Source organism: Trichosurus vulpecula, chromosome 7 (assembly GCF_011100635.1).
Source record: "Trichosurus vulpecula isolate mTriVul1 chromosome 7, mTriVul1.pri, whole genome shotgun sequence".
Lineage (NCBI taxonomy): Eukaryota > Metazoa > Chordata > Mammalia > Diprotodontia > Phalangeridae > Trichosurus > Trichosurus vulpecula.
The window spans coordinates 58,841,713-59,087,246 of record NC_050579.1 but is presented as its reverse complement, the minus strand read 5'-3'; the positions used below and the strand labels follow the sequence as shown (position 1 = coordinate 59,087,246).

Here is a 245,534-nt window from a genome sequence, read left to right as displayed (position 1 = left end):
AGCTCAGGGGCCCCTGAAAGCTTGCAACTAGATGGCCTAAGCCATCTCTGAGATCCTTGAACAACACAATACTCAAGACATGGAGAAGGAAGTAGCAGGACCACATTAGTCCCCAGCATTCCCTCTAGATGTGCATAGATCTTGCCCCTAACGCAAAGTCCCAATTTGGGAAGTAAATCTTGAAAAACTAATAAATACAGAAACAAACAAAGACACTAGAAATAAAGGGCTATTGTGGAGACTGGTGCCAAGGATAAAAACTCAAAAGGATAACTCCAAAACATTTATAAGAAAAGCCTAAAGAAAAACAATGACTGTCTACAAGGTTAACTAGAATTCTTAGAAGAAATGAAACAAGACAAAGGAGGCAAGAAAGTTAAAAAGAGATATTTTAAAGGAAATGAGAGTTTTAGAAGAAAGAATTGGAAAAGAATGAGAAGTTCTAGAGGAAACATTTGGAAGGAAAATTAACAATTTCATAAAAGAGATACAAAACCTTATCAAAGTAACAGAATGCCTGAAAAATAGAACAGACCAAATAAAAATTAATGACTTTATGAGACAATAAGAAATATTAAAATAATCAACCAATAAACACTTATTAAGTGCCTGCTATGTGCCAGGCACTGTGCTAAGTGCCGGGTATACAAAGAGAAAAGACAATCTCTGCCCTTAAGGAGCTCACAATCTATTAGATGAGACAAAAAGTGAAAAAACATGCACAAACAAGCTATACATACACATATATATATACATATATATATGTGTGTATATATATATGTGTATACACACACACACACACATATGGTAAATAGGAAATGGTTAACATAGAGAAGCTACTAGACATTAGAAGTTTGGAGAAGGCTTCCTATAAAACATGGAACTTTAGTTCAAACTGAAAGGAAGCCAGATAAGTCAGCAGATGTAGTTGAGGGGGGAAAGCATTTCAGGTATGAGAGACAGGCAGATGCCAGGAGCTGAGAGATGGAGTATCTTGTTTGTGGAATAGCCAGGCATCAAAGATCAAAACAAATTAGGGGAAATGTAAGCTATCTTATTTCAAAAATAACTGACCTGTGGAAAACAGGTCAAGGAGAGATAATTTAACAATCATTGGAATACCTGAAAGCCATGACAAAAAAAAGCATACATTAGGAATGAAAATTGCCCAGATATATTAGAATCAGAGAGCAAAGTGAAAAAAGAAAGAATCCACTAGTCACTTCCTGAAAAATGAAAACTCCCAGGAATGTCAGCCAAAATTTAGAGCTTCCAGGCCAAAGAAAAAACACTGCAAACAATTAGAAATTTCAAATACTTAAAATTCATAATCAGGTTCACTCTGGATTTGCCTGATACTATAATAAAAGGAACAGAGATCATGGAATAAAATTTTCCAAAAGGCAAAAGATAGGCTTACAATCAAGAATATCTTACCCAGCAAAACTAAGTTTTATCTCATAGGGAGGAAAAATGGATCTTTAATGAAACAGAACACTTCCAAGCTTTCTTGATGAAAAGGCTAAAACTAATTAGAAACTTAGAAATGCAAACACAGGAGTAAAGAGAAATATAAAATATATATATGAGTGAGCAATTAGAAATTACTATGCAAGGATGGAGTGTTTACATTCTAAAAGGGGGAGATGATGCAGGTACCCTCAGAATGATAATGTCACAGGGGTCACAGAAGAAGTTAAATAAAACAGAAGCCCTAGGGTGGGTTTTGTTATGCTTTGGTGATTTTAGAAGAATAAATAAGAGGGGGAAAGTAATACACTAGAGAACAAAGGGGAAGAAAAGGTGGAAGGACTTTATCTCACATAACTGGTATGCAAGTAGAAGATAACACATGCAAGAAGGAAGGGGTGAGGGAAATAGGTCACTTGAACCTCACTTTCATCTGAACCAGTCAAAGGTGGGTAGAACACTCACAAGAACAGCTTGGTTGTACAAATATATTCAACTCAGTAGGGAAATAAGAGGAGATGAGGACAGTGAGGATAAGAGGGAGTGTTGATTAAGGGAGACATTAGGCATAAGCAAAACAAGCTTCAAACTTGGAGAGTGGGTCCTGGAGAGGAGATTAAAAGCAAAGAAAGAGTAAGAATCTGTGATTTATGTCTGGTCAAGGAAAAGAAAAGAGGGGCAGGAGAGTGAAAGCTGATTGCATTAACCATAGACCACTGGTGCTAAATCTACCCTTCTCTCCACACTCTTTTTCTTCATAAAGAGGTGTGTGGAGAGGAAACAGAGGGGGAAAGTATAAGAGAATAGGATGGAGGGAAATACATAATCAATGATCACAACTGTGAATGGGATGGATTCACTCATACAATCAAAGAAGACAGCATAATGGATTAAAAATCCATTAAGAATCCAACAGTACACTGTTTACAAGAATCGCACAAGAAACAAAAGACATAGAGCTGTAAAAAGAGGCTAAAATAAAATTCTATTACATTCCAGTTGAACTCAAAAAAGCAGGGGTAGCAATCCGGATCTCGGACAAGGCAACAGCAAAAACAGCAACAACAACAACAAAAACCAGCAAAACCAAACCACATTTTCCTGAAGAGGTACCATACACAATGAATAATATCAGTATTTAACATATACACCAAATGGCACTTAATTTAATAGCCCAAATAAAGGAAACTCTAAATGAGTTACTGGAAGTAACAAACAATAAAATGAAATTATAATAATTTGTAGACCTCAAAGTACCCATTTCAGACCTTAGAGATATCTGAGAAAAGTAAACACATTGTTAAGGACAGGAATTTTAGAAAAGTTATCTATGATAGGCTTCTAATAATTACTGAATGGAAATAGAAAAGAATGTACATATTTCTTGGAATTGTATGGCACATTTACAAAAACTGACCATGTAATAGAGCATAAAATTCTCACAAACAAATGCAAAAAAAGCAGAAATATTAAACATCCTTACCTGACCATAATGCAATAAAGATTATATTCCATTAAGAGCCATTGAAAAAAGGATAAGAATTATTTGGTGACTAAATACCTTAATCCTAAAGAATTGGATGGTCAAAAATACATCACAGAAAAATACATCACTTTCCTAAAGATAATAACATAGCATACTGATTTTAGGGATGCAGCCAAAGCAGTCCTTAGGGGAAAAATTATAACTCTAAATACTTTCATCAACAAAAAAGAGAAAGAATGAATAAATTGGGCATACAAAAAAAAAACCTAGTAAACCAACAAATTAAAAACTTGCAATTATGTACCAAAATAGAAATTCTGAAAATCAAAAAAAGAGAATAACAAAAATGAAAGCAAAAAACCAAACAAACCTAACAACATTTAATAAAACTAGGAGTTGTTTTTTTTAAATAGATAAATTATTAGCTATTTTAATTTTTTTAAAGAGAAGAAAACCAAATTGTCAGCATCAAAAATGAAAAAGGAGAATTCATAACAAATGAAATAAAATAAATTACTAGAAAATATTTTGCCCAACTATATACCAATAAAATTGACAAATGAGTTGGATAAATATTTACAAAAGTATCAAATACTCAGATTAATTGATCAATAAATAGAATATTTAATTGACCCAATCTCAGAAAAAGAAATCAAATGATCCATATATTTACTACCCCCCCCAAAAAAATTCTAGAACCAGATGACTTTGCCAGAGAATTCTACCATTTAGATAATAATAATACCAATATTATATAAACTTTAAAAATATGAAAAGATAAGGACCTACCTAATTCTTCTATGCTACAAATATGATTTTAATACCTAAACCAGGAAGAATTAAAAAAAAATAGCTAGGGCTCTTAACCAGTGAACTTAGTTTTTTTTAAAAAATAAATATAAATTTTGATAATTATGTTTCAATAAAATTGGTTTCCTTTGTAATTATATGTTTTACTTCATGCACTTAATAAAATTTTTCTTTGTGGATAGATAGAATATGCCACACTGCCAAAAGGATCCATGACATAAAACAGTTGAGAACCCCTGCTTAAAAGACTAATTTGCACAATGAATGTTAAAGGAAAGATTTAAATAAATTACTAGCAAGAGGCTACATCAACATAAAAAGATTTTGCATTATCATTAGATTTTATTTTTACCAGAAATGTAAGGTTAGTTCAATATTATCAATAAATGCAGAAAAAGCTTTTGATAGGTTAAGTAATATGAGTCTAAAGCGAAGAGCCAATCAAACTACAAAAGGATTACTTTAAAGAGCTGGAAAAAGCAATATAATTTATCTAGAAGAAAAAAAAGACAAGAATTTGAAGGAGAAAAAAATGGAGGGAACTGAGAATAAGGGGCCCCAGCAGTACCACATCTCATACTGTACTATAAAACAGTAATCAACAAAATGATTTGGAAGTGGTTAAAAAACAGGACAATCAATGGAACTGATTAATTAAACATATGCAAATTAACTTAGTAGCCTAGTGTTCAGTAAACCCAAAGATACTAGCTAGGGTAAAAACTCATTATTTAACAAAAAAAAAAAACTTTCAGGAAAAGTGGAAAGAAATTTAGCATAAATTTAACTTTAGACATCAGCTCTCATACCAAGATAAGCCTCAAATGGATACTTGGCTTAGGGGGAAAAAAAAAAAACAAAGGTTACAGAGAATCAGGGAAGATAATATGGAAAATTTTGATGACATAAAATTTTAAAGTATTTGCAAAAATAAAACTAGTGAATCTAAAGAACTGAAGGGAAACAGTAAAGGGAGGAGAAAATCTTTTCAGCAAGTTTCTCTGACAAAGGTCTCATTTCTAAGATATATAAGGAATTGATTCAAATTTTTAAGAATAAAAGACACCTCTCAATTGACAAGTGGTTAAGGGATTTGGACATGCAGTTTTCAACGAAAGAAATCCAAGCTGTCAATAGGCACATGAAAAAATGTCCCAAATCACTAATAACTCAAGAAATGCAAATCAAAGCAATTCTGAGGTTTCCTCTCACACCTAAAGATTGTCAAAGAAAAAGAAACAAAGGAAAATGACAAATGTTGAAGAGGCTGAGGGAAAAGAGGTACACTAATGCCTTATTAGTGGAGCTGTGATTTGGTCCAGACATTCTGGAAAACAATTTGAAACTACAGCCAACAAGTTACTAAACTTTGCATACACTCTGACCCAGGAATACAACTACGACACCTATACTTTCAAAAAAATCAAAGAAAGAGGAAAAGGGCCTATACGTACAAAAAGTAATTATGGCAGCTCTTTGTTGCAGTGGCAAAGAACTGGAAACTGAGGGGAGTGGCCATTATTTGGGAAATGGCTGAAAAAACTATGGTACTGTCATGAATGTAATAGACTATTATGGGTAGGAAGTAGGCTATAAGCTTCTACTCTGTGCCTGTACTATGCTAAGTAAGCGCTTTACAAATATTATCTCATTTTATCCTCAGAGAAACCCCAGGAGGTAGGTGCTCTTATGATTCCCATTTTATCCATGAGGAAACTGAGGCAGGAGAGGTTAAGTGACTTGCCCAGGGTCATACAGCTAGCAAGTATCTGAAGTTGGATTTGATCTTGGGTCCTTCTGAGTCCAGACCCAATGCTCTATGCACTATGGCACCCCCAACTGCCTATCATACCGTAAGAAGTAATAAAAGGTACAATTTCAGACAATCCTGGGGAGACTTATATGAACTGAAGAAAAATGAAGTGAGGAGAACCAGGAAAACAATTTATGTAATAACATCAACACTGTAAAGGTAACTTTGAAAGATTTAAGAACTCTGACCAACCAATGCAGCGACCAACTGGAGGGCCACTTTAGGAGGACCATGCTGCCCACCTCTTGACAAAGAAATGATGGACTCAAGATGCAGAATAACACATTAACTTTTGGACACTATTAATTCAGGAATTTGTCCTGTTGCATGTCATATTAGAGCTGGAAGAATTTTAAAGATTATAGGATCTTGGAGAATGCCTGAAAAAATTATGGCATAAAAGTGTAATGGATTATTATTGTATGAACTGATGCAAAATGAACCATAAATTGGAGACCAAAAGTATAATTTATACCACAATAACACTACTGTAAACAAACAAATTTGGGGTATTTTTTACATTTTATTATTTATTTTTAACATTTTTTTTTCTTTTTTAATTTTGAGTACCAAATTCTCTCCCTCATTCCCAACCCCTCCCACACCCACTGAGAAGGCAAGCAATACGGTATCATTTACACATGCAAAATCATGCAAAACATTTCCATATTAGCCATATATAAAAAAGCAAGAAAAATTAAGTCAGAAAATTATATTTCAATTTGTACTCAGACTTTATCAATTCTCTCTCTGGAGATGACTACCATTTTTTTCATCATGAGTCTTTTGGAATTATCTTAGATCATTATATTGATCAAAGTAGCTAAGTCTTTCACAGTTGATCATCATTACCACATTGCTTTTGCTGTGTACAGTAATCTCCTGATTCTTTGCACTTCATTTTGTGTCAGTTCATATAGATCTGAAATCACCCCTCTCGTCATTTCTTATAGCACAATAATACTCCATCACAATCATATGCCACAACTTTTCAGCTATTCCCCAATTAATGAGCATCCCCTCAATTTCCAATTCTTTGCCACCACAAAAAGAGCTGATATAAATATTTTTGTACATATGGGTCCTTTTCCTTTTCCTTTGATCTCTCTGAGATACAGATCTAGTAGTGATATTGCTGGATCAAAGGGTGTGCACAGTTTTACACCCTTTTGGTATAGTTCTAAATTGTTCTCCAGAATGGTTAGACCAGTTCACTACTCCACCAGCAGTTCATTAGTGTTTCAATTTGAAATCTCTTTCAAGAGGTGATCAGTGGATTTTTTTGGTTTCTATTTTACCCTCTGGATCTAAGGTATCAGGGCCATTCTCCTTGACAATTTTCTTGAAACATGATGTCTAGGCTCTTTCTTTGATCTTTGCTTTCAGGTAGTCCAAGAATTCTTTATTTATCTTGCCTCAATCTACTTTCCAGGTTAGTTGTTTTGCCAGTGAGATATTTCACATTTTTCTTCTATTTTTTTCATTCTTTTGACTTTGTTTTACTGTTTCTTGATGTCTCATGGAGTCATTAGCTTCCACTTGCCCAATTCTACTTTTTAGTAATTATTTTCTTCAGTGAGATTTTCTTACCTCTTTTCACATTCTTCCATTTCTACTTTTGAAGGAATTCTCTTCAGTGGATTTTTGTGCCTCTTTACCATTTGACCTGGGTGTAGGGTGTTCAGGAAAAGTAGTAGCTCTGCAATTTGGAACTGTGCCCAAAGGGCTATAAAAATGTGCATACCCTTTGACCCAGCAATGCCACTTTTAGGTCTCATAACAACAACCACACTGGCATACCCAGGATGGCTGCTAGTGCAGATTCTTTTATCTGCTTTACTAGGAAAGACAGCTGTTTCTTTAATTACATAAAATACGAACAGAGAAAACACACAGCAGAGAAATAAAGACCAACAGGGCTCTACTGCCTGAATCAAAGCAATACAATATATACTTTACATTTACCACTGAATCAAGAGAACCTTTTTACCTCTGAGCAGCTGGGGAGTTCTGAACATATGGCTACTCAGAGTCTTGACCAGGGAATCACAAGATCCTTCTTGTAAGTTAGCCCCCAAGCAAAAGCTCACCTCTCAGAATATATACTCTTTTGTCTAACAGGCTCAGAGTCAGAAGGCATCACAAGCCTCCTGATTCAGTGCCTAATTAGCTTAGTACCAAAAAAGTATGGAAGCCTTCCTACAAGCAAACTTCTCCGAAGCAAGCTTCCCTTAATGGGCTCCACCTGAGGCCTATTAGTGGGTGGGGGAGATCTTATTCCCCATTAACCTTCCATTCTGCCTATATAATGGACTTGTAAGGTTAATGGGGTATAAGATCTTCCCTGCCCATTGATAAGCCTCACAGGGAGCCCTGAGGAAGAGCCAATTAGGCTCTGCTTGGAGAGAGAGGTGTGGGTGGAGAGAGAAACAGATAGAGAGAAAGAAACTCAGAGAGAAGAACTTGCCTAGGGGAACTTAAAGAATGCTTAAGATGTAGGTGCTCCCTGGATTGGTAATGTTTACAAACATTTTTGTTGCCATGTTAAGTTTTGCTTTCCAGTATCTGAAAAAATATTTTGGTTTTGTCTTGGAGGAAGAGAGTTTTTTTTATATTTTGCTAATCAACCCTGGAAATGCCTATGCATACTCATTACAGTTGCTATGGGTATCACATTGGCATTACAGGACTGTATCCCAAAGAGATCATAAAAATTGGAAAAGAACCCACATATGCAAAAATATTTATAGCAGCTTTTTTTGTGGTGGCCAAGAACTAGAAATTGAGAGAATGCCCATCAATTGGGGAATGGCTGAACAAGTTGTGGTATATGAATGTAATGAAATATTATTGTCCTATAAGAAATGATGAACAGGTGGACTTCAAAAAACTTGGAAAGACTTATATGAACTGATGCTGAGTGAAGTGAGCAGAACCAGGAGAACATTGTAATCAGTAACAGCCACAGTGTGCGATGACTGACTTTAATAGACTTAGCCTTTCTCAGCAATGCAAGGAACTCTTCCAAAGGACTCATGATGGAAAATGCCATCCACATCCAGAGAAAGAACTATGGAGTCTGAATGCAGAGCAAATCAGATTATTCTCTTTTTTGCTGTTGTTGTTTTGTTTTTTTTTTTTCTTTCTCATGGTTGCTTTCATGCGTTCTAATTCTTCTATACAACATGACTAATGTGAAAATATGTTTAATAGGAATGTATATATAGAGCCTATGTCGGATTGCATGCTGTCTTAGGGAGGGGGAAGAGGAGGAAAGGTGAGAAAATTTAAAACTTACGGAAGTGAATGTTGAAAACTAAAAATAAATAAACTTTTAAAAATGAGTAATATCTGGTATGAGGGCTGCAGAATCCTTTTCGGGGCTGCTTTCCAACTCTGGTGTCCACCTGATTCATTCAACTCTCACCTATGGCTCCAGGAAGCTGTAGCACAGCAGCCATAACCTAGTAATCCATGTCAGCTGACACACTAAACCAAGTTAAAGGTAACTGAGGGTCCTCAAACCCATCAGTGAGTTAAGGGGGTGTCTACCCCAAGCAAATGAAAACTTCCCTGATTGGATGAGCAGATGAGAACAATTTGTTCCAACTTGCAGGAAGGTGGCTGAGGCAGCTGCTTTGGAAACTTAGAGCTTGATTAGACATTGAAGATGCCAAGGTATGTCTGTATCCCAGACCATTGCCAGTCATCTTGACTTTTGTCTTGCCACTGGAATCCAATGACTCTTGGAGAGAGAGAGAGAGACACTGACAACTTTACACAACTCTACCTCACTTAAATCCAATCTATGCATGAATCAAAAGACATCACCCATGCCTTTTTACCTACCTCAAAGTTCTGTGGCAGCAGGCAAGTGACGAAGCAGCAGGTGCAGATACACTGGGATATGTAGTCACAACCCTGCATACAGACAGCCCAGACCATAGGGTTGTCTTCTCACTGGACTGAAGCAACAATGAGATTCAGCAGCCTCTTGGGTGTCTCAGCAGCCTTTTTAAAGGACTGTACTGTTCAACTCTTAGCATGAGGAAGGGGTTAGAAAAGGTGCCCTAAAAATTGTCTGCTTCACCCAACCCTAACCCACTTGCTACAGCAGGTGGAGATACCTGTGGTCAAAAACACAAAAAAAATGTACAAGAACTTTTATAAAGATGATTCCACCCACCATCAGTACATGGAATGTGTGCACATTTATGGACAACATGAAATCCAGTAGACGTGAGAGATGAACAGCTCTTGTGTGAGAGAACTCAGTAGGTACCCCAACCAAATAGCAGCCCTGAGTGAAACAAGGCTGGCAAATGAAGGCCAGCTACCCAAAGTTGGAGCTGGATACATGATTTTCTGGAGTGGATGCAGGGATGCGGAGCTCCATGAAGCTGGGGTAGGTTTTACAATCAAAACTAATCTGGTCAAGAAGCTTGTATGTTTCTCAAAAACAGTGAATAACAGACTCATAACAACGTGATCGCCACTTGCAGGAAAGCACCACACTATCATCCTCAATGTATATGCTCCCACCATGACAAACCCTGATGAGGTCAAAGAAAAGTTTTAAGAAGACCTGGAGACCATCATACTCAATGTACCAAAAGAGGACAAGCTTATAACTCTGGATGAGTAGGCACCAGAGCAGGCAGAGACTATCATACATGGCAGGGAGTCCTTAGGAGGAATAGAGTTGGAAATAGCAACAGTAATAGTCACTTACTATCAGAGACTTGTGAGTCTCATGACCTTTTCATCACCAACATTGTCTTCCACTTACCTAAATGCAGTAAAACTTTGTGGATTCACCCTCACCATGAACATTGGCATTTAATAGACTATGTCATTGTAAGGAAAAGAGACAGACAGGTGAGAGTGATGAGTATGATGTATGGCACAGAATGCTGGACTGATCATAGACTTATCTTCTCTAAGCTAAACATTTACATTCAAGACAAGTGGCAGCCCCAAGGCAAGATGACTATAAAAAGACATATTAGCAGATCAAACCATTTCTCTGAGTGTTCATCAATAACTTGGAAATAAAACTAAGCCAACATACAGTTGACAACAGTGGAGCAGAAAAGGAGTGGGTAGCTTTCAGGAATTTGGTATACAGCACTGCATTTACTCACCTGGGCTAGAACACTCACAAATATCAAGCTTGATTTGACAAAAATGATGAAGAAATTCAAGAGCTGTTAAACAAAAAATGAGAACTCCACAGGGTTTACCAGCAGGATAGTTTCTCTCTCTCCATTTAACTCCATCAAAAGTAAAGTGCACATGAAGCATTGAGAGATGCAGAATTCTAGACTCAATTAGAAGGCAGATAAAATTCAGTTTTATGCAACTGAATTTAGTAACAATCCAAAGCACTTTTATGATGCCCTGATGGCTATTTACAGGTCAAAGACTTATGATGCATCTCAACTGCCCAGTGGTAATGGAGTTACATTGATTAGTGATAAGGACATGATCCTGGAGAGATGGGCTGAACATTTCCATAGTGTCCTCAACAGACTGTCCTCAATGCTGAAGCCATTGACCAAATACCTCAGGTTGAAGTCAATCTCTCTAATCAAACTTTCAACTGAAGAAGTTTTGAATGCCCTTAGGTTCCTCTCATGTGGTGAAATGCCTGGTACTGATTCTATTCCAGCTGAGATTTACAAGACAAGGGGTCCACTACTCATACAAAAGCTAATGGAATTTTTCTGGGTTAGATGGCAAGAGGAGGTTACCCCCCAGGAGTTCAAGGATGCTTCCATCGTCCATCTCCATAAAAGTAAAGGAAATAGATTGTCCTATGACAATCATAAGAGGGTCTCTCTCTTAGTCATTGCTGGCGGCATTCCTGCCAGAATCCTCCTTCACCTGAAGTATGGTCATTTACCTGAGAGCCTTCAGAAAGGACTGAGGATCAGTCAATTTGGTATTTGCTACCTGACAACTCCAGGAGAAATGCCAGGAGCAAAACAGAGGTCTGTACACAACATTCATTGTTCTGACCAAGGCCTTTGATGCTGTCAATTGTGAGGACTTGTGGAATACTATGGCAAAATTCGGTTGCCAGGAGAAGTTTATCAGTATTACATGTCAATTTCATGATGGCATGATTGCCTGGGTTCTGCTTAATAGACAATGCTCTCACACTTTCCTAGTCACCAGTGGAATGAAGCAGGATTGCGTGTTTGCTCCCAGACTTTTTTTAGCAGGATGTTTTCTGTGATGTTGTCAGATTCCTTCAATGAGGATGAAAATGGCATCAAGGTCAGCTATTGCACTGACGTAAATTATTTAACTTGAAAAAGCAACAAACCAAAACTAAAGTGAAGGAAGAGTCGGTATATGACTTCTTATTTATATGTGTGCACTCAATTCAGCCTCTGAGACCAAGATGCAACAGAGTATGGATCCATTCTTCGTTGCTTGTACTATTTTTGGCCTAACAACAAACATCAAAAAAAAAAAACCAGACTTCTCCACCAGCCAGCACCACACCATCCGTGTGTGAAACCATTGGTTATAGCAAATAGAGAAATTTTGAATACTATAGATAAGTTCACTTACCTTGGCAGTATACTTTCCAGGAATGTTCATATAGATGATGAGGTTGATGCACACATTGCCAGAGCTAGCTCAGTGTTTGGGAGCTCCTAAGGAAAGTATGGGAGAGAAGAGATATTATACTGCCTACCAAACTGAAGGTCTACAGAGTGTTGTGCTGAACTTGTTGTTGTATGCCTGTGAAAACCTGGAGAGTCTATCAGCACCGTGGTAGAAAACTGAATTGCTTCCATTTGAAGTGTCTTAGGAAGATTCTAAAGATCACATGGCAAGATAAGGTACCCAAAATTTAAGTCCTTCCACAAGCTAAACTACTAAGCATTCAAACTCTACTGCAGAAAGCACAATTCTGATGGGCTGGTCACCTTGTTCAAATACCAAATATATGTTTTCCCAAAAGGCTATTTTATGGAGAACTCACACAAGGCAGAGGCTCACATGGAGGTCAGAAGAAGTGATACAAGGACATTCTCAAGGTCTCTCAGAAGAATTTTGGAATGGATTGCATGCCATAGGAGACACTGGCACAGGATTTTCCAGCATGGCATGCCCAAATCAAAGAAGGTGTTGCACTTTATAAGCAAAGCAGAAATGCAGAGCTCAAAAGAAATGTGAGATGTGCAAATTTAGAGCCATCTCCACTCCAAATGCTCACATGTATTATTTGTGCCTGACCTGTAGTAAAGCCTTTCAAGAACATACAAGATCAGCAAGTTAGACACACTGTACCTTGACCCCAGAATAGTGATGTCATTTTAGTCCTCTTTGAGAACGAAGGACACCAACCAATTCAGTTTTTAAGGTGTTTATTTTCTTCAGCATTTTTTGTGCCTCTTAATTCTTTTCATAATTTTCTTTTCCCCCTTTTTTCACTCTCATTTCTTTTCCCAATTTTTCCTCTACCACCCTTATCTCTTTCTTTAACTCTTTCAGTAATTCTTGTTAGGTTTGGGTCTGATTTGCATTTTTCTCTGAGGCTTTTCTTTGGTAGTTGTTTTCACATTGTTGCCTTCTTCTCAGTTTATGTCTTGGTCTTTCCTGCCATTATAGTAGTTTTTATGATCTGATTTTTTGTTGTTATTTGCTCATTCTTCCAGCCTATTTCTTGACTCTGAACTTTATGTTAAAGTTGGGCTCTGCTCACCTGGGGATGGGGAGGCACTGTTTCAAGTTTTAGGCTTTTTGTGTTGCTATTTTCAGAGCTAGTTCTGGGGATCTGCAAGTTAAATGCTTTCAAGGTGGTGTGATCCTTGGAGAGATGTAGTCACTGCTCTCCTGGTCTGCATTCTGGCCTTTAGCCAGGAGGGGCCCCTGGTCCTCTGCAGCCACAAGCGCTAGTGCTCTCTTTGCTTTGGAAATGTGGCCAGGGCTCCTGCTCCCTTTTGACTGACCACTAGTGCTTCTCTCTGCCTTGGAACTGCAACCCAGAACTGCATACAGGTAATAGAGTGGCCAATCAGCACAAACTGTGCCCGGTGCCAGCAAAGGGTCCCCTGTAGTCTTTCTGAGCAGCTGTCCAACCCCCTTAGCTTCTCTGACCTGAGAGCTCCTGAAGCTGTTGCCTCCAGATGCATGGGCTCCATAAAGACCTCCACCCCAGTGTCACATACTTCTCCTGCTAAACTCTTAAGTGTTCTTAGGCCAGAAAAAGTCTCATTCCAACCTTTTATTGGCTCTGCTACTCTAAAATTTAATTTGAGGCATTATTTTAAAGTTGTCTGGGGGGGAATGTTGGGAGACTTCAGTTGGGTGGCTGCCCTTAATATACCATCTTGGCTCCACCCAAACAACTTTGAAAGACTTTAAGAACTCTGATCAACAGTGACAATCTATAATTCCAAAGGAACTATGATAAAGAATACTACTTACCTCCTTCCAGGGTGCTGATAAGAATGAAGAGTAAAATGAGGCACATTTTTTTGGACATGTCTAACATGAGAATACAGCAAGTAGGCCAGTGTCACTGGATCAAAAAGTATGTGTCAGGGAGTATGGTGCAAGAAGACTGGAAAGACAGGAGGGGCTTGGTTATAAAGGGCTTTGAACGCCAAACAGAGCATCTTATATCTGATCCTGGAGGCAATAGAAAGCCATTGGAGTTTACTGAATATGGGGGTGACATGGTTGGCCTGGCACTTTAGAAAAATCACTTTGGTCACTGAATGGAGGATGGATTGGAATGGGGAGAGACTCAAGGCAGGCAGGCCCACTAGCAAGCTATTGCAATAATCCAGAAGAAAGGTGATGAAGCCAAAGGTGAAATTGACAGGCCTTGGCAAAAGATTGGATATGGGGTAGTGAAGAGGGCCCAGGACAGAACCCGTAGGATACCTACAGTTAGAGGGCATGAACTGACCACTAATAAAGTCCCCCATAATGGCTCTTGGAGTCATCTTTTCCTATAAGAATCTAACCAAACCTATTAGATGGGCAATATCAAGCATGGACCACAAGTACCTCCTTTTAATTCAATGATCCACTGACCAAAGGTGAGCCTAAGTTTCCTGAAGGCCATACCGCTGAGGATGGTAGAATTGGCAGTTTCACTGCAATCCTGTCTTCTCCAGAGAAGGGAGGTCAGTCAAGTTCGAGTATTGGAAATAGAAAAGGCAGGAGCCACGGATTAGGGAAGAACCCAACTTTTCACTTGAGAGGAGGAAAGACTTTTCTCTTCTCCCTTCCCTTCCCCTCATTGGTCATGGCATCTAGCTGCTCATCTAGAGGGAGATGTCCCAACCAGTAGTCAGAAAACCAGTTTCATAAAGAGGTACACAGTTAAGGTCACTGACACATTCCATACAGACATAGATATAGAAAGGTCAGAAGCAACTTCAAGAAGCATGAACCCTGGCAGCAGAGGAAAGAGCCAAATATTGACTCAAGAGGCAGATCCTTGAAATTGAGAGTTGGGCTTTATGAGGCTTACACTGGAGAAAAATAATATGTAATTGTTTAATTAATTTTACTTTAATTAATTAAAAATAATGAACTGGTGAATGGCAGTCAACAAAACAGTGAACTCAGGATATCTTACTGATCTACTCTCCCAGAACTGCATCTGATTTTCTGGACTTTATCATATCCCAGCAGTTTTCTCACACTTGAAGATATCTCTCTCATTTTAGATTTTTCACCATAGAACTTCTCTCTTATTCCTTTGGCCTTCCTTCCCCAATTGGTGAGGTCCTGCTGGGGACTCCATTTAAAAACTTTGCAGACTATCCACTCCTTCACGCTTTTCCAGGCTCTACTCCTAATTCTCCAGATTTCTCCACCATGTCCCAGTATAATTACCTTCTTTTCCAAAATATGGATCCTGAATTTTTTTCTGGCATGCTTCATTATATGAAAGCATTATACTGTAGTTGAAGATTTGACAACAGGAACTAACAGAAAATCTGGTGAGAGGTGGACCCACGAACAAAAGTATTCTTGGAAAGATAAAAGGACAAGAGAATGCAGATCATGACAGATCGGTATGGACATCACCTTCAAGAAGTAACCAATAAAGATCTATCTGCCTTCTTTTACAACTGCAGAGATGATGGCCACATGTAGGGTAGATGCACTCATCAGGGGAATGTAGCTCTGGTGCTGAAAAAGTTAAAGTCTACAAGATCAGCATCAGGTGACGGTGATGGGGCCAAGCAAGAAAGTAGCAATGCCGCACCCCCCCCCCCGAAATTGTAAGAAGAATCTCCTTATCAGCTGCTCATGGGTCCTTTCCATCAGAAACATAGTTTCACAAAGTGGTGATGATCAATGCAGTGTGAAAAGGGAAGGGGTTAGTTGTTCCTGAAAAGCAACACTGCCACAGAAGGATGGCAGTTATGAGCAAACAGATGCCAATGAAAAACAGGCTGGTGTCTTGGATGTGAGGTAGGACATACACTTCAATCCAAGTCCCAAAGTCACTTGGGGTTCAAACTCATATTCCCAACAATGAGGCAAGGCAGTGGAATAGCCTGGACTACTGAGAGTATTCTCTGAATTGCCTAATAAGGAATGAGGAATGAGGAGCACAGAGCCAGGAAACTTAACTCTAACTGTGCCACAGCATAAAAATGGCTAGATGGGAAAGATTCCATGTCTTCACATCAATTAAGCTATAGCATGCAGGTATCTTTGGGGCTGAAACCCAATCAGTCAAACCGAGTTTCATTGGCTCACAATTCACCACTAACCCTCCCACTTGTAGTACTCTTACCACCCCATCCCCCACCCCAAACCCAGCATCAGTGAAGGAATCTGAGCTGATGACCTGCTTATCAGGTGTTCTTCTGTGGAAGTTAGCTGCCACTAGTGTGACCCATATCTCTCCCCACTGCCCCCCCAGCCAACTCCCACTGAGGCCCACATCTCTGTCCATTAATCTCTGAACTGCTGCTGCTGAGACCTATATTTGTGCCCACTGCTTTGGCTAGCTAGTAATAAGGCCTGCATCTGTACCTGCTGCCATCTTGCCAAAGTCAACAGTTACCCCGTGTCAGGGCCTGAACTCTTCTGCATCTAGAATACTAGCAAGGACCAAGTCCCAGGTCTAAATGATCAAGTCCATGTGGTTGGTGATGCCCAATCTTGGCAGTTCAGAGCAAGACTAATATAAAAAGGGGATCACAAGCAGAAGCAGCACCAGGAACATCAGCACTATGGCAAAGATGGTGATTCTTCCAGCCCAGGCTTCAACTCTCATCAAAGTTCAAGGAGAACTGCCCTGTGTCACCACCCATTTAGTTTTCCCTGGCATAGCAGCCAGTACCTCCCCCTCCCTGGAAGCCCCTTACATGCAAAATCTTTGCCCCATGAGAGGCCTCTGAGGATTTTCCCCTTTCTTCTATGGGAACTAGCTAGACACTTTTAGCTTCCTCTTGTCTCCACAAAGCAAGCTCTGTCCCAAGCACACTCCTTGGTCCTCCAGGACCTCTCCAATCATTAGTGTTGTGCTGGTAGCAATGTGAAGGCCAATCAGTTACAACACATTAAATAATGGGCTGTAGGAGGTTTGCCTTTTTGTCACTGCACATAACGCTGGACTGCTACAGCTACTTAGAACTGCTCTGCTATCCACTGCCACCTATGGCCTTGGGTTCCACAGGAGGGACTACGCCCTACTCCAAGCCTTAGTTGCCTGATGTGAAGGGAGCGGGGTCAAGATAAGGAGAATACGTGAGGTTTGTCTTCCTACCCTACTTGAGAGGGTGGCACAGACAATGTGGTTGAGGGCTGGAGGTCTGTGTTCAGCAATGTACAAAGCCTCAGGGCTAGCTCCTTCCTTGTCATCATTCTCCCTAACCTCTAAGGTACTTGGGGTCCATTCTGAAGTTGACTCACCTCCATCCACCTTGGGTCTTCCTTGTCCTGATTTTTTTTAAACCACATCTCCCCTACATCACTACTTGACTGCCTTCTACAGCATCTCCCTGCCACATGGGGGTAGAAGGAAGGCTTCCATGAACTGTTTTTTTTCCTGACTTTCTACTCCCATAGTTCTTAATAAGAGTCCCACCCATTTACTCCAGTAGGCTTCTTGCCTATTAGCAAAACATTGATATTTCTCTATCCTCTCCTTCCCTTCATCATGGGGGAGAAAACTTTCCAGATTAAGGATTCCCTGTTAGACTGTAGGGAAGGTGCAGGACAGAAAAGGTAGGTCTTGATATCAGTGAGAAGACAGTCCAAGGGAGCATCCCTACAGTTGTTTGAGTCAGGCATGGGGCCAGTTCGAGTTCTCACTATACATTTGTACCTCCATTAACAACAGGTCATGCTGTACTTGGATCATTAGGCAGACTCTGGTGGGCATAGGTTTTATACCTATGACTTTTGCCTGCTTTAATGAGGGCTTCTATCATTTTAAGCAGCCAAGGGAAAGCATCTTTAGCGTCAAGGGACCTGAGCTAAGTTCCTTGTTCTTGTGTGGCTCAATGTCCAAAATTCTCAGAGGTCTTAAGTTTCCCTCAAACACTCTACTCCTTTGTAATCTAAGTCTTTCAGGCTGTGTATCATCCTTTATGGAGATGATCCCCATCACTACCACCCAACACTACCAAGAGCTGTCCCTTTCCCGAACATCAGCCTAACAACAGCACTCTTTGGACCCCATTCTTGGTACCAATTTTCTCCTTGAGTGTGAGGATTGCTTTTCTTTTTATTGGTTTCCCTAGTGCTTAGCGCAGTACCTGGAAATAGTAGGCACTTAATGTTAATTTAATTGAGTGGATAGATGCTATGCATTTAGCATTCATAGCTGCTTCCACTTTCTCACCTTTCGTTGTCTTAACCCCTTACAATCTACTTTCCAACCTTTTCATTCCCCCACAACTGCTCTCTCTAATGTTACCAATGAGCTTTTAATTTCCAAATCCGATCATCTTTACCCAGTCCCCACTTTCCTTGATCTCCATGTAGGAACCATTGATCACTCTGTCCTCATTGATACTCTCCTCTTTCTAGGTTTTGGGGACACCACTCTTTTCCTTTTGGGAACTATTCTTTCTCTGTCTCCTTTGCTGGATCCTCCTCCAGATCACATCCTTTAACTGCAGGTGTCCCTCAGAGTTCTATCCTTGGCCCTCTTCTCTTCTCCATCTATACTAGTTCATTTGGTGATCTCATCAGTTCCCATGGATTTAATTATCTTGTATGCACAGATGATTCTCAAATCTACCTATCTTGCACCAAACTCTGCTGAGTTGTCTAAAGCAGAGCTATGAAACTCAAATAGAAATGGGGGCCACTAAACTGTACATAAGCATCTGTATGGGTCACATATTGACTTGGTTTAAAAATGTAGTATTTACTAACCTATGTTTTATTGTATTTTATGACCTATGGGCATTAGTTCTAAGTTGCAGGGAGAATGAGGGTGGGAGGTGGGAGAGAGAATTCAAGTCATTAACTTTCTAACAATTAAGAATTATCCATGTTTTGGGAGATGAATTCCTAGTCATCAAAACTTCTAAACATAACCACTATCTGAATACCTGTCAAGAACATTGCTAAAATTTCCTCAGTGGGTAGAAAATTGGAAGGTCCCTAGAACTTTTAAGATTCTATGAATTAAGTTTGTGCTTTTCAAATGTTAAAAACAAAATGATGGGCCTATGTTCATAGGCTTCTATATTTAGAGTTGGGACTGTGAAAGTCATTCAAGTCCAAATGCCTTCATTTTACAGATGAGAAAAATGAGGCCAACAGAGATTACCCAAGATGACATAGGGGGAAAATAGCACTGAGTCATGACTTGGGACTCAAGTCTCTTGACTCCAAATCTACCATTCCTTCCATTTCACTAGGCTGTCTCATGCCATTAGCAATGCCTTCCTGACCATCCACTCTATTTTCCTTCAAGGGCCTTTCCAGGGAGTCCTGCTTTAGCCAAATATTTTGCCACAGTAAGTGGATACAAACCACACGCCCCACACCCCCATGTACTCTCTTACTCCTGTTTACTTCACAATCCCACTACCTCAACATCTTTTTCCAGATTTACCTGATACTTCGACTATGCTCTCTGGAATGCCTACTCCATAATTAATAGGACTGAGAAAGCTTTTCCTTTAAACCATTCCTTTCTCACTCCATCTTCTGAAACTCATGAAGACCTAGCTTCCTCCTGATACTATATCCTGGCCATCCTTTCCAGTACTGGTTGCAGTTAGTCAAACCCCTGCCCCCAATTCAATGGTTGTAGGGGAAGAGTAAGAGTACTCCTTGCTCCTTTCTGCCACTTCCAGATGGTCCCTCTAACACTATCTTCTCGAATCCCAGGCCATTCTCCTTCGTTCCTTAGAGTTCAGTGCCTGGCTCACAGTCTCTCTCTCCACCACAACTCCTGATACACACATACACACACACACACACACACACACACACACACACACACGTGTATACTGATGCCCCCTCAAATACTCTTAACTTCCCAGTTCCTCAATATCCTAAATTCTCATGAACTCTAATCCTTCCATCCCTTAGTTCTTTCCTAGACCCATCACTCCTGCATTTGCTGCCCATCATTTTCTTCTGTATCTCAACTCCTTGCTGAATCAATTAAATTATTCTATCCTCTACACTTCAAATCCCTTTACTCCTTGTCCTACTGCTGATCATGCCCTGCTAAACCCCAACCTTAGATAGTTCCAACAACCTGAGCCTTTCACTGCTATCCATGCCAACTTGGTCCACTACAAATTTATTACATCTTTAGCTGGGCCCTCACTACAGTAAAGCAATCTTTTTATATCTCCCTAATCAACTTACTGTTCTCATTTAACATTAAGACTGCTCCAAAATTCTCATCTTCTCAAACCCCCACAGCAATACTCCTCCCACTTCTCAGCCATCCCTATTAGCTACCACTCTGTGGTCCCCCTTCTATTCTCAGCTAAACTCCTTGAGAAAGCCAGCTACTACACGAAGAACCTCTACTTCCTCCTTTGCAATCTCCTTTCTATCATCACTCAACTAAGCCTGTTGTCTCCAAAGCTGACAATGATCTATTTGCTAAATCTAATCACCTCTTATCAGTCCTCATCCACCCTGACTTCTCTCTAGCATGAGATTTTAAGTTTTTATAAAAGAATATTTACTACAGAGATATAGCAAGAACATGCAAACATTATCCCCAAACATCTTGGGGGTATACTCTCCCCTATACTATTTTAGGTCTCTGGAGGGAGTAAGTTCAAAATTAACTCAGTTCCTACAGGACTGGTCTCACTAAAGTCATGTATAGATATGCCATGACTGCCAGATAAGTCCTAATCTCACCTTCCACTGGCCTGGGTTCAGCAGGTCACTCCTTGCTCTGTGAGACATTGATGCTGGGCTAGCTATAAATCAGCTTGCAACACCAAGATACCAAAGTGCCCTCCAGATTCTGGAATGCCAGTATTCTGAGGCACCCTTGTTCCTTTGGAAACTTAACCAGGTCACAGAGGCTCTGCTCCCTTCATCTAGAATGGCAAAGAGATGCAGAGGCCAACAACCACGGCCCATTTCTCAGGCCACATGACCTCTCCCCTTATAGCATGAACTCTCGTTGGACAGCATGAGTAAGAGAGTCACACAACAAGGAATGAAGGAACACCCAATAGGGCTGAAATTAGAAAGTCACAGCAAAATCTGGCCAAGGCCTTTCAAATGCCCTCAAAGCAAAAAAGCCTCCTATTTTGTATACATTTAGCAGATCAGAACTAATTATGGATGCCTATAATCTAATCTGTCCAAGGCACTTCCTTTATACATCTTCCTGGTTCTTCCAGAAGCAGGCTCCCAGTTTCTCCACAGAAAGACATTACCCAATGAATTCTGCACATGAGCCAGATACCTACTCCATTCTTCCCCCATCCCCCCCCCCCCCACCAAAAACTTTGCCATTCTTGGCCAATGGGCAGGGGTTTATCTTGAACAAATTTTCCATGTCCCCAATTCAGAACAGTCCTCTAGGGTTTCTGGGGAAGCACAAGCATTGTCCTTTCACTTGATTGCCCAGGATCATACAGAATCTATGAGAAAACAATCTTATAAAGTCCCACGGGCATAGACTCACTGTACCCATACATAAGGTTATGTAGATTCCACAAAAAAGGAACATTTCATAAAGCTTACCAAGGATTACTGCTTCCTTAGTGATGAAGATTTCCCTTGTTTCCATGCTTCAGTGGGCTTTCTATACTCAAAGGCAAAAAAGAAAAGGAAAATTGGCTCCCTACCTTAGAAGGAAATGTGGACCCCTGTGAGGCTCTCAGGTCTTATGGAGCTCTCTCTCAAAGGAAGATGCAGAGTCCAGGCACCACCCCCTCACTCTCCAGCAGGCTTAGTGACTACAAACAAGGTCTCAGTGCTGGGGAGTTATTTCACTGTCTCTGCTCCACTATGCCACCTTCTCTCCTCTGTTCTGGACCCACATTCACAAAGTGGTTTCAATTATTGGGAAACTCCTGAAGAAAATGAAACTCATCTCAGAAAACTTGGGTTCCAATCACATTCCCAAAGCACATGGGACTCCCCACACAAGGATTAGAGAAACCAGCTGTCCTGAATAAAAACTCTTCCATAATTCCCTCGAGGCATAAGGCAAACTAGGGTCTGGATAAATTTCTAAATACTCTTTTCTACATGACACAAAATTTCTCACAGGAAAGGTGAGGGGTTCTCATTCCAGAAGTAATCCCTTTAAAGGTCCAGGAAAATCTCCTTGGGGTCCTAATTCTAAAGGGCATCCCAAATTTCCCCTAATGAGTCCCTGCTACAACAAAACTTCCCCTAATGGATCCCCACAACCCACAGGAAATTACAAACTCACCAGGAAACTGACTCACCTAGAGAAAATAGCATGATAAGGTCAAATAAGCCATGAAGATGGGCAAGGCTTCCAAGGAAAAAAAGCACTGTGTTGATTACTTGGTGTTTGCAGGTATATAAGTAAACTGTAACCTATACATTTCCAGGGCATAGGGACTCACAGTAGGATAAACATTCTAGTTCTATTTAAATGCAACAATGAACATTTTTCAACTGGGCACCAACATTTTGGCAAATTTTAGCAAACTCCACACTTCTTTTGTGTGACACAGAATGCAACACAATTCCTGCACACAATTTTCCAAATGTGTCTGTTCCCAAGTAATCAGATCAACATGCAGCTGGTTACTACTACTGCAAAAACATATCCAAGCATGTCCTGAGAAGTACCATCTTTGTCAATGGAGAGCAAAAGATCATATAACACGAGAGATATTCATTTTCCTAGTTCAGACAATAAGCACTCCATCAGTGCTTCTGACTGATTGCCTGAATTCCCCAGATATCATCTATCAGCTGCCCAAAGGAGGGGGAAAAGCTTCTTCTACATCTTATAATCTGGGGTTCTCCAACACTACCTGCTCCCATCCCTTTTTGATCTTTCTGAATATACATCACTGATATATAAACACACTTCCCAACATGATTTAAAGCAGGGATCTCAAAGCTGCCACACTTAGGATGCTTGTAGCTTCCTCAAGTCATATTATGCAATCTCTCCCTTTACATATTTAAGAATGACAATTAAATTTTAAAGTATGTGAAGAGAAACAAATATTTAAATAGTAGTTGACAAACAAAATTTAAGGCTGAAAAACCCTGACAAATTTGCTTTGATTAGATTGAATCTACGAATTAGAGAAATTACACCAAGAATCAGCAAATTAAGGGATGTGCTTTTGTTACAATTTGTTTTCAACCTAGTGGTTTGAGTCTGTTCATTATAGTCTCACCACATTAAATCGTGTTCAAGAAGCCTAGCAAGGACATTAAGCATAATTTATCAGTCATTTTTTTAAAATTTTGTTTCATCGGTTGCCATGGCCATCACTAAGCGGAAAAACTCCAAAAAGCAGGACAAAGATGTTCCTGAGAAACTGTAAGACAGGAGGAGGAAATGGGCTAGTCACATGGTGAGATCGAGGGACTACGGACCATCAGAGTGCTCCACTGGTACTCTCCAAACGTCAGAAGAATTCAAAGAAAAACTTCAGAACTCTGGGTGAAACACCTGTGGCAAACACAAGAGCCACACAGGATGGGCAGGTATTCATGAGTAGTAATCTACACTGCTAGAGGGAACTTCTGAATATAAACGGTCACAGACCCATCTGGATATTTTTTGAAACAACATTTCCATGTTCCAAATGCTTCTAAGGCAGGGATTCTTAAACCTTTTTTTGGTATCACAGAGCCCTTCCTCAGTCTGGGCCTCATAATGTTTTTAAATGCCTCAAATAAAATATACATAATTACAATGGAAATTAATTACACTGAAGATGTTGGGTTTGTTTTTTTGCTATCCAAGTTCATGGGACCCCTGAAATGTAAAGTCCTCAGGTTTTAAGACCCCCCCCCCCCCCAGCTCTAAGGATAAGGTTAACTGAAAAGAAAACCTAAGTACGATCCAATAATCTACTAGTGAGCCTTACTCACTCTTGCTGTAGCAGATCCACCAATGCCAGCAACTGAGTTGTTACCACACCATAACTATATCTAATCCATTTTGGTTTGATTCCTCTCTCCTTCATTCAGGAGAAAAGTACATTCACTGAACAGAAAGGAATCATGTCTCTGCTCTCTTCATATACCATCCCAGAGCCAAACCTACACTGAGCTTCAACATTATCCCACAGATTGAGACTGCTATCATTGTCAACTTTAAGCCCCACTCTGAGGTTTTGGAAAGGTTAATCAGAGCTGGATAAGAAGTACAGGACTATCATAACTGCATAAGAAGTACAGGACTAAAAAACTAAGACAACACAGAGGTAGCAGGATTGGTATTTGTGGTCTCTGCAAAGCACAAGTTAAAAAACTGGATTCATTGGGTATTAAAATTTCTAATGCCTCCTATTCTCTTCTACAAAAACTAATTATAAGGTGGTAATATTTAAATCACATTTATATAGTACTTAAAGTTTACACAGCACTTTCTTCATGACCTTGTGGTAGGCAAAGCAAGTACAGTCACCATTTTAAAGACGGAGAAATGGGCCTCAGAAACTTCACGACTTATTCACGGTTCCAGAGCTATAGTAAGTACTTGAGGTACTTACTTAAATCCAGATCTGGCAGAGTTCAGCATTCTTTCTACTACACTTAGCATTTCTTCATCTGGGTTCTCTCTCTCTCCGTATCCCTCATGATAATTTCCTAATCCCTTATTAGTTATTGGAATTTTTTTCATCAAGGCTACAAATTATGCTTCTTGGATTTCATTGACACAGAAACGTAAAATAATAGAGAAGGACATAAAGGTTCAACCCCTAACTCTACTATTGCTCATGGTTGATTTGGGACTTCTAGAAGATACTGTCCAATGTCAAGTTTAAAACTATCACTGAAATCTTCTCCTATAACTGATGGTAAGCACTAATTTCAGACTTTTTAAAGATTTTTCTGGCTCCAAAGCCAATTCTTCCTCTTAGGGATCTGTTGGTACCTAAGTAAAAAATGATACTTTCCAGTATTTCCCTCCTCCAATGCTTGAAGCTCTTCTAAAATCACTACTTCAGCAGCAACTATAAAATATTTTCTTGTAATTTAAAAAATGTACTATTTAGTTTATTACACTCCAAAGCAATGACTATGCACTAAAGAATGGTTACTAACCAACCTAGGCTTCATATTCCACTCCAGCTAAAAGGTGTATTCAGAAGAAGAAAAAGGAAACAGTACAATCATAATGGAAATTCCCACTTCAAGGATACAATATATTCTAATGCCTGGTTCAAAAATGTTTTGGATCACATTAAACAATCTGGTAAAGGCTACAAAATATAAGTTCCTCATCTTTTAAGAAAAAATCTATAACACTTAAATATTGAGGTTGTTAATACCTTTCTTCCATGGAGTAAAAAAATATATATTATGTATGTATGTATCACCCAATCCTCAATATATGAGTGAGGTAGGAGAACAGGCATCATTATCTTCATTATTCAGATGAGGAGACCACATAAATCATTAAGCAACTTTCCCAAAGCTGTCTAGAGAATTCTGTGGCAGAGTTAAGAACAGAGGTCAGATTTTCTTCCCAGACACAGGATTTCTGGAGTCATATCAAAATTAACTGTTGCAACATTATATCCAAAAGACACATGACAACTGTACAAGCTTAGAGTTGGAAAGTTCAAATTAAAATGATATAAAAGTATCAAATTTTCCATTACAAAAAAGAAATCACATCTAAGACAACTTTCAGATATTCCAAGTTAGAACTCCTTGGAACAAACAGTTCTACTCCAGTCTCTTTTACCCCCTTTAAACACATTCAATAATTCAGTGACAAAAACAATGTTTTAGATTCAAAAAAGCTTTCAGATTATCTGCATATTTAAATAATTTATACAAAACCATAAAGGGGGAAATAAACACTTCATTAAGATCTTTTCAAGTCAACAGCTACATTTTTTAACTCTGCTGCATCTTTTTACGAATTTCTTCAAGAGCTGCTTCTCTTTCTTTCAGTAGCTGCTTAAGTCTTTTTATTTTTTCATCTCGTATAGTTTCATCCAATTCTGGCAATGTCGTTGAGAAACTATCATCGATATAACAATCTTGACTATCCAGAGGCTCTTGTTCAGAAGACACAGAGGCTGGACTATCTACACCTCTGCCAAGGCCATCTCGAGCATATAATTCCAGCTGAGGAGAATTCTCTTCACTGGAGTTCGTGCAATCAATGATGTTATTATTATGACTCTGTGGCAACAAAGCTGAATCAGATGAAATACTGTTAAGAATCTGAGGGCTCGTGCAATCAGTCCCTGTGTCCATGGATGGGGTCACATCATTCCCACATTTCTTCTTCTTGGTACAGTCTATCTTCATAACAGTTTTTGCTTTTCTTTTCTTATCCACATCCTGGTGTAATGTAGGCTAAATCCCAAAAGAAAACAAAAATGCTATTATTTACATCATGCTAACAGTTTAACACAGCTGACAGTAGGCGAAAACATTTTGTATTAATCAAATGAATATTTGTTGCTTCCTCCCAAAAGAGGGTAAAGCCCTTCAGCAAAGGGATGATTTCTTTTTTGTCTCCGTATGCCTAACACAACACCTGGCGTAACTCGTTAGTCTCACTTACCTATGTCATATTATGGTATGGGGAGGGTGTAATCCCCTCAACCCCCTCTCTCATGCTTTTTATTTCTTTCCTTTTCCTGTTTACTTTTTTAATAGGAGGAACAGGGAAAACTATTATCCATTTTAATGCATGGTAACATAATAGGTAAGCTACAATCTATTGATATTCTTAGAGAATAATTACTTAGCCCATATTTTCATACTAAACTCAAAGGACTGTGACTAAAACAAAGTAATGGTGTTCGCAAAAGAATTTCGTGAATTAATCTAATATCCTCCTCTTCTATGGATAGGAATAGCATGAAGAAAGGCAGAAAGAGAAGAAATGAAAGTGAGAATATGAATGGCTGTCTCATTCCTCAACAAGCAGTAAAATAATATAACAAGTCATGATTTTTTCTCTTCTTTCCCCCAGCTCTCATGTGGAACGTATATGGATCATCGGGAGCTGGGTTTACTCTGGGATACTCTGCTTCTAGGCAGAGTAGAAAACTGAATATTACCTCACACATTTCCCTTCAAATGTTAAAGATGGGCCTTTGATAGCAAGGTCAGATTATTTCATTAAGTTTTTTTCTTCTTGAAACTAACTTTCTGAGTTCCTTCATCCAGTCTTTGTTCAGTATGATTTCTACTCTCCTCCTTACCTTCCTGACCCTCATCTATGAAATGTGTTCTGGTTGATCAATTTACTTCCTGGAATGTAGCACCCAGAACTGTACACTACTTCTGATGTAGTCTGACTGGGCTAGAGTCTGGTCAAACTATTATCTCTCTTGCCATCTATGGTTGCAGCCTAAAATCATATTTTCTTTCCTCATTACCATATCACACTGTTGGTTTATTCAGCTGATTGTCCACTAACCTCAAGTCTTTTCAGTGAACTGTTGTCCAGCTGCTTCCCCCCCAACTTGTATTTATGGAAGTCATTCCTTTTAATCTGAGCATAAGATTTTACATTTAACTGTTAAATGTTACCTTACTAAATATGGCTCATACTTGTATGATCTGATGCAGAGTGAAGGGAATGAATTAGAAAGAACAATTATACAATAATAACATGGTAAAAAAAAATTACTTTGAAAGATGTGAGAACTCTGATTAATCCAATGACTAACCACAATTCCAGAGAACCAACTGATGAAGCAAGCGTCTCATTTCCTGATCCAGAAGTGACAGATTCAGGGTATAAAATGAGACATTATTTTTGGGATATGACAAATTCAACAATCTATTTTGCTTAGCTTTTATATTTGTTACAAGGGTTTTTCCTCTCCCTATCCCATGGGGTGAGGGCAGGGAAAATGAGACTTAGGATGGAGAGAAAGTAAGTTTTTAAAAATCTAGCTCATCAATGTAACTCAGGACTTTTTTGGAACCTCTCACTCAACTTACTGGTTATCCTTTCTAGCTTCATGTCATCTGCAAAGAATAATAACTGATATTTCTATAATACTTCCTGAAGCAATAAATAGCTATGATTGTTAGAAAGCTTTTCGTTATTGAGCCAAAAAACCTTTTATATCCTAAAAGGTTTACTGAGAGAGGCTGCTGAATTTGCTGCCATTAAAATTTAAGTACAAGATGAACACCTATTTGTACAATTTTAGCTACAGTTCAACCTGGAAACAGGGGAATGGCCTAAGTGACTTCTGGGTGTTCTTTTTAGCGTTATGATTAAAAAAGAAAAATCACTAAGTACATTATCACACACATTAGAAGACTACATGTACCACATTCTTCCAAAAAACTAATTTGGCATGCATATGTCTTTTTTCGTGACAAGTATTTAAAGCACTGGCAAGAACTGTCTGTTTATTTTTCCTAAGAGCTAAAACATTAAGAATATTAAAAGAATAAATTTGTGTTCCTTTTTGGAACCTACAAAAGACATTTTAAATTCTTTTACCTCCTGGCTCTCTTCATCTTTCCCAGATGTTAGATCCACAATAATCTTTGACTCTTTGGAAGCAATACTGCTTGTCAAATTGCTAGGGGAACATAAACTTGTGGAGTCAAATAGAGGAATTCGGGTAAGGCGCACTCTCAAATCTTTTGTGATACCAAAATTCTTTCTTAATTCAGCATACTCCCTCCGACATGATTCCTTCTGACTTCTGCTTTGAGTATGTGTCTCCAACACAAACGCCATCTCACCCTGTTTCTAAAATCAGAGAGAGAATACAACGTATAAACAATGCTGTAAATTACTCAAGCTGTTTCAACAGACCTGCAATTAAGTGATTACCTCATCTTACATAAAAGAGAACAGCATGCTTTAAACTCCTAAATGGCTAGACTAGGTACAGGAAATCCTTGCACTACCACCCACATTCTGAAAATTGAATTCCACAGTGTGAAACTTAAAAGCTCCCCTGCAATTTCTCATTTAATTATATTTTCACTAGTCTGACTTGATTCTATACCAAAAGAAGAACAGGTAATTACTACCACTACTGTTACTACTACTACCACTACTACTACTACTACTACCACCACTCGGATGAAATTAAAAAGTAAATGAATGACAAGTTAAGAAATATTAAATTAAGTCATTGGTATCTGGAAATTAAAATATCTAGAAAAGCTGACCTGTTTAACCAGCCTAGCAAGTAACAATCAAAACTTAGTTGTCTACTTTCCTGGCCATTCGACAACTTCTATGACAGAAGAGAAAGACAGAAAACCAAAGAAAGTACTGAAAATGTTATGTATATGAATGGTTGTGTTCATTAGTGCTGAGCTTAAGTGAGAAATGGGAATGTATTCACAGGAGAAAACAGGAAAAGTTAGGAGATTTGCCTTCAAAGAGAGAATGTAGCTCTAGTGGGCCACTTAAATCACATATCCCTGAGTATCTATCCATAGAACCAACCAGTGAGTCAAGGACTGAGGAACTGACTGGCCCTGCAGAGATTAAAGAGAAGAGAGATGCCTCCTTCTACTGCCTAATTTAATAAATCAACAGAATATCTTTTTCTCAAAAAATATAATCTAAGAAGTAATTCTAAACGTACAATGATGATCATTTCTAATGTTAAAATCAGAGAGTTATGGTTAAAATATAAAATACCTAATTATGCTTTGAATAAGCAATGTCAATCCTAAGCTCTTCCAGACCAGAGTGCCTGTACTTATTTTTAGGACTCGGTAAAAGTGATTCCACTGCAAGGTTCTGCATGGACTTGTCAATTACACTCTCCTCTCCCAGTTCCCTCAGGTTATTTGCATGTTTCAACCCCAGTGGTTGCTACAAAATACAATTTCATAAATTTCAAAATCAGTACTTCATCCAGTGTTTCTGTAGAGGGAGAAAAAGGCAACATGGATGACAATCATTGCCCCTTGGAGGAAAAAAAAAATCAATATGCATGCAAAGAAATACACTAGACATATGCTTGGCTTGGGAGAATTTACCTTTGGTTCTTGATCTGTGTAAACACAGCGTTTTGATGTAATAGTTGTATCATCAGAAGAATCTTTCGCGTGGCTGACACTTGTTTCTTTTTTGGCATTTTGTGCTGGTGAGTTTAGTTTTATGTGCATAGTCTTATACTGCTCTAGATAGACGGGTTGCTTAACATGCTGTGGACTTTGGGCAGAATGAGAAGTACGCTCCACTTTATTCTTCTTCTCCAGACTCGGAACAGGCTCAGAAGCAAGTTGTGCATCTGAAATCAACTTTGTCTCCTTTAGGGGGGTAGTCTTATTTTTTGCCAAAACAATATTTACAACCTCATTTGTGATTTTTGTGACTGAGTTGGCATTAGGTATTTGTGATAGGTCTTTTCTTGGTGATGCATCAGGAGCAGCAGAATTCTGTTGATCAGTTTGAGATGGCAGAACTTCTGACCCCTTCTTAGCCAACAGATAGACTTTCCCATTAAACATAACCAAAGCATTATCTTTAATGGGAGTAATTTTTGCTTGAGCTCCACTGGAAGTGCTTGAACATAATGGAGGCATATTTAGAGAACTAGTTTCAACATTCTTCATATCTATCAATGTTTTCAAGATTTTTGAAGCCATGTTGTTTGAAGACTTGACAGGAACAAGACAGGGGGAAGATTGTGGATTTTCTCGTACAACCCATTTCATTGGTGCGTCTCGAGATTGTTGGCCTTCATTATTAGACACATCTGTAGCAGGATTTTTCGCTGGTGTTTGTGAAGTGTTTGGAACCATGGACTTTGCAGCTTCTGTAGGATTTGCAGGTTTGGGACAAATACTTTTAAAGGTCTTAGGAACTGCAGATTTTACCGTGTTTACTGGAGACACATAAATAACAGTTGGTACTTTTGAAGCTTCTGCTGTTCCTGAGGTGTTTGTAGCTGCAGCTGCAAGTATCTTCTGCTGAATTGGAGGTGGCAAAGATGATGCTGGTACAGATTTTACTTCAGCATTGGCTGGTATCTGTAAATGATGCCCATATGGTAATACAGGAGACTTCACAGTCACTGGCAGGTTCTTAGTATTTACTAACATGTATGTTGTGTCACCTTGAGTAGTTGAGGGAGAAACAGCGACTTTTTGCAAGGCCAGTTTTTCAACTTTCGTAGTATTATTCTGAGCTGTTGAAGCTGAAGGCAAACTTTCTTTCCCCACAGAGGGTACTCTAACATTTTCAGATTTATCGACTGCTCTTGGAAGGAAATAATTTCCAGAATTGGTTGTCTGAAAAACAGGCAATTGAATGGCTGCAGTTGTAGGAGTGCTAGCAAGTTGAGTCTGAATAGTAACATGAACTGGATTTGATATATTCCCATTTGAAGTATCAGATGTGACTGAAGATTGAACTAGTGGCATAAGGTTTCCAGAGGAATTAGGAATTGGAAGCAATTTCAGAAGATTTTTTCCATCCAGGCCAGTTGTCTGAACTACTTGGTACATGCAGCCTGCAATACTTAAAAAGAAAAAATTACATAAAAATGAATACAAGGCACTACAAAGTTCAAGTTTCTATTTTTAAAAAACCAGAAGCATTTGCAAATAGGATCTTTGAAAGCAATGGTTTCTTCGTTTAGTCCTGTAATTTTTAGCTCTCAAGCTGATAAAGCATAAGGAAATGTGACCACTTACAAAACACAATTTTTATTCTTCAAATAGAAGCAATAACCAGCTGATATAATCAGTTCTGATTCAAAACTTGTATGTGATCTGAAAAAGGGAATGAAATCTTAGTATTTTAGAGAGAGACACATTTGTACCCAATATTGTCTTCAGGAGAAATGTCCATTTCCCCACTTACACTACCTCTTACCCACATTCTCTTTTCCTCTTATTTCTCTAAAACTTACTTCCTTATCTATGTGGTAGCTCTCATCTTCTTTTCTCACTGCTTCTTTCTCATTTATTCAAGAAACATTTATTAAGTGCCTACTACATACAAAGTGCTGTGAACTAGATAATTTCTTTGCTTTCTCCCCTTTCCAATGGCATTGCCTTCTAATCCTTTCTCTACCGGTTCATTTCCTTTCTGATTCATGGGATATACCAATTACTTTTCTTTGGTCCTTAGCAACTATAGACTACCAATGCTGGGATAGCTTTCTTGTCTGATTACCAATTGCCTCAAAGCTCTAAAGGTTTGGCACCCTCCTCACTGCCCCACCCCATATTCCAAATGATTTTATTAGGTGTTTCAAAGAAATAAAATGAACTTAAGTGTTTTCCTGTCTTCTTCTTATCTATCCTTCTACCTATCTACAGCAGCACCCACCCTTGCTGAGTCTCAAAGATTTTTTAGAGTGTGAAGGGACCTCAGAAGCCACTGAATGCAAATGATACACAAAAGAACCCCTCCCTATAACATACTCTCCATACTTGAAAGTCCTCCAGAGAGGGAACCTACCACCTTTCAAAAGACAATTCATTCCACTTTAGATTCAAAATGTTAAAACCTAGGAAATTTTTGCTGTACTCTTCAAAGGAATACATCATTTTTCATGCTGAAATGCTGCCATCTTGTGTTGTTTGTAAAAATCCAGCACTATAACTTTTGAAGTTAGAATATTCACATACAGCTAAACGATAAAAGGGTCACTTAAATACTGTTAAAGGGTATTTCAAAGTTGCTTGAAAATAAGTTATAAGACACAAACGAGCATAGAAAAGGTACTAAAAGACTGCTAAAGACTGAATAGAAAAGATAAAACATTTTTGAAACTACAATGTATCTTGAAACGACAGTATGATTTATCTCATACAAATACAAAAATTCAATGAGTCAGCAGTATGATGCAGTAGCCAAAAAAGCTAATGCAATTTTGGGTTGCACCAAAAGGGGCACAGCTTCCAGGAATAAGGAATTGATAACGAAACTATACTCAGTTTTTGTCAAAACTTATCTGGGGTATTGTGCTCAGTTCTGGATGTCATGGTTTAAAGACAACATTGACAAACTAGAATATGCTCAGGGACAGGCCTTGAATCTATAACATAAGAGGATTAGCTGAAGGAACTAGACATATTGAGTTAGAAAGTAAAGACTGGGGATACATGAAAGCTGTCCTCAAAAAGTTGTCTGCAAGTATTTGAAAGTCTGTCATGTGAAGAAACTGACTAGTCTTGTTTGATCTGAATCAGGAGCAATGGGTAAAAGAAACAAATTTGGGTTAAATGGCAGGAAAACATTCTAAAACTCTGAGCTGTCAGAACTGGAATAGCTTGGAAGGGAGGTTAGATGACCACTTATTGGGTAAATTATAAAGGGGATTCCTTTAATGTATGGGATGACTGTTATGGTTTCTTCCAACTCTCAAGTCTCCTATTCTGTGATGAGGCACCTGTTTTGCATAACCTCCACTGAAGTCCCTTTCTGATTCCTTCTTAACAGTCTGGAAGTGGCGTCGGTTCTTTAAAAAACTGCCAGTGGAATATCAATCCCTGGCAGGTCCTATCGAGCTGGAAAGGCTTCACAGTGAGACCACAGATGGATGGTTGTTTGTTTGTTGCTTTAGGACCAGTCTAGGTAGGTCTGAAGGCATTATCACAAAAGACAACACAGGGTGATCAATTTTTTTAGTTATAGAAACTCCAGAAGATCATTTAAAAGGGTTATAATTAGCATCAGGTGAAGCCATATCCACATCAATGAAATGACAAATCCTTAAAATATTAAAAAAGGATTTTCTATCTAAAGAACTAGGACAGACATTCAGGAAGATACAAAGACTTTCCAGAATCAACACATTAAAGAATTAAGTAACAATGTGAGGCAGGATATAATTAAATAGAAAAATGAACAAAAAAGATAGAATCCCCTTTTTACTACTTGCTACTACAAATTTCATTGCTCAACTCTTAAAGCCTTTCACAATCTGGATACAGTCACAATTACCACCTATACCACTAAATACCATTTGCATCTAATTCGCTGAAAACATAAACCCACAAGATCATAGAATCATGAACAACTAGAAAAGATCTGAGAGGCGATCAAATCCAACACCCCTCATTTTACACTTTTCCAGGCTTTATACACTACCTTACAATTTTGCTGGCCTACTTGCCTTCGCCTGTGTTCAGCATTTCTCACATCACAACTCTATGCCTTTGCCTGGAAAGAAGCGCATGACTGGACTATGTTCCCTCCTTATTTCTCCACTGAGAAGCTCCAAACCTCCATTTAAGGAAAGAGTTCAGAGTTCAGACATTTCCTCCTTTCTCACCTGGCTATGCTACTTTGGGAATTCCTTGATGGACTTCTCCACCATGCTCCAGGAATGCTCCACCATGCTCCAATCTCATTTTGGGGATAACCTCATGGGCTTGCAAGATTTCATCAGCCTTGGGACTCTATCTCATCCCCACCCTCTGCCTCTCTGATTGGAGAATGAGGCCATGATTTCCAAACTTCCATTTAAGTCATTTGTATTTGGTAGTTAATGAGTGGTGGAGTATACCTAATGAGAGCCAATAAATATGCTTCCTTGGAGTTTTTAAAAATATTAGCAAAGCAGCTTTAAACTCAAGAATACAACTTTGCATTTATATGTATTAAATTTCACTCTTAGATTTACTCCATCATTCTTGCCTATCAAGATGTCCTTGGATGCTAACTGTATCATCCAAAATAATAGCTGTATTGCCTATTCCTTTCATTGAAGTCAATGAAGACATCAATCCATAGGATCACTGAATCATAGTTCTGAGCCCTAGCACAGACCTGAGAGGCCATCAAATCCAAACCCTTTATTTGATTCTTTGAGTCTAGTCTTTCAACCAGTATCAAATCCACCTCATCACACAACCCCTGGCTCACATTTCTAAATCCTGTCCAAATTCTTTATCAAATATGTTGCTGAAACCTAGATATTATATCCATGTATTCCCCTTATCCACTAGTCAACTAAAAACATTCAGAGAGAGAGGATGGTACAACAGGCATGTCTTTTAGAACAGGTCACATCAGAATAGCCTTAGACAATCTTAGGTGCTTTTAATAAGAGGCTAGTATCTGGCAGGAGGAAGTTGGTAGACCCATCACACTTTTCCCTAATGAGAACAAATATGTAGTACTATGTTCAGTTACAGGTGCCACACTTTAGGAATGGCATGAACAAACTGGAGCATTTCCAGAGGGAGGTGAGCAGTTTAGTGAGAAGACCAGTCATGTTATCTGAATATCCAGTCAAAAATACTGGGTGTTTTAAAACGAAAAGACTAAGGGAAGCCAAGAAGGCAGTCTTCAAGTAGACAAAGGCTATCATGTGGAGGAAGAATCAGACTTCTTATACTTGGAACACAGGAAGGCCCTTATAAGGCATCTACTGTAAGAAAAATCTCTATAAATCATGACGAGTTGTCACCCAGCCTTTGCTTGAAGGTCTACCATATGGTTACAAGGTTACAAACCTGAGTGAATGGAAAGATGGCAGTATCCTCACCAAAAAAAGGGCAAGTTTAGAAGACAGATGGATTGGAGCCCAGGAAGGGGTGAAAGAAGGAAATATAACATGAGTTCTGTTTTAGACAAGCTGACTTTGAGATACCTAAGGAACAACTAGTTCAAAAAGTCCAAAAATCTTGGATGATATGGACCTGCTACTCAGGAGAGAAACTGGGGCTGGATATACAGATTTGGGACATGATTCTTAAATTAATGGGAAAGGTCACCAAGTAAAAGAGTACAAAGAGAGTTAAAAGAAGAACATTCAGGAAAGAGATATGAGGTATATTCACTTTTGGGGGTATGGGGGTGATATGGATAATGATTCAGCAAAGGGAGATTGAGAGGGATCAGTAAGTCACATAGTAGAACCAAGAGAGTAAAGAGGGAGGAAAATAAGATATCCCAGGACAGAACAATGCAAAAGAGAAGGGATGTGGATCCAGCAAAAGGAGACTGAGAAGGAACAATCAGATCAGTAGAAGAAACAGAGTAGTGGTGTCACAAAAACCCTGGGAGGAAAGAGTATCGATTAGGCAATAAGGAGAGAAATACCTTGGAGAAATTAATTTTAGCTGACTGGTGGGGCCAGATGTCCGATTTAATGGGTTGAAAAGTGAATATAAGGTAAGAAAGTGGAGGCAATGAGTATAAATACCCTTTTTTAGGAGTTTGGTGGCAGAAGATATCTAGAACAAGAGCTTTAAGGAATGGAAGAGTCAAGTGAAAGTTTTGGGTTTTGTTTTCCATTAAAGGCTAAGGGAGTCGTGTATATAAGTGGTAAAAATGGAAACAGTGAACAAATGATTGAAAGGGAAAGTTCTTGAAGGAGATGGGGGCAATGGGATCAAGTTCATACTGGGATCTGGCCTTAGTAATAAGGTCTACTTCTACTTCTTCCAAGGCTGGGGCAAAGGAGGAGAGAAGGCAGTGAAAAGTTCTGCAGGATGCCTGATAGATAAATTTAAAAAAAAAAACACTGAAATTAAGTAGGAAATAAGAACGTTTGTTAAGAGATAAGGAAGAGGGGGTGAAACGTAGGTGACTTGAAGTTATGCACCAATACCTATTGCAACAGATGAAGAGATATAGAAATCAATGAATTCAGTAAGACCCTTCAAATTAAGTCTAGACAAAGAGGCAGAACGGCATAATGGAGATTCAGGACTACATGGGCTCAAGTCCCTCCTCTGACACATGCTATGTGCCCTGAGTAAGTCACTTAACCTCTTAGCGTCTCTAAGTAACTTGCTCAACTCAAGTTGCTGATCTGCATTAGAAGTTCCCTCACCAGAAAAACCCTGCTGACTTCCCTGGCCTTCTGCTCAGGAATGGAGCACTTCCCACTCCAGGTAGGGCCTGGCCCAAGACCTTCTCCAGTGCTGGACTGCCATACAGTCAACTCTTCTTCCTTCTTTTTCTCCAGGGACTTTTCCAGGACAAGCAAGATACCCTGGCCTTCTGACCATTATCCCAAACGTCCATGTACCTACTCTCTGCTGTGCGGTGGCCTTCCTTAGGGCACCCGAGATACAACAGCTCCATCTGCCAGAAGAATGAACTTCAGGGGAGGTCCTTGAACAATCTAATCTTTTATCTTTTTCACTGAACTTCTCTCTAACCACAATACTCTGCCTGGACTAACTGCTCAGTAGTCATCATACTCTCACTCCCTTATAACTACCTTATCCCAGTGATCTTAAACCCCATTCCACATTCTTGACTTGACACTCCCTCACATCTACCCAACTGTACTGCTCTCAATGTCCTAAAGCTCCATATCTGCCTCTATCTTCCTTCCACTGCGCCCTCTGAAATGCATGCTTCATAAATGACAACACTCTTTCATCTTAAACTTCATGCTTTTTCACTCCTTCCATCTTCTAATCTTCACTGAGACACAGTTCCCACCTGACTACCTTCATAAAACCTCTTGTATATATTTTCTTCTCTGCACTCAAACAATCACAACTCTAATTCAGGCACTTATCACCTCTCACATGGACTATGTTAACAGCCTTCTAACTGGTTTCCTTACCTCAAGTGTCGTTGAATTCCAATCTATCTTCTACCTAACTACTAAGGTGATTTTTATAAAATATAGGTCTGGCCATGTCACTCCCATACTCACTGAGCTCCAGTGCCTCCCTAGTACCACCAGGAGCAAATATAAATGCCTGTGTTTAGCATTCAAAACTCTTTATAGCTCAGTCCTCGACCACCTTTTCAGTCTTCTTACACATTACTCCCTTCCACATACTCTGTCTGCAATGCAACTAAAATGGCCTATTTGTAGGTCCTCAAAGATACTATACATCTCCCATCTCCAATCAGACAATCAATAACCATTTTATTAAGTATCTGCTATGTTGTAGGCCAGGGGTAGGGAACCTGCAGCCTCAAGGCCATATGTGGCCTTCTAGGTCCTTGGGTGCAGCCTTTTGACTGAGTCCAAATTTTACAAAACAAATCCTCTATTAAGGGGATTTTTCTGTGAAGTTTGGATTCAGTGGAAGGGCTGCACTTAAGGACCTAGAGGGCCACATGTGGCCTCAAAGCTGCAGGTTCCCCACCCCTGTGTTAGGCACTACATAAAGCACTAATTTTGCATTGGTAATCTCCACTATTGGAGTGCTTTTACCCCTCACCTTTACCGCATGATTTCAGTTCAAATCTTACTTTCTGCAGAAAATCTGTCCAGCTCCTTCCCCCTACCTCCCGAAACTGCTAATGGCAGATCTTTTCAGAATATCATCATCAGCTCTGTACATATGCTTTATGTATGTTATCTCCTTCAGTAGAAGGCATGCTCCTTGATGGCAGGGACAGTGTTTTTTATTTTCTTTGTATACCGGGCAATTTGCAGAGTACCTGGCATATTGTAAGTGCTAAATAAATGCATAATGACTAATCCAGAAATCTTTGGCTCCCCCAACTCAAAAATACTATGTTACTCAGTGACTTCAAAGCAAAAGTAGCTGAGGACAGTGAAAAATATTTTGGAAAATATGAATCAGGAAATAATGAATGAAAGAGGACAGATCTGTAGGCTATATTGAAAGCTAATAGCTATATGTAATGAATATTTTCTTTAAGAAGCATGTGTTAGACATGGTAAGTACTAAATAATATCATAAAAAACGAAACTATCTTTTACTATGTGGGAAATGACTCACTGATGATTGAGTCATTTCTTGATCAGCTATTTATATAGTCAGAAGACCTATTTGTTAGAATCAAAATCTGTACAAATTTTTAGAATAAAAAAGAGACACAGAAGCCACCTCACCCTGGAAGTTCACTCCATCCCTAGACTTCTCACACTGGAAGTATATCTGCCCCTTCCTGATTGGCTAGTTCCTCCCAGATCTTCCATTTTAAAGAGAGCACCCAGGCCAGTCATGTCTTTATTCCTGCCTGATTCCACTCCCAACTCTGGATTTTGTCTACCAAACCCCCAACTGTACACTTCTCCCACCACCATTTTTCAGCCTTTCATGTATTATCTGTCCTGTTTGTATTTGTATTCCCAGCAATTAGGACAGTACCTGGCCCATAGTAAGTGCTTAACAAATGTTTGTCACCTGTATCTGAAGTCACTGAGAATAAAAAAAAGGGGGGATACAACTGGAACCAATGACAGACACCAACTATAATAATGACATAAGTTCAATAAATATAAATTGTCATAAGAAGGAAACCAAAAATTTAGAAAATATCTAAGTTAGGAAACACTTGACTTACATAGGGAAATATATACCAGGGCAATATGAAAGCAGAATTTAAGCTAATGTGAAAAAGAAAATCTTATGAAGAAGCATATCCAAGGTTATGAGCAATACTGCCTCATAAAAGAGAGAAGCAGTGAAGAGTAAAACCAGTTTTTAAAAGCGTGGCAAGTATGTAAAATCATCTGAAAGGTATTTAAGAATGAAACTATAAGGAGGAAAAAAAATTCAAAATGATGGAAAATGTCTTCAAAAATTTTTATAGCAAATTCTTTTTACCATCAAGGAAAGCAGGACGATCACAATGGTACTCTAATATCACAGTTCTGTATATGTTTGTAGAAGAGGTAGAAAGAGCACTAAAAAGAAAAGGAGAAAAAGGAGAAAAGCAGCTAGAGATGTGCGGTTGGGATGACAAATGTCAAGGCATCGAGGATTTAATTCACAAAATACCTTTTGGAAGGGAAAATACTAGAAGTGGGGAAAAAAAATCTCCAACCTTGATACCAAAAGAGATGATAAAGAAAAACAACAACAATAATTCTATCTTTAGGTTTATCCTACTTTATTTAACATCCATATAAAATTTTTATGACCTTGATAGGTGACAGGTTTTGCAAGCAAGGAGGAGAACATGTCTTCACCCATTTGTGGTTGAACAGAAACCACAAAAAAAAAATGAGGGAAATAATTTTTTTAAAAAGTCAGAAGGAAGGGGGCCTAGCTGTATTAGATCCAAAATTATACTACAAAGCAGTAATTAAGATAAGTATTTGATACTGACCAAAAGAAGAGAGGTCAAAAATTAAACAGAAGCAAATGAACATGGTAGGCTAGTGTTCAATAAACAAAGACCCCAGCTACCTGGGTAAGGCTTCACTATTAAACAAAAACTACTGAGAAAGCTGGAAATCAGTTTGGCAACAAATATTTAAATAGACATCTCATACTATATACAAAGATATGTTCCAAGTGTATATATCATAAACAAATTAGAAGAGTAAGGATGGCAATACTTTTTGCAACTCTGAATAATGAAAGAGTTCAAGAACAAACACGGGACGGAGAAGATCAAGGAAGAAAAATGGACAATTTTGATAGCATAAAATTTTGAATTTTGCACAAATAAAACCAGCACAGATGAAACTAAAAAGTTACCTAGGGAGAAAATTTGCAACAAATTTCTCAGATGAGCCTGATATCCAATATATATAGGGAACTGATACAAATTTATAAGAACAAGAGCCATTCTCTAAATAGATAAAGTACACACATGAAGAGGTAGTTCTCAAAGGAAGATTCTCAACTATTAATAACTGTGAAAAAAACGTTCCAAATCAACTCAAATATCACCTTCCATATGAAGTCTTTCATCATCCACCCAATTAGGACCTTCCTTCTCCCTCCAAAATTAACTAATGCTTATTTTGTAAATACATCTGCATGTATACACATACACACAAATTCATATCCTATGTTCTTTCACATAATAGAATGTAAACTATTTAAGAATTAGGACTGTTTCATTTTTGTTTATAATCCCAAATCTTAATACAATGTCTGGCACATAAGGAGTCATCCTGGATTCCTTACTGTCTTTCTCCACCCACATCCAAGCTGCTGCCAAGGACTATAAATTTTACCTATGCAACATATCTTGAATTCAAACCTTTTACTCCTCTGACACTGCCCCACCCTGGCACAGGCCCTTATCTCCTCACACCTGTACTATTTCCATAGCCTGCCTGGGGGAGGGGAGGTGTCTGCCTCCAAGTGTCTCCCCACTCCAATCCATCCTTCATTCAACCACTAGAAGGATTTTCCTAAAGCACAGGTCCAACTATATCAACCCCTACTCAATAAATCCAGTGGCTTCATACTGCTTCCAAGAACAAATACCAAATGTTCTGTTTGGCATTCAAAATCCTTCATAACCTAGCCCCCTCCTACCTTTCTTGTTTTCTTGCACCTTATTCCCTGATAGATGCCCTTTGATCTGGTGACATGGCCTCCTGGCTATTCCACAAACAAGAAACTCCATCCCCTGGTATTTTCTCTTGCTGTCCCCTGTGCCTGGAACACTGTCCCTCCTCTGCTGTGACTACTGACCTCCCTGGCTTCCTTTAAGTCGCAACTAAAATCCTACCTTCTACAGGAAGCCTTTCCTAACCTCTCTTGACTCCAGTGTTTTCTCTTGTTATTATTTCCTATTTATCCTGTACATAGCATGCTTTGTATACATTTGTTTGCATGCTGACTCCTTTATTAGCTTATAAGCTCCTTGAGGGCAGGGACTGTTTTGTGCCTCTTTTTGTATCCCCAGCACTTAGCACAGTACCTTGCACACAGTAGGTACTGACTGAATGTTTATTAATAATCCTTTCATAAATACTGTTTGAACAATAGAAGAGTCAGTACATACAGTTCACTTTAAAAAAAAAAGGCAAACAAACTACTTGGAAGTTGCAAAGGCCATAATAAGGTAGACAGCATCCACACCACAGAAAGCACTCTTGTAAACTGGGCAACTACAATAACCTCTTAATGGGTCTCTGAGCCTCCAGGGCTCTCCCTCAAACCCACCAAACCATCTAACATACCACTGACAGATGAATCAGCTTTAAGCATCATTTTAAAGTCCTTAGCATTTAAGGCCCTCCACAATCTGGTCCCCAACTCCCTTTCCAGTCTCACCTCTATCCCAACTATCACTACTTCTCTATATAAATCACATGCTCTGGTCAAACTTGTTCCACATATATGCTGTGGTCAGTTCTGCTTACCTAGAATGCTTCCCCTCAATCCCTCCTCTCAACTCCTATAGAACCTATTGGCTGACCCAAGAATGTGATGCTTAGAATATGTCACATTGCAATATTTTATCTCTTTTCTTAATAGTACCAGGTATCAAACTAGACTACAAAAAAGTAATCTGGGTATTGCATAAGAAATAGAGGGGTTAACCAGTGGAACAGATTAGGCATATGATGAAGAGAAGCAGAATAGCCTAATGTTGATAAACTCAAAGATCCCAGCTAGTGGAGCAAGGACTCACTATTTGACAAAAATCTGGGAAAACTGGAAAATAGTCTGTCAGAAACTAGGTATAAGATCAACATTTCACACTATATATTTCAAGATAAGTTCCAAATGGATACATGACTTAAGACATTAAAGGTAACATGATAAACAAATTAGAGGAGGAAAAAATTAACTGTCAGGTTTATGGATAAGGGAAGAATTCATAACCAAACAAGAGGTTCACATGAGTTAAAATGGACAATTTCAATTAAATAATATTTAAAAGTTCTTGCACAAACAAAACCAATGAAGCTAAAATTAGAAGAAAACCAGTTAAAGTAGGAGGATATTTGTAGCAAATTTCCCTGATAAAGGTCTAATTTGTAAAATACAAATGGAACTGATTCATGTTTATATAAGAGTCATTCTCCAATCAATAAAAGATCTGAAAAGGCAGTTCTCTGAAGAAGAAATATAAGCTATCAAAAGCCACATAAAATGCTCTAAATCACTATTAATTAGAGAAATGCAAATTAAAAACAATTCCGTGGTCCACTTCACACTTGTAAGATATTACGACAGGGATGGATTCAGAGAAACCTAGGAAGACTGATGCAAAATGAAGTGAGTAGAACAAAGGGAACAATTTATACAATAACAACAATATAGTAAAGACAAACAACTTTGAAAGAAAAGAACAAAGGAAACAAACACCATGTGCCTATTATGTGCCAGGGACTACTCTCAAAACAACTCTGGGAGATAGGTATTCTTATTGCCATTTTACAGGTCAGAAAACTGAGGTTAAATGACCTGTCCAAAGCCACAGAGCAAATTATTATTTAAGAACATCAATCAATACTATAACCAACTATGCTTCTAGATAAATCATGATATGCTAACTCACCTCCTGATAAAGAGGTGAGAGACTAAGAGTGTGGACTGGAAATATATTTTTTGGATGCAAGAATTTGTTTTGCTTGACTATCTATGTAACGGGCTCACTTTTCTTTTTCTCTTAAAGTGGGGGGAGCTGGGAAGGAGAGAAGTGAATTTTCTTGAAAATAATTTAATCAAATATATTTTAGCTATCTTTTTATGTATACATTCTCACTCTTCCATTAAACAGTAAGCCCCTTGAGGGCAAGAATTTCATTTTATGCCATTTCATACTCCCAGGTCCTACTCCAGTACTTTCAGAAAGCAAGAGTTGGGTCTCTACTGCCTCCTTCCAGCAGCACTCTACACTTCAGGCGCTGAGTCAACAATGAAAATGGGGCGCCACAAAGATCAACATTAAAGAAGACTGACTTCTAAAAAAAATGATTTCTGTTTCATACTTCCATTGTTTTTCTATTCCCTCCTGCAATTTGCTTCTTTTCTAGCAGTTCTCCTGATGCTCTAATCTCAAAAGGATACCAACAACATGCTACAATTATATCCAAAGCCTTTTCTCCCTTCTTTTTCCTGGATCATGGCTACATTTTGATACAAGTAACTAGTTCTACCCCTTGGAATCTCCCATGTTTCAAACATACTACACAATGCCGGTTCTCCTACCTCATCATATATTCTTCTTCTATTTCCTTCAGTGGTTCCAAACACCCTTAAGTCTTAACTCTTAGAATCATACTAAACGAGGAAACCTTACAAATCAGCAACTCCAATGGTAGAAATTTCAAATAGGGAGAGAGAAGGCAAGAAATATTCACTGAATTGCCAAGGTCTTACAGTTCACTATATAGGCAAGATGAGAACCCAAGTTTCCTTTTTCCTAGTCCAGTAATCTTTCCATTATACCATATATGCTACTGCCAAGATATCATTCTTTTTCTTTATGCAGTGATATTGCAGCCCATGAGGTCCTGGGGACAACATTCAGTGTTCTCAACACGATCTTACTCAGGTTTACCGCATTGCGCAGGTTGCTGGAGATGCTAAAACAATGAGGAACTTATGGATAAACAAATAGAAAAGGGAAACAGAACAGGAAAGATCAGGAAAGGCTTCAGAGGGGATGATATCTGAGATAAGACTTGAAGGAAACTCTAATGTGTCTAAAGAAGCAGAAATGAGACAGGAATGCATTCTAGGCATAGGGGAAGAGCCAATACAAAAACTCCACAGTGGGAGGTGGAACGCTGTTTTTGGAATAAGTGGGCTAGATCAGCTGGAATAGAAAGAGAATGATGTGAAATAAGCCTGGAAAGGTAAACTAGAATCAAATTAGTGTGACCAAAGGCAAGTCTAATTTAACCTCTCTATGCCTCAGTTTCCTTATCTGTAAGATAAGGTTAGACTAGACAACCAGAATCCCTTCGAGCTCTAAAAGACATACGGACATAAGAGCTTGTTTCATCTTCAGGGTGATATAAGATGCCATCCCCAATCATCCCAGGGTACAGCAGTTCTCTCTCAACTCTAAACCTCCTAAGATTTTGTGTACCTAATTCACAGAAAATCAAAAAATCCTTAAAATTTAAAAGAACGCCAGAGGTCACATAATGGCTGGATGTCACTCAGCTTGACTGTTTTCCAATTGTTTCATTGTGACCTCGTGACCCCAACATAAACCCCTTGACAGTAGGGATTGTAAATTTTAATTCTTTTGTAGTGGGCCCCAGGACGTAACAGAGCAGACACTCAGTAATGTTGGTTAAACCGAATACTTCCATAGCAACACTTCCAGAGAACCATTAGAATTACGTTATTAGTATTATTGCTTTGGAGATCCCTATAATGTCCTTACTAATGACTCTAAAATTTAAAAATATATACATTTATATATTTGCTTAAAGGTCTTATTCACTTGTCTTACATAAGTGTCTGTCGTTACTATCCATAAGACTGGAAGTCCCATACAGTACAGAAACTAAATTTGTTATTATTTGTATAGAGGCTAATCATACCATATACAATTTCTTCAACAAATATGTGTTTTAAATAACATCATTGAGATTCAAGTCATACACACTTTTGCAGTTCCAAATATATCACAGAAGGTGCCTTCTAAAAGGCACAATTCTCCTTAATTGTGATAGTTTTTAGTTTCAATAACTGCAAGAAGCCAATGTTCATTTTCCTCTCCATTTCAGTGTTGGTGCAAAATAGTTTCTGCCACTCAGAATGTAAACATTAACTTACTCTACTAGCTAGAATAAAAAATGAACTTTGACTTCCTGCCGATGGGATCAGAAGAATCTTGAAAAAGAAAGTGAAACACGGAGCAGCAAGATATGTGTTAAATGGGATCAAATATATAATTCCTCAAATAAACATAAACTTCAAAACCATGGAAGTAAAATGGAACTTAGAGATCATTTATTCCAATCTCTCCTAATTTTACATATGAGAACTCTGAATCCCAGAGAAGTGCATAAAGTCTTTTAGCTCTTGTAAAACACATTTTAAAAAAACAAAGACTAAAAAAGACTCAAAACACAAAGACTAGTTGCTCTCAAAATTACCATTTTTGTCTCACATGGTGTCTTATACTGACAGCAGCCAGGAACATCAACAGTTGAAATTCATTCAGTATGAATCCCAAAGCTCATAAGTCACTCTTTTTAATAAATATTTTCACTTTTTAAAAAGGCTACACTTAGTTTATTCCAAATATATTTCAAAACCTTAAATTATTTAGCTTCCTCATAACACTTTCCAAATTTATACATAAGCTAAGTAAGCCTAGCTAACTAACATTGGTACCACCTCATTTTAACCAAAAAATAGTATTAAGAGATGAAGAGTCTCATAAAGTCCAGTCAGGAAACCTGGATTTGTAACATTAGGTCAAGTAACTGACCTCTCATTTTATTTTTCTTTTAACTAGTAAATAAGTGGGAAAATGGGTTTTTAAATACATGAAAAGGCTAACAACTATAAAACAAGATAGACATGTAACCTGATAAATTTTATTGGGATATGTGATTTATTCTTCCTTTCTTACCATACCTTTTATGAAATAGAATAGTTAAGAGCTTGCTAAAACTATTAAAAACAAAAGACAAATGGTTCCAAAATGATGTCAGATCTTGTCTCTAAAGTCTAGTCTTAGTCTAAGCTTCATAACATCAAAACCTAGCATGACAGTCAGCTGGATAAGGAATAGAAAAACTTCTAAATAAAAAACAAAGCCCCAAATTCTCATGGCAATGCAAATACTGGATAGATGAAAGAGTAACATGGAACAGTCATAAACAGATAGATACACGCAAGAAAGCCTGATTTCATTTGGCAAAATGAGCAATACTTTTTACAAATCCTAAATACATTTAACAAAAAGAAAAAAAAGTGGCACAATTAAAGTGTCAACAAATTAAATTCTTTTCCTCTATCATATCATTATCACAAAGCATAGTTTAAAATATCTATTGTGCAATAGGAGAAAAATAAAAATAAAGGAACACAGTCTAGTTTTAAAAGAATACTGTTTCAGGCAGATACAAAAAAGCAGTCCTTATAAAAAACTTTTCTCTTTAGTATGGCACTTATCCAGTATTTCTCATTGCCTATTCTCTTATTATGCTTAAAATTCATACATATAAAAGCATTCACTCAGGAAATACACATATGAAAAGCCCTACACTAGGCTCCAAGTAGAATATTAAAGTACGTCATAAACCAAAGCTTATTTTCTGCTCTCACAATCTGAAACCGCTAGGGGGTGCCAGAGTGCACACAGCCCTGGCCCTGCAATCTGGCCTCAAACACTTGTGACTCTGAACAAGTCACTTACACTTGTCTCAGTTTCCTCAATTGCAAAATATGGACGATAATAACCGGCTTTGCACACAGTAGGTACTATGTAAATGCTAATTCTCTTCCTTAAACTCTAAGAGCTGAAACCGTAAAACTCTCTCTTGTGCTAACCTCCCAAGGTCATATATAAGACAATGTCCAGTTCTTGGCTGCCCTTCAACCATATCCGGATGAGGGCTCTCTTCCTTTAACCATAATATCCTTGAGTGGGGGAGAGAGGCTAATCCCAAAACAACGATCACCAGCGTTCTTCCTTCCTTCGTGAATTTATCCTTGAAAAAATTCTATTTTGCAAGGGAGGCAAAGAGAGACACCAATGGCTGGATCTTCCATTCAAATTCCTACAAGGTATGAATCGTGTTCTGCCATCTGGAGCCTCTGGGGAGCTCAACTTTTCCGGTTTGAATCACTTCTGTGTCATCTTTCTGGAGTGATGCCTCTTCAACAACAGATGGAGCTAGGGAGTAGAATGGACAAAGCCCTGGGTGACCCTGGGTCAGTTACTCTGCCTGCTTCAGTATCCTCCACTGTAAAATGGGGCTCATGATAGCACCTACCTCCCAGAGTTGATGTAGGGGATCAACTGAAATATCTGGAAAGGCCCTAGGGCTTGATTAGTATTTTTCCTTTCTTCCATTAATTGCTGTCGACACCTTTTCTATGGCACCACACATAAATTTTAGAAATCTCCACTAATAATTCCTGGCTCACAGTCAAGTGGTTTCCTTGGATCAGGTGACAACTTACCTTATTCGCCAAGTAATTGTGGGGAGAACTGTTTAAGAGTATCATTTAGGGGGAGAAATGGTTCTTCATACAAATGCTCTTGTAAGAACAAGGCCCTGAGGTCACAGAGCTAGTGTGAAGGGCCCAAAGGCGCTGGCTTCCCCATGGGCACAGCCGGGGCTCACACTGGGGCCACTCATCGCACACCAGCAGCTCGGTCCCTCGCAGCGGCCGTGCCATCATCGGCCTCCCCACCCGCTGCCTCCTCTGGGGCTCTTCTCGGTCTAGGCACCCCAAGCCCACGGAGTTAGCCCAGCTCCAGCTCGGCCGGCGGTCCCCGCGTCCTCATTGGCCTCCGCGGCCGAGAGCCCTCCCCCTCATTAGCAAGCCTCCTGGGGCGGAGCCGGGCTCTCTGCCGGGCAGCCTCGGGCTGCGGGGCCGGCTCCAACTGACACCTCCTTCTCCTGCCTTCTCCCCGACGCCGCTAGACCTCGGCTCGGGGAGGGAGCCGAACGGCGTCGCTCGCGTCCTTCCCCGCGGGGCCCTCGCCAGCCACAGGCGCCTGGGTTTGCCGCGCTCTCCAGGCCGAGCCACCCTCGCCGGGGCTGCCTCTGGATCTTCGAGAAGCCCGCGCAGGACACGCACGCCGCCACGCAGCGCCATCGGCCATGTTGGCCGTCCTCTCTTAGCTCCTCGGAAGCGACGGTCCCGCGAGGGCGGGGGGCGGCTGGGACTCCATGGGTGGGGAGCCCCGGCGCGGTGAGGACGGGACGGCCAGGCCCGAGGACGGGCGGGAAGGCGAAGAACTGGGTACTTACCATGGCGGGGCGGTGCTGCCTGAAACGTCCTCGGGGGGTTTCAGGACGACCCTCGGCAGGTTGGACATGCTAGGGTTGGGGAAGGGGCGAAAGGCGGGGACCCGGGAAGGGGGCGCAGAGACCAGAAGAAGCGCGAGCTCCCGGGGATTCGGCACGGGGGCCGAGATAAAGGGCGGGAGTCGCCTCAGCGCTGGTGGGGGTGCCAGTTTCTGTATCCTAAAGCGAGGGACCCTCTAGGGCGACCTCGGTCAGTGCCCCCGGGAAGTGGACGTGAAGCGTATGAAACCCCGCCCAAGGCCGCTCTGAGAGGGATGAAAGCTCCAGGAGGGTGGGGCTGTGGCGTAAGCCCCGGATGTCGGAGTTGGCTAGGGAAGTAGCGGGGCGGGGCTTCCGCGCCCTGGCCGCAGTAGAACGGGTTGCACAGTAGGGGCGGCAGCGGGCAACACATTGATTGTGGCCGGAAGGGAGGGGCTGGGCTTGGAGGGTAGTGGTGGAGGTGCTGACGAGGTGGACCCAGCCCTCTCGACCACGCCCACCGAAAGAAAATGCCAGATCGAACCTTGGCCAGCTACTTCCGGAATCGTCATTTCCGGCAGCGATGGTGACTTGCTGATTTTTGAGCTCCGCCTTTCCATGGTCAGCCAATCGCCAATGATTTCCGCTTCCTCTCCTTCCGGATCAATCGATAATCGCAAAAGAAAATTCCCAAAGGGGCATTGAAGTTAGAAATGGTTCCGGGTCTAGAAACCGTTTCCGTTTTGGTTTCTGCCCTTTCCTTTTGAGTATTGCTTTGACGTACTCCCAAGGGTTGATATCACTGGTGCTGTGATAGTTTTCCGACCATCAAATCGGCTCATTTTGACTGTTTTCAAGGCCCTGCCTTCAACTTCTCATCATCCCTCCCACACACTGGCTGGAGTATTCTTGGAGCTCTGGTCAACCAGAACACCCATCCCAGCCACTTCTTTAGTTTTCTTATTTCTATTTTCGTCTCCCATTGGACAGCGGCGCCTTCTGTCTTACAGCACGCTACCTCTTCAACACTTGGGCAGTTAGATATTGTAAGGTAAAGTGCCCAGGGAATCCGCCTTGAAACGACACAGGATTTCAACTCAGCTACCAGAAGTGGAAAGGTCATTTACTTTCCATAAGACTTAGTTTAATCATCTTTTTAAAATAGCATGTAATCCAATTCAGTGAGTGTTAGCTTTTATTATGTGCCAGAAGCTACAGTAGGCTCTTAGGATACAAAGAACAAAGGAAAAACAAATTGTATACACACGTATATATGTATATATTTGTGTACGTATATGTATATACGTATACATACATATGTATATATATGCGTGCCCTGTTGGCCTGACGAGTATTTCAGAGACTAAAGCTATACACAAGTGTGATTTAAACAGTAGAGTATTCCAGAAATATAAAGCATCCTACCCATCTCCATGGTCATGTGCTTCCATGAAGACCCATTCTCTTGCTTTTATCCTCAAGTATAGTTCTATCCATTTTATCATTCAATGGACCTTAAAGTTGTAAGAAAATCGAAAGATGGTTCACTCCATACTCAACCTAGAAATCCACAACTAGTGATCATTGATCCTCTCTTTGAAAACTTTGGTGATTACAAATCCATTACTCCCCCAAATAGCCATTCCTATTTTGAACAGGTGTTTTAGTTTTTCATTTCTTGGATCTAAAATCTGCTTCTCTGCTAATCCCACTTCTTCCAGCTCTGACATGATTCTTGATCCATCAGTCATCCTTTCTGGCTTATATGACCTCTCTCTCTCTCCCTCTCCCTCTCTCTCCCCCCCATGACCTTTCTGCCTTTTTGCCTTTGCCTACACACTGATGTTTTCCTTCTACAAAGGTGTAAGTCTTCTCAATCTTGAAAAAAAAAATTTCACTCAACATACTCATCAGTTGTGTCAAGTTCCTCTTCGCTGGGAAACTTCTTGATAAAATATTCACACAGGATGCTCCCATCGCAAAGCCATTGCCTACTGGCAATCTTATGGCTTCAGATTTATTAACACTTCCTTTTCCTAAGTCATATGGACAAAATTCTCATTGCAGAACTCAGTGCTCTTCATAATCCCCAGAGAAACCTATTTCTTGAAGGTCCTAGATCCAAAAAAGTTTACCTATACATATCCACACCACCACAAAAGCAGTGTGCATCTGCCTTTTCTCTTTTCATATCTGCACTCAGGCTATATTTCTTTCCTTATTTTCCCTTTTAAGTTTGTTCTTAATTGTTTTTAGAGGATAGAAAAAGCAAGAGCATCAGATTCAAAGCAGAATCCATTCCAAAGTCTCATGATTAAAGCCCCTACTGAAATTTTAAAATAAGTACACTAAAAGCCATTTCAGAAAAGGATAATGCCTACCTTGAATACAACTTTAAGGTCACAGAATTATTTTGAATCTGCTTAAAAAAGGAAATTTTGACAAGAAAAATGAAGGCTTTGATTCAGACCTCTCACTATAGTCTTTTAAAAGAAGTAAAGGTTACATCCCCAAAAAAGTCATAATACAAATAAATAGTTGTATATGAATGTATTGGAATACTACTGTAAGTTATATCATGCCTGAGGAATTCAGAGGAATGTTAAACAGTGAAGTAAAGCAAAATTAACAATATACACAGTGACTACAGTAAAGTTGTTTATCCTTCATTTTCAAAGAGGACCAATGACATCATTGGATTATGCCTTGACTTGTTACACAAAGTTGTCAGCCTCTCTCTTCTAGAGTCATCAAAGTCCAGTGGCAAGACAAAAAGTAAAACTAAACTAAAAGGTAGCTGAACTCAAATGAATTCCAATGACTAATCTTGATCCCAAAGAACAGAAGAAAAAACATTTCTTTTTCTCAGTAGAGAGATGGGAAGTTAAGGTGTGGAATATTGTATGTATTTTTCAGAAGACGTCACTGTGCCAGTTGATTTTATTCAACTGTTTCTCTTTATTATATGTATAACAAAATACCATTTTAAAGAACTAGAAACAACTTTGACACCCACTGATTGAAGAATAGCTACAAGAATCATGATGTTTGAATATAATAGAATATTACTGTGCCACAAGAAATGACAAATATGAAGAATTTGAAGAAATGTGGAAAGAAATATAGAGGAACTGGCATAAAAGGAAGCAAACAGAACCAGGTAACAATGTATATAATGATTTATAATAACAGCATTTGTATAATACTTTAAGATTTGCAGAACACTTTACATATGTTAGCTCATTTGGTCTTATAACAGTCTTATGAAGTGGGTGCTATTGTTATCCCTATTTTAAAGATGAGGAAATGGAGGCATAGAGAGGTTAAGTGACTTGCCCGTCATCCCACAGCTGGTAAGAGTCTGAGGCACGATTTGAATTCAAGTCTTCAAGATTGCAAGTCCTGCTCTCTACCCATTTTTCCACCTAGCTGCTTGCTATGATAATGTCAATGGAAAAAAGAGTGGTATGAAACTGAATGATATGTAATTGTGATAAACAACCTTGGCCCTGTGAAAGAGTTGGAAAAAAATACACCTACCTCCATTGCCTCTTAATTACAGATGTGGGAGGAGCATAAGTATGTGATATTGTATATATTGTCAAATATGTTTGATGTATTAGTTAACTTTGCTGAACACTTTTTTAAAAAATTTTCTTGCTGTGTGTTAGAAAAGAAGAGTTTCTGGGAAGGAGAGAAATCAAATGTGATATAAAAACAATGCCTTACTTTTTTAAAAAGAAAAAAATGAAATTAACTGCAATTCTCACTTTATGTAAATTTATATTATGCAAATTCAACTGTAGTAAAGACTTTTGAAAGACATTCACATTCCAGAAAAACACTTTTTAATCTTACTGTAGAGTACTATGCTCACTCTCTATTCCTGCCCCTCAGCTCCACTCTCCACTGCCTACTACCCTGCTACCCTACAAAACAATAATAATAAACCTGCAAGTGAAAGCAGGACAAAGCCATGAAGAGAACAGCACTGCACCACTGCTGCTGTATAGTGGGATTGGAAGGCTTGACCTGAGACCTCCCACTCTGAGAAAGAAGAGCTTGGCCCCACTCTACCCACCTGCCCAAGTGTCGAGCCCCAAGTCTTCTGCCTATAGATCATTCTCTTCTGTTTGTGTTCATGTCTAGTCCCCACATGTCTATGCCCCACGCGTCTACACCCCATGTGTTCTTCCTCTTAATTCTAGCCAGTCCCTGACATACAGTCCCTGGTCCCCACGTGTTCCTTTTCCATCTCTCACTGCTTCTTGCAACCTGATTCCTGGCTTCACCATCCAAGTGAAAATGTTTTCTACAAGGTTACCAACCATGTATTAATCACTAAATTTGATGGCCCTTCCTTAATTCTCAACTGTCTTGACCTCTCTGTAGCATTTGACATTATTGATTACTTCCCTCCTCCCAGATATTCTTTTCTCCAGGAGGTTTTATGATGCTACTCTATCCTGGTTCTACCCCTTCCCAACTGATGCATTAAGTCTCATTTGCTGGATTATGGTACATGATTAATCTCTTAATAGTGGTTTCTCCCAAGGTTCTGCCTGAAACCTCTGATTCTATTTCTCTGCATCCTTTTGGTGATCTCCTCAGGATCTAAGGATTCAATTATGATCTTTGTGCAGAAGATATCCAGGTCTGTATATCTCAAGCTGGCTCCACCCCCTTCCCTGCACCAGACCATACTGCTGGTTTTCTTCACCATATCGTAGAAATCTCTTAATACTGGAAGATCACTTCAGCTCTGGAACGTAAACTTTGAAAGTGCCCTCTGCCTCTGGAGTCTTTTCTTCTGATGAGAGGGCCTCTCCAAGATGTCTATTTAAGAAGGACATCCAGCCATTCTTTCATTGTTGGTGGAGTTGTGAACAGGTCCAGCCATTCTGGAGAGCAATTTGGAACTATGCCCAAAGGGCTATAAAAATGTGCATACCCTTTGATCCAGCAATACCACTTCTAGGGCTGTATCCTAAGGAGATCACACAAGGGGGAAAGGGACTCGTTATGTACAAAAATATTTATAGCAGCTCTTTTTGTGGTAGCAAAGAATTGGAAGTCATGGGGATGCCCATCAATTGGGAATGGCTAAACAAGTTGTGGTATATGAATGTAATGGAATATTATTGTGCTATAAGAAATGAGGAAGATACAGAATTCATAATAACCTGGAAAGAACTACATGATATGATGCTGAGTGAGAGGAGCAGAACCAGGAGAACATTGTACACAACCACAGGCATTGATTCTGTGATGACTAACTTTGATAGACTTGGCCCTTCTCAGCAATACAAGGCTCAAAAACAGCCCCAAAGGTCTCATGATGGGAAGAGTTATCTACATCTGGATAAAGAACTATGGAGTATGAATGCAGAATGAAGGAAACTATCTACTCTCTGTTTTTTTTTACATCTTTGGGGGGGCGGTTCTTCTTTCTCATGATTCACTCCATTGATCATGGTTCTTCTTTATGACTTGACTGTTTTGTAAATATGTTTAATGCAAAGGTATATGTAGAACATATATCAGATTCCATGCTATCTTGGGGGGAGGGGAAGAAAATTTGGAACTCAAAAACCTGTGGAACTGAGTGCTGTAAACTAAAAATAAAAAAATTAAATGAAAACAAAAGAAAATACAGTTTGGAGAAAGCCTCAAAAAAAAAAAAAAAGGACATTCAGGTCAGTCATTTCTTCATTTCCCACCAGGTTGTACTCCTCTGGTCTTCACCATACCTCAGAAGCCTCTGCTTCCTGGAAGATAATTTCAGCCCACAAACTCATACCCCAGAAGTACTCTCTGCCACTGGGGCTACTCACTCTGCATGGAAGGCTTCCTCCAGAACCTCCACTTGATAAGTGTGCTCAGGCCAGTCATCTTTTCATTTTTCATCAGGCTACACTCCTCTGGACTTTACCATGCTCCAGAAAATTCTTCCCGAGAGATCATTCATCCCTAGAATGAACACTGCAGGAATATCTTCTGCCCCTGGAGCCACTCCCTCTGATTGGAGGTCTCCTTACAGACACTCCTTTCAAGGACACTCAGACTAGCCATTTTATCATTTTAGTCAGTCATGCAATAAACATTTATTAAGCACCTACTATGTGCCAGGTACTCTGCTAAAAACTGGAATTGCAAAAAAGGCAAAGACTGACCTCAAAGAGCCTGCAGTCTTATGGGAAAGATAACATGCAAACCCCTGTGTACAAACAAACTACATACAGGATAAATAGGAAATAATCAACTGAAGGAAGGTACTAGAATTAAGAGAGTTTGGGATATTTTAGTTGAGACTTGAAGGGATCCAGGAAAGCTAAGTGGTAGGGATGAGAAGGGAAAGTATTCCATATATGAGTGACAGCCAGTGAAATTTCCTGGAATTTGAAGATGTAGTGCTTATTTGAGGAAGCCAGGAGGCCAGTGTCACTTTATCACAAGGTTTTGTTGTTTTTTTGGGGGGGGGGTCAGGGATGAGAGACATATAAGGTATAAGAAAACTGGCAATGGTGGGGCAGAGCCAGGATGGCAGAGTAAAAGCAGGGACTTGTTTGAGCTCTCCCCCAACCCCCTCCAAATACCTGTAAAAAAATAATCTAAACAAATTTTAGAGCAGCAGAACCCACAAAATGACAGAGTGAAACAAATTTCCAGACCAAAACAACCTGGAAGGTTGACAGGAAAGGTCTGTTGCACCATTCTGATAGAAGAGCACAGTCCAGCATGGGCTGCACTGGCACAGATGGGGCCAGAGCAAGCCTTAGGGGACTGAATCACTGGCAGCTGTGGCAGTTTCCAGACTTCTCAACCCACAAGTGCCAAAGACAACTTAGAAGGTCAGTAGGAAAGGTCTGTAAGACCTATGTGAGAGAGGAGCAAGGTCCGGTCCCAGCCCCAGGGCAGTGGAAGCAGTAGCTGCTTCTAGAGCTCTCCACCCTCAGACCTAGGGAGGTATCGAATTACTGATCAAAAGGGGATTGCAGGGATCTCTTTGCTGGTGCTGAGGCAGGATTCTCTTGCTTTGCCTGTGCTTCAATCTGGATTGCAATCCTGAGTGGCAATTTTGGGGTAAGGAGGACTGCTGGTGTGGTGGAGCTTGTGGCAGCAGAGGACAGGGAATCCTCCTCATAGTTCCAAAGCAGAAAAGAGTGATTGTGGTCACTCACAGACCAGGAGAGGAGTAAACACCTCTCCTTTGATCATACAACCTTGGAAGAGCTGAAAATTTACAGGTCTCTAGAAATATCTCTGAAAACACCTACACAAAACCCCTGAAACTTGGGACACTAGAACCAAAGACCTACCTTAACAAAGAGCTAAATAGTCAAGTGATTGGCTAGGAAAATGAGCAAACAGCAGGAAAAACATCAGAATATAGAATCTTACTTTGGTGACAAAAAAAATCAAAACATACAACCAGAAGAAGACAACAAAGTCAAAGCTCCACATCCAAAGTCTTCAAGAAAAATATGAATTGGTTGCAGGCCATGGAGGAGCTCAAAAAGGATTTTGAAAATCAATTAAGAGAGGTAGAGGAAAAATTGGGAAGAGAAATAAGAGTGATGCAAGAAAATCATGAAAGATACTAAAGGAGATTCGAAATAATACCGAAGAAAATAACACCTTAAAAAATAGACTAACCAAAATGGCAAAAGAGATCCCAAAAAGCAGTGAGGAGAAGAATGCCTTAAAAAGCAGAATTGGCCAAATGGAAAAGGAGGCCCCAAAGCTCAGTAAAGGATTCCTTAAAAATTAGAATGGAGCAAATGGAAGCTAATGACTTTGTGAGAAATCAAGAAATCATAAAACAAAACCAAAAGAATGAAAAAAATATAAGACAATGTGAAATATCTCATCACAAAAACAACTGACCTGGAAAATAGATCCTGGAGAGATAACTTTAAAATTATTGGACTACCTGAAAGCCGTGATCAAAAGAAGAGCCTAGATTTCATCTTTCAAGAAATTTTCAAGGAAAACTGCCCTGATATTCTGGAACCAGAGGGGAAAATAGATATTGAAAAAACCCACTGATTACCTCCTGAAAAAGATAAACTCCTAGAAAACCCAGGTCAAGGAGAAAATATTGCAAGCAGCCAGAAAGAAACAATTCAAGTATTGTGGAAACACAATCAGGATAACACATGATTTAGAAGCTTTTGTATTAAGGGATCAGAGGGCTTGGAATATGGTATTCCAGAGGTCAGTTGAGCTAGGATTAAAACCAGGAATCATCTTCCCAGCAAAACTGAGTATAATATTTCGGGGGTGGGGAGGGGGAAAAATGGATATTCAATGAAATAGAGGACTTTCAAGCAGTCTTAATGAAAAGACCAGAGCTGAATATAAAATTTGACTTTCAAATACAAGAATCAAGAGAAGCATGAAAAGGTAAACAGGAAATAGAAATCATAAGGGACTTACTAAAGTTGAACTGTTTATATTCCTACATGGAAAGATGATATTTGTAACTCATGAGACCGTTCTCAGTATTAGGGTGGTTAGGGGGGAATATGTATATACATACATACACACACAGAGATATATAGATATAGGTAGGTAGATAGATAGATAGATATACACACACAGGGCACAGGATGAGTTGAATATGAAAGTATATCTAAAAATTAAGGGGTGAGAGGAATATACTGGGAAAAGGAAAAAGGGAGAGGTAGAATGGGGTAAACAATCTCATATAATAGAGGCAAGAAAAAGCTTTTACAATGGAGGGGAAGGGGGAAGGTGAGAGGTAATGAGTGAACCTTACTCTCATCAGATTTGGCTTAAAGAGGGAATAACACACTCAATTGAGTATGAAAAACTATCTTACCCTACAGGAAGGTGGGGGGGGGAAGGTGATAAGGGAGTGATAGAAGGCAGGGCAAGTGGGAGGAGGGGGCAATCAGAAGCAAACACTTGAGGAGGGACAGGGTGAAACGAGAGAATAGAATAAATAAGAGTTGGGATAGGATGGAGGTGAATGTAATCTTTCACAATATGACTGTTGTGGAAGTGTTTTGCATGTCTACACATGTATAACCTATATCAAATTGTTTGCCTTCTCAATGAGGGTGGGTATAGAGTGAGGAAGAGAGAGAATGTGCAACTCAAAGTTTTAAAAGCAAATGTTAAAAATTGTTTTTACATGCAACAGGGAAATAAGATATATAGGCAATGGTGTATAGAAATCTGTCTTGCCATACAGGAAAATAGAAGGGAAGGGAATAAGAGAAGGTCGGGGGGTGGTGATAGAAGGGAGGGTAGATTGGGAGAAGGGGTAATCAGATTGTACACTGTAGGGGGAGGGGGAGGGGAGCTATGGGGAGAAAATTTGAACTCAATCTTGTGGAAATGAATGTTGAAAACTAAAAATAAATTAATGAAAAGAAAGAAAAGAAAACTGGCAGTGTTAGGGAGGTCTATATTATGAAGGACTTTGAATGCCAAAGTGTTTATAGTTGATCCTGGAGGTGGTAGGCAGCCATTGGAGTTTATTGAGTGGAGAGAGGGGGTGATGTAGTCACACATGCACTTTAGGAAGATCACTTCGGTAACTTAGTGGAGCATGGACTACAGTAGAAAGAAATGTTTGGCAGACAAACCAACCAATAGGCCACTGTATTAGTCCAGGCATATTGAGGGTGCATCAGGGTGGTAGGAGTATCAGATAAAACAAGGGGGTGTATTTAAGAGATGTACTAAGGGAACAGATTGGATATTTGGGGTGGTGAGAGAGAGTGAGGAATTTACTATGGCACTTAGGTTTAGAGCCTGGGGGATTAGAAGATGGTGGTGCCTATTATAACTGGCCTTTTCAATGAATTTAGAAATAAAAGGCATAAGAAGTATGAGTAGCAATGATGGATGGGTCAGGTGTTTTTTGAGGGTGAGGGAGACATTTTGCAATAGGGAAATAGCTAGTATGAAGGAATTGAAGTTAAATGCAAGAGTATGGATAAATGAGGCAACAATCTGCTTGAGATGGGATAGAGTCATTTGTGCATGTAGAAGCATTGATCTTTGCATGGAGAACAGCCACTTCATCATGTGAGATCAAGTGAAGGAGGAAATAGTAGCAAAAGGCATCTGAATGATGTTACATAAGGAAGGGGGGAACTAGGGAGCCCTTTGTCAATGGCCTCTTTTTTTTTCAAAAAAATGTGAAGCAAGGTTCTCAGCTAAGAAGATGTGAAGGAGAGTCATGGTAGGATTTAAGAGGGCTTAAAAGGTTTAGAAGAGCCAGTGTGGTGAATGGTATAGCAAATTAGGGAATTGTAAAAGAATTGCCTATGAACAGTGAGGGTCTGGTCAAGATTATGTAATGTAAATTTGTAGTGGATCCAATCAGTACAGTTGCATGTTTTTCCCTCCATTGTTGTTCAGCAGCATGTGTGTAAGAATAAAAGTAGCAGATGGTGACAATGATCTAAAGCTGAGGCGTAGCAGGGTACAATGGGCATTACGACAATGGAGCAAGTGACTCAAGAGAAGAGCACATTGTAAAGTTGGACTGGTTCACGAAAGGGTTAAGATTGGGAAAGGAGGAGTTTATAGCTGGGGCAAGAGTGATAGCCTGGGAGATCACTGAGGGACTGGAGGTCATTGGGTGATTGAAGAGCATGATTTCATATTGGAAAACAGAAGGAAAATGGAATGCTAATGCTAATAGATCGTGATCATATAAAGGATTTTCAGAAATCATGAACATGGATGTGTTGCATTTGTGAGTGATGGTGAGATCAATGCTGAGTTGGGGTGAAAAGGAAGGTCATGGGAAATGAATAAGTTTAGGAACTGAGAGGTTAGGATGTCTATTGAAGACTTCTAGTATGAAGGTAGGAGTTGGGAAGAAAAGATTGTGAACTAGATTGTTTAGTTTTTATCCTTCATTCTCAAAAAGGACCAAAATGACATCACTGTGTTGGGGTCAAGGTACAGTGTGTCCCTACTGTGGTGGATCAGAGCAATACAAACAGAAGGCTGTATCGCAAGTCAGGCACAAATAGTCAGTATAAACATTTAGAATGGAGATGTCTCCAAATTTGCACATCTCACATTTCTTTTGGGCTCCTGCATTTCTGGTTTGCTCATAGAACGCAGCTCCTTCATTGATTTGGGCGTGCTCTACTTGGTGGTTCTGTGCAGAGTGTCCCCCATGTCTCAAAATTGATTTCAAAATTCTTCAGAGGAATCTTGAGAGTATCCTTGTGTCATTTCTTCTGGCCTCCATGTGAGCTCTTGCCTTGTGTAAGTTCTCTATAATATAATCTTTTAGGCAAAGTACATTTGGCATTTGAACAGTGTGGCCAGCCCATCAGAATTGTGCTCTCTGCAGTAGAGTTTGAATGTTTGACAGTTCAGGACCTGTGAACAAGAAAGAACTTGTGTTGGGTGTCTAATCTTTCCATGTGATCTTCAGAATCTTTCTAAGACAGTTCAAATTGAGGTAATTTGGTTTCCTGGCATGATGCTGTTATAATGTCCAGGTTTCCCAGGCATCTGACAATGAGGTCATCACAACTGTAGATAGCTGTAGGCTCTCTAGACCTTCAGTTTGGAAGATAGCCTAATACTGCTTCTCTCCCACACTTTCCTTCAGAGCCCCTAAAACACTGAGCTAGCTCTGGCAATGTGTACATCAACCTCATTATCTATGTGTATTCAAACTGAGACCTGTTAAAGACCTTAACTTGAAGAGGCCAAGCACCCCCCCCCCCCGCCGCCATTGCATTCTGGGCCATCTGCAGTTGTGCTAATCTATATCTGGCCACCAAACCCAGATGGCTGTGGAGGAGAAAATGAGGCTGATGACTTTGCACAGCCCTCTCTCACTTAAATCCAATTCACTTGCATGTCATGGCATCACCTCCCTGATATCATAGTCCTCTTTGAGAATGAAGGACAAACAATAACATCCCCAGAAAGTATACTGTCAAGGTAAGTGAACTTTTCAACAGCATTCAAAATTTCCCCATTTGCTGTAGCCAGTGGTACCATCTATGGATGGTGTGGTGCTGGCTGGTGGAGAACTTGTGTTTTCTTGGTGTTAATTGTGAGGCCACAAATAGTACAAGCAGCAGAGAATGGATTCATACTCTGTTTCATCTCAGCCTCAGAGGCTGCATTGAGTGCACAGTCATGTGTGAACAAAAAGTCACATACTAACACTCTCCACTTCAGTCTTGGCTTATAGCCTTTTCAAGCTAAATAACTTATCATCAATGTAGTAGCTGAACTTGATACCATTTTTTGTCCTCATTGAAGGCATCTGACAACATTGCTGAAAACATCATGCTAAAAAGTATGGGAGCAAGCACACAGCCCTGCTTCACTCCCTTGGTGACTGGGAAAGCACAAGAGCATAATCTATTCAGAACCTGTGCAAACATGCTGTAACGAAGCCGACATACAATACTGATGAACTTCTCTGGGCAATCAAATGTTGCCATGACTTTTCACAACTCCTCACAACTGACAGCATCAAAAGCCTTGGTCAAAGTGATGAACATTTTGTACAGATTCTGTTCTGCTCCTAGCATTCCTTCTGGAGTTGTTGGACAGAGAACACCATATTGACCATTCCTTGGCCCTTTCTTAAGTCACACTGGCTCTCCGGTGTATGACCATCTTCCAGGAGAAGGATCAGCCTATTAAAGAAGACTCTCATGAGAATCTTGCTGGCAATAGCTAAAAGAGAGAGGCATTGTCACAGGACAATCTATTTCTTTTTCCTTTAGGGAGATGGACAATGGAGGCATACTTGAAATCCTGGGGGATAACCTCCTCTTGCTATATAACCTGGAAATTTTTAGTCAGATTTTGTATGAGCAGTGGACCCTCTGCCCCGTAAATCTCAGCTGGAATAGAATCAGCACCAGGTGCTTCGCTACACAAGAGGAACCTCTCAAAACCTCTTCAGTTGGAAGTTTGGCTAGTGAGTCAATCCCCTGCTGTGAGCTAGGTACTGATCTCATTTAGGAAGGAACCGAAGTGTTCTAGGGTTTGAGACTATAGCTGCCAAGATTTTTATTGGGTGGTAGAGGTGGATTTTGTGGATCTCAAAGTAGGAGGGATTATTGAATGATGTAGTGGGAGAATCTGGAAGTAGTAGTGAGAGAGTAAGGAGTTTTCCAACTCCTTCACCTAGAGCAGTGAATTGGGGAACATCAGTGAAAGTGCAGCAAGTGCTGGAAAGCATGGCCAGGGTGGGACCCAGAACTCAGTGAGAGCCAGAAGTTAAAGGGAGTATGAAAGAAAAAGACTTAAGATGAAAACAAGTTTGTGGACTATGGAGCAGGAGTTCCAGAAGAGGAAAGGGTGGGACATTGGGGAAAAGATGGGTTGAAGGGAAAGGGAATAAGGAATTTGGTGGTGATGGATGGAGAATAGGGTTTGAATGATCTAGTGAGTGTTCGGTATCAGTAGGATAGGAAAATATGATTGGGGAGGTGGGGAATTTGTTAATTAAAGAAGGGGCAACTACTTGAGAAGACAGGATGAAATGAGATCACTTGTACTCATAGGAGTGTTGACATTGGCAAGGAGAATTGACACTTTGTCATATGAGACTGGGAGAAGGAGCAGATAATAACAAAATCATCTGAGTAATGTTAGATAAGGAGAAGGGGAAAATAGGGATCTCTTTGTGAATAGCCTCAATTTTTTCTAGTATGATGGACCGATGCTCTTCTCTTACCACATAAGAGTCTGGGAGAGCAGGCAGGAGATGTGAGTGGCTAAGATGGAAGAGTGCCTTTCTCCTCAGCATAGCAACAGGAGACTAGAATTTTTTTTTGTCTTTGAAGGAAGGCTGAAGAAGAGGCCAGAGGTGATGAAGTGGGATGATACATTTCCTTCTTGTCCTTTTCCTCTCTTTTTCTCTCCAGAGGCTGGAAAAAGAGAAAAGCTAGTGGGTAATGGGACTTTCTTCAGCTATGCAGGTTGGACTTCCATCTCCTGCTGCTCTCTTTACCCGTCTAACCTCCAACCTTCAAAGGGGAAAGGAGTATTTAAAGTTGCCCTTCCACCTGACCATGTGCCTCCCACCTCATATTGTCTGCCTCCAGCCTATCTCCAACCTCCTTTGGCTTCCCAAAGCTCTTCTCTTCAGAAGTGGTATGTTCCTTTCAGTAAGAATCATTCTCACACCTAGTTACACCCTACACATCCCAGTCATTCTGAACCCCTACTAGTTGTCGTTCAAACCCTGTTCCCCATCCCTACCAGCCAATTCCTTTTTCCCATGCCCCTCAATCCTCCCACCCCAAAGTTTTAATCAAACCCCACCCACCCCTTCCACTGTGCCCTATAGAATGTCTGTTCCACAGGCCACGAACTTTCCTTCATTCTAAATCTTTTCCTCTTCTTCTATCTACTTACTATTACTGAAACCTTGCTTTTTTCTTCTGGTGGCATAGGCTCCTTAAGCATCCTGTCTTCACCTTCATTCATTTTCTTCAGGTCACTGGTCAACATGAGGGAGTTGGAATACTCCTTGTTCCCCATTGCCAGGTTTCCTCTTTTGAGATTTATACTATTCATATCTACCACTCAAGCAACATTCTATTAGTTGTTTTCTGTAGACCCCCAAGTCAATTCACTACTTTCCTCAGTAAATATCATCAGTACCTGGATCATCATTTTTGTCTTCTTCCCAAATCCTGCCCTCAGGGGATTTCAGCATATATACTGACTGTCCCTCAAAATCTTAACCCTCAGTTCCTCAATCTAATCACTTCCCATAACTTACTCCTCTATTCAACCTCAGTCACACATAAAGATGGCCATACTCTTTACCTTGCCATCAACCACAAATATACAACTTCCATATTCAAGAATTCTGAAATCCCCTAATCCAAACAATCTATTTACTTTTCACTTCCCCCTCTGCCTTCCCTTACCAAACCCCACTCTTCTGCACCATGATCTCAAGTCTGTTGACCTCTAATTCTCTCTGGGGCAGCCTAAGTGGTGAAGTCATAAAGACCAAAGTTCAAATCTGGCCTCACTTACTAGATGTTAGATTCTGGGCAAGTCACTTAACCACTATTTGCTTTAGTTTTCACATCTGTAAAATGGGGATAATAATAGCACTTACCTCCCAGGGTTGTTGTGAGGATTAAAAGAGAATAATTATAAAGTGCTTAGCACAGTGCCTGGCACATAGTAAACACTATGTAAAAGCTATTATTGTTATTATTAATTATTATTATATCCCCTGCACTAGCCACTTTCTCCTCTTTTCCCCATATTAATCCTTTGATGAACCAATTCTGTGCTGTCCTCTCTGAGTCCCTAGCCCCCTTAACTTTTTGATGATTGTGCCCTGCTAAACCTCAGCCTTGGATCAATCTCACCAATCACCACCTTTCCCTCCTATACACATACTGCTAACCAAAGATGGAGAAAAATCACACAATCACTCTGACTGGGTCCACTACACATTTGTGTTACCCAATCTCAACTGAGTCCTTACTGTTAGGCAATCCTACTTTATCTCCCTCACCAACTCACCATCCCACTTTCCACAGCAGTTCTTCCAAACCTTTTCACCTGTCCTCAAAATTCCCCATGGTTCCCCATCTCCCTATCCTCTCATCTGAGAACTTTGCCTCATTTTTTTAGAAAAAAATTGAACTCATTCACAATGAGCTCCCTCTTCTCCTCTCTTCCTTATCACACATAACTCATATGCCTTCTTCTCCACTCTTGTCTCACATAATGATTTGTCTTTAATCCTCACCCAGAATAAGCCCTCTCTCTGCTCGAGTGATCCCATTCCATCCCATCTTCAACAGATTTCCCCCTCTATCAATCTATCTAATCCTCTATCAGTTATTTTCAATCCCTTCCGGTTTACTTGCTCATTTCTTATTGCCTACAAACATATTCACACCTCCCCCATCCTGAATAAACCCTAACTTGATCTTTCCATCCCTGCAAAATATTATATCACTTGCCCATTTTGGTTAAACTCCTTAAAAAGATTATCTATATAATAGGTGCCTTCACTTTTTCTCCTCTCACTCTCTTCTCAGCCCCTTACAACCTGGCTTCTGACATTATCATTCCACTTAAATTGCTGTCTTCAGACTTACCAATGATCTCTTAATTGCTAGATCCAATGGCCTTTTCTCAATCCTCATTGTCCTTGACCTATCTTCGACTTTGCTGATCACCCTTTACTCCTTAATAATCTTTTCTTTCTAGTTTTTGGGACACCAACTCTTCTGGTTCTCCTCCTACCTATTTGATCATTCCTTTTCAGTATCCTTTGCTAGATCCTCATCCAGGTCATGCTTTCTAACCATAGGTATCTAACTGGGCTGTCTTGCACCTCTTCTCTCTCCCTTCTCCTTCTTCACTTGATAATCTTATCAGCTGTCATGGATTTAGTTACCATCTCTATACTGAAAATTCTTGAAAATATATATTCTGCCTCATCCTCTCTACTGAGCTCTAATTTTTCATCTCCAACTGCCTTTCAGACATCTCAAACTGGATGTCAAGCAGACATCTTAAATTCAGCATGTCTAAAACCGAACTCATTATCTTTCCCCCTAAACTTCCTCCCCAACTTACCTATTGTGGTTGACAGCAATGCCATCCTCCCAATCCCTCAGGCTCACAAACTAGATGTTATCCTTGACTCCTCTCTCTCATCACCTCCATCCATATCCAATTGCCAAGGCCTATTGAATTCATCTTTGCAACATCTCCTGAATATGTCTCCTTCTCTCCTCATCATCTCATGCCTCAACTTCTTAGAGTCCCTAGTTTCCTTTAAGAAACATTTTATGTACCAATTCCTTGGGGAATTCTTTTCCTTAATTGTTAGAATTCTTAAATTATATTTATATGAATCTGTAATTCCTTGAATGCGGGACCATTTTTGTTTTCTCTTTACATTCCCAACACCTAGCACATTGTCTTGATCATAAGTGACTGATTGGATTGGATAAAAATGAGAAGACATTGCATGTAAAATCACAGCAGCTCCAATGTGACCTATTTAAGCAAACTTTTTGACAGCAACAAATGGGCACTGAATAAAGGTAAAGACATTAACTTTACTACAACTTTTTACTAAAGATTACCCAATGTAAAATTATTGCCACATTAAAGAGGCAAAAGAATCCCTAAACAACCACACCTTGCAGATTCCTGATCTCTTTACAAAATATAGAGCCATAATATTCGAGAACAACACTAAATTGGAGGACCAACTCACATAAAAGATTTTGGAGGGAAATCATATAACCAAGATATGTTGGAGTAGTTGCTATTTCCATACAACAGCAAATTTTAAAATCTCATAACAAACAATTATGTACCAGATATAGAATAATCACAGTTGAATCCATAATATAAGAAGATAGCACCAAACCCCAAAGTTACATTCTTATTGATCTAACATCAGAGAATTTTGATACCCTAATAGCTCCTACTTAGCATCTTCATATCTAAGCCAATCTAATGCCTAGAAGAGTGAGCACAGACAAACTTGCAATTGTGATTCAGGTTTTATCTTAAAGAGAACCCTGATTACCTCATTACGTTGACTTAGCCTGAATTCTCCCTGATCTGATATGGCATTGATCCCTGATATGATTGGCATTGATTCTCTCCAGTCACACAAGGGAAATGGATTGTAAAGTGAGGAAGAGAGGAAGAGCTGAGCTTTGTTCAGATTCACAGGCTAGAGGGAAAAGAGCTATAGGGTACTGGAAACCCAGCTGGAGCTTATCCTGTCCCCAAACTGTCTATTCAAGATAGGGAACTGAGTCAGCCAAACCCTATCTCCCCAACTTCAAGCAGTTGAAGATAATAGCCTAGCCTTGGAGGTGCATATAGAAGAGTGGAAGGGGAAGGAGAAAACCCAGGATTGAGTTATGAGGAATACAATAAGGAGCCAATGAGACCAAAGATTTAAAATACAAAGCCTAGGTGAAAACTTAATACGCAAGCAAATAAATTAGATTATAAAGGCAAAAATTAAGTTTTTAAAAGAGATGTCTAAAACATCATGAACTAATATTACACTATGAAGGAAAATGAATGAATTAAAGTTATCTGATAAAAAGACTAGAGTAGACTTACCAGAGATCATGAAATTACTGCAAGAAAACATTGAATGGTTCAAAAGAGAAAGTAACTAGAAGAAAATCTTAGGAATGAAGCTAGAAGAAGGGAGAGAGAGAACAAAGATTTGTAAAAAAAATACTGAAGTGGAAAGATATTTATTGGAAGGAAAAGGCTATATGTGGATTCTTAATAAAGCAAAGCAATTCATCTTGACATCTGCATGTCAGAGTTAAGAATCACAGGTCTCCCAGAAAAATATGACAAATATACACATTTACTAAATAATACAAGAAAACCAGAACTGGATACAATGAAGTATTGATCAATAGACTCTGCAGATCACCATCAGAAAGAAAGGAAAAAAGTGCATCAGACTCTAAAGTATATAGTGGCTAAATTTCACAATTTCAGTAATAATTTTTACAAGCAGCCAGGAAATATACCTTCAAATGTGAAGGAGACACTTTCACATTACCAAGATTACTATACATTCATGAGAAATTACAGATAAGAATGCATTAATATATTTCAAAAAGCAAAGGAGTTGAAACTAAACCCTAAATAATATATACTGCTAATATGAACCAAATCACCAATGATTTCCCAGTAACATTTAGGGTTTTTTTTTTAAAGTTCTGTCCATCTTCATGACCCCATTTCTATGGGGTTTTCTTGGCAAAGATATTGGAGTGTTTCACCCTTTCCTTCTCCATTTTACAATTGAGGAAACAGGCAAACAGAGATTAAGTGACTTGCCCAGGATCACACAGTAAGTGTCTAAGGCTGGGTTTGAACTTTGGTCCTCCTGATTCCAAGCCCTCCTGATTCCCGGTCCAGCACTCTATCCACTGTACCACTTAGCTTCCCACTTAAGATGTTACAGGGTGGCGAGGGGAATTATATCAATGTAGAAGTGAATAGCTTATTTATCTGGCAAATGCCCCAAATGACAGAAACAAAACCAGTGAAATAGGAACAACTTTGAAGAAAAGGCTCAGTGATGAAATCTACTGGCATGCTTATAAACTATTGGATTTTTAAAAAGAACTACAGGGAGAAAAGAAAGAACAAAGAGGGAACATCAAGGCACAGAACCTAAGGGAACTACTGACTTAAGGGTAACTAAAGCAGTGGTGTTAAACTGAAATATATATCCCTGTGGGCCACAGATTTACATAGAAAACCACAAATTAATAGTATGTTATCTACTTTGTTAATTTTTTCCCAATTACATCTTGATCTGGTTTTGGCCACACTCAGGAACAGGTTGCAAATTTGACACCTCTGAGCTAAAGAATCAGGAGAAGGGAAGAAGGAAAAGTTGTACTAATACACCATAAACTAAATCCACTGACCCATTGATGGTGATTCAATGTTTTGTAGGAGAGAGTAGCAGAATGGGAAATTATATGAGTGAGAAAAGAAGAGGAGAGTGACAGAAGACATTGGATCATATGCACCTTCCAAGTCCATAGAGTAATGAAGGAATAATTTCTGTAGCCACTCAAAGTAGGATAGGGAACTGTGGGAGCATATAATAAGAATAGTGGAGAGGAATAGCTGGAACTTGGATGATTAATGGAAATATCTACTCAAAAGGGAAAAGGAAATGGTGCCACTAATGATCATTCCTATGAGAGAGCAAGTGTATTCTACATTGAGACAAGAATTTTATAATGCATCTTATCTGGGAGAAATCTCTACACTAGGAAAACAGCTTCTCTGAATAAAAAAAAATGTACCTTTATGGGCAATATCTCAAACCTGGAGATGGAGTATATGACTCTCTACAGTAAATAATAAACCCAATAATAGGAATTATGTCCTTAGGTATGAAGGCTAGCCATAGAATTGAAGAAAGGATTGAGCATTATAACAACAATACTCAGATTCAACATTATTTCATCCATGAATTTATAATAATGCACCACAACAGAAATTAGGAGAATGAGATAGGAATCAAAAAAAGCAATAACAGATATAAGATAGAAGAGGGAACATTAATGTAGAAATTTGAAAGTTTGCCCTTTGTGAGGGACACAATAAAGAACAAAAGTATAATCCATGAACAAGAAAATAAAATTCAAAGGAGATAGGCGGAGAAGAGGAATAATGAGGGGGACAAAAAAATATATGGTAAAGAGTATAGCAAAAGTAAGTTAACATAAGATTAGAGCTGAGATGGAGAGAAGATTTTGAATGGCTCATGTACATGAGCAAAAAGGAGTTAAAGGAAAGAAATTAAGATCTTGAATAAAGTCAGATAACTGGAAAAGCCTGATAAATAGGGGTTTGGGAGAGCACACATGGGAATAGAAGAGCATTGGTATCATAAAAGTAATCACATGGATAAAGAATTGTTGAGAGAAAAGGGATGATGAAAACCAATATAAAACTAATTAAGGAGAATACAGGCCTAAAAATTCATAATATTTAATAAGACTAGGTTAATCAATACACTAAAATGAAAGGGAAAAGCAGAATGGACAAAAAACCCAACAATCTGCTGCATATTAAAAAAAATCTTTGAAAGACTGAATGGAAATAAGGATCTGGAACAAATTATGCATAAAGTTATTTTTTAAAACAGGAGTTGTAACAGCATGCTACCAAACAAAATAAAAATAAAAATAATATCAAAAGAGAAACAGGGAAACTATGTTTTAAGGAACCATAGATAACAATTTCAGTACTAAAAATATGTTCACCAAATGGCATCATATCTGAATCCATGAAGGAAAAGTTAGCTGATTTGCTAAAGGGCATAGATATACAATAATTGCAGGAGACTTTACTCTTCCTTTATCAAAGCTGTACAAATCTAATAAAGGTAAGCAAAAAGGAAACTATAGAGCTGAGCAAACTGTTGGAGAAACTTCCAGCTGAAAGATATAGGGTATATTGTGAACTGGAACTTTTAAAGACTATACATATTTCTTGGTGCCACATGGTACTTTTACAAAAATAGATTATATTCTACGTATGCTATGTCACTAAAAAATTATATTAGAAAATCATCTTTTATAGAAAATAATATGATAAAAATAGTAAATACAGGAAGCACAAAAGATAGAGAGCTAAATAGATACTTCAAAATGTTATCTCAGTCATCAGATCAAAGAATAAATCATGGAATATAAAAACCTGTGAAAAAGAATGATAATTATGAGGTAACATACCAAAATTCATATGATGCAGCTAAAACTGTCCTCAAAGAAAACATAGTTATTAAAATATGCTTGTCACCATTTTAAAAAGACTTGTGAACTGAATATGCAATTTGAAAAATTAGAAAATCAAGAAACAAAAAAAATTTAAAAAAAAAGAAAATCAAGAAACATACCCCAAATAAGCACAAAAGGAAAACTTTTAAAATAAAAAGAAATAAAATGCAAAATAAAAACATTATTCAGGTGATAAAACTAAAAGCTGGCAGCTAATAAAATTGATAATGCTCTAGCTAAACTGGTGAAAAACAATGAGGATTAAAATCAAATTGCTAAAACTAAAAGTGAACATGGTAAAATCACAGAGGAAAAAATAAAAAGAATGATCAGAACCTATTAAACACAATTATATGCTACCAAAATCAACAATTCAAAAGAAATGGAGAATTACCTACAAGAAAATATAACATATAAAAATGAAAAGAACATGATGTAAACAATTTAACTCAAATCTCCAAAAAAAAAAAAAAAGCCCAGTGAAATCAATTAGCTGCAAAGGAACTACCAAAAGTCAGGAAAGGTTGCTACACAGGGTGAATTTACAGGCGAATTCTATCTAATTTAAAGAGACAGTAATGCTGCAAATTATTCTCAAAAATTAATAAATCATTTTACAAATTCCCTTTATGGGACAAATATATTCCTACTTTTTGTACTGGTGAAGGATACCACAAAGAAATAGGATTGTAAACCAACATTACCAATGAAGAATAATGGAAATTGTTAAACAAAACCATAACAAAATTGTTTATATTACTATAATTGCAATATATTTTAAAAGTTCACTATTACCAAGTTGAATTTATATCCAAACATAGTTCAACATTAGAGAAATAACTGGTCTAATTAATCATGTTAGAAACAAACCAAAAAAAAAAAAAAACCTCAAACTACATGATTCTATGAATAGATGTCTAGTGAGGAAGGGAGGTCTTTGATAAGTTAAAATACTCATTTATGCTAAAAAAAAAACCTACAAAGAATAAGCATAGAAGAACCTATTTTAATATGATAAATTATCTATAACCAAAACAAAAAAACTAGCATATTTGTAATAGAGGAAAAATAGAAACATTATCTAAAAATACAAGAGTAAAGCAAGATCCATCTCCCTCCGTTTTCTCATTGTTATTTGACATGATTATAGAAATGCTAGCAATAGCAGTGACAAGGGAAAGTAAAGGTGTATATATTAATGCATTATTGGTGGAACGATGAATTGATGCAATTTAAGCAATTTTTAATTTTTCAAAGAAGGGAACTAAAATTTCTATTTTAATACAGAGATTCCACTCCTAGGCATATACTCCCAAGCAAGTCAGTTTTTAGTAGCTTAGAACTGGAAACGAAGTAGATACCCTTTGGTTGGGTAATAGCTAAACAAATTTTTACATATGAACATAATAGAATATTACTGTGAAGTAAGAAACAACAAACTTAATGAATAAAAAGAATCTTAGAAAAACTTTGAACTGATGCAAAGTGAAGTAAGTAGAGCTAGGCAAAAAATGCATGACTACAACAATGTAAGTGGAAAGAATACCACCATAAAATTATCAATATTGTGAAGTTATAAGAAACAAACATGGTCCCAAAGAAAAGATATATGAAGGCATCTTCTACTACTCCTTTAGAGATATGTGAAGGCATCTTCTACTACTTCTTTATGGGGGGGGGGATACATAAGTATGGAACATTGCATATAATGTTGGATTTTTATTTCTTTGATGTGTTGATTTGTTTTTCTGATTTTTCTCTTCTTCTGTTTCCCAGGGAGGTGAAAGGAGAAGGGATATGCGGTAGATCTGGATAATATAAAAACAAAAGATATCAATAAAATATGTAAAAAAAAGAAAACAAGAAAAGCATATGCAAGAGTGGTGGAAACAAAATTATGATTGCCAAGAAACCCTAGATAAACAGGAAAGACAATAATTGAGACAACAGTTTCATTAAAGTTATAGGATACATAATCCAAAATTTTGTGGCGTATTTATAAAAATTAACAAAGTTGAGGAGGAAGTCCTATTCAAAATACCAGTAAAGTGCATCAAATACCTTGGACCCTATCTATGGAGGCAAACAAGACTTATTTAAATACATTTTAAAACACCTTAAAGCAATAAATAATGGCAACAATCCTAGGACTGTTTATTGCTTATGGTTGGAATATTCCAATATAATAAAATAACAATACTACATAAATTAGATTGCACATTTTGTTCTATACCAGTAAAGCTAACAAACAATTTAAGAGCTAGATAACATAATAAAAATTTAGAAGAACAGAATGTCCAGAATCTCAAGGAAAGCAATCTTTAAAATAGGAGAATAACACTTCCAAATTATAAAGCAGTATTTATGAAAACAATTTGATATTCATTAAAAATAAGAAAGTAAAATCCATGGAACAGAAACTATAAGAATCAGAAACAAATTCAGTAACTCAAATATTTATGACTCTCAGAACATAAATTATGTAGAGGAAGAATTCCCTATTTGGCAACTCCTAGGAAAACTGGAAAGTAGTTCATCAGAAATTAGGTTTAAACCAATATCTTACATTGTAATAACAAATTCAAAATGGACTCCCTATCTGGAATGCATGGTTGCAGCACAAAGGAAAATAAAGGAATAAAAGTAGGTTCTTTTCACAGCCATGCCTTGTGGAGAGTTCTTAACCAAACAATAGAGGCAATTTAATTGCAATTTTAAAATAAAATTAATAACCTCAATAGAATGAAATGAGAGAATTTTGCATGAACAAAATGCAACTAGTATGGGAATGAGAGCTGTGGAGTGGAGGGTGGATCTTTTCATCAACTACTTGAAAAGACATACAGGGAATTACCCCAAATATATGAACCCAATGGATAAATGGTCAAAGGATATTAGTAAACAATTCTGAAGAGAAATTCATACTATTAACCATATGAAAGATTATTCCAAATCACCAAAGAGAACTATAAATCAAAGCAACTCTTAGAAAATGGAAGATATGATAAAAGATGTAAATAATGTTAGAGGGGGTGTAGAAAGTCAGGCACATAAATATACTGTGGTTGGAGCTTTGAAGGGGTCCAATTTTTATGGAAGGCAATTTTGATTTATGCTAAGAAAGTGACTTAAATATCCACACCCTTTTACCTAGAGATCCCACTGATGGGCATATACCCCAAGGAAATTAAAGAGAGAAAACGTGCACATACACAAATATATTCATAAGTTTTTGTGGTGGCAAAGAACTAGAAACAAAGTAGGTACTCAATGATGTAGGCCTAGCTTAACCAAATGTTCATGAATATGATGGAATATTACTTTGCCATGAAAATAATCAATATGAAGAATTCAGCAATGCATGATGTATGAACTGAAGCAGATTAAAGCAACCAGAACCATGAAAATAATGACTACACAATGACTCTACAAATGTAGGTGGAAAGATTTTATTTATTTTTAAAAACTGAATGCTATATAATTATAATGACCATCTAGGCTCTGAATAAGAATTGTGAAAATATACCTTCCTTCTTTGAAATGGGTAACTATGGCTATAGAATATTGTATACATGATCTAGCATGGCTAATATATTGGCTGGTTTTGTTGAACTTCTTTCTCCTTTTTTAAACATTGTCAAAAGAGATGGCTTCCTATGTGAGGAGAAGTAGAAGGTTGGAATGTATTTGGAAATTAAGGAAGTATCATGCTTTGTAATGTGTCAGAGGTCCTGAAATCAAATACCTCCTCTTATGCTTACTACCTGTATGACTGTGATAATTTCACTCTCCTAGGCCTTAGTTTCCTAAAATGACTAGACTGGAGAAGGTAGCCTATGAGATCCCTTCCAGCTCTAGATTTATGATCTTATCATATGAATAGTATCATCTCACAAAATGGTAAAGAATGGTAGAAGAGAAAATGAGTCAACAGAAATCTTTCTTGGTACAAGACTCAAGTAAACTTCAAGAGCACTTACATATGAAACTAGAAAGAGCATAACAAACACACAAAAAATAAAACAGCTTTGTTTGAATTTCCTGTATCCTCATCATTTATAACAATTGAAGCACCACTTTTAAGGTTTAATATCTTAGTGCCCAATGTGCTGCACTGGAAAGTAGAAATGGCATTTAAAAAGATATGTAAGAAGAGTGAATAGACCAGACCAAGTATAAACTGAAGAAACCTAACCCGAGATGATACACTTAGGAAAGTTTTAAGAAATCCATTTTTAAAAAATATTAAAACAGGTAAGATTTCCAATAACTAAAAAAAGGATGGAATTATCCATAAAAGATAATCAAGAGAACATCTGGCATAGTCAATACAAAACTGGACATGAAGTGAGTTAGACCAGAGTTGAAATCCCACCTCAGATATTTTATGACCCCAGTAAAACAAATTATCTCAACTTCAGTTTCTTCATCTGTAAAAATGGGTATGATAATAATGACACCTACCTGTGAGGGATCAAATGAGGTAACACAGGTAAAGCATTTTGCAAACCTTAAGTCATTATCAGCCAATAATAACCTGTATGCCTACTTTCCAATTGCTTTAAAACTTTCCTGAGAATTTTCCATATATGTATTGAAAGTATCCTTGAAATGTTAGAATAAAATAGGCAAGCATAGTCAATTTTCTAGAAAAGATTTTGTCTTCATAGTTATACAATGGAAAGATGGAAAGAATACAAAACCCAACTGTAAATATCATTCATTTACTTAAAACCATGCGACATGGTAGAACAAAGTACAATCCCAAGGCTTTCCCCTAAAAGAAAATTTCTTATGTATATCTTCAGATCATATACTGTTCCTTGACAGATGCAACTACAGAAATATCTTTGTTCAACAATCCTCTGATTCTAAATATCGAACGAAACTTCAAGCATGGAGAATAAAGACCAAAGAAGATGCCTTGTAAAGAGTTCAAAAAGAAGAGAAATTCCATATAGGGAATGAAGTTATTCAAATGCTACTGTTTGCAGATAACATTGTGTAAATTATATCAAGTTACAGAATATTACAGAGCCTTTAGAATGGGCTGCATGACCACACAAAAGAGATCAACTGAAAAATCCACTTAGGTTAAAACAAAGAAAACAAGCAAATGGATAAACAATTGTCTAGGTAGGATATGCAGCTAGACAAATAACCAATTAAATTACTTCTTCAGTATGCATATGTGTGTGTGACAAATGTATGCATGCATGTGATAATATAGACAACTATATATATATATATGTATATATATATATACACACACACACACACACACAGGTCACATCTATTAGTACATATATATGTGTGTGTATGTATGTCTATAAAATTACACATTAGTGATGAGTTGGGTATAGAGTTGAATAGCAATATTCAAGAGGGCTGCATTACAATTGAGAAATTGTGCAACATTTTCAATTATTCCTATTTGTTCTAGTATATCACAAACCCATCTTTATAACACCAGTATTACGTTTATGGTTACAAAAATGTAATACCACAATTTCTAAGAATTAAAAAGTTTAGAGAAATGGAGAAGCAAAGTGACTTGTACATAAGAAGTGACATCTATATTTTCTAGAAAATTTTTGATGGTCATAATAGCTAGCACTCTAAGATTTACAAATTTTATCTCACTTTATCCTCACACCAACCCTGTGAGGTAGGCTATGTTACTGTCCCTATTTTAGAGATAAGGAAACTGAGGCAGATAAGTGACTTGCCTTGGGTCATACAGAGTAAGGGAGACCAGATTTGAACTCAGGTCCTCATCACTCCAGATACAGCAATCTATCCATCCACTGTACCACATAGCTGATTAAAACAGGAGATGATTGATCATGTAGCAAGAGCAAGGGATAAGGCTTTTGGTTAATATTGTGATGTAGAAAGTTATAAAGAAGCCCAGCATTGCCACATAAATCCCAGCAAACATCTGAAAAAGACCCCAGAAAGGTTAATAATAAACAAATAACTAGTTCCATCCAATCTAGAAATAGGTCGATAACTATTATGATTACATAAAATTTAAAGTTTTTGCATAAACATGTACAATTCAGGTAAGATTATAAGGGAAACAGTTAACAGGAAAAATCTTTTCAACAAGTTTCTTTGATTTCTAATTTCCATGACATATAAGGAACTGATTCAAATTTATAAGAATAAGTCATTCCTCAGTTGATAAATGACCAAAGGATATAAACAGGCAGTTCTCACGGGAAGAAACATAAGCTATTCACAGGAATATGAAAAATTTCTCCAAATCTCTATTAGTTGAAGAAGTATGAATTGAGTTCCAACTCAAATTCATCAGAATGGAAGAGCTGACAGAAAGGGAAAATGACAAAATGTTGGAGGGGCTGTGGGAAAACAAACACATTAATGCAGTGTCAATAGAACTCCAAATTGGTTCAGTATTCTGGAAAGCAATTTGGAACTGTGCCTTGAAGTTACTAAACTATGCATAACTCTTGACTCTATAGTAATAAATCCCACATGTACAAAATTATTTATAGAAGATTTTTCCAGGTGGAAGACAACTGAAAAGTAAGAGGGTGTCCATCAATTGGAGAATGGCTGAAAAATTATAATATATGAATGTAATGTAATATTGTACTATAAGAAATTAAGAAAGAGATAATTTCAGAAAACCTGAGAAGATATGTATGAACTAAGACAGAGTACAGTGAGCAGAACCAGGAGAACATGTAGAATAAAAACATTGTAAAAAGGAAGACCTTTGAAAGAATTAAAAATGTTGATAAAATCGATTCAGGAAGGCTAATGATGATTAACTCTACCTACCTCCTAATAGAGAGGTGACTAACTAACACGCAAAATGAGACATCCATTTTGGTACATGGCCACTATGTAGGGTTTTCTGGTTTGGCTTTTGGTTTTCGCTTAACTATTCTTTTTTGTTACAATGGTTTGATTTTTCTTTTTTCCAGGGGTCAGGGGTGATGAGAGAGTCTCACAGGAGAAATAATAAATGCTTGAAAATTTTAATTTAATTTAAATTTATTTATTTAACATATTTGGTTTTCAGCTTTAAAGCTGTTTTTGAAAAGTTACCCACCTCTGCACATGTGTGCATGTACACACACACACACACACACACACACACACACTCAGGAAACAGGAAGATATTTGTTTTCCTAGAGCAGAGCTCTTAACCTGGAGTCCAAGTTTTTTTTTTATATTTTGATAAGTGCATTTCAGCATAATTGATTTCCTCTGTAATCCTATGTGTTTTATATTGTCAATTTAAAAACATTATTCTGTGAAGTCCATAGGCTTTATCAGGCTGCCAAAGGGGCAGCTATGGAAAGCACTTAGCCCAGGGATTCTAGTTGAGTGTCCTGCTTAGCAAAAAACCCACACCTAAAAGGGAATAGAATGAGGACCCATGAGAAAAGAAAAAACATCAGAGCCCTGAAGTGCCAGAGGTATTAGTTGCTTTGGCCATGTTTATTCTCCATACATGTCACTCTCTGCCAAAGTTTTCTATGTGTATGCCCCCTTTTCCCACTGACATTTTATTTGATGGGAGGGTGTGCCCTAGGTTTTTTTTGTAGGGAATAATGTTTTATAGTTACTCTTCTTACTATGACATTTCAATAAATGTCCTTACTTTAAACTGTTTTTGCCAACCAGGCAACTTAGGTGGTACAGTGGATAGAGTGTTGGCTGTGAAATCAGGAGAACTAGTTAAAATCCTGCCTCTGACACTTCCTACTTGTGTGACCCTGAGAAAACTAACCTGTCATGGCTTCAGTTTCCTCATCCATAAAAGGAGGAGAATAATAGCACACATCTCACAGAGGTGCCGTAAAGACTAAATGGGAGAACATAGAGAGTGCTCTTCAAAACCTTCAAGTACTATGCAAACATGAGCTATCTCCATCATCATTATCAGCACAACTAAAGCTAAAAGGGGGAGCTCGTGACCCATCATTTTAGGTATGTTGACATTACCTTGAAACCAGGCTTGAGTAGTCACTTTCCAGGGCACCCTTTCTGGAACAGGAAAGAAGGGAAAACCAAGAGTAGGTGCTATACAAAGAATCTTCAAGTTGAGAGAGACCTATGAGCTTATCTAATCAAATGTTTTTCTTGAATGAGTCTATTCTATGCATCCCTGATAAGTCACCTCAGCTGTGCCTTGAAAAATTAATTGAGAGACTACTTCACATGATAGCTCATTCCACTTTTGTATAACTTTTCCGTATCTCATAGACAAGATATTTCCAGTCTTATTATGCTTTACTCCTACTCTACTACACCCTACACCTACTCTATGATCCAGCAACATTGGACTTCTTTTTCACATGTGTATCAGTAAGACAAGTGTCACAATATCAATGGTGACCATGAATATGCCTATGGATTTTGTATCACAGAATATAAGAGACTCTCCATATAGAAGGCAGGAGAAGTAAAACATTTATTCAGACACCAGAGGATCAAATCCCAAAACCAATAACTCCAATTCAACATAGCAGCAATTATATCCCCAAACCAGTAAGTCCACTTCATAATAGTAAGGAAATTAAAACACAATATTGTAGAAAGGAGCCAAGCTATCCCCTAAACTTCCCTTCTGCTTGTGCCTTCCCCTTAACACTCACTCACAAATCCTAGTTGTCTGCTTGCCTGCATCATCTCTTCCCACGGTCCTAAGAGCTTGCAGTTCTGAGTTCTTAATGACTACCCTCAGAGTATATATTCCCTTTTTAGGGCCGGAGGACTTCACCCCTCTCCTGACTTAATTAGCAAGAGGGTGTGGGCCTTCCTACAAACAAGCCTCCCCTAATCAAGCTTCTTTTAACTAGCTCTACCTGAGGCCTATTAAGGGGATTAATGGGTGGGGAAGATCTTTAATCACTTTGACACCACAACATGATGCTCCAGCTCCATAACCTTTTTGATGGAAGACACTTTCAGTGTTGCCTTTGAATCCCCTGTACCTAGCACAGTATCTAGGACATAGTAGATACTTGATGGTTGCTTTGTTAATAGATTAACTGATTTTTAGGAAGTTTCCCTTAAATTGATTACAACTCTTCCTCTTTGTAATATTTACCTATTGATCTTAGTTCTACCCTCAGGAATCAAAATGAACAATACTAATCTATCTTCAATATGACAGTAGTTCAAATAGTGGAAGTTAGCTCTTGTGGAAGTGATTAGGAAATTCTCTATTCACATCATTCCCAAATACTTTGGTGAATTTTCAACAGTATCTGGTCCCTACTACCCTGGAGAGTGGTCAATTCTATAAATGACCTTGCATAATACATAAAAATATGGTCTAAGGCAGAGTCCCTTAAGAATCATAATGAGGGGAGGGCAAACCCAAGATGGAAGAGTAAGGTAAGGCAGGAACTCACATAAGCTCTCCAAAATTCCCTCCAAACAACCTTAAAATTACAATTCAAAATTAACTCTGGAATAGAAGAACAAACAAAAGGATGGGGTGAAACAATTTTGCAACCAAAGACAACTTAGCAGGTTTATAGGAAAGGTCTGTCTCACTGAGGCGAGAGTGGAGTGCAGTCCAGTTCAGGAGGCCCAGACAAGCCAGCAGCAGGCCATGCCCCAGCAAGGCAGCAGCAAGGCCCCACACCCTGATGCAAACCAGCAGCAAGGCTCCCAGCCCCAGGGTGAGCTAGCAGTTAGGCCCTGCACCCATGTGTGAGCCAGCAGCAAGGCCCCAGCAGTGAAGCCCTAAGCCTGGGCAAGAGCCAGCAGTTAGACCCAAGCCCTGTGCAAGCCAGTGTAGGCATTGGGGCAACCAAATCAGCAGCAGTGATTTCTGGAGCTCACAGCCCACAAATGGTAAGGGGCCTGGACAACTGGTCAGAAGGAGATTACAGGGGACATTTTGCTGGCACTGGGTACAGGTCTCTTGCATTGCCCAAACAAGGATCTAGGTCACAAACTCAGGTTGTGACCTCAGTATGAAGAGGAATACTAGCATACTAGAACATCTAGTCACAAGGGAGTGGAGCAGTGATCCTGGTCACAGGTCCAAGGTGGAAAAGAGTTCTTATAATTGCTCACAGACCAGAAAATGGTCCAGGAGCTCAGTGACCACATGACTCCTTAAATCATACAACCTTAGAAGAACTGAAAACTTACAGTTTCCCATAATCAGCTCTGAAAACAGCAGCACAGAGAGCCTAAAGTTTGGGACAGTGCCTCCTCCACCCTAGGAACAGAGCTGAACTTTAACATAAAGTTAAGTCAAGAAATAGCCTGGAAAAAAGTAAAAAACAAAAACAAAAAAACCCACCACCAACAACAAAAACAAAAAAAGGACCTGACCATAGAAAGTTACTATGGTGATAAGGAAAATCAAAACATAAGCTCAGAAGAAGACAACAATGTCAAAACGGTTACATGTGAAGCCTCAAAGAAAAAATGTTAATTGGTTTCATGTCCAAAAAAGAATTCCAAAAGGACTTGAAAAATCAAATAACAGAGGTGGAAGAAAAAAAGTGAAAAGAAATGAAATTAGTGTAAGAAAATCACAAAAAAAGAAAAAGAGTCAACAGTTTGGTAAAGGAAGCACAAAAAAAAAATTTGGAAAAGATGTACAAAAATTCACTGAAGAAAATAACTTCTTAAAAAGTAGAATTGGCCAAAGGGGAAAAGAGGTACAAAAGCTCACTGAAGAAAATAGTTTCTTAAAAATTAAACTTAGGCAAGTGGAAGCAAATAACTGCATGAGACATCAACAAACAATAAAACAAAAAAAAGAATGAGAAAATAGAAGAAAATGCTAAACATCTCATGGAAAAACAACTGATCTGGTAAACATATTGAAGAGAGATAACTGAAGAATTATTGGGCTACCTGAAAGCCATGATCAAAAGAGGAGCCTAAATATCATACTTCAAGAAATGATCAAGGAAAACTGCCCTGATATCCTAGAACCAAATGGTAAAATAGAAATTGAAAGAATCCAATGATCAACTGCTCAATGAAATCCCAAAATGACAACTCCCAGGAATATTATAGCCAAATGCCAGAGCTCCCAGGTCAAGGAGAAAATTCTGCAAGCAGCCAGAAATAAATAATTCAAATATCATGGAGCCACAATCAGGATAAACAAGATTTAACAACTTCGACATTAAAGGATTGAAGGGCTTGGAATATGATATTCTGAAAAGCAAAAGAGCTAGGGTTACAACAACAAATCACCTACCCAATAAAACAGGGGGAAAATACACATTAGTGAAATAGAAGATTTTCAAGTCTTTCTGATGAAAAGACCAGAGCTGAACAGAAATTTGATTTTCAAATACAGGAATCAAGAGAAGCATAAAAGGGTAAACAGAAAAGAGAAAACAGGGGATTCAATAAGGTTAAATTGTTTATATTCATATGTGGGAAGATCATACTTGTAACTTGTAAGAATTCTGTCACTATTAGGGAAGTTAGAAGGAGTATACACAGACTGAGGGCAATGGTGTAAATTGGCTATGATGGAATGATAGCCAAAAAAGAAAAATAATTAAGAGGTGAGGAAGAAGGAAGCACTGGGAGAAGAGGGAAGAGAGAGGTAGAATGGGGCAAATTATCTCACATAAAAGAGGCATGAAACAGCTATTACAATGGAAAGGAAAATGGGGTGGGGGGCGCAGGCAATGCTCAAGCCTTTCACTGGAATTGGCTAAAAGGGAGAATAATATATCCCCTCAAGTGGATTATAGAAATCTGTCTTTCCTATAGGGAAGTAGGAGGTAAGGGGGATAAGGGGCAGGGCTGAAAGGAGGGAAGGTGGATTGGGGAAGGAGGTGGTCAGAAACAAAACACTTGTGGAGAGAGAGAGAGAGAGAGAGAGAGAGAGAGAGAGAGAGAGAGAGAGAGAGAGAGAGAGAGAAAAATACATGGGGAAAATAGTAGGATGGAGGGAAATACACAGTAATCATAACTGTGAATATGAATGGGATCTCATCCATAAACCTGAAACAAATAATGAATATATTAAAAACCAGAATCCTACAATATGTTGCTTACAAGAAACAAATTTGAAGCAGAGAGACACATAGAGGGTAAAGGTAAGGGGCTAGAGCAGAATCTGTTATGCTTCAGCTGAAGTTTAAAAAAAAGTAGAGCTAGTAATCATAATCTCAGACAAATCAAAAGTAAAAATAGATCTAATTAAAAGAGATAAGGAAGGAAACTACATCTTGCTAAAAGGTACCATAGACTATGAAGTAAACAGATATGCACCAAATGATATAATATCCAAAATTTTAAAGGACAAGTTAAAGGAGTTACAGGAAGAAATAGAAAAACAATACTTATGGGGGACCCCAATTTTCCCTTCTCAGAACTAGATTAACCAAAAAATAAAGAAGTTAAGGAAGAATATACAGTTTTAGGAAAGTTAGATATGATAGAGCTCTGGAGAAAATTAAATAGGAATAGAAAAGAATAGAAAGGCACCTACATAAAAAATTTGACCATTTATTAGGCATAAAAACTTCACAACCAAATGTAGAAAAGCAGAAACATTAATTGCATCATTTTCATATCATAATGCAATAAAAATATATTCAACAAAGGGCCATAAAGAGATAGATTAAAATTAATTGGAATCTAAATTACCTAATCCTAAAGAATGAAACAAAGCATAGAAACAACACTTGACTTAAAGAGAATGACAATGAAGAAACAACGTACTCAAATTCATGGGATATAGACAAAGCAGTGCTTAGGGGAAATTTTATATCTTTAAACACATCAATAAAAAATAGAGAAAGAGTAGATCAATGAATTGGGCATGCAACTAAAAAGAAAAAGTACAAGTGAAAAATCCCCAGCTAAATGCCAAATTTGAAATCCTGAAAATTAAAGAAGAGATTAAAAAAATGAAATAAAATTAATAAACTTGAAAGTAAGAAAACCATTGAATTAATAATAAAACTAAGACCTGGTTTTGTTTATAAAAAGTAAAATACATAAACCATTGGTTAATTTGATTTAAAAAAGAAAAGAGAAAAGAATACTAAATTTCCAGTATAAAAAATTAAAAGGGTGACGCCATCACAAATGAAGAGGAAATTAAAGCCATCATTAGGAGCTATTTTGCCCAACTACATGCCAATAAACCAGATAATCTAAGCAAAATGGATGAATGTTTACAAATACACAAAGTGCCCAGATTAACAAAAGAGGAAATAAAATACTTAAATCTTAGAAAAAGAAATTAAACAAAACATCAATGGACTCCCTAAGAAAAAATCCCTCCCTGGGCCAGATGGATTTACAAGTGAGCTGGTTCAATACTGGTTCAAAACTATCATCATAATTGACCATATCAATAACAAAACCAATAAAAGTCATCTTAATAGATGCAGAAAAAGCTTTTGACAAAATGCAGTAGCCATTCCTATTGAAAAAACCACTATAGAACATAGGAATAAATGGAGCTTTCCTTAAAATGATAGCTAGTATCTATCTAAAACAATCAGCAAACATAATCTGTAATAGGGATAAGCTAGAAGCCTTCCCAATAAGATCAGAAGTGAAGCAATTATCAGCAATATTGTACTAGAAATGCAATACAAGAAGAAAAAAGATTCAAGGAAATTGAACAGGCAATGAGGAAACAAAATTACTATTTTTGCAGATGACATGATGGTATACTTAGAGAATCCTAGAGAATCAACTAAAAAACTAGTTGAAATAATTAACAACTTTAGTAAAGTTGCCAAATATTAAACAACAACCCCACATAAATCATTAGCATTTTTATATATTGCCAACAAAGTCCAGCAGCAAAAGATTGAAAGAAAATTTCCATTTAAAATAACTGTAGGCTGTTGACTTCTGGGAACCAAGATGGTGGAGTGAGCAGTAAATCACCATAACTCTTCCATATTCACCTCCAAAAAACCATAAAATGGTAACCCAAAAGAAATCCTGGAACAACAGAACCAACAAAAAGATAGGATGAGACAATTTTTGAGCCCAAGAAACTTGGAAGATTGACAGGAAAGGTCTGTCTCATTTGGGTAATGGGGGAGCAATAGTCCAGAACAGGAAGCATCCCAGCAAGCCAGCAGTAAGCCCCATTTCAGCAAACCAATGGCAGACTCTGAGCCCCAGTGTGGTGGAGCAGGCAAGCACCAACACCAGGATCTCCCATTTGATTCAGCACAGCCAGGGAACCAAGCAAACCCCAGCTCTGAGAACCTCCATGTGCTTCAGTGTAGCCCCAGGCAAACAGGCAGCCTTCAGTGGTAGACCATCACATGCTTCAGTGTATCCCCAAGAAACACAGGAACACCCCACTGGCATCAGCACACCCCAGACACCAGTACTAAGATACCAGCTCATCAACAGGTAAGCTGCCAGACACCAACAGCCTCCAGCAGCACCAGCAACCCCCCCACAGCACCAGACCATGGCAATGCAGCACCAGGTAAAAAATAAGGGCCTTCAGCCTCTGGCACAAGAAGTCTGAAACAATGACCCTTCCATCCCAAAAGGAGAGCTCAAATTTAAAAGGATAAAGACAAAAAAGAGCAAAAAAAAACCAATAAAAGAATCTAACCATAGAAAGTTATTATGGTGACGAGGAAGATCAAGACACAGAATAGAATACAAAACTCAGAAGAGAACAACAATGTCAAAACACCTATGGGCAAAACCCCAAAGAAAAATGGGAAGTGGTCTCAAGCCCAGAAAGAACTCATGGAATAATTCAAAAAAGAGCTTAAAAATAATATGAGAGAGGTAAAAGAAAAATTGGGAAAAGAAATGAGAGTGCTACAAGAGGATGATGAAAAAAGAGTCAACAGCCTGGAAAAAGAAAACAACTACTTTAAAAAGTAGAATTGGAGAGAGGATTCTGGGAAGATGGCAGAGTAGGTCAGAAAATTCCAAGCTCTCCAAATTTCTCCCACAAACATAACAAAATAGTGCCTCAGGGTGAACACAGAACAGTAAAAAAAAAAAAAAAAAAAAAAAAAGAATTGGGACAGAACAGTGGGCCTCCTGGGACAACTGGAGAACGACTGAAATTTGGTCCCTATGAAGTGTAAACACCTCCAGGCTAGTTCTGATGAAACAAGTGATGGGGCTAGCTAGGTAAGGAGGTAGCCTTGGCCTCAGTCATGGGAATTTTCACCTCCCACACAGTGTGTGGAGTTAGGCATCTGAGCAGGGGAAGATTAAGGGAACCTCTGCTGATAAGGGATGACAGACTTTAAAAATCAAATGGGAAAGATTGAGGAATTTTTTTTTTAAATAAGAACAATCAAAGAAAAACAAGAAGGTACTGAAAAGAAAGTTAACCAAATAGAAAAGGAGACCCAGAATCTTAAGAAAATGACACCTTGAAAATTAGAATTGGGCAAGGGGGAGCCAATGAAGTTATAAGAGATGAAGAAATAATAAAACAGAATATAAAGAATGAAAAAATAGAAGACAATGTGAAATACTTCACAAGAAAAACAATTGATCTGGAGAACAAACCAAGAAGAGAAAACAAGAATAATCAGATTACCTGAAAGCCACAATCAAAAAAGAATCTTTAAAGGAAATTGTCCTGAAGTGTTCAAACAAGAGGGGAAAGTAGAAATAGAAAAAATACACTGATCACCACCTGAAAGAGATCCTGCAAGGAAAACTCACATGAATATCATAGCTAAATTCCAAAACCTCCAGCTCAAGGAGAAAATATCATGAGAAACAAGAAAAAAAACCCAATTCAAATATGGTGGAGTCACAATTAGAATCACACAAGACCTAGCAACTACACTAAAAGACCACAGGTTTGGGAACACTATATATCAAAGAGCTAAAGAATTGGGGCTGCAGCCAAAAATATCATACCCACCAAAGTTAAACATAATCCTGAATGAGAAAGAATGGACATTCAACAAATTTCCAGATTTTCAGGATTTTATTGCAAAAAGACCTGAACTCAATAGAAAATTTGACATATAAGATCCAAGAGAAATTATAAGGTAAACATAAAAGACTAAGGAACTCAATAAGAACAGACTGTTCACTTTTTATATGAGGAAATATAAACCATATGCCTAAGATTATAATTAGTAATTGGGTAGTTCAAAAGAAAGATTGTGGTAGAGTTGAGTGTGATATGATTCTAAAAAGTAATACTGTCTAGAAAAAGGTAAAAACAGTAATTATCTTATATAAACGAGATGCAAGAGGAAGAACTGACACAGAGGAACTAGATGGGAGAGGAGGGCTAGTAGTTCTGGAACCTTACTGTCATTGAGAATGGGTTAAAGAGGGAACAATACATACATGCATGCATATATATACACATATATATGAACATATATGTATGTATCTATAAAAGTCTTCTAAATTCAGAAAGACATAAAAAGCTAAGGGGATGGGAAGGAGAAGATGGGAGAGGGAAAGAGGGTGAGGTAATAGGATAAGGGGGCTGTAGAAGGGTATCTAGATTATTGGGAATGGGATAAAGAGCAAATACATATGTATATATACATATATATATTCAGAAGACTATAAAAGTCTTCCAAATTCAGATAGAAACAAGAGGGTAAGGGGAAAGGGTAGGGGTAAAGAATAAGGAGGGAGGTTATTACAGGGGCTATCAGTTAAATAATAGGAGGGCAAGGTAGTGGGAAGAAGTACAGGAGTTAGGAGGAATAAGAAATAAGATATACAACAAACATAATATAGAGATCAGGAGTAGAATTTATTTGGGAAAAAAAGCAGGGGTGGTAATCATGATCTCAGACAAAGTTAAAGCTAAAATAGATTTAATCAAAAGAGGAAAAATAGGGAAACCACATTATATATCAGCCATTTTAATCAATATTGTCTTAGACTATTTAAAATAACTAGATAGTATAAGGTTGGAATATTGCTGTGGTGTAGAAAATGATTTGGTGGACTTAGAAAAATATGGAAAGATTTGGATTTATCAAGGAAGATGTTATCCACCCTCAGAAAAATGGTGGACAAACAAGTATAGCATGGTCTTACACAGATGCATATGAATGTATATGCTTACATATGAGTATGATTATAGGTATCCAAGTATATGTATGTTATGTAAGTGTATGTATGTAGGTGTGTGTGTGTGTGTGTGTGTGTATGTGTGCACACTTAGTAGTAGCCTTCTTGGGGGATGAAGGGGGGAAAAGAACAAAGTAAAAAGTGCACAGCAGAGAACGAAAGAAAACTTACAAGGGATCAAAGAAAACATGGATTGCTCTGAAAACAATGTGTTATTACATAGGCTTTCTTGAAATAGAAATGTGTTGCTGTATGTTTTGAATCCTCTCTTACATTCTGCTGAGGACAGGGTAATGCTTTTTTTTCTTTTCTTATTTTTTATTTAAGTTTTAGTATTTAAGTTTATAATGTGTTTCTTTTTCTTTTCTTATTGTATATTCAAGTTTTAGTATGTAAGTTTAAAATAAATTAATAAAAAAGCACAAAAAAGTAGAATTGGCCAAATAGAAAAGTAAGTACAAAAACTAATTGAGGAAAACAACTTCCTGAAAGTTAGAATTGGGCAAGTGGAAGCTAATGACTCTATGAGACATCAAGAATCAATCAAACAAATTCAAAAGAATGAAAAAATAGAAGAAAATGTAAAATACCTCATGGGAAAAATAACTGACCAGGAAAATAGATCCAGGAGAGACAACATCAGAATCATTTGACTACCTGAAAGCCATAATCAAAAGGTCGACCTGGACAGCATCTTTCAGGAAACTATCAAGGAAAACTGCCCTTATATCCTGGAACCAGAGAGCCAAATAGGCATACAAAGAATCCACCACTCACTTTAGGAAAGAGATCCCAAAATAAAAACTCCAAGGAACATTGTAGCCAAACTTCAGAACTATAAGGTCAAGGAAAAATACTACAAATGGCCGGAGAGAAATAATACAAATATCAAGGAGCCACAATCACGATTACACGGGACTCAGCAGCTGCAACATTAAGAGATAAGAAATCATGGAACATGATATTCTGGTAGGTAAACCAAGAATCACTTACCTAGCAAAATTAAGCATAATATATCAAAGTAAAAATGATTATTTGATGAAATAGAAGGATTTCAAACTTTCATAAGGAGAAGACCAGAATTAAACCAAAAATTTGATCTGCAATATCAAGACCAAGAGAAACTTAAACAGGTAAAAAGGGAAAAGAAAGCATAAGGCATTCAGTAGACCTAAACTTTTTACATCCCTACATGGGAATATGATACTTGTAATTCTTAAGAACTGTATCACTAATAGTACAACTAAAAAGAATATACATAGACAAAAGGTATGGGTATAAAGTGAGTTTGAGGGAATGACATAAAAAGTAATTAAGGGATGAAAAAGAGGAGTACACTGAGTGCAGAAGGAAGTAAGAGGTAGAATGGGGGTAAATTATTTTACTTGAAGGGGTGCAAAAGACCTATTACATTGGAGAGGTAGACAAAGGTGGGTGATGGGCATTACTTGAGCCTTAGTCTCATCGGTATTGGTTCAAAGAGGAAATAATATACACAATAAGTTGAATATAGAAATCTATCTTACCCAACAGGAAAATAGGAGTGGGGCAGGGGGAGACTAATTAAAGTGTGCGGGGGACTGACAGAAAGGAGGACAGATCAGGGGAGGTGGTAGACAGAAGCAAAATATTGGCAAGGAAGGAAACAGTGAAAGGAGAAAGAGGACAAACAGGAAGAAAAATAGGGTGGAGGGAAATATACAGGTATTAACCATAACTGTGAATGTGAAAGGGATGAACTCTCCCATAAAATGGAAGCAAATAGCAAAGTGGATCAAAAACCAAAATCCTACAATATGTTGTTTACAAAAAACACACTTGAAGCAGACACACAAAGAGTAAAAGTAAGAGGCTGGAGCAGAATCTATCATACTTCAGCTGAAGTTAAAAAAAGCTGATCTGAGACAAAGTAAAAGAAAAAATAGATCTAATTAATTCCATCCCAATCATATGCCACAACTTGTTCAGCTGCTCCCCAGTTGATGAGCATCCCTACAATTTCCAATTCTTTGCCAGCACTGAGAACTGCTCTAAATATTTTAGAACATATAGGTTCTTTTCCTTTTTCCCTAATTATCTTAGGAAATAGACCAAGTAGTAGTATTGCTGGATAAAAGGGTACAGGCAGCTTAATAACTTTTTGGGTGTAATTCCAGATTGTTCTCCAAAATGGTTGGATCAGTTGACAATTCCATCAGTGAATTAGTGTCCCAATTTTTCCACACTTTCCAACATTCATTGCTTTCCCTTTCAATCCTTTCAACCAATCTAATAGGGATAAAATGATATCTTAGGGTGTTTTAATTTGCATTTCTCTAATCAATAATGATTTAGAGAATTTTTCAAATGAATATAAATTATTTTTATTATTATTTATTATTACTTTTATATATTCATCAGAAAACTTCCTGTTAATATCCTTTGACCATTTATCAGTTGGGGAATGACTCATATTCTCATGAGTATGATGAAGTTCTTTATATATTTGAGATATGAGACTTATCTGAGAATCTGTCTACAAAATTTTTCCCAGTTTTCTGCTTTCCTCTTGATATTGGTTACATTTGTTTTATTTGTACAAAACTTTTAAATTTAATATAACTCAAATTATCCATTTTACACTTTGTACTTCTCTGTATCTCTTGTTTATTCCTAAATTGTTCACCTATCCATAAGTCTGATAAGTAATATATTCCATGTTCTTCAAATTTTCTAGGAGTAACTTTCTTTATATCTATATCATGTATCATTTACCAAGGTAAGATCAAAATGCAACATTCTTTTTTTATTATTTTGTGGTTATTCTTTCCATTTATGTTGTAGTCATCACGTATATTATTTTCTTGGCTCTGATTACTTTATTGTATTATGTAAACCTTTCCATGGTTCTATATATTAACCATATCCATTATTTCTTACAGCCTAGATACTATTACAGTCATGCACCACAATTTCTTTAGCTATTCCCCAATTGATGGGTATCAACTATGAGTGCAATACTTTACTAACAAAAAGTGCTAATATAATATCTAATTGTATTTAGGGACTTTATGATTATCAATAGCCTCCTTGGAGCATAAGCCTAGTAGTGGAATCTCTGGTTTAAAGGGTTATAAACAGTTTAGTTTCTTTACATAATTTGAAATTGCTTCGCAAAATAGTTTTACTGATTCACATCTTGACTAACAATCTACTACTAGTGTGACTATCTTCCCATGACCCCTCAAACATTGACTACTTCAATCATATTTGACAATTTTCTGGCTATAGGTTTTCACTGACTCAAAGCATCTTTAATAAGGTTAATAGTTTACAATTCTTCCTTTGAGAACTGTTTGTTTACATTAAGCACATGTCTGCTACAAAAAGGTTTGTGATTATGTGTGCGTGTGTGTGTGTATACATCTATCTATCTACATATATATATATATATATGTCTTTCTTTCTATATAATTAGATTGATTGCTCTGGGTAGAAGATTCAACACTAATGGCTAGGTCATGACAATGTAATAGAAATGACAATACTGTGAAAGCTATATCAATCAAACTATTAATGAGATATTTTTAACAAACTGCGTGTGTGTGTATGTGTGGTGCAGTCGTCGTGGTCGTCATCGTTGTTGTCGTCGTCGTCGTCGTAGTAGTAGATGTGTGTATCTTGGATACAAAATTCTTGTTTGAAAAACTTGATTCCCACCCACCCCCACTTCTATCTTATCCTAGCTATATTAATTTAACTTGTGAAAAAGCTTTTCAGTTTAATGTAATCAAAGTCATGTATTTTATCTTTTGTAATTGCCTCTATCACTTAATATGGTTAAGAACTTATCTCCTTCCCATAACTATGAAAGGTATATTATCTATTTCTCTTTACTCATTTTCTAATAGTTCTTTTTCCTGAGTAATTACACAATTTCCCTCCCTCTTTCAGAGTTTTCCATTGACTTGATTAGTGTACATACACATTCCCTTTGTCTTCTTCCCCTGTCCATTTTTATGCACCCTCCTATTCCTCAGTTTAATCCCACAAAAAAACCAACTGATTCTCATTTAGAAAGCATATAGTGAGATTTGGTCCATAGCATTTCAATTATATTCCTCCTATGTTTCTTCTAAGTTCTACTTTCACCCTTGTCTGCTTGTCTACATTTATAAAGAAATCTTTTTAATGGTCCTTCTGTTGTTGTTTTGTTGTTGCTGTTGTCTTTCTCTTTCTAGGTTTTTTTCCTTTTTTATGGGGTAATTTACTTTGTTACTTGTGCCTTCCTCTGTTGCTTTATTTGTTTACCTTTTATATTTCTATTGTCTAATATGTGTGTAAAGCAAATAATCTATTCGCTTATTTTTTTTAGTAGTAATGCTTCAAATAGCTCTCCTTTATTGAACCTATCTTTTTTCATTAATGATAAGAATCAGGTTTACAAGACATGTCACTTTGAGTCGTACCTACTCTTTGGAACACATTACTCCATTCCCTTCTGTGCTATCTAGGTGGTACAGAAGAGTTGTATGTTATTCAACTTTCTTTTCTTTTAGATTTGGCAGTCTTCCTCCTGTTGCTTGTGGAAGTTGTTGTTTTCCATTGGAATTACTAAATGTATACACTTTACATGTCTTAGAGTTTGCAGCAGTTTCTTTCTCTTCTAGAGGCAATTTGTACATTCTTTTGATTGCTGCTTGTTTTTTGTGTTCTGAGTAGCTTTCTTGTATTATTTCTTGGATGGTGGTGTTCAAGATTTTTGCCTTAATATTTTCTTTTGGGAGACACATGATCCTTAGGTTGTCTCTACCCATCCAGTCTTTTAGATTAATGTGTTTGCTTCTATAGAGATGTGTTCTCTTAATGTTATTGTTTTTTGCTTCTCTTCTTTTAGAGTATCATTCATTCTTGTGTATTTATATTTCCAAACCTTTCTTTTTATTTTCATTTCTTTACACAACTCAGTAGTATAGCACAAGAAGTCTTCCCAGTGAAATCTACATCCTATAACTGTGTGACAAGTGGAAAAGGGATAGGAGATAAAAGAAAAACTAACCAGAGATCAGTAGGGATGTCATTCTATGTACCTCCTCATAAAGATCCCAAAAAGAAAACTCCTAGGAATGTCACCAAATTCCAGAGCTCCCAGATCAGAAATACTTTAAGTTCAGTAGGAAAACAGATACAAACAGAGATATGGGAAGGAAGATTAAGAGGAGGAGGTAGTCCTAAGAAAAATAAACTCCAGGTTCAGAGGGTGTATCTCCAAGGTATAAATAAAGGGAAAGAAAAAAACAGTAAGAACCTGTCATTGAAGGCTAGTTTAGGAGAAGAGAAGAGAAGCAATGGAGCAGAAGCAGTTCACATCAATTAAAGATCACTAGTGTTGAGCATATCCCTTCTCTATCACCTTAATCTGCTTTGTAAAAAGGGGCACAAAGGTTAAAGAGGAAAAGGATAAGAGATTAGGATGGAGGTTAATATGCAATTTACAATCATAACCACATCTATGAATGGAATAAAATTACTCTTAAACAGAGGAGAGTATCAGAATGGAGTGGAAAACCAAATTCAATGTTGATAATATTTATACGTGGTTTATAAGAAAAACACTTGAAACATAAGGGTTAAAATAAGAGGCTAAAGCCAAAATTATTATACATTGAATAAACAACAAAAAAAAAGCAGTGGCAGCAATCATGATCTTAGACAAGGCAAAAGTAAGAATAGTTAATTAAAAGAGTTAAATAGGGAAACTACATTGCTTAAGTACATCATAGGCAATGAATTAATATCGATGCTAAATATACATATGTACCAAATGGCATAGCATCTAAATACCTAAAGGAAAAAAATTAATTGATTAATAGGAAGAATTACACAGTAAAACTAAAACTAGCACCTCAATGTACCCTGCTCACACCTAAGCAAATTAACAAAAAGATAAACAAAAAGACATGGACTTGAGTACAATTTAAGAAAAGTTAGACATGATATACATATGGGAATTATTGAATGAGAATAGAAACAAGAATGTGTGTGTGTATATGTGCAGCACTATTACAAAAACTAGGTCATTAAAAATTTCACAAACAAATGCAATAGAGCACAATTCTCAAACATATTCTTTACTGACTGCAACCCAACAAATATATATAATGAACAGCTTTTAAATAAAAATTAATTGGAACCTATATTAATCCTAAAAATGGTGATTCAAGGAAAAAATTATAGAGGTAATAGATTTCACCAAAGAAAATGGCAACAACGAGATAATATAACCAAAATTTGAGGGATGTAGCCAAAGCATTCTTGAGGAGAAATTGTATATCTCTAAACAATTGCATCAACAAAAGAGAGAAAGAACAAATCAATGAATTTAGCATGCAATCTTTATAAATATCCAGAAGGACATAATGCTGAGTGAGCAGAGCAGAGACAGGAGAACATTATATACAACCACAGATATATAGATTCTGTGAGGACTAACCCTGATAGACTTTGCTCTTCTCAGCAACACACGCTGCAAAGACAACTCCAAAGGACTCACGATGGGGAATACGTCCAGAGAAAGAACTATGAAGTATGAATGCAGATTGAGGCACTTTATGCTCGCCTTTTTTGCCCTTTTCTTTCTCTGTTTTGTTTTTGTTTTGGTTTTTTTTTGTTCTGTTTCTTCTTTCTCATGATTCATTCCATTGGTCATAATTCTTCTCCACAACTTGACTAGTGTGTAAATTAGTTCAATGTGAAGTTATATGTCGAAGATATATGGGATTCCAAGCCATCTTGGGGAGGCGAGGGGGAGAGAGGGAAGAAAATCTGGAACTCAAAATCATGTAGAACCGAGTGTTGTAAACTAAAAATTAAAAAAAATTATGAAATAAATAAATGAAGCCAATGAAACACTTTTATAGTATCGCAGGTAACAGTAGGAAGTTTAGAAGGAAACACAAACAGGATGGTTTTTGAAATGTTTATTGGTCTTTAAAAGCAAAAAATATGAAATGAAGACTCATGGCTTAATATATCCTATGCATGTAGAAATATTTTGGGGGTGTTTGAGAATTCTTAAAAAGGAAATAAAAAAGATAAAAAAAATCTAGAAGACCATGAAATTTTTTTAAAAAAAAAACAACAAAATAAAAATTCTAACACTCAAAAAAGAGGTTAACAGAATTGAAAGCAAGAAAAAAATGGGTAAATAAAACTAGGTGTTTTTTTTAAACAATCAAACAGATAAATTGTTAGCTAATTTTTTTAAAAGAGAAGTGAAAGCAAAAGAGAATTATTAAAATAAATAAATAACAGATTTTAAAGGAAATGGATAAAAATAAAGTCCCACCTTCCGCAAGAAAAGAAAAAGAACTATTGGAGACTGGTTAAAAAATATAGAAAATTCATCCAGTAGAAAAAATAAGGTATACAATATGCAGAAGCAAACAAATGTAGTAGCATAGTGTCCAATAAACCAAAGGTCCCAGCTGCTGGGATAAGGACTCACAATTCAACAAAGGCTTCTGGGAAAACTAGAAAAAAATAGTCTGGCAGAAATTAGATTTAGACCAACATCTCATACCATATAACAGGACAAATTCCAAATAGACACATGACCTAGATATTATTGGTAATGTAGACAAAGTAGAGGAGCAATAAAGAAAATACAGAAATTGGAAGTCAGGAAATCAGAATACGTGGTCATTTTATAGGAATACTGTAAACAAAACGTACAAATTTGATTACATAAAATTTTTAAAGTATTAACAAATAAAACCAATGAATTAAAATTAGAAGGGAGACCACTAACTGGGGGAAAAAGTCATTGCAAGTTTGTCTGATAAAGGTCTGATATCCAGCATATATAAGGAACTTATTCAAATATATGAGAACAAGAGAAATTTTCTAATGGATAAATGGTCAAAGGATATTAATAAGTACTTTTCAAAAAAAAGAAATACAAGTTATCAAAATCTTTATGAAAAAGTTCTAATTACTAATAATTAGTGAAATTCAAGTTGAGACAACTCAAGGTTCTACCTCACAACTATCAAATTGGAAAAGATTATAGGAAAACAAATGGCAATAATTAAAGGATTATGAGACTATAGGCACACAATACACAGTTGGTGGTGGTATAAATTGTTCCAAACATTCTGGAAGACTGAAAAAGTCACTAAATGGTTCAAACCCTTTGAGACAATTATATCACAATTAAGTTTATACTACAAGGATATGGTAGAGAGATGAATGGGATACATGTATACAAGCATGTTTACAGCAGTTCTTTTTATCATAGAAAAGAACTGGAAACTAAGAGAGTATCCATCAATTAGGGAATGGCTGAATACATAATATATGAATGTAATGGCACGTTATTGAAGTGTAAGAAATTATAAAAGGGATGATTTTGAGAAACCTGGCTATTAGAAGCCCAGGCACAAAATATTATCTTATTTGATCCTCACAACAAACCTGGGAGATAAGGGCCATTATTGTTCCCATTTCACAGTAAAGGAAACCTGCTGCCATGGCCAAGCTTAAGATATACACCAAAGTCCCTATTTCCCTTAGCAGTTGCAAGTCACCTAAGTTTCTGTATCCATACTTGAGTGATTGTGAGGAGATAGACCCTGAAGACTTAGGTTAAGGTTTCCCTGAGTTTCAGGTCATCCTAGCTATATGATTGGAGGCTATATGCTTAAATTACAGTGGCCTAAAAATTGGGGGAAAGGTGACAAATGTATGCAGAGTTGCTAGACACTAGCAGCCAAGGTACTGTCATATCAGCAAATTTCCAATAGCCCTAAAAAGTCCCCTAGTTTCTTGGAGGAGTTTGGGGGCAGATGAGGTGAAGGCAGGTGGAAGATGGGTTTCCAACTGAGTCATACTTGTGGCTAATCAGCCAGAATGAATTGTGGAAATGGACATTATGGGGTCTTGGGAGTCAGTCTTGTATGGGTCTTAATGGCAATCTCCATACCACTTGTTGGAGATAAGGTCAAATGGAAACTCTTAGAGTTACACAAACCATCTCATGCAGTTAATTCAAATGAATATCACATGAATGACAGTGGGTTACAAAGCTTGCCAGTATTTTTTATGTTATTCTTGGGTGAGACTAATTGGGAGAAGTTTACTTTCACCTTTTTCTGCCCTTCTCCATGGTTCCCCAAATTTTCTCTCATATTGCCATTGTCTTTTGGGAATAAACTGGAAAGAAAGCCTGCTTGCTTAGGGTATTGATGTACACCATTAGTTGATGCTGTAATATTAACTGTGCCTGATGTGGTCCAATGGCAGAGGTCATAGATTGGTTAATAGTACATATGAGGGACAAGTAGGGAGAGATTAATTGTAAAACAACAACAACAATAGCAACAAAACTGAGGGTCAGCCAAGATGGTGGATTACAAGCAGCCATCCATCCTGAACTCTCCCAACATTCCCCTCCAAACAACTTTAAAATAATGCCTCAAACTAAATTTTGGAGTGGTACAGCCAACAAAAAGTTGGGGTGAGATTTTTTTCTAGCCTAATAAAACTTAGGCAGGAGAAGTCTATAACACCAAGATTGAGATCTAGTGGATGTTTGTCCAGAGCCCACACATTTGGCTGTGGCCAACACAGCAGCAGCAGCAGCTTCAAGAGCTCTCAGCCCAGAGGTGGTGAGGGGGTTGAACAACGACTCAGAAAAAAATTACAGGGGACCCTTTTCTGGCACTGGGTATATTTAGCACTGATTTACAACTATGTTATCCATGCACAGTTCTGGGTCACACTTCTATGGCAGGGAGAAGCACTGAAGGTCTGTGACAAGGGAGCAGAGGTCCTGTTCACAGTAACAAAGCATAGAGGAGTACTAGCTGCAGGGAACCAGAGGACCTTCCTTGGCAAAAGCCAGAGAGAAGACCATGAGAGCAGTGAGCACACTCTCCTAGGATTACACCACCTTGGAAGCACCAAAATCTTGAAGACCTCCAGAACTAGTTATGAAAATAACAGCACAAAAACACCTGAAGCTTGGGACCGTGCCTCCCCACCACCAGGGGAAAAAAAGCCCAACTTTAACATAAATTTCAAGTCAAGGAATAGGCTGGAAAAATGAGCAAAAACAACAACCAAAAGAATTTGACCATAAGAAGCTACTATGGTGGCAGGGAAGACCAAGACACAAACTGAGAAGACAACAATGTGAAAATAGCTACAAAAAAGAGCCTCAAAGAAAATTCTAATTGGACTCAAATCCAACAAGAATTCCTGGAAAATTTAAAGAGATGAGTGGTAGAGGAAAACTGGGAAAATAAATTAAAATGATGCAACAAAATTATAAAAAGAGAATTAACACCTTGGCAAAAGTGGTACAAAAAATACTGAATAAAAAATACCTTAAAAATATGAATGTGTGAAGATAAAATTAAAGCAATTATTAGGAGCCATTTTGCCCAACTATATGCCAATAAAGCTGACAATCTAAAATGGATGAATATTTACAAAAATATAAATTTCCCAAATTAACAGAAGGGGAATAGAACTCTATCTTAGGAAAAGAAATTAAGCAAGCAATAAATGGACACCTTAAGGAAAAAAAAGGACCAGATGCATTTACAAGAATATTCTACTAAACACTAATTCTAATATTAATTATTAAATTAAACCCAACATTCAATTCAAATATAAAGAAATCCTACAAAATTCCTTCTATGACACAAATATGGCTTTGAAACCTAAGCCAGGGAGAGCAAAAACAAAGAAAGAAAACTATTGACTAATTTCCCTAGTGAATATTGATGCAAAAATTTTGAATAAAATAGTAGCAAAGAAATTACAGCAATATATCACGAAGGTCATATACTATGATTGGGTGGAATTTATCCCACGATCAGGGTTAGTTCAATATTAGGAAAACTAAGAATAATTGACCATATCAATAACAGAAAAAAACCAATAAAATAAAATGATTATATTGATAGATACAGAAAAAGTTTTTTTGACAAATATAACACACATTCCTATAAAAACACTAGAAAGAGTAGGAATAAATGGAGCTTTTCTTAAAATGATAAGGAGTATTTATCTAAATGGGCAGCTAGGTAGTGCAATGGATAGAGTGCAGAGCCTGGAGTCAGGAAGACCTGAGTTCAAATTTTACCTCAGACACTTACTAGCTGTGTAACCCTAGGCAAGTCACTTAACCCTGTTTGCCTCATTTTCTTCATCTGTAAAATGAGCTGAAGAAGGAAATTGCAAACCAGTCTAGTACCTTTGCCAAGAAAACACCAAATTGGTCATGAAGAGTCAGACATGACTGAAACAAATGAACAAGAACATCTATCTTAAGAGCAAGTATTATCTGTAATATGAATAAACTTTCCAGTAAGGTCAGGGGTAAAGCAAGGATGTCCATTATCACCATTAATATTCAATATTGTACTAGAAATGCTATTGATAGCAATAAGGCAAGAAAAAGGAATTGAAAGAATAAGCATAGGCAATGAGGAAACAAAACTACCACTTTTTGCAGATGATATGATGGTATGCTTAGAGAACCTTAGAAAGTCAACTAAAAAAATTGGTCAAAACAAGGAACAACTTTAGCAAAGTTACAGGATATAAAATAAATCCATATAAATCACCAGTTTCTATGTATTACCAACAAGAAGAGGTAAAAAATGAGACACACAGGAATATTTTAGTCAAATTCCAGACCTGTCAGGTAAAGGAGAAAAATACTTCAAGGATTCAGAAAGAAACAATTCAAATATCATGGAGACCATCAAGATCACACAAGATTTAGCAACTTTTATGTAGAGTGGAGGATTTGGAATAAAATATTCCAAAGAAGCTAGGATTATAACCATGAATAACCTACCCATCAAAACTGAGTGTAATCCTTCATGGTGGGAAATGGATATTTAATGAAATAGAAAACTTTCAAGCATTCCTGATGAAAAGACCAAAGCTGAATAGAAAATTTGACCTTCAAACAGAAGACTTAAGAGAAGCATGCAAATTTTTTTTTCTTTTTCTCTCTTTTGTTTTTGTTTTTGGGTTGGTTTTTTTTTTGGTCCTGTTTCTTCTTTCACATGATTCATTTCATTGATCACAGTTCTTCTCCATAACTTGACTAGTGTGTAAATTAATTCTATGCAAAGTTATACATAGAAGCTATATGAATCCCATCTTGGGGAGGGAGTGAGGGAGGGAGGGAAGAAAATCTAGAACTCAAAATTATGTAGAACCGAATGTTGTAAACTAAAAATAAAAAAAATAGATAAGAAGAAAAAAAACAAACAAAACAAGAGAGGCATACAAAGATAAACATGAAAGAGTAATCAAAAGAAACTCAATTAAGTTAAACTGTTTATATTCCTATATGGGAAGATGATACTTGTAACTCCTAAGAATTTTATCATCACTAGGGCAGTTAGAAGGAGTCAACACAGGCAGAGTCATGAACGTAAGTCAATTATGTTGAGATGATCTAAAAAAATGTAGGGGTGAGAAAGAGATATGCACTGGAAGAAGGGGAAGGAGAAGGGTACAAAGGGGAAATTTTTCTCACATAAAAGAGGCACACAAGGAAGAGCTTTTAGAATGGAGGGGAAGATGGGATGGGGTGGCCGGCAATGCCTGAACCTTACTCTCATCAGAATTGGTTCAAAGAGGTAAGAATACATATACATACTGAGTTGGGCATTGAAATCTATCTTGCCCAATAAGGAAAAAAGAGGAAAGGAAGATAATAAAAAGAAGAGTAGGGTGTGCTAAAAGGAAGGGCAAACTAAGGGAGGTAATGGTCAGAAGCAGAATAGACTTTTGAGGAGAAGCAGAAAAAAATAGAGAAGGATAAATAGAAGAAAATAGGATGGAAGGAAATACACAGCCAGTAATCAAAATTGTGGATGTGAATGGGATGAGCTAGCTCATAAAATGGAAACAAACAGCAGAATGGATTAGAAAACAGACACCAACCATATGTTGTATGCAAGAGAGAGACTTGAAACAGAAAGAAAAACACACAGAGAGGCTTAAAATAAGGGGCTGGAGCAGAATCTATTATATTTCACCTAAAGTTAAAAAAAGGCAGGAATAATAATCATGATTTCAGACAAAGCAAAAGCAAAAATAGACCTAATTAAAAGAGATAATCAGGGAAGCTACCTTTTGCTAAAAAGGTACCATAGACAATAAAGTGATATCCAAATTTTTACAGCAAGTTTCTCTAATAAAGGCCTCATTTCTCAAATATATAGGGAACTGAGTCAAATTTACAAAAATAAGAGCCATTCCCAAATTGACAAGTGGTCAAAGGATATGAACAGGCAGTTTTCAGAAGACAAAATCAAAGCTAGCTATTCATATGAAATGTTCTTAATCAGTATTAGGTAGAGAAATGCAAATTAATACACCTCTGAGGTATTGTCTCACATCTGTCAGATTGCCAAATGTGACAGAAATGGAAAATGACAAATGTTGGAAGAAACGGGGGGGGGGGGAGTTGGGACACTAATGAACTGTTGGCAGAGTTGTGAATTGGTCCAACCATTTTGGAGAACAATCTGGAACTATGCCCAAAGAGCTATAAAACTTCACATCCTTTGATCCAGCAATACCACTACTAAGTCTGTATCCCAAAGAGATAAAAGAAAATAGAAAAGAATCTATTTTTACAAAAATATTTACAGCCACTCTTTTTTGTGGTGATAAAAGAAAATAGAAAAGAATCTATTTTTACAAAAATATTTACAGCTACTCTTTTTGAACATTTAGGGGATCAATTGGGAAATGGCTGAACAAGTGGAGGCATATGATTGTGATGGAATACTTCTGTGCTATAAGAAATGACCAGGGGGATGGTTCCAGAAAAAAAAAAAACATGACAAGACATATGTGAACTGATGCAAAATGAAGTAAGAAGAACGATGAGATCATTATGCATAATAATAGCAATATTATAATGATGATCAACCATAAAACAACTTGGCTACTTTGATCAATACAATGATTCAAGACAATTCCAAAGGACACATGATGAAAAAAATTATATCCAACTCCAGAGAGGAAACTAATGAACTCTGAGTGCAAATTGTTCACTTTTTTGGTTTTTTAAAAATATAACTAATATGGAAATATGTTTTGTATAATTTCACATATATTATTGATGTCATATTGTTTGCCTTCTTGGTGGGTGGAGGAGAGTTTAAAGTAAGGAAGAAAATCTGGGAGCCAAAATTTAAAAAAATGTTAAAAATAAATGTTTTTTAAAAAAAGAAAAAAAAAAGAAATGACAGCAGACAGTATAAAATACTTGGGAATATCCCTGCCAATACACAACTATGTGAACATAATTACAACATACTTTTCACACAAATACAGATTTAAACAAATGAAGAAATGTTAATTGTTAATGGCTATGTTAAGCCAATATAATAAAAATGATAATACTATCTAAAGTAATTTATTTATTCAGTGCCATATCAATTAAACTAACAAAAATAACAAAATTCATCTGGAGGAACAAAAGGTCAAATATATCAACGGAATAAATGAAAAAAAAGTGAAGGAAGGGAGTCCAGCAATACCATATCTCAAATTACTATAAAGTGGTAACCAGCAAAACAATCTGGTACTGGATAAGAAACAGAGTGGTTGATCAGTGGAATAGATTAGGTCCATAATATACAGAAGTAAATTGCCACAGTAATCTAGTGTTTGACAAATCTAAAGATCCAAGCTATTGGGGCAATAACTCACTATTCAACAAAAACCACTGGGAAACTACATATAGACTAATATTTCACACAGTATGGCAAGATAAGCTTAAATGGACACCAATAATTTAGACATAAAAAGCAATATCATAAGCAAATTAGGTAAGCATGGGGGGAAAAAATTACTTCTCAGATCTATGGATGAGAAGAGAGTTCATGACCAAATGAGACATAGAGAGGATCAGAGAAGATTTTTTTAAAAATTGGATTATATGAAATTTTAAAAGTTTTGCATAAACAAAACCAATGCAGCCAAAATTAAAGGGAAAGCAGGAAAGTAGGGAAGGATTTTACAGCAAATTTCTCTGATAAAGTTCTAATTTCTCAACTATATAGGGAACTAAGCCAAGTTCATAAAAAAATGAAAGCCATTACCCAACTCACAAATGGTAAAAGGATATGAACAAACAGTTTTTGGAAGAAGAAATCAAAGACATCAAAAGTTAAATAAAAAATGCTCTAGTTCATCAATAAGAAAAGAAACACACTTGCAAACACTCTGAGATACTAAGTTGCACCCATCAAATTGGCTAACATAACAAAAAAGAAAATGATAAATACTAGAGGAGATGTGGGAAAAAATTCCATTAGTCCTACCCTTACAAGGCAGAACCTTTGATTGCCCGTTCCTGTTCTTTCTCAACCCATAAAGCCAAATCCATGTCCACAGCCCAGGATTCAGGAAGAGGAACCTGTGGCCTTAAGGCCTTAAGGCTCTAGGTCCTCAAGTGCAGACCTTTGACTAAATCCAAACTTCACAGAACAAATCCCCTTAATAAAAGGATTTGTTCTGTAAAACTTGGACTCAGTCAAAAGGCCTCACCCAAAGACCTAGAAGACCACATGTGGCCTCAAGGTTGCAGGTTCCCCACCTCTGGTATCTAACCCATCCCTCAAAATTCTTTCACCAGATTTGTAGCCCATAGTTCAAGGCATTGGGAGAACTTTCCAGGACTCCCATGCCACAGGGTATTCTCTGTTGCCAGATTAATGGCTGCCTAAGTCAAATACATCCACACACACAAACCCATATAGTTTATTTGTGAGGTATGAGAACACTCATTTGAGACTTCATAAGCCCCTCTGCTGAACTGAATAACCAGGTTGACATGCTTATGAAAATAACAGAGATTGGAAAGTGGTGGCATTGCCAATCTGGTCATGGAGGGTATAATTGTCATGTTGTTGTGAGTGTGGTACTGTTATCCCCCTAATTAACGATGACACAGTTACTTCTGCCCATTAGTGTTTCTCATTCCAGTTAGAGTGTCTATCTCTGCTAGAGCAGTACGATCTTCCCTTCCTCCATCTCAAGTCATGAGGTTCATTCTTACTGTAAGCGATATCTATTTGAGATATTGCATTGCTTGTTCTAATCAAATCAATCACCATGAAATCCACCATCAAAGCTCTCATTACTTTACCACTTTACCATGAAGGAGATGCAGTTCACCACACACACACACACACACACACACACACATATGTATGTATATATGTATGTATGGCTTTAGCCTAGGTCAATTGCTTAGATCCATATGGATTCCTTTCTCTGCTTTGAGGGATTTTAAAAATATAGGTCACTAGTTTGAAAATTATCACCATCCTCTCATACCCAGATAATTTATGAAGCCCCTACTTAGAAAAACTTCTAATGTTTGACCATTTGAATATCAACCCACACACATTTTGTGTATTCAAGCTAGCCACTGGCAATCCCCAATTTGCACTATCTATTTAATTAAAGGCATATGTGAATTTAAACAATTAACAGCACATCTTTATCTAGAGAAGATCAGCTTTAAGGTACTATTTAAATTAGCAAAGGTGGGGCACAGTGCAACTAGGCAGCATAGTGGATAGAGTAGTGGCCCTGAAGTCAGGAGGACCTGAGGTGACAGTTAGACATTTACTGGCTATCTGGCCCTTAGCAAGTCACTTAACCCTGATTGCCTCAAAAAAAATCAATAAATAAATAAACATCTTAAAGGAAAAATAAACAATAAACCTCTGAATTTAAATGACTGTCTTTTCAAATAAGAAGGGAGAAAAAGACACCCGTTTTTTTCTTTAGAACACATTGTTCCATTTCTTTCTGTGGATTCTGGTGGGTGAGAAATAGTCTTGTGTTATTTGATTTCCTTTCCTTTAGATTTGATGGTCTTCCTCCTGATTGTTTGCATAATATGTTGTTTGTCACTGGAATTTTAAAAATTATCCACTACATACCTTGGAGTTTGCAGAGTAGGTGTTATTTTCTGGACATAATCTGAGCATTCTTTTGATTGATACTTTGTTTTCCATATTCTGATGTTCTAGGCATTCTCTTGTATTATTTCTTGCACTATAATACTTGGGTTTTTCACTTCATATATTATTCTGTGAGACCTATGATCCTTATGTTGTCTCTAATGATCCAGTCTTTGAGATAAGGATATTTTGCTTCTATAGAGAACAGGTGTTCTATTAATATTATTGATTTTTGTTTCTCTTTTTTCAGATTGTCTTTCACTACTGTATATTTATATTGCCTATTAGTCTTTTTCTTTTTTGTTTCTTTGTAGAGACTTATCATTGTGGATTCATATTTTTCTATTCTGACAATTACTTCTGTTGTGCAGGCCATAAATTCTGCTTTCATGATTTCTCTCTTGAACCATTTGGGAACATCTTACTGTGGTTCCAAGCTGTCTTTGGAATCCCAAGATCCTCGGCTTCATCGTATGTTAGTTCATTTTTGCTTGTCTTGCAATATCTACTCAGAAATGTTTGAACTCATTTAGATGTCTTGATAGGCATCTCTCCCTCTGTTATAATAGCATCCTTTTGACTTATATGTGTATGCTCAGGATTTTAAACTTTTTCTTCCTCCTGAGATCTTTGATAATTTTGGCATTTCCCCTCATATCCCTCTGTTGCTTACATTATGATTCTTTGCCTTTGTTGAGGGTTCTCCCATGGCCTGAACATTAAAGCTTTCTCAACCTCCTCCAATGTTGGGAAATTCACATTTCATCAGCTTCAAGTCCTTGCCTCAAGTGACTTCTTAAATGATAGTACTGGCACAGCTGCCCCTTTCCTTCAGATCTGGTGCAGCCTTGCCTACATGCTGTTTTCCCACTTTCCTTTCCTCTGTTATTTAGTATTCTGGCTGAGTACTGCTAAAAAGAAGCATGTTGCTACAGCAGACAGAGCACACTTCTACTTTCCTAGACCTCAACCTCCTCTTTTAGTAGTATGGGGGGAGAAGGGGCATGTTGAATTCTGCTATTTATTGCTACAGAATGGTGGCGCAAAGGTATGGCCAATGTGTACTGGCAGAGCCTGCAGCAGCAGCAAGGAAACTGATGAATGGATCCCATAGGACAGGTCAGGCTGTGTTGCCCTTTAGAGCATGGGGGCTGGTCAGAGAGGAAGTGCTGAGGTACTGTTTGCAGGATTAGGGATTAGCCTTCTCTGATACTGGTTTATCAGGTTATCCCATTAGTGTTTATGGTTTCCTACTTGGGAAGAAAGTTATTACTTTCCTCATACATAATTTTTGTTAGATACTTTTGAGAGTTTGTAAGAATTAAATAAAATTCCTAGTCCTCTATTTCATTGGTCACATGACCCAAGATTCCTTCAATTAGTTTTAATCCATTCTTCACACTGGCTCTTTATTGAATATAATTTTATTACCTTTTTATTACCTTATTACCTACCTAAAGGATATGTTTAGCATTTCTGCTTTTGTGCATTGGTTTGTGATATTTTTCATTCCTTAATATATGGTTGTTTTTTGTAAATATCCCATGCAATATGGAAAATTATGTACTCCTTTCTATTACTATTCAGGAATTGCCATGAATTTATCATCTTTAACTTTCCTAAAATTCTATTCCTCTCATTTCTTTCTTTATGTTTTATTTTATATCTCTAGATCTAAGAGAGGGTACAGTGAAGACCTCGACTAAAATCATTTTGCTGTATTTTTCTTCCTGTAATTCATTTACTTTTCATTTAAGTATTTAAGTACTATGCCGTCCAGTGCGTGCATGTTAGGTATTGATATTCATTATCTATGATACCTTTCAGCATAATGTAGTTTCCTCAGTTATTACTTTTAATCAAGTCTATTTTTCCATTGTTTTCTAAGAATATTATTTCTTCTCCTGATTATTTTAGTTCAGATAAAGCATAGTAGATGTTATTCTAGCCCTTTATTTTAACTCTGTATTAATCTTTATGTTTTATGTTTTCTTGCAAACAATATATTTTGAGTTTTCAGAAAAATCTGTTCTGCCACCATTTTCCACTTTATGGCTAAGTTTTTCCTATTTACATTCACAGTTATACTTTATAATTGTGCATTTCCTTCCATTCTATTCTCTTACATTTGGTGATAAAGTGTAAATAACCTTAAGGCCAATACTCTATGCTTGATACAATACACTTGTATACTCCTACTCCTTGTCTCTTTCCCTCATCATACTCCAATTTTTTCTCCTTTAAAATCCTCTATCTATGATCCACCCTCTGAGGTTAGAATTTGTTTTGCTTGTGAATAATTCCTCTCCAAATATACTCTCCCAGTTATTCCTCATAAATCCTCTAGAAACATGGTTGGTCATTGCATTAATGAGAGTTCTTAAGTTGCTGTACTTATATAAATTGTTCTTCTTGTTCTGCTCACTTCCTTCTTCACCAGTTCCTACTACTCAGAATTCTCCAAAATCTGTTCTTTAGTAATTTCTTTCAGTCCAATAATATTCCATTATATTCATATACCACAATTTTCTCAGTCATTCCTCAGTTGTCTGAGAGGCAATCAAAGGTACCCTTAGATAATAGTTCTTTCCTTTTCCCCCTTTTAATTCCTTCAGTATCAGGGACTTTGTTTTCCTTGACTATCTCTTTTTCTTTTTTTTTTTTTTTTTTTTTTTGTCACAAATGTCATTTATTAAACACTTAAGTTTACAAATTAATGTGCACCAATTAGCGGTATCGATGTAGTTGGAGAGTATTGCGCCTTCTCCAAGCAGCACGACGAGAACCTCCAATGGTATGGTGGAATTTGTGACCCTTTCCAAGACCCCGGCTCTTTCGGCCAGCTGAGGTAAGCCCCCGCATCTCTCTGTGTTTGTGCACTGGCTTGGTGATCCATTGAGTGTCGGGGTTTCGTCTGATAGCTTTATGGAATGGGTCAATAAGAATAACCTCAAAGAATTTGTAGGTTGAATCTTCACCCACCCAGTATGAGTTCAAGACTCTCAGGGCCCCACAGTGGCGGCCACTATCTCTTTTTCAATATTATCCTCTCTCTTAATCCCATCTCTTCCTTATCTGTACTTGTTTACCTATTCAGTTTGATGTGTTTCTATACCAAAATGTATGTCTATTCATCCCTCTTTTTTTCATTTCAGCTAAGAGTAAAGTTGATCAGTTGTAGCCTCACTACACTCCTTCTTCTTCCACGTTTGTATACTCTTCTCTTTGGGGGCCATCTCTATAAATCATCTTGATTTATATCTTGCCACTGGACCCAGATGGCTCCGGAGGATAAAGTGAAGCTGGTGACTGTGTACAGCCTTCCCTCACTTAAATCCAAATTCCTGTGCCCTTCCTGATATCATGGTCCTCTTCAAGAATAAACAAAAACAATAACTCTCCTCTTAAAGCCCCTCAATCATGACAAATAACAGATTCCACCCTGCTCTTTCTCCTTTCTATACTGGTATATTGCTCCCTTTTTACCCTTTTCTTGCACTCCTTTTTTCACTTTGAAAACTCTCAGACCAGTACCAATTCTACTCCTCGGTATGTCTGGCTTTTTTCTTATTTAACTGGTATTCTAATTGAAAGTGCTTGGAAGCTTTTTATTCCATTAAAGATCAGTTTTTGCCCTTGTAGGATTATACTAAATTTTGCAAGATAAGTTATTCTTGGTTGCAAGCAAAGATTTTTTGTCTTTTGGAATATTGTGTTCCCAGATCTCCTCTCATTTTAGGTAGAAGTTGCCAGATTTTGTTTCATTCTGACTAGCTTTTGAGTACTTGAACTGCTTCTTTTTAGATGAAAACTGTCCCAACCTTTTTTATATGGTAGCTTTTGGATTTTGGCTATGACATACCAAAAAAATGTTTACTTTTGAGGTTCCTTTAAGGAGATTATTGGTGCATTTTCTTTACTTTGCTTGTTGATTCTAATTGATCTGGGCAGTTTTCATATATGATTTATTGAAGTATAAGGATCAAGCTTTTCAAAAATTAGTTTTTAAGATCTAATTATTCTTGAATTCTCTCTCCTGAACATGTTTTCACATCAGTTGCACTTTATATCAAATAATGTATGTTTTCTTCTATTTTTTCAAACTTTTGACTTTGTTTTATTATTTATTGCTGTCTCATGAAGTCACTGATTTCAATTTGGTACATTCTGACTTTCAGAGAGTACATTTCTTAGGTAAATTAAAATTTTTTTTTATCTCCTAAGCTATTTATTCTCCTCATTCTTTCTTCTACAACTTCTATTTCATTTTAATTTTTTTCTTAACTTTTTTAAGCATTCATGAAATCCTTAGGTAAAATTTGTTTTGTCCTTTGAGTCACTACTTGCAGTTGTTATGAGTTATTCACTTCTTTTGGGGGTTCTCTATCTCTGTGATAATTTTTATGCTAGTTGGAGTTTTCTTTGGTTTGCTCACCCTTTTAGATTCAGCTCCTGAACTGGGCTTTTGTACCAGGAACAGGCTTTACCCTTCGCACCCGCACTGGGTGTTTGTTGGCCTTCCTTTGTCAAGTCATAGGTCCCCTGGCTTCCTCAAACTTCTGAGGTTAGGTATCTGTTGGATCTTTGAGATTCAGAGAACTGGATCTTCTGGGCCCCCTGGCATCTCAGCATAAAGTGTTAAGAATTCAGAGCCCCTGGATCTGGGATGTTCTTGCCTGAGTGCTTTTGTGCTATACTACTTACTTCCTGGGTATCCCAAGACCCATTCCTAGAGCTTTCTGATCACTCAGTGACTCTTAGAAAAGCCCTCTATTTTTCTGCCTCCAGATATAAAGCCTTGTAAGCTAAGGTGCTCCTGTCCCATCTCTGGTTGCATTGGATGACTACCCTCTATTGGTGCTGGTTTTTCTGAAAGTCCCCTTAGGGGGATTTGTGGATGACTTTTTGTGCAGTTGTGGGGTGGAAGAAGTCACTTTGCATTCTCATTAGATTTCTTAATCATTATTCAGTCTAGTATGAACTGCAGAGTTTTTTCTAGAGTAGGTATGTTCAAGATGGGTGGTCTACCTTCAGTTCAGGCTAGAAGTCTTCTTTGACCTGTTGTTTTCCAAGTCAGTTTCCTTTCATATGAGATACCATACATTTTCTTCGATTTTTCAGTCTTTTGGCTTTGTTTTAATATTTCTTGTTGTGGGCAGCTATTTAACTTCTGCTTGGTCTATTCTAATACTCAGGGAATCTTGTTACTTGAGTAAGGCATTATACTTCTTGTACAAAGCTGTTAATTTTTCTTTCAAGTCTTTTATCCAACACTCATTTTTTCCCTCTGAAACTTTCATTTATATTATTTTTGACTTTTAAGAAAACATTTGCTTTGTTTCTTCTAAGAATCATAGTTAACCTTGTAGCCAAGCTATGTTTTAATCAAATGAGGCCAGTTAATTAAAAGGAACCAACTAACCAGGATACATTAAGTAATCTGATTTCTAATTGAAGGAAAGATTAGGGACTTTCCAATTTGGGAGGACAAGAGTACAACTAGTACAACTAGTACAACTAGTACAACTCCCTGACATTAGAAAAGGAAATATCCCACTCCCCCCAAGTGTCTGTATGCTATCAAAGGAACACGGAAAAAGAGATTAAATATGATTGATTGATCAGTATGGGTCCAGTTTTCAGATAAGGCATATGGGTATGTTGAGATGTATAATTGTGAAAAAAATTGTTGCATCAATCTTTGGATTGGACCAGCATAATCAAAGTCTTTAGTTAAGGATTGCTAAGCAGAAAGTAGAAGTGGCCATGCAGGGCTGGGTTCAAACAATACAATCAGGTTTTCTTCTAATTCCCACAACTGAATAAACTTTTCTCACAAGATAGAATTTGAACTAGACCTATAATTGAATAGAAAGGGAACTGAACTAGCTCTAGAATTGAGTCATAAGATGGAATCAGAGTGGTTCAGTCAATTCCCACAATTAACCATTTGCTGTCTCAATCCCCTCAATTTCCTCAATTCCTTCGATTCTCCCTTTTGATTTATGGGGGGAATGGGCAGAATTATATAAGTCAGTTTACAGGTCAAACTACTTAGAGGACTCATAATTGATTAATTTTGAAAAGGGAGATTTACCAAGAAAACTTAAACAAAAACTCCAGGAAACAAAAGTCCAAAGCAATATTATAATGATAATTTATATTAACTAACAACAAGTCTCCTTGTTACCCAGTAACCCATTTCCAATGTCTATTTAATTAGAACATCATGAGTCCCAGATATCCTATGTAGTCATCTGGTCCTTGGATTTCTTCTCTTGGACATTCTAGAATTGGCTTCATTTTCAGGACTACACTGAAGGGGTTCTACTCCTCTGTTTCCAAATTACTTGTAGAGATTCCTAGATAATTCTGGTAAAATGTACCAGCAACAAGACTTAATCCAATTTAGTACAATGTCTTAAATTTGGTTTTCTAATTAACTAAAACTTAAGGGAATTAAAATTTCTGTTTCTTTCTTTACCTAAACTCTGTCCCTGTTTTAAGAATCTTTTAAAAATTCATGAGGATATAACTTTTAAAATTAATTCTTCTGTCTTTAAAATTACCAGAAAAAATACTTTTAAAATTGGGAAATAATTTCACTTTCTTTACAATTATTAATACAATTTTATATGTAAAATCCTTAATACAATTTTGAGAACTTATTACTAAAACATACTCAAAGCCAGAATTTCCATACTAGACACATTTGGAAGCCAGTCATATTCATTTGTATATAATTCTTAGAGAAAATAGTCTAATCCTGTTGCTTCCTCAAAAATTACCATTCAATTTAATTAGAAAGCTTTTACATCATATCTTTGTCTTATTACTTTGTCTAACTTCCCCTTGTGGAGGATATCATCCCTCAATTATAATTTGATCACAAACACAGATTAAAACTGTAAGATTTTTTTTATATTTGCATCCTATTATAGTAAAATATTACCCAGTATTAATTTATTAATTAATATATTTAGTATCAGACTTACTATAGGCAGCCAGGTGGCACAGTGGATAGAATGCTGTGCCTGAAGTCAAAAAGACTCATCTTCCTGAGTTCAAATCTGGTCTCAGATACTTACTAGCTGTGTGACCCTGAGCAAGTCACTTCACCCTGTTTGCCTCAGTTTCTCATGTATAAAATGAACTGGAGGAGGAAATGGCAAAGCACTTCTGTATGTCTGCCAAGAAAACCCCAAATGAATTCATGAAGAGTCAGACATGACTGAAACTACTGAACAACAACAAAATTGTACTTACAAAACTTCTACAACTCACTTGCCCTGATTATAGAAATTTACTATGAAAGGAAAAGGAAGGACATGGTTATAATGATGTCAAGACTCCTCCCTTCAAAAGCACAGAATGATCTGACGTATACCATAACAAGGGGAAAATTCCCTTAACTCTCTTTGATTCCAGGCATGAGTTACATCTGATGTCCAATCACATAGTCACAGAGTATCAAAATCAAGGCTCAAGATTAAAGAGGTTGGGAAATCTCCTGTTCAGAAAGAAAATAACACAACGGGAAACTGAGTCAACAGAATCCTACCTTAGGACATCCAAAGGTCATCCCCTCAATTTTTTCCCCAGGGACAGATATTCATCTGTTGCAATTCTCAGACTGTAGTATACGCCATTTTCTACTACTGGCCTAATGATAATTCAGATAACCATCCCTACAGTCCAAACCCAAAGCAATAGTAAATTATAGTCCCAAGAGGTTTTTTTTTTTACCTCAAATAGCAAAATTTCATTAACCACAACTTAGGGCTTGAATATCTTTAACTTCTCTTGTTTCCCTAACAGTTATATTGAATTTACCTTTACAGCAAATACCAGATAGCTGCTCCATTAATATATCGATGCTACATCTTTAAACAGCCCTATACATTTTCATAATTTTTGTAAATGATAGCCAAAAATTTTCAAATGAAAACTCACTCTTTATTATAGTAAACTTGTTATTGTCAGTTTTAAAACAAAATATACCCTATTAAATATTTAAGTTTTCAAACATCTATTTTTATCACATTCTTTTGACAATTCAATTCATAATTGACCAGTATCCAAATAAAAAAAAATTATTTGTCTAACAGCATTCCTGATATAATAGCTTCCCAAAGCATTTCACAATATAAGTCAATTTAGAGATACAATAATAACACACACTATACTCCTTATCAGTCAGATGACATCAATTCAGCTGAATGCATTTCCAAATTATCCTATGTAGAAAATACCTCTGGGGGGAAAACTTTTTTTTAAATAAATGAAACTTAATTCTAATCCTATAGTAACACATCAAATGCAAACTAACAGAATAATAATGCAAGGCAATACATATACATAAGATCCAACAATAGTTCAAGTAATAATATGGGCTTAGAGATAGTCATGATATCTTTGTGAAACAATTAGTAGATCAGTTTGACTACCATAAAATATGTATGGAGGAGGGTAGTGAGAGTGACATCTGGTTCATATTATTTAGTTTTTGTTTTCTTTGTTTTCTTCCCTTTCTAATCCATCCTTTACATGGCTGCCAAATTGGTCTTCTTAAAGTCAGGGACTCCTTACTACCTAAGCTTAAAATACAAAGACTTTATTGACATTTAAGGTCCTCTACAATCTAGCTCCAACTTATCCTTCAAGATTTACTTCACATGCCTCTAATTCCGTAAGTTCTATATTCCAGTCAAATTATTCTTACACTCAGTGTGCCATATCCCATGTCCATACACAGTCCTCTATTCCAGAAAGTCAGTCAATCAATAAACATTTTTAAGTGCCTAGTATGTGCTAATCAGGACAGCTAGATGGCATAGGAAATAGAGCACTGGGCTTGGAATCAGAAAAACTTATCTTCCTGAGTTCATATCCAGCCTTAGACACTTAGTAGCTGTGTGACCCTGGGCAAATCACTCAACCCTGTTTGTCTCAGTTTCCTCATCTGTAAAATAAGCTAGAGAAGGAAATGGCAAACCATTCCACTATCTTCACCAAGAAAACCAAAAGTCAGACATGACTGAAAAAAAAAAAGACTGAACTGAATGTATCAGGTGCAGTGCTAAGTTCTGGGGATACAAAAAGAGGCAAAAGATAGTCCCTGACCTCAAGGAACTTACAATCCAATGGGGGAGACAACACACAAATATACACAAAGCTATATATAGATAGGAAAAAAATTGACAGAGGGAAGGTACAGAAATTAAGAGGATTTGAGGAAGGGAAGGCACTAGAATTAAGAGGAGTTGGGGAAGGCTTCCTATAGAAGGCAGGATTTTAGTTGGGACTTGAAGGAATCTATGGAGATCAGTAGTTGAAACACAGGAGGGAAATCTTTTCATACCTGAAAGACCACCAGAGAGAATGTCTAGAACTGAGAGATGGTGTAGAACAGGCAGGAGGCCAGTGTCATTGAATCAAAGAGTATGTGTTGGGAATAAGATATAAGGAAACTGGAAAGGTGAGAAGGGGATACGTTATGGAGGACTTTTAGTGATTTATATTTAGATTTTTATTTGATCCTGGAGATGATGGGGAGCCACTACAGTTTATTGAGTCAGGGGCAGGGTACTATGATTGGACCTGTGTTTTAGAAAAATCACTTTAGTTGAATGGAGAGTGAATTGGAATGGGGAGAAACTTGAGGCAAGCAGACCTACCAACAGGCTATTGCAATAGTCCAAACTAGAAGTGATAAGAGCCTGCACTAAAGTACTGGCAGTGTCAGAGGAAAGAAAGATGCATACTGGAGAGATGCTGCAAGGTGAAATTGACTGGCTTTGGCAACAGCTTAGATATGGGAGTGGGGTGAGAGATAGTGAGGAATTCAGGATGACTCCTAGATTGTGAGGCTGAGGTACAAAGAGTAAGTCATTGTCCCCTACAGTAATAAGAAAGTTAGGAGTGGAGGAACAATTTAGAGGAAAAGATAATGAGTTCTGTTTTGGATATAATGAGGAGATGTGAGATTGGAGGTCAGCAGAGAGATTGGAGCAAGAAAGGTAAATTTGAGAACCATCAGCATAAAGATAGTAATCAAAGTCTTAGAAGCTGATGAGATTACTAAATGAAGTAATTTACAGGAGAATAGATGAGTGCTCATAAAAGAACCCTGAGGGACACCTCCAGTCAGAGGACCATAATCTAGAGAAGGATTCAACAAAGGAGACAGAGAAGTAGTGGTCCGGTAAGTAGGAGGAAAATGACAAATAGGAGTTTATATTTGATCTTGGAGTTGATAGGGAGTCACTGAAGTTTCTTGAGTAGGAGAATGATATGGTCAGTCCTGTGCTTTAGGAAAGTCATTTTGACAGCTGTGTGGAGGATGGATTAGATTGAGAAGAGACTTAAAACAGAGAGACCAACCAGAAGGCTATTATAATCATCTAGGCAAAAGATGATGGAAGCCTCCTGTATCAGGGCAGTAGCTGAGTGGAGAAAATAGGATGTTCTATTTTGGACAGGTTTGAGAGTCTGAGAGACCTACAAGGGATCCAGTTAGAGAAGTCCATATGGCAGTTAGTGTTATGAGACTGTTGCTCAAGAAACACTAGAGATGGAAATGCAGATCTGGGAATCATCTGCCTAGAGATGATAATTGAACCTATGGGAGTTGATAAAATCACCAAGTGAAATAGCATAGAGTGAAAAGAGAGCCCATAATGGAGCCTCCGAGGGACAGCTACAGTTAGTGGGCCTGACTTAGATGAATATTGAGCAAAAGAGATTGGGACGCAGTGGTTATGTAGGAAGGGAAATCAGGAGAGATCAATGTCAGAAGAAAGGAGAAAGTATTCAGGAGAAAATGGTGTTTAAAAGTGACTGGAGAAAGGTCAAGAAGAATGAGGACCAAGAAAAGGCCATTAGATAAGGGAATTGAAATACTATTGACTTTGGAAGACAGCAGTCCAACTGAATAATGAGCTTGGAAACCAGACTGTAGAGGGTTTAGGAGAGAGGGATAGATGGAAGGGGAGACAGCTGATGTGGATGGCTTTCTCAAGTTGGGGGTTTTTAAGGATGTAGGATACATGGGAGTATTTGTAGGTGGCAGTGAAGGAACCAGTAGATAGAGAGAGGTTAACTGGTAGACACAGTGGAGATGACTACGGGGAAAATCTGCAGAGAGGATAAGGGGATGAGGTCAAGGGTCCATGTAGAATTTAACCCAGATTAAGTTCTAAATTGCCTTGGCAAGATGGGTCAGAGATGGGGGAAAAAAGTAAGGATAGAGGGGGAAGATGGCTGAGTGATAGGAGTTTAGGAGGAAAGAGAGAGCTCTTGACAAATAGTATCAACTTTTTTTAGTGAAGTATGAAGTGAAAGACCTCATCTGAACAAGTAGTGGAAAGAGGTTTGGTGAAAGGCTTGAGGAGAACCAAAAAGGTTAAGAATAGTCATTGTGGTGAGGATAGTAAATTGCAGAAGCAGAAAAAGATTACTGTGTTACAGAGGAGTCCCAGTTGAGATTATGTAATATAAATTTGTAGTGGACCCAATCAATGTGGTTTTATGATCTTTCCAGGTGTGTTCATTAGCATATGAATAGGCACAAAGGAGATGGTTGTTGGGAGTAATGCATGGTTGGACTTTGTTGAGTCATAACTAGCAGTAGGACTAAAGGGCAAGGAATTTTCAAGTTTAGTGTTTAATTGAACTGGTTAGCCAAGGTCAAAATAGAAAAGGCATGAGTATAGCCAGTCCCAGGAAGATGGCCTAGAAAAGAATTGAGGGATGAGGGAATGGAAGTCATGGTGAGGACAAAGAACAGAGTTAGGGACCATAATGCAGAAAGAATTAAAAGGAATGTCAGAGTTCATGAACATGGAAGTAGGACAGTAGTGACTGATAACAAGATCAAGTGTATACCCATTTCTGAATGCAACTAAGATGGACTGGGAGAGGTCACGGAAACTGTGTAGATGAAGAAATTGAGAAGTTAGAGTACTTGAGAGTACATCAATATGTATATTGAAGTCCTCAAATATGAGGGCAGTTGTGAAGCAACCATGTGCCAGGAATAGGACTTAATTAAAGGAGAATTGAGAAGTCAATAGAGAATTGGGTGATAAATTTGTATAGCATCCATGTAAAAGTAGGAGATAACACTGAAAGTTGGTGATAGGAATCTGGATGTGCAATGGGGAACAAGGAGTAGTCTGTCTTCCCTACTGCGAGTTTAAGTCATGTCAACAAGCACATATTAAGCAGCTATTATGTGCTGAGTAAGTAACTATGCTAAGTCCTGGAGATAAAAAGAAAGGGGAGAAGAAAAAGTCACATTTTAATGCCCTCAAGAAGCTCACATTCTAATGGGGAGACTATATTCAAACAAATTATAGACAGGATAAATTGGAGACAATTTCATAGGGAAAGCACTAGTATTAAGAGGACCCAGGAAAGGCTGCTTGCAGATGGTGAGACTTTAGCTGAGACTTGAAAGAAGCCAGAGAAGTCAGAAGGCAGAGATAAAAAAGGAGAAAATTCCAGACATGAGGTACAGCCAGTGAATTTGTATGGAGTGTTTTGTATAAGGAACAGCAAGGAGGCGAGTGTCATGAGATCAAAGACTATGTGGGAGTGGGATGAGGAGTAAGATATAAGAAGACTTCTTGTCATTGTTTGTCCTTCATTCTGGTAGAGGACCATGACATTAGGAAGGTGATGACTTGCAAGTGAATTGGATTTAAGTGAGGGAGGGCTGTGCAAAGTCACCAGCCTCACTTTCTCCTCCAGAGCCATCTGCGTCCAGTGGTAAGATATAGATCAAGATGACTGGGATGGCCCCCTGTAAGACTGGAAAGGCAGGAAAGAACAGAGATATGAAGGATGTTAACAACAAAATTGAGGATTTTATATTGGCTCTTTCAATTGTCCAGGCATGGTGATGAGAGCCTACTCCAAGGTGTTGTGTCATTGATGAGAAGGGTACATAGATGAGAGATGTTGCAAAGATAGAATTGACAGAATTTGGCAATGAATTGGATATAGGAAGTGGAGTAGAGATAGTTGAGGATTACACTTAGGTTGTATGTCTCAGTGACTGAATGGTGGCACCCTGTATAGTAACAGGAAAGTTAGGAAGAAGAGAGTTGTCTTAATACCAAAAGATGGAGAATAGGTTTGGGGTGAAAGAATGTATGTTAATTAGAGTAGGCATTCCAGAGGGCCAGTGGAAGGGGTGGATAGGTATAGTGGAACTTTGGATGAGGGAAGTTAAGGCTGAAGTAGATGAGAGTAAAGGAGTTTGTAGCTAGGGTTGGGGAACAGGGTTTGTACATATGCATCTAAGGGGTTCAGTATAAGCAAATGGGGTTAGTATAAGCCAACAGTAAATTCAAAGGACATAGATAGTCTAGGAATAAGATGAAAAGTTCAGATTTAGATGAGCTAAATTTGAAATGACACGCTATCAAGGTAGAAATGTATAGCATGAATTTAAAGATGTGAAATGGAAAGTCAGAAGAGGAAGTTTTTGGCAGTCAACTATGTAGACATTATAGGCAAAGGCATGGATTATTGATTCATTTATTTTATGAGACCATGATCTACATTATGCTAGGAATGAAATTTGTAAAGAAAAGAATAGAGTGAGAAAAACATAGGAAAGGAACGAAATATGGTGGGAGAGAGTACATTTTTTGGTAGGGGGAACGTGGAGTATCCTAAGCAGTTAAGATCAGAATCATGTAGTGACATTGAAGCAAAGAGGAGAGTTTCTTGAAAGAGAGGCTGGTTAACAGGTGGAATGTTTCAAAAAGATTAAAAGGAATAATAACTAAGAAAAGGCCATAGAAGTTGGTGCTCAAGAGGTAATGGGGTGACTTTTAATGGCATTTTTAGTACAGTGTGGGAGAAAGAAGCCAGATTCCACAGAGATAGTACAAACTAAATTTCATGCCACCCTCACCCAACCCCCTCAAAGTTTGGTGATTAAGAGAAGCTATCTTAATCATGGGAAGATGTTGTCTTAAGATAGGAAAGACCTGTGTATGTTGGTAGATAATGGTGTAATATGGTTACAATAACTAGCTCACTTTAGTATTAAGGACAATATAATGGCCCTAAAGGTCCATGAGGTTCTCTCCTCTTTGGCTTTAGGGAATTATTTTAGATGAACTGTTTAATCACAATTCCTCCTAGTAAGAAAAATTCCTAACATTTAGGGAAAGATTGGGCACTGCCTAAACTTACACTTAAAGTTCCCTCTCATTACCCTCTGACCTCTTCATGGTTGCATCAAAATTCAGTTTACTGCAACCATTTGGTTAATGAAACAGTAGATACACTATAGTATCTGTAGATAGGCAGCAACTTGGAGGGGAGTTTCCTGCCAGTCTTCTTGGTCCAGGTCTTCTATTCTGAAATGTCTGTAGAACCAATCACCTTCTTTAATATCTCTCTTCCATGACACAGCTCATTCCTACCTTCAGGAGTATGCTTACCATTGCTTAAACTTTCCAATTCCAGCTAACCCAAGCTTTCAATACACAACTCAGAGGGTGCTGAAAAAAGTCCTTGTCCTAACTTCTTGTCTGGTTTCATTTCACATCATTAAATGTCTTTCAAAGACTTAATCTAAGATCTTAATCTAAGATCTACGAGTGAGACTCATTAATTGGCCATTTTATCATTTACCTTAAGTGGCTCAAATCTAGCTTAAGTGTGAAGAAAGGATAATAGATGAAAGCCCAGGGAGATGAAGAGATAGAATGATGAACCCAGAGGGGGGGGATTATCCTTAGAAAGGAGGAAAAAACACTTCTTTCTCTAAAAAAGGAGGCTGTGGAGATAGAAGTGAAAATAAAGTTTTTGAGGTGGTGAGGTTGATGTGGCTAGATTCTATGATCCTTCGGTCATAGTGAGTCTGATTTTCACAGAATTACAGGAGTCTACAACTGAAGGAGATTTAACCTTTTACTTAGACTCTCATTTAATAGATAAGGAAGCTGCCCTTATCTATCAAAGGATAGTTGGCTATGCGAGGAGGCCACAGAAATCTCATGATGTTTGAAGGGACCTTTGACACCACCTAGTCTAATGCACACCTGTTCTGAATGAATCTCCTCTGCAACAGCCCCAATCACTGGTTTATCCTTTGTTTAAAGAACTCTGGGAAGGGGAACAAAGTACTTCCTAAGACTGCCACTTGGAAGACTAAGGCCACTTGGAAGACTAATTGTCTGGAAGCTTTTCTTACCTCAGGACCAAATCTGCCTCAAGAGGTAATTTCTACCTGTTGCTCCTGGTTCTTCCCTAGGGGGTTAAACAGATCAAGTTAAAATCTCTCTTCAGTATGACAGCTCTTTACAGGAAAACAGCTACCATGGCCCTCAGGTCTTCTCTAGACTAAATACATCCAGATCCTTCAGCAGATTTTCAAATGGCATGGTCTCAAGGCATTTCACTATCCTGGCCACTTTCTAGCTTGCCAACATCCTTCCCAGAACTGAGCACAACCACAAGTGAGGACAGAACGTAGACTGACTATGGCGTAGTGGTTAAGATGCTCACCTCTTCAGACACTTACTAGCTGCATGATCCTGGACACAAGTTACATGACCTCTCTATTTCCTCAGCTGTAAGATGAAGGGATTAAATTCAATGGCCTCTAAGCTTCCAGTTCTGAATCAATGGTCCTGTGATTTCTCCTACACAAATGCAGCATTGCTTAGTGCTAGAGATGTGGCCTCAGAGCAAGTGTAGTAGCAATTAGATTTAAACATCTTTCCCACCCATTAATAGGCCATGTGGCCTGCTTATGTCACAGGAAGCCTACGTCATATGTGGTCGGAAGAGCTTCCTGACAGGAAAAGGAGGTTGTGTCATAGAAAATGCTGAGAAAGATGTTATGGCTGCTAATGGCTGCCCTCCTGATTGTTAGAACTGAACAGGCTGACAGCTGTACTGTGAGTTTGTTTTGGGGAAGAGCCCAGCAGGGGGTCGGAGAGGTTTTGGGATGGCCAGGCTCCAGGCTGTGATATCGTGTTTTGGGTTCCTTGCTGTTATGATGAAGTTGACTGACTGGCTGTGGGAGCTGAGTGTCTGGTTATGGGATATGGTTCTCTGGTGTGTGAATAAATGGTTTACTTCTTCTACCTTCTATGTGGAGAGTCTTGTATACTTTGTGATACAGAACTACATAGGCATTTTAACAATTATCATCCATATTGTTATTATTGCCTTACTGTTTCAGCAAGCTGTTTCTTTGGGCAGCTTTGAGTCTCCAAGACTCAAGAGGCACAGGAGGGTCAGGCCTACATAAGGAGTTTCTTACCTGTGAGTTCCCTATACCAAGTAAATTGCAGGTCAAGTCACCATCCCTCACCTATCACCACCCTCATTAAGGACACTACTGTCTAGCTTAATGTATTACAACAGATTTTCTTGCTGCCATTTTTTGTTTTTACTATTGATTCATATTTAGTTTGTAATCCACTAAAAACCCAGATATTTTCATATATTTACTGTTACTTAGCCATATCTCACCTATCTTGTACTTATGAATTTGTTTCTAAATCTCCAAACAGGACTTTATGCTGGTATTAAATTTAATCTAATTTGATTTGACCCATTGACCAAAGATACAAAGATCTTTAGGAATCCTGACTCTCTTATCATTATGTCAGCTATCACTCCCAAATTTGTGTCTTCTATGAACTTTATATACTTAGCATATATCTGTAGCTTTATGTACAGCACAGGGTCGTTAAAATCCTTGAGGCACTCAACTAGAGATATTTTTTCAAGCTGGTATTACTTTATTAAAGACAAGCTTGCTCAACCAGATACGAACACAGCTGTACTACTGTCCACTTGACATCCTATCCACAAGGATGGCATGGGAGTCTTTATAACACGCTTTGCTGAATACCACCTTGTAGTAGAGTGGTGGGCATCTATAGGTGGAGAACGTTGCATTATTCAGATACGATCGTTGTCTTGGTTGGTGTTGCTGAACTGTCCTGCTTAGTTACAAGAGAGAAGGCAGATCTAGAAACTACCATTATATAAAAATAAAAAACATCAATAAAACTCATTAAATATTTTAATGTTACTGAAAAGTAAACTATGTCCACAGTATTCCCAATACACTAATCTAGCAATCCTATCAGAAAAGGAAATGAGAGGGCCAATAGGTGACACAGTGAGTAAAGCACCAGCCCTAAAGTCAGGAAGACCTGAGTTCAAATATGGCCTCAAACATTGACACACTTACTAGCTGTGTGATCTTGGGCAAGTCACTTAACCCCAATTGCCCTGCCTGCCCCCCTCCAAAAAAAAAAAAAAGGAAATGAGGTCAGAATGTTCTCAATAAATCCATTCTTACTCAATGATCACATATTCCCTTTCTTCCTTAAAGACCATAGGATCCAATACCCTCATTTTATAGCTGAGAAAACTTAGGCAAAAAAAGGTTAATGATTTATCCTGTGGTAAAGTCCAGTAGGTATTAAGCTTCTACGGTAGGATTTGAACTCTGGTCTTCTTGACTCATAGCCTAGCACTCTGTCCATTGCACCCCCTAGCCACCTCTTAACTCTAGGAAATGTACTCCACATCCTGGATTTGGAGTAGCGTTGGATCAAATCAGAACAAACCCAGGTATGCTGAGAAAAACCAACACTTCATCTGTAATCAATGTTAATATATGCAAAGTGCTTTGCAACCTTAAACTGCCACATACATGCGATTATTGGTGTTGTTGTTATATTATATATGTCCTCAAACCGTCTTCCCTGAAGGATCAGTAGCCAAGGTCAAAGAAAACAGGGATTAGGAAGGAAATGTCAAAACAAAACAGCTAAACTGCAACAAACTTCATTGGCTTTTTACTTCTACATTGTGATCCTTCTTTCAAAAAAAAAAAAAAGGAACAGTTTGAAAACTGCCTTAGTCTCAAACGTAACACAAACCTCAGTGAAATACCTCCTCCTTATAGATGCGTGGGGGAAGCCTACACAGATCATCTTTAGTGGCAGGGCCCAGTTGGGATCTCCATTAGCTGTGCTGACCCATCAATCAACTTTTCTTAGCTTTTGACGATCCAAACTTATTTTTACTTACACTTTTCTTACACTTTATAAAACTCACCCCTTATCTGCCCCACTTATATAAAAAAAAAAATCACTTGATCCTACCATGCCTGCTAGCTACTGCTCTATATCTCTTCTCTCTTTTGTGGCTAACTCCTTGATAAAGCTTTCTCTACTAAATGCTACCCTCTCTGTGGATGTATTAGTTGCCAAATCTAATGGTCTTTTCACAGTCCTCATCCTTCTTGGCCTATTCTGGAGCATTAGAATGCTTTCATTTCTTCTGGACACTCTTCACTAAGCTCCTGTGACTCTGTTCTCTTATCTAACTACTTGCTTCCTTTGCTGGTTCATTATCTGCATCACACCCACATACCCTCTGGATGGAATGTTCTGTCCTGTCACCTTTGCCTTAGTTTCCCTAACTTCCTGCAAGACTCTGCTCAGTTTGCTTGTGCCAAAGATCACCCTTACACTTTTATAGACAAACAAGCTATGTAGACAACATCCACACTAGAGGTGCCCGGATAAAGCAGCTTATCTAGAAATACTCTGTAGTTAACTAAGCAGGATCATCAGATGCTCATTCTTATGTAGACCCCTCTTGCTTACATGCCACAAGAAGTCTGCTTCTTCTCTAATCCTTCTTCCTTCCCAGTTCCAGACATCTTTTAAGACATTTCTCTAGAAAAATCCAGGGAAAAGTACACCATCACCGAATTGCTTAGACAACCTTTTATCAATCAGCAATTATTTCTTGGGGACTTGTCAACTACTCTTGGGTTGGAAATGTTATCCAAATGATTGTGAATCAGCAGGAAAGGGACTAAGGCTTTGTTCTTAAGGAATCACCAGTAATGCTAGTGTCTCACTGAAGGTTACATCACCAAGAGATCCACCCAGGAAAAAGCAATACCCTTCCAACAAGGGTTATTTAGGAAGCAATACTTGAGAAATGGAACCAAGGGATTCGACATGAGGATCAATCACATAGTGAACAGGTTTGGAGTGGTCATAGCTGCTCAGCAATGTTTATGTTTGCCTCCTTATGGCCCATGAGGTATTTCCATACACAAGTGTTGTCCCTGTCCTTTTGTCCTTGTTAAGTGCCCACTGCTGAGTTGATGAGACAGCTGCATTACCCTCTTTCTTCTCCCCAACTTAATCAAGTAATTTTTTTTCATCTCTTCCACTTGCATCTTGGCCCTTGAAGCAAGTGTTAAGAAGCAAATATGGTTGATGTCTATGACAGGGAAAAAGTTAGATAATTCATTATAATTATGTGTTCGCTGCCATCTTCATTAACTTAAAGACCTCGCTCTGAACGCAGTACATGACAACACTGTGTGGGTGTGAGTGCTTCCAGCAAAGCCTCAATGGGTTAGTCCATTTCCATTCCAGACCACTTTTCTTTCTCTCAAATGTGCACTAAAGGATGCTTTAAGAGAAGGCAGGATTATCTTTTGCAACACTCATCTGAAAAGGTTAAGGATATATTCCCAAATTTTACTAATATTCTTCAATAACTCATTATAATCTACCATATCATTTATCTAAAATTTCTTTTTGAACATATTCTTTTCTTTAGCCTTTATTATTCCTAGAAATAATACGTTCCATAAATTTATTGCACATTCTTAAGAATATCCCTTCTTTTCATTCATCCTAGAAGGAAGTAGAGTTTCAATATTTCATGAAAACACATTGCAATGTCTCCTGTCTATCCGGAGCATTCAGGATTTCATAAACTGATAATGCTTGGCAACCTCAGTCTTCATTCTTTCCAGTCTGTAGTCCTAAGGGTTTTTCTAGGTTTTCCTCATACCAAAGCTTTTTCATTTGTGGATTATCCCAGCTGCTCTTCTCTGGGCCTTCTGTAGCTCACCTGCCATTTTCTTGAGAAGGTAGCAATTGGAACCACATTGCGCATTCCAGATATAGTCTTAGGTTTTTATTTAATGTGGTGTTTACTGTTCTGTTTCCAGTGTGTTTCCCTTATCATATAAGGGTTTTACTAACCTTCTTTGATGTAACATAATACCAGGAATGTTTTTAGGCAACAGGCTCCACTGACTCCTAGGTCTTCCCCCTAGGTCATAATCAACAGTTCAGATCTTAGGAGAGCAGAGCATGAAATATCTTTCTCAAATGCTTTACTTTATCCACTTGTCCATGCTAAGGACTTAAAGGCCACTTTTCTGATCACTCATGTTGGTCTGCAAGAATTCTTGTAATTTCTTCTGCTCCATTTGGTATTTCAGTGCTAAGAAAACTTTAGTGTCAATCCAAGGCTTGTATTTCCCTGTGAACTGCTAGAAAATTCCCATAAATGTTAAATAAGAGATGTACTGATCCCTGAAGAACTCTACCATAAAGATTTCTTGATAAAAGATTTACCATCTGTTTCTTGCTTTTTAAACTAGCTTCTTTTCAGTGACAAATCCTCCCTAAACCCCTAATAAATCTTTTAAGTAATAAATAAATCTCTAAATGATTTTTTTTAAAATGGAACCAGGCAAAGGCTTTTTGAGCCTAGGTTCCTACAATAAGTGGTGGCTGAGTTTTGGTACCTGATGTTAAATTCAAACATAACATTATTTAATTAAAGTCTTATATGGGACAGATTTTGGTTCAACATAAGGAGGAACTTTATAACAATTACAGCTTTTCAAAAAAATAAAATAAAGTGATTGTTACCTCACAAGGGAGTTTGTCAGTGGAATCCTTCAAACACAAATTGAATGGCTATCTGGCATGAAGCTTCAGAGGGGATTCTGACACGAGGTAAACTTCTAAAGGTCCTTACAAATGGAAAATTCTATGATTTTACATTGATGGTGACCAATAGTCTTACTTTGGGTAGAATCTATCACTTCAGAGAGATGATCGCCTCTTGATAGTAGAAGTATGAATAGGCACAGAATGTTTATAACTTTGGATTCTTCCTGTTGTGAATGTTAGTTTCATTTGAAGACCTGAAATATATATTAATATAAAAAAGTAAAAGCCATCTTTATCTCCATTAATTTCTCTGGCCTTGCACAACGATCTCTATGTATTTACGGCAATCATTTCTCTTGGAAAACGATCTACCCCAAAGGCAACTCTCACATGAGCTAATTCTCTTCTTTTAAGAACCTTCATCTCTTGCAAATGACTAAAGACCTTAATAGTATATGATTTGCTTGTACAGCCAGGGCCTCAGGTAGAGGCCTTGAAAACTCAGGACTCTATCTAGACTCTAGTATGAAATGAAAAGGCAGGAGAGGAAATGGTTCATAAAACTTGGTCCATCATAACCATTCTCCATCCAGTTTTCTTTTCTGTTGGGCACACAGTTCTTTAAACAGATTCAAATCATGATAGTTTAGAGATCCTTTGGCAAGGTTAATTACTGATTACTCAAACTTCCTAGCTCCAAGAACGTTTCTGTTGTGAACACAGCACATTCCACTGAAAAGCTCTTTACCTATAGTATACCTATCACCTATCTCTGTTAGATGATGTATCTCAGACAGAAACAAAATTCTCTGAAGTTGTTGTAAATATGCAAAGAAGGCAGTACTGACCCTGGCAAAATGTCTAATATTTCATGGCAAAACCAAGATAGTGCCCATCTTCATGCAATGCTTTGACATTGGGACCTTAAGGCTGTGACCTGTTGTCTTTTGCTAGATCCAGACTGACTGCACTTTAAAACAATTCTCTGTTGGGGCACCAGAGGCTTAAGGAATCAGGCTTCTTTAACTTTATCCTAAAGGCCATCTTGAGGCCATGTACAATTACAGTTTGTGATTAAAAAAAAAAAAAGCTTAGTTAACATGGCATGCACTATGTCTAACTTTGGTTCTAGAGGAAATATTGAATAAACTCTAGCAGAAGTTCCTTGAGTATTCAAAGTTCTAGAATACAATACTCTCATACCTGTACCAGACATATGGTACTCCAGACAAAACATGGACTGTAATGAATTGCAAGCTGTGAAAAGCTTTTTTCTACAGCGTGTCCTGTGAAAAACTGGTTTCTGCAGAATGTTCTGTGCACTTCCAGTTGCTTCCACTTAAAAAGGAAGAAAAATTACAATGCTCTCTTTCTATATATATACACATACAGAGTCCTTTGGTTTTATTTTCAGAAATTTTTAAAAAAGGAGTAAATATGCTTTAAATGCCTCTCTGGATAATATCCCTTAAAATCACTTGTCAAATGGCTTATTACGTGTCATCTGAGTAACATTATTAAGCAGTGTCTTTGTTGGCCTTGATTAAGTGGTTAGAAATCTGACAGCATAGTAAGTACTTTTCAGGAACAATCTGCCAATCCCTGAGAATCATAATCATCACAGATACAGCTTCTCCCTTTGTCATGAATCCTTTGAAAGTAGATGGGTTCTTTCACTGTTAACAAGGCCAGGGGCAGTGTCATAAAGAGTCAGTCCTTGTAAATTAGCTTCTACACGTAAGGAAATTTTCTGTAATACAAAAGAGAATAGTTGTTAGGTCTTTGAGGATGGCTTGTATCTTGGAGATAGTCTTGAACATCATGGAGTCACAAGGAATACAACTGGACAATGTGAATGAAATAGTTATTCTACTTCTAAAGATATCATGTCTAAACAACTGGAACTATGACCTTTACAGATACTGGAAGCTGCTTTTTCCCAACTAATAGCCAGTAAAAAGACACGCTGATATGTAATTTTAAAGTTTTGGTGGGACAGATGCAGTTGTGGCACAAGGCAGGGACAATCCTTTTAGAAGACTATTTTTAATTGGTTGTCCTTATGACCAACTAAGATGATACTTCCATGAAAACAGAAACTAAAGCCATCTGAGATGCTACTTCTTGGAAATGCTATTTGCTGTACAAATTTTGAATGAGTTAAATCAATAATGTAAGTTACCTCTAACTTCAAATTGAAAGACATACTTCTGAAAAAATCTAATTCTATTATATTTTATATCAGAGGAATTCTTACCTGAAAATCACGAATATAAGTCAGGAAAAAACCAAAGAAAGAAAAAGACATGGACCATTCTGCTGCAGTGGTGATCATATGAAGTACATATCCCTTGAATTAAAGGGAAAAAAAGGGGATTGAGATGCTTGGATTCCAAATGACCCATACTTTATCTTTCAAAGAATGACCTAAAATTCTTAATTACCATTCTTCCATCTGAACAGAAAATCTTCACATAAAGGCCATAACTCTAATACTATTAAATGGGGGGTGGGGAGAGGTGAGGAGTAAGGAAAAATATCCAAAAGCTTCTCTGGATTCATTCTCAGGATGATAATGAAGAAAGAGAACTTTCCAGTTGGACAATTAGGATGCAATTTAATTATCTGGTAAATTACTGCATGGTACATACGGCTAGGATTTTGTTCTATAAAGCTCAGAGTTTTACAAAATAGCTATGGAAAAAATAAAAGTAGCAGTCTCACTATTTCATTCATCTCTATAAGAATGTCCAGTTCAAATGTAAAGATATGTGGTTCAGAGTGTATTCTTTGAAGATGGTTGAAAATAGAATCAATTTGGTCGAGTGCTTTACAAAGAAGAATCATTTTTAGCTTTTACGTATATCCTTCTTCAGTAAGATCCAACAAAGCCAAGAACCCTTCTTCCCCTATGCTTTCCTGCCCCCCAAAGAACAGAGCTATTTCTTAGAGACCAAATTGCAAAATTATTAATTCTTCCAGGTTGCAAACAGGAGAAATTAACCTCACTTCAAGGATAAAAATGCACCTTCTATAAATAAGAGGATTTTTTTTAACACATAGTGCTATTGAGGTCAAGGTCATGGGTTTGATTCATATTCAGACTTGTTAGCATCAAAAAAAAACAAAACCCTCCTGTGATCACAGGATGAAACTTCAAATGTGGTCAGCTGTTTTGTAAATGTGTGGCACTGATTGGCACGGTGTCCTGAAAAGGGTACTGGACTTGGAGACTGTGGAGATCCGAGTTCAAATCCTGCCACTAAAATGTATTCACGGTGTTGCTATGGGCAAGTTATGTCACCTTTCTGAGCCTTCATGTCCTCATCTATAAAATAGGAGTGATAAAAAGAGGACCTGCCTCAAAGAAAAGAGAATGTCTACAAAAGTGCCCTATCTATGTGACAGAGGCCAGGTGAGAGAAGGGACAACTCAGCAAAGGCCATCACCATTGCAAGAAAAACAACCCTGGGCACATAGCCATAGTCTGGTAGTATCATCTTAGCCTATTACAGACAACAGACCATTCTTCTTGCATTGCTTGGATTTCCTTAATGTGCATCCAAAGGCGATGGTCCCATTCATTCCTAGCATCTTTAGTCATCCCAATCACTTACTTTGTCTTCAGGGTTCCAGTGGAGCTTCTGTACTACATCGGAACCAAAATGGCCACTGTGTAAAAGGGAGGAGCAAGTCAGCACTATGAGGGAACAAGTCAAGGAAGAATCACATACAAATGAATTAGTTTCAAAACCAGATTACTGTACGGGTTCCAAAGATTGTGTTTGATCAATTGTTACAAAGTCCAAATTGAAAATTTTCATTAGATGAACCAGAGGCTTAGGTTATGGATTATGCTGCATGGCACCAGTCAGTTAATAAAAACTTAGATCAAATTATACACGCACCTAGCAGAACAAAACAAGATGGCTCTAATCCTCAGTCTAACTGAAAGAAGAGAAGGAGGTAAATAACTCCTTACTACAAACTTCTGCTAGGCATCTTGCAGATGGAAACGCTACTCTTTCCTCTACCTTTTTTTGAACAGAACATGGCCAGGGTAGTTGTTTCCTCCTTTAATCATCCTTCCTTGATCATCCAGGAGGCTGATGTCTTTGTTTCTGGTCCAGTTATGAAACTTGTGTTTCAAATTTTAAACTACATGCATAGGCTTACCAATCCAAGGATGATGCTTCTTGTACCTACCTTTTATCCTTCTCCTTATGGAAGAACAGTGTTCACGTCATTTTACTGTTTGGTTTATTTCTACTTATAATCACCGTTCGCTGCAAAGGATACTGCTAAACGCGCTCACTCCACACCAGACAACCACCATCAGCCGGATCCAGAAGACTTGTTTGCTATGAACTTTAGGCTGCATTTTATAAGAGATGATTGTCTGAACAAACATATAAAGGGATCCCAGGCCAAAAGTGAGCACAGCTCCACATACGTGTGCAGCAAAGATTGTTGTTTTCTGAGGGATGAAAAAGGAAGACAGATCACTTAAATTATAATCCAAGACACTTCTGATGGTACTGATCATAGATTTTCAATTAAGCATTCGTTGTTACAAAAAGCTTTGGAAACTCTACACACCATTAAATACCTGGAATTTGTGATAGCTCAGATGTAGGAAAACTTTATTCTTAGCTGAGTAAAAAGTTAACTTCTTCCCCTATGATTTTTCAAGGCTTAACTCACACAGAAAAGGAATCCGGTCTAAAAATCAATGCGTCAATAGGGCTCAAAAAATAAGATCCCTCTCTTGCACCTTCAATTTGAACTCATTTTCAGAATTTGGGGGTTGAAAAAGACCCTGGGAATTGTCTAACCACCCCTCATTTTCCAGGAAAATGGAGTCTATCTCAATGTAGATATAAGATCACATGGTGGCAGTTCCAGTCCTAGACCCTAGTCCCATAACTAATTATCTCATGTAAGGAGACTTTTGGTATTTATGGTATATTTTACACAATGAAGTTTTCACTATGAATTGTCATTTTCAAAATGAATTCATCTCATTTTACTTATCAGTATCCACATATACCTTAGCTTATAACAGAAACACGTGCAATGCCATCTTTTCTTTTATTCGATAATTGGGGCTTGTCACATAGTCCAAGCATCTTTCCTCCACATTGTTCCAAATTAGCGAGGTGTCACTCCACCCCTCTGATGGACCGTGCTTCTTAGACAGTGAAGGGTCCACTCCACTGAAACTTCTCTTAGGCCCTTCTTGCTCTACTATATAAATATGGGAGGAAACCCAGTCAATGGTGTTGATAAAAATCCATTTTTTAAAAACACTGCCATGCCACCATCCAATTTTATTGGCTCAAGATAGTCCCAATACCTCTAAACAAGAAGCTAAGTACTGGGCACCTTTGCAAATACAGCTGTGGCAGGAAAGGAGAATGTCTAGAATTAGGCAGTAAAACCATTGAATAAAACTATTTGTCCATAGCAATGATGGGCATCTGGTATTGCTACGAATCACTCTCAGCAAAGATTCAGTAATAAGGAAAAGAGGAAAACGAAAGGAAGCATTCTTAGAACTCACTCTACAGAAATAACTGTGCCCCCTTGTGGTCATGATGCAAGAAGGGAGAAAGCATCAGCCCCTTAGATAACACAAAGAGAGGGTCACTGTAATTCTCTTTAACAGAAACATACACGCACAAAAGAACAACTTTAACAACTGATGTTTCCAAACATAACATCTCGCTTTGCCATTTTAGATGACACAAAACAACAGAAATTTAGAAGCACAAATGTGATATAAAACCAAATTAAACATACATATGTATTTAACAGATATTAATGGATGATGATGATAAAATATAGGAATTTATCTTCCATTTAATGAAAAAAATTATTTTCCCTTCAAGAATCTATTTGATTATGAATTTCCTAGGAAGGCAGAAATGAAGTCTTATCTCCCACTATTACGCTATTTTTCTAGAAATTTCATTATTCACTTGTATTCACATAAATTTAACTTCAATTTTGCTAAGTCATAAAACTTTTAGATGACAATTATATTCTCTAAATTTGTAAGGGCCTTACTTCCCTGGGCCTCAGATTCCTCATCTATAAAATGAGGGTTGAAACTAGATGTTCTCCAAAATCATTTCTAGTTCTGAAGATGTCTTCACAGAGTAAACATTCCAACCTGCTTGGTCCTTTTAGCTTCTTTTCTCCCACTCTCCAAAAACCTTCTGTTATTGACAAGCAAGCCTCAAGAATTATTTAAGTATACCTGATTCTTATGGTATGAACAGTGATTAAATTAGGATTTGCATAAAGTAAACCCCGCCATGAATATTATAATCATACTCAAAAAGGTAGAAGATCACAGCAGCAAACTGACCCTTTTGGTCCTAGAAGACATTATACTTAGTCTGTTAATGGAGTGGACCGAAGGGCAGTGAAAATGGCAGGTGTAAACAGGCTTCAACACTTCACCGAAGATTACTTTCAAGTAGGAAATGGCATAAAACATGTCCTCAAGGACAAAAATGCCTAAGATGGAGGTAGGTCATTTATGTAATAAGAATGAGGGATGGTTAGCCTAAATGTCTGCATATCCTTTTTTCTTCAACAGATCCTTGATATTACCGGGGTGCTCATGTCCATCACTGATGTGGGATGCTGCTCTTTCCACTTCTCAGTAAATAGTCTTCATAAGCTATGGCTGAAAAGTTTATCCTTTTGGGGTCAACTTGGTGATATTTTACAAACTTAGCTAGGTTGGTCCTTTGACAAAAGACATATAGTCTATCGCTAGGCTCTTCCTCCAAGTCTTCCCACCTTGGCAGGCTCTGCCACACCAAGCTGCTCAGCTTAGAGTATATGCTTCAAGAACCCAGAGTCACCAGTATGCCATGATGAGGGATGAAAAAAGGACTTTAGTCGAGGTACTGGTATCCACTATCAAATAACCAGAGGAAGGCCTTTAGCACATTGGATATCCTCTCCATGTAGGATTTGTAGAAAGATAAGAACAAGAATTACCCAGGTTAGGACTAAAGAGGTTCCAATCTGTGCGCTGTATTAAATGGCCATAATGAGCAGCCGTAACAATGAAAACCTAAGTCCAATTCACTCAAGTATCCTGAAGCACAATCTATGAGACACAGATTCTTGGGGGTAAGGAGCTTAGAAATGTGAATAGAACTTTATTTCTAGGTGGGCAACATATTTTAAAATAATAATATAGATGGAATTTCTGTAGTATAGCACTTTAAAGGTTTGTGAAGTGCCTTCTTTGTAGTCTTTCACTTGCTTCTCACAACTCTGTGAGTCAGATACTACAGGGCATTATCGACCTTCCTTTTGCAGATGAGGAAACTGAATCTCAAAGGCTAAGTGACTTGCCCATGGTCACGTAGCTGAAGATAGTTTCAGATCCAGGATGCGAGGCCAATTTTTCCTCTCCTTAAGTCCAGCACTCTATTCCCTACGTCAAGCTACATTCCTTTTTGACAAAAGAAAAAGAAAAGTCAGGCTTTAATAAAGTTAACCTCAGGCTTTTTCTACCACACAGTCTTTAGTAAACGTCCATGCTGGGCTTCCAGTAGTGAATTCCATTAGGATTCCTAGAAAATTGTGAACTACCACACAAACCTGGAAGTTTGCCACGATAGAAAGTCCTAAGCAACTAAGTAATCCGAATGCAAGGCCAGCCTTGTTTAATTTGATGATCCGAGGCTCCTCGGGACTGAGAGCATGAACTTGCTTATAACGAACATATATGGTGGCAACACCTAGAAAGAGAATTCAGAAGTAGTAAAGTTTTGAACGACAAGGAAAAAAATCACAAAGTTCATTACTCTCTGGCAACACAAATGGCCCTTTTGAAGATAATCTCAAAAAGGAGACCAAAGTCAAAGCCTATCAGAGCTGGAAGGGCCTTAGGGTCCCTCTAGTCCAACTACCATCTTCTCTACAACATCCTGACAACTCTGGCCACATCCATCTTGACCTCTTGGCAATCCATTACTTCTGAATTCCTAGCACCCATGTCCTATCACTGCTCACGTCTCACCAAACTCCAATCTGGATTACTCTTACTATCTACTTCCTCTGCGCCTGCCTAAGTGCTGCTGAACCAAGGTGGAGGGATTCACAACTGTGCCAACAGGGTCCACCATGAATTTATGCTGCGTGTTCTCACCTGGGGCCTTCCTTAGATCAAGGGAGGCCTTCTAGTGCTTCCTCACTGAGGCTCTTCCCTTTGTGGTCCCATCCTCCATGCCATGCCACTACGTGTGGTTCTAGGCCAGGATGGGTTCTATCCAGGGCTGCCCTTTCTGTCCTCTCTGTACACTCACTTGATAACTTTGTCAACTCCCTTGCCTGTCTCTACTGGAAGTTTCTCACATCAAAAAGCTTTCTCCCCTCACCTCTTTAAGTCCCAGCTTCTTTGAAGAACCAAGTAATGCTTCAAAGGCCATCCCATCCAAGGTTACTTTGTGTCTGCTTTACATGGGGTTTTGCATATGCTTACACAGGTGCATCTCTCTTCCTCTTTGAGGGCAGGATTTATTTCAGTGTTGAATTTGCATCCCTAGCACCCAGTAAAACACCAGATGCAGAAGTGCTTCATGTTCACTGACTGGTTAGAGGTAAAAACTCCCAAGATGATCCATAATACTTTGGGGTCAAGACAGAACAAATTAAACATGCTTTCCCCAGAAAAACCATTGGAATATTTGAAGAATATTTGCCCTCCCTCCACCTGCCACCCCTAAGTCTTCTTTTGGCTAAACATCCTCAGTTCCTTTAGACAGTCCTCATACAGCATGATCTCAAGGCCCTTCAACATCCTGGTTTCCTTCTTCTGAGTGTTCTCATCAGCATTTTCAAACTCTGGTACACAGACCTGAATACGATACAGCAGGTATGACATTAACAGGACGTCATACTACAACCATACTATCACCTCTCTAATCTGGCTGGACATGATGCTTCTCTTAATGAAGCCCAAAATCACATGAGCGATTTTTCAGAATACAAGCTCCTAAGATGATTCCCAGACGTATATATCCTGTCCTGGTCTCTCTCCTGAGCTGTGGTCACATATTATTAAAACCCTCTTGGAAATATTGAAGTGTCTATCCTCTAGGCACCACAAATTCAACACATGCAAAACTCCTAATACTTCCCCCCAATCTTCTATTCCCAACCTTTCCACTAATGTTGAGAGCACCACCATCCTCCTGATGGCCCAGGCTCACGACCTCAGCATCATCCTCAGTCTTATTATTTCTCACATCTACATTCACAACGTGTCTTGGATAGGTTCCATTTCATGAACTTAGCCACAAAAGTCACCTGGACCTTCCTTGCCTCTTACCTGGACTACGGCAATACCTTTCTTCATGATTTCTCTTCTTCAACTCTCTTGCCTTCCAATCTATTCTACACTCTGATGCAAAGGTGACTTTTTTCTTTTCTTTTTCCTTGGAGGCAACTGGGGTTAAGTGACTTGCCCAAGGTCACACAGCTAGTACCTGTCTGAGGCCAGATTTGAACTCAGGTCCTCCTGACTCTAGGGCCAGTCCTCTATCCACTGTGCCACAGATCTAACTTCCAGCCCACCGGCCCCTCCCCCCAGCCCCCAGCTCCATAAATGCTGGTGGCTTCTCCTCAGCCCCAGGATCAAATGGAAACCCCTCTGTTTGCATCAAAAGGTCTTCATGACACAGCCCCTCCCCACTTTTCCGGTCTACTTATACGCTACCCTCCCTCACACTTGCTAGTCCTCAAATATGATGCTCCACTTCCCACCTCCACACCTTTGCCTTGCCTGTCCCTCATGCCTGCAAGGCTCGCTCTCTCTCTCTCTCTCTCTCTCTCTCTCTCTCTCTCTCTCTCTCCCCTCACCTTTGCATCTTAGTGTCCCAGTAGTGCCAGCTGCTTAGTGCCTTCCCCTGACAGATTCTCTTCTATCCGTTGTTTACGTATCTTGTATATGCCTAGTTATTTATGTTGTTGAGGCCATGAGGATCTATGCTCCTTGCTTTAGCACTGCTTTGTATGCTGGAATGCAGCGCAGTGCCTGACACACAGGAGGTTATTAATTATCTGAGCTAGTCGTCCTATCACAACATGGACTCCTTTTATTACAGACTGCTGTGTAGCCTTGTCTCTTCTGTCCTGTAGCAACGAAATTGATATTTTTGAACCAAAGTGCTTACATTTCTTCCTATTAATTCATCTTACTGGATTCAGTTCTAACTTGTCAAGATCTTTTTGGCTCCTGGTTCTCTCGCCCAATTATCTACACCTCCTAATTGTGTGTCTTCTGTATAGCGGATGAATAAGCCATCTATATCTTTATCTAAGTCACTTTTATTTAAATCACTAATAAATGTGTTTCTGAGCACAGGGCCAAGCACAGATTCCTCTAAATGGATATTCATCCAATTCTAAATCCACTGCAATAGATGAGTGGTTAGCCTATGTTTCTCCATTTTTTCCAATCAATCAACAGTATTTATTACATGTTCACTATATGACTGCCACTCATGCTAGGTGCTGGGGATTCAAGTACAAAAAAATGAAACAATTCCTACTCTCGCAGAACTCAAATTCTAATGAGGGAGATAAGTATGTATATATACTTAGCATAAATAGGAAGACAATGCAAATATTTACAAAGTAATTAAATACAAGGTAGTGTGGGAGGGAGATCACTGGTAGTTGGGGGAAATCAGAAGAGGTTTTATGCAGATGATGATACTACAGCTATACCTTAAAGGAAAAAAGGGGATGTACAGGGAAAGATACATTCAACCCATGTGGGGTGGCCAGTGTAGCTGCACACTGATGGGAAACGGAGCAGCATATGTGAGGAGTAGAGAGAAGGGTAGTTCATATGGTTCAGAGTGTGGGGCATGGAATACAGGCTGTGCACAGGTGTAGTGGGATCTAAATGCTAAACTAAGGAATTTATAATTTATCCTAGAAGCAACAGGAAGCCACTGGAGTTGGTTGAGTAGGGGAGCCACATGGTCAATCTATGTCTGAGGAAAATGACTTTAGAGATTTGCTAGAGGGAGAGCACTCAGGAGGCTGTGCCAATAATGGAGGAAGGCTGCTATCATCACCGCCCTGGGTTAGGCCCTCATCACCTCTAGCCTGGTCCATTATAACAGCCCCATAACTGGCCTCTTGGCCACCAGTCTTTCCCATCAGTGACAGTCCTACAGCACAGGTCTGATCGGGTCATTCCTCTGCTCATCTCAGGGATTCCCTATTGCCTCTAAGATCAAATACAAATTATTCTGCCTGGCGTTTAAAGTCTTTCACAATCTGGAGCCAATCTATCTTTCCAGAAAGACTGCATATTACTACTACTAACATACTCTATGGCCTGGCCAAACAAACCTACTTATTCTTGGTACCTTTGTACAAGTTGTCCACCCATGCTCGGAAGGCTCCCCCTCCTCCATGCTGGGCAATCCCTAGCTTCCTTTAAATGCTAAAATAGTTTATTTTTGATCCTGGAGATCAAAGATAGCCACTGGAGCTATAGAGAAAAGGGATCATATGGTCCAACTTACAGATGAGAAAGATCACCCTGGCAGCTAAAGAGGAAGTACTGGAGTAGGGGAAAGGCTCAAAGCAAAGAGACCAGTGAGAAGTTTACCGTAATAGTTACAGGGGAGAGGTGAAGAGGGCCAAAAGTGATGACCGTGTAAGTGGAGAAAAGGGGCATATTTAACAAATGTTGTGGAGGGAGAAACAAGATTTGGCAACAGACTACATATATGTACTCCACGCGTATGTAGAATGAATGAGAGTGAGGAATCAAAGGTGACTCTAAAGTTATACTTCTGGATGCCTGGGAGAATGGCAGTAACCTTGACAGCAATAAGAACTTGAGAAAAAAGGGTTTTTGGTGAAAAATAATGAGTTGTGTTTTGGTACATCGAATCTGAGATGCCTAGAGAACAGACACTTCGAGATATCCATGTGGCAGTTGGTGATGTGAGATTATGCTCAGAAAGAGATCAGAGATAGATACAAATAGGTGGGAATCATCTGTGTAGAGCCGATAAACAATACCATGGGAGCTAAGAGGATCACCAAGCAAGACAGGGGAAGGAAAAGAGGGACTAAGAACTGATAAGATCACCAAGTGAGAGCCTGAAGGGACACCGACAATGAGCATGACACAGAGAAAGAACAAGGGGATTGAGAAGTGGGTAGATAGATAGAAGGTGGGCCAGGAGAGAGATGTGAGGCTCAGTGAAGGGAGAGCATCCAGAATAATCAAAGTATCAGATGTTACAGAAAGATCAGGGAGGATCAGGATTGAGAAAATGTCATTACACTGGGTAGTAAAGAGATCACTGGTAAGTCTGCAGAGGGTACCTTCAATTGAATGATGGGAGTCAGAAGCTAGGTTGCAGAAGGTTTTGAAGGGTGAGGAAGAAGTAAAGACTTCTGTGGTACAAAAGGCTTTTGCCAGGAGTTTAGCCACAAAGAGGAGAGGGAGCTAACATGAGTTAGAAAGGATGGTGGGATCAAGTGAGGGCTTTTAAAGGATAAAAGAGACTAACAGGCAGTGAGGTTGTTGTTTGTCCTTCATTCTCAAAGGGGACCATGACATCAGGAAGGTGATGCCATGACTGGCCAACTGTATTTAAGTGAGGCAGGGCTGTGCAAGCTCACCAGCTTCACTCTCTCTCCTCTGCAGCCATCAGGGTCCAGTGGCCAGATATAGATCAGGAAGATTGGAGATGGCTTCCAGGCAGTGAGGAAAGTGCTAGTAGGCAGGGAGATACTGAAGATATCTGAAGAGAGAGTAGAGATGATGGGGTGGGGCAATCTGTTGGAGAAGTCAGGAGGGGATAGGATCAAAATTTCACCCTGAAAGTCTGACTTTGGCAAAGAAAAGAGCTACCTTTTCATCCAAGACCACAGTGAAGGAGGACAGAATGGAAAAAGATGTCTGAATGAGAAGAGTTGAGTAAGATGGGAGAAGGGGAAGTCTCAGTGAATGGCCCCAATATTTTCTAGTGAAGTATGAAGTTGTGAGGATGGGGGATGGAAGCATGAGACTGAGGAGAGATGAGAAGGTATGGAATAGCCACCCTGGATAGCAGGATAGCAAATTGGGAAGAAATAGAACCTGAGGACTCAGTTAAGATTATATCATGTGAATCTATAAGGGGCCCAGTCAATGCAGTTTCATAATTTTCTGTTCAGGAGCACATGAATAGGAATGAAGGAGTGGATGGTGGGAATAACAATGGGTTTTGGCAAGGCACAATCAATGATTGAGTCAAGGAAGGGCAAGAGATTTAAAAATGAAGAACAATGTAAAGCTGAGTTGGTTCACTGAGAAATGAAGGGAATGGAGATAGTGAGGATGAAAAACTACATGATGGACTAGCATGGAAGCAGACTGGTAAAATAAAAACACTGGTGTAATGGCTATAATACAACTTCAATAGTCTCTTTCCCAGAGACCATAAACTTAATTTTTTGTTGTTTAGTCGCTTCAGATGTGTCTCACTTTTTGTGACCCCCATCTGGGGTTTTCTTAGCAAAGATGCTGGAGTGATTTGTCATTTCCTTCTCCAGCTCACTTTACAGATAAGAAACTGAGGCAAACAGGGTTAAGTGACTTGCCCAGGGTCACACAGCTAGTGTCTCAGGCCAGATCTGAATTAAGGAAGTCTTCCTGACTCCAGGCCTGGTGCTCTGTCCAGTGTGCTGCCTAGTTGCCCCAATAGACACAACTGCTGTATCTTTAAAAGGTACAAAAATGTGGCAGTAACAGTTTAAATGTCATTTTATGAGGAATCTATAGGGAGAATTGGGAGTTAAACAGACTATTTAAATTAAGCTTAACCTTATACTGTTTAAAAAAACAAAAAGAAGAGAGAATTTGATTGGTATCCTGAGAGAACTAACTGAATGTTGAGACTTTTCCAGAAATGAGGACATGTCAGTAGTCATGATGATAGTTAAAGCTTACTTTGGCTGTGATCATATTTATAACTGATACACTGTAAATAACTATGTATAGCTTTGTTCTGTTGTTTGTTACATTGTTGTAAAGAATACAGCCAGTAACCTTGATATTTATTGAAGTCTAAGAGATCAGGTGGTTAAATAACAGACACATGCATTTCCATGTGTGTAAAACATACATAATACATATGTATATTTTTTTCACACACACACACACACACACACACACACACACACACAAACACATCAATACAGACACACAGAAATGGGGAAGGAGGCAGGCATAAACACTTAGAGAAAGTTTCTCCAACTTGTAGTTAACCCTAAATTACACGGGCACAACTAGTTTCCCCCTCCACCCTGATCTTCTACAGCTAGAGCATATCCCATTATATTATTATTGGGTGGCATTGGTGGGTTTTCTCATTGATTGTCCTTGATTGGTGGAGTAAGACAGGAAAAACTATCCAGGGCCAATACTGAGCATATAAGACCAGGATTCAGCTGAAATGCTTCTGGCTGACACAATTTTTCCCTGGTCTAGGAGGGCTGAGCAGGAGAAAAAAAATGTGCTTAGTTATTATATATGAGACTGTTATTCTGCAACCCTGGGAGGCATATCTACTACTGAGCTAAGTCCCAGCAATACAGCTACTGTAATATTGTGCAAATGCGGATAAAAAAAATCAACATGTATTTATCTACAAAAACTTCAACAATTCAGTTGAAAGCAATCTATATAAAACTCGAGGTAATTTTTCACCCACTATAACAAGCACAGGCCTGGTGACAGAGGGCCTAAATGTCTGTGGGCCAAAGCCTGAACCATTTAAGTTGGGAGAACTTTTGAAGATGCTTTAGAAAGCTGCCGAAGAGATCTGGGTTGACGTGGTAGTTGATGAAATCACATTTTCTTGAAGTTGTGAAAGATAAGCAACATTTTAAAACATAAAGAATAGATTCAGCTGCTACTATTTTTAACAGCATATTTCAATCAACTATCAAAATATTCTATGCAGTTAGGTTAGTTACTACTTAATCTAGAAGATGTTAAGGCCATTGATAGTACTTACACAAGACTGCAGCGATATTTAACATTACCCCAAACAAGCATTTTTCTGGAGCCACTGTTCCAGTGTCACTGAAAGAAAAACATCAGTATGTGGATACTTGCACCAAAAGCACTGCCCATTATTCACAGTGAGGAAGAGAAGTATGTCAGAACCTTTTATTCTCTATAGAAATCTGTTTTGGCCTCATTTTTCTCATGGCTTTCCTTAAAGAGAAAATAATATTATGAATAGTTTCATTTTCTTTTTATGTTAACCATGACTCGACACTTATGATCATTTGTTATCCAAATGCCAGAAAGGAAACTTCCTTCATGGAGAGGAATTATTAATGTTGTCGTCATCGTCATCATCATCATCATCATAATCATTATCCATTAAGCATCTACTGTGGAAAGCAGACGTGTCAAACATACAGCCCTGGCCTAGGGCAAATAAATAAATGAAAATACAAGCCAACATAGGTAATGTCAATGTGTGGTTTTCTCTAATATGCAACAATGGATAGAGCTCCAGGCCTTGAGTCAGGAAGACCCAAGTTCATATGGAGCCTCAGGCACTTACTAGCTCTATCACCCTAAACAAGTCACTTAACCTCTGTTGCAAATACAACTTCTGTAAAGTGGGGATAATGGCAGCTATGAAGTTCAAATGAAACAATAGTTGTAAAGAGCTCAGAGCACAGTACCTGGCACATCGTGAGGGCTATATAAATGATGGCTATTATTATTAATATTAATATTGTTTTTATGATTATCCTCATTTATGATTTAGTGGCTCCAGTTTCTATCTGAGTTTGACACCACTGGTACTGAGAAGACTGTGCTTAATTCATACACATATAAACAATTAAAAGGTATTTTTTTTGGTAAGTAAAGGTTATATTATTAACTCACCATCATTACTGGGGCATGGACACCAATAATGATGATGTGTTACTCTAAGTCATCACACCCCCCCCCACCCATCAGGTAGTTTGAATATATAAAGTGACTACCCAGGATTAGGACAGTTTTTTATGCCAGGAAACAGAGCTTTACTCTATATGATGGTAACTAGTTGAGAGACTAAGTTAAAAAATAGCCTCATTCAACACTAGATTCTACCTAGAAGCCTCTCCCTCTAATGCAAAAAGATCACTGACACTGAACTCACTTATACTATAATTTACTAGATCTCCACAACTCTCTGCCTTTTAAGTAAAAAAGAAAATTCTACTTACATCTCCAGTTTTTTTTCAGGTTCAGCCACTGTGATAAACCAGATGTTCTATTATCCTAAGTAAGCTGGGTAGTGGTGAAAGCTTATAATCCCCTCTACTGGGGAAGGCTGAAGTTGGTGGATCATATGAGTTTCGGAGTTCTGAAACTGCAGTAGGGCTAAAATTCTTCAGGTATCTACACTAAGTCCAGTATAAATATGGTGAGCGCCTGGAAGTAGAGAGTCACCAGACTGCTTAAGGAGGGTCAAACCAACCTAAGTCAGAAAAACTGAACAGAATGAAGCTTCCACGTCAATCAATATTGGGACAGGGTCTATGAGGGGCTGCTGTACTTTCCGCCTGAATGAAACAGAAACATCCCATCTCCGTGGGGGGAAAAGCATCTAAATAATCTATATCTAAAACAATGAACTACACGAGGACAAGTTCTGAGTACTCTAATTATTAGGCAGCCAAGACACATGCAAGAAACTAGCCAACATAATGGGAATCACTAAACATTGCCATAAAGATATCTTGGTAATTATCTGAAAGGAGAAACTAACAAAACTGTGAAGAAGTGATGCAAGTCTTTACAACCAAAAGTATTCATTCCACAAATAGTTGATAAACACCTAATGTGGGCAAGTCACAACCAGGTCCTCTAAGGCAAGGACAATTTCATTGCTACATTTGTATCCTCAATTAATAAAATCAGGGTCTGGCAGAGTAGGTGCTTAATAAGTGTTTGCTGATTGACTGACATAGCCAAAATGTAAGCCCTGTTCTCACTGAATGTGACAGAGGAATGAAAAGTACACAAATAACAGTGACATAAAGGACTATGAAGTCAGTCACAAAAGAGATGTGCCAGCGTAGTAACGTGAGCAGTCTGAGAAGGAAAAGATCACTTGCACTCGGGCAGAGGAGTCCTTCAAGGAAATTTTTATGGAGGAAGTGTCATCGAAATCCACATCAATGTCCACATTGAGGAAAGGAGGATTTCAACAGATAGAGATAAACATGCATGTAAAAGCACAAGCACCAGGGTGAGGGAAGGCAGGACAAGAATGAAAAGCAGACGGCTGTACCGTTTGGACTTAACATGGACTCTATGAAGGAGAACTGAAATGAGGCAAAGCTTGACAGTTCAAGTGGAATCAGATTGTGGCAGATCTCATACCAGAGTCTGGCGCTTACACTTTATCCAGTGGAAAATAAGGTCCCTGGAGATTTCTGAGTAGAAGAGCAATAAGACCATAGTGATATTAGGAAGAGCTGGAAAGTGATGCAGAGAACAGAAAGACCGAAGGCAAGAAAATCATCGAGAAGGCTATTGCAATAGTGTGAGAAGAGATGAGGCTTTGAACCAAGATGGTGGCAGTGGGGAGCCAGAGAAGGGCCAAGGCATGAGAGATACTGTGAAAATAGAAATTATTAGATTTGGCAGGACAGGGAAATGAAAATAACCACAAATTAAAGCTTTGGTGAATGGGGAGATCACAGTGTTTTTAACAAAAATAAAGAAATTGAGGGAGAGGCAAGTTTAGGCAGAGAAGATGAAGAGGTTAGACTTAGAAATGCTGAGTTTAAAGTATCAGCAAGCCATTCAGAGGAAGTATGTATCAGCAGTTAAAAAGTATGGAACCAAAACTGAGGAGGTTATGGTACATGAGATATAGATTAAGAAATCATCTGTATAAAGGTCATTTTTGAAGTCATAAAAGTAGACAGAATCATTTAAGGGATACTGCAGATGAAGCAGGGATATTACGAGAACCTTAGGGAACACTTTCATTTAAGGAACATGGGAGGAACATCAGGAAGCAGCAGAAGCTAGTGGAGAGGAGAGAGAACCCTAAGTGTGATATTACAGAAGATGAGGGAGAGGGCATCAAGAGAGAGAGAACCCACAGTGTCAAATACCAGAGAGAGTCAAGGGTGAGGAGAGACATAAAATGACATTGGATTTAGTAATAAGGTGGTCTTTAGGGGCCTTGGAGACAAAAAATAGTCATAGAAGCTGGAGTGCAAAGGACTTGGGAGTAAATGGGTGTGAAGAAGAGGAGGCAGGGCACGTTGACTAAGAATCTGGCAATTAGGGGAAGCAGAAAGATAGAATAAGCTCAGAAGGTGGTCAGGGTAAAATAAAGGCTTTTTTCGGGATAGGGGAAATGGGAACATGTTTGTAGACTGAGGTAAGAAACCTAGCAGAGGGAAAGGATGAAGATGGATGGAGGGGAGGGAATACAGAGTTCAAGGCATTAGCTTCCACAGGAAGAATCTTCCTGTGACACTGATCTCTCTAATGCTTCATCCCAGCCCTCTTCCTGCCATGCTGAACCATCCTCTGAAGTGGACTTCCAGAGATCATGCTTTGGAAGAGCTAAACCACTGGGCATCCACACTTCACTCTTGACCATTATGTCTAGCCAGCCCCAGATCCCCAACAATGCCTCTGTGTGGGTGCCTTTGTTTCCTGCTTTCTTCAACTCTGGAAACAGTAATCAAGGCAACGCTGCCATGGACTCTGGACAGGGTGCGTCCACTGACAGCTTGGTGGATCCACTGGGATTTCCCAGGGAGCAGCTGGGAGTTCCTTTGATAGTCTTCCATTGGAGGATGGCACACAGGGAATTCTCATCATTTCTCACCTGGCTACTCTCCAGAAATTCATCAGACACTCACATACCTCCTCAGATCATTTCCTATCCTGGCTGCATGACCTCACCATGGCTGGAGTGGGTAACCTCCCTCCCCCTCCCCTACTTTTCAGCTTTTCATGTGTTGTCTCCTCCATAGATTGGGGGCTTCTTGAGGGAAGGGATATCTTATGCCTTCTTTATATCACTAACACTTAGCACATTGTCTGGCATATAGCAGGTGCTTGATAAATGTTTATTAACACTGACAAGATCGAATATCTTTTCCCAGCCACCATTCTCATGCACAGTGGATTGAGAAAGATCAATCCTCACACTGGGCTGAAGAAGATCTGAATTCAAATTCAAACTCAGACACTGTGTGACCCTGGGCATGTCAATTAACCTCTGTGTGCCTCAGTTTCCTTACTTGCAAAATGAAGATAATAATAGTGCTGCTTCCTAGGGTTGTTGTGAGTATAAAATGAGATTTTTGTAAAGCCCTTTGCAAACTCTAAAGCATCATATAAATGGTAACTATTACATAAATGGTATATCATCTTGTACTGTAGTGTCTCCCCATCAGAATCTAAGTTCCTCAAGGGTATCTGAATCCCCAAAGCATAAATGCTTAATCAATGCTTTTTCTCTCATTCCTTTAACCTGGAAGAATAGAGGGAAGGATGGCTTGCAGTGAGAATAAAGTAGCAGAATATAGGAGATGAGGGAATTCACCAAGGATAGACTCAGTATTGTCAGCAAGGTAACAGGCAAAGTCAACAAGTAAGAATCAAGTGAGAAGATCAGTGCTGGGGTCTGGAGAAGAGAAAAAATTTAAACCAGCTACTGTGGAAGGGATGAAAGTGTCAACAAGAAGTGAGTAAAGGAAGGATAACTGTAGAGCATGAGGGCTTAGTTGAGGCTAGAAAGCATACATCGGTAGGGAAACCTACATGGCTCGATTCTGTGACTTGCTCTGGCAGCAGTCAGCAGCTCAGCAGGAGTGGAGGAGGTAGATGGTAGGAATTAATCAGGGTTGAAAGGTAGCAAGATGGAAATAGCAGGTCAAAGGGGCTAAAGATTCACGTGTAAAGGAGAGGATATTACCAAAAGGCCAAGGTCATAACTGAAGTAGTTAAGGCTAAATAGAGAGAAAAATGAGCAAGATTAGAAGGAGTAGGAGGATAGATGAGAGGCACTTCCAAATTCACCTAGTAGTAAATATACATGATATCAGCCCCAATTTTTTGCCCCATCTTCCTGGTTATTAACAGCAGCGATCTGCACAATGGCTGGTTGGGGCTTGGGGTACTCTATGGCAGTAACTGACTGAAATTAAGTGGAGTGAAGGCAGATGAACCTACGTTCACTAACATGGTGTTCTAACTAACTAAAATAATTGTCCACTAGGTGGGCTATCTGTTCTAAAAGTGAAATGGCAAATGATAAAATCCCTTTGTTATGTCAGTATCTACGCCACCACAGATGGGGTTCCAGATGGACCTTCCTTGTTGTTCCAAGGAATCGCATTATTCATTCACCAAAATACTAAAACAAAAAACAAAAACTGCCAAAGGATGGTGGTTGGAAAGTGTCAAGGCTAGGTTATTGGGAAAATATGTCAAAAACAGAAACGAATGTAAGAAAAAGAAGCAATATCCTTTTAAATGGAGGCTGGGAGTTTAAGTTATAAAGAGTGACTTAAAACAGAACTAGCAGTGTCTGCAGACAAGGAAGTAAAACCACTGAAGGAATGTTATGGATTCTATTTCTCAATCTTTCCACTGTAAGCGCTGAGAAAAAGTGACCAAGTGATTTAATTACATCTTGCTTAGTCAGAGCTTACAAAAGTAGTTATTTTTAGTTAATTAAAATCTTGCAGTTGGGACAGTGACCTCTTAAGCTTTGTAAGTTTCAGTTCAGCCTGTTTGCAATTTGCCTTACTCACTCTATTTCTGCACCTGGTGTCAGGCCATACCAGTGTCACAAGTATTTAAAAAAAGAAAACTCTAAGTCTAGCTCAGCTCTTTCACTGACCTTTTAAAGAGTTATGTAAGTTAAATCAGGTGGTTTATCATCTCTTAAAAGTTTTCACCTTTCCAAGACATCAAGGTTTATTTTTCCAAATACAGAGGGTATTATGAGAGAAGCAGGAATCATGGGCACCTTGGAGGAGCCTTTATTTTTAGTAACATTTCTGCTAAAACGCCAAGTTGAGCATATTTCTCCTCTTTCCTATCCAACTATGTGAACAAGAGATGGCTCTATTGGGTGAGAAAAGGCTGCATCAGATTAGAACATAGAGAAGGAGGTGACCATATCCAGTAATGAAACTTCAGTAAAAAACCTTTTTAACCTTCCTCCCCAGATCTTAATGACCTACTGATTACTATAGGCACAAAGGAAGTAACATGACCAGAAGCCTGCTGTATGAATCTTGTGACATGCTGATGTCACTGTTCCACAAAGAATGAACTTTGAAAGATTCTGCTAAGTTTCTTTTCTTGTCAAACTCCACCCCTGTGTATGTGTGTGTATGGCAGACCTACTTAATTAAGCTGCTTTCTTCTCTTTCCAATCATATTACAGCACTTACAATAGCATTTACTAGTCCAGAAGTCTAGCTCTCAATACCACTATGCAAATTATGACTCATTGCTTCCCCTTTATTACAGAAGACCAAATGCCTCCCACAGCACACCATCTGACTGGAAAAATAACACCCTTTCCCCCGAGACTTCCCATAGCACTCGTGCACCTCTCTGATGCACTTATCACATAACGATATCTGGATATGTGTGTTATACCCCTTCTAGTCTGTAAGCCCCAGTGGGGAGGGACTAGTGGCTACACTGGGCACCTCCTCCAACACCTAGCACAATGCTCTGCACACAATGCTGGACTGGATTACAGAGTTAACGGCATTGTGGAACCTGGAAATGATATTATAATTGTTGTTATTACTAATTCTTCTCTCCAATTGCTGGAGGTGCAGAAAAGCAAGTTACTGGTAGCCTTGATTGTTTCCACCTGAGACAGGGCAGTTTTGGTTGCAGAGACCACAGTACAATGAGTATACACTGAATACCTGATCCCTGTATGATGCTGTCCTGAAGCATGGTCAAAGACAGCCATCCGCGCAAGGACCCAAAGGCATTTCCCTCAAACTACAAAACCTCAGATACCCACAGAAGGAACTAAGATTGGGGGACTTAGATCTGGAGGAAACCTCAGCAATCATCTAGTTTAACCCCATTATTTTATAGCTGAAGAAACTGAGGGACGAAGGTTAATGGATTTGTCTGTCACAGGTGCCATGAGCTGGAATCTGAATCTTGGTCCACAGACTTCAAACGCTGGGCTCTTTCCACCCTACCTTAGTGCCTCCTGTAAAACACGTGGAACGGTAAAGGCCCCAGTGGCGGCTGGAAGGCAGCATAATGGTGTCTGGAAGTGAGGACAACCCAGTAGTGGCAGCCAAGTGCACAGCAGCGGTGACAGAAGCAATGGGTAGACATTGTGTGTCTATGTCAATTCCCACTCTCCATGCTGGCTTCAAGATCAGCATGATCATAGCACTTTATGGGTTATGGGCCTTGTACATGTGACTAAGTTACAGTTGCTGCCGGAAAGTTCAGGGCCTTCTAAGAATGAATTTAAAAGAAAAAATTTTAATTCTAAATTTCAAGGATACCCCAGCTCCATTCCACTCCAGTTCACTCACTATCATGTACAAAGAACTGATCCTTCTCAGTGAAAATTGGCTGACCCTTAACCTGTTTTCTATAATTTTTCATGGAGTCAAATCTGATTGAGAAAAAGAGAATTCCTGGCCCTCACTTTTCCTCTTATTTGTGTGTGAAACTTTCTCCTTGAGAAGGATAATTTGAGGCCTGAACTTCTCTTTTAGCATGTTCTTAGGCAAGAATGTAAGTACTTAATCTAGGTAAAGATCTATGGTCTTCTTGGTTTTAATGTAAAAAACATGATTAACTATACTCAAAACCACAGACTTTGCTTGTCTTGCATATTTCCTCTACTTTTTGCTGATTAATTTCTAAGACTGGTTTCAATTTTTATATAGTCTTTTAATCCTCAAAGATATAATTTCTTTATTAAAGGATGGACTCCATTTTGTTTTCCAAATGTACAACTTTTTTCAATTTCATACAAAAATCAGAAGGCTATACAACTTCTATGTGGATAAACTATCCGGTTTTACCAACTTTTGTTTGAGATATTGCTAGAAGTGTGATCCAAGAACTTTAGAACACTGATCTTTAATCTTTTGCCCTCTAGTTATTGGCCACAGACAACAAATAAAATTGCTCTGTACGCTCCAGACCCACTATAGTTCATCTTCTGAAAGTAACTTTTAGAGATTTCTTGATTTGAGCTAATAAAAACTAGCATCAATCTGAGGGAATAGCTTATTTTAATATTGTGTGTCAGCACTCTTTCCACAGACATGGTGAGAGAAAGAGGAGAAATTATCATTTAGGATTAATATGACCACACGATTAGGAAAGAGCATGGAAAAAAATACTAGGCAGTCCCGGGGCTTCTGGGAAATATGATACAGGTATAATTTCTGGTTTTTCAAGCAAAATTTTATAAAGAGATTCCTCTATAGCGCATCACCTCCAAGAAACTCCCTCACTCTGGCCCAAACGTATCCTAGGAGAGGCTTTAAACATCTTACGTTTACTAGTCAGTCTATTAATTTTTAGCAAAGTGAGTTAACCACACCTACGGAAGCCTTTTCTGTTCCCCTATTTACTGTTCTCTTCCTCCGCAAATTATCTTGCCTGTGTACATGTTGTACCTCTCAGCAGAATCTCAGTTCCAGGATGGCAGGAAATCTCTGGTGTTTGTCTCTGCATCCCCAACACCTGGCAAAGTCCTCACACAATAGAGGAACTTCATAAATGTCTGGTGAACTGAACTAAACAGAGTTTTCTCTTTTTTGGTGTTGCCAGCATGAAATTTCCACCTACAAATCTGTTTTTAACTTTTCAATTTAAAAGTGATCATGGGCAAGAGCTCCAGATAAAGAACAGTCATGTACAATATCTGTTACCACAATAACTGTATGCACTTTACTGACCTGATATAGGGCAATGCAGGGTCCACATGGTGAAGAGTTATCGCAGTAATGTATGAAAAGATGAAAGCAGCAGCTGTCCAAATAACAAGGGCTGAAGGGAGAAAGCTGAGTCCTTGCTGAAACCACCACATCTCACTAGGACTTCTGAAGCAAAAAGGGAAAAGATGGGAGAAAAATATTAAACATACATATAAGAATTGGGTTTAAGTAAGAGTGGGAGAGAACACCTCTCGTTCTCTTAGGTTGTCCCACCTGTCTGAAACATACTATCTCATGAGAAAAAAAGAAATACAGAAATTCATGTACAAAATCACCATTATCTAATTATCTTCAAATGATCTTTTAAAGAGATGAGGATATCAGCTTATAAGGGTTTTAAATGATGAACTCAGATCTGTGGTAGTCAATAAGGAACCAATAGAGTATTAGAATGTCAATACATACTAATGTTCACACATATCTATATTACAAATTTCTAATATCTAATTCAAATATGTATTTTTTTTAATGCAGAAAAAACTGGATGTTGCCCAGGGATGGGGATTCAACGATCAGGAGCAGTAGTAAATCAGGAGGTGAGGGACTCTAGACTGGATATGAATTTTGAAATCTTATTTCTCCAAGTAACTTTCTCTAAAGTTAATAAGAAAGATATCAGTTATAATTTATATCCTTCCCTCTTTACTAACCACCTAAATAAATGTATTTACTCTCTGTATGTATTACACGTTTTAATTTGTCTGTTTTCTAAAAGTACATCCTGAATATGAATATGGACATTATACTGTTGACCTTGGGCTTTTAGCAACTAAGGGACCAAATGCTTAGCACACTGGGCACAGACAGGACTTATTCCTATTGATGGCACAAGAAATATGTTAGGGGAATTGAAGGGAACAAGCATTTACACATTGCCTATTATGTGCCAGACACTGTGCTAAGTGCTTTACAAATATCTCATTTGATCCTCACAAGACTATGAGATAGGTGTTGTTATTATCTTCATTTTACAGCTGAGGAAACTGAGGCAAATAGAAGTTAAGTGACTTGCTCAGGGTGACACAGCTAGTGTCTGAGGCCACAATTCAATTCAGGTTTTCCTGACTCCAGGCCCAGCACTTTTTCTATTGTGCCACTTAAGCTTGCCATCTAGCAATACAAAACTGTAAAAATGCTATAGTACTTATTAGCAATGTGTATATATATGTGCATGCATACACACACACACACACACACACACACACACACACACTACATGCATATGTTTCTCTGTATTGCCTACGGGCTGAACTAAACCAAAATGCAAGGACTGTGAACTTGTACTATGATGTGGCTATTAATTTACACTTTTTAAAAGCCACAACCTTCCAAGTCTTATTTTCTCCTATAAAGACAATGAAATAAGATACTTGCCAAAGCACCTGAGTAGCAGTGATAGATGGTCTGTTAAAAAAAAAAAAAGGCATTCAATTAACTGTCAATTTTCCAAGGTAAGAGAGAGAAGCAGAGATATGATTAATTAAAATATATTTACCTCATCTGGCTCACAAAATATATTTGCTTGTTTTATTCAGTTCTGAGTATAATACTTTTAATAAATATCATATGAGGAATAATTGAGGGCACCTGGGATTTTAGCCTAAAAAAAGAGAAGTTTTTAATAGCAATCTTCAAATATCTGGAAGACTACCATGTACAAGAAGTTGGCTTATTCCAAGTTACTCCAAGAAGAAAAATTAGAATCGACATACGAAAGTTACAGAGATGTAGATTTAGGCCCTGAGATATATGGAGTTAACTAGTCAATTGGTACAGCTATATTCAGCCCAAGGCAGGCACTTAATCTTTACAGGAACCTAGGAATCAGATAAACTACTTTCATAAATCCCACTAGAATTTATGCAGTAAGATGCCCACATACTCTCAAATACTAACATGGATCTGTGATCTCATGGTCATGGTAATGTCTTCCAACATACGTATCACAACTCACTCATACATGAGCATCAGATCTTATCCATGTCCTTCCATATATTCACCACAAGAGGTCCATCCAACATACGGAAGGCCTCTTCACTTTCTCCTGACATTACAAGGATACCAATGGAACCCTCTATCCATCCTTACTTCACCTTTCACCCTCTCCAGTTGACCAGCTAATATTCTCTTATCATACAATTCCTCAAAGCCATCTTTGCCTCTTGTTCTTCTATGCAATGTTCTTCTATGTTCATTGATGACTAAATGTTGTAGTCAAACTTCCACCAAACATCCACCACTGCTGTTATGTTGCCCTCTGTGTGATAATCATTTTTAATTCTTTGGAGACTTGTATTCCGTGTTTCATTGTTATACATCAATCCCAGTAGAATGTTGTTATAAAGAAGGTGGGCCTTTGACTTCGTGGAAAGCTCATGGTCATTTCCAACCTGCTCTGTTTCTCTTGCTCAGTTCTGGGGGGCCCAATTCATTGTTAATCTACACTGCCTGTCGCAGATGAAATATCCTGATAGACAAACTCTATAGGTTGTCCGTCCAAATTCATGTTGTAATCTGGGCAACTGACAGGACAAACTCCTAGTGATTAAAGTTCTCTTCCAGAATGGACTCTGCAGAGCTATGCACGCTTTGATACAAGGAGCACAATATCCTCTGTCAATAGGAGCACTTCACCATCCCCAGGCAGGTGCTCCTCCACTTGAGTTTGACTCTCAATCTCCTCCATCATGGCAGTGATTACAAGATCACTGAACAGAACTGTTTTTACTGTTATATTATTCAGAGAGTCTTGACTAAGTTTAATAGATCAGTGAGAAATATCTTGTTGAAAAACAGCCTGTAATGGGTATTTTGCTCTACTAAATCAACTGTGTTTTCATAATTAACAAACAAGAAGCACACTTGAGATCTTCTATTCTCTACATCTTCCATTCAACTGTGAAACCGTAAAGAAGTGATCCCTTGGTGAATACTGACGGTGAAAGCTTGTTAAAGACGGCCTCTACTAGTTAATAAGTAATTCTCATATTTTGTGTAAGTGGGAGAGTAAGAAAGGCAGGTTGTTGATTATTTATGTTATCTTAATTGAGATTTCATTCCAAACTTTTAATATTCAGACTTCATGCATTTCAATCCCCAAGGCCCTCACAATTATGGCACCTCCAGCACAGATCTCCTCTTGGTCCAATCTGGCTGCTCTCCCCATCTTTGTTCTCTATGGTACTACTGTTTCCACTAATAAGCACATTCAGGTCTATAGTGTTAAGACTCCAACTGTGGTAGTTCCATGCCACTGCATAAATGGAAAAAAAAATTTTTTTCATGGTAATTAAAAAAAATAATTTCTTTTTCTTGTCCTACTTTTGCCTCTGGGATTATTTTGTTTAGTTGGCTATCTTGCCAAGATTTCTTTAAACCAACTTTGACTTTCACTGCTTCTCTCTGCTCTTTATAAGATGATACTACTCATAATTTTCCATCATCCTTCTGCATAAGAATTTATAAGTAAGTCCATTTTCCTACTCAGTGTTGCCTTGGGCAGCCGTCCTTCTCTGTTTGACTCATTCCAAAGGAATCTTTGGGTACTTTCTAGGAACTTTGCTGTGGCAATGAATTGAGATTCATTAAATTTTTATAAAATCATTGTAAGTGGTCCATGTCCATTTCCCATTTTGTCAATTATTTGTTCAAATAGTTCAGAATTGAATTGTTTCAATTTTCAATTGTATACTTTTTTTCCTCATTCTTATGTTTTACTAATTCTGGTCTGTACACAGACAGCAGATTCAGGAACAAATCTCATCAATAACAAGTCTCTTTTTCCTGGACGTTGTAATATAACCTCTTTTATTTTTTACTATGTGATTTGGCCATCATGACATCTAGCATCTACCAATTCTTTCCTCAAAGCAAGTGTTCATAATAAAAAGGCACAAAGCTTCAGTTTAATTGGCCAGTCTTTTGCTTCTCTCGTTCCTGCTTCCTGAACCACGCTTTACCAGGTATGTCTCCTTTTCCACCTTTGCACTTAACTCACCAAGTATCACAATATATGTCGATTTAATTTGGAGAGTCTTATACCAAACTCTTGGTAGAATCTGTCTATCTCCGCATCCTCAGTAGCTGATCTTGGTGTATGATTTGCAATTTCTTTCATATTGGTCTTTTTGCAAATACTTATCAGTGGTACTACATTATACAATGATTAAAGAATCCCATGAAATGTTTCTTGTTGCCTTTGGGTATTTGATAAAACATAGTCTGCCACCTCTTTTTTTGTCATCTTTATGAGCATCTCTTTCCAGTCAGTAGAAATTATTTTTCCCTCTAGTTTCATTTATAGTAACAAATGTCGAGATTGACACATTTTGGCTCCTCTAGCAACATTTGCACTCTTTGGTCACCCAACCAGGATCACACATTTATAGTCCCAATACTCAAGAAAAGTCCAAAAACTGTGTTGTGCTTAGCACTCTCGGCTCCCTTTCTCACTCAGCCACCATCACTGTAGAAGGAGAAGCCAGATGTAAAGGACCAAAGGTCATAATGTACTTTTCTCTGTTTCTTTGTTAAGAGCCAAAAACTCATTGTCAAGCGATCAGCTTGCTAGTGATGTACCGCTTCATACAAAGAGTTGGCCTTTTGCCCCAGATATGCTTCTGCTCTCCACTAGCATGGCCTCACAGAATACAGGGTCACTTTCACACCACGAGGAGGCCCTGGAAAATAGACTCTGTGAAGTACTTCCTCATATGAAAAATAAACTGGAATAAATTAGGGTTACCAGGTTGCTAATAAGGACTGCAAATTTGGACCCACAACTGGATAAGGAAAACTCCAGTTATTTTCACATAAGTAAATTGGAAATTTGGCTGATATATTGCCAGTCAAGCAGATAAAGTAAAACTTTAAGTCTATTATGATCCAAGAGGACGAACTGGTTAGTACAAGGCAAATGTAGTAGGGAAATAAGTGTTTTACAAATCATTGCTTCGTGTCCTTTACTGTATAATTCTACAAGCCTAAACTCCAATTACATTTTCTAAAACTCATAAAAGCAACTAAAAATAATATGCATTTTCTATCTTGTCAGTTCTCGAACTAATGACTAAGAAGATCATCAACAAACATTAGAGCTCAGCAATAAGTTAAAGTTCCTGTCCTCGAGGAGTTTACATTCTAATGAGGAAGATAACAAGTGAGTAACTGTGTATATAAAAAGGTATTTGCAGTATAAATAGGATGTAACCCCAGAGGGAAGATTCTAGCATTTCAGGTGAAGTAGAGGTGGGGGTGGAGTAAGAGAGGGAAAGAAATTAAAGGCCTCTAAAAGAAGGTGGGATTTGAGTTCAGTCTTAAAGCCAGGGAAGGGGGGGGAAGTGAGGTAAGAGTACATTCCAGACATGAAGGAAAGCAAATAAATGAATAAAATAAAATAGCCTCTAACAATAAATAAAAGGCATGGATTTGGTAGATTTGGAGAACAGCAAGGAAGCCACATTCATTATTACTGACACATGGAGTAAGTAGAAAGCAATACTTTGTAAGATGAAAAGAAGATTTTAGAATTGATACTGGATGTAACGAGCAGCTACAGTTCATTCGGTGAGGGCAGATGAAGTCAGCCCAGCACTTTAGGAAGGCCATTTTGGCAACTGAGGCAAGGACAACAATTAGAAGACTATTGCACTGGTTTGGCCATGAGGTGACAATGGCCGGCAACAGGGTGGTAGCTCTGTGAGTAGAGAGAAGGGGACAAATACCAGAGTTATTCTACAGGTAAAAATGACAAGACCTGACAATAGTTTGGATATGTGGGATGAATGTGAGGAGTAAAGGAAGAAAAAGACTATGAGCCTTTGTGACTGGGGAAAGGATGGCGGTGCCCTCAACAGAAATGAGAAAGTTCAGAAGAGGAAAGGATTTGCGGGGGGCTAAAAGGGGCTGGGGGGGGTGGGGAGATGAGTTCTATTTTGGACAGGTTGCACTTAAGATGGCTATAGCACTTCCAATTCAAGATTCCAACAAGGATGTGGTGATGTGAGATTGGCAGTATGAGAATCATCTGCATAAAAATGATAACTGGAACCATGGGAGCTGATAAGATTTCCCCAAGTGAGACAATATAGAAGGAGAAGAGAAAAGGTCCAAGGATTGACCCTTGGGGGACACCCACGGTTAATGGGCATGAACTAGATGAAGAGCCAGCAAAGGAGACTGAGAAGGAGCAGAGAAGGATATCTGTCTTATGAGATAGGAAGAGAACCAGGAGAAAAGTGTTAGGAAAAGCTGGAGAACAAGTATCCAGGAGAAGAGGGTGACTGACAGTGTCAAAGACACCAAGAGTTTAAAATGGATGAGGATTAAGAAAAGGCCATTCATTAGTTTTGGCAGGTAAGAGATAATTTACTTTGAAGAGAACAATTTTTGTAGGATGATGATGTAAGAAATGGGAGGAGGAGTTTTGTTTCCACAGAACTAAAGGTGTACTTCCCCTCCCCCACCCCAGCTTCAGCAGAAACCAGGCCTCAAGGTCAATCAGGTGAGAGGTCAGAGGCTTGTATGCATGCGCATACTTTTTGAGAAGGCAGTCAGGGGAACTAGAGAGGTTGAACCAGTTCAAGCTTATCTAGGGTCTGGTCTTGGTCTAGAGTCCAGGCCTACTTATCTGCATAATTTGCATATGTTAAAGAGGGAAGGTAGGGGAAGCAAAAGAATGTAGATTAATCCTAAACTAAGACAAGGAAAATCTAATTAACTTCACTTTTGCTTCTGTATCCTTATTATCCTACCCAAAGAAACTGTATAACCTAGGAAAGTGATGTAAAAAGTAAAGACTGTAAACTAACCATAACCCCCCCACCCCCACCCCACCGCAGCTGTATCAGTGTGAGTGTTCCAGGTAGCACTACACCCTCTAGAGGAGCATAATAAATGCCTTCCTCTGCGCACTCTGGTCCTGAGTTCTTTGGATGACAACAGGCAAATCACATGGATCTTCCTCGAGCAGCGGAAGCTGGTCTCAGGCTGACTTCCTGACCCTGCCTTGGGGAGTCCTGTGATTCCTACTGTGGTGTTAAGAGGGCTACCACTTAGGATTCCCCCAGGGAACCCTGTGGTCTGCACAGCTTTCTTAAGGGGACATCACTTGGGTCTTCCGGCCCTGTCTCAGGAACCTTGTGATCTTACCGATGTCCTAAGGGGCCACCACTTGGGTCCTCCTTAGGGTCTGACCCCTAGGAGGCCCTGTGATCCCCACAGATTAATACGGGGGAGGGGTCTAGGGGGGACCTACCACTTGGTCTTCCTCTGGGAGTCCTGTGGTCTGCACAGCCTCCCCTAGGGATTCTCACAGGGTTCTTGCTCAGGACTTTGGCCCTGCCTAGGCAGTCCAGTGATCCCCAAAACCGCAATTCTCACAATGATGTGGGAGATGGGTAAAAGTTAGGGAAAGTTGGGCTTCCACAAAAGAGTTACTTAAGGTCCACAGAATAATTAATGAAGTGTCAGCTTGAACAAAGAAGGGAGTAAAAATTAACCAGGAGGGGAGTCCTCAGCCAATCTGAATAAAATATGCAGTTTTGCAGAAACCACAGATTCAAGATGCTAGGAAAACTGGTCTAAACTGTCCAGAAGCTGGTCAGGGTTGAAGAGAAAACTGGATCAAATGGCTACCATGCATGCTTAATTGGCTAATTTAGTATCACCTCACATACCCACAGGGAGGAGTTTTCCTCCATTTTTGAACATGTGACATAAACATACCAAGGAGTTGCATGTTAGGGGTATGTAAGGAAGACTGTAACCCAGAAGAGAAAGGACTAATCCCTTCTCTAATGAGAGGTACTGAGCTGATGGTGCATCAATCCCTGTCAGTCTAACAGAATAAAGTTGATCTCACGCCTACATTCTCCACTCCCTCTTCCTAAAGAAAGGCAGAGTGCTCTTCTGGCCAGGAATGTTTACCAATTTCTTTGGATTCCTCAATAATAATAAATTGCCCTTGATCCCTGAATTTCAGAGTCAAGCATACTTCTAACAATGAGGACCAAAGCCAGACTGCAGAGGGTTTAGAAGGCAGTGAGAAGAAAGGGTAGTAGACACTGATTACAGATGGCTTTCTCAAGGAGTTTAGGCATGAAGGAGAGGAGAAATATAGGGGACAGCTAGCGGGGATGGTCAAATAAAGTGAGGGGTTTTTTTTAAGGATGGAAGAGGAATGGGCATTTTTTTGGGCAGAAGAGAAGCAACCACACTAGACAGGGAAGGACTGAATATTAGGGAGAGGGAGAAGATGATAGAAGAGCAGTCTCTGCAGGAAAAAATAGGATGGAATAGGATCAGCTGTGTATATAGAGGGTGTTTGCTTTGGTATGAAGAAGGGCCACCTTTCCATGTGAGAGAAGGTTGTATAATATCTCAGCAAACAAGGAAAGCTTCCCAGCTTTTGGAAGGCATATTAATTATCAGCTTGCTAAGGTACTTAGCACACCTGGATGGTTGGTTTTTCAGAACAGTGTAAATGGCCTTACACCAGAAGTAACGTTTTCTATCTCGTTCTCACTAAAGTCAATGTGCTTGGAAGGTTAAATAACATTTTTTTAAAAAAGGCGGATGAAATGATGATGTTTAAGAGAGAGTAGGCTGGGGGATCGGGGATGCCAATTCGATAACTGAGCCTGGGTATTTCTTTCACACCCCACAGCTGCGAGAGGAGACCTAGCGGATCATGATGTTGCTCTGGGACGGGGGGCCAGATTTCAGCACCTCCCAATGCAAAGCCTCTCGGGCCTGGACCGTGGTTACGGGGTGGCACCTGCCTCCCCGCAGGACCAAGGGCGCGGGGGGCAACCCCGCTCAGAATGGTCCGCTGCAGCCCCCGAGCATCCTGCAGACGCGCAGCGTCTGGCGAGGCCAGGCAAGGACCCCACGTAGATGGACGGTGACCTGGGCAGCCACCTTCCGGGGAAGGGGCAATCCGTGCAGCGGCCAAGGCCAAGCAGGGGGGGGGGGGGGGGCGGGGGCTCTCGAGCCCGAGCCGCCCCGGGACCCCGCGCCTCGCCCCCGGCTGCGGGGGCCTGCGAGGCAGCAGCGCCCCCTGAGGCCTCCAGTGCCCGGAGGCCTTTTCTCCTCCTCCTCCTCTCCTCTCCCCGTCCCCGTCCCCGTCCCCAGCCCCGGCCTACCGTGCTCGCTGCACCCGCCGTCGCGGGCAGCATTCGGGTCTGCTCACCTCGTCCCGCCGGCAAGATGGGGGTCGGGGCGGGGCTCGGGGCACGCGCCCGAGAGCGAGGCCTGCCCCGCCTCCGGGAGCGCGCCCTGAGCGGCCGCCCCGCCCCCTCGGCGGTGAGTGCGTCCGCGCCCCCGCCGCCACCGCCCACTCCGGCCGCGTCCGCCTTTACGGCAACTGCGAAAGTGTCGCGAACGCGCTGCTGCCGCCGAGCAGAGTCACCCGGACGGCCCAAGTGGAAGGTGCAAACCTGTGAGGGGCGCCGGGTCTCGCGTGGGGTGGGGCGGGGCGGGGGGCGCTCTCCGCGAAGTGCGGGGTGCGGGCGGGGGTCGCCTCTTCTCATGCGGGGAGACCGGAGGGGCAGGGGATGGGTGCCTTGGGGAGGGGGTGATTCCTCCCGAGTGGCGAACCCTGGGGGAGGGGAGGGAGCGCGAGGGGCGGCGAAGGGCCAGGGGGAGCAGCCCGGGCCGGGGGGTGGCGCAGGGTCCGCCGCCGCGCGTGGGAGAGTGGGGACCCCGCGGGGGCCTGCCGGGCCACGCTTCCATGTCAGCCGCCCGCCCGTGGGGAGGCGACCTTGTCTTTGCACGTCCGCGGAAAGGCGGCCCCGCCAGCCCGGGGGCATCCTGAACCGGGGACGGCTCTTCTCTCGCCATCTCTGGATCTCCAGCTCTTCTGTCTCTCCTGTCTCTGTGTCTCTCCTCTCACTGTCTCTGTCTCTTCTGTTTCTGTCTCTTCTCTGTCTCTGTCTTTTTTCTCTTCTGTGTCTCTTCTCTCATTGGCTCTGTGTCTTTTCTCGCATTGTCTCTCTGTCTTTTCTCTCATTGTCTCTCTGATTCTCTTCTCTCTGATTTTTCTCTTTGTCTCTCTTTTTTCTCTGCCTTCTCTCTGTCTCTTCCTCGTTTCCTCTTCCTCCTTTTTCTCCTCTATCTCTCCCTCTCCCTCACTGTCTCTCTCCCTCCCTCCGTCTCCCTCTCTGTCTTTCTCTTTTTCTCTCCCTCTGTCTCTCTCTTTCTCTCTTTCCCTCCCTCCGTCTCTTTCTCTCCCCCTCCCTTCTTCCGTCTTCTCTCTTTCCCTCCTCTCTCCGCCTCCTCCCTGTCTCTCGTCAGTCTCTCTCTCTTCCCCTGTCTCTCTTTCCTTCTTCCTCTCTTTTAAGAAATCAGTCAGCTTTGAGGGAACTGCTATAGATTGCACGCCAGTTGGGTTCGGCTTAAGCGATATTCTTGGAAAGAAGGGACCAGAGAACTGCCCAAGTCGGCCAAGGTTCCTGAGATCCTTGGACAAGTAGGGCTCTGCGTTTGCCTCATGCCTACTAGGCTTGGCTTGGCTTGGCTTGGTTTTTGCATCTTGGTGTAGTTATACAAATTCTCTCCAACAGAATCGCTGTGATTCTGCCACTAACTAATAACTGTAAGATATCCTGGGTTTCTACTTGAAAATTCTTGCTCCAGAATAAATCCACACTGTAGTCATCTTTGTGGCGATAATCTCATAACATTTCATTCAACAGACATTTGCTGTAATAATAATGGGTTACATTTATAGAGGCTTTAAAGTTTCCAAAGTGCTGAGGCAGACTGCCTTATTGGAGGTGGCTGTAGGGAACAGAGAACTGGATTTGGCATTAGGAAGTACTGAGGTCCTAGTCAGACTTACTAGCATTGCCACTTTAACCTCTCAACGTCAGTTTCCTCCTCGGACAAACGAGATGGTAATAATAGCACCTGCTTGAGTGTTGTACAGATCAAATGAAGTGATACATAGAAACACCATACGAATGTTAGCTGTTGTTATTACTGTATCATTTTAGGGTCTGTGCTAAATGCGTTAGGGGGATTACCAGAAATACTAAAGTACAATCCCAGAACTCTAGTGGTTAAAAAGCAAACAGGGAAGTTACAAAATACAAATTACAGTACCAGGGGATATGTAACAAGTCCTATAAGAGTAATAGTTGGGAGCAGTCTCCTAAAGTTGCAGAAGTTCAAAAATGATTTTGCTACATTTTCTATGTTGTGAATTTATTGCAGCTTACATTCCAAAAATGGAAGAGTTTTTTGGAAAAAAAAAAAGTTTATGTTTAGTGCCTAAAGTAAAAAGGTTTGTACATATCTAGTGTTTAGTTCTATGGCCTCATACACTCATTTCTCTTTTTCTCACTGCAGTCTCCACTTAAAGAGGGAGGTAGGATGGCTTGATGGAAAGAATACTGGCCTAGGAGTAAGGAGAACTAGTTGTAAGTTTCCTACCAGCTCCAATATTTTATGAAATTTAAAATTCTTATGAAATAATTTATAGTTAATAATATATTCACTTTGCCAGTTACTAGCTGTGTGTATGATCTTGGGCAAATCACATAACATTCTGGGCTTCAGTTTCTTCATGCATAAAAGTGAAAGCACTAGATTTTGTAATCATTAAAATACCTTAAAGCTTTAAAGATTCTCTGACTTTTCTTTAAACTGGATCGAGCATTTTGCCAATTTTTTTAGGGTTTATCAAAGTAAGGGTGGTTATGTTTCCATATGCTTCCTTGCCCATATTAAGTGCTTTTAGTCAGTAAACATGTATTAAGCACCAACTATGTGCCAGGGACTGGATAGATATTTAAAAACTCAAGGGAAATTTTGTGGTATGTTCGATCTAAATTGTGGTACTTTTAATTCCAGCCTGTTGAAAACCCTTGCAGTGTGTGGGGCTTTCTAAGTAATACTGAAATTAAATTTCTCTATTCGTTTTTTAACCATTTGTCTTTGTCATTTTTATCGTGTCTCTGATAGCCTGCGGTGATTAATGCCTTCTTTCAGCAATCTCTCAAAAGCTGAAGAGATCTACTAATTAGCTAACCCTCTTTGTAAATTCTGTACAACATACTGCTAAGTCAGTGCAGCTCATAAAAACAGTTACTGGAGGTCTGCCCATTTTCAGGAGGAGGAGTCCAGATCCCTGGCATCTAAGCACAGGGGGATGGGGATGCTGGAATGACATGCTACAGGTTGGATACTGTGCTATCCTGCTTTAGGTGTAATAAACATAAAGTTTTTTCTGGTTGTGATAATTTGACATATTTCAAGTGTTATTTAATCTTGAAGTTTACTTGTAGGTATGGTATCCAAGATCCCATTATTCCCAAATACTATTTATTGTTTTCACTAAATTTGTAGTTAACAAGAAATATGGGATTGAGTTTTAAAAGATTCATTTCTTTAGTATGATTACTTGTGAATTCTGGATTTAAATGGGTAGTTTTGTTTTTATTAATTGCTCAGAAAATAATTTTGCCGAACACATTGGTAATGAAAGCCTTGAGATATTGGACCTAATTTATTATAAATTATGTGATCACAGGTTGCACTTATTTGCCTAGAAAAGTTTGTCAGAACACAATTTCTAACAGATAAAAATCTAGGTCAGAGAAAAAAACAGAAGGAAAGTATCAGTTTATCAGATTGTCCTGCCAAATGTACAAACTTAAAGCCATTCGGATCAGTTGCTCTTGTAGCTGTCTCTGGGCCAAAAAGCAGGCCAGCTGCTTCCGTTTTATCTCTTTCAGCAGTAAGAGAAATGGAATAATAATAAAATATGAAATAATAAAGTAAAGTAATAAAATTAGAGTTTTCACTCTAATTTTAATTTCTTTAAAAGTTGCTACCATGTCCCCACCTAATATGTAAATTAATTAGAGATATTTACTATAAATCTTCTACTCCTTGATCCTTCTAATTTTAAGTGCTCTCCACCTCCTCATATTACCTTGTATATTCTCCCCAATCCCAACAGAATGTAAACTTCCTGTGGGTGAGAACTGTGATGTTTTGTGTTTTGTAAGGGAGGGGAGGAGGGGAATGTTGTTTGCAGAGTGCTTTGCCCAGTATTTACTACAGAATCCTTTTTTGAATTGAAAAATGTGACAACTCAGAATTATTGGATCAGCAATTTGGTCTAAAGTGACCAACAGCAGCCAGTTGCAAATGTAGCCTAAAGTGAGTTGTGATTTAATCCACTTTATGCTAGTTGTATATTCAGGAATATCTGACCTCTGGCTGGAAGTAAGGAATTGGCTCTGATTTTGTACCCCAGTTGAGAAATTAGGGTGTAATTTTTCTTTTTAGGGTATTCCCATTTTTTTCAATATTACCTGGCATCTGTCCTTCAGGTAGAGAATCTTGTAAGTTTTTTTTCCCCTTGATTTCATCTCTTTCACCTTGCAGATAGAATAATTTGCTGTTTCTTTACTGTTTTTTCCTGTTATTAAGGCTTTCACTTATAGATCCTACCCATTTAGCTTTCTCCCATTTCCTTTTGTTCAAGTCAGTCCATACATACTATGTACCTTCCTGATAAACTGCCCTTTCTCATCCCCATCTGAAATGTTTATTCCCCTCCTCTCCACTATTGCAAATCTTGTCTTTCTTGCAAATCTAGTTTTAAGACCTATCGCATCCATGAAGTCTTTCCCTAAGTAACTCCAGCTCAGTATTCTTTCCTTCTCTATCCTTGTAGAATTTACAGTCTGCTACAAAACCTCAAGTTTGATTGTATGGATGCCTCATATTCTCTAGTTGTTTTCTGTATTCTTTCTCCAACAAGAGTATAAGCTCTTTAAGGGGCAAGACCATGCCATCTTCTATTACTAAATAATTTTATATCCTTCTTTGCACCTAGTGCAGTTTTGGGACATTGTAGGTGTTATCAATGTTTATGCTTAATAAGTGAGAGAGAAGGAAGCCCAAAGGAGGAATTTTAAACAACAAAAATTAAGGGGCAGAGGAAATGTAACCAGGAAGGTTTCCTCCAAAATAACAGTTTTGGTCTTTCTGCCTGAAAAATAGAGGGAAATTGGCTGTCTTTCAGCACCTCAAATTTGTAGTGGAAACAGGGCTGGGACTTAGGTTTTTTTGTTCCTTTTCTGATTAACTTATCATAATTTTTAATTTATGCAATTTTTTACGTATTTTCATCATTTACTCTTATACCTTCTGCATCACCGTCCCTGCCATTGAGCCCTTGATGTTACAAAGAAGAATAGTTAAATGAAAACAATGACATGACATTGGCTGATCTCACCCAGAAACTCTTAACTCTTTTGAGAGAAGCAAGGGGGTACTGGTTGTGGGCTGTGGGCCAAGTGGTCCAGAACCAAGATTGGTACAGTTAATCTGGGGCCACTTGTCTTCAGGTTCTTATTTTCGTTGTTATAGGTATTGTTGTGCCCCTGCTTGCTTAATGCTGCATTTCTTCCTACAAGCCCTCCTGTATTACCCTTAATCATCCTCCTCATTTCTTATAGCAATCATAATGCATTGCATTCATGCACCACAAGTGATGGCAATCCATTCTTTTCACCTAGAGTTTTGCTATGAATGTTTTGTTATATTTGGGACTTTCATGGCATTATTAATTTTTTTACATAAGCTCAGTTTTATTTAAGATACAGAATAGTAATAATACAGGGTTTTTTTTTCCTTCAGATAAAAAACAAGTGGCTAACAGAAGACAGGAGCTAAAGATCCATGAGTGGACATCGATCAACAAGAAAACGATGTGGGGATCCTCACCCGGAGGCCCCTGTGGGCTTCGGGCATGCGAATGCCACAGGATGTGTATTAAGTAAGTTGCTTCAGTTGCCTACCCCACCATTGTCAAAACACCAGCTAAAGCGCCTAGAAGAACACAGATATCAAAGTGCTGGACGATCCTTGCTTGAGCCCTTAATGCAAGGTTACTGGGAATGGCTAGTTGGAAGAGTTCCATCCTGGATTGCCCCAAATCTCATCACCATCATTGGACTATCAATAAACATCTGTACGACTGTTTTGTTAATATACTATTGTCCCACAGCTACAGAACAGGTAAGAGGGGTGTCTTAATAGCATCAGATGTAACATTTGTTACAGATGAAAAAGAAACATTGTAGTTGCAGTTAAACATTACTTGTTTTGGTTAGGGAACTAATGTGCAAAAATTACATTCATTTTTGTGTCGGAGAGTCTATAAAGATATCTTTAATGAGTACTTTATCTGTAGTATAGAGATTGCTGAATAAAGTTCTAAGATAATTAAACTTGACAGATTATATAAGAAATCTGTAATAGAATAGGTTGCAAGAGACTTGCAAGTCTTGAGGTGAATGATTTGGCTATATTTATGATGGCATCACTGGGGAGAAATTTGTTAAGTGCCTACTCTGTGACAGGCATTGTTAAGCATGGGAATAATGAAATAAAACCCAATCACAAAGAATTTACATTCTAACAGGGTAGAGAACGTGTGTGTGTGTGTGTGTGTGTGTGTGTGTGTGTGTGTGTTATAAAGGGAATAAATTCGAACAGTTTGGGACAGAGAGCCCTAGCAGGTAGGGGAGTCAGGAAAGGCTACATGTAGAAGGTTATACTTAAGCTGGGTCTTGAGGGAAGGGAGGGATTCTATGATGTGAAGTTGAGGAAGGGTATGATTTCCAGGCATGTGAGTAATGACCTATGTGCAAAGGCAAGAGCATGGGGGATGTCATGGGTAAGGAACAGAAAAAAGACAGGGCACGGGAAGACAGTCCATCAGTGCTAGAAAGATAAATTGGGCCCAGGTGGTAACCGGCTTTAAAAGCTAAACAGAAAAGTTAGTATTTTATCTTAGAGGCAACTGGGAGCTACTGGAATTGATTGAGAAAAGGAGTGGTATGGTCATTAAGTAGTCTTTTGTTTTTAATCTGAGGGTAAGAGTGTCTTTGGATATCTTCCTGTTGCTCTTACCACACCTAAGGTGGCTCTTCCTTGGTCTGCTGCTGTGATTCTGGAAGGCCAAAGGAAGTGGGGGAAAATAAGCCAGTGCAGTAGAATTTCTGTCAAGGAGAACATGGCAGCCTCCACACAAGTAATCTCCCTCACACTACCTAGACCCAAGTACTAATGATACTGCCCACACTGGTCCCTCCATCGCCAGTCTTCCCTTTAGGGGAGAGAAGCAAAAGGCAGGATTTAACCTGAGCAAGTAAATCAATAGGTTTATAGCTTTATTAGTAGTAGTAAGTTTATATTAAGTTTCCTAGTTGATGTGAACCAGAGTTGCTTTACATGAAGAAAGAATTGAAAATACTGTGCTTAGCATAAGCAAAAAGATTTTTCTGAGCACAGCCCTTGCTCAGTATGGCATAACATTTGCCTACAACTGGCACATGTAATTATTGAACCACAATGTCTACTTTTGGATTCTGGCAATTTACCGGTTCCAAATCCATCCAGTTGTGCTATGGGCTATCCAATATCTCTCCATCTTTTCCAAAAGGACAGCATAAGATACCTTATTCTACAATATAAGTAAATTGTATGTGCAGAATTTCCCTGATTACTGGTCCAGCAAACATCCATGTTTTAAAAAAAAAAAAAAAAGGAAATAAGGTTTGGTTGATATCACCTGTTCCTGATAAAACCACCGATCTCTGTGTTCAGCATCTCCTTATCTGGATTTTCTCTAACTGCCTGTTTAAAATGTCCTAGAATTTTGGGAAGAATCAAAGTCAAGCTCATTGACCTTAATAGGTCAATTGTACAGGCTGTCTTCACCTTCCTTTTGTGATAATTAGGCATGCATTTAGCTTTCCCCAGTCTTGTGGTACCTTTCCTGTAATTTTTTGTTGTGGTTGTTTAGTTGTTTCAGTCGTGTCCCACTCTTGGTGACCCCATTTAGGATTTTCTTTGCAAAGATACTGGAATGGTTTGCCATTTCTTTCTCCAGCTCATTTTACAAATGAAGAAGCTGAGACAACCAGGGCTAAATGACTAAATCACACAGATTTTTAGTGTCTGAGGCTGGATTTGAACACAGGTCTTCCTGATACCAGGCCTGGCACTCTATCTACTGCACTATCTAGCTACCCTTCCTGTTATCTACACTTATTTAAAGATCACTGACGGGCTCAGCAATCATTTCAACCAGTTCTTGAGGTTAGAGTTTATCTGGGCCATAGATGACTTATATTGACCAAGCTCAGCTCTGAAGATCTCTTTCTATCTCATTACTTATCTTGAGTCAACTGTATAGTTGTTCTTTGAGTCCAAAAGTCATACTCCTTCTCAGAAACAAAATGGGAATTGACCACCTCTGCTTATTCTTTGTGGTCAATTTTTGTCCCATTCCCTCCCTGTGCTAGAGACTGTGCTTAGGTGTTGAGGATACAGAGACCACAATGAGACATCTCTGCCTTCAGGGGATGTGTGTTCTATTGGGGTGAGCACTATGCATAGATAGATACAGAATGGATATAAGGTTGCCCTCAGGGGAAGATGTTAGTAGCTGCTGGGACCTAGGAAAGTTTTTGTGGCATTGGAGCTGAATCCTGAAGGAAGCCAGGGATTCCAAGAAGTGGAAGGGAAAATAGAGTAACTTCAAGATGGAGAAGAGTCAGGCGGAAGGCCCAGACCCACGAGTTGAAGGGACATGTATGAGCAACAGCAGCAAGGCCATTTTGGCTGGACCAAATAGGAATGATGTAATAAGGCAGGAAAATAGAGGTGGATGGACCCATGTATTGAAGAGCTATATGCCTGATGAACTTTTATTTGATCCTATGAGGCAGCTAGGGGTCACCACAGTGAACAGAGCACTGGACCTGGAGTCACAAGACCTGAGTTCAAATATAGTCTCCGATACTTATTAGCTGTGTGACCCTGAGCAAGTCACCTAACCTCTGCCTCATTTTCTTCAACTGTTACATAGGGGTAATAATAGCACTTACCTTATAGGGCTGTTGTGAGGATCAAATAAGTTAATATTTGTTTAAAAAAAAACTTAACACAGCACCTAATACAAAAGGTTATTCCTTTTCTTCCCCCTTCCCACCCCACAGACAAATTGGCAGCCACTGGAATTTACTGAGTAGCAAGGTGCGTTGTAGGACATCATTTTTTGGCAGGCCTTGGGAGGCTGGATCAGTGTGGGGAAAGACGAGGCAAGGAGGACAGTGAGGAAGCTGTTGCAGTTATCTGAATGAGACGTGATAATAGGCCTGAACTAAGAGGTTGGCTGTGTGAGTAGAGAGGAGCCTAATTCAAGAGGTGTTTTGTAGGTAGAAATATCAGGACTGGCTGGCACGAGGACCACACAACTGATGCTTCATTGGAGATCATAGAGCTAGAACAGCTGAACATAAGGGAGGTTTAGTAACTTGCCTAAAGTCACACAGATCTTCATCCTTAGTTACTGACCCTGCTTTCATCTTCTCCGTATGTTCTTTTTTTATTCTTAAGTGGGTGGCCAAGTTCCCTATGCATCTGTCTCTTTATACAGCTTTCCCTTTTTCTTTGTCAGCATTGTTTCTCTTTGTGTCTTTAGAATTTTATTCTTTACTCCTAGCCTGACTTTCCCTGCAGAATTTTAAGCTATAGGATACTTCCTCTGTAGCTTTGAAATTTTTTCTCCCAAAATCTAGGGCACATGTTAGCATATTTCTGATTTTTCTCCACCTCTCTATCAGAAACTCCATCAGTGGCCACTTCCTACCAAGGTTCTCATGATTTCTACCCCATTAACCAATAATATCCTGTTAATGAGAATCAGATCCTCAATATAATTTTATCTTAATAGTTCTTCTACCATTTGAGGAAGAAAGTTATCACAAATTAAGAAGTTGTCAGCTGCTTTTCTCCTGGCAGATGTCCATGTCATAAAAGTCTTCCACCTCCACTATATCATTTTTCGGTTGTAGGCTTGTGATCTGGTACCTGGACTTAATTGTCTTATTTCTTCTTTCTGTGGTAGTCTCCACAGGATGACGGTGTCACTTCTTTTTCCCCTTTCTTGTTGTCATTTGGTTTCAGACTCTTCATGACCCATTTGGGTATTTTTTGGTAAAGATATTGGAGTGGTTTGCTGTTTCATCCTTCAGCCCATTTTACAGATGAGGCAAATTGAGGCAAACAGGGATAAGTGACTTGTCCAAGGTCACACAGCTAATACACGTCTGAGACCAAATTTGAACTCAGGAAGATGAGTCACCCTGACTCTGGCACTTTGCACTATGGCACCACCTACCTAGCTGCCCCTCTCTTTCTCAGTCTTTACCTAAATGCTATCCACTGTTTCCTCACCTCTGCTTCTAGATTTCCTTACACATGAATATAGCTTCCTGATATACAGTGCTATACCTTGCCTTTTTACCTATCTTGTTATTTTGGAATAAGATTCCTCTTCTCAGAGCCAAATTCCAGTTCAATTCAGCAAATATTAAATACATACAGGTGCCAGATGTTGCGCTGGGTGCTGGATATACAAAGACAAAAATGAAAGAATTCCTGGCCTTGAGGTACTTACATTTACTGAGTAAAAAAAAAACAATCTGTACCTGAAGGAGTAATTCTAACATATTTACAAAGTGCATACAGAATAATTTGAGGGAGACAGGAAGAGACCTGACAGAATCATGAAGGGCCTTCTCTGGAAGGTGGTACTCCAGCCAGGTCTTGAAGAGAGCTTGGAATTCCAAGGGGGAAGTGAAGAAAGAGCATTTCATGGAAAGCGGTAGAGATGGCATTTCATAAACAGGGGAAAAAGTAAACTACTTTGTCTGTTAAAACAGTTTGTGAAGGATAATAATTCGATGAGATTAGGGACAAATTGCAAAGGGCTTTAAATGACAAACAGAAGTATTTGTAGTTGAGCCTAAAGGCAGTAAGGGGCCACTGAAGCTGTGCATTTTAGGCTTATCAATCTTGTAACTATTTGGAGGATGAATTGGAGAGGGCAGAGAGTGAGGGTATAGAGAGACTAATTAGGGGACTTTTGCAGTAGGCCAGGCAAGAAGTAGGTTATGAGGACCTGAACTAGAATGACAGCTGTCAGAGCAGAGAAAACAGGATGGATTTGGGAGAGGTAGTGGTAGAATTGGTAAGACTTGGCAACTGCTTAGATATGGAAGGTATGGAAGAATGAAGATCTAAGAGAAGTCTGAGTGAACCTGGATAGCTGAAAGGACGGTGGTGCCCTTGATAGGAACTGGCAAGTTAGGAAGGTTGACAGGTTTCATGGGAATGGTCCACCAAGCCTTAGACTGGAAGGCCCAGCTTACCCCCTCAGGTAAGAAAGATCTCATCCTACAGATTAGACTTTTGTCAGCTGTTTTGTTAAAATCTACATAAAGTAAATCGTCAAATCTACCAGTTGATTGACCCTGTCAAAGAGGGCAAAAACGAGAATCCTCGGGCATAATTTGTTCTTGCTGAGTCCTTCCTCGCTCTGAGATTACTGCTTGCTTTTCTAGGTACTTGTTAAAGTTGTAGAATTTTGCAAGAAATTGTGCTATCATTTACGGATGCCACTCTCTTTCCTTTTTTGAAAATTAGGACTGTATTTGTCCTTCTCCAGTGGTCCTTCATTCTTAAAGGTCTTTTAAAGATAACTGAGAGTGGTTTTCAACATGAATATTTGCCAGTCCTGTCCTTACCAAGGAAATGGTACTTTGAAGTCCTCGGTGGCAGCTAGGTGCTTTATTACAAGCTCTAGCTTTACTGTACATTAAGCTGGGGTGGGGGTAGGGTTCTTAGCATTTCAAAATAGCTTATCAATTTGTTGCAAATATAGCAGCATGTCACTGTAAGAGGGTAGTGGTATTGAATATTTTATTAAAAGCTAGATTTTACAAGATCAAAGATAACCAAATATTTTGCCTTCAGAATTCAGAGGTGATAATTTAGGGTAGTAATCCCTCTTGTAATCCTATCCATTTAAAAGTGCCACGATCAATATTATTCTCTTCTAATTGTTTGATTCTACTAAGTATAGCTAACAGACATTGTTTATTAGCAAGTATAAATAATGCTGAAACCCCAGATTATAGCTATATATTTATACTTGTTAATTAGCATTAAATATTATAAATGCAATGCCTATCAACAAAAAGAATCAGACCAACATACAAAACTAGGGGCAGAATCTCACTCCAAACCCCTAATGCAGTGCTCACTGAAGTAACAGTTTGAGAAATGTATAAAAAATATTTACCAAAGGCTGTTGAAACAACATAGTCTTAGGTGCATGAAGAAGTGTTAATTAGCATCAAAGTGATTTTGGCTAATTCTACCATTATTTTGTAATACAGACCTAGCTTACAGCTAATACCAAACATCCTTTGTTAAAATAAAGCAAAGTTAGAGATCATTAAATAATTCATAAAACAATAAAAATTGTTCTTGGTGCCAGTTCTTATTAGGGTTTTGGTTTTTTTAAATACTAGATCTGGAAAATGCAACTTAATGGTAGATGGTTTGAGAGAAAAATATTAACTAGGTGACCTGAGGGAGAGTGCTGTCAGGCAGTTATTGAAAAGAAGATATAAACAATTGTATTAGCACCATGAAGAGTGATAAAAAAGGGAAATATATTTCATTAACTTATTTTTTTTCCTACATTCATAACTAGAGTTTCATATCTTGCAAATGCCTAGATTGATAGTCACAGTTTTATGCTTGACAAAATATTAGAATTTATGAGCAATACCACATCTTTAATGTACAGGATTGCTTATTGGAATTTTCACTGAAATTAGAGATTTTTTCAAAAAAAATGATATTTTCCCCCAGTCCTTTTTTGAGAAACTTAATGACACCAAGTGTTCCTTAAAATTTTCATTGTCATTGACCTACATAGGAACCTGTCTGTACAAGGTTTTTCAAGTTAGTTAAGATAATGAATGTTCCAGGATTTAGCAATTTTGTGGACACATCAACATTCCCTATACCCAATGTGAGCTCATTCATGTATGTGGCCTTCTCAAGATCTTATCCTACAGTGACTCATATTCATCTTCACATGGGATAGATTCTTCATGAAGCATCTGGGAGGGTGTGGTAGGGAAAGAAGGGAGAAACATTAAAAAAAACACGTTATTTTGAATCTTGAGATTCTAAGCTTTCCTGCCCTCTTGGGGAATTGATAGAGAAATGAGGAATGCAGTAAAGAGAAGGAAGCTCCCACCATCCCTGCCTCATTTCATGCATTTTTCATAAGGGTAATTTGACCAGGGTCACAGTTATACAACAATACTGGTGTCTTCATATATGATCATAGTTACCCCTTACAAAAGTCTGTCAGTGTTTATAATCTGGGGAAATAAAGTGCTGTTTATATTCAAGTAGCTTGAGTTTTATTTGTCGCTACAAATAGCAGAATCCTCCATAGTTACATTTGCTAACATCTGAGAAAATATCAAGTAATGGTGCCTTGCCTCTTAACAAATGTTTATTAAACTGATTTGGTGACTTTTAAAAAATAAGTCTCAAGAACGTGAAAAATTCGCCCCCTAAAAAGCCATAAAACACCTGCTAGCATCCCTTTAAACACACACACACACACACACACACACACTCGTGTACGCACGTGCTATATAAAAAAAACAGTACTACTTTCTAAAAATGTTATGACCAACTGCTATAATTGCTTCTCCAAGAAAAAGGAAGCTCTCTTGAAAGTGTGACTGTAGATATTTAGAAATCATATTCCATTCTTTCTAGGTTATTGGTTAATGATTATGATAGTGAGAATAAGGTATCTTTACCTGGCATCAAACTATTATTTCATGTTTTTAGTAAACTCATTTATTACCTTTCCTACTCTCTCCCGTAGGCACCTCTGTGGGCATATATCGCCTGTGCATGTGGCCTTTTCATTTATCAGTCTTTGGATGCTATAGATGGTAAACAAGCAAGAAGAACCAACAGTAGCTCTCCTTTGGGAGAACTTTTTGACCATGGCTGTGATTCGCTTTCTACAGGTATTGCATAATGTTCATTCTTACTTGCAGTCACATTGTATGGTTGACAGGTTAAAGGCATGTGAGGAGCAGAGTTCAGAAAAATAACATAAGTGTTGTAATACATGCCAGACCAAGAAGTTTTATATTCAACTTTAGTGCTTTAGAGTATGAATTGAATTGTTTGTCATTGGGACTTCTAATGAGTTTAGAAGTGCAATATAAAACAATTTTAAATTTGATTGTTTTTCAAACAATTTTAATTCAAAATGTTTTTAAATTATTTTTAAAATTCTTAAAGTTAGTAAATAGGTGACCTAAAGTTACAGTCTCTATCAAATCAAGCCTCTTAACAAGTACTTGGTTCCCCTTTTTTCTTGTAACTCTACTGCTTTTTAAACAAATTTCCCATCATGTAAGTCAGGGTGGTAAAGTTGGGAGAGCCACACCTGTGCTGTCATTGGTATGGGGCACTCCCAGTGTTAAAACTCCCTCTGCTAATGCAGATCATCAGCTCCTCTGTAACTTAGGGTGTTAGAAAATAGGGTGGGGCACAGAGCAATTAAATGGCATCACCTTGCTCACATAGCCAATACATGGCAGAAGCAGGACTTGAACCCCTGGTTCATTTGGCTCTATGTCCAGGTTTATTACACTGTACTCTCTCTCTTATTGTAAAATAATGAGTCAGTTGGATCTCATCTATTTATAGTCAAAATGTGCACACTTATTTATATGTACTAGGTAGCTGTATGTTCACAGCTAAGTGACTTTATCTACAGAAGAGTTCAAAATTCTTAGAGATTACCAAGTCCTTAAAAATAAGTGTAAAGCGAACCAAGAAAAGCTAGAAACCTGAATAGGTAGATGCTAACTGGATGTCTCTAAAAGCTTAGGACATACCACAATGTAACTTGCCAAGTGATAGTACATGATTCTGTTTTGGTCCCCTGGGAGATGAAATGTTTGAACTGTAGTTACATAGTTTTTCTGGCAATCTCCTAGGAAGTCTGTGTTACTGAAATAATATCTGTTAAAGAATAACAGCCAATTCTTTGTTATTTAGGAGTAAATTACTCAGTTTGAAGAGTATCCAAATAATTTTATTTTCTTCTCACTTTCTGCCAGTTAGTTGGTGCAGTGGATGGAGCACTGGACTTGGAGTTAAGATGACCTGAGTTCAGATTTGGTCTCAGACACTAACTAGCTCTGTGATCCTGGACAAGTCATGTAACTTCTGTTTGCCTCAGTTTGCTCATCTATAAAATGGAAATAATAAAGCACCTACTCCTCAGGGTTGTGGTGAGGATCAAATGAAATAATATAAGTAAAGTGTTTAGCATACTGCCTGGCACATAATAGGCAATTAATAAATACTTGTTTCTTTCATTCCTTCCATTAGTTATTAGTACCACTATTGATCAATGGATAGGAGAGATATAATAGGAAAGGAAACTTAACTAATTCTTTATTTGTAAGATTGGTTCCAATCACAGTTTTGTTGTACTGGGAAATTAAAGCTACGAACTAAACTTAGAGCAGAGATTATCTGTGGATTTTCTCTATGCTATCCACTTTTCCTTTACCATGGATAACTGAAAGCTACCCACAAAGTCACAATAGAGCTTTCTCTGATTGTTCTTATTTCATTTTCTTCTTGATACTAATAAGAGTTCTTCTATAATGCTCAGTGAATTCTACCTGTTTCTCCTGCAGTCTTCGTAGTTCTTGGAACCTGCATTGCAGTGCAGCTGGGAACCAACCCTGACTGGATGTTCTTCTGTTGTTTTGCTGGGACTTTCATGTTTTACTGTGCACACTGGCAAACGTATGTTTCTGGAACGTTGCGATTTGGAATGTAAGTACCAAAGTGACATTTTAAAAACACTCTAGAGTGTCGTATGTAGTTTGAAGTTGTGTGTTTTCAGCAAACTGTAACATTACTAAATTCACTAAATAAAAGCATCTTCAGACTGTCAGTTCTTTTCACTTTTACCTGATGATTTCTGTCATCTCTTCTTTAATGTCCTATTTTTTTAAAATGAACATAAAAAACCAATTCCAGTGCAAGAAAAAACATACTACTTTCATATAAACAAAGCAGAGGTCCTTTTTCCATTCTACTTTGAGCCCTGGTAATCATTGGTATTCAGTAAATTATAACTAAAGATGGTTCTGATTACTAGGAATGGTTCTTCAGAAGGGAGAAAGTTGTTTTCAGACAACAAAGGGCAGCTTATATCTCTCTGCACACCAGGGCTTATAGTTATCCATTCCTTACATACGTTTACCTATATACAATAACCAGAGTTTCCTGCTGATAATGAGCACACCATACTGATTATTACTTGTAAGGAAACATCCAAGAATTTTATAAACATGAGAAAAAAATCATGTGGGTTTACTAGTATCTAACAGGATCTTTAATAAGTATTAAAAGCAATTAGACTGCTACGCTGGTATTCGTTATTGTATAAGAGATCTGAGTGTTTATGCTCATTTTACTCTATCTTTGTGAAGTTCTGAAAGAAAACCTTGTATGCTTTTGCAAACTTTAAGAAATTAAAGATATCAAAATGATGCTAATGACATTTGACAGAAAAATATGTCAAATAATATTCAAGAGTCATTAAAAGTCTTTTTAATTTAGAATCTCAAATGAGCAATTTTTTCTAAACATTAGATAAACCTAATGCCAAAAAGAAAATCATTAGTTCACTTGAATTTTGATTAAGAAATTCTATTGCTAAATTTACTAGAAATGATAGAATAATAACAAACATTTCAAATAAGAAGTAATTATTAAAGGAGACATCACAAGTGAGATATTTCTCAGATAAAGGAAGTTGCAGGTATACAAGGTGGTATTAGTTTGTATTATACATTCACCAAGCAATTTATAATTTATCTGGGTAGCGTTAAAATCTCAGTCTATTAAACCAGAAAATATTCACGATTTCTAGCAATCAGGGAAAAAAACCTAACTTATAGAATAGTATACCACACTATATATTGTGATAACCATTCTCAGCATTGTTGAAAACAATGTTAAAGACTAAGTATTTCTTCTAATAAACCATGAGAATCAACTCTCATAATAGTAGGCCCCTCTGAGACCACATGCTTTTCTTGATTCATTTTTCATTATTTTCATATTTAATTTGGAGATTATGACTCAGTTGTTACGAATATCACAACTTTGATATTATATGATCTGAAATCCATAGCAACTCACGCTCATTTTTGTGAATGATTTTGTTCCACAGATTTTTTTTCACCCCCATTTCCAAAAGAAATCAATATGGTGACAAAAATATTGTTCAGCATCTATTTGCTCTTTGTTTTCTCTCTCCTTGGTAAAGAGGCACTGCTCGTACATAAGTGGGGAGAAGGAGAAGAAAGAGAGAATGTTGAACCAATAGATGCTCAGTGTTTTGAAGGAAGAATTTAATGCCATGTTTTTCCGTTTATCAGTTTTGAATTTCAGTCTTGTGTCATACTTCCCTTGTGGGTATCTGATTTTTTGGTGCAGGGCAAAAGATGAATGACAATAGGTGATAGGGACTTCTAATGGTTGGTGTGGACCGTCAATATTTTCCGTGTAGCAAGGACTTGCTGGACTATTGGAAAGTTGTTGGGAATAAAAAGACAAAGTCAATTGGAGTTGGAGAAGATGTCTCCTATGAGAGTCTTGAATAGGTAAAGAATGGGAATAAAAATTAAAAAGGCTGTAAGCTGGCATGATTAGGAATGACCTTTTCCACAGAGCCTTGCTGTGGAATGGGGTAAAGAAGATAATGAAGTAGGAAAAAGGAGGAATTCTGAAAAGGATTCTATTAGTAAAGGTTGCCCCCCAAAAAAGTTAAATAAGTCAACATCAGAAGTGAGAAGGAAGGCAACCCATGTGGTAGGAGAAAACAATGTTTAATTTACTTTAAGTAGAATAAATAAGCTATAATAGCATGGATTTAAAACTTAGAAATCAGATACTGAATTTGGTATTACAAAAAAACATAATATTCAAGTTTCACAAAATATTTGCCATAAAATAATCTGAAATTTTTAAAAATAGCCTTTTAAACTTGAAATATCAAAAATGCATATATAATCATGATAAAGGTGATTTAAGTTTTTTAGATTCATTAAGGTAATTACTGAGTTATTAAAAAATTTTATTTACCATTTTGGACAGTAGTCTAGATATAGGGTCCAGTAGCATTTGGTATATACTAAATCATGACATTGTGGCTACCCATGAATAAGTTTAATCAGAAGTTTACATGGTCAAAGTGGCACTGAAAATTCAGAAATTAGCATTTGAACTTTGCTGAAAGCTTTTCTCCTTTTATTTTTTTATTGCAAAGGGAACATTTAGGATAATATCTCATTCAAATACTCTAAAAGAATACTTAGAGATGCCATTTAAAGGACCTCTTCCTATGGAAGAATTTCCAAGGACCTGCCCTTTCTTATCTCACACACTGCTAAACAACAGCAGCCTGAACAGACGAATAGACAGGTCTTTGATTGTTGACATAGACCCATATTTATGGTGAGGAGAAAGTTCAGTTTCTGTTTTATACAGATAGCGGGAAAGAGGTAAGCACTGAACTATAATTTCCATAACAAAGAGAGGTCTATAGCTTAGAAAATAAAGAATAAGGATTTAGAAATTCTCTCTTTTTCTGAGTGTCAGCCTCTTGGAGAAGTACTTCTACAAGCTTGATTTTTAAAATTTTGTATTTATTTTGTTTTATGAACTAGTCTTTCATATACATGGTCAACAATCAAATTTCCTTTTACACATACTATGAATGGCTTTCATTTGTGGGGATTTTTTGTTATATTGTGGAATTTGAATAATATAGTATTTGTGAATTTTAGAAGATTTGTGAACCACCATTTAAAAGTTAGTTTTTAAGATTTTGTTAGTCCTGCCACAAGCTCAGAGGAATGCAGCCATGACAACTTTGTCAATGACTACAAATCTTACCTTACGACTTAAGCCTAGAATTCTGGGAAAGTCAGTAATGGTTTTGAATGACAATCGTTTACATATTTTAAGAAGAGGAAACTAAGATTCAGATTAGGTAGTTTGCTGAAGACCACAAAGCTTGTAAATAGTAGAGCTAGTTCTTGAGCCCTGTGTTGTTACCCAGAGCCAGGGTGCTTGCCATTCTGCCATGTTACCTCAAATGTGTGTAACTTCCCCAAAGTTTTGGGCTAGAACTTCAGCTTTCTACTCCAAAATGAAAGGCTGCCTTAAGCAGAGAGCATTAGTACCTGGTTTTTCATTAACAGACCCAGCGTTGCCCAAAGGAGAAGAACTTTGAAAAGCTCATTTAATGCAGACACAGACCCCAATGGGACCACCCTATTTCAACTGCAGCACCTTTGGGGAAGTAAAAGAAGCCTGGATATGACAAAACTAAAGTCCAAAGGGACTAGAGACTAGAACAGAATAATGAAAAAAAAGATACCAAGCTAAAGTGGGAGATTAGGATATATTCTAGAATTGTTATGTTAGCATGGTAGTAATTTGGAAGAGCATTAATGGAGCACACTAACTAGGAAAATCTAGTTCCACTCTATTGAACCTTTCTGTATGTGATTTACAAGTTATCTTTTTAAACAAAAGATTTAAATGATAACGTGAGTTAATACTTAAGCATTTGTTCAGCAACATTGTTTTATGCAAAAGCCAGGCTTTTAAAAAACAATCCACAAATTCCTTTTGTGGCTAAGAGACAGCTCTTGGCTAATTAAGGTAATCTGTTTAGCAAAAAGAAAAAAAACCCAAAAGCCATTTTTGAATTGAAATCAGACCAATAGTATCTTGTCACAAGTGCTGCATTGATTTTTTTCTGTCACTTTTATTGCCCATAATTATGTCTCACTATATATTTGCTATGTGATCTGAAGCAAATTGTTTTCTCTAAACTAGTTTACTCAGCCATAAAAGGAAGGGGTTGGACTAATTGACCTTAAAGGTCCTTTTTAACTCTAAAAGTCAAATAATTCTGTTTTTAAAATTAAATGGCAAAGTTAATAGCTATTCAAGGTTGTTATAGTGTATTTCCTATATATACCTCTTACGAAAGCAAATTACAGAAGGGAATTTTTATATTTATTACGATTTGTACAGTTTGTGTTTCCAAAGACTGACATTTAATTAAAAGTTATATTAACAAAAATTAGTCATGTCTTCGTAAGTAAATTGCAGAACAGTTGCTGATCTGCATTGGTAGAAAGCATTTTCCTCACCATGTACCTGGTAAAATCATAGGTCTAGACCAAAAACAAACAAAAAAGTGTTGCTGTTGACTATATATAAAGTTCTTATGTGTATTAAAAGTTTAACAGTCCTTATTTGAACTTGCACTTTAAAGGTGTTATTTTATTTTTCGTTTTATTCCTGCATTTTCCTTTTCAGCAATTCCAACAAACTGACACTACTCAATTATTCTAAGTATTATTTACACCTCTTAAATTCATTTGATTTGGTATAGGCAATATCCCCAAAAAGCCCTCTTTTAGTTATTTGGGATAATAGCAGGAAATATAATAACCCAAGTGAAAACGTACTCTTAAAGCACAAAGTAAAATCCCATTCTCACCTTATTAGAATTGTGTTTTGTAGTTGGCAGTCTCTGCCAATGTGATCATTTCTGATTAGCCAGCTATTACCTGATACCCTCCAGAACTACTGAGCCAGAGACGTTTGGGAGATCCTGAGTCCTGGGCCCATCTGTGCTACTGAGTCACTCTGTGGACTTTGGCAAAGCCATTAGGCCCTTTCAGTCCCATACTGTAACAACAACAATAATCTAGTTAACGTTTATATAGTACTTTAAATTAGCAGAATGTTTTCTATCTGTCTTACCTCCTTCCCTGCCCTGCGAGTTAAGCATTTTTATCATCTCCATTTTACAGATAAAGAGAGAAGTTGAAAAGAGGTTAAATGATTTGCCCAAGGTCTCACAGACAGGAGCCCAGCTCAACTCTTTCTGACTAAAACATCCAGTGCATTATTTTCTCTCCCACCCATCTTTCTTGATAAAGATAATATCCATTCACACTTAGGTAGAATTTTAAGGCTGGCAAAGTGTTTTCCTCACAACAAACCTCATGAGACAGGTATTAATATCCCCACTTTACAAATGAGGAAGTAGAACCAAAAAGACTTGTCCAAGGTCACTCTGAATAAATGGTAGAACCAGAACTTGTGTTCCCTAACCCACACCACATCCCCTTTTCCATCCATAAAATTTTATGACACTAATGTAGTTTTATGGTCTGAAACAAAGACAGCAAAAGGGTTTAAATGCTAGTTAGGTGAGAAAGAAAAAAATTTGAGCTAGAATTCGGAAGGAAACAGGTCTTAGGACCTCGGCACAGCCAGTTCAGCTTTTGTTGTGATCATGCCCAGAGAAGAGTATATACTTTTGACAATTTAAGATTTCTTCCCCTCACTATTTCTGAGGTTCCCACACATAATTGCTTTGACCTCTACCCCTTCCCTTTTGGATGCCTCTTGTAATTTCTCTCAAAGAGAAAATGGTGGGAGTGTATTGGGAACTTGGGAAAGATGGGAAGGAACACTTTAGGCATCATATAGATTTTTTTCTCTTGATGCCACCCTAGAAATAATACACCAAAGAGATACCTGGTTAGATGTCAGTGCAGACTCTAAAGGGCACTGTGGATCAGAGAGATGAAGGTTATTTGCTGACTGGATGGTTCCCCCACAGGTAAATGAGAGCTGACAAAGTATGTCTGATCTGGATGTTTTCAAAGTTCTCTTTCCACATCAGTTTTTTAAATTGTATTCCTATTTGTTTCACTGTCCTACCTCTAATTTAGCCAAGAAATGCACTTTTACATGCTAGGACAACAGTAAAAACATTACTACCTAAAGCATGCCGCCTAGTCTCTAACAGCCATCTTATAGGGTGTTCCTTTTAAATGAAATCTATGTGTTATTTGTTTTAGTGGGGCTGTTTGGTGGAAGTTCTGAATAAAGTTATTTCAAAATGTTTTTTCCCCTCACATATTTCAATGTTACAGAATCCCAGACCATAATTATAAGAAGCCAGCTTCTCACAGGAACTCTAGGGCCCTGGTTCTGGAACTTCATGGGCTGTTTGGTTGATGCTCTGAATAAAGTTATTTCAAAATGTTTTTTCCTCACACATAGATTCGATGTTACAGAGTCCCAGACCCTAATTATAACATCCCAGCTTCTCACAGGAACCGTGGGGCCCTGGTTCTGGAACTTCACGGTAACTGCTAGTATTAACGCGCCCGATGGAGAATGGCATGGACTCTGCAAAAGACAGCCCCTTTGTCATGCACAGAGCAACCCTGCAAATCAAAGTCTTTAACAGATTGGCTCTTCAAAAAAGAAAAAACAAGCAATAAAAATCCATCCTGTTAGAAACAAATTTTTACAATCATTCTTTTGGTGATTGCTTGAATATAAAATTATTCTTTTTTACTAGTAAAATGATTAGGCAAAAGCATCTCTGATCGACAGAAATCTTTGTTTAAATATTTGTTGTTTTTTGGTGTATCTTTAACACTATTTTAAACAAAACCTTTCCACCATTAAATAGAATCATTTGGGTGTTTATGTTTTGGGAGACTGGAAAATTGCCAGTAGGATATACCTTAGATGAGTAATTCAGGAAAGAGTCTGCTTTTTTCCCCCGAATCTCCTATAACCTTTCCCATCTGAAGCCTATCCAAAGAAGTTTGTTTTCAGTGCTTTATTAAAATGAAAAAGCATCTTTATTTTCTAGCTTTCTTTCCCTTGCTGTTCACTGCATTCCAGTGCAGTTTTCTTCTCTGTCCTTTTCTCTGAAGAAATTGTAATGACTTTTTCCTCTTTTAACAACTGCTTTAAACTAAACTGTGTCTTGTCATTTGGATCATTTTAGTTGTCCTTCAAGCACTCTCCTTTTGGGGATTTTTTTTAAGAGACCACATCTCCCAGAAGATGCAGTGTAAGGAATCAGTATGTCCCACAGCTCAGAATTGACAGTAGCCTGAGACTCTAAAAAATATGTTTATTATTAAAATTCATTTTCCAGAGTGAAAATACCTTAATCTTTGTCTTTTTTTTTTTGGGCCACAGGAATAGCAGTGCTTCATTTCCATAGCTTAACGGTAGGAAAAGTGTTCTGAATGAAATCTGATAGCTGAGTCTGCCATAGCTAGATGAGTCAGTTGGCTATCTGGGGCTTCCATTAGTTTTCCCACAGTAAGTACAATGGAATTGGTAATATAAAGCTTTCGATATTGTTTCCACAGTAGGAACAGTGATGTCTCATGTCATTCGAAAGTTGTTAAGTCCAGTTATTAGATAGCAATAGTATGGACTTTGGGCTGGAAAATGAATAAGTCGTCATCATCTTTTCTTAATCTAAATTTTTTAGTAAGTAGTGCTTGGAGAGCAGCTAACTGCATGAAGTTTGAGAACATGGAGGTCATTTTGCGCACGTATTCATGTGGGCATCTGATAAATCTGTCTAGGTTGCCAATTATCATTCCAACCTAAAGTGTTCCTACCTTTCTCTTGATAGTTTCTCCTCATAACCTTCAGCTTAGACCTTCCACATCTTTCCAAGAATAAAGGGAAAGAGAAGTAGAATTATGTTTTTAATCCCTGAACTTTTTTATTTTTTATATCACTACTCTCAGTGAGTAGATAATGAAGGAGTGATCGATGAAGCACTCTGTTAGAGCACTTTTTCCTTTTCAAAGATGCCAGTACATACTTTATGTTTAAGGAGTACTGTCTGTTGAAATATCTCTGGTAGCAAGTGCATTTTAATATTACAAAAGACCATTTTAAAATAGTTTCTGTTTTAAACAATTGCTTCCTATATTTGAATGGTTGCTCACTTATAGAAACTTATTATTTAGATTTATGCTGATGTCATCATGTGAAGAGAAGTTTTGAAATACACCTCAGATGCTCATACTTAGCAGCACTCAGGAATAACTTCTGGGGAAGCGCTTTGGGATTTAAAGTCTGTTTCTTCAAAAAAGGTGCTTATTTCCACTTGTAAAGATTTTTCCATGGGCAGGACATTTGAATTGAAATTCCGTATTCAGGTATGTATCATCCAGTCAGGTGTATGACTGCCTAATGTATTCTGAAGGGTTTCTGGTCAGTCATTTTTCATTTGTGTCTGACCCCATTTGGGGTTTTCTTGGCCGAAATACTGGAGTGCTTTGCCATTTCCTTCTCTACCTCATTTTCACAGGTGAGGAAACTGAGGCAGAGTTAAGCCACTTGCCCAGGGTCACACAGCTAGTAAGTGTCTGAGGCCAGATTTGAACTCGGAGATGAGCCTTCCTGACTGGGGGTCTGGAGCTCTTTATCTACTCCACCACTCAGCTACTCCTGTTCTGAAGTTTACCATGCCCAATTTCAGCTCCATAGCTTTCATAAAAATAACGTATATCAATGACGAGGAGATAACATAAAGAGGTCATTTATAGGTTTCATTCTCTACTTGTTAATAAGGATGACATTGCTATTTCCAAGTCTTTTGTTCCTTTTCTCGTCCTTCAGAACTTTTTACTAGCAATTATTGATAAACCAGTCATTTGATTAGCTAGTGCAATTAATAGTCAAGACAGCATTTTCAAATGGACAGGCTTGCTTAGCTTTAGAAATCCAGCTACACATTTGCATCTTTCTTTTTGTCAGTCAGGATGCATTTATTAAGCACTTGCTTTGTGCCAGGATATAAAGAAAGACAACCGGCAGTTCCTGCTCTCGAGAGCTTCACAGCCTAATAAGTGTCCTTTGTAATGTGAACTCATCCTTAACAAGGCTGATCAGTTACCCAAATTATAGTACACCTGCATTTGTCACTTTAAAAGATTTTAAATAAGCATATAATGTGTGTATACCTGTTCACACATGCGTACTTCTCATATACATATAGGTAGTATGGTGACTGGTGTTCAGGACTTAGAGTCTGGAAGACCTGAGTTCTAATCTTATCTCAGACACTTATTACTGTGTGACTCAGGGCAAATCACTTAACCTCTCTGCCTCGGTTTCCACATCTGTAAAATGGGAATGATAGTAACACCTTCGAGGATGTTATTAATGATAACATCTTAGAGGATTCTTGTGAAAATAAAATAAATATAATATTACAGATCTTGAAGCACTATATAAATGCTAAGCTATTATAAAATATCTTTGAAACTCTTGTATCTTGTGCGGTAGAAAAATTAAATGGCACAATTTCTAAATTGTTTTGAGTAACACTTTTCATAAAATATGGGGCAAGAAACACAGTATGCCTGAAGACTCCTGCAGAGAACTTTTTACTAAGTGACACAACAGATAGAGTACCAGGCCTGGAGTCAGAAAGACTTCCTGAATTCAAATCTGGCGTCAGAAACTTAACTAGCTGTGTGACCCTGGGCAAGTCACTTAACTGTTCACCTCAGTTTCCTCATCTGTAAAATGAGCTGAAGAAGGAAATGGCAAAAGCACTCCAGGATCTTTGCCAAGAAAACCCCAAATGGGGTCACAGAGTTAGACACAACTGAAATGACTGAACAGCAACAACATTGATAAACCACTTTGATTAGCTTGTACTTCTGAAAGGCAAGAAAATATATTCAAATAGATAAACTTGCTTACCGTAATTCTTGTTAATTCTCAAACTTGTCTGTTCCAACCCTGTTGGAAACTCAAGCCCAATATGCTAATTTGTTGCCATTTCTTACCCATTTACTAAAAATGAATGTTTCTCATTATTTTTATCCCCACTTACAGTGGTCTGGAAATCTTCCCTCAGTTGTCTATTTGGTGCCTGTGAATTGTTAGGCAAGGCAGAAGGCCACACTGGCCAGAGGGCTGTCCTTGGAGCCTGAAAACTTGGGTTCAAATTCTACCTGACATTTACTACCTGGTTATTTTACCTCCTGGTGCTCCAGGCAATTCTCTTAGGACTGTAAATTGCAAATGAATTGCCAGTTTGCCTGTAGATGGAATCTTGATGAAATCATTCCTCTGGACCACAGTCTTGTTGAGTTTTTACCTTCCTTTATCCCTGTTCAGAGTCCTTATTCTCTGTCCTAATTTGGTAGCTAACTCAGACTTGTAGTTTTATACATACTTTATTTCCTTGATTGATGGAAGGGACTAGCTCAGCCCTTCCTCTGCACTCCCCCCCCCCTTGCTTCCCCCACCGCAATCTAAAAGACCCATTTCACTCCTTAGGAGGAAAAGTATTCTGTTCATTTAGGAGGTTCCTTTTTTTTCCTCCTATCAAGGAGGGTTTGGCTTTAGGTAATTTATTTGACAAGATGTTATTTCAAACTTTGGTTGGGAGCAGTCCACACAGCTGTCTAATTGATCCTCCTAAAGCATTGACTGTCTGACTGTCACTGCTCACTACCTTGCTGAGGAAGCTCTAGTGGTGGGCTCTTGTCTGAAAGGTAAAATGCCTGCTTAAAAGTCCTTCACAGTATGTCTCACTGACTCCAGCTCGTCTTTCTAGGCCGATTGAAGCCTCCTTGCTGTGTGTTGTACATGACATCCCCTCATCTGTCTCTGGGCCTTGCACAGCTTCCCCAGGTCCCTCAGTGCACTCTCTTCATCTCCACCTCTTGGAACCAACCCCTTGTTCCCTTCAAAGCTCAGTGCAAGTGCCACCTCCAAGAGCTTTGCTGAGCCACCAGCTGACACTCTACCCTTACCTATCACTTTGTTTCTTTTTATCTGTAACTATGTTATATTCTCTTCCCCCCAATAACAATGTAAACTTCTCATCGCAGCTTCCACACAGCGTCTGGCACATAACAGGTACGTTCAAAGATTCTTTGATTTGAGACAAAAAAGTGCCGTGTGGATATCCTCAAACAGAAGTTAAGATTCCTTGACTTTCTCTCTTTTTACACTGGCAACCAATAGAAAGTTTAGTTGGTATTACCTTTCTGATATGAGCATGACTGTACCTACATCCAGAATAGGACATCCAGAATTTTAGAGGATTCTCTTTTTTATTCCTTTGCAACCTGTACAGAATTCACACTGTTCAGAGTGAAATGCCAGCTTCCCTCTAATTCTAGAACTCTGCCGAACTCGTTCATAGCCACAGTCAACCCAAGATGTTATACATCATTTTTGTTCAGAAAGTTTTCCATCCAGAATTGAAATCGTGAGAGTCTAACATTGAAGGAATGAGTACTGGTTTTTTTCTTTTAGGAGAGAACTAAAGTTTTTAGGTGCTTTGCAACCTCCTTTTTAAAAAGGTGTAGTTCATGAGAACTAGTTTTGGTGACTTAATGTTGGCACATTTCATCCTGCGATTCTCATTTTAACAATAAAAAAGCAGTAATGTCAGAACTTGTTTAAAGCTACCCACTGAATGATTGCCAGAGCTGAAATCGAATCCAGCATGCTAAACTCCTGGCTGTTTTCTTCCTTCTGGAGCGCAATTCCTTTCCTTTGTGACTCAAAAGAGATTAAGGTGACCTACTTCCTAATAGCAGCTCTAATGAATCAGCTCAGAGATTTTTATTCATGAAAAGAGGGGTAGATATTGACTGTTTTATAACTATGTCTGCCACTCTAAATAGTTTTATTCTTTTACACTTTCAGTAGAGTCCCTCTTAACCCACTTTAGTTCGCATCCTTGGGAATTAGCACAGGAAGTCTTTTTCAGTGGTGGTCAAGATTGTTGCCACATTTTTAGGAGTCAGAGGGACCTGAGGAGTCCCAAAGATTCAGCTTTCTGGCAAAAGAGAGTAGTCAGCCTCAAGTAAGGTGTTCTAAAATTAAAAATCAGGAAAAGCAGTCCATAACTATCTGGTGTACAACTTGACATTGCTTTTCCTTCATGTTATTAGGATATTGGTGGTCTAAACAGCCTGAATGCTTTTTTTTTTTTAATATTTTATGTGTGAGCATTTATAAACAGAACAGTTCAGAAATTTTTTTTTAGGAACTTCTCTTCGGGACGTTGCAGTGATACCATTTTGTGTGTTGTATTCAGTGTTTTAAATTCAGCCAGGACATAAAGGTGTGTAAATATGGCATCCATCCATTTTTATTCTGCAATTCTATACATTTTGGCCCTTCCTCTTCCAAAAGGCTGCTTCATATGTCTGTCTAGCAAAAAGCTGTAAAATGTGTACCCTCCCCACCTAAGACTGAGCAGCTCATCGTTGACCTCTGCTTAATTTCCAGTCTGCTACTCAGTCTGTTGACAACTCCATGCACCAGATCAGCTCTTCAGATTCTAGTTAGCCTAATTCAGCCCATTTTTCACTTAATGTGTGTGTACCAGAGTTACTCCATTGTCTAGTCCCTGCCTAAAGTCATTCTTCAAGCAGGAACAATTTTGAACTGAGAATTGTGGAGGAGGATTGTTTGAACCCAAAGAGTCAGTTATAGGAAAGAGGAGAGGTTTAATCATGTTAATTCCACATTATAAACTTTTATAACTTTCGTGTCCTTTGCTGCTCTTGATGTCTGCTTGTCTCGGACCTGTTACTTCTTTCACAGTTCCTCCTAAGAGCTGTGGGTGAGATCATGAACTTATTCTAACACACCTTCAGGAGGAAATGAATGATGGGCCTTTGCCTTCTTTCTGAATCATGTTTTTACCCTTCTTCTTTTCCTGTAGAGTCTTAGAACTTTTCTGGCTTTAAGTTGTACTGCCCTAGTTTTTCTGATAAGATAATTTCTTCTTAACTGTGAGACCATTTGCAGTATCCCCAAAGCTAAGTTGTAGCTCCTTTCAAAGAAAACTTTCAAGAAGTCATAGTTAGGTATATGATTAGTTAGTACAAGAAATACAATGATAATGTATAATGGAATATTTTTTTCCTACTTCAACTGTGGCAGACAATTTCAGTCTTTAAAAGGCAGCGGGTTTGTGCAAGGTCATACATAGAGTTTTACCTTATTGTATTTTAATTGAAGCTTATAATTTTTCTAACTACTTTGCTTTCTGGTGTTGCAAAATATTTCATAATTTTATTTATGGCATATAAGTACCTTTTTTGGCAATTAACACTCACAAATGATCTCTTTTTTTGGTGAGAAAGGTTAAACTTTGATAGGACTTTTTTGTTTGGTCGGTAGAGTTTGTTTTGTTTTGCTCCTGTCTGACACCAACTAAAATGTGTCCAAAAATCCCTTTCACAAAAGGTGAGGTTTTTATTGCTCTGTGAAATTTGTCAAATTAGATTAAAGAGTTTTTATTTGAATTTTCCTCAACAAATTATTTGATCCCTTCTCTGTTTCTGTCTCCTCCTTGCCCAGTGTTGTGGAGGTTTTCCAGTTGTGCATGATAGAGGAGAGCTGCTGAGCTTGCAGTTGATTAACCTGAAATTGTTTTGAGTAATTCTGCTTTTTTGGCTTTTTGTACCTAATTAGAATTGATGTGACTGAAGTGCAAATCTTCATAATAATCATGCATTTGCTGGCAGTGATTGGAGGACCACCTTTTTGGCAATCTATGGTAATTTTGTTCACCTTGTATATCCCATGTAATGCATGTTATGTATTCTGCTTGTGTTTTCAAATGCAGTATAACCCAATTAAACAATAACATGTGAAGTTATTTCATCCTCATCGTTACCAAAAAAAAAAACTCGGTAACAATAGGACCCAGGTATTTTTCTTCAGGCCATGGTGAATGTCACCTTTTTGGCAATCTGTAGAACATTTGATTCAGTGCAGAGATGACGACCCCGAAGGCCTTTGAGAATCTCTGACCTTTCTCAGAACTTGTGGCTGTCTCATTTTTACAAATGAGGAAGTAAACTGCAGGAGGTACATCAAGATGCCTCAAAAGCAAGGATCGATTCAGACTTTTATTTCCTTTTCTGAACAGATGGAATCCATAAAACTCTCCCTTTAATCATTTAAAACCACAGACAATATAGTGGACAGAGTATTTTTTTTTCCCCAGAACAGAATTAACATTTCCCTTGAAAGCAATGCCAAAGGACTTTTTTTGAAGCAGTTGTTAGGACTTTGGTTTTTCCACCTTAGCTGAAATTCAGATAACCGCCATAGCGTACATAGCATGCCTCTTCTTAATAAATTGCTAGCACTGTATTCCACAGAGCTTTGGGCAAAGTAATTTCTGCCTCCTGATCACCATATCTGTAACTGTATTATTGCTTTTTTTTTTCCTTTCAAAACAAGGTTATAAATAATTTGATGGTTATCTTAAAAGCAAGTTATTGTGGTAGAAATAATCTTTTTTTAAAAAAATCTAATTAAAAGCAAAATATAGGAAGAAATCAATTTACTTAAGGAGGTATACTCCTAATACACTGCTTTAAGCATTTACTACCAGGGATGAGTTAAAGGTCAGGGAAGGTAGGGAGAAGGTAATAAGACTACAACCAATATATTATCTTAGTAGATTTTATTTAAAGCCATTCCATCACATTGTATGCATAGTGTCCCAAATAATATCTGTTAGAACATGATTTTTATTACTTTAAGCCCTTGAATAGATTCCACCACTTTGTTTTTAATTTAAAAGTAAAAACTGAGTTCTAGGAAATAATTTCCCTCAGTATGCTCATGCTATTAGCATAGTGGCCTGAAATTCTGTGCTGAGATTTTAAAGTGAGATGAATAAAGAATTTAGATTAGTGATGTCAAATTCCAGTAGAAATGGGCCACTAAACTATACATAAGGATCCGTGCAGGCAATATTGACTTAGAAATCTACTTATTAACATTGTGTGTTTTATTGTATTTTTTTAACTTTGTTAAATATTTCCCAGTTACATTTTAATCTGATTCTGGGGGACTTAGGATTGTTGTAGGCCCATTGTGGCCATGTTTGACGCTTCTGTAGATCAGTGCCCACCACCGGTTCCTGTAATTAACATGGAGCTGCCACATTTGGGCCTTTTTTTGACATTGTGTTTTCTTTATCTAATACTAGCAAAGATGTTACTTCAGAGCATGACACTATGCTAATTCAGGATAAAGATGTGATGACAGTGTAGACATTTATATATGATGGAAGTGGAGCACAATATAGTATAATTCAGGGATATACTAATTTTCTTATAGGTTTTGGTAGTTGGCTACAACTGATAAATGGCTTAGCTACCTCAGAATCAAAGAAATATTTGGGGAGTACAAAAACACGTGATACTTTCTAAACCCATGTGAAATTAAGGTTATTTAGAGTGGTTCCTTTTACTACAGTATTGAAGAAAGTAGATTTATAGTAAAAAGAGCAGAGCCAAATACTTTAAACACAGGAAATCTATACTTAAGGTATTTGCCCAGGCAAGCAGTCCATTGCATAAAGAGCTGCTTTGAGAGGATTAGCTGGGTTTTTTTTTTGTTTGTTTTTGTTTTGTTTTGTTTTTCAAAAAAAAAATTATATCTGCCTTTCTGAATTTGAGAAGACTCAATTTCTGGCTCCTTTTTTTTTGGTAGAGATGGATTTTCACCAAGGTTAATAGAATAGCCACAATGCCTTATATTGTGGGGCTTTGTTTTTCAAATGTAAGAAATTTTTTTTGCACAGCTGTGTTTGTATCGTTTGCAAAGTCATAGACCAAAGAAGACCATAAAAAAGGTTTCGATTTTGTTATCTTTCACTAAAGTTCTACTTCAGGGCCACTTCGAGGCATGTTAGTGATCCTGAGAATTCTTGAAGGCTATTCCAGTGGAGTGCTAGCAGGCCCAATCAAGCTGGAAAGAATTTTAATACAAATCTGGGGAATAATTATTCCTCTCTTAGCTGAGGATCCCCTTAGCCATTGGTGGAGATGTTCTTCTGCAGATTGGCCTGAGACAATAAATTTTTCAATCACTGCAACTCTTGAAAACCATTGACAAAGTTGTAAAAGAGTTGCCGTATATGCCATTGTGGAGGGAACATCCCACAACTGAGGAAATTGTGATCCTTACAGTATGGAAGAAAGACTTGTTTATTGTTACAGAAAAAGCATATTTTATTAGCACTTTTCAGAACCATCTTCAAACACTCCAGTTTGATGAAAAACAAATTCAAGGCTGTCATACATTGGGATAAGTTTATTAAGGGAACTGCAGTCATGATTCCTCAATTGGATTTCCGATCCAATTCCCTTTTTAAGTCGAATTGCTGCTTTAATTTATAACGTTTATGTAGCATTTTAAGGTTTCCAAAGTGCTTTCTGCATAGTAAACTCTTCAGTTCTTTAATGTGTCCTAGAAATCCTTGTGTGGAGATAAATATATCTGTGGGTAAAATTCCATTAACAGTAAGATTAGCTTCAAGTTGTAGAGCCTAGTATGCCTCAGTTTCATGGATTGTATTGATAAAATAAAGAGCACAAATTAAGCCAGTTTTAGAAATATTCTTATTGTTTAAATAATTTGAACATAATGTTTGTTGTCATTCAACACATAACGAGGCCTGGTGCTGCCTTAAAATATATAATTCCCAAATTCTTTGGGAGAGAGTTGATGGCTATTTGTGCTTGAACTTACTAAACAAGCAAAGTTTTGAGCTACTGCAGTGCACCATTGAAAAAATTTAGCAAATCGATTTTCCTATTCAGAGACACAAGACCAATTGGAACATAGAAAGAAGTCAGTGAAATTTTAGGATTTTTCACGACCCCTGACCCATTTCCAATGACAAAAATTGAGTAGATATCATTTTGATACATAAATTCAACTACATCACAACCTAAATGTGTCCAAAGGAGTTCTCCTTTGATGTAGGGGACCTACCCTACACTATCCAAACTGCCTCAAAGGACATCTCTTTCCACATGAAAGAGGCTCTAGGCCAGGGCTTCTTAAATTTTTTCCACTTGAGACCCCTTCAGTGCTTCTGAAACTGTGGATTGTGACAGTTTTAAGAAGCGCCGCTCTAGGCTAGAGGTAATATGTGGTCAGTGCAGCTCTTACCATCAGCAGATTTTCAGAGATGACAGAGCAGTGGCTCTCATTGCTTCTGAGGAGCAAAAGGACGTTACCAGGGAAATTAAGGCAAAGGAAAGTTGCAAGTGGCTACTACTGTCATCGTGCCCCCATTTGCAAGGGGAAAAGAGAATATGGGTTAAGTTGTGGTGCCTAAGTATTGTGTCCCAGTGTAGACCCTAGGGGTGAGACTCTGAGACTGAAAGTTCACCTGACCCTAGTCCTTCCTCCCCTGCGCCTCTGAAGCTGACTTCTTGCCTCCCTCATGCAAGGGCAGGGTGCCTGGGTGCCAGGGTACCAGTTGTTCTTCTACAGAGAAGGTAAGAGAAAAGGAGGAGAACAGCTTATATTTTCCCTCTAGGCCTGCTGCCTTTTTCTCTGCTTTGTGGCCCAGGCCATGTACTAATTTGCCTGGCTGTACTAATGCTCTATATTCTTTTTTCTTCTTTCATAGGGCACCAATATGAGCTTCCATGACCCTAAAGTGATTTCATCAAATTTTAAATACAGTAGAACTCTGTTATGGCACAGATCTTTATTACACAGATTTGGATGTATACCATGGGTCAAATCGTGTCCCCCAAAACATAAAAACTACGTACAGTAAAAGCCTGTTATATCAAGGTTAGCCTATACCATGGGTATTAGCACCAGTGTGGTGTAGGGGATTCCCTGTATTTAGTGCTCATTTCAAAATGGGGGAAGATGGCATTTTTATCTTTGCCAAAGGTTTTCTTTGTCCTTGTGTAAGAAAACACAGTGATCAAAGAAATGGTAAGAGGTGAATTAGATTTCAGCCAGGTTTAGCTGACTTGAGATGATCTTATGGTTTTCTGAGCTGGAACAGAGTTACTTTTTGGAGCTCAAAGCAGCAGTACTGCTCTTCCTGAATTGAAAATGAGTTGTGAGTTGGGAGAGGGGAAGGTAAGGGGAGCAGTTCAGTGTGTTCTAGCATGTGCAAGATAGAATTTGGGAAAATTTTGTCATTTTTTAAACTGGACCAGCATGTGGAATTCATGAAATTAAAATCTTCCACAGTGCAACATGAAAAATCAACAGATGCTTTGAAAACAAACAACTTAGTACAATTTTGCAAGAGGTCATAGAATTCTATAAATAAACTGAGTTCTTCAGTTTTCTGAAGGAATGGAGTAAGATGAGACATTTGTGAGATAATGACAGTTCCCTAGGCTTTATTTAGCTTTTGTCTACATTCTATTCCCTTTTGAATTGGGATTTATAATGAAATCAGATCTTAAGGACTACATTTTGTATCCTCACTCACACTCTTACTTGCTTTATACTGTAAGAAAACAGGGTAAAACATTGTACCTTAAATCATTGGTTATCTTTTAATCTTGCATCTATATTCTTCTGTGAAAGCAATTAGCTATTAGAATGTTTCTATTTGCGTTCTACTATCACCATGTTTTCAAATTGAACATGATACCAAAAAAAAAAAAACCTTTTATATTACATGGAAAAAGCTAAATTTGGGAGGGGGGAGGGATAGAAATTTGTGGACAGGACCTTTTAATAAAATATGGACTTTAAAAACTCACTGCAAGTGTACCTCACTTTATATGATAGTTATATATCTGACAGATTGTCAGTTAGGAGCACAAAGTCTCAGAGTTGAAAGGAACCTCAAAGGTCTTCTGGTTCAGCCCCCATCTCCTTAGCAGGAGATTCTGCTCTAACGTCCATGACAAGTGGTCATCCATCTAGTGTCTGCTCAGAGACCTGCAGGGATGCCTTCCAAGGCAGCTCATTCTACCTTGGTCTAGCCCTAATTATTGCGAAGTTCTTTATAGCTAACCAAAATGTGCCTCCATAACTTCTGTCCATTTCCTCTAGTTTCACCTTCTGAGGCCCAGGAGAACAAGCCTGGTTCCTCTGCAGCATAACAGCCTTTCCCATTTTAAGACTGCTGTCAGATCCTCCCAAAGTCTTCTCCAAGCTAAATGGCACCACTTTCTTCAACTGCTACTTATGTGGTGTAATCTCCAGTTCTGTGAACCATCCTAGGTGCTTTCCTTAGGAGGTTTGTCAGCATCTTTCCTGTAGTTACTGACAAATTTAAAAATAATACACAACTATATTTTAATTGGCGATAATTTAATGATTAGAGGCACTATGTAGTGAATCTTTGAGTAAAGTGAATAATGCCCCGTTTTATAAAGCATATTATGTTATCATTTTTGTTTTTAGGCTCATATTAAAGGGAGATACACTTAGGTGAATTTGTTGGGGTCTTTCTTGCCTGCTTTTCTTTTGGTTTCCTCCTCAGTGGCCTTTGGCTTGCACTAACAACTTCAATTCTGTGGGGTTAGGAACCTTATCCGGGAGCCATTGTTTTAAATCCAGCCCAAGACTTTATTCTCTCATGTTTGAAATGTTTTCTTCCACTGCTCTTAAATAACAATAAGTATTTGGAGAATAGAGGTCAAAAGGAACAGGGTATGTATCATAAAAGCTTAAAGAGAGTTCATTATGGGATTTTCTCCAGGCTAGTTTTTCCTTACACTGGAACCTACTTGTGTTACTCATGAAAGAACTTGTACTATTTTCTTATTTTGCCAAAAAAGGATGTCAAGACAAATGAGACTTAATGCTGTTCAGTCTCATTCCCTGAAGTGTGGCAGCATTGTCTCTGATAGGAAAGAACAGGAAAACATACTTGGTTATTGTTGTTTTAAATGAGAGCTATTCTTCCTGAAATGGGGCCACAGGGGCTTGGGAGAGGGTGATGCTTATAAATTTAGGAACATGGTTTTAAAGTATTGGAGATTTCTGAATAAATATATGTGCTTATTTCATGTTATACATGTTTTAATTTTGTTCTCTTTCTCCCATTAAAGATTCCAGTGCTGAATATTCAAATGAAAATTTTTCCAGCACTTTGTACTGTAGCAGGGACCATATTCTCCTGTACAAATTACTTCCGTGTAATCTTCACAGGTGGTGTTGGCAAAAACGGATCAACCATAGCAGTAAGTGTACCTTCACTTGGTATTTTTGGTTCAAGTTTGAGCTAAGATTTAGAAGACCTGTGCTTTCATTTTTTCATTTGAAACTTTTTCTTTAAAAAAAATAGCCATTATTAATTTACAGTTTTCCCCCTTACCCTTAATAATAAGCAAACAATAACTTTATGGGTGCATGACTTAGTAAATTGGAATTCACAGGAGAATTTCTCTGTTTTCGTTTTTTTCTTACTTGATCCCTGTTGCCGTTGCTTTGGTCAGCTGTTCCTTTGTTCAGCTGAAGAAACAGCTGTCAGGCACAGCTTCCACAAATTTTGAATTTGAGGAGAACTGAGGCTGCTCAGCCTTCTCAGCAAATCGAATTGGTTTCATTGGGGTATACTGTGTTAACTGTTTCCTTCTCTTGATTCTGTATAGGGAACAAGTGTCCTTTCTCCTTTTCTCCATATTGGATCAGTGATTACATTAGCTGCGATGATCTACAAGAAGTCAGCTGTTCAACTCTTCGAAAAACATCCCTGTCTTTATATACTGACATTTGGCTTTGTAGCTGCTAAAATCACTAACAAGCTTGTGGTAAGCACCAAAACAAGACACTTCATTTTTGTTTGTTTCAATTTTCCTGTATATGAAGTCAATGATTCTTGTGGTTTTTTTCCCTGCAATTCCTTGGGAACTCCTTCAAACCCATTTCCCCTTTCTTCCAAATTCTCAAAGTTTATCTTAAAGATAGGCACATCATAAAGGTATGCCCCCACCCAGTGGACTGTGAGCGCCTTTGTATCTCTAGCACTTAAGAGCCATGCCTGAAACATAGTAGATGCAATGTTATGGTCGATATTTTCCCGCTGTCCTGCAGCTACAGCTGCAGTTCCTGGAATGTCACCGCATCCCCCAATTTAAGAATATGGATTTAGACAATACCTCATTTTGCTAATAGGGAGCACCACCCTTAGGGCAGGCTCAAAGCTGTAGTAGGCCTAGACCTGGGTCCTGAGCTAGAGTTGCCATCCCTGTCTGTCACGGTGCCATCTGCAGGCAGCTGATTTCTTAGGAAAGAACTTGTTTCCCTTTCTACATTTTCCATATGTAAGAGTGAGAGACCTGCCTTCTCCCCTTTCTGTCTTCACATACATCTTAGTTTTCCCAGCCAGGTAAGTGTCCTCTGACCTTAGTGACCTATATGTGCCCTTGTTTCTACTCTGCACACTCACCACCACCCCCGTCCTCCATTGTGGGATGCTGGCTTGCATTCCGATCCTTTGTCTCAGGCCTCAGACTGTCCTTGTCCATAGCAGCACAAGGTTAAGAAACCACAGGCCAAGCCGAAAGGAAGGGTGTACAAAATCACAGCTTCGTTTGGTGGCAGTGGAAGGCTTTGCCCATCTGGGTCATTTTGCATCCTGACCAGGATTTGAGTTTCAGTTCACCATTTGATTTGTGATTTCACATGAGTCATTTTACTTGTGTGAATATCAGCTGACTTGTACTACCTACCTTAGGGTTGTTGAGGGAGAAAAAATTAGTTTGTAAACTATAAAACACTGAATTAGTATCAGCCAGTATTATTATCCCTGCCTTCCTTGGGAATGGGTCACAAAACAAGAGTTTTATAATCATATCAGCCAGTAAGCATTTTATTAAATGCTGATTCTGTGCCAGGCACTGGGCTAAGAACTGGGGCCAAGAACAGCCCCGCCCCCAGGGAGCATAAGACAGGTACATAAAAGAGGTGCAGGGCATGTCTAGGAAAGGCCTCCTGCACAAAGTGGGGTGTCACTTGAGTCTGGAAAGGAGCCAGGGAGACTTGAGAGGCCAGCATGAGGGACAGAGCATTCTAGGTTTGGAGTGTCATCTTCAAGGTTGGACAAGTAGATCATGGGCATTTGATTGTGGAATTAGTAGAGGTGAGTGAGGTAAGGGAAAAGGGGGCAAGATTTTGAAGAGCTTTAAATGCCAACCAGACAACTTTATATTTGATCCTATAAGTAATAAGGAACCATTGGAGCTCATCGATAGGGGAGTGACCTGATAAGACCTTTACATATAATTAAAAAACTTCAGAGTTGGAAAGCACCTTGGAGGCCTGATCCAACCAATGTCTAAAAGAAGAATCCCTTCTACAAAATACCTCACAAGTGGTTATCTGGTTTTTGTTTAAAGACTCTTAGGAGGAGGAATTCATTGTTTCCTGAGATAATGTGCCCCTACTTTTGCATAGCTCCAATTATTTGGGGCTCACTACCACCAAAACCCTGCTGATGCCTCATCATAGTGACTTTCAGAAACGATAGTCAAGGGACTAAGCTGTGGCAGATTCTGCCAAGCTAGAAAGGTCTTGAAGGTGGGCCCGGTGAGGGTCTGTTGTCTGAGAAACAGCCTAGCCTTCCAGAGGCTCATTCCCATGTGTTGTAGTTTTTGAGTGCACAGCAAATCTTAAAGGCTTACTAAGTCATAAAGGAATTGTGGAAAATAACAGATAATTGAAATAGTGAAACTTCCTCGGTAATAAATTTTTGTTTTTGTTTGTGCAGCTGAATAATCTCCGAAACCAAATTCTGTCACCACACTGTTAGCCAATGTGAAGGTCTACTGCCAAATTCTCTTTTATCCACAGGTTGCACACATGACCAAGAGTGAAATGAGTCTACATGACACAGCTTTCATAGGTCCTGCCCTTTTGTTTCTGGACCAGTACTTCAACAGCTTTATTGATGAATATATTGTACTTTGGATTGCTCTGGTAAGTAAAATTTCATTTTGAGGGGCCAGTCTATAATTTCTAACTGAACCTAAGTTTTCCTAGGTTTATCTAATAATAAGTCACACAAGATTGTTGTTGATTGAATTTGTAATGAAGGTGAATTAATTTGGAACCGTCAGAACATGATGATGCCTCTAAGACTTTATGAAGTATTGTTTCTGGGTTTAACAATCATGTATGTCTGTTTAATACTCTGATCCCTGCATTCAGTAGCTGCACACCAGGACTGGTAATGTGGCTTGCAAATACTAACTGCCTTGTTAAAGGAATGGAACATGTAGAAATTTTTTTCATTTGGTTTTTTTAGGGATTAAGTGTGATTCTGGTAAAGAGATAGATGCCTTGATATTTTTTCATATGGTCCAGGGAGGGTCCAAACACTTTGCAAGACTCTAAAAAGATCTTTTCCTTTCAGGTCTTCTCCTTATTTGATTTAATTCGCTACTGCGTCAGTGTCTGCAATCAGATTGCTTCCCACCTGCGCATAAATGTCTTCAGAATCAAGGCCTCCACAGCACATTCTAATCATCATTAGTGACTTAATTGTTGTTGTAATGAGAAATAGGAAGCAGATTTTTCTGCAGGAAAGAGAAAATATCGAGGAGAATGGGGATGGATAAGAACAAATCTAATTTATAATAATCAATGTTGTATAACTTGTAGTCTTCGTTCTTGGTAACACTCCTTAACTAGCCTCTGTGAGAAGGGGGCATTCCAAGTCCTATCCTGTAAAACATACATGTAGTCCTACTGGTTTTGGCCCAAGAAAGCATGCAGGAAATAATGCCTTGTCTTTGTCATTCCCTTTGAATACTGAATAAACTTGTCCTGGGGAGCAGAGCTGCAACAATGGAAAATGTCCGATGTAAACTATTTACAGACCATAAGACTGCTACTTTATAATTTTAATAAATCATCATCTTTTAGTGAAATACTTGTTTAGTGTTCACTCAGATTTTCTTTACAAAGGAGCTCAGCTCATGGCACAGAGAGATCCCCCTGGCTCCTGTAGCTGAGCTAGTGCTGGGGACTATGAGACTGGGTTGAAGGGGTTCCTGTGTTTACAATTACTGGGGAAGGCCGAGTGTTACAGAGGAACGAATGACGGCCTTCTGGGCCTGGGGAGAGCCTCTCAGCATGAAGTATAATGTGGTATCTTTTGTCAATTACTTTTATTTTTTTAAATAAATATATTATCTAAAAGCCAACTTATTTCTCAATTTTATTCCAGTGGAAAGACTTTAAAAACTAAGTTTTAATGTTTGTTTTTTGTATGAAATTTAAGCAAAATTTATTTCTGCTCTTTAATAAATAAGGAAATTCTATGGGTTGTGTTGTCTTCATCTGTACTGTGGCCCTTCTGTGTTGGGTAAACATTTTGCTGACTTGTGGGAGGAGTGAAGAGTTTTAAAAGGTCCTTGTTACCCTTTCAAGAACTGGCCGTGTAGAAATACCAAAGCCCTCCATAAGTAAAGTAATCAATGGGGTTACTTTGTTGCTATTTACCTAGAATAGCTAAGATACAGTTAGAATTTGATGCCCTTTTGTGTCCCTGTCCCAGCGGTCTTACAAGAAGAGTTTTCACTGTTTTATGAGGGGGATGACAGACTAGTACAGGGCCCTTTAACAGAAAAGCTTTAAACCATTAACTAAACTGCATTTTTTGCCTTATCTGAATTTCAGTTGTTCGTAGGATCTGTGTTATTCATTACTCTGGATTGTCAATAGCTGCATTTGCTTTTCAAAGCCCATGTGAGTTAAGCTGGATGGTTAATTCATCTGTAAAATGGGGGTGATAATACTCATAGGGTGGTTGTGAGTAAGGTGCTTTAGTAATTATATGTAATAGTATATAAAGCGTGAGGTAGTCCTAGTGTAGGATCTTTCTAAGACATCACCACTCATACCAATAGCCCAGAGAGAGGTTATATTCTGTGACTGGCTAAGAGTTATTCCTCCCCAGCTCCTGCCCTCATACTAAGGGGCTCCAACACATCAATCGATACTCCCTGAAACACTTTTATCCCCCCCAGTCTTTAACTTGCTCATTTCCTATGACCTACCCTTCCACCCTATCTCAGATACAGAGATGGTCATACCCTTGATCTTGCCATCATTCCACTTCCACGTTCATGAGCCCCAAAATTCTCTTATCCAATCAAAACCTACTATCATTCCACCTCCCTCTGCCTAACAACCTCCTCCAGTTCTTCAGTCCATCAATTCTTTCCCAGGCCTCTCTCCCTGCACTGAGTACACTCTCCCCTTTGTGAACCAGTTCAACTTGACACTCATTCTTTTGAATTCCTTGCCCCTTATCTTATTACTGATCTTGCCCTGCCAAGCCTCAGTCTTGGATTACTCCCACCATCTGCTGCCTTTGCTTCTCACGTGTGTCCAAACAAAGCTAGTAAAAATCACAAAACTGTGCTAATTGGATTCACAACAAATTTGTGAAGTCATCTGAGCTAGAACCTCGATCATTGCATCAAGACAGTCTTTTTTTTTTTAACGTTTCCTGTAGTCGACTCACTATCCCACTCCCCACGGCTTCTCTTCCACATCTTTTCATCCCTCATGAAACCTCGAATAGTTCACCCACCCTCCCAGCTGAGAACCTCGCTTCTTTCACAGACAAAACGGAGGTCATTCACTGAAAGCTTCCTCTTCCCAACTCACCTCTCCCAGATGCCTTCTGTCACCTCTATTTCCTCTTCTCTCACCCTCTTCCTAACTCTACAGACTGGCTCCTGAGGTCATTCAAGCCAAGCTGCTCTCTCCAAGTCACTGATGATCTCCTAGTTGCCTAGTCCAATGATAATCCTCTTGCTTGACATCTCTGCAGCCTTTGTCAGTCACCCACTTCTTGACACCCTGTAGGCTTTTGCAACATTACTCCTGCCCAGTTCTATCTGACTGCTCCTTCTCTGTCTCCTTTGCTGTATCTTCATCTGTGTTGTATCCAATAACAAGCTGTCCCAAAGGGTTCTGTCCTGGGCCCTCTTCTTTTCTCCCTCTATACTCTTTCACTTGGTGATCTCATTAACGCCATAGATTCAACCGTCATCTCTACACTGATAATTCTCAAACCTTATCCAGGCTTAAATTCTCTGTTGACTTCCAGTTTTGCAACTTGAACTGCCTATTAGATATCTTAGACTCAACATGCCCAAAACCTATCCCGGTATCTTTTCCCCAAAATACTCCACTCCTAATTTTCCTATTACTGTCAAGGGTACCATCTTCCAGTCTCCCAGGCTCATAATCTACATGCCATTATACACGTCTCACCCACTTTATCCAGTCTGTTTCCAAAGCCTGTCAGTTTTACCTTCATAACATCTCATATACAGTCTGTTCTCTGACATCTGCCACCACCGTAGTGCAGCCCCTCTCATGCCTGTGCTGTCACAGTAGCCTGCTGGTTGGTCTACCACAAGTTTCTCCTCACTCCAGTCCATCCTCCACTCAGCCACCAAAGTGATCTTCCTAAAGTGCAAGTATAAACTATGTTACTCCCCCTACTCAGTAAACTCCAGTGCCTTCCTGTCACCTCTAGGATCAAGTACAGAATCCTGTCCCCGCCCCTGCCTTTCTGGTTTTTTTACACCTTACTCCCTACCCCATTACTCTTCAATCCAGTCGCACTGAACTCCTTGCTGTTCCTCAAACAAGAAACTCCATTTCTCATTTCCAAGCATTTTCTCTGGATGTCTCCCATGCCTGGAATGCTTTCCCTCCTCATCTCTGCTTCTTGGCTTCCTTCACTTCCTAACTAAAATCCCATCTTCTACAGTAAGCATTTCCTGGTTCCCCTTAATTCTAGTTCCTTCCCTCTGATCTCTCCTTTCTCCTGTATCTAGCTTATTTACATAGCTGTTTGGTGTCTCCTCCGTTGGACTGTGAGCTTCTTAAGAATAGAAATTGCCTTTTGCTTTTCTTTGTATCCCTAGCATGTAGCACAATGTCTAGTACGTAATATGTACTCAACAAGTGTTTATTTACTAACTGACATAGCATAGATTTAGGACCAGCTCTGATGTGCACATTCTAGACCCATTCCTGGATAGAGCTGGCAAGTGTTCAGTTATCTGATATATGATGTCTCTCCATCCCAGACTCATTTAGACAGGATCTCATTTGAAATATACCCTAATTGAGTACTTATGTTAATGTGGCTCAGTAACTGTAGTGTTTCACCTTCTGTTACTTATTTAAAAGGGCAGGCTAGTCTTGAAAGTTAATTTGGCGTATAATATGGTGTTTGCTGGGCCTTAGAGGCCTAATATGTTTGATACTAAGGTGTGTTAGGGTTAAGGTTCCCACCAGGGACTGTGGATTATCTAAGGGTTAGCATATCTATAGCGCTTGTTTGATCCTCACAACAACCCTGAGGAGGAGGTGCTATCATTACCCCCATTTAGAGGTAAAGAAACTGAGGCAGATGTTGGGAGACTTGCCCAGCTAGAGTCTGAATCAGAATTCTAATTGAAATCCTCCTGCCTCCCGTGTCCAGTGCTGCATTAACTGTGCCACCTAGGTGCCCTCATGTCAGTGACACAATTTGAAAGTCTAGGGTGGTAATTTCCAACATCAGTTCTCCATACACAGGAAGCATCTGGGCGGAGGGTGAACGTCCTGTCAGTTGCCATAGAGGTGGGAGATTGCACGCGACCATCCTCTAAAATCATTTGCAGCTTGTAATTTTCTATGATCCTATTTTCTTAGTGAGAGGAAAAGCCATCACAAGAAACATTTAATAGTTGAACTGGGCTTGTTTCAGGTCAATCAAGAGATAGTATCCACAAATGGAGACTGGCTAGATTGATGGGGAAATGGGATATCAGCACCCCCTACCCCCACCCCAATGAAAATGAGAGTTCTTAGGCATATCTTTTTTCCCTTACTTAGATTTTCTTGTTTTCCCTGAAAGTTAATTGTTTCTGTAATACCTAAAGGTACCTACTCTCAGCTTTCTCTGGCTTCATTCACCTGTCTCACTAAACTGGTAAGTGAGCACAGGGGCAAAGCAGAATGTTTCACATTTGGCATTCCCATGGACTCTAGGTTACCCTCAAAGGCAGGGAGAGTACCCTAAACAGTCCCCTCCGTGTCCCACTCTCCCATGGCCCATACTAGAGCCAGTCCCACCATTGTTGGGGAGCACCAGCCTAAAGTCTGGGTCCTGCAGACTTGAGCTGTTTCGGTTCATAAGATCATAGATTTGAAGGTGGGAAGGACTCTAGTTCATCCAGTCCAACATCTCCTGCTCCCCCATTTTATGGGTGAGGAAAATGAGGCCCAGAAAGTGACTTGCTCACAGTCATACAAAGCAGCTAGGGAAAGGTTTGAACCCGTATCCTCAGACTCCAAAGCCTCCTTTCCGTTTATCACCAACGGTGGAGACCTTTGCCCGGGAACAAATCTCCCTTGGAGTTCCCTTAACGCTTTTTGGCTAAAATCACAGCCATTCCCCAAAGAAGGAGGTGGCCATGGTGTAGGCATTCAGTGGGTCCCACTCTCTAACCCCAGAGCTCAGATAATGCACCTGGGTGGAAAAGAAGGCAAACGATGCTTGGGCCATAATGGAGGATTCATCAGAACCAACATTGTCCATCAACACAGACAACCAATAATCTGTAGCTATTAGCATAAAGGGAAGTGCTGAATATCAAATAATTCTGGAAGGCCATGCTCTCCAACTCTGGGATTCTGAAGAGAGATGCCTAATAACACAAACATTTTCCACCTTTATTCACATTCTCACGGGCTAGGTTTGTTAAGGGCTTGGACCTCTGGGTGAGAGTTGTTCTCTGTGCTTCTTGTACTGGATACTGAGAACAGTAGTCCCTAAGGAAGGAACAAAGCACCAGGTTCAGAATTTCTAGGACAGAGAATACCCAGGGGAGTCACAGCAGCTATTACCTAATCACTGCCCGGCTTGGCACCCCCTTCCAGAAAACAAGGGGTTAGAGTCCTGGGATCTTTTCTTGGGAAGGAAAAAACTGGGTCCTGTGAAAATCCCAAGGTACTAGCTCCAAGTACCAGCTTCAAACAGGGCCCGGCTGCCAAAGGTAACCCATCCTCGAACTGACAATGCTGGGGTCACGAGACCAAACCAGCTCTGGCTCAGGACAGAGTCCAAGTCCACTCCAAACAGAGCTGGGCTGCAGGCTGTCATTCCTGCCTCCCACATCCCTTATTTCACAGTCTTTTCCTTTGGTTTCTTCTGTTTCTTCTGTTTCTCATACTCAATGATTTTCTGTTGGAAGTACCCTGTAAATCCAGACATGCCTGTCAGATAACACACGTATGCCACATGAGCAGAAAATACCCACCCTCTAGCCTCTCACCCAGGGCATATGCCTCTTAAATCCTTCCCAGGGAGTTCTTAACTCCCTCACTCGTCCTTTCTCTCAAGGCACAGAGGATGGATCTAAGGAACACTCAGATCCCTGGGTGCAATATAGACAGTGGGTCTGAGCCTTTGTCCAAATATATCCTGGGGTTCTGAAGAATCTGCCCAAAGACTAATTAATCAACAAGCATTTATTGAGGGCTTACTATGTGTCTAGTACTGTAGTGAGCATTCAGGATACAAAAAAAAGCAAAAACATGGTCTCTGCCCTCAAGCAACTGACACTTTAAAGGAGAGGAGAGAAGGGGGTTTGCAACACTAGAAGGGCTACAGCATGCAGTGAGTCTGATGGTGATTCTCCGCTTGGGCAGGCAGGCAGGCAACAAGCATTTAGTAAGCATTTACTATGTGCTGGGCACTTTGCAAAGCACTAATCCCCAACCCAAGGAGCTTACATTCTAATAGAGAAGACAACCCATAAAAAGAGCTGAAAAGTAGAGGGAAGTAGAGAGAGGGAAGAGGAGGTACCCAAGCTGGGCTATGGTGTTGAAGCCCTGAAAGTTGGAAGCGGAGCCAATATAGAAAAGGCTGACCTGGGCCACTCTCCAAAATGGAAAGAATCAACCACCGGGAGAAGTAGCCCATCAAGGCTAAGAAATAAGGATTGCTTCCCTAGCCCTAAATTTTGGCAAGAAAGGAGACTCTTTGCCTACAGACAGGTTGGTAGGACCTGTTCAAAAGGTTGGACCACAGAGAGCAGTTTCCAGATGTTTACTCTGTTCACCCTCCTAGAAGAATTTAGGATGCCTCCCAGGCTTCTGGGTAAACTCTGCCTTCTCAGATAATTCCATCTTCTTTTCCATGTGTCCTCCCCATCTCGATGGCACACGCGCACGTGCACACGCACTCTCACTCTCTCTCTCTCTGATCTGGGCCTTGGTCCAGACAACTGGATCATCCAAACCTACACTGGGGTTCACCTGGAAATGCTCACCTGCATGGGGTGTCTTGCTCTTCTCTGCTTCCTGAATGAAAAGGGAGAACAGCTGTGTCTTTACAAATTTCTTCACAAACCTGCGGCTTGTTTTGGAGGACAGGGCCTTACAGAACGCTCTCTCCTGGAAGTTGCCTTGCCCATCTAGCCCCCACTTGATGTGGGAGGCATAGTGGCCCACAGTCCTGATGAAGAACTGCATGAAAGGACCTGAGACATGCTCGTTGACCTGCTCCAAAGCTGCAAGGACATGGAGATCCTTTCAAGATAGGGTCGTTCATTGTCCCTTTTACCCAGAAAGAAGAAACAGAGCTGTACAGATGGTATGGTGAGTGTGGCCTTCACTAAGGATTGAGTTCCTTTGTGTCTCAGCATTGCAAATTTAAGTGGGAGGTGTGGAGGGTGGGCACAGGTTCTCTCTTTGGCCATTTGGGAAGCAAGGACATCTGGCCTACAGGTTTTGTGGCCCTGGAACCACAGTGCCTGATGAGGGTTTTGTGAAGTGGAATGATGTTTCCCCCCAGGAGAGCCTGTCTCATGGTTGAGGGCCCAATTTCTCTTGGATACCCTCAGACCTGGAGTGCTAAGTAGAAAAAGCAAAAAGATAAATTGGAGGAAGGAGGTGGGATTCTCGGACTTACTCTGCAAGTCATTACTCCCCTGGGCAAGAGAAGACAAAATGTCATTCTGCAGCTTGGGGGGTAAGACGTCCCCTTCATCTCCAACCTAGGAGAGAATTAAGAATTAGCTCCTAGGTCAAAGCAGGTAGGTGGGGAGAGGAGGGAAGTGGGGGGGGGGGGAAAGGGGGCCAGCAGAGGATTGGCAAGAATGGAAAATCAAATCATGCCTTTAAAAATATATTAGCTCTGTGACTACAGGCAAATCACAACCTTTTATTTTCCCTAAACAACTTTGTAACTATAGGTGAAAGATAAATCACCAATAAGCCTCAGTGAAAAAAGTCTCTGTTCTGTATAAAAAAAGTTCCCTATACTGATGAAATCACAGATCCAGACCCATTACCACTCCTAAAAAATAAATCTCTCCAAAACAGTGGAAAAGAAGGAAGGAGAGAAGGAAGGAAGGGAGGAAGGAAGGGAGGGAGGAAAGAAGGAAGTGAGGAGAAAATGAGAAAAAAGCTGGAAAGAAGAGAAAGAAAGGAGAGGAGAGGATGAAGAAAGGAATACAGATGTCTCTCCATTACCCCCACCTCCACAACATGCATCCAGGCCTGGGAGAGATCACATTAGCTTTCCTTTAAAGGCTCTAGTTTGCATCTGATTCCAAAAAAGACTAACAAAGTTCTCTCCCTCCTATAACTCTTTTGTTTATACATATGGCACTTATTTGATGTCACTTTTATTGTACAAATCTCGCAAAGTTCCTGGACAGCAAGAACTTTGTGTCTTGGAAACTTCTTCCCATCCCTAGAATCTAGCAGAGTGCCTTACATAGAGTTGGTGCCCAATCTATGTATGTTGAGTGGTCAGAGGAAAGGCACAGGAGTGATAAAGAGGGAGGAATAGTGGACAGGGGTATTTGACTCACTGATTTTATGAAAGTGCCTTCACACAGATCCACCAGCAGAACCTGAAACAAACAGGAAATTATCCTCAGAGGGACTTAACCACTTCCAAATTCTCAGATGAGATCATATTTGTTAAATGCTTAGCACAGGAGCTGGGCCACAGTAGGTACCATAAAAATGCATCTTCCCTTCCCTGCCCTTCCCCTTCTACCCCTGTGGCTGTGCCCACACCTCCAGCCCCAGGAAAACCTTAGCACTCTTCCGGCTGAAGCCAAGAAGATTAGGGCAGATGAGAGCAAAAAGGACTCAGGCTATAGAGGCTTTGCTTCTGTCTATATTTCCAAGGCTTTGTATACAGTAGATGCTTAACAAATGTTTGTTTAATTGAATAATAAAGGCATTCCTCAAAACCATTGCAAAAGCAGAGCTAGCTCATCCCCATCTCAACCCATTTCTTCTGAATCAGAGACTCAATGAAAAATAAAATTATGGGAGACTGTAGCTATAAGATGGTGAGGGAGGAATGGATGGCAGAAGGAGCTCACCTGGGGTATACCCACTGGGGATAAGAGAAACAGAAAGCTGCCTGGCATCTGGAAGCTGCCTAGTTTAACTACTCCTGCTAACTAGCACTAATCTCAGTTGTTTCTCTGCCAATGAATGACTAAAAGTTTTGTAATTTTCTGCCCTGGTTCAAAGTCATGATTGCCCTCCCCTAGGTACGGCCCTGCTTCATAGCACTCTCCCAGTCTCTGTGGTTCATTGTCAGCCCTGGGATGGACACAGAAGAGGCAGACTTCCCTTAAATGTTTGAAGACAAAAATCTGCCCTAGATAGATAAAATCTGCCCAGTCCTGCTCCCTCGTTAACTTCTGTGAAGCTTGACCTACCCCATGACACAGAAGCTGGGGAGGAGATCATAGGGACAGGAGACATGTTCCAGGAAAAGAAAAGAAGTCATCAAGGAATCAAGGACTGGCTTGGGGTGATAATGATAATACTTGATGAAAGGCTAAGTGACATGGTGAATAGTGGAGGGTTAGCCTTAGAGGAAGACCTGAGTTCAAATCCTACCATTGCTGTGTGACTCTGGGTCACTCACTTCACTTTCCAGTGCCTCGGGCAACTATCCTCAAAACTCTTAAATCAGAGTTAACAATCTGCATTGGCGGGAAGAGTTTCCATACTGGGAGTTTCGTACACCAATAAAATCAGATGTCCAGACCAAAAATAAACCAATTACTACTGTTTATATAGTGCTTTATAGAGAGACAGAATGACAAGGAGGATAAGGAGACAGCCTGAGAGCCAGGAAAGCCTGGGTTCAAGTCTGAGCCTGGGCAGGTCAGTGCTCTAAGCAGCTCTAAGATGCAGGGAGGACCACTGGGGCCTGCAGCGGTCAGGGGTTCCCTCCATCAGTGAAATCACACTTCTGCTCCCTAGGCCAACTATTATCACAGTTTTTTTTTAAATAACCACTAGATCGGGTTTAGGGTTCATAAGCATTTGAATGGTCTTGAACCATCTTTCTGCAGGGGAGCTTGGCCTAGTTTGGGGGAACAGTCCTTTGAGACCCGGCCCCCCCAGGGTATGTGTACTCCATGGATCTTATTTGTACATCATTTTGTCTTCAGGTTGTTTCTCCCACTAGAGCGTCAGCTCCCCCGGCAGGAATTGTCTTATACCTTCCTTTGTATCTCCAGTGCTTGGCACAGTGCCTAACACATAGTAAGCATTTAATAAATGCTTGTTGACTTGACTGTCTAAGATTCTGATATGTTCTTTTTTATATGCGGCTTCCTAAAAAACTATAATCTATGAGGATGGTGGGATTCCTCCCCCTGCTTGGCTTGTTTCATTGGCAGGTTCTGCAAAGCTGCCAAGAGTGTTGGCACGGTGGGTGAGACTCCACATGTATGTACATGGGGGGCAGGGGAGAGGGAAGAGGCAGAGAAGGAATCAGTGGAAGGAAAGGTATTGCTTCCTCCCTGGCATCCAGAAAAGCCACAGTTCCTGGACACTTTAGAGTTGAAGTTAGGAAATTTCAAAACCTCAGAAATGAGGACATTTTATCTTATTGCGCAACACACAGGGAGTCCTCCCTTACTTCCACCCTCAGGTCATGAGATCAAGGCTGTTCTTTAAATGAGAATATTGGCATCCAAGTAAGCAGAACAGAATTTGCATGGGAAGAGAGAAAGGAGAGAAATAAGTGAGTATAAGACCAGCTTTCTAGTTATATGCTCTCTAGTAAATAATCCAAGGACAAGCTAAGTCTCAGAGGGGCTTGGGGTCTTCCTTTAGCTCAACCACTGGCTGATTAAGTTTCTTCAGCTATAAAATATGCCTCGGTCTCTTCATTTTTAAAATGGGGAACCCCCTCTGCAGGGCTAGATCCATACCAACCCCAATAACTTGCTTGTAGGAAACTGGGGTTCTCTTATTCATTAAACATCTGTCTACATAGGGTGTATCTGTCGTTAGCCAGTGTACACACAAACAAAGAACAACATTGGTTTAAGTTATAATAATGTCCTCTGCAGAGAAGCATTCTGACCCACTCTCAGTAGGAAAAATCTTTTTCTAGTGGTAGGGATAGTTAAAGGGTGGCATTTGTAAGAGAGCCAGCTAGTGTAGGGTTCCCTCTGTGGCTATAGGAAAGAGTATATCTAACTAATTCACAAGAGACTCAAACTCATGTCCTCATTAGCTTGTATTCTAAACTAATTCAGTTAGCCCACCCAATGGCTCAGGTGATAACCACTCAAATTCTTAGGTTAGAAACCAACCCCAGATTTTTTAATGTGGGTGATAAGGTCAATTGACACACTTCCAAGGTACTTGGAAAAAATTCTGGTAGTATTTCTACTGTGTAGACTTGACCATTAGGGACCAGGAGTCAGTTTCAGGGGAGATACCATGAACAGTCAGTACAATCCCTTTTCCCTGGGTCAGAATGGGGAATTCCCTTTCCCCAGGGCCAGGGTGTGATGCCCCTAGATGTGCTTGGTGGTGTCCCTTCACTCCATCATAAAGTAAAGTAGGGGTGTTTTGTAAGGAAGAAACCATACCTCTTCCATAGGGCTGTCCAGAACTTCCTGAATAAACCGCTTTTGAACTCCAACCATGAAGGGAGTAGGGGAGCAGACGGTGGCCAGGAGGCTCTCGGGGACCACCGGGATGTAGGTGTGAGCCCAGCTGAAGGGGTAGAGCAATGCGACGGCAGCATGGATGCACTGGGACAGCGTGCTGGGGATGACAACAGGAGAGAATACTGCAGTGCAGAGTGGGACCTGCCCACCCCAGCCACAGTCCAGCCTGGCAGGCCAGGGCAGCACCAGCTTGCCAGGGGATACAGGCCACCTCCCCAACTGCAGTCAGAAGCAGCCTCAGTCTGCTTCCTTGCCTTTGCTAATGTAAGGAAACATATAAGGCAGAGCTGAAAGGGCGTGGGCTTTAGAGTCAGACAACCGGCTTTTTCAAATCCTGGCTCAGCTACTATTTCCTTGTGCAAATTTCACCTATCTTGTTTTGACTTATCTGTTAAATGGGAGACTAGATCAAAGTTCTTAACTTTTTCTCACATCATAGAGAGGGTCTGGTGAAGCCTATGGGACCCTAATCAGAATAATGTTTTTAAGTGCATAAAATCAAACGCATAGGATTACAGAGGAAACCCATTATATTGAAATAGAGTTATCAAAATATTTACCAAAAAGTTTGTGGACCCTGGACTAGACAATCTCTTAAGGTCCCTTCCAGTTCTAAATCCCACGTTCCCAAGCCCAAGTGTCACTGTTTTAACAGGCCTAGTAATTAGTGGGGTCAAAATTGAAGGGGTTGGGAGAAGGGCAAGATGGTAGACATATGGAATGCCTTCCTAAGGCCGTAAGCAGGAGCAGCTGCTGCCACTCACCAGAGCTGGGTGGAGGGCTCAATAGAAAGGTCTGTGCCTAACCTTCCCTTTCCCCACACTAGTTCATCATCAACCAAAGTCAGTAAGAGGGTGTGTCCACTCCATCTCCTTAACAGGGCATTATCTACTCACCCTCTGCCTGAGGGCCCTCTGCTCCCCTCCCCCTCCCCTTATGTCCTCCTTCTCTTTCTCTTTCCCCTAACACTATAACCTAAGAAAACAACCAGCTGGAGCTCTGGCTCCTTAAGCCCAGACCTAGGGTTAAGAAGCTCAGGCTGGTACCCAGATGACCTTGGGAAACTCCTAACTCCAGAAACTCCAGGAATATTCCACCCAACCCTTCCTAGATGGAAAGTCCCACAGAGGTGCCTCCTCCTCTCTTCCCACTAAAGCCTTCTCCTGGAGCACTTGTTCCTAAAGCCACAGCACCCTTCCTCCCCCTATTCGTGCTCCCCCCTAGCCTTCACTGATCTCTAGGTCACAACTGCCGGTTGTTCCCAAGGTGAAGGCCAACAGGCAAGCAGGTAGAAAAGCCATTTTCATTTCTTGGAACCGCACCGAGGCTTCCTGAGATAGAAGGAATGAAATACTCAGCATTTGGCCAAAGCCCAGCCTAGCTGGGAAGTCCCCTCCCTGATTCAGCTTGGAAGATCCCGATGATGGGAAGGAAGATGGGAAATAGTGGGTTCTTTCCACAGAAGATTTTAGGGCCAAGTAGAGACTGCCAGGAAGCTCCCCCTTGTTCATATGTATAGTGAGGAGTTGAGGGGGAGGGAGAAAGGAAACACAGGAAATGGGGAAATATTGCTTAGCGCCCCTCCCCTCCTTCTGTGCTCTGTTCAAATCCCAGAGCAGAGGTGGGGGCCACACAGAGTCGCTGCCAGACACGTGTCTGGAGTTACTTTCACTTCCTGAACACAGGAAAAGGCAGAAGGTCCTGGCTCCAGCCACTGCCAGGAATTCTTCCTCCTTGTTCCTGTACATGGGGCATTGGGGCTGGAGAGGCCATTTCCAAAGAAGATGATTCTGCCATGTCCTTTAAGGATCAGCAAGGCATTTCCTCACCTCGTTTTCCAGAATCACCCTTCAGTTTTCAGAACACTAGCCCCAGGCCTTCTCCAGTAGCTTTTCTTTGGTATTTCCAGTTGGTGGTGCTCTCTCTCCTCAATTAACCTGGTTTTATACTGATCTGTCTGTGTGCATTGTATCCTAATGCCATCATGTCCTTCGAGGGCAAAGACTTTTATTTTTCATCCTTGCATCCCAGCACCTAGCACAGTGTTTTGTCTGATAGGTACTTAAGAAAATGATGAACTGAATTAATTTTGTCCCCAAATCTTTTTTCCCCTCTTCCCCCCAACACTAGAACCAAGGTTCTTAGACTTAACCTGCCTGTCAGTGCCCCAGCTTTCTCTCTCTTTTCTCTGGCATGAATTCAAGGTCTATTAGCTTGTCACCTTCCAAAAGACAGAGGCCTTATCTATGTTTTTCTTTTGGTCAACATCCCAGTGGGGCCATCTAGAGAATTGAGAGCAGCCGACAGTGATTGCGGGCTCAAACTCCATAAGGTCCATGTCCTTCTTTCCTAGTCATGTCCTCTCTTAATGGCTTAGTTCCAAGTACCCCCAGAAAACAATTATATCTGCCGCCACAATGATTCATGGCACCTCCTTAATGACTGGATGCCTTTCTCAAGACTGGGGTGGGGGGCAAGTAGGTAACCTCTTGCCAAGGATCAATGGATTGTAAGCTTAGAAATGGGAGGCCTAGTTAGGACATCCAAATTTGACAACTTTTTTCTTTCCCAAGATTAAAGTACGAAACTGAGGGCCTAAAGAAATAGAGTTGGGGAGCAGGATGCCTGACGAAGAGTGTTTTGCCATGTTTCCTTTTGGGAAATCCCTATCTGGTCCATGAATGCCAGGGAAGCTGGTCACTACACATGGGATCTAGAGATAGCTGGGCCTACCTGAGGTCCTCGGCCAGGAAGATGATTCTTCTCTCTAGGACTGTGGAGGCGAAGATTTGTAGGATCTGCTCATGACTTAGACATCTCAACAGGGAGCGGAGATCCACATGCTCCAAGCGGGAGTCTAGAGGTCGAGTCAGGGAAATGAACTGCAAGGGGACACCAGAACATGGCCAGATCATCATGGAGCTGGCCTTTGGGGATACAGGTCGGTTACCTCTCTCCAAGTCATGGTATCTTTGGGGGATATAGACTAGGAGAAAGAGTCAGGAGGCCTGGTGAGGAAGATGTGTTTTAGGAAGACAGAAGACCAGAGAGAAGGACATGGGACAGAAGGCAAGAACGATGACAAAGGAAAGCAACATCCCATTTTGTGGCCTGCATAATGCTAAGAAAATTAGCTTCAATCAGGGAGTACATTAATATCATACTTCTGAAAGCCTGAAGCTTTGTGGGCTTAGGGGATCAAGATACCTGATTCCATTTTGTGTCTGACAGTGTAGTAGATGGTGTCAGGCCTGGAGTCAGGAAGACTAATCTTCCCAAGCCTGAGTTCAAATCTGGCCTAGCTGTGTGACTCTGGGCAAGTCACTTAACCCTGTTTGCCTCAGTTTCCTCATCTGGAAAATGAGCTGGAGAAGGAAATGGCAAACCACCCCAGTATCTTGGCCAAGAAAACCCAATATGGGCTCAGGGAGAGTCGGACATGACTGAAAATGACTGAACAATTTCTGCTACCAATTCTAGTAAATTCCTGGCTCCTCCTCAATTTTCCAGTCTCCTGAATGGGAACATCTAAATGATCGGAGAACGGATGAACAGAGATAGGATAAAGAGGGACACATCAGCCCAAGTGAGGCTGGCACGGGATGTGGGAACACACTCTACTCTTTCTTCAACAAGGGTGGAGTCTCCATAGAGTACACACATCCTACCTCAGTCCCAGAGTCAGGGATGAAGCTCTTGAGGGTTACTGTCTTCCCAGGGGCTGGGAAGGCAGACTCCCGAAGACCCTGCATGAATGGATAGATCACAGCCATGGAGATCTGATGCCGCTTTTCTACCTCATCGAGGATCTGTAGAGAAGATTCAAGTCAGGTATGATTGGAAAACCCAAAGAAAGGAGGCAAAGCCTCCACCCACCCCACCCCCAACCCCCACCCAGGCATTATCTGATTTCATCCAATCCTCTGATGTCTTCAGGACCCCTGACTGGTCTTCACTCCTTTCTCTAGGCTCTCCACTCCAACTAAAAACAAGAGTTCTTAACATGGGGTCCATGGCCTCCCCGCCCCGCCAAAAGGTCCATGTATATAGATTTCAGGGAATCTGTGTACTTAGATCAGAAAAACAATTCCATCTTTCTTTTCACTAGCTTCTGACTAGAATGATCATTCCCTTTCATTATCTTTAACATCATTCTGACAAAGATTCCATAGGCTCCACTAGGCTGTCAAAGGGGTCCATAAAACAGAAATGGTTAAGAACCCTTGAGCTAAACCAACTAGACTTCTGAGTGATATAAGGGAGATTTGGAGTCCGAAGGGCTAGGTGCAAATCCTTTTGATCATTGCTTTTTATAAATGTACTTTTTTCTTTCATGCCAGAAAGTTCTGCTCTCCCCACCATGAAGGTATTCATTCTGCAGGGTATTAAGTCAACCTCCCTTATGACAAAGGCTCAGTGCCACCAGTAACACTGGGAGGGTGGAATTTTCAGATGTTGCCTCAAGGGAATAAATACCTTGCTTAAAATAATAATTATTTTAACAGTCACCAGGCTATATTGAAAAGCCATTTCACATATATTGTGGTAATAATGGAAAGGGTTTAGAATTAGAGGACTCGGATTCAAATCCAAATAATATCCAGGTGACGGGGGCAAAGCTGCTGAGCTTTTCTGGGCTTCATTTTCTGCCTCCGTAAGAGGACGGGGTTGGACTAGAGGATTTCCAACGTCCCTTTGGGCCCTAAATCTGTTTTCCTTTGGTCTTATTGGATCTTCTTGACATCCCTAAGACACACAAAGAGAAGAATGATTATTTCTTTTTCACAAAAATTCAGCCTAGTGTAATGGATAGTTCAACAGGTACTAGCTGTGGGAGTCTGGGTAATTCATTCACTTAAGCCCTCTGTGCCTCAACCTCCTCATCTGTAACACTGGGATTATAATAGAACCCTGCCTCACGGGATTGTGAGGAGCAGATAAGAATATTGATAAAGCTATCTGCAAAATTTGAGTTCAATAGATATATCTCGATATATCTGTCTGTGTATGTGTGTACGCAGATGTGTGTAGAGATAGAGATATCTATTCCTCTGTGTGTGTGTGTGTGTGTGTGTGTGTGTGTGTGTGTGTGTGTGTGTGAACAAGGTGTGATAGTGTGGCACAGAGGATTTGGAGCCAAAGGATCTGGGTTTGAATCTTGGATCTGGTATTTATTGCCTAGGGATGTGGTGCTTGCTCCCTGATTGAGTCCTGAAATTACACTGGACTAGATGACCTCCAATGTTCTTTCTAGCTCTAATAATAATAATAATAGGTTGCCTTTGCATAGCACGTCCAAGTTTGCAACACTTGACAAATTTGACCCTCACAACAACCCTAGGAGGTAGGTGCTACTAATATCTCCATTTTACAGGAAACTGAGGCAGAGAGAGGTTAAGTGACCTGCCCAGGGTCACACAGCTGATAAGTGTCTGAGGCCGCATTTGAACTCAGGTTTTCTTGACTCGAAGTCCAGCACTCTACCCAGAGTCCCCTGGCTGCCTCTTAATCAATAACATTCTGAAGGAGAGATTAAGTGACTTGCCCTATGCCAGACAATTAGTGGGAGAACCAGGACAGGAATCCATGTTCCCTATTTCCAGGTCTGGTGCTATTGTGACCACATGGACCACATCACTCCTCTCTTCTTCTGCTCTAACTTCTGGCCCGCCCCATCTGTAGTTTTCCCCCCTCTTTCCCTCTCCCCCCCAACCCAATCCCACCCCGAGAAAGTGAGCAGAATGGAAGGCAGCTCCTCCTGGCACCTTAACTGAATTTCTGAGCTCACACTCCAGAGAAGCAGTTCTAAGGGGGTTGAGGCTAGACAGAGAGGGCAGAGGGGCAGAGAAGAGCTGTCAAACAGGATTAACAGGCTCAAAGCCCCAGCTGGGCAGCTGGGAAATCCCTGCCCCACCCCTACCTTGGAGAACAAGCCGAAGCAGCCGATGCAGCTGATGATACAGTACACTATTGGGAGCCGGGGACCGGGGCCGGTGGGCTGCAAAGACAAGGAGGCTATTTCTCAGCTCAGGAACTTCTCGAACTCTCCCTAACTGAGGGCAATGGAGTCAGAGGTTTTGGCTCACAAAAATAGGCAAAGGAGAAGAAATGGAGAAGGGGCTGGCTATGGACGGCCCAGGTATATTAGTCACTATATGGTTATTGACTTGTTCATGGAAGTAAGATGGGAAGTGTTAAAGGTTATTTACTGCCAGGGAAATAGGAAAGGAAGACAGGACCAGCCTGGTAAGGGGGCACATGGACTAAAGGTAGTTCCTGAACCAGGAACCGAACCTAAGAAACGGATTCCAGTGTATAGAATGATACAGACAATGCGGCCACAATGAGAAGGATGAAACCTAAACAGTAAAAGTTTCCCTATAGTGAGGATAAGCTGACTGGGGGATCTGGAACTCCAACTCTAGCGAGGGATGTGGTATAGGGTGGCTGGGGAAAGATGTCTAGCCCTAACTTCCTCTGGAGACCTCAGGCAGGGTGCCACAGGTGGGGTGGACCCCGCCTTCCAAAGTCTAGACTTAAGGGAATTTGTGAGGGGTACCCAGGCAAAGGAAATAGGAAAATTGGGGAGCAGAATGGTCGAGCAGTACCAAGAGTCTCCTGCAGTAGCCGATCTTCCTGGTCCCATCCATGTTGGTCAGAACGAAAGAAAACGTTTCCCTGAAGTTGAGAAAGGGAGAAAGAGAGTGACATTTTCAGACTAGATTCTACAGCAGAAGAGCAGCTGACAGCCAGATTGCCGGGTTCCTGCCCACCTAGACTAGTCTCCCAAAGCTCACCTACAGTGTCAGTTACTGAAGCAGATTCTGGGGTCATTGCTAACAGGTAGCAAACTCCAAGATGAGCTAAGGGGATGATTATAGCTTGTGGGGTAGCTTATGGAAGGGAATGGGACACACCCTCTTTACAACCTGGGGACAGCTGGCTAGTCCAGCTGCTTAGAGTTCCATGCCCAAAGAAGACACGTTCCCAGGCTCCCCCAAAGGGAAGAGACTAGCGTCTCCAACTACAATCCAACAAGCTTGACTTTGTTTCCTGGCAAAATCCTAAAACCTATTATTAGAAGGATGATTAATGAATATCTAGAAAAGCAAACAGTAATCATAAAGAAGCCAACATGACTTCATTAAGAATGGATCATGAAGTTCATTTCCTTTATTAAAAATGTTACTAGACTGGTGCATCAGGAGGAATGTTAGAGTATAATTTACCTAGGTTTTAAGAAAGTATTTGACAAAGTCTCTCATGCTATGGAGATGTGGGATAGACAGCAGTACATTTAGGTGGAGGCAGAGCTGGTTGAACAACCAGGCCCCAAAACTAATCATTAATGGATCGGATCCATATCAGCTCAGAAAGAGGTTTCCAATGTAATGCCCCAAAGATTTGGGCTGGCCTCTGTGCTGGTTAACATTTTTATCAGTGATTCAGCAAAAAGCTTATAGACTTCCCAGATAAACAAAACTATAAGGGGTAGCTAAGTCGTTGGATTAAGAGTTAGGATCACAAAAAAACTAGAAAGGCTTGAATGTTGGGCCAAATCTAAAAAGAAGAAATTTAATGTGGATAAACATTTGGGGCCAAAAATCTTTACAAGAAAAAATCAGGGAGGCATGGTTCATCTGAACAAGAGCTACGAGTTTTCACGGGTCACAAAATTTAAAATATGTCAGCAATGAGTCACAGCAAATAAAATGGCTGTCATCTTGGGCACCATTAAGAGATGCTTAGTGTCTAGGACTAATGAGGTGATGAATCCCAGTCTTAAAGCTGGAAGGGACCTTAGAAGGCATTGCACATCTGGCATTTTATTTTCAATTCTGGGTGCCACATTTTGGAGCGGACACTGACAAACTGGAGAGTGTCCAAAGGAGGCCAACCAGCATCAGTAAAGGCCTTGAGATCATGCCATGTGAGGGTTCATTAAAGACACTGGACATGTTTAACCCAGGGAAGGGAAAACTCGGGGAGAACATGATAGCCGTCTTCACGTATAAATATTTGTCATGGAAAATAGTTCTGCATTATCCCCAGAGGGCAGAACTGAGAAGAAAGAAGCTAGAGAGGCAGATTTCAGCTTGAATGTAAGGGGAAAATGTCCTGACAATCAGAAGCCTCTGAAAGTGCAATGAGATATCTCAAGAGGTAGTTAGTGGCTTCTCATTCACAGCCAGCTTCTAGCAGAGGCTGTCCACTTACTGGGTGTGTGGTAGAGGGGTTCCTTATTCAGATGTCTACCCCACATCTCTACAGCATGAGAGACTTTGTCAAATACTCTCTTAAAATCTAGGTAAACTGTATTATAACCAAACTGTATTATCCCCCTGATGCCCCCAGGCTAGTCACCCTTGTAATAAAAATGAACTTCACTTATCATGACCCATTTTTAACAAAGCCATTTTGGCCCTTTGTGATGACTGTTTCCTTTTCTAGATGTTCACTGATCATCCCTCTAATAATATGTTCTAGAATTTTGCCAGGAACCAAAGTCAAGCTTGTTGGACTATAGTTGGCAGACTCTAGTCTCTTCCCTTTGGGGGAGCCTGTGAACTTGGCTTCATCAGGTGTGGGACTCTAACTAAACGACATGTGAAATCCCTTCCAACTCTGAGATTCTATGATTTAGTAATGCGTGCCATGGTCAGTGGGGATCCTGTATAACAGAATATGTGACTAGCTCAGGGCAAACTCATAAGTACTGCGGAAATAATTCCAAAAAGAAGATAGTAATGGTGTATATTATATCACACATATACACCTATGTAAGTATATGTCAAAGGTATATAAATATATATGTATATATATATGTGTGTGTGATAAAGACAGAGAGATAAGGGGAGAGATACGAGAGACAGAAACAGAGACAGAGAGGAGTAGAGATGAGAGAGAGAAAAATAGAAACAGAGACAGAGAGACGGACATGAGTAGAGACAAGAGAGGAGAGAGACAGAGACAGGAAGAGAGATGACAGAGACAGAGAAGAAGAGATACAAGAGAGAGGGCAAAACAGAGGGGTGGGGGAGGGAAGGAGGGATGGAAGGAAGGAGGAAGAAGCTATATATGGTATTGTGGCTAGAAAGCTGGCCTCAAAGTCAGGCATATCTGGTTTCAAGTGCTGCCTCTGGTGTATAGTGGCTGTGGGACCCTGGGCAGTCCCAACCTCTCGGTGCCCCCAGGCAACTCTCTAAGACTATGAGTTCAGAGAAAGTGCCCATCTGTCGGAAGAGGACATTCCTCACCAGGATCTCCCTATTTCAATGGAATCATAGATCCAGTTTAAAAAAATATATATATATATACATATATATACACTTATATAATATATATACATATATATAAAACTATAAATGCATAAACATATGTATGACATGTATGTCTAGCTCTATAATGCTTACATATATGTGATATATGTGTATACACACATATACACACACATATCTATCATCTATCTTATCCATATACAGGGTGTCCCAAAAGTCTTAGTGCTACTTGAAGCTGTAACAGCTGTAACTCTGTATATACCTACGAATAAATATAAAACAGATTCATAAGTAGCCCCCCAAAAGGAAGAGGGAAGGCTACTTCTTACATATTACTTAAGTTCCTTGGAACCTTGGGACCCTTTCTCAACCTCCACCGTTTCCCTTGGCTCAAGGCAGGGCCCATACCTGGGGTATTCAGTGAGGGGTGCCCACTCATTGCCATCAGGGAAACAGAACAAGGGAATGGCACCGTGCAATCGTTCCTCTTCTTCCTGCTGGCCTCGGAGCAGGTTCTCTCGCTGTAAGGGAAAGAGAATGGTCAGGAGTAGATGATCGAGAAGGCTGGTGAGTTGGCTTGCTTCTGAGGTCTCAGGGATCCTAGGTCAGCTGTCTTGCTGACCCAGGGTTCCAAAGCCTTCTCTGTTCATAGCATGAACACCTGGACTAAGGCCTAGCTATGGATTTTCCAAGACTGAGACTTCCCAGTCTGACCTAGTCTTCCCAAGGTGGGGGAGTAATGGGGTTGGGGGGGCCAAAGTTTCATTTCCATTTTGCTGATGTCCCTGTTGTCCATACAGTGAAGATAGAGGCCAGGGCTATCCTGAGTGTCAGAAATATCTACATAGGGTGATCTCTGAGGATAATAGATATAAACCCAGAAAGGACCTCAGAAGCCATATATCAAACCCCTTTTTATAGGTGAGGAACCTGAAACTGAGAGAGATGAAGTGACCTAATCCAAAGTCACACAGGAGTGGGATTTGAACCCTGTTCCTCTGACTCTAAAGTCAAGGATCTTTCTGCTGAATCTTTTGTACCACGTAAAGAAAGAAAACATCCCTAAGGCAGCCAGTTTTGTCAGGAGTGTCCTGTTTCCCCGACGTTGGTGTTCTCAACCCCAACATACATGTACATGCATAATCTCTGCCTCGGTATCTCTCCATCTGTCTCTTGCCCTCTGTGCTCTACGCCATTGGCAACCACAGCAAAGAGAAGGACAAGAACCCTGAGGAGCTCTTTTAAAGAAGAGTTAGCTGGAAAGGCAATTCTAGTGGGCAGATCACACACACACACACACACACACACACACACACACACACACACACGAGCGCAAACACACACAGGAAAGCATGGCCCCCAGTGGCAACAGGCAGGAAGGGTGGCTAGGGTGAAGGTTACCTGAAGGGTATTCTATGGGGTCTGTGGGGCACCAGGGGAAGAGAGAAGGGGACATAGGACCTAGGTATGCCTGCTGGGGAAGGTCCAAGGTACCTCCTGGGGGACTCAGTTCAGACAGTGAAGGGAGTTCACACACACGGGCTGCTGATAGCAGCAGAAATTAGGCTTGGGTTTAGGAAGAATTATCAAGTGTACAAGGTCAACAAGCAAAGGCAGAGAAACATCCCCACTCTTCCTCCCATTCCCCAAAGAATCCTAAAACAAACCAAGATACTCCTTACCTTTGGGAACTGGTAGGTTATCGTGGGCTCGTAATCACCCCCTGAATGATTTCTTTTGAGAGAAACCACAAAGAGATATTCAAAAAAGTGTGGTCCTCCTGTGTAGTTGGACAGGGTGGCCTCTCTGATGCTCTCCTCTGTTTCCCTCCTGCCTTCTCCTCGGGCTTCCTCAGGAACTGAAACAGAGACACCAGAACTCACTCACCCAGGGTCCCTGAGGCACACAGTAGGGGCCTAAGCAGTCTCGAGACCCCTTCTGTGCCCTCAGACATCTCACCAAACCTAAGAAACATGGCCAGTGTGGGAGGCTGCCTGTTAGCCGTATCATCAGGACTCTGAGATGGGAACAGTCAGCCAGTTTAGGGGAGCCGGCATAAGGAATTGAAAAGAGAAAATAAACCATCTGAACAGTACACAGGAACAAAGAAAGCCCAAGGGGTTCCTCTGACCACTCCATCCCCCTGCCCACTCCAGATCTCAAGCAGCCCCAAGAGCCTGAGAAAACCAAGAGCTTTACCTGCCACCCAATCCCCACTTAAACAACCCGTCTCGATTCTAACTCGATTTGAGCTATTCGAGAAGGGGTCTCAGGGTTCCTAGGTGTAGCACTGGAAAGGACCTCAGAGGCTGCTTAGTCTGTCTCCCTCATTACAGATAAAGAAATGAGGCCCAGGGAGGAGGAATGACTTGCCCAAGGTCACACATTAGAAATGAGATTTGAACTCCAGAGTCAATATTTTTTCTACTCCCTTCGTTTGACTAAGGCTCAGAGAGGAGGGAGTGACTTTCTTAAGGTCACAAAACTAGGTGACAGCACTAGTGGCACAAATGGGGGTGGGGAGACGGAAGCTCACTCATGCAGGAGACCGGGAGGTCAAGATACAGGGGAGGAGGTAAGAGAAACCAAGAAGCCAGACAAAAATAGAGAAGTCGGCCAAGTGAAGAGAGAAAGATGCATGGTATCATCCTGTAAACAGAGCAGACCTGTCCATCTTGATCTCTGTGGCAGCCAAGGACTGAAGAGTTTGAATACTCTGCCAACCCCCGGTCTATCCATCTTCCCAGGGCCTGAGACATCAGCAGCAAAGTCCTACACTCCCCAAATGCAGGATCCACACATCCAGGCCTCTGGGAAAAAGGCCGCCGCTGAAATCTCCCACTGAAGTCCTCTGCACCATGTCCCCAAGAAGGGAGATCTGTCTCTCTCCCTGTGTACCCACGAGCTGAGAAGGATGTGGCAGGACCCAGGAAGACGGCAGAGCCCCAGTCCTGACAAGAAGAGCATCCTGGCAGAGCAGTTCAAACATCAGCTCCTCCCAAGAGCCTCCGGGTGTGGCGAGAGAAAAGGTTATGAGCAAACACCTCCAAGACCCAGCTGCTCCCAGACCAAGGGCCTCCGTGAAGTTTGCAGATTGTGCAATGAGGTTATTTACAATCCCAAGATGGTTGATGAATGACTGAGAAATACTGATGTCTATCTAATTTCATATAGGAGAACCTGATCAACTCAGGGATAGGAATCTCAAGTCTGGACATCTTCATACTTGACCTTTCACTTATTCAGTTAAACAAACAAACCAAAAAACCCCTAAAAGTACATTGATCTCTGAGTCTTCCAGGATTTCAAGTCTGAGCCAAGAGCACAGGAACTAAGTATTTACTTCAGCTGGGATGGCGATTGCCTCACTTGTGCTAATAGAACAATTATAGTTCAATAATTGTCTAAATCAATTAATGATTCTGACCAGGAAGAGAAGCTTTGGCAATTACTAACACAGCCAACAAGAGCCTTAAGTGTGCCTGTTTTGATGATGAAACACAGATCAGAGTCCAAGGCTGGGCCCTGTTCCTGCCAGTCTTCAACTGTTCCAACAAGGAAATGACATCAGGAACCCCTGCCACGCAGGCCTGGCCGGAGTAGCCAATTGTTTGCAATCTTCTCATCCCCACCTAGTACTTCCTCTATTGACATGGGGTGGGGGCGAGGTGGTTACCAGCCAAAATAGTGGGACTTGCTCCAAGGCTTCATTGACCTATCTAGCAGTTCATTTTAGGAAGCAGCACATTCATCCATCCATCCATCCATCCATCCATTCATTCATTCAATAAACATTTATTAAGTGTGTCAGGTACTGTGATAGGCATGGGGGCTATCAAAGGGGACTGTGCATCCACAGCCTCAGTGGGATTCCCTCAATGAGACTTCCTGATGCTCTTCTGGGGGCTCTGAGAAAGAGACAAACCAAATTTTCCTGCTCAAGCCAGGGCTGGCAGCAGCCCCAGTGGTGAGTCCCTAGGCTGATCCCTGCCTGGCGGTACAAAGAACTGAGCAGCTGTTGTGCCTTCAGACACAGCTGACAAGAGTTAACAAAAAAAAAAATTGGCTTTTTTCTCCTTCTAAACAAAATGACTTTTGTCAAATAGGCAATCACAGTGTCACAGGACTTATGTGAAAACCAGGTTTATTACAAGAGAAATGAACATGCATGTGGAATTCCTTTGTTCAAACATTAGATGGCTCAGGTATAAGGGAATCACAAAATTAGAATTACAGAAAGTCTGAGTAGGAAGGAACTTCAGAGGGTGTCTAATCCAACCTATACCTGGATAGGAATCCTCTCTATAATATGCTGAAAATGGGCCATCTAGCATTCGAGAGGAGATCGTGGCGTAGGGGAACACCAGGGGTGTATAGGTAAATATTTAACAGCTAACTCAAAAAAAAAAAGATATTTTCTGGTTTAATCTACATTATCCTCATTTTCTCTATCACTTTCTTAAGTCTAAATAATCAGCAAAACAACAAAAAAACAAAACAACCCTGATTGGTAACATTTGCCAATTTCAGAGGAGTAAATGCTCACGCTGAAAATTTAACCATAGGCTCTAGGGAATTGGTTAGATCTGGGACCTCTGCCCTCCAAAGGCAGCCAGCCCATTACACTTTTGGACAGCTCTAATTTTTAGGAAGTGTTTCCTCACATGAAGCTCATGTCTGTTTCTCTGCAACTTCTCCTAATGGCTCCTAGCCCTCTCCCTGGAGGCCAACCAGGACAAGACAGAACTGTATATCCAGTTGTGATGACGGCAGCAACAGAAGGTGAAAATGTGATTAGGAACTGGGCCCTGCAACTATCTAACAGAAGGAACCGACCTCTCTGAAATTGGGAGGCTAAGGAGCTGGGGCTCAGTGAGGGGTGGTGAGAAGGTAGTGGAAAGTAAAAACCCAAGACTAGTGGCAAAGTTAAATGCTAAGAACTGGAATTTTCCAGGAAATGAAATCACGAAGATAAGCTAATGTTCGAGCTGGGAAGGACTTTGGACATGATCTGGTTCAGGGTTTCTTAACTATTTTCGTGTCTTAGTCCCCTAAGGCAGTCTGGACTCCTTCTCAGAAGTCCTTATGGACCCTTTCTCAGAAGAATGTTTCTCAGAAGAATGCATAAAATAAAATAGGATTATGAAGAAAAACATCTCAAATATAATTATAATAATATATGTTTTAAAGTTGGTGGACCCCAGGTTGCATACTGCTAATCTGGTCTATTTCCCTCATTTTATAAAGCAGGAAGTAAAATCTCAGAGAAATTAGTAGACTTGCCTAAGATCACATAGCTAGTAGGTGGCAAGGGCAAGATTTGAACCCAGCTCTTCTTCCAAGTCTGGTGCTTTTATAGTACATCCCCCAACATACACCCATACACCCCTGCTAAATATGTTGAATAAGACCTAAGGCTTGTGGGGGCCTGGTTGAGAAAACTACCTGAATCCAGGGATGGAGAGACAACTCAGAAGGAAGGTCATACCCATACTTTGGCTTGCCAGGCCAAATCTCATGGCTAGTGCACAACTATCTGCCCTCCAGGAAGACAACAGAAGAAACAGACAGGGCAAACGAGGACCAAGCCTCTCTCCAAGGGATAAAGTTCTCTGGGAGGTTTCCCATATCTGGAGGATGGCCCAAATTCTAGGCAAAAACAACCCGTGCTAATGCTGGTAATTAGAGGGATGGTTAATGACCATGACAGCTAGGATACCCGCCATACCTTTCTCCCAAGGGCTTCATGAATAATATCTCATTTCAAAACCACTTCCTTGTCTAAGGAAATATTATCTCACAATTATAAATGGGGTAGCTAGGTGGTGCAGTGGACAGAATGCTGAGCCTGGAGTCAGAAGAGTCATCTTCTTAAGTTCAAATCTGGACTCAGACACTTACTAGCTGTGTCACCCTAGGCAAGTCACTTAACCCTATTTGCCTCAGTTTCCTTGTCTGTAAAATGAGCTGGAAAAGGAAATGGCAAACCACTCCAGTATCCTTGCCAAGAAAACTCCAAAAGGGGTCACGGAGAGTTGGACGCAACTGAAACAATTCTACAACTTCTACAACTGGGGAAACTGAGGCAAGAAAAAGTGAGAAAAGAAGAATGAGAAATCCTGAGGGGACCTTGAGAGGTCATCTAAGACTTTGGGTTCAAATACAATTTAGCTGTCCTGAACACATCAGAATTAACTCCTGTTTGTAAAGATTTTCAAATCCCTTCAGATAAAATTCTTCAGTGTTCAACAACACTCAGGAAATCCTTCTCATTCATAAATACCTTATGATGCATTTCTAACCCATTTCCTCCTGTTTTATCCTCATTGGAGGTACAAGGGCAGTAGGCCTCATGGCAAACGTGTCAGGGGTGGGGGTGGGGGGCCGGCTATAGTTATTGTGCATCAAGCTCAGAACGGAGTGTGATTTCTTTCCTTTTTATTTCAGGGGAGAACAAAGGAAGAACACAGAAAATAGCTGGCTGTCAATGGCATAGGTGGGCTTACAGGGAACCGTAAACTCCTAGAAGCAACCAGGTTATACATTGGATAGAGCACTGGGTCTGGAATCAGAAAGACCTGAATTTATATCTGGCCTCTGATACTTCCTAGCTAGGTGACCCTGGGCTAGTCACTTAGCCCTATTTGCCTCAGTTTCCTCATCTGTAAAATAGGGATAAAACAACATCTACCTTACCAGGGTGGGGAGCTAGGGGGTGAAATGCATACAAGGCTGAGCCTGGAGTCAAGAAGACTCATCTTCCTGATTTCAAATCTGGCCTCAGATACTTGCTAGCAGCGTGACCCTGGACAGATCACTTAACCCTGTGTGCCTCAGTTTCCTCCTCTGGAAAATGAGCTGGAGAAGAAAATGGCAAGCCACTCCAGGATCTTTGCCAAGAAAACCCCCAATGGGGCCGCAAAGAATCAGACACGACTAAAACAACTGAACAACAACAATGATCTACCAGAGTTGTGAGGACCAAATGATGTAAATAATTGTAATACCCTCAGCACAGTGCCTGGCACGTAGGAATTGATATGTACACGTTAGTCATCATCATCACCATCATCGTCATGCTTAGCACAGTTCCTGGCACACAGTAGGTACTTAATAAATGCTTTTTTCCTTCCCTCTTTGAGGATATGCGCATTTTTTGTCTTTGAATCCTCAGCACTTAGCACGGTGCCTGGCACATCCCCTAATCCCACTCTAGGTCAAAATGGACTGGATGAAGATTATCTTCTCATAGAACCCTTTGCTGAGAAGCCAGGCAACAAGATGAACCCATTCAACCAACAAAGAGCTGAATCTACAGTGGTTGCATGCTTCCCCATCCCTCAAAGAACTCTGCCTGTGATGCTATAAGCAAATCGGGAGAGCAAGGAATAGTTTACCTGTCAGATTTATGGAGAAGGGAAGAATTTATGACCCAACAAGAGATAGAGAGCATTAAGAAACGCAAAATGGATAATTTTGATTATGTTAAATTGAAAAGTTTTTATACAAAGCCAATGCAACAAAGATTAGGAGGGAAGCAGAAAATTGGGAGAGAATTTTTACAATCGGTGTCTCTGATAAAGGCCTCATCTCTAAAATATACAGGGAACTAAGTCAAATTTATAGGAATACAAGTCACTCTCCAACTGATAAATGGTCAAAGGATATGAACTTGCAGTTTTCAGAGGAAGAAATTGAAGATATCTATAGTCATATGAAAAAATGCTCTAAATCACTATTGATTAGAGAAATGCAAATCAAAACAACTCTCTCATGTCAGATTGGCCAACATGACAAAGCAGGAAAATCATAAATGCTGGAGAGGGTATGGGAAGATCGGAACACTGTTACATTGTTGGTGGCATTGTGAACTGATTCAGCTATTCTGGAGAGCAATTTGGAACTATGCCCAAAGGGCTATAAAAAAAGTGCATACCCTTTGACCCTGCAATACCACTTCTAGGGCTGTATCCAAAAGAGATCACACAAATGGGAAGGGGACCTGTATCTATAAAAATATATATAGCAGCTCTTTTGCGGTGGCAAAGCATTGGAAATCAAGGGGATGCCCGTCAGTTGGGGAATGGCTAAACAAGTTGTGGTATATGAATGTAACGGAATACTATTGTGCTATAAGAAATGGGGAGCAGATGGACTTCATAATAACCTGGAAAGACGTGATCTGATGCTGAGTGCGAGGAGCAGAACCAGGAGAACATTATACACGATTACATGACATACAGTATCTGTGATGACTAACTTTGATAGACTTGGCTTTTCTCAGCAATACAAGGTTCAAAGGCAGCTCCAAAAGACTCAATGTGGAAAAAGCTATCCACATCCAGAGAAAGAACTATGGAGTCTGAATGCAGATTGAGGCAAACGATTTGCTCTCTTTTTTCTTCTTTTTTGGTTTTGTTTCTTCTTTCTCATGATTCATTCCATTGGTTATAATTCTTCTTTACAACTTGCCTATTGTGTAAATAAGTTCAATGCAAAGGTATATGTAGAAACTATATCAGATTCCATGCTGTCTTGGGGAGGGGAGAGGGGAGGAGAGAGAGGGGGAGAAAATTTGGAGCTCAAAAACTTGTGGAACTGAGTGTTGTAAACTAAAAATAAAAAAATTAATTTTTAAAAAAGAGCTCTGCCCAGTGGTCTTGCTGAAAATCTTGAGATCACAGGAAGGCAGCAGGGTTAGGAGTGAAATAAGGATTGATTTGAAGTCAGAAAACCTGAGTTCAAATCCCAATTCTGCCGATTCCCAATTTGATTCACTTAACTTGGACAAGTCAGTTTCTTCATTTGTAAAAGCAGGGGGTTGGACTGGATGGCCACTAAAATTCTTTCCAGAATTAAAGCCAATGATCCAGTGACTATTAGAAACATAATAGGTCAGAGAACCAGCCTCTCTCTCCTCCCTTCTGTTCCACTGCTCTTAATCTGAGGACTATCTGGGGTGCCCCTCCCCCCGAAATAAGAAACCACTCTCCCTTCTCCCTCCCCCTCCACCTAATTGAACTAAACCCAAGAGGTACAAAGGAAAAAGCATAAGTCCAGAAGTTCCCTAAGGAGAGAAGGGGGGGAAAGGGTGGGAAGGTGCAGGCACACCCTCTTGCCTGGGCAGGATGCCAAACCCCAGTACAGGTAATACTGGCTGCTCTACCACTTCCAACATCTCAGTGCTCCCTCTCCCTGCTACCAGGAATAGCTGCTGAAGACCAGAAACACCTTAGTTCTCCAAAACAAACCCCAAGACTTCCTTACAACTACCACCAAACATAGTATGGTATTGTTAACAGAGGCAACTCTTCTAAACCTGGCAATCAGGTTTGGGAAACTGAGGACTCATTTACACAGATTCCCACAAAATGAGGAAAGATCTGTAAGGGTCCTGACTCAGACCTGTCTAGAGCACCCCCAGACAACCCACTCTCTTTCCTTCCCTTAAAAGGGGTTTTATGATCCAGTAAAAGTACACTCAACCACGGAGTACCCTACTCTTTCCCCTCATCCAGACATCTGCCTAGGAGGCTCTACAAAGTGTGGGGAATGGACAAATCATTGGGGCAGAAAAACAAAAAGAGTGAATATTGGGGAGCAGAAGGGGGAAAAGAAGAATCAAGGACAAAATGAGTACAATTTTGAAACAGAGATCAGTAGGAATGGACACCAACCTTCCTCCTTTGGGGGGGGGGGTGTTGTGGGAGGGAAGGGGAAATTAGGTTGGGAAGATGCTGATTCACTCAACTCTTCACTTGCTGTAACTAGAGGAGGAAAGTGAGGCTGTTTCTCTGTCCCCAAGAAATAATCAAGTGTATCCTGCTGAACTATATATCTCCCTATTACAACTGCCAAACTCTGCAGGATGCCAGACCACTTCCTATGGTAGCATGCGATTATACCCAGAGCCTCACTCAGGTCACCACTATACTTTCCCCCATCTCTAAAATCATAGCCCAATTTAACTGGGCAAATACCTCATGGTCCCTTGGGGGTAGGAGGAAGGGGTGCTACCTGTTAATTAATTAAATCCATTGAATGATAAACCTGGAAATGAGCCCTTCATCTTTCTTCTTTTACTGGTGAGGAAACAGAAGCCCAGAGAGTTAAAAGCGACTCGCTCTGGGTCACAGTCAGGTGCCATCCGCGGCTGAGAATGGCTCACATATTGCTTGCATCAAAGTATTGAGTGTACTGGTGTGTAAAAGTTAAGGGGGATCTGGGATTGAAAGAACAGGAGATCCAGGGCTAGGGCGAAGGGTCAGGCCAAGATCAGCACCAAAGCCTTCTCCTGAGGGTAGGCAATGCTGCCATGTGTTGTCAGTGGTTGCACCACCAGCTTCCTGCCCAGAGGCACACGTGGCCCTGGGCCCCACAACAGCTTCCTCAGGACGGTGCGTTTCACCACCCACCTCCTCCCCGAACTAAGCCTCGGTTACGACCCCACCCCCACCCCTGCTAACCGCGACTCCCGAGCTTCACTGGCTCCGCCTTACTCTTGGTTCTACCAGACTTCCCCCCTCCTCCTTTCTCTACCCCCTTCCCCACTACTCCCTCCTTGACCCCAAACTTCTAAGCCTCCATTCCCGTCACTCCACGAAACCCCTACTCTGCTCAGCTCCTGATCCTAGATGCCCTGACCCTGCTCAACCTCTGGTTCTGGTGCCCCGATGACCTTCACACTGACCTCCCTCCCCACCTTCCCCTCAACCCCGTCCCAGTCCCGAATTCAGCCCCTGCCCGAGTGCCCCGCACTGACCCCAGCTGTGGCGCTTCAGTCTCAGGCTGGCCCGGATGCTGCGGACGAACCCGTCCATGGCCCCACAGGGTGCGGGACTCCTCTGGCTGCGGGTTCCCCACGGTTTTCCCGCCCCCCTACTCCACCCCACCCCCCACTGCTGCCATGGCACTTTCACTTTCACGCGAGGGAAGGAGAGAGGAGGGCGGTCCGGGGCGGGGCAGCTCACCTTCCGGGCCCTGGAGCCGCCCTCTCCTCACCTGCCCGAGGAGTTGGGTCTAGTTCCAGCTTCGGAGCTCCAGCTCCGGCGGCTGACAGTGTGTCCGCGCCCAGCTCTCCGGGAATAGGGCGGTGCTGAAACCCAGGGGCTGGGCTCTCCCGACCCTCAGAAGGAGATTTGGACTTTCGGATCTCCTCCTCTCCCCGCCCCCTCAAAAGGAAAGGTGGGAGTGGAGGTCGAGATAGTGTTCTAATCACCCTGCTTTGGTCTGACCATTGTTGGAGAACTGTGCTCAACTCTGGGCGTCTCACTTTGGGAAAACACACTGACGAGCTGGAGAGCGTCCAGGGGCAAAGAACCAGCATGTTGGGTGGACTGGATACCAGTCCATACAAGGATTGGTTAGAGGAACCGAGGATGTTTAGCCCGTGTAGAGAGAAGGCTGAGGGTGGAGAATGGAGGTGGGAAGAGGGGCAAGAACACACTGATGAGGTCATCAAATACAAGAGAATCTACGAGTAAGGGGCATCCTGCTTTGCACCAGAGGGTCAAACTAAAAGCAATGGGTCCACTAGATGGGAAAACTTCCTAGAAGTGAGAGCTGTCCAGAAGTGAGACTGTCTCTAGAGGTAGCGATTTTCCCTTCACTGGAGATGTTCATAGAATCACAGATGCGGGGGGGGGGGGGGGGGGCGTGCCGCTGGGGTGGGAGAACTTTAGAAGCCATCTAATCTAACTCTATTCTTGTATAGGTGAAGAAACAGGGGCTGCAAAAGTTCAGTGATGATTTGCACGAGGTCACATAGATATGACAAAGACAAGATTTAAACTGAACCTAGGTGACGCAGGGTGTATTTTTTTTTCTTTCCACCCAGCTCCCACTTGGACTACTGGAATGAGGTCATGTGGCAGAGTGGAAAGAGACCTCATCTGCAAACGAAGAAATTGGATTGGATGGCTTCCGAGGCCCCTTTTCAGTTTGGACTGTTATCTTTTCTCACATCCACCGATGTCTTTAGCCTATGCTGTCCTTGAAGCAGTCCTCTCCCCACAAAGCCTTGATCTTCCCCTTCCCTGGTCCCCATTCTCTCTTTTTCAACCCACTCCATCTCTGTGCTCCCTTCCCTCACCTTCAAATCTGCTCAGACTCTGGAATGGCAGTTGTTGGAGATGAACCTCAACATTTGTAGAATTCTACCCTTTTGACAAATCCAACCATCCACCCCTTAGAATGGCTCACCTCAACTGCCAGGGCCTTCTGTTGATAAATCTTCTGCCCTGGCTCTGCCCCCAGAACTGCTGCTACCTAGAGGTTATAACACTCTCCCCCATTTTTGGTTAACCAGGAAGAAGGACCCTCAAGGGAATTTGATTAGACTTCACAGAAATAGCCTTCATAATGCAACCCCCCCACCCTGAAACCTCTTCCAAGCAATAGTTTGAGTACAGATTATCCAACTCTGGGTGGGGAGATGGGAGGTTGGGGGTAGGGAGTCCAACCCTACTATTAAATAGTCTAGTCTCAGCTCAGAAGAGTCTGACAGCACTTTAAGTCTGTGCTATGCAATTTAGGCTTAATTACACACTGTCTTGAATTGTTTTCTGGTTCATGCATGCATGTCTCCCTCCATAATCCACTCACCCCCAACTCATAAGATTCTTAAGGGAAGGGGCTTTACCATGTAATTTTTTGTGTCCCCCTCATACAACTCAGGACACATGCTAGGTATTCAATAAATGATGGATTATTCAATTATTGCTTACCTATTGTAATAAACCAGATGAGATGTGGTGAAAATGGCTGTGTGAATAGATAGAAGGAAACAGATGAATGAAATTTTGTAGAGGTAGAATTGACAAGCCTTGACAAGGGAGAGTGAGTAGGTAAGGGCGGGCCTCAACTTTTGCCTAAATTTTCCTCTCCCATGCCACATCCCTCTCTTCTTTTGAATCACAACTCAAATTCCTCTCTCCAACCACTCTTCTTCAATTAACCTTCAGTAACCAGTCCACCTCTATTTATATTTTAATACATCAAGAATACATAATTTCATTGGTAAAAGTATTCTTCCTACCTATGAAGAAAGCAACCCCTCCATCACTCAACTCAAATCATTCACCCACCAATATTGCCAATAATCAATTAACCAGCAAATCTACTGGCCTTTTCTCAATTCTTATCCTTCTTGAGCTCTTTGTAGCATTTGACACCAATGACCACCTTCTTCTCCTGGCTAGTCTTTCCTCTACTGGTTTTCATGAACTTCTTCTTTCTTGGATCTTTTCCTGCCTGATTGACCACTCCTTCTCAATCTGCTACTGAAATATAATCAGTATTCCATTTTCTATGAGTGCATCCTAAGGTTCTATTCTGGGCCTTCCCTCCCCGCTGTCTCTGAGTGACCTCATCAGTGACTACAGTTTCAATTACCATCTCTATAAAGATTACTCCTAGACCTACACACACTCACACACATCCAGGCCTATACTCTCTCTCTTTTGGACTCCAGTCCCATGAGAAAAACTAAATTGGATGTCCCATAGGCATCTCAGACTCAACATATTCAAACCAGGATTCATTATCTTTCTCCTCCAAACCAACCCTTCTCATAACCCTCTTTCTGTTGAGGACACTACTACCTTTTCAGCCACCAAGAATCACAACTTCAGAGTTATCCTCACCTTCTTGCTCTCCCTCATCCACATCCCACATCCAATTGGTGGCATGCTTTGTCAATTCTCACATTCATTCTTCTGCCCCCTTCTCTCTACTCACAGAACCATTTTCATCACATCTTATCTAGTCTAGAGCAATAGCTTCCTAACTGGTCTCCCTGCTGTGTCCACCAATATCCCTACATGACTGCCCAAATAATTTTCTGTAGGTGCCATCCCCACCATATTACTCCCATGTTTAATAAACGCTATTGATTCTCTATGCTTCTAGGATCAATTGTAATTTCTTCCATTTGGAATCTAAAAAAGTTTCTCAACCTCATTCTAACCTATCTATACAGGCTTATTGCATACATTATTTCCATTCCCACACTATAGAGTCCATTTAAACTGGCCTTCCTGCTTTCTCACACATGACATCCCATCTTCCATTTCTCCATATCTGTACAAGCTGTACCTGAAAATGTACTTGTTCCTCATCTCTGACTCTTAGAGTTCCCAGACTTCTTCACAGCTCAGACCACTGTCAGCTCCTATATGGGGTCTTTCCTGATCCCCTTCCCCATCTCCTTCTGCTAGTACTTCACCCTCAAAATTACTGTGCCTTTATTTTGAATATATTTTGTGGCTTCTTCTATGAGCACACCTTATCTCCTCCATCAGAATGTAAGCTCACCGGGGGCAGGAATGATTTCATTTTCCTTTTTATATCCCAGCACCAAACACAGTGCCTGGCATACAGTGAGTCCTTAATAAATAAATGTTCATGGGTTGGTTGACTTAGTAAGACAGTCTTTGAGAATTACTGTGGCCAAAAATTTCATCAACCCATGACTGAATTGGTGAAGAGCCTCTGGAGACTTAACGAAATGGTCTCTAGGGGAACAGCCAAGTTGTGTTTGCCCTTTGTTCTCAAAGGGGACAGGAGAACAGCCAGGTATGTACTCAAAATCTTTCCAGCTTAGGAGCTGCCAGGCCTCATACTCTGCTGGCATACCTTTCAAGAACCCAGGGTCCTCTCCACACAGTGATGAGACATTAGAGTTTTTGCTGCTGTTGTTGTTCATCTTTCATTTTCAAAGAGCACCAATGACATCATGGAGTGATGTCTTGTGTGTGAATGGGATTTAAGTGAGGCAGAGTTGCACAAAGTCCTCAGCCCTGTTCTCTCTTCCAGAGTCTTTCAAATCCAGCGGCAGGATGAAAGTCAGGATGACTGCTGATGACTCAGGATGCAGTGGATGACCTCGGCATTTTTGATACTTGATCAAGTTCTAAGCACTCCACAAGTGCTTTCTTTAGCTGCTTTCATGGCCACCAGAACAAATTGTTCTCATCTGCCCATTCTGCCAGGGGAAGTCTTCACATGCTTGGAGTAAACATCCCCCTGACTCACTGAAGGGTTGATACCTGTTGATTACCTTTAACCTGCTTTAGTCCATCTCCAGAGACTGTTGACTAGGATACTGTGCATTCAGCATGACTTCTTGGAGCCAAAAGTGAGTGGTAGGTGACAGGTACATACCAAAGGTGGATGAGCAGTGAGAGCATATTAATAATCATTCATTGAATTAGGACCAGGATTTTTTCAGAAGACTGTAGGTTGTTCAGTCTCTGAAGGACATTGCTGATAATAAGATTGAATTAACTTTCTCCTCAACTATGTTCAGACACACAACCTAACAAGAAATTTAATCTAAGGTGGCAAAATCCATTGTGTTCTACACAGGTTTGGCTAGGGATAGATATTTTTTTTATTAGATTGCCAGAGACTGAGCAATTTAGAGGTAAATGACACAATCAAAGTCACATCCCCAAGCCCCTCATTAGAATAGGTCCACTTCTGACTGTAATATTCATTCTCTCTCAGTAATTGTCAACCAATCAGAATTGATTGCCACCCTCAGGAACACCCACTCTTCCAAGGACTTATAAACTGTGAGCCCACAAACATGTTTTGTCTTTGGCTTTCAAGAATGTCAGTGACCCATTTTATTGGTAATATACTAGCATTATTAATAAAATGATTAATTACTCATAAATTATGTCTCTTGAACTTTTTAAATGTCACAGCAGCCTTGAACAGTGCTCAGCAAGCCCTCACACTAGAGGACCCTAGTCTTCCCCAAATATCCCATACATTCCAAGACACTAGAGCAGCCCTTCAGTGGAGGATGTGTATAATTTTTTAATTGATTACATGTGTATCTGTCCTATCTCTGTAAAAGATAGCAAATTCTTGAGAAGTAAAACATTGTTCTTGAATTTTTTCCCCAAAAACCTGTTCTACTTTTTGTGGATATTGTATAATAACAGTCTTCTCCTTATGCCATCTTAGCACACCATACTCCTTTATGATGCACTTGTGTAATGTTTGTCCTATTGCTATCCAACTAGAGGCACATCACCAGCGTGGCCCAAGGATGGGTGAATTTTTCAGCTACAACAGCTCCTCAAGACTGTCTACTAAGACTTGATGGGTTGTCATCTTCATTGGTTCAGGATTCATCCCTTCTTTATCATGCATCTTCAGTATCTCTGCCTCCATTGACTTTTCCCCTTCTGCCTGAAAAAAAAAAATGCTCAAGTCTCTCCAAACTTAAAAGATTTGTCCCCAGTTCTTCTATACCAAGGATTATTACTCTTTTTTGTGTGTCATAGACCCTATTGTAAGTCTGGTGAAATCTCTAGACTCCTTTTCAGAATAACATTTTTAAATGCATAAAACAAAGTACATAGGATTACAAAGAAACCAATGATTTTGAAAAAAAAAATGTAAGTTCAGAAACTCCCTGAAATCTTTCTAAGGACCTGTTGGTGTCTGTAAACCCCAAGTTAAGAGCTTCCACTCTATACTATCCATCTATTGACCCATCTCTTTGCTTCCCTTCCATTGCAAACTTCTTGAAAAAGTCTCCTATATTCAGTTCTTCTGCTTCCTCTCCACCCACTCTTTCCTCAACCTATTGCAATCTGGCTTCCTTCCCTACCACTGCGCTTAAAGAAAACCACTCTTTCAAAGACTGCTAATAACCTCTTAATCACCCAATCTAAAGGCCTTTTTTTTATACTTTATCATCCTTAACAGCATTTGACTCAGCTGACTACCTCTTCCTTTTTAATATTCTTTCTTCCTCAACCATTCCCCCAGCCATCTTCTTGTCATCTGTTTTATCCATGGATGCATCTTCTGGATCACTAAATATCTAGAGTCACATCATGGCGGATTTAACCCATTAAGCTCTGGAGCTCCAAAGGCCCGTGCTATCCTGATTGGTGACAGTGTGAGCTCAAACTCTCATGTTTAGATGGCCTGCTGTGTCTAGCTAGCTCTGGCCATATCATAGCAGCTAGGTGGTGCCATAGTGGATAGAGTGCTGGGCCTGGAGTCACGAAGACTCATCTTCCTGAGTTCAAATACAGCCTGGGACACTCGCTAGCTATGTGACCCTGGGCAAATCCCTTAATTCTGTTTGCCTCAGTTTTCTCATCTGCAACATGAACTAGAGAAGAAAATGGCAAACCACTCCAGTATCTTTGGCAAGAAAATCCCGAAAAGGGGTCATGAAGGGTCAGATACAACTGGAACAACTGACCAACAAATAGTGATATCATCACATTCCACCCCAGTTAATTTCTTTTTCTAAAAAGCCCTCAACAAAAGGAAGTTTACTCAATACCAGAATGAAAGGGATACTCACGAAAGCAGCAATATTGGTTCAATTGGTAGCAGCAACCTTCCCCTGAATATATACCACTGTAGCATACCCAATCAGATGTGTGATACTCGTTATTATGTTCATGGGAAGTTGGCTTTTTTGTTTGTTTGCTTGTTTGTTTGTTTTAAACTTTGGGTAACCAGGAAACTGTTTCCTTGAGTAGTTAAATCTCAAGACTGATTTCATTCCCTTTTCTGGGTCTATGTTATATTTTTTGTTCTGAACAAAACAAGTGCCAAATCAAATTAACATTCCCATCTACACAGTAGAACAGGAGAGGACTGTACGTGAAATTGCAAGCCTCTATTATACAAAGCTTGCTTTTCTTTTGAAGCTTATAACAAATTCAGCAAATAACTTTCAAAACTGTCCTGCTTGACTATGATTCATTTTTGGCCTTCTTTTTGTTCTCTCCCTTTTTTTAAGAAAAAGAAAAAAATAAACAAAACCCTTGTAACAAAATTGAATAATCAAGCAAAAAAAAATTCCTACATCAGTATTTCCAAAATCTCTCCTTCTTTCTGCATCTTGAGTCTATCACCATTCCGTCAGGGCTGGGGGTCAGGTGGGGAGTAGATAGCATGCTTCATCATCAGTCTTCTGGAACCATGACTGGTCATTGCATTGATCAAAATTCTTAAGTCTTTCAAACATTTTTGTCTTTACAATGTTGTTGTGATTGAACAAATTGTTCCAGCTACATGAGACTCCTAAATGTACCCCCAATTTAACATTCTGTCTCCTGCTTCCACGTATTTCTACTAGCCGTACTTTGAGTGCCCTCTTTTCTTTTCTCTGTCTTTCGGAATTCTCATCTTTCTTTAGGGCTCTTCTGACAGTTGGGTGGCACAGTGGATAGAGAGAGCCCTGGGCCTGGAGTTCGAATCTGGCCTCAGAGACTTAATAGCTGCGTAACTCTGGGCAAGTCATTTAATCCCTGCGTATCTCAGTTTCCTCAACTACTATGTACTAGTCACTGTGTTAACCACTAGGAATACAAATGAAGGCAAAAGACAGTCTCTGCCCTCAAGGAGCTCACAGTCTAATGGGGAAGACAACATGCAAGCAACTATGTACAAATAAGCAATATACAAGAGAGACTGGAGACAATAAAGAGAGGGAAGGCACTAAAATATTATTATTATTGTAAAAACCAAAAAGGATTATATGGAAAATTGTAAATCTTAAACTTTTATAGATAGAGACAACAACTCTCAAATCTGGATCTACAGCCCTGAGCTCTCTCAAGCTCCAAATGTGGTACAGTGAATCTCTATTTACAATCAAGATTTCCAGGTCCAGATCCTGAATCTGCTATTAGCTGTGTGCCACCCACATGACCTCTGGGGTAATGAGACTGGGTGAGAATATGATCTTTATAGACTTCTTTGGCTATGAATCATGTGATGCATGTCTCCAACTGCCAATAGGAAGTGTGATTTCAGATCTAAAGGAACCTTAGAATTCGATTAGTCTTGGTCTTATCCCTTCATCTTAGAGATAAGGGCACCAAACTGCAGAAAGGTCAGGTGACTCGCTAGAGGCAAACAGGTTGCAAAATGGCTAGAGTTCAAATCTGGGCAAAGACACTAGCTGTGTGACCCTGAACAAATCACTTAACTTCTGTCTGCCTCAGTTTCCCCAACTGTAAAATGGAGATAATAACAGCACCCATCTTACAGGGTTGTTGTGAGGATCAAATGAGATAATATTTGTAAGGTGCCCAGCACACAGTAGGAGCTTGTTTCCCCTTCCTTTCCCATTCCCCATTTGTTCAACATCACACAAGTAGTAAGCAGAACCAGGATTTAAAACTGGTCCTTTCTACCTAAATCTAGCGTTCTCTCCAACACACCAGACTTTTTCTCTGCTGGCATCTTGAACATGCCCCAACCCAAGTTTACTATCTTTCTCTCTAAATGCACTCCTCCTTCTGCCTTTACTGTGTCACAATTGCATGGTGGGGAACCTACACACACCCCTACAAAATCCAAATTTTATGGTTTTTTTTAATCTCTCTCTCCATCTTTGCTTTCTGAAACTCTCCCTCCTTCCCTTCTGAGTTCACAGAGTAATATAAATGAAACTTAGATTTATCCAAATATTTTGTTGAGGCTATGTAAGACCAGATAAAAGTTACACGGAATGGGCTTTCTGTACTCTTATAATTCCAGCTTACTTCCTTTCTAGAGGGAATCATAGAGCCACAGAATTTCAGTTGGAAAGGCCATCTGGTCAACCCATACCTGCAAAAAGAATCCTCGTGCTCAACGAGTGGTCAACCAGCCTTTGCTTGAAGACTACAGGTCAAGGGGAGCACAAAACCTCAGGAAGTAGCCACTTTTGAATAATTGTAATCATTAGGAAATCTTTTCTTATATCAAACCCAAATTTCCCTCTTTGTAACGTCCACTCATTTCATTATTCCTAGGTCTGCCTTCTGGGGACAAGTAGAATACAATAAATTCCCCTTCTGCATTACAGTCTTTCCAATACCTGAGCATAGGGATCATGGCCCTGATTGGCCTTCTCTTCTTCAGAGTAAACATTCCCAATTCCTTGGATTGAGTATTATATGTATAAACTGACAGCTCTTCACCATTCTGATTATTCTCTTCTGAATGCTCTCCAATCTGTCAATGTTTTTTTTCTAAGACATGGCACCCACAACTGAGCACAATGCTCCAGTTATGGTCTAACCAGAGCAGAGTAGGGTAGAACCCAGGGTATAGTTATCTCCTTATTCCTAGAAACTATGCCTCTCAATTGCAGCACAAGATTGCGTTTCTGACTGCAGTATCATATCATTGATCTGAAAATGCTCATTTTTTCAGCCGGTTGTTGTCTGTATCTTTTTCATTCTCTACTGTGAAGTCAATAGTATATTCATTAAGCCATATTAGAATGGGGTAGATCCCTCTTTTTCCCATAACCATGACACTTAGAAGTGTTCCTCTGTCACCACTCCTCAAACTCACTCAAGCCTCTCTCCCAGATATCCTATCTCTATGGTTTTTCACCTTCATTACAATATTGGTGTCATAGTCCTTCAGAGGCCCAATTCAGTCTATAGGGGAAGCCGATCAACTCCCCAGTGGCCAAGTTCCCCAGAAAGGAGCCTCTGTTGTCTAGGTAATGGTCCTACTGTGCTTGTTTATTGATGACTAGACTCATCCGTCAGGTACCTCAACCTAGTCCATGCTGCTTTAACATTGCTTTATTGATGTCCAGTGAGTCCTCATAAGTTTCCAGCTTATAATCCCATCCCGTCACCTCTTATATTTTCTAAAACAAAATGCTAATTAAAAATAGCAAGATCATGCATTAGCTTTTTTTTTGTTTTGCTTTGTTTGAGATTGGGCTTCCCTGACTCTCCCACACTGGAATTGTACCAGTCACTCATCAGGTCAAGTCAACAAACATCTGTTAAGCATTAAGCCTTTGTGCCAGGCTTCATGCTAAGTGCTGGGAATACAAAGAAAGGCAAAAAACAAAAAACAAAAACCAAAAACAAGCCAGTTTCTTTTCTCAAGGAGCCTAGAGTCGAATAAGGGAGACAATATGCAAACAATGATGTACAGGCATACCTTGGAGATATTGTGGGTTCAGTTCCAGACCACTGCAATAAAGTGAGTCACATGAATTTTTTTGGTTTCCCAATGTGTAAAAAAGTTATGCTTACACCATATTGTAGTCTATTAAGTGTGCAATAGTATTATGTCTAAAAACAATGTACATATCTTAATTAAAAATAATTTATTGATGAAAAGTGTTGACCAGCATCTGAGTCTTCAGAGAGTTGTAACCTTTTTGCTGGTGGAAGGTCTTGCCTCAATGTCAATGGCTGTTGACTGATCAGGGTAGTGGTTGCTCAAAGTTGGGGTGGTTATGGCAATTTCTTAAAATAAAACAACAATAAAGTCTGCCACATTGATTGACTCTTCATTTCACAAAAAAATTTCTCTGTCGCATGTGATGCTGTTTGATAGCATTTTACCCACAGTAGAACTTCTTTCAAAATTGGAGTCAGGCCTCTCAAACCCTGCCACTGCTTTATCAAATATGTTTATGTAATATTCTCCAATATCGTTGTGTCTCAGGGTATGGAGGCCCAAGAACAGGAAGAGAGATGGGGGAACAGCCAGTCAGTGGAGCAGTCAGAAGACACAACGTTTATCAAGTTCACCATCTTATTGGGTACAGTTCACTGTGGCCCAAAACAACAATAATAACATCAAAGATCACTGATCACAGATCACCAAAACAGATTTAATAATAATAATGAAAAAGTTTGAAATATTACAGTAATGACCCAAATGTGACACAGAGATACAATGTGAGCACATGCTGTTGGAAAAATGATGACAATTCAACACAGTGTTGCCACAAACCTTCAATTTGTAAAAACCACAACATCTGTGAAACACAATAGGACAAAGTACACCTATATAAACAAGACACATATGGGGTAAATTAGAGATAATCTCAGAGGGAAGGTATGAAAATTATAGAAACTAGGAAAGTTTTCTTATAGAAGGTGGGACTTTAGCTATTATTTGAAGGAAGTCAAGGAAGTCAGTAGGTGGATATAAAGAAGGAGAGAGTACTAAGCATGGAGAAGAAGATAGTAAAAATGCTCAGAGTCAGGAGATCAAGTGTCTTCTACAAGGAATAGCACAAATGGACTCAATCCCATTGCTTACGGGCACAGAGGCTTTGACATGCTCTAATTCCAACCTGGGCTGATTTAATCCTCCTTAGGAAGCCTGGTGCCCACCCATCTCATCAGGGCTCATCATATATCCTAAAGCTGGACTAGCTTTAGCCCTATTGTAGCTCCTTAAAGAATTCCCAATCTCAAGAAATCCACCAACTTCATTCATTCTTAGTCAATAAGGATTTATTAAACATCTCCCATGTACCAGGCACTATGCTAAACACTGGGGATACAAAGAAAGGCAAAAAACCAAAACAAAAAAAACCCAAACAAACAAAACCCAGTCCCTGTCCTCCAGGAGGGACAACATTGAGGAGAGAATATGCAAATGACTATGTACAAACAAGCTATATGCAAGATAAATTGAAAATAACCAACAGAAGGTAAGTGCTAGCATTAGAAGAAATTGAGAAAGCTATGGGTATGTAAAGGAAGTTAGTTCTGGCTGCCCAAGGTAAATGGTAAATGGTACTGAGTCCTAGAAGTTGGTTTTTCATCATGATCATTATCATCACCATTTTCTTCTCCTTCTCCTTCTCCTTCTCCTTCTCCTTCTCCTTCTCCTTCTCCTTCTCCTTCTCCTTCTCCTTCTCCTTCTCCTTCTCCTCCTCCTCCTCCTCCTCCTCCTCCTCCTGCTCCTCCTCCTCCGCCTCTTCTTCCTTGTCCTTCTTCTTCTTCTTCTTCTTCTTCTTCTTCTTCTTCTTCTTCTTCTTCTTCTTCTTCTTCTTCTTCTCCTTCTCCTCCTCCTCCTCCTCCTCCTCCTGCTCCTCCTCTTCCTCCTCCTCCTCCTTTTTCTTCTTGTTCTTGTTCTTGTTCTTGTTCTTCTTCTTCTTCTTCTTCTTCTTCTTCTTCTTCTTCTTCTTCTTCTCCTTCTCCTTCTCCTCCTCCTCCTCTCTTCTCTCCTCCTCCTCCTCTTTCTTCTTCTTCTTCTTCTTCTTCTTCTTCTTCTTCTTCTTCTTCTTCTTCTTCTTCTTCTTCTTCTTCTTCTTCTTCTTCTCCTTCTTCCTCCTCCTCCTCCTTCTCCTTCTCCTCCTTTTTTTAAATAAATGAAACTGATTACAAATCTGTTACCATCTATAAATGTGAGATACCACTGGATGTTGAGATCAGGAAGTGAAGGCTGATTTTGCCCCAGCAACATTGTCTTTGAGAAAATGGGAGCTGGGGTGAGGGGTGTTTACCACCTTACATAAGTATAAAAAGTAATGAAATTTATACCTAGAGCGCTAACCAGAGGAAGTGTTCTTCTCACTAGGCCTTGCCAACAGTGGTTGTGTTTCCTGCCCAAAACACCTAACGGCTCAGCTCTCCATCATCTCCACCCCTTTCCCGCTTTAGTCAGACCAGCAACTCCATCTACCCCATTCTGATAACTCTCCTGCCTTCTCATTTCCTGGACCAAGTTCTGCTCCTGCCCCACAAGCCCTGCTGAAGGTTTGCACACACCTCTCATCCATAGGCCTTTCAAAGGCCGGTTCTCCCTCACCTTTAGAGATAACAAAAACAATGATGCCGACATATCTACTGCATCATAAGGTTTTCAGAATCCTTTCCTTCAGTGAGATAGGTACTGCAAATATCATTATCCCCATTTTCCAGATTGGGAAAATGAGGCTTAGAAAGGTCAAGTGTTTGAAGAGCTATCATGTGGAAGGATTACACTTGTTGCATTTGGCTCCAGCAGACAACACAGGAGCAGCAAATGGAAGTGGCAGAGAGTCAAACGCCGGGGATACAAAGAAAGGCAAAAAACAAAACAAAACAAAACCACAAACAAACAAAACCCAGTACCCTGATCTCAGGATAGATTTCCTCACAACTACAGCTGTCCAAGACTGGACGGAGCTGCCCAGAGAGGTGGGCTATTGGAGGTCTTCAAGCAGCACTTGAAAGAGCTACTTGTCGGGAATACTATGGTGGGGGTGTGGGGGTGGGATTCCTTTTTTTATGACTTGGATTAGATGGCACTGAAGACCCTTTGAACTCTAAATTCTTTGATTCTGCTGCTTGCCCAAGGTCACACAGCTACTTAAGTTTGAGAGAAAAGAAAAAAAACCCTAGCACTTGTGACTCCAAGATCAGCATTTCCTCCAATATATTCCCCTCTTCACATCTCTACATCAAACAAACCTCTGTTTGCCCCCTCTTTTGAAACTCTACTCAAAGCTCGACCTCTCCATGAAGATTTCCCCTGCCTGCTCTCCTACTCCAAGTTCTAATTGCTCTGGTATCTTCTTAATTTTTACTAATAAATCAATATTAAAGGTATCTGGGGTATCAGTGCTTAACATGGCACTAAGACTTTTGGGACACCATGTGTATTGAGCATGTATAATACAACCAATTCTGTGTTAGACACTGTGCACTATATAATCCCTGCCCTCAAGAAGCTTACAGTCTCTTATATGTAACGTAACAGTGTGCTGTTCACATAAATACTTATTGAACTGAATCCATATAGCCAAATTAGGGCATTATGAATAATAATAATAATAAATAGTAATAGCTCATATTTCTTTAATCCTTCACAGTTTTCAAACTGTTTTCCTCACGATGGCCCTGTAAGGTATGCATTGTGATCAGTGGTATATTTCTAGCTCTGACTTTCCAAAAAGAATATCTTTTGTCAAACTGTGATCCTCAGTTTTTGGTTCTGAAAATATCTAGAAGTCACCCAGGTCATCACTTTGTCTCCAGGCAGGCTGACATCTCTGATGACCATTACCTATGTGCTCATTCTGAGCTTGGAGATAGGCAGCAATTTACAGGAAGGGATCCGGTTGCTCTAAGAGGAGAGGAACTGAGACAGAAAAAAGGAGAAGTTGCTTAAATACCGCACAGAAGCAGCTGTAGAGTCATAGTGGGAATCCAGGTGTTCTGAGCTCCCAGGCTGTTACCTCAAGTTTTTCTTTTTAAGTCATTTTAAGAGTTTAGACTAGGTTGGCTACAGCAATGCTCAGGATAGTACGGAGATTGGCATCAGAGCATTGAGGAAGTATTTAATAGGTATTATAAACTATCTATACCTAAACCAGCAGGTGTCCCCCTTATTAAAGCCTATGATTTGCCCCCACCTAGATCAATGAGTGAGTTTCCCCACTTTCATTCAGTGGAAACTTACATCTACATCATTTACCTCACGAATTGTGGTTACAACTTTGGGGAATGTGTGGGCGATTAATTTTTGAGAAGATGAATTGCCCCCAATTAATAAACAGACCTCAAAATGGTACTTTATGGGGGAAGGGACACAAACATGCAATTATAGGGTTTTGTAATGAACAATGTACTATGAAAATGACTGTAAATTCTGGAGCATTAGAAAGTCTGTAGCTGTGATAAAAGTTTCATGTAACTTCATAGCAGCTGGTCATGTATATGGAGGGAAAGCACACTTTTCCCCAGCAAATCCTAGCATTTTTGGTAGCATATAGAACAATAAGGGAAAAGTGACTTTCCCAAAGCAACTGAGGAAAGAAATTTGTTTCTCCATTGATGCAAAGATTGTAAAACATTGCTTCAGGTTTTAGGCTGCACTTCCTCTCTCCCTGCTAAGCCTCCATTTCCAGTTCCTTGTTGACTCTACATCGCAACAAATCTCCCAGCCCACCACACTAAATCTTCTTCTATGAACAAGAGTCATCTGGTTGGGTTTCTTGTCACGAGTTTCTCCCCACTCCAGTCCATATTACACCCAGGTGTCAAAATCATCTTCCTAAATAACCGGGTCACCACCCCCCTTTAAAAAATGCTAGTGGCTTCCTATCATCTCCAGGATCAAATATAAAAACTTATGTTTGGTGTTCAAAACTCTTAATAGCTTCCCCACCTACACACACTTTACAGAGTTTTTATACCTTGCACACTTCCTTCCCTCCCCCTGCCCCCGCCTTGCCCTGCCCCCACATACTCTGTGATCCAGTGACATTGGCCTCTCTGTTGTTCCTTGCATAAGAAACTCCATCTCATTTTGTTTTTTTTTTTAATGTTGTTGTTGTTTTTGGAGGCAACTGGGGTTAAGTGACTTGCCCAGGGTCACACAACTAATGAGTGTCTGAGGCTAGATTTGAACTCAGGTCCTCCTGAATCCAGTGCTGTATCTACTACACCACCTAGCTGCCCCTATCTCTTGACTTCTAGCATTTTCTCGGTTATTACCATGCTTGGGATGTTCTCCCTCCTCATCTCTGCCTCCTGCCTTCCCTGGCTTCCTTCAAGTCCCAACTAATATCCCACCTTCTATAGGAAGTCTTTCTCAACCCTTAATTCTAGCACTTACCCTCAATTTCTTATTTGTCCTGTATATAGCTTGTTTGCTTACACACTCTCTCCTTCATTGGATTATAAGCTCCTTGAGGACAGGGACTGTCTTTCTTTTTTTGTTTGTTTGTTTTATTTCCCCATTGCTCAGCACAGGGCTTGTGACATAGAAGGCACTTAATAAATATTTATTGACTGCTTGCTTAGTGATTCAGATCAATATGAGAAGATCCTGTGGTGCTTAAACAAGCACTTTCTAAGGGGCTCAGAACTATCTCATTTCCTCTAGAGAGGCATCATGGCATAGTGTAAGCTCACTGGACCCGTGGTCAAAGGATCTGCATTTGAATCCCAATTATGTTATTCACTAACTCTGGGCAATTGTGGGCCATGTTTTACTCACCTATAAAATCAAGAGGTTGGACTAGTTGTTCTCTGACGTCCCTTAAAGTTACGAATTCTGCAGACTTTAAAATATGTGGATGTTTTTCTGAGTTTTCTTTGATACTTGCCCAAGTGACCCTAGAAGGCTCATAGATTATAGGTTCAAAGATTTGAAACTGAAAGGTCCTTAGAGATCATCTCAGTCAGTCAATAAGCATTTATTAAGTGCTTACTATGTACTAGTCACTGTGTTAACCACTAGGAATACAAATGAAGGCAAAAGACAGTCTCTGCCCTCAAGGAGCTCACAGTCTAATGGGGAAGACAACATGCAAGCAACTATGTACAAATGAGCAATATACAAGAGAGACTGGAGATAATAAACAGAGGGAAGGCACTGAAATATTATTATTATTACAAAAACAACCAAAAGGATTATATGGAAAATTGTAAATCTTAATCACGCACAGCTTCATTTTTAAAAGTATAAAATATTACTTGTTGTCTCATGCAATTATTGGGTTCTGTTTGCTCCATTTTAATTTTCAGGGAGTCAGCTATTTGGTTAAAATTTTCCACTTTTTATTTTAAACTATTTGTTCTCCTTCCAATCCTTTTCTCCAGAGTTCTTATTTTACTTTTAATTTCCCTTTTAATCTAGTATTTCATTTTTCCAGATGTTCACGCAGTCCATCTGACAAAAACACTTTTTTCCTCTGATAATTTGGTTGTTACTGTTATGTTATGTTATATTACGTTATGTTACGTTGTTATGTTATATTACATTATGTTATGTTATGTTATGTTACTCTTTTCTTCTCTTTGTGTTTCTTGGACACCTCTGAATCCATAATATTTCTTCAGGATGTTTAGTGTCTTCTTCTGTTTACTCATTTCTCCAGCTTCAGCTCCTGATTTGAGACTTACCGTAAAAAGAAGGCTTCCTCCCCTCTCTTAT

General features: G+C 39.5%; 4 protein-coding genes across 12 annotated transcripts; 1 reads left to right on the top strand and 3 right to left on the bottom strand.

Annotated features, from left to right (window-relative positions):
• Window positions 1-25,369: 25,369 nt before the first annotated feature.
• Window positions 25,370-49,281, bottom strand: LRIF1 (ligand dependent nuclear receptor interacting factor 1). The gene is made up of 4 exons (XM_036767385.1): window positions 48,722-49,281; window positions 30,195-31,680; window positions 28,687-28,941; window positions 25,370-26,567 (listed from the first exon to the last, which is right to left on the bottom strand). The coding sequence occupies exons 1-4, from the start codon at window positions 48,787-48,789 to the stop codon at window positions 26,100-26,102; spliced, it is 2,277 nt and encodes a 758-aa protein (XP_036623280.1). The 5' UTR covers window positions 48,790-49,281; the 3' UTR covers window positions 25,370-26,099.
• A 72,079-nt stretch (window positions 49,282-121,360) lies between these two features.
• DRAM2 (DNA damage regulated autophagy modulator 2) lies at window positions 121,361-158,165 on the bottom strand. Of its 3 annotated transcripts, none has more exons than XR_005010861.1 (10): window positions 158,080-158,165; window positions 150,311-150,340; window positions 148,898-149,041; window positions 139,951-140,018; window positions 132,512-132,651; window positions 129,182-129,359; window positions 128,500-128,582; window positions 127,140-127,232; window positions 124,859-126,632; window positions 121,361-122,845 (listed from the first exon to the last, which is right to left on the bottom strand). XR_005010861.1 is itself a non-coding variant. In XM_036766613.1 (9 exons), the coding sequence occupies exons 3-9, from the start codon at window positions 149,026-149,028 to the stop codon at window positions 126,525-126,527; spliced, it is 801 nt and encodes a 266-aa protein (XP_036622508.1). In that variant the 5' UTR covers window positions 149,029-149,041; window positions 150,311-150,340; window positions 158,080-158,165; the 3' UTR covers window positions 124,738-126,524. The 3 variants fall into 3 exon arrangements, 1 of the variants encoding a protein (XP_036622508.1); XR_005010862.1 differs by having other exon boundaries at window positions 125,016-126,632; XM_036766613.1 differs by lacking the exon at window positions 121,361-122,845 and having other exon boundaries at window positions 124,738-126,632.
• Window positions 158,166-158,271: 106 nt separating this feature from the next.
• On the top strand, window positions 158,272-197,874 carry CEPT1 (choline/ethanolamine phosphotransferase 1). Of its 4 annotated transcripts, none has more exons than XM_036766745.1 (9): window positions 158,272-158,365; window positions 163,592-163,972; window positions 171,732-171,879; window positions 173,575-173,716; window positions 187,280-187,364; window positions 193,660-193,791; window positions 194,203-194,361; window positions 196,403-196,528; window positions 196,965-197,874. In XM_036766745.1, the coding sequence occupies exons 2-9, from the start codon at window positions 163,634-163,636 to the stop codon at window positions 197,082-197,084; spliced, it is 1,251 nt and encodes a 416-aa protein (XP_036622640.1). In that variant the 5' UTR covers window positions 158,272-158,365; window positions 163,592-163,633; the 3' UTR covers window positions 197,085-197,874. The 4 variants fall into 4 exon arrangements, with proteins under 4 accessions (XP_036622640.1, XP_036622643.1, XP_036622642.1 ...); XM_036766748.1 differs by lacking the exon at window positions 187,280-187,364 and adding an exon at window positions 180,056-180,140; XM_036766747.1 differs by having other exon boundaries at window positions 158,312-158,375.
• Window positions 197,875-202,274: 4,400 nt separating this feature from the next.
• DENND2D (DENN domain containing 2D) lies at window positions 202,275-228,702 on the bottom strand. 4 transcript variants are annotated; one of them, XM_036766744.1, is made up of 12 exons: window positions 228,622-228,702; window positions 219,542-219,717; window positions 218,268-218,380; window positions 215,190-215,259; window positions 214,502-214,579; window positions 212,250-212,390; window positions 211,315-211,463; window positions 208,501-208,678; window positions 205,450-205,491; window positions 204,543-204,627; window positions 203,902-204,141; window positions 202,275-202,825 (listed from the first exon to the last, which is right to left on the bottom strand). In XM_036766744.1, exons 1-12 carry the CDS (start codon window positions 228,677-228,679, stop codon window positions 202,749-202,751), a joined length of 1,407 nt encoding a protein of 468 aa, XP_036622639.1. In that variant the 5' UTR covers window positions 228,680-228,702; the 3' UTR covers window positions 202,275-202,748. The 4 variants fall into 4 exon arrangements, with proteins under 4 accessions (XP_036622639.1, XP_036622637.1, XP_036622636.1 ...); XM_036766742.1 differs by lacking the exon at window positions 228,622-228,702 and adding an exon at window positions 220,526-220,789; XM_036766741.1 differs by lacking the exon at window positions 214,502-214,579.
• Window positions 228,703-245,534: the final 16,832 nt, after the last annotated feature.

What these genes read in the sequence shown, in the direction of transcription:
- LRIF1 (XM_036767385.1), bottom strand. Translation starts at nt 48,789, where the DNA reads ATGTCCAACCTGCCGAGGGTCGTCCTGAAACCCCCCGAGGACGTTTCA. An exon ending in ACACAGATCAAGAACCAAAG is followed by an intron (nt 28,942 to 30,194) that starts GTAAATTCTCCC and finishes CTCTGATTTTAG; the next exon opens with AAACAGGGTGAGATGGCGTT. An exon ending in AAGATGAAGAGAGCCAGGAG is followed by an intron (nt 26,568 to 28,686) that starts GTAAAAGAATTT and finishes TTTGGGATTTAG; the next exon opens with CCTACATTACACCAGGATGT.
- DRAM2 (XM_036766613.1), bottom strand. Translation starts at nt 149,028, where the DNA reads ATGTGGTGGTTTCAGCAAGGACTCAGCTTTCTCCCTTCAGCCCTTGTT. An exon ending in CTATCGTGGCAAACTTCCAG is followed by an intron (nt 129,360 to 132,511) that starts GTTTGTGTGGTA and finishes TTCATCCCTCAG; the next exon opens with AAAACAACAATCTTTGCTGC. An exon ending in CTTATATTCGTGATTTTCAG is followed by an intron (nt 126,633 to 127,139) that starts GTAAGAATTCCT and finishes TTTGTATTACAG; the next exon opens with AAAATTTCCTTACGTGTAGA.
- CEPT1 (XM_036766745.1), top strand. Translation starts at nt 163,634, where the DNA reads ATGAGTGGACATCGATCAACAAGAAAACGATGTGGGGATCCTCACCCG. An exon ending in AAAACGGATCAACCATAGCA is followed by an intron (nt 193,792 to 194,202) that starts GTAAGTGTACCT and finishes GATTCTGTATAG; the next exon opens with GGAACAAGTGTCCTTTCTCC. An exon ending in TTGTACTTTGGATTGCTCTG is followed by an intron (nt 196,529 to 196,964) that starts GTAAGTAAAATT and finishes TTTTCCTTTCAG; the next exon opens with GTCTTCTCCTTATTTGATTT.
- DENND2D (XM_036766742.1), bottom strand. Translation starts at nt 220,598, where the DNA reads ATGGATAGACCGGGGGTTGGCAGAGTATTCAAACTCTTCAGTCCTTGG. An exon ending in TGGACAGCCCTATGGAAGAG is followed by an intron (nt 205,492 to 208,500) that starts GTATGGTTTCTT and finishes TGTTTGTTTCAG; the next exon opens with GTTCTGCTGGTGGATCTGTG. An exon ending in GAGCAAGACACCCCATGCAG is followed by an intron (nt 202,826 to 203,901) that starts GTGAGCATTTCC and finishes CTGGATTTACAG; the next exon opens with GGTACTTCCAACAGAAAATC.